The sequence below is a fragment of the Microcaecilia unicolor genome, chromosome 4 (genome assembly GCF_901765095.1).
Source record: "Microcaecilia unicolor chromosome 4, aMicUni1.1, whole genome shotgun sequence".
In the NCBI taxonomy this organism is placed as follows: domain Eukaryota; kingdom Metazoa; phylum Chordata; class Amphibia; order Gymnophiona; family Siphonopidae; genus Microcaecilia; species Microcaecilia unicolor.
This window is the reverse complement of record NC_044034.1, coordinates 247,621,391-247,865,183: the sequence shown is the minus strand read 5'-3', so window position 1 is coordinate 247,865,183 and position 243,793 is coordinate 247,621,391. Positions and strand designations below refer to the sequence as shown.

General features: G+C 44.8%; 1 protein-coding gene and 1 long non-coding RNA gene across 2 annotated transcripts; one reads left to right on the top strand and one right to left on the bottom strand.

Moving 5' to 3' along the window:
• Positions 1-1,029: 1,029 nt before the first annotated feature.
• Positions 1,030-202,968, top strand: UBE3A (ubiquitin protein ligase E3A). Its single transcript, XM_030201384.1, is given in 12 exon segments — positions 1,030-1,863; positions 34,810-34,854; positions 53,320-53,627; positions 94,426-95,669; positions 129,526-129,670; positions 137,397-137,430; positions 137,432-137,600; positions 158,489-158,653; positions 169,399-169,554; positions 169,647-169,720; positions 197,174-197,317; positions 201,310-202,968. Coding segments are annotated over 12 exon segments (2,712 nt in total). The 5' UTR covers positions 1,030-1,756; the 3' UTR covers positions 201,431-202,968.
• LOC115469093 lies at positions 193,953-207,827 on the bottom strand. Its single transcript, XR_003941957.1, has 3 exons — positions 207,817-207,827; positions 203,160-203,163; positions 193,953-194,031 (listed from the first exon to the last, which is right to left on the bottom strand). It is a non-coding gene; the product is annotated as an uncharacterized LOC115469093 (long non-coding RNA).
• Positions 207,828-243,793: the final 35,966 nt, after the last annotated feature.

Below are 243,793 nucleotides of genomic sequence, written 5' to 3'. Positions count from 1 at the left end.
GGACTGTGCCAGAGCCGGTGATGGGAGGCGGGAAATACTGCTGGACAGACTTATACGGTCTGTGCCCTGAAAAAGACAGGTACAAATCAAGGTAAGGTATACACATATGAGTTTATCGTGGGCAGACTAGATGGACCGTGCAGGTCTTTTTCTGCCGTCATCTACTATGTTACTATGTATATAGCTATTGCATTTTCTTCTGGGAGAAGCACTGTGAATGTCTGAGGAAAGGATTGTAAATATGAGAAACTTAGTGGATAGGTCCTATAGGAGATTAAAAAAAAAAAAAACCAAGCCCAATTTTGAAATGATTGCTAGTGGGACTGAACTGTCCTTATATTTCACCCATTCGTTTCTTATGGAACTGTGATTAGATGGAATGTCTGCATCACATATAATTAGAAATACAATGTTGTCTGTCATACCTGATTACAGCATATTTGAATCTGACAGTGTAAGTTAAAGAATTCATGGTAAAAATATTAGGTATTGAACCTGACACGTAATGATGGTTCCAGTCACTAGGCGGCAGCTAAGCGTATTCTGGATGACAGCAGGACAGGAGTTATTTGCCTGCTAAGTATGAAGATTAGACAGCTACCTTATGTGCGATGGCTTCTAAAACGTAATTACAAATTATTTATTAGGAACACAAAACAAATCTGCTGTTGCATTCTCCCGCCTTTGTACTTTCTTCTTTAAAGAAAAGAAAGTTAAAGCATTATTAACTGAAGTAAAAAAAAAAAAATACGGACCGATGGAATTGGCGCTCACTAAATATTTACCCCCGTTTCCGACAATGCAAAGTCCATTCAAAGTGCATGGGTTGTATCGGCGCTAGCGCGGCTTGGTAAACCGAGGGGGAGGGGATAAGTTTTGTTTTAGCATGTCCAGGTTTCAAAACATGCAATAACTTGTGTAGCAATTTCAAACTATTTGAAACGGCTTTAAACTCTGAATGTTTTTTAATAAAAGATGAAAAAGAAATATATCTTTTTAACCAGAACTGAAGGCCTGCCTTTTCCAACACACAGCAGCAATTTGGAAACTCAACCGCGTGATCCGACACCGACAGAATTCCACCTACTCATTTCTCCCCCCAGCTCAGTCACCATAGAGATGTATCACTTCACGTAGCGAGCGTATGGTGAGGGCGTTGGTCGCGAGCGCAAGCAGGTTTAATGTCCTTGGTTCGCGGGTAACTTGGGGGGGAGGGGAGGAACTCTATCGTTCTTCTCGCTTTGCAAGACGGTAAAGCGGTGCCGCATGGGATACTCAGCCCGCCGAGCAAGTCCTCCTAGTTTGGCACTGGTGGAGCAGCCGAGTTTGTAGCAAAGATGGCGGAGTTGGGTTCAGGGTGACTGGAAAAAAAGAGGTTCTCTTCGCTAACCTTCTTCAGTTCTAACAACTACAACCTTCGCCAGCAACAGAGGGCGGATCTGCAGCGCTCTCTCCAAACCGGAGCTGCTTCTGGTTTGAGCGTCCAGCCCGGTGTCTGGGTTTATTCCTGCCTGCCTCTAGCAACCGGGGCCTGCAAATCCCGTAACCCTCTGTGACCGAGCGGAATCGGTGCGGCGCGGACTTTCACTCGGCAGGCATACTTTACTGTGTGGCCAAAGTTCCGGGAGCTCTCCCCGGCGAAACTGGCTGTGAACGAGGAGCTGAAGAAGCAGCGGCGGCGGCGCCAGGAGGGAGGAGGAGGTGGCGGCGGTGGATCAGCGCACTTCCTCCGGCTGGAGAGACCAGCGCGTCTCGTATGAGTTCCCGCGAGCCCCGGCAGGAGTGTGAGGGCGCGCCAGTACAGGCTGAGCCCGCAGCCACCACGGCAGGAGCAGGGGGAGAACCGGCCCTGCCACCGCACAGGTATGGACACCGCAAGTCGTGAAAATTATTTGAGCCTGGTGGCGAGAGATATAGTGGCTGCCATGCGCCAACTACTTCTGTTATGTGGAACTGCTGGGCATCAGCGTGGGACTAGGCCTAAATGTTCTCGGTTCCCTCAGGCAGCTCCTAATATGCATGGTGTCCCTTTTATCTTCTGTTGCTCAAGCGGTCCCTGTGCTCTGGCCGTATTTCCTCCTCCCCCCCAGGTGTCGGTTTCCCAATGACCAGGTCCTCTTCAAGTGGATAGGAGCTGTCACTTCAGACACAGAGATGCAAGCGAGTCTCTGATAACGTGAAGGAGAATTTATTCATGAGGAAGAGGGATTCTCGATTTGCTATACTGCACACAGTTTAAAATAAAAGGCATATTTGGCGGCACTTTGAATCCTTTAAATGGTTTCATCATTTATTTTAATGTATATTTTTCAGGGCGCCTTATTCGGAAAGAAAAATAGTAATAGCTTTGTAAATCTTGTTCTATTTTTTCTTATAAGTGTTGTTAAGTTTTAATGTTTTCTGGTTTGTTTTTTAGTTAGTAAAACGTACATAGATCTATGCATAATGCAGTAATTTGAAGATAATGGCATGTTATCATGGCCATAAGATGATATAGTTCTCCATCCTAATCAAATGTTTGCCAGTAATATAAATAACTAAAACAGAGCAAAATGAAAGCAAGCTTTTAAGCGTGTATGTCAACAAGTTTCTTTACCGCATGGGGTACTACTGCATGCTAAATGTAATTGAAATTAATTCCTTCTAAAGTAGTTTGGAATTTGCAGAAACGTTATTTCTTCTAATGCTTGTTTTCTTGTATCAAATAGTTATAAATTGCTACAGAAACAATGCCCCAAGATGTACAGTATTTTAGTTTAAAACATTTTCTCTTTGTGGGTTTATGAAATCCTGGCTTACTTTTAGTAGAGATCAAAGAGTTTTATAATATAAAGTAGTACTAGTTTTCTGACTTTTCACAGTCTGTGTTTAGGACTTCTGTTTCTCTCCCTCTCTCTTTTTTTTTTTAGATCTTTAGATGCAAACAAAATTGGTAATTTTTCTGCACACTAGAAAACCACTGCCACTCCTTCTGAATCTTCCCCTCCGCCTTACTTGTGGTGGGATAGGCAGTTTGAGAGAGTTGCAGGAGGGAAAACCCTGAACACAGTTTTTTTTTTGTTTTGGAACATACATAACTCTAAATTGACAGAGGCAGGTGGCACTGTAGAGACTAACCAGTTTATTGAGGCATGAGCTTTCGAGGTCCAGAGTCCAATGAAATGGACTCTGGTCCTCGAAAGCTCATGCCTCAATAAATTGGTTAGTCTATAAAGTGCCACCTGCCTCTATCAATTTTGTTACAGTAGACAGACATGGCTACACCTTAAAATGTTTTTATAAAACTCTAAAATAGCTGGAGAATGCAGAAATGTGATTTATAAAACACTTTTAAACAGAAGCCTTGTTTACCTTACACACAGTTTGAATATGCACACTATGAGAAATATTTGTTTGTAGCCTAGGTTTAGAATAGTTCATATTGCTTTTAGTACAGTGGCATCAGGTAACACAAATATTGACTCTCTAAAAACACATGTACCTTACATGGAACACAACAAATGGAAAAGAACAAGGAAGAGAAATTTCTATTCAAATTAATTCAGTGTATGATTTGTAACAGTAACTGGAGTTCAGATATTGGGTATTAGTATGCTGTAATTGGGAGTTTATAAAATTCATCCTGTTCTTAATTGCCGTGGAACAAATGTACTTGCCATTTGCTGCTGCTGTGCTTCTCCCTCTAATTTATTTTGGGTGCATTGTGAGTGCATTTCTTCCCAGGAAAATGCATATATTCATTATATCACCACACACTTTCTTCTTTCCTCTGCTGTACAGCTCATTCAGGTGCAAACATATCTATGTTTACTTTCTCACAGAATCACTTTACTCTGCACTTTCTCTCTTCCTACCCTACAGTCCCTCTATATGTCCATATAGATTTTGATTAACTAGAGAGATGCCTGAGGGAAGTAGATTATTTTGGCAAAGCATCTGTAAATGGATTTTTTAGGTCCCAATCATAACCCCTGTGCTGTTCTGAACAGCGTGGTAAAAATACTGCTGGAACAGTTCAGGGAATGAAATCCCCAATGATCAACGCTAATGACATGCAAATTTAAGTGCGATCATAGCATTGATCATGAGGGAGTTTTTGGATTGTTAAGGGCAGGGCAGCACATTGCCATTTTGAGGAGGCACCCAGCAGGAGGAGGGAGGGAGTCCTAGTCTCTCCTCCACCAGGGCTAGTCTTTAGTGGGGGTGGGGGGTGGTCATTTGTCCCGGCTAAGGGTTCCATTGGACCACCAGGGTTTTTATTTTCGTGGGGGGGGGGGGGGATCTAGGGGTCCACCGGACCTTCAGGCCCTTACATGTTTGGGGAGGTGGGGGGTCTGCGGCCCATGGGCCACCAGGGTTGTGACAGCTGGTCTCCCCTGCTCGGCAGAACCCAAAGCCAGCTCCGAGCTGTCTTAGCGTTTGCCACGGGAGGAGTGCCCTTGTTTGGCACGCTGCTTGCTGAGCATTGAGGAGGAATGTGGGAGACCCTCATTTGCATGCTTATTGCGTTCAGAGCCGGTGAACTCATTATTTTATGCGCTTGCCGGCTCTGAACATTCGGCGGTAGCCAGTCTGGCTCTAATGACCTCTAGCGCCCACATTTGCTTCTGAGCGTCAGGCTATCAGACCCTGTATATCTTCTCTTCACTCGAGTAGTTTGATGTGCGAGAGAAGAGTAACAGGTTATCTCTTGTTACTTAGCTCTTATGTAAACAGATTCAGAGAGGTTTTGTTTTCAGTTTCAAGATTTAGTATCGTCTTCTTTTTTTTTTTTTTCCCAAAAACATTTAATGTAAAGAAAAGTTGGTTTCTAATGCTTAGTGCATTGGTTCTCAAACCTGTTCTGGGGGACCACCAATCAGTTGGATTTTCAAAATATCCCTAATGAATATGTGTGAGAGAGATTTGCACATAATGGAGGTGAGAGGGATGAAAATCTGTTTATTTTTATTAGGGATATCACGAAAACTGGATTGTGCTGGTGGCACCCCAGGACAAGTTTGAAATTCAGTTGCTTAGTGTTTATGATGGCTGAAGACCGTGTTAACTAAATGCCATGTTTATGGTATTAATGGAATTGATCTCAACTCGCCTCTCATTTGCCGTGTAGGAATTGCTAGCGCTGCTTTGTAAAAGAGGCACTTGGGTTCTTGATCCAGTGTTTTTCTGATAACTGATGTAATGTTTGGTTCCATTGAATGAGATATGTCAACTTGTGCCTTTCTGTATAGAAACTTTCTGTCATCAGTACTTCATAACCAGCTAAGAGATGAGTAATATTTTCTAGCTGTTCTTACAGAACCTATGGATGTCTGTCATAACAGTTTTTCTATGCTTGTGGTGAACCATCTTGTCCATAATCCACTGTCCGAGGCTGCAACTACCAATCTCTCATCCTTAGGTTTCAGCTCTCCTCTCCTGAAGCATTTTTGTGTCAGGGTTTGGTCCATGTATGGTTCCTGAAGTAACACTTTGTTTTTCCAATTGTATTTGTGCATTTACCACTTGTTTTTCCTTGTTTGCTTATCTAATTCTTTTCTGAGATATCGGTTTGTGTGCAGTCCCTGTTGTGCCAGGCCAAATTGTCTTCATTCTCGCATCCCAGCTGAGTACATTGACTGGATACTGGAACCTCAAGTGGGACTGTGCCATTTACGTTGTTACATGATTTGTTTTGTCTTCTGTTGCGAAACTGATTTTAAACTTCTTTTAAGATTGAAAATAGAAGAAATTAAAACTAACTTAAAACTCCATTGAGTGCATGATACAAATCAGACCCAAACTATATTTGAGTCACACTATACTTGAATTGAATTCACTGAATATTTAAGAATAGCACTATACCAGAGTATTCATTTTTATTGTGATGACCTCATACTGTGGCACTTGTTTACAATCTTACAAAAATTTAAGTGCGAGAAACGGTATCAGAGTACAATGGTATCAGAGAAAATCTCCCTTCACCCCCCTCCCCCACCGCACCCCACTGGTAGATAATTTGGAATGGAGATTCCAAATTATCTACCAGTGGGGTGCGGTGGGGGAGGGGGGTGAAGGGAGATTTTCTCTGATACCGTTGTTCTGTTGTTTAGCTGGGGACCCAGTAGCATTAGCAACTATCTTCTCTGCTCCCCTTCTGACTCAAGTACATGATCTGTGTGATATGTTGAGCCCTGCCAGCCTTGTTGAACATGAATTTGCTGCAATCTGGTACACAAGGCTATTTCCATAATATTGGTTTAAATACCTGATTTGTTTTTTAATTTGTTTTTTAACCCAATAGCGCTTCCCCTTTCATACCAATCTTATGGATATCTTCTATCAGATCCTTGTCCAGCTTCTCCATTTGTGCCAGGGATTTGTAGATAACACCTATGTGGATACAGCTTCCATCTTCTCTTTCCAGAATGATCCATATAGCTTCAGTCCCTGCATTTCAGCCGCTCCGATATTATTTTTTGCATACAGTGCTTCTCCACCTTGTCGGCCTTCCCTGTGCTTCCTAAAAAGATTATAGATCGGTGTGGTTGTATCCCATTCATGAGAACCATTGAACCATGTCTCTGTAATAGCAACAAGTTTTCTTCAAACATCAGGGCTTGCAAATCTTGAATCTTTTTACTTTGACTACTAGCATTTGTGCTCATTTCTTTCCATGTCAGCAGTGAGTTCCCTCTTCACAAAAGCGGAGACATGGAAGAAGTGGGAAACTACAGGCTGGTAAGCCTCACATCGGTGGTAGGAAAAATAATGGAGTCACTGCTGAAGGAAAGGATAGTTAACTTTCTAGAATCTAACAGGTTACAGGATCTTAGGCAACATGGCTTTACCATAGGAAAATCCTGCCAAACGAATCTGATTGACTTATTTGACTGGGTGACCAAAGGACTGGATAAAGGACGTGCACTAGATGTAATCTACTTGGATTTCAGCAAAACCTTTGATATGGTCCCTCACAGAAGACTCGTGAATAAGCTAAAATGGCTGAACTTAGGACCCAAAGTGGTGAACTGGATAGGAAACTGGTTGACCGACAGGCGGCAGAGGGTGGTGGTAAATAGAATCCATTCTGAGGAAAGGTGAGCAATGGCGTACCTCAGGGGTCGGTGGTGGGGCCAATTTGTTTAATATATTTGTAAGAGACATTGCTGAAGGGTTAGAAGGAAAAGTTTGCCATTTTGCGGATGATACGAAGATAGCCAATAGAGTGGATACCCTGGAGGGTGTAGAAACCGTGAGAAAAGATCTCCAAACATTGGAGGAATGGTCAAGGGTCTGGCAGTTAAAATTTAATTTAAAAAAGCATGTAATAGAGCCTTATGCAGATAGGTAATGAATTGTAAACCCGACTGGGCCTAAGGATTCCAGTATTATGACGTGTACTTCCATATTCCTCTTGTACCCCTGCCATAGCAAGAGCAATCAAAAAATATTGGCATATTTTGGATATTCATAATTAGAGGAATACCCTAAGTTTGCATACAGGCGGGGAAAGAATTTGGGTGAGCTAGTGTCAAATCCCAAACTCGTGCTGACAGAAGATCGGGGGCATTTTAAATGTGGAGAATGTAATTAATGTGATTGTGTTAGGAACAAATGCCATACTCATTCCACATTCGGATATACTATTTCAATTACGAACTAGAACAGATTGAATTCCACAGGGACAGTGCATTGTATTATGTGCCCCTGTGGTCTTTATTATATAGGTCAGAAATCTAGGAAAATAAAAACCTGGATTGGTGAGCATGTCAGCAATATTAGAACAAATAAGAAGGATGCTCCCTTGACCGATCATTGGAAGGAGCATTCTGTTTTAGAACTTAAATTTGTTGTATTGTTACAGATACAACATCATGGCAAAGTGAACCCTGATTGGTTAGTACATAAGTAGCAGCGGTTTATTTATCTTTGGAACACCATACAGCCGGGGGGATTGAACAAGCAAGTTGAGTGGGACAGGTGAAGATTTGTAGCATGTGCAAAAACTAAAGGATAAAAATCCAGCTGTCCGATGAGGTCAGATAGGCGTCACCGGATGACGGGATGCATTCTGGACTGGAATGCCATCCAGGAACAGCAGTCGCTGCTAGGAGTTGAGATTAAGATGAAGTGTGAGAAAGTAATAAAATTTATAAGGTGAGAATTGGGACTATAGTATAAACAAGAAAGGGGAAGGATTATGAAATAATTTGTGATATAGGCTGTGATATACATGTTATAGGTGGAATCACAGCGCACATTTACAGGGTACATTACAGCGTGCCTTTTGAAAAAGCAGATAGCGAAACTCGGCCAGAGTCAAGGCAGCGCATGCAGTGTGAGATGCTGAAGGATAAGATGTGGAACATTGAAGAATGAGATCTCGATTCAGCCTTTAAGAACTTTTTACTTAGGAATCATGGACTGGTTCAAACTAAGCAATTCATTTTCAATGAGATGGGACTAAATTTGAATGATTAGAGAAATCATTGATATATATGATAAAAGAACTTTATCTGTTGCATTATAGAATTTTGGATTGGAACATGCTAGAAACTAAATGTTTTTTCAATAACAAGGGAGAATGAGTTTGAACGCTTAGAGATACTGTTTGTATATAGAAGCAAAGACAGTCCCGCTCGGATCTACTTCACTGAAGTTAAGAGACAACTCGCATTGAAAACATGAAGATTCAACAACACTCTTTACTTATGGGAGGAAAAGGGATCTCATCCTACTGTGGCAACCAAAACACAAATTACTTAGGAGCCCACAGTGAAAAAGTAATCACTGATCCCAAAAACCTCCCAATGAGGATCTACTTGTATTAAGTTTTTTTAAAAAAAAGGTTTATAATTTTTTTTATTTTTCACATGCAGTTCAGTAATACCCTATTTTAGTTTCAGTTTTGTGCTTCTCTGAATGCAAAATACCCATGTACAATGTACCAGAAACATTCATTTATTTTCCAGATTAGAAATGGAAAAACTGCCTTATCCAGGAATACAGAGTCACCAGCTCACCTGAGATTTTGCATATGCCCTGGTGCTACCTGAAGATGATGTGCAAGCTCGAAACATTGAAGCAGGTCAGCATCTCTGCAGTCATAGGATTAACTACTTAATTTTCCTATTTTAATCTGGAAAATAAACGGATTTAAATTTACTGTCCCATATTGTATTTTTTTGTAGCATCTCTAGGAATATTCTTCAGCCACCTATTATAATAATTTGGTGAGTTGCTCATCTGCCTATTTATAGGTGTAGGAAGGTTATTTTTAACTGTGGTCTAAAGGTATCAATAGGACATTGCACCTCTCTTCAGCTCGTTGGTTTTGTAGTTTTTAAATTGCTGTGTTTTTCTTTGCTATTTTATGGATAGGGAACCGATGTTATCAGTTGACTGAGGTGAGCATACTTGCATACATTTTCTTTTCATTAATTTAAATTGAGATAATGATAGAAAAGTATATTCAGTAGTAGTGATAATAAAAAACAGATGAGAATTTACCTTATATTTAATGTTAACAAATTTGTGTGTACAGAAGGGTTGTTGAGTCCAAGGCATGATTTTGAGGCTGTCTCAGTAGGTAAGTTATTACAGTAGTGAGACGTAAGTTGTTCAAATAAACTTTTAGTGGCTCCTGTGCTTTTTTATATTTAGGACTTATGATTTTAGGTTTAAACCAATTGAATGCCAATAATGCATAGACATTTAAAAAAAAGTAAGTTTTATTTGATAAACACCAGGAAAATCATACTACCCGTAGTATTCTGTAACCCCTCTCTCGTGGCTTCCTGAATTCTGTACTCTGTGGATTCTCCACTCTGCCTTTTCTACACTGGTGATGACCCAGCTACATAAATGTATGTGTTTGATTTTGCTCAAAACAATATACAGCAGTGGTTCCTGTGCTATGAAAAAAATATGTACTTTTCTCTGAATAAACCTTAATTATATGGAAAATAATACCTAAATTTATAACATGTTGGTGCTCATTTTTAAAGCACATTGACTTACAAAGTTACATACAGGCTTGTTTTCGAAAGAGAAGGGCGCCCATCTTTCGACACAAATCGGGAGATGGGCGTCCTTCTCTCAGGGTCGCCCAAATCGGCATAATTGAAAGCCGATTTTGGGCGTCCCCAACTGCTTCCCGTCGCAGGGACGATCAAAGTTCCTGGGGGTGTGTCAGAGGCGTAGCGAAGGAGGGACTGGGGCGTGCCTAACAGATGGGCGTCCTCGAGCGATAATCGAAAAAAGAAGGGCGTCCCTGGCGAGCACTTGGGCGACTTTACTTGGTCCATTTTTTCTTACGACCAAGCCTCAAAAAGGTGCACAAACTGGCCAGCGAATGGAATCGGGGATGACCTCCCCAGACTCCCCCAGTGGTGACTAACCCCTCCCATCCTGAAAAAAGCAACTTTAAAAACGTTTTTTTGCCAGCCTGACATGTCATACTCGGGTCCATCGCAGCAGTATGCAGGTCCCTGGGAGGGGAAGGTATGTGTGTGTCAGCGGAGGCATAGCGAAGGTGTGGACGTCCTGAACTGCCCCCCCCCCCCCCACACACACACACACAGGGACGGCCAAATTTCAAGGGAGTAGAGGAGTGGCCTAGTGGTTAGAGCACTGGTCTTGCAATCCAGAGGTGGCCGGTTCAAATCCCACTGCTGCTACTTGTGATCCAAAATCCAAATCAATAAAGGGGGTGTCGGAGGCATAGCCTTCTCACAGAAACATCCACATTTTGGATGTCCTCAACTGCTGTTGCAGGGACGGAGGCATAGCGAAGGACGTCCTTCACCCATACTCTTTAAAAAAAAAAAAAAAGACGTCCTTGACGAGCACTTGGACATTTTCACCTGGACTTGTATTTTCCTAAGGTTCTAGATACCAATTTATTTAAGGTTGTAGATGGCTATTATACACGCAGCTTGTCTGCACGTATGAAGCCGTCTTTGGCATGCGCAGAGTAGCCACGCATAATGCTTGGCTGCTCTGCACTGGCTTCCCCTCCTTAGGAAGGTAATCGTGTGCAAATGAGCTAACAGTGAGCAGCTCATTTACATGCAATTTCCTTCATGCATGCCCGTTCCTTTCCGAATCGCTAAGGGATTGGTAAGGGAAGAGCTTTTTCCATTTAGTTAGTGCGTCAGTCCACTGCAGTGCCCCCTAGGGTGCCCGGTTGGTGTCCTGACATGTCAGGGGGACCAGTGCACTACGAATGCTGGCTCCTCCCATGACCAAATGACTTGGATTTGGTCGTTTTTGAGATGGGCGTCCTCGGTTTCCATTATGGCTGAAAACCAGGGACGATCAGCTCCAAGGGTGATCATCTCAACATTTATGTCGACCATCTCTAAGGTTGGCCTAAATGTTGAGATTTGGGCGTCCCCGACCATTTTATCGAAACGAAAGATGGACGCCCATCTTGTTTCGATAATACGGGTTTCCCCGCCCCTTCGCTGGGACGTCCTACGAGTACGCCCTCGGGAAAACTTGGGTGCCCATTCAATTATGCCCCTCATAGTAACCTATGTAACTTTGTAAGTATGTGCTTTGAAAATAAGCTTCCGCGTCACCTAAAAACTGAAATCCTTGGGTCAGGATTGGCCTGTGTCAAATATGTAGATAGTACTATATGTATAAAAGCAGTTATACATCTGTATCTTTATCTCTATATAAAATCAGCTGTTTGTATAGCACTCTGGGCCAGATTCAGTAAATAGTGTCCAAAGTTAGGTACTATTAATATGTGTGCTAATTGCCAATTCTGTAAAGGTCACATAGTACTAAGCAGTCTTTATAGAATAGAGCTTAATGTGGATTCATGCGCTAAACTTTGGACGCAAAACTTATCCTTGCTGAAACCTGGTGTAAATCCAAATGTTCTATAACATCATGCTTAATTTGTAGGAATGCTCCTGACCTACCCGTGCCCCTCCCTTGGCCAGGCCCCCTTTTGAGTTGTGTGCTATGAAATTTAGGCACGCACGTTATGGAATAGAGCATAGGGCACATGTGCTTGTAACTCCAAATTACTGCCAGTTTAGTGCCATTTAACTCTGATTAATTCCAATAATTGATAGCACCTAGTTGACTAATTAGCTTACACGGGCATCTGGGATCCACACCCAACTTTGAGCGACCTATATAGTATCTGGGGGGTAGCTAATGTTCAGCAGTTAGAAAAGGAGATGTATGATTGAAGTGACGGGCATTGTATAAAAGCTTAACGACTGTAGATTAAATCTACTGTAGGCGTTTCAGAGTGTATAGGAATAATTTGAAACATCTAGATTGGACATGTTGAAAAGATGAAGGAATTGCATATAGCTGAGCTTTGTAGGCATCTTTGCACTTGGACTTCGAGCACAAGTGGGAAGGAGGCTCAAGTCAGACTCTGTATGTTGGACAAAGTAAGGCTTAAGCTAATGGAGTTAGAGTTGGAGGTGGTATTTTTCAAATTCGGTAACAAAACAAAGTAGACTCTTCACCCATAAATTCAAAAATCAGCATATAAGAAACTATTTTAAAAATCAAAGATAAGGGAAATGGGACTTGATATACCGCCTTTCTAAGGTTTTTGGAACTACATTCAAAGCGGGGGCAGTTCATAAAGTGCCAGAACTGATCAGGAACACTTTTAAGTTACCAGAAATTATATAAACCCATTCATGTGACTACTCAGAATGTCATTGATGACTATTTGGCTACTGTTAGACTCCCTACCTTAACAGCAGGGCAAATGGAACAATTCTCTCAACCTATTATGATTCAGAAGACCCTTGAGGCCATTAAGAGCTTGCTCTTGGGGAAGGTGCCTTGGCTTACCACAAAATTTTAAGGGCCTTTTAACTTTTTGCCAATTTGTAATTAGTATTGTGCTTTCTGCTGTATGTAGTTTTTACTGTACAGGAAACCTTCAAATTTCAATAAAGACTCTTTTCAGATTAAAAAAAACAAAATTTTAAGGGCCTTTTAGCTGTCCCATTAACCCAGATGTTTAATTATATGGAGCCAGTGGAGGAACTGTCCCCTCCCCCTCCCATGTACCAGGCCTGGAATAACTGTAATTCATAAGCCAGGTAAAGACTCGGTTCAGTGTGGCTCTTACAGGTCAATATCTCTTCTTGGTACTGACTTCAAAATTCTTACCAAAATCATAGCCACTAGACTGAAGACCTACATTCCCCATTTGATTCATCGTGATCAGGTGGGCTTTATAAGGGCCCACCAAGCCTCCGATAATGTACACAAAATTGAACTTTATGTGGCATGCGAGGAATACAGAAGTTCCTGCTTTGCTGATGGGGATAGACGCCAAGAAGGTTTTTGACTGGCCTTATATGTTTGCCACTTTGTGCAAAATGGGAGCTTTTGGTAGTTACCTTGGGCAGGTTCTGCTGCTATATACCAAGCCAATGGTGAGCTTGAATATTTAATGGGGGCTACACAAGCTAGTTGAATTAGAACGAGGTACTAGGTAGGGCTGCCCTCTATCTCCCTTACTTTTTGATCTTACTATGGAACCCTTTGCCGGTAAGATTTGGAATACTGAAATGATTCAGGGGTTGATAATCGAGGAGGAGCAGCATAGGATCTTGCTCCTTGCTACTGATATTGTATTTTTAATGATGGACCTTTAGCAGTCGATCCTAAAGTCTATAGAACAATTTGGTAGTGTTAGGGTTCCACAACTAAGTCTGAAGTCCTCAATGTGACCTTCTCTGCAGAAAGAGTGCTCAGTCTTATATGGATATATCGGTTCCAGTGGGCAACTCATTATATTAGGCATTTAGGAATTAATTTGACCACTGTCCCAGAGAGGCTATTTGAGGTTAATTACCGTTTCCTTCTTAAATTCTCCAGCGGAGGTGGACAGGTAGGAAGAGTTAAATTTATATAGGAACGCAATTTTGGAATGCATTAACACTTGATGTGAAAAAAACTAAGTGACCTAATCAACTTTCGGAAATCACTGAAGGCCTATCTCTTCAATAGAACATATCACAACGATCCTTCACGTGAACTTTAGTAATTTACTGTTTTAATTGTTATTTCATTATTGATTTCGTTATACCCAATGCTTTATCTCACTAGGTTACTCATATTCTTGTGTAATTATTAATTGTGTCTTTACTCAGCTATGGCAATAGCCAGGGCGGAATATTGTAAGCCACATTGAGCCTGCAAATAGGTGGGAAAATGTGGGATACAAATGCAACAAATAACATAAATTTGTCCTCATTAGGCAGAGTATCGGCCATAAAAATGATGGTGCTACCCAGATTTTTTATATTTGTTTGCTTTGTTGCCTTTGCAGATCCCTAAGGCCTTTTTCCAGAAATGATTAGGCAGAGTATCGGCCATTGGCCCAATATAACTAAAAGCCTAATTCCTTGTCATCAAGGAGATGAAGCCATTACGTATGGGTTGTGTCCATCAACCAGCAGGGGGAGATAGAGAGCACTCAACTTTTCACAGTGCTTCATGACCAGCCAGCTCCACTGTCTCTTCAGTATTCTCTATCTCCCCAAGCAGGGTGGCTGCAGCTTCTTCGAGCTCCATCAAAAATCTGCCTGGGGGTGGCTCCTGGCTTGCCAGTTGTTAGCTGGGGTGTTAGAGGCTATAGCAGCTTCACTTTGAAGGCACATAGGTTAGCCCTTTCCCTTCCTTACCCATGCCTCCGTGGATGTGGACATATTAGCTTGCTTTTCCCTGTCCTTTCCCACTCAGTGGATGCAGTCACATTGGTTCGCCTTTCTCTGCCTTTTCCACTCATCTGAGCCTCCGGAGTTCTTATTACCTCTGCTTTCCTCACAGCGTTAAAAAAAAAAAAAAAAAAAAAATGGAACAGAGGTTTTCCTTTGTTTCTTTTATGGGACCTGAGCTGTGATACTCGGTCCGGTGAGGTAAGAGTGTTTTCTAACTCCTCCGGGGTGGGCCCGTGATCGTTTTTGGCGCGAAACCGCCATTTTGAATTTTCCCGCCGTTTTCGGCGATGGCTGCAGAGAATGTAAAGCGCTGTTCCCAGTGTGGCAAGCGCAAATCAGCAGCGGGGCTCTGTAAATCGTGCTGTACAGGTGTAAGAGCCGGCCCGAGCATGGCGAGCGATGATTCTTCCCGCTCAGAGCTGGCAGCGGACGCCATTTTGAATTCTCCGCATGGCGTGGCCTCCGTAGAGACAGAGAGCCCTGAGCCCGGGGGGGGGGGGGGGGGGAACCTCAAATTGAGGCTATTCAGGGAGCGTCTAGCCCCGGACGGGATTTGGGTGCCCAGGGCGAGTTTTTCTCACCTGATTTTGTGTTGTTATTGCATAAAGCATACATGCTGAAAAGAGCTCTCCATCAAGGGTCGTCTGAGGCCCCTTCTATTTGTCCCCCCCGGTGGATTCTGGCCTGGGACTGCCCGCTGAGGCTATTTTCCATGATAATTGGCATAAAGAAAAGCCTAGAAAGGCTAATTCCCCTTCAGATTATGGTGCACCTCCTCCCCCCCACCCCCCCGAGGTCGGGCTGTGAGGATTCGGAGAGTTCTGGCAGGTCTTCGTGGTCTGAGGAGCCAGAGTCAAGTGCAGAATTACCACAGGATCTGGATGATCCCTCCGCAGTGAGGATTTTCCACGGTGATGAGCTGCCAGCGCTTATTTCAGATGCCCTACAGGTCCTTTCTGTTGAAGAGCCTGACAGTGGCACGGCCTCCTCTGTGAATCCTAGGATGGCTAGTACCAAAAAGCCTGCTCGAACCTTTCCTTTGCATGACTCCATCCAAGAGCTTATTTCCGCTCAGTGGGCTGACCCCGAGGGACCTTTGAAAGTTTCCAGGGCTATGGGGCAATTATACCCTCTGCGTGAGGAGCATTTGGCTCGCTTTGCAATGCCTAAAGTAGATGTCCTAGTCACTGCGGTGCCAAAGAAAACTACCCTCCCTGTTGAAGGAGGAGTTGCCCTGAAGGATATACAAGACCGTAGGCTGGAAGCAGCACTTAAACGGTCCTTTGAAATTGCAGGTCTTACTGTTCGGGCGTCTGCATGCTGTTGTTATGCTGCTAGAGCCTGCCTGGCGTGGTTGCAACAGGCAGTGGAACAGCCCGGAGATGGAGCGGAGCCCTTCTCGGATGTGGCTCTGCGGCTGGAGTCGGCCTTGTCCTTTTTGGCTGATGCCCTTTATGATATTGTCAGAGCTTCGGCTAAACAAATGGCAGTAGCAGTGGTGGCTCGCCGTCTTATTTGGCTACGACATTGGGCAGCGGACATGGCCTCTAAGCAAAGGTTGGTGAAGTTGCCCTTTCAAGGCCTTCTCCTATTTGGTGAGAAGTTGGAAAAAAAAATTGTTAAAGGCCTGGGAGATCCTAAACCCCAGCGCTTGCCCGAAGATAGGCCGAGGCCTTCCTCCAAGGGCCAGGCGGTCCACTCCTCTTATAGACCTCGCTTCCGTGAAGCTAGAAGGTACCGCCTGGGGCGTTCTGCTGGGTTCACTTCTCGTGCCCATTTTTCAGCAGAGGAACTCCTTTCGCTCAGACAAGCATTCCGCAGCCACCGGCTCTAGGCCTGGAGTTCAGGGGCGACCCTCTCAATGATGGTGCGCCGGCCCCCTCCTCGCTTCCTGTCATCGGAGGACGTCTTTCCCTCTTTGCCGAGGAGTGGGCCAATATTTCCTCAGATCAGTGGGTACTGGACCTGATCAGAGATGGCTACAGAATAGAATTCAAAGCCCCAGTAAGAGACGTGTTTGTGGAGTCCCGATGCGGTTCTGCGGCGGTAGAGGAGACTTTGCATGGTCTGATTCAGTTAGGGGCCGTGTCCCCGGTACCGCCTGCCGAACACGGCTACAGCCGATACTCCATCTACTTTGTGGTGCCGTGAAAAGGTGGGTCTTTTCGCCCTATTCTTAAACAAGTCCCTGAGAGTGCGGCATTTCCACATGGAAACCCTACACTCCGTCATTGCTGCGGTACAGCCAGGAGAGTTTTTCACGTCTCTAGACCTGAAAGAAGCTTACTTGCACATACCAATTTGGCCCCTGCACCAGAAGTTTCTGAGGTTTGCGGTGTTGGGAAAACATTTCCAGTTCTGGGCCTTGCCTTTTGGCCTCGCCACAGCTCCCCGAACCTTTTCGAAGGTAATGGTGGTAGTAGATGCTTTGCTCAGGTGAGAAGGTATCAGGGTTCACCCGTAACTAGACGACTGGCTCATCAGAGCAGACTCTGTAACAGAGAGCTATCAAGCTACAGCCAGAGTGGTCTCAGTACTTCAATCTCTAGGCTGGGTCGTCAATATGGCCATAAGTCACCTGACCCCCTCGCAATCTCTAGAATATTTGGGGGCCAGGTTCGACACAGACTTGGGATATATATACCTACCAGAGCTAAGGCGGTGCAAGCTTCAAAATCAGGTCCGTCTGCTCCTGAGGATGCCCCGCCTGCGAGCTTGGGACATTGTCCAGCTGCTGGGATCGATGACAGCCACATTGGAAGTGGTGCCCTGGGCGAGAGCGCACCTGAGACCTCTACAGTATTCCCTACTTCAAAGATGGTCTCCAGTTTCTCAGGATTATCAATGCAGACTTTCTTGGCTCCCTGCGACCCGACTCAGCATGGAGTGGTGGCTCTCAGACAGCATGCTGCAGCGAGGAATGCCGCTGGCGCTCCCCGATTGGTGTCTAGTAGTGACAGATGCCAGCCTGAAGGGCTGGGGCGCACATTGCCAGGGGAAGCATGCCCAGGGTCTATGGACACCCGAGGAGTCGGAGTGGTCCATCAACCGCCTGGAGTTGAAAGCAGTGTTTCAGGCGCTTCTGGCCTTTCAAGTGACCCTGGAAAGATTGGCTGTCAGAGTGATGTCGGACAACACGACAGCAGTGGCCTACATAAATCGACAAGGCGGCACTCAGTGCAGAGCACTAGCCGCGCAGGCTGAACAGATTTGCCACTGGGCCGAGCTGCATCTTCAGTTTCTGTCGGCAGCTCACATTGCAGGTCAGAGCAACGTGCAAGCCGATTATCTAAGCAGGCATCATATCGATCCAACAGAATGGGAACTAGCAGACGAAGTATTCCTGCAGATATGTGCCAAATGGGGCAAGCCCGTGATGGATCTTATGGCGACCAGTTCCAATGCCAAAGTCCCGTGCTTCTTCAGCAGACGGAGGGATCCTCACTCGGCAGGGTTGGATGCCTTGACTCCGCCCTGGCCTCCGGGCCTACTATATGTGTTCCCTCCGTGGCCCTTGATAGGGCGCGTGCTCCTGTGGATTCGGGTGCACCCAGGAGAAGTGGTCCTCATCGCCCCGGATTGGCCCAGGAGGCCTTGGTATGTATGCGGACCTCCGACAGATGCTAGTGGAGGCTCCCCTTCCTTTACCTCTGGTACCGATCCTGTTGTCACAGGGCCCGGTAGCCATGGAGGACGCCTGCCGCTTTGGTCTTATGGCATGGCGATTGAGAGGGCACAATTGAGGGACAAAGGCTATTCAAACACAGTCATTTCCACTCTCCTGCAGGCCCGTAAGTGTTCCACTTCCATAGCTTATGCCAGGATTTGGCGCCAGTTTGAGTCTTGGTGTGCTTCAAAAGCAATCGCACCCATGCGGGCTCCTGTCTCGCCGATTCTGGACTTTTTGCAGGATGGTGTACAAATAGCTTGGCCTATAATTCCCTGCGGGTGCAAGTGGCAGCATTGGCCTCCCTTCGTGGTAAGTTTGAAGGCGTGTCTTTAGCTGCTCATCCAGATGTGGCACGGTTTCTTAGTGGGGTGCTTTGGCTCCGGCCTTCTGTGCGAGTACCCTGTCCAGCTTGGAACCTGGGGCTAGTTTTGAAGGCCCTGCAGGCTTCTCCTTTTGAGCCGCTTCGGTGAGCATCGGAGAAAGATTTGACACTAAAGGCCGTTTTTCTTGTGGCCAATACTTCGGCGAGACGGGTGTCAGAGCTCCAGGCGCTGTCCTGTAGAGACCCATTTCTGCAATTCTCAGAGTCCGGGGTCACGGTTCGGACCGTGCCTTCCTTCATGCCTAAGGTGGGTTCAGCGTTTCACCTAAACCAGCCTATTTTCTTGCCCTCCTTTGATAAGGAGGAGTTTCCAGAATCTTTTGGGCAGTTGCACCATTTGGATGTGCGCAGGACTCTGCTGTAGTATCTGCGAGTTACTATCTCTTTCAGGATCTGTGATCGTCTGTTTGTTTTGCTATCAGGTCCTCGCAGAGGGTCTCCAGAGTCTAAAGCCACTATTGCCCGCTGGCTCAAAGAAACTATCTTTTCCGCTTATCTGCTTGCCGGCCGGTCTCCGCCTGTAGCCTTTAAGGCGCATTCTACCAGAGCGATTTCTTCCTCTTGGGCTTAAACTGGAGTACTGTCTCGTCAAGAGATATGCAGTGCAGCAACATGGGCTTCTAAGCTCTCTTTTGCCCAACATTACAGGCTGGATGTCGCTGCTAGGAGGGATGCGCGTTTTGGAGCACAAGTGGTAGCGTGTGGTGTGACCTGTTCCCACCCTATATAGGGATTGCTTTGTTACATCCCATACGTAATGGCTTCATCTGCTTGATGACAAGGAAGGGAAAATTATTCTTACTTTGGTAATTTTCTTTCCTTTAGTCATAGCAGATGAAGCCATGAGCCCTCCCTGTATGATTGTCTGTATGCTGTGAATCTGTTTCAGGTTCTGTTCTTGTTTCCTGAAGTTCCTTCCTTGGGAGGAAGTTGGAAAACAGTCTTCAGGATTCATGTTCACTTACAGGAGGATGAGTCCATTCCCTCCAGTTTGTTTTGGAGGATGAATTTATTCCCTCCACGAGGTTGCGTGTATCCCCTCCAGTTATACAATAAGGAGGACGAGTTTATTCCCTCCAGGAGGATGTGTTCATTCCCTCCTTTTGAGTTCATGCCCTTGTTAAGGGGCCATCGTTCGCTGTGAGGAAAGTTCATGTTATTCCCATTGCGGTTTGCCATACTGCTTTGGAAGCTTCAAATACTGAAGAGGCAGTGGAGCTGGCTGGCCATGAGGCACTGTGAAAAGTTGAGTGCTATCTCCCCCTGCTGGTTGATGGACACAACCCATACGTAATGGCTTCATCTGCTATGACTAAAGGAAAGAAAATGACCAAGGTAAGAACCTAATTTTCCCATTTGTGGTACACTGGGAGCAGGACCTAGTTGCTGTATTATTAACAGAACGAGTGGAGTAATGTATATCAAAGTTTGATTACAGTTTGTGTCTGATGGTCTAACCGAAAACCGATATAAGATGCTGTATTGGTGGTACTACACACCAGAGGGGCTACAACAAATTTGGGGCACTGGCACTGATTAATATTGGAGAGAATGTGGTCAAAAAGGTATCTTCCATCCTGTATAGTGGGCCTGTCTAGAAATCTAGGACTACTGGACGGAGGTGCATCTCACCTTTTGAGGTGATTTTTTACCATAAAGTGGTGCTGGGGACCTGCCTACTAAATATGAAAATCCGGGGCTTGGTTAAGGCACGTATTGTGGTGGCACTCGGCCCATTCTGGAAACCCATGCCCTACCTGGAACAGAAAGATGTACTCCCTCTGCAGAAAGTGCAGAATAAACTGGATTATGTGTATTTGATTCAAAATTGCCTGCTCTTTGGTGGAATAGGCTGCTGGCCTTTTAAAGGTGTGAGAGCCTTTGGGAAATGGCAGAGGCTAACTCCTGCTGGAAATCACTGATAATGGACATTATGAGCTGCTAGCCATCAGATTCCTCCCAGGGGAGAGTATAAATTGACCATTGGGGGATGGGTGTGGGGGTTGAAGGTGGTAATTTTGATAACCCTTTAAAAGCACAAGTATGATTTTAGTTCTGAAATTGGTGTTTCTATAGGAGTGCTCTGAAAAGTCAACAGTGCATCTGATTGTGTTGGATTATTTCTAATTGTTAATGCATATGTCTGGTTAAAATTCTTTCCATTAAAAATAATAATGATGAAAAAAAACCCATGGTCATCAGTCCTTGTTAGTGCATGATGCCTGGACATTAGGAGCCATACCCCCTTTCAAGCATCCACACAAAGAGGACCAGTTATTCTCATTAGTTCTCCACTTTTCTGCTGGCCATTCCTCTCTCTCTACACAGAAATCTCATACTTTTTTGGTGCACAGGAGAACCTCACACCAAATAGAACATTTTTGATTTTGCATCCTGAACCATATTGCCCTGCATATAGAAGCTTGAGGAATGGTGTAGATTTCAACAGCTAAGATTGGCAGTAGTGTTTGGCAGTAGTGTTCAGTCATGAAAGTGGGAAGCTTTGAATAGATCACTGATTGCGCTATCACCCTGAGCACCACAAAAAATAGATTTAAAATATATTTTAAAGAAAAGATGTATGTTGTTAATGATTAGTTGAATGGTAAGATTATTTTTTTAATATATTGCAAGGTTCTAGTGTAGATATATATAATTGAGAACCTGGAAAAGGTGATACCCCAGAGAAGACGTGTTGATTAAATTTTAACTGTCAGACCTTTGACCATTCTTCTAGTTTTTGGAGAGCTCTTCTCATGGTTTCTACTCCCTTTGGGGTATCTACTCTATTGGCTAACTTCGTTTCATCCTTAAAAAGGCAAACTTTTCCTTCTAATCCTTCAGCAGTGTTTCTCACAAATACATTAAATTGAGTCAGCTGCACCAACCCCTGAGGCACTGCACTCTCATGGGAATCCCATAGCAATGTCTTCCATCTCCTCGGGAATTCCATGGCAACTTCATCCATACCCATGGGATTCCTGCAATCCCCACTCCCATGCAGCTAGGAGGGTAGAGTTGGACTCTAGACCCCCAAATAAATTCTGAAGTAATTTATTTGGGGGTCTAGAGTCCAACTCTACCCTCCTAGACCCAATTTATTTCTGTTCCAAGCTGATGCAAAAAAAAGGTTTGTTCTAGGCCGTAGCCTGTTGCGGGCCTCATTTATTCCCTTTTTTGTTTTGGGCAGCTTTGTAGCTAGGAATTCCCACATATGAAAATATGCTGCCCTCTTTGTCCTCAGAGAAAGTGAAGTTACTTACCAGTAGCAGGTATTCTCTAAGGACAGCAGAACACATTCTCACATACCTGTCGTCCTCCCCTGGCATTTGCATTCTCTTAGCTATTGTGCTAGACTGTCTTGGTCCCACATAGTACGTACAAGTGGGAAGGCTTGCATATGATTGATCTGACTCTTAAAAGGTTTTAATAAAGCTGGGGAGTATGTTCACGTTGGATCGTCACACTCGTGAGAATGTGTCCTGCAGTCCTTTCAGACAAAAGACAGATCACAATAACATATATAAATAGAACAAATTTAAAAATAATACATAAAAGAAACCAGACAACAAAGATTAAAATTAAAAAGATATTAAAAACATACAACATCAAATATACACATAAAATAAAAATCAACATCAACCTCCAATATAGAAACAAAACATGAACGCAGATAAAGATCATATGGCCTATCCCATCTGCTTATCCATGCCATCTACTGTCCCTTCCTCTCCCTTAGAGATCCTGTATACATGACCCAAGCTTTTTTGAATTCATATTGTCTTCATTTCTACCAGTAGGCTGTTCTACAAAGTCATTTTCCTTGAAGTATTTCTTCAGGTTACTCCTGAGACTGTCCACTTTCACCTTCACCCTACACCCCCTCATTCCAGAGTTTCCTTTTAGTTGAGAGACTCACCTCCTGTGTATTTTATGCTACGGAGCTAAATGAACTTCTCTATCATATCTCCACTCTCCTGCCTTTCTTCCAAAGTATACATATTAGATCTTTGTCCACATATATGAATTATGATGAAGACAACTGACCATTTTAGTAACTGTCCTCTGGACTAACCCCATTCTGTTTATATCTTTTTAAAGGTGTGGTCTCTAGAATTGTACACTGCAAGGTCTCACCAGAGATTTATACAGAGACACCTCCATTTTTTTACTGGCCATTCCTCTCCTAGCTTTCACCATTGCATTTTCTTTGCCTTTTCTACCTGTTTGGCCACCTTAAGATAATTACACCCTTGTCCTGTTCTTCTTTTGTGCACAAATGTACTTCACCCACTAATCTGTACTGTTCTCTTGGGATTTTGCAGCTGAAATGCATGATCCTGCATTTTTTTTTTTTAAGTATTGAATCTTAGCTGCCAAATTCTGGACCATTCTTTAAGCTTCACTAGGCCCCTTCTCATGTTATCCACACCGTCAGGGGTGTTTAACCTATTGCAGATTTTGGTGTAATCTACAAAGAGGCAAACCTTACCAGACAGCCGTTTGGCAATATCGCTTCTAAAAATGTTAAGAACTGGTCCAGTAACCGAACCTTGCAGTACACCACTGGTAACATGCCTTTCCTTAGAGAGAGCTCCATTTGCCACTATCCTAAAGACCTTACTTTTTAGACAGGCCTTTGGAGAGACAGTATGAGAAGAACTGCCACCCTGCGCTCACAGAGTTTACTGTTTTTAATTCTATTCCCCTTCCTCTGTCTTTTTTTCATTGTTGTGTTCCCTTTTCCTTCTGGAATGAATGTTGCTCTTCCCTGTCATTAATGGAGTTCCTTTTCATTTTCCTACTTTATTTTTGTGCATTAGCCTGTAAACCACTCTGCTCTTGGCAACTAGGGCGGTCTAGTAAGTCCTAATAAACTACAAACTAACTCTCTGTTGCCTTCCACTCAACCAGTTCCTAACCCAGTCAGCCACTTTAGGGTCCATACCAAAGGCTTCCAGTTTATTTATAACTATGTGGAACCGTGTCAAAGGCTTTGCTAAAATCAGAGCAGATCTAGCACACTCCCTTGATCCAACACTCTGGTCACCCATTCAAACACATTCATCAGATTTATCTTACAAGACCCGTCTCTAGTGAAACCTTATTGCTTTAGGTCTTGCAGTCCATTGAATTCCAGAAACCTCACTATTCTCTGTTAAGAAGCTTTGCCAGCAATTTACTTACCAATAGTGAAACAGCAAATATGTCATGTCATATTCAGTGCCTAAATATGTCTTCTGAGTAAATATACCTTCACTTTTTTTTTTGTAAAGTCAAAAGTGCTGTCACTAGCTAATATTTAAAAGTTAAAAATAAATACCTGTATATAATATGTAAACCGCTTTGAATGTAGTTGCAAAAAACAAAACAAAACACAGAAAGACGGTATCAAGTCCCATTCCCATTTTTGGGTATTTTGCATCCAGACCCTTTACATTATCTACTTTTAGCTAGCTCCTTGCAGTGTTCTGATGATCATTTGAGGTCTGCTTTCCAGTTTGTGTGTGTTGCTGTAGTCTTTCTCTTGGCCCTTCCTCTGTACATCAAACTAATAATTGTTAAGCAGTTCTGCGTTTTCTTCCTCAGCTTCTTCATATACCTCTCTTTTATCTTTTGAGTTTCACAAGTAGGGATGGGTACCCAGAAAGAGTTTGTGCCATTTTCAATTTTGAGGTTTTTTTTTTGTTTTGTTTCCAACAAATACTGTTAATAGTTTTCACATTTTACCTTCATATGATAAACTTCAAATTTCAAGAGCAGCTAAGTGGTTTACAGTTGTTAAATATGGGGGGAAAGAAGGTAAGAAATAGGGTCGTAGCTATATTACAATAAAAACCTTAGTATTGGATACAAGAGATATAAAGGATTGAGCCAAAACAAAGTGACAGTAAACATTAATAGCAAGATACAGTAAGGAGGGATTATGGGAAAGAAGAGTGACATACCACAAGTGATACCTGGGGGAACTGCTGCTGCGTGGCATTGTTAACCTTAGGATTAGATTCTTATCACAGGGGAAGGGAAGGCTTGAAAAAAAATGAGTTTTAAGCTGGGCTTTAAATCTCATAAGAAAGTGTTCACATCGAATATCCAAGGAAGCAATTTCCACAGCATTTGGGCCATGACACAAGCAAGAAGGCCAGGCAGAGCGAGAGCCAATCTGTAGATACATAGGAATTGGAAGAAGATGTTGGTTGTCAGAATGAAGAGCATAAGCTGCTCTATAGGGAGTGAGAAAGCTGAGCAAGAATGAGGGAGAACTGGAGTGTATAATTTTAAAAAGTAATACCAAACTTTTTAATGCCAATTGAAAGAAAATAGCCAGTGATCATTAAAAGGAGTGTGACACTGTCTCTTATTTGCTTAATAAGGTAATTTCAAACCTGTATTCTGTATAACCTGTAGCCATCTTAGTTCATAACGGGGTGCAGCCTGAAGAAGCAAATTGCAGTAGTCAAGCAGAGATAATACCAGGGCATGGATCAGTAAGCAAAGATTGCTTATCCAAGAGTCAGTGTGTGGAACAAATTTGTCTTTAAGTGTAAAATGACTTCTGGATTTACGTGGAGATATTGGGTGAAAAGGTAATGGTTGTCGAAGATAACACCTAGGATTCTAACAGAATCCACAAGTAGAATTTGCTCACCAAGAATCGTGGGTACAGAACTGAGATTGTGAGGCACTGAGAATAGTTTGGGAGGGATTACGCTTCAGGCCATTCTTGGATAACCAGTCATCTATTCAGTTTGTGGTATATCTCTGTGATGGCTTGGATTGTCCTTGAATGAAGTGGAAACAGTAGCTGAATGTCATCTGCACAGAAGAAAGATTGAATATGAAGTGCAAGAGATATTAAAAAGGACAAGCCTAAGGACCGAGCCCTGGGATACTTCACAGGAAAGGTCATAGGAGGAAGTAAATGAACCTAACCAATGGACCTGGAAACTCTAAAGAGTACGCTGTCCTTGCATGTAGTGCACACTCATTTTCCTAATAGAGTGCACATGCACAATGGTTGTGCCTACGCAAAAGTTTTTATATGTGCCCTAGGGGGGAAAAAGGGTTCACTTTGTGCAAGGGGAAGCACTGTTACTGGAGGGCTACATTCATTTCAAATGACAGCTCATCCCTACTCACAGTGCCACTTTGCACTTCGTGTCACTTGCATAGCTTAAAAAAATTGTTTGGACTAACTTTAGCATGTGCTGTCTGATGTGGCAGTGTGTGCTGTTAATAAATGACCCTTAAATGTGTATTATACTGGGTTTTGTATTAGATTTATTATCATGTCCAGTTTTGTGCTGGTGTCTGTTTCCGTGGTAGGGTGTGCAGTCTACATATTTAAATCTACTGTTTACACATGGAGGTAATTGAGCCCTATTTTGTTTAGGTCCTGTTTTAGAAGTAACTGTTCATTTATACTACTGAAAATTTGTCATTCCTTAGCATCCCACAGATAGCCCAGAACTTGTTGGTTACATCCCCATTGACAAATGGATGGAGACAAAGAAAATAGTTCTTCGTGATTCGCTCCTAGAACGATCACCATTTCTCTGTCACCAGTGGATAGATAACGGGCTAATTGTGCACCTTCTGACTAGATGAAGTGGCTGCTGATCCAGTTTTCTAAGTGAGTTTGTTGATCTGGGGGGGGTAAGTTTGCAGATTTGGGCTCCACCTTTCTGAGGATTTCACAAGCTTTATGCCTGGACCGGGGTACAGTTCAGAGGTTCAGAGTCCCCCCACCACCAAAGCCTTCTCTACACTTCTGTGTATGAGGCTCTTGGTTCTGAGTTCTGAGATTCAGTATACTACAAGGAGAAGCCTTTTGCTGTCTAAAAATGATTGAAATACAGCACGGCTGTGGCTCAGACCTCCTTCAGAGTTCCTAACTGTTAGAATATTGAGGGTGGGAACTCTGCCATGAGTATACTAAAGCTTCTAATGTATTGCTTTTATCTATTTGCACTTATTTCTCTTCATGGAGGATGCTGGAGCTAGCGACTCCTTTTTACCTCTGCATGATGGGAGTGGTTTTATATTCATATACGGCAAGTGTGGGAGCGTTGCTTTGGGGTTTAATAAGGAGTTTACATCTTTTATGTTCCCTCCTGTTCTTGGATGTGACTTTTATAATTTTATACTGGTTTGCCGGTGTACTACTTTGATTTTATTTTTTGAGTAGTCATAGTGGGTCAGACCAATGGTCCATCTAGCCTAGTATCCTGTTTCCCAACCGTGGCCAAGCCAGATCACAAGTACCTGGCAGAAACCCTAATTGTGGCAACATTCCATGCTTCAAATCCCAGGGCAAGCAGTTGCTTCCCCATGGCTGTCTCAATAGCAAAATATGGACTTTTCTTCTAGGGTGGAGTGCCACAGGGATCTGTACTATTTAACATTTTTCCTTGTCATCAAGCAGATGAAGCTATTACGTATGGGTTGTGTCCATCAACCAGCAGGGGGAGATAGAGAGCACTCAACTTTTCACAGTGCCTCATGACCAGCCAGCTCCACTGCCTCTTCAGTATTCTCTATCTCCCCAAGCAGGGTGGCTGCAGCTTCTTTGAGCTCCATCAAAAATCTGCCTGGGGGTGGCGCCTGGCTTGCCAGTTGTTAGAGGCTATAGCAGCTTCACTTTGAAGGCACATAGGTTAGCCCTTTCCCTGCCTTTCCCACTTATCTGAGCCTCCGGAGTGATTTTATTTACCTCTTTTGCCTCTGCTTTCCTCACAGCGTTAAAAAAAAAAAGCAATCTTGGAAAAGAGGTTTTTCTTGAGATTCTTCTGCAGGACCGGAGCTGTGATACTTGGTCTAGTGAGGTAAGAGTGTTTTCTGACTCCTCCGGGGTGGGCCCGCGATCGGGATGTTTTTGGCGCGAACCGCCATTTTTGAATTTTACCGCCGTTTTTGGCGATGGCTGCGGAGACTGTAAAGCTCTGTTCTAAATGTGGCAAGCGCAAATCAGCAGCAGGGCTCTGTAATTAGTGCTGAACAGACGGTAGAGCCGGCCCGAGCATGGCGAGCGGCGATCATTTGCGCTCTGAGCTGGCAGCGGACGCCATTTTGGATTTTCCATATGGCACGGCCTCCGTTGCGATGGAGAGCCCTGAATCCGGGGGGGGGGGGGGGGGTCCTCTGAGTGAGGCTAATAATAGAGCTGATAGCTCTGGGCAGGAGGGAGCGGTTTTCTCCCCTGATTTGTTTTAATGCTGCATAGGGCATACATGCTTAAAAGAGCTCTTCCACAGGGATCTTCGGACCCTCTGCCTGCCCACCCCCCCACCCTCGCTCCCCCACCCCCCCCGGTGGATCCTGGCCTTTTGGAATTGGCTTTGCCTGTTTCTTATCCTCCTGATAAACGCAGAAGGGCTAATTCCCCTTCTGAGTGTGGCGCACCCCACTTTTTCCCCCCCTTGGTCGGGTTATGAGGATTCTGAGGGGTCTGGCAGAACTTCTTGGGCTGAGGAGCCAGAGTCTGGTGCAGAATTGCCAAAGGAGCTTGATGATCCGTCTGCGGTGAGGATTTTCCACCGCTAGGAGCTGCCAGCGCTTATTTCAGATGCCTTACAAGCCCTCTTGATTGAAGATCCTGGGAGTGGCACAGCCTCCTCTATTAATCCAAGGATGGCTAGTACCAGAAAGCCTGCTCGAGCTTTTCCTTTGCATGACTCCATCCAAGAGCTTATTTTGGCTCAATGGGCTGACCCCGAGGGACCTTTGAAGGTTGCCAGGGCTATGGGGCAATTATACCCTCTGAGTGAGGAACATTTGGCTCGCTTTGCGATGCCTAAAGTGGATGCCCTGGTCACGGTTGTGACAAAGAGAACTACCCTCCCTGTTAAAGGAGGTGTTGCCCTGAAGGATATTCAAGACCGCAGGCTTGATTCAGCTCTGAAGCGGTCCTTTGATTTGGCAGGTCTCACTGTTCGGGCGTCTGCATGCAGTTGTTATGCTGCTAGAGCCTGCCTGGCTTTGTTACAGCAGGCAGTGGAACAGCCTGGTGATGGAGCGGAGACCTTATCTGGAGTGGCTCTGTGGATGGAGTCAGCCTTGTCCTTTTTAGATGACGCCCTTTATGATATGGTCAGAGCTTCGGCTAAACAAATGGCTGTAGTAGTGGCGGCTAGCCGCACTCTTTGGCTACGACATTGGGCGGCGGACATGGCCTCTAAGCAAAGGTTGGTGAAGTTGCCCTTTCAAGGCCTTCTCCTGTTTGATGAGGAGCTGGAAAACATTGTTAAAGGCCTGGGGGATTCCAAACCTCAGTGCTTGCCCGAAGATAGGCCGAAGCCTTCCTCTCAGGGTCAGGCGGTCCGCTCCTCTTACAGACCTCGCTTCTGTAAAGCTAGAAGGTACTGCCCGGGGCGTGCTGCTGGGTTCTTTTCTTGTGCCCGCTTTCAGCAGAGAAACTCCTTTCGCTCGGACAAACGTTCCGCAGCTGCCGGTTCAAGGCCTGGAGTTCAGGGGCGACCCTCTCAATGATGGTGCGCCGGCCCCCTCCTCGATTCCTGTCATCGGAGGAAGACTTTCCCTCTTTTTCGAGGAGTGGGCCAAAATCTCCGCAGATCAGTGGGTCTTGGACCTGATCAGAGACGGATACCGAATAGAATTCAATGCCCCGGTGAGAGTGTTTGTGGAGTCCCGATGCAGTTCTGCCACCAAACGGGTGGCGGTAGAGGAGACTTTGCACAGTCTGTGCCAGATAGGGACTGTGACCCCGGTGCCTCCCGCCGAACAAGGTCTAGGCCGCTACTCCATTTACTTTGTGGTGCCACGAAAAGGCGGGTCTTTTCACCCGATCCTGGACTTAAAAGAGTTAAACAAGTCCTTAAGAGTGCGGCATTTTCACATGGAAACCCTGCGCTCCGTCATTGCGGTGGTACAGCCAGGAGAGTTTCTCACGTCTCTGGACCTGAAAGAAGCTTACTTGCACATACCAATTTGGCCCCCGCACCAGAAGTTTCTGAGGTTTGCGGTGTTGGGAAAACATTTCCAGTTTCGGGCCTTGCCTTTTGGCCTCGCCACAGCTCCCCGAACCTTCTCCAAAGTAATGGTGGTAGCTGCCTTTCTCAGGCGAGAGGGTATCCGGGTTCACCCGTACCTAGACGACTGGCTCATCAGAACAGACTCAGAACAAGAGAGTCATGTAACTACAGCCAGAGTGGTTTCAGTCCTTCACTCTCTGGGCTGGGTCGTCAATATGGCCAAAAGTTACCTGACCCCCTCGCAATCTCTAGAATATTTGGGGGCCAGGTTCGACACAGCCTCGGACTATGTGTTTCTTCCCGAGCAAAGGCGGTGCAAGCCTCAGAATCAGGTCCGTCTGCTCCTGAGGATGCCCCGCCCGAGAGCTTGGGACATTGTCCAGCTGTTGGGATCGATGACAGCCACCTTGGAAGTGGTGCCATGGGCGAGAGCGCACCTGAGACCTCTACAGTATTCTCTACTTCAGCGATGGTCTCCAGTATCTCAGGATTATCAGTGCAGACTTTCTTGGCTCCCTGCGGCCCGCCTCAGTATGGAGTGGTGGCTCTCGGACAGCATGTTGCGGCGGGGAATGCTGCTGGCGCTTCCCGATTGGCGCACATTGCCAGGGGAAGCATGCCCAGGGTCTGTGGATGCTCGACAAGTCGGAGTGGTCTATCAACCACCTGGAGTTGAAAGAAGTGTTTCTGGCTCTTCTGGCCTTTCAAGTGACCCTGGAAGGATTGGCTGTCCGAGTGATGTGTGGGACAACACGACAGCAGTGGCCTACATAAATCGACAAGGCGGCACTCAGTGCAGAGCTCTAGCCGCGCAGGCCGAACAAATTTGCCACTGGGCCGAGCTTCATCTACAGTCCCTGTCAGCAGCTTACATTGCAGGTCAGAGCAACGTGCAATCCGACTATTTAAGCAGGCATCAGATCGATCCAGCAGAGTGGGAACTAGCAGACGATGTATTCCTGCAGATATGTGCCAAATGGGGCAAGCCAGTGATGGATCTTATGGCGACCAGTTCCAATGCCAAAGTCCCGTGCTTCTTCAGCAGACGGAGGGATCCTTGCTCTGCCGGGTTGGATGCCTTGGCTCAACCCTGGCCCCTGGGCTTGCTGTATGTCTTCTCTCCGTGGCCCTTGATAGGGCGAGTGCTCCTGCGGATTTGGCTGCATCCAGGAGAAGTGATGCTCATCTCCCCGGATTGGCCCAGGAGGCCTTGGTATGCGGACCTCCGACAGATGCTGTTGGAGGCTCCCTTTCCGTTACCTCTGGTTCCGCACCTGTTGTCACAGGGTCCGGTGGCCATGGAGGACGCCTGCTGCTTTGGTCTTATTGCATGGCGATTGAGAGGGCGCAATTGAGAGACAAAGGCTACTCGAGGTAATTTCCACTCTCCTGCAGGCCCGTAAGCGTTCCACTTCCGTAGCTTACGCCAGGATTTGGCGCCAGTTTGAAGTCTGGTGTGTTTCAAGAGCACTTTCTCCGTTGCGGGCTCCTGTCTCGCCGATTCTGGACTTTTTGCAGGATGGTGTACACAAAGGCTTGGCCTATAATTCCCTGCCGGTGCAAGTGGCAGCATTGGCCTCCCTGCGTGGCAAGGTTGAAGGCATGTCCTTTGCTGCTCATCCAGATGTGGCACAGTTTCTTAGAGGGGTGCATCGGCTCCGTCCTCCCGTGCGGGCATCTTGTCCAGCTTGGAACCTGGGGTTAGTATTGAAGGCCCTTCAGGGGGCTCCCTTTGAACCACTTCGGCGTGCTTCAGAGAAAGATTTGACACTGAAGGCCGTCTTGTTAGTGGCCATTACTTCGGTGAGACGGGTGTCAGAGCTCCAGGCGCTGTCCTGTAGAGACCCTTTTCTGCAATTCTCAGAGTCAGGGGTCACGGTTCAGACCGTGCCTTCCTTCATGCCTAAGGTGGTTTCAGCGTTTCACCTAAACCAGCCTGTTTTTCTTCCCTCCTTTGTGGAGGAGGAGTTTCCAGATTCATTTGGGCAGTTGCACCTTTTGGATGTGCGCAGGACTCTGTTGCAGTATCTGCGAATTACAAATTCTTTCAGGACATCTGATCATCTTTTTGTGCTGTTTGCAGGTCCTAGCAGAGGGTCTTCAGCGTCTAAAGCCACTATTGCCCGTTGGCTCAAAGCTTTTCAGCATATCTGCTGTCTGGCCGGGCTCCGCCTGAAGCCTTTAAGGCACATTCCACAAGAGCGATTTCCTCTTCCTGGGCGGAAACTGGAGCACTATCTCTTCATGAGATTTGCAGTGCTGCAACATGGGCTTCTAAGCTCTCTTTTGCCAGATATTACAGGCTGGATGTGGCTGCCAGGAGGGATGCGCATTTTGGAGCACAGGTGCTTGGTGTGGCTTGTTCCCACCCTATTTAGGGATTGCTTTGTTACATCCCATACGTAATGGCTTCATCTGCTTGATGACAAGGAAGGGAAAATTAGGTTCTTACCATGATAATTTTCTTTCCTTTAGTCATAGCAGATGAAGCCATGAGCCCTCCCTGTATGATTGTCTGAATTGCAGTGATTCTGATTTTAGGTGCTGTTCTTGTTTCCTGAAGTTATATTCCTTCCTTGGGGAGTCGGAAAACAGTCTTCAGGATTCTTGTTACAGTTATAGGAGGATGAGTTCATTCCCTCCAGTTCATGTTTTGGGAGGATGTGTTTATTCTCTCCAGGAGGATGCAAGTATTCCCTCCGTTTATACAAAGTGGAGGACGAGTTTATTCCCTCCAGGAGGATGAGTTCATTCCCTCCTTTTTTGAGTTTATGCCCTTGTTAAGGGGCCATCGTTCGCTGTGAGGAAAGTTCATGTTATTCCCATTGCGGTTTGCCATACTGCTTTGGAAGCTTCAAATACTGAAGAGGCAGTGGAGCTAGCTGGCCATGAGGCACTGTGAAAAGTTGAATGCTCTCTATCTCCCCCTGCTGGTTGATGGACACAACCTATACGTAATGGCTTCATGTGCTATGACTAAAGGAAAGAAAATTATGGTAAGAACCTAATTTTCCCATAAACTAGTAAAAAAGGCCCACTTCTGACACAAATGAAACGGGCGCTAGCAAGGTTTTCCTCAGAGTGTGTATGTTTGAGAGAGTGACTGTGAGAGAGAGAGTGAATGTGCGAGTGTGTGTGTGTGTGACAGAGAGTGATTCTGGGTGCGAGTGTGTGTGTGTGAGAATAAGAGTGTGTGCAAGTACGTATGTGAGACACAGTGAGTGTGAGAGAGAGAGAGAGTGGGTTTCATACAGATACAGTGTGTGTGTGAGAGAGAGAGTGTGTGTGAGACACAGAGACTCTCTGTGAGACTGAGTGTATGAGACCGAGAGTGTGTGTGAGAGGGACTGTGTGACACATAGAGAGTGAATGTGATTCAGTGTGAGACATAGTGTGTGAGAGTGAGAAAGACACTGAGTGTGTGTGAGAGAGAGTGTGTGTGTGTGTGACAGATACCTCCCCCCCTCTCTCTCTGGTGCCGTGGAGAGCGAGTTGCGAGGGTGAACTTAGCTACGCACGCGTGCATTGTTGTGGTGTCTCACGTGGCGAGAGAATGAGCGCTGGACCCATGGAGAGTGGCGCTGGCGGCGGGAAGAGTCTGCCTCAGTGCCGTGTCGATCAGCTGATCAGTGCCATGGAGACAGAGTTGCAGGTGGGCAGCGAAAAAGGAGACCCCACGGAGAGGCAGCTGAGCGTTACTGTGCAGGACGCTGAGCTCTGGCTGTGCTTCAAGGAACTGACCAATCCTATTTAATAGAATGCACCTCCAACATTCTGAAGCTGAGAAACCTTGTGTGGTTGGTCACTTCTGCTTGTGACGAACCCGGAAGTACAGATGGATACAGAGAGCACGGATGCTTCAGGCTTCAGAATGTTGGAGATGCTTTTTATTATATAGGATGATATGGAAATCGGAACGATGAGTGAAGTGATCAAATATGCAAATGATACAAAACTATTGAAGATGTTAAAATATGTGCGGACTGAGAAATAGATGGCCTTAGGAAATTGGAAGACTGGGTGTCCAAATGGCAGATGAGGTTTAATGTGGACAAATGCAAGATGATACACATTGGAAAGAATAAGCTGAATCATAGTTACCTGATGCTAGAGTCCACCTTGCCGGTCAGCGTTCAAGAAAAAGATCTGGGTGACTTTGTAGATAGTACACTGAAATCTTTTGCTCAGTGTGCAGCGGTGGCCAAAAAAGCAAAGAAGATGCAAGGAATTATTAGGAAAGGGATGGTGAATAAGACCAAAAACATTATAATGCCTCTCTTATCACTCCATGGTGCATCCGCACCTTGAGCATTGCGTTCAGTTCTGGTCGCCGTATCTCAAAAAAGATATAGTGGAACTAGAAAAGGTTCAAAGAAGATTGGGCATTGCTCCTGCTTCCTGTAAAAGTATGACTGGGAAGGGGAGAGGGTTCAGGTGGGTAAGGGGTTGTCACTGGACACCAAGGAATTTTAGGTTGTTGGATTGGTTGGGGGGGTGGGGGTGGAGAGCAAGGCCTGCTTGGGTCAGTTGTAGACCTACTGGAGACTCTTGCATTCTTTCTGTCAGTGTCTAAGTAGTGATTGGCTCAGGTACTGACAGTAAAGGTGACATTTTGCAATCATCTGCAGATTAGGTGGCAGTAACTTGCAAATTTTCATGCTCATTGATTATGACTTGCTATGGTAGTTTTGCTGTGATAATTTCACGGTAGTGCTGTGACTACTGCAAGGCAAGTCATGAACTATTTTCTTTCTTTGTCTTTATCTGCTGTCAGTAGACATAAGCCACATGTTCTGGACTGGTCTGTGGGGAATAAAGGAAAGAAAATTATTAGATAAGCATATTTTTTTCAATGCCCAAGTGAATATGGAAAACTAAATAAGTAATTTCTTCCATAGAATCTAGTGTAGAAGCAATATAAAATACTTTTAAAAACAAGAGTATCTTAGACATAACTTGCATTGCACTTTAAAAAGATCTTACTACCCTGTTCATTTAAAGCCATGTATGCAGTCATTTTAAGGCCATGATATTATGCTTAATGATTCCCTATTTTATTTGCAGATCTCTTGGAGAACTTCACTCTGAGAAACTTGAAACTAGCCGAATGTAAGTACAGTCATCATGTACAGCATGCAAGCTTGTTTGATGCTTTGTGTTTTTATTAGGCTATTATCTTGTGTTTCTGTATTTGTTCTGCTGGTGATATACCTTCTGCTCTTGTCATGCTGTCATTTCTTTGCTATTTTGTCTGTGCTAATATTTGTGATGGCACCTTATTTCAAAACTAGACTAAAATGAAGCTGAGGTTCCCCATGAAATTTGGTGTCCTTTTTTTTTCCACATTATGGTAGTGTTGAAGCAGATAAATTTAGAACAATGTATGCTAGAATAGTATTTTTTTTGTGTGGTTTATATTCACTGCAAGAGTAGTTTCCTTGTCATCAAGTAGATGAATCCATTACGAGTGGGTTGTGTCCATCAACCAGCAGGGGGAGATAGAGAGCACTGAAAAACCATAGTGCCTCTTGGCCAGCTAGCTCCATCTGCCTCTTCAGTATTCTCTATCTCCCCAGCAGGGTGGTTGCAGCTTGTTCAAGCTCCTTCAGAAAATCTGCCTGGGGTGGCTCCTGTGCTTTTGCCAGTTTTAGCAGCGGTGTTGTGGCTGATGGTGCCCTCTTTAAAGGCAAATAGGTTAGTCCTTTCCCTGCCTTACCCTGCCCTCGATGTGGAAGTAGACAAATAGGCAAGCCCTGACCCTGTCTTTGCCCACGCTGTGGATGCAGGCACATAGGTTCGCCCTTTCCCTGCCTTTCCCACGCTACTGATCCTCCGGAGTTGGAAATTTGCCTCTTTCGCTGTTGCCTCAAACTTTGCTCACAGCGTTAAAAAAAAAAAACCCAAACAAACAAAAAACTTGCGTCGCGCTTTGGCGCTGCGATCCCAGAAAAGAGGTTTTCTTCTGATTGTGCAGCGTGACTGGAGCTCGGAGACTCGGTCTGGTGAGGTAAGAGCATTTTGTAGCTCCTCCGGGGAGGGCCCGTGTTCGGGACGATTTTGGCGCGAATCCGCCATTTTGAATTTCCGCTGCTTTCGGCGATGGCTGCTGAGAAAGTAAAGCGCTGTTCCGTTTGTGGCAAGTGCAAATCTGCAGCGGGGCTGTGTAAGACGTGCTTTTCAGACAGTAGAGCCGGCCCGAGCATGGCGAGCGATGTTCCTTCCCGCTCCGTGGAGCTGGCAGCGGGCGCCATTTTGGAACAGCATGGCGCGACCCCCGCTGAGGCGGAGGGGTTTGAACCTGGAGGGGTGCGTTGTAAAGAGGCTAATAAAAGAGCTGTTTCCCCCGGACTGGAACCGGGAGGCCAGGGTGAGCCATTTTGCCCTGAATTTGTTTTATTGCTGCATAATGCATACATGTTGAAAAGAGCTCTTCCGCAGGGGTCCTCTGCGGCCCTGCTTTCTGTTTCCCCTCCAGTGGAGTCTGGCCTTGGATTACCGTCAGGCGCGTTTTCCCCTGACAGATGGCCGCAAGACAAGAGCAGAAGGGTGGATTCCCCTTCAGAGAGTGGTGCACCCCCCCCCCCCCCCCCCCCCCCCCGTGGTCAGGATGTGAGGACTCTGAGGGGTCTGGCAGGCCTTCATGGTCTGGAGAGCCAGAAGATGGTGCAGGATTGCCACCGGATCCAGATGATCCTTCCGCGGTGAGGATTTTCCACTGCAATGAGCTGCCATCGCTTATTACTGATGCCTTGCAGGTCCTCTCTATAGAAGACCCGGGGAGTACTGAGATCTCCTCCGGTAATCCGAGGATGGCAAATACTAAGAAGCCTGCTCATGCCTTTCCTTTGCATGACTCCATCCAAGAGCTTATCACGGCTCAATGGGCTGACCCCGAGGGGCCTTTGAAAGTCGCCAGGGCTATGGGGCAATTATACCCTCTAAGTGAGGAGCATTTGGTGCACCTAACAGTGCCTAAAGTGGATGCCCTAGTCACGGCTGTGACAAAGAAAACTACCCTCCCAGTGGAAGGAGGAGTTGCCCTGAAGGACATGCAGGACCGTCGCCTGGAGGCAGCTATGAAACGGTCCTTTGAAATTTCAGGCCTATCTTTACGGGCGTCTGCATGCAGCTGCTACGCTGCCCGAGCCTGCCTCGCTTGGTTACAACAGGCAGTGGAACAGCCCGGAGATGGAGCGGAGTCCCTTACGGAGGTGGCACCGCAGATGGAGTCAGCCTTGTAATTTTTGGCTGACGCCCTTTATGATCTGGTCAGAGCTTCGGCTAAACAGATGGCTGTAGCGGTGGCGGCTCGTCGTCTTCTGTGGCTAAGGCATTGGGCAGTTGACATGGCCTCTAAGCAAAGGTTGGTGAAGTTGCCCTTTCAAGGCTTTCTCCTTTTTGGTGAGGAGTTGGAGAAAATTGTGAAAGGCCTGGGGGGGTGCCAAACCCCAGCGCTTACCTGAGGATAGGCCGCAGCCTTCTTCCAAGGGTCAGGCGGTTCTCTCCTCTTACAGACCTCGCTTCCGTGAAGCTAGAAGGTACCGCCCTGGGCGTTCTGCTGGGATCACTTCGCGTGCCTGTTTTCAGCAGAGGAACTCCTTTTGCTCGGACAAACATTCCGCAGCAGCAGGCTCGAAACCTGGAGTTCACGGGCGACCCTCTCAATGATGGTGCACCAGCCCCCTCCTGGATTCCTGTGATAGGAGGACGACTTTCCCTCTTTCTCGAGGAGTGGGCCAAGATTACCTCAGATCAGTGGGTCTTGGACCTGATCAGAGAAGGCTACAGAATAGAATTCAATGTCCCGATAAGAGACGTGTTTGTGGAGTCCCGATGCGGTTCTGCCGTCAAACGGGCGGCGGTAGAGGAGACCTTGCAAGGCTTGATTCACATTGGGATGGTTTCCCTCGTGCCTCCCACCGAATGCGGCTCTGGCCATTACTCCATTTACTTTGTGATGCCGCGAAAAGGAGGGTCTTTTCGGCCTATCCTAGACTTAAAAGAAGTCAACAAGTCTCTGAACGTGCGGCATTTTCACATGGAAACCCTGCTCTCCGTCATAGCGGCGGTACAGCCAGGAGAGTTTCTCACGTCTCTGGACCTGAAAGAAGCTTACTTGCACATACCAATTTGGCCCTCGCACCAGAGGTTTCTGCGTTTTGCGGTGATGGGAAAACATTTCCAGTTTCAGGCCATGCCTTTTGGCCTCACCACAGATCCCCGAACCTTTTCCAAGGTAATGGTGGTAGTAGCTGCTTTTCTCAGGTGAGAGGGTATCCAGGTTCACCTGTACCTAGACGACTGGCTCATCAGAGCAGACTCTGCAGAAGGGAGTCATCAGGTTACTGCCAGAGTGGTCTCAGTACTGCAATCTCTGGGCTGGGTCGTCAATATAACCAAAAGTCACCTGACCCCCTCTTAATCTCTAGAATATTTGGGGGTCCGGTTCGACACAGCCTCGGAGATGGTCTTCCTACCCGAGCAAAGGCGGTGCAAGCTTCAGAACCAGGTCCGTCTGCTCCTGAGGATGCCTCGCCCGCGAGCTTGGGACGTTGTCCAGCTGTTGGGGTCGATGATGGCCACTTTGGAAGTGGTTATAACAAAAGAGAGGGAACAAAGTACAAACTAAAGTCCAAACAAAAAAAAAAAAAAAACAGCACCACGGGCCTTTAAAAATGGAACACAGTTCTTTAATGAATGAGCCTTGACAAAAAGACCCGACACGGGCCGTGTTTCGGTGACTAGCACCTGCGTCAGGGGTCACAGTGATGACGTGGAAAACTTGGGGAATAACTCGAATATATTCCTCTACAATATATTATTCCTTACCCCACAAAGCATACAGAAAGTGAAAGTGCCTTGGTGCTTTGTAGCTTTTACTACATGAGACGTGGGGTAAGGAATATATTCGAGTTATTCCCCAAGTTTTCCACGTCATCACTGTGACCCCTGACGCAGGTGCTAGTCACCGAAACACGGCCCGTGTCGGGTCTTTTTGTCAAGGCTCATTCATTAAAGAACTGTGTTCCATTTTTAAAGGCCCGTGGTGCTGTTTTTTTTGTTTGCACTTTGGAAGTGGTGCCATGGGCGAGAGCGCACCTGAGACCTCTGCAGTGTTCCCTGCTTCAACGATGGTCTCCAGTATCTCAATGCAGACTCACGTGGCTCCCTGCGGCCCGGCTCAGTATGGAGTGGTGGCTCTCAGACAGCATGCTACAGCGAGGAATGCCGCTAGCGCTCCCCGATTGGTGCCTGGTGGTTATCAGATGCCAGCCTGAAGGGCTGGGGTGCACATTGCCGGGGAAGGCATGCCCAGGGTCTTTGGACACCCGAGGAGTCGGAGTGGTCCATCAATCGCTTGGAGTTGAAAGCGATTTTCCAGGCACTTCTGGCCTTTCAATTGACCCTGGAAGGATTGGCTGTCAGATTTCTGTCGGACAACACGACAGCAGTGGCCTACATAAATCGCCAAGTAGGCACTCAGTGCATAGCACTAGCAGCGCAGGCCGTGCAGATTTGCCACTGGGCCGAGCTTCATCTGCAGTTTCTGTCAGCAGCTCATATTGCAAGTCAGAGCAACGTGCAAGCCGATTATCTGAGCAGGAATCAGATCAACCCAGTGGAGTGGGAACTTGCAGACGAAGTATTCCTGCAGATATGTGCCAAATGGGGAAAGCCCGTAATGGATCTTATGGCGTCAAGCACAAATGCCAAAGTCCCGTGCTTCTACAGCAGACGGAGAGATCCTTGCTCGGCAGGGTTGGATGCCTTGGCTCAACCCTGGCCTCAGAGCCTCCTGTATGTGTTCCCTCTGTGGCCATTGATAGGGTGAGTACACCTGCGGATTCGGCTCCACCAAGGAGAGGTGGTTCTCGTTGCCCCGGATTGGCCCAGGAGGTCATGGTATGCGGACCTCCAGCGGGTGCCGGTAGAGGATCCCCTGCCGTTACCTCTGGTACCGAACCTGTTGTCACAGGGCCTGGTGACCATGGAGGACACCTGCCGCTTTGTTCTTACGGCATGGCTATTGAGAGGGCGCAATTGAGAGACAAGGGATATTCCAGTAAAGTCATTTCCACTCTCCTACAGGGCCTGCAAGCGTTCCACTTCCGTGGCTTATGCCAGGATTTGGCGCCAGTTTGAGGCTTGGTGCGCTTCTAAAGCGATCACACCCATGCGGGCTTCTGTCTCGCCAATACTTGACTTTTTGCAGGATGGTTTACAAACAAGGCTTGGCCTATAATTCCATGCATGTTCAAGTGGCAGCCTTAGTATGTTTTTGAGGGAAGGTCGCTGGCCTTTCTCTGGCTGCTTGTCTAGATGTGACACGGTTTCTTAGAGGGGTGCTTCGGCTCCGTCCTCCCGTGCGGGCTCCGTGTCCGGCCTGGAACCTGGGTTTAGTTTTAAAGGCCCTTCAGTGTTCGCCCTTCGAGCCGCTCAGGCGAGCTTCGGAGAAGGATGTGACCTTAAAGACGGTCTTTTTGGTGGCCGTGACATCGGGGGGACGGTTATCTGAGCTTCAGGCGCTGTCCTGTCGAGACCCATTTCTGCAATTCTCAGAATCCGGAGTAATGGTACGTATGGTGCCTTCCTTCATGCTTAAGGTGGTTTCAGCGTTTCACCTAAACCAGCCTATTTTCCTGCCCTCCTTTTCTAAAGAGGAGTTTCCAGAAGCCTATGGGCAGTTGCACCTTCTGGATGTGCGAAGGGCTCTGTTGCAATATCTGCACATGGCCTCTGACCATCTTTTTGTTTTTTTGTCAGGTCCGCGCAGAGGGTCTCCAGCGTCTAAGGCCACTATAGCCCATTGGCTCAAAGAAGCTATCTTTTCAGCATATCTGCTATCTGGCCGGCCTCCTCCGCCTGAAGCCTTTAAGGCACATTCCACAAGAGCGATTTCCTCTTCTTGGGCTGAAACTGGAGCACTCTCTCTTCAAGAGATATGTAGTGCAGCTACTTGGGCTTCTAAGCTCTCGTTTGCCCGACATTACAGGCTGGATATGGCTGCCCGGAGAGACGAGCATTTTGGAGCACAAGTGCTGGTGTGTGGTGTGGCTTGTTCCCACCCTATCTAGGGATTGCTTTGATACATCCCATTCGTAATGGATTCATCTGCTTGATGACAAGGAAAGGAAAATTAGGTTCTTACCTTGGTAATTTTCTTTCCTTTTCTCATAGCAGATGAATCCATGAGCCCTCCCTCAGTGGTTCATTATGTGATTGATCTTGGTTTTATGTTTAGTTTTTTCCTGTAAATATGTTCCCTCATTGGGAGAAGTTGAAAAACAGTCTTTAGGATTTCTGTTCAATTACGGGAGGATGAGTTCATTCCCTCCTTTGAATTATGGCTCCAGTTTTGGGGCGTTCATCCGCTGTGAGGAAAGTTCATGTTGTTATACTTTGCGGTGTAACACTGCTTTGGAAGCTTCAAATACTGAAGAGGCAGATGGAGCTAGCTGGCCATGAGGCACTATGGTTTTTCAGTGCTCTCTATCTCCCCCTGCTGGTTGATGGACACAACCCACTCGTAATGGATTCATCTTCTATGACTAAAGGAAAGAAAATTAGCAAGGTAAAAACCTAATTTTCCCTTTGCTGTAATCCAAATAGATTACATTTAGTGCATGTCCTTCATACAGTTCTTTGGTCAACCAGTCAAAGAAATCAATCAGGTTCGTTTGGCAGGATTTTCCTTTGGTAAAGCCTCGGATCCTGCAATCCATTGGATTCTAGAAAGTTAACTATCTTTTCCTTCAGCAGCAACTCCATTATTTTTTCTGCCACCGACGTGAGGCTTACCAGCCTGTAGTTTTACACTTCTTCCCTGTCCCACTTCTGTGAAGAGGGACCACATCCATTTTTTGCCAATCTCACAGATCCTCTCCTCTCTCTAATGATCTATTAAATAAACCCTTAAGAGGACTCACCAGGATTTCTCTGAGGTCCTTCAGTATCCTGGGATGTATCCCATTTGGCCCCATAGCTTTGTCCACTTTCAGATTTTTCAGGTGCCTATAAACACTTTCTTTCATGAATAGTGCAGTATCCACTCCATTCCCAGATATACCCTCGGCAGCTGACCATGGTCCTTCTCCAGGATTTTCATCTGTGAACATCGAAGAGAAGTATTTGTGTAGTGTGTTCACTTTATCCTCATCACTTTCCACATATTTGTTCTCAGCATCTTTCAGTCTACCAGTTCCACTCCTAGCTTTTCTCCTTTCCCCAATATCCCTGGATACTATATAGTGCAACCGAAATTGCGTGTGCAAGTCCGGTTGTACTCTGGATTAGTGAGAGCAATTTAATTATTTAAGCCAATCAGCGCTTATAATTGCCACTTCCAAGCAGTTAGATACTAATTAGCATTAATTAGAATTTATGCGCACAACTTGCTAGGTGTATGCGCGTAAATTCTAATGCATGCTACCTAATAGGGGGAGTGGAATGGGTGGATTGTGGGCCTTCCAAAAATCTATGTTCACAATTGTACAATACATCTGCTCCAAGCCTAACTTAAGTACCGGTATGTACACCAAGTTTTACTTGGTGTAAATGGATTCACCTAGCGTTAGGCACAAGCATGGCTACTAGGCGTATTCTATAAATCACACCTAAATCTAAGCATGGTTTACAAACTACGCTTAGGCTGAAATAATTTTCGGCCCCAATTTTTCAGGCGCCATATATAGTATCTAGTCCTATATCTGAAAAAGGTTTATTTTATTGTACTTATATTGGGATATCCCAATATCAGTTCAATATGGCTAACAGTTATTACTAGTATAGAACATATAAGAACAACCAGAGAAACAAATTAACAGGTATCATTGTTATTAATGTGACATATCCAGTATAACAGATGAATAAGCAATAATGAGAAGTGGAATTCCATGAGAAACTATTTGGTAGACAAGGCCATATAAGTTTTCCCATAGGCCTATTCCCTCTCGTGTATTTCAGCTACAGACTGGCCAATTGGTGGACAAGTGCCTGCAGTGATTGCTGTATTTGATTGTTTGCTACCTTGTGCTTTCTATATGCTTTTTTGCCATTTTTTGTTTGCTATCCTATTCATTATTGTAGTTCCTTTTGTATGGTGACTATCCTGTAACTTATGTATTGTGCACCTGTATGGTGTTTTTACCTTAGTGGTATATCAAATTAAGCTAACGTGAACCTGAACATAAATCATGGGAATGTGTCTTATGTAAAATACCAGGCACATAGTATATCCCTGTCATATAGGTGCAAACTGGTTTTGAGCAGAATTTATTTTCCTCAAAAAGTGTGCGAAGACGTGAGAGGCTATTGACCTCTTCAAACTACCTTTTGACCAACTTTCACTAACCACGCATGTCTGGACTGTATCATTTTATGCACCTTCTGCCAAAATAGGTGGTGCTAGAAGGCATCACTCATTAGTGAGGAGCAGTTAACAAGATTAGCAAGTGTTATGTTATTAATCAGTATTATGTGTATGCACTAACATGCCATGTATGTATTATTCTTGGCTGTACTTATGGAAATCACAATATTGTAATACTATATAAGGTGCAGAACAGTGCTTTGTAATTAACACAAAGAATCTGACTGCTGAATCCCTGTCTCTCAGTGCTAATACAATAAACGCTTTCTTATAATGCTAGGTGAGAAACACAGGGGGAGCTTTCCACCTCTTTACATCTTTATCCATTTTTTTTTTTCTGTCTGCACTTTTGCTAGCTGATTTTCCTCTTCGTATCTTTTAAGTTTATTCTGGTAATTTTTCTGTCATCCTCTTGTTGCGTTCTTCTGTATTTCTTGAGCACTTGTCATCTCTTTACATCTTTTTCTTCCGCCTGCATTTTCGCTAGCCATGTTTCCCTCTTTTCTTCCTTTGAGTTTATTCTGGTAATTTTTCTGTCATCCTCTTGTTGCGTTCTTCTGTATTTCTTGAACACAGCCTCTTCCTTAGCGTCCCTCCGGACCGGACCAGGATTGGACTGATGGGTTCTGCTCGCCTACCAGCAGGTGGAGACTGAGAAAAAACTCTGACTCTAGAGAGCCAATAGGAGCCCTGGCCATGTGACCTTAGCCTCAGTATTTTCTCAGTCTCCCAGCAGGTAGGAAGTGAGCCCATTAGTCTCTCTCCTTTTCTCTTTAGATATTACAGATATTTGTGATAATTCTTCTGTGCCTGGAATCTTATTTAGAGGCTTGACAGGGTTTCCTTTCTCTTCTTTCTTTGACAGCCTCGGGGGTGTTAAACTCGGGTGTCTCGAGTCCACCCCCCTTCCTCCCCATCTCCCTGGCTTAGCAGGGAAGGGCCGTCCCTTTCTCTGGAAAGGTGTACCGTCTTTGGGAGAGGCAGCCACTTTTAACAGGCAGCTGCTTTAAAAGAATTAAATCAAATAAAAGGAAATTCAAAGAAGCAGCCTTTCTTTCCCCAGACTTCTAACGAGCAGGCAGCTCCAGTGTTTTATTATGATTGAGGAGTTATAAAAAAAAAAAAAAAACCAAACAGAAGAAAATAATTCAGTGTCTGTGACTTTAAACTGCGATTTTTCTCGTCAGATTTAATTTCCTCTATTTTCTTGCGTTTTAGCGGAGGCAGTTTAAACAAATGAAAAAAGAAAAAAGAAAGGTGCGAACCGCGTAAGCGCGGCCACCTGTTTTTTCGATATGGCTTAAAAGTTCAAACAGCTGCTGTCGGTCAGCGTCGCGCAGTTCACGCAGCCGGAACGTGTAAATTTTGCTCTCCCTTCAAGGTTTCTTCGGGTCCGGTGCTGCCTCCGGTTTTTTCGGGGCCTTTTTCGCCGGCTGTTGTTTCTTCACTGGGCTCCGCTTGTTCGGAGGTGTCGGGCGCGTGTTCTTCTGTATTTCTTGAACACAGCCTCTTTTGCACTTATTTTTTTCAGCCAGTTGTTTGGAGAACCACATAGGCTTCTTGTTTCTCTTGTTTTTGTTTACTTTCCTTGTATAAAGATCTGTTGCCATATTTATAGCCCTGCCATCAGCTCCTCCTTCAAGTATTCCTCCATTTTACCAAAATCAGCATGTCTGAAATCCAGTACTTTGAGTTTTGTGCATCTGCACTCTGCTTTCACTCTTATATCAAACCATATCGTGTGATGAGCACTATTGCCTAGGTGAGTACCTACCTGGATGTTAGAAACACTTCCTCCATTTGTGAGCACTAGATCCAGCATCGCCTCATGGGTTTGGTCACCATTTGACTGAACAAAGCACTTTGACAGGCATCTGTAATCTCTTCTTCTTTCTGATTCTTCTGACGGGACATTCCATGCTTAAAGCTCAAGAATTCACTTGAATGCTATTGGCTCATATGAGCATTTTATATAGAAAGAAAACAATTCCTGTACAATCTGTAATTGTAAAATATATTTGAATCCTCTTATCAGGCCGCCTTCTGTCTTTGGACCTTAGAGTGTTTTTAACCAAGCTGATGAGTCTTCTTTGAGTCTGATTTCTTGTGGCTTCAAGCATTTGAATTGGAAATCATATTTTCTTTGAGGTCAAGCAGAGTAGCAAGTTCTCGCAACATGAGTGATTTCACAACGGAGTCTGGCATGGGAATCGCTACTTCAGCTTTAGAGATTCTAGAAGTTTTTGAGTAGGCCAACTTCACTGTACATGTGTGCCACTTCTGCTTCAGTCTTTGTCTTTCCGTAGAGCTCACATCAAGACCTCTTTTTCTGTATAAGTTGAAGTTTTGTAAGTTGTTTTTTTTTTCTTGTTAGCATCTTTAGTTAGTTTTTCTTTCTTTAAAATTGCTTTTAAGTTTGCTTTTTTTGTGTGTGTTTGTATGTGTTATCCTCTATATAGGCCTTACCCAGGACTTCAGGTTACGACACCATTCTTCATGTCTTTGATTCTGGACATGTCCCAAAAGAGAGCCCTTAATAGCTTTATGAAATGCACCCAGAACAATAGGAGTATATCTGTAACAGATACTCTTAACTGGTGCCTGCAGGGGCTGGAGCCTGACTTGGATCTGTCTTGTTGTAAACTACAGTATGTTCACAGATGTCCAAGAGAGATTCATGGCTGTAATAAAAAAAAACAAACAGTACGAGCAAAGGTTTGGTGCAGATAAGTCTGGTCCATTGATTTCAGCATCAGAAACATCAGTCTTGGGTCCTGGAGCTGCAGTGTACACTGGGAGTGTGTGAACATCAAGAATGCCCTGATCACCCTTGATGTCAAGCATTGATGAGAGGTCATCAGGACCGGTCATCATCTGAGTCTCATCCAAAGAAGAGGAACGATTCACCTTCATCTTCATAGCTTCTGAGGGACCATGATATCAAACTCCAGGTGGAGGCTGGAGTGCACAGACATCACACCTCATTGGAGTGTGGCACCAAGAGATTCATGTCACTGAGGTCATGAGTGTCCTCGAAACACTCATAATGTAAGGATCACTCATCCTTTGTGACATTGAAGGGGTGCAACAGCCTCCAAGGACCCCAAGACCCTGTTTCCAGTACTCCTCAGGTGACTTGGGAGGATGTGGCTATTCTGAATATACTCTCTACATCTTTGTTGACAGCAACCTTTGGGGAGTAGCTGATGAAGAAGTTTGAGAAACGGATCAAATACTTCTTTGCTCAAGGCATGCTGAGACATCAAGTTGTCAAAACCGAGAAACATTTAGCCGGTTGCCAAGACCCTGCACTGCTTGCATGGGGGACACCAACATCAAGACCTTAAAGGGCTCGGCATCTAAGTCTCCTACACCGGTGTTGATCGCTTCTTCATAGGGGCAATAAACTTCACCGGCACATAAGAAATACCCAATGTCTTGATGCCCAAGGCCAAGATCTTATTGATGTCAGTAGGTCGAGACAGGCAGAGACCCAGACTTTTCCTAGGAAGTTGGGCCAAATAGCTCCTGGGAAACTGATAGAGACTCTCTCTGAGGAGGATTCACCTAGTTTGTCGTCCAATCCCTTCCCACCTCATAAGAGTAGGAAATCGCCACCAGATGATCTCTCATTAATGGATTTTATAAAGGAAATAGTTTCTACCATTCTGTTTGAGACAGAGGGAGTAGCAGCCTAGGACAAAGTTGGATATTCTCCAGTTCCTCAGCCGCACCCCTTTCCCTTTTCAGGGTGCTGCAACAGTACCCATTTACAGAATCCTGAAGGAAGTACAGATGAGCATGTGGGAGACCACCCTCTCTGTGGTGAAACATGCTGTGCAGTGTGGAAGAGTTTGCAGACACTTTCCCGCTGCAGAAAGCTGACAAATTCCATTTGCAAGTGGGGAAAAAGGAGGAAGTGTGGAAAATACATAGTGACTTATATTTTTCTGCAATATGTATTAGAGCCCAAAAACCCCAATCAGTTTTGCAGCCAAAATATGAGATGGGGTTTAGACTGTTTTCACAAAAATGTAGCCAGTGTTCCTGTATCTTTACTGGACAGTGTACTGGTAGGAGGGAGCCTTGGCTTTTATGCAAATCACTGGCTCCTTATTTCCAATTGGTGGGTTTTAAAGATTGTGCCTTCAGATAACATTGTCGTCTATTAGAACACCCGCAAATTGCCCTCTGAGAGCATCTTGATCAAGCCATGACCGTTAGAATATAATTACAAAGGAACTTTCATCTGTGTTGGAAGTCAGTGTGATACAACCTGATCACAAAGAAAAAAAAAATATATATATATGTACTAGGAAAGAAGGCCGTTTCTCAGAGCAATGAAACGGGCGCTAGCTTTTTTTTTGGGGGGGGGGGGTGACTCACATACGGAGAACAGTGGTGATTTTCCTGGGCCGCCCCATGGCTCGTCGCGGTTGTAGCTGGTTCATGCGCCGCCGCTGTTGTTAGCATTGTCGACTTGTCATAGCTGTGTGGGTGGCGATTTTCCTGGGCCGCCCTCGATGTCATCGCGTTTTGACGCGAGGGCGGAGCACAGGTACAGTAATAAAACTCACCCTCAACGTTTGCTCCGCCCTTGATGTCATGACGTTTGACGCGAGGGCGGGGCCCGGTGGCTTCACCACCACGAACCTTCGAACCTGAAGGAACTGAAGTCAGTGGCTTGGCTTCACTGACGTCAGTGTCCTCAGAACGTTGAGGGTCAGTTTTATTATAGTAGATATTTTTTTTTTTGGGGGGGGGGGGGAGGGAATTCCATCCATTCAAGACCTAAGGGTCCCTAGGCACCCTAATACAATTTCTTCAAAAGGAGACTGGCTATGTTCTTTGGACATAGAAGATGCTTCCGCACAGGGGTCAATATGGTTCAGGTGAATCAGCAACTCAGAGAGTGTGAAAACCATGAAATACTCAAGCACAATACACTAGACTGCATGCCAAAACACGGCCTGTGTAGGGTCTTTTGGGTCAGTTTAGTTTGGCGAATAAACATTTTGGACGCTCTTACTATTCTACATTGGTCATTTGGAATATCCCCCCGCCCCCCACCTCCACCCCTGTTGTTTTGTGCAGTTTTTTTTGTATTATTTCAGAGATACAATTGGGAAACAAGGGAGTGGCTACTTTTTATTATCAGGAGATGAAAGGTCACTGCTTTTATCACGTAGCAGCATTTACATGTCAACCTATGCAGCAATGCATCGTCTTTTTTAATTCCAACCCATTTTGCTCTCCGACTGCACCTAGGTTCAGCCAAGGAGGGTTCAGCAATTCCAATAATCCTGTCACCTGGCTTTCTATAGAAGCCCAAAATAACATCCACTGGACAGGAAAATCTTCCCTTTACCTACCCTTTGAAGAAAGCACGCTGAGAGCGAAAGCTTAATCTTTTCCAATTTCTTTTTTGCTTAGTGCTCAAAATGAGGGTTAAAGCACAACTATCTTCACACCAGAGTATCTGCAAGCACCTGCCAGAAAGCCTGTGCAAGCTTTCAGATTCCAACGAGCTTGCGAACTGACGCACACACAGCTAACGGTCTTCCAGCCAAGTAGCCTAAGCCTCGGTGTGCCTCTTAATATTTTAAACAGTTGAGTACAGATATATCAAAACCAAATGAACAAGATAAATCAGTGAAAAAAGGGAGTCACTGTTTTAAAAGCGCACTCATTCTTCAAAATCTGCCTTCTGTCTCTAGTACCAAATTCTTACCACGCGCCTCAACGGGCCATGGTAGAACTCACATACTCCGCTCTCCGCCCCTTCTATCCCAAAGTTTGACAAAAGCTACCTCACTTAAATTACTGAAGACACAACATTGACACAAGTAGTGTGTGAGGTTGTCTGGGGTTTGATGCTACAGCTGGAATTTTGGACTCTAAAGGTTTTGGTGTCACTTAACACTTTCCTGTAGCCAGCATTCACTGAGGCCGGCTCCATGGCCTTCCTCCTGCCAAGTGCAGCCCTCTCTATTGCAACTTTCTGTTTGAGATTAAACTGGAAGTTTCAGTAGAGAGGGCGGGACTGACAGGAAGAAGGCTACTGAGCTGACCTGTGTGAATCGCTGCTGGCTGACTGCAGGAAAGTGTAAGTGATGTGAGTGATACCCGCAGGGAGGAGAAAATGTTTTTTTAACTGCGGGAACAAGGCTTTTTTTTTTTTTTTTTTTTTATTGAAAATTTTCATAATTTTACAAGCATTATACTTGCAACATGAAATACAGATATGATACATAACATTCAAGTGGAAACAAAATTAACTAAAGAAAAACATTAATATTTCACCATATCTTCCTTTGACCACAATCAATGAGGAAGGAGTCAAAATTGTTCAGGGGAACATAAAAAGAAGAAAAATATATAAGGAAAGGCCTAGCCCTAAATACCACCATACAATACTTTATGTTGGTTTTATCATTTGACAAGCTTTTTCATATTTATAAATTCTCTCAATTGTGTTGGTACAAAGAACACATACTTTATATTTAGATATTTTATAACACACTTGCAAGGATAAGCAAGTAAGAAAGTTGCCCCTAAAGACCTGGTTTCCTCTCTCATTTCCAGAAACTGTTTTCTTCTTGCTTGAGTGATTTTAGTCACATCAGGAAATATCCACAATTTCTGTCCACAAAATTGTTGCTGTGTATTTTTAAAATAAAGTTTTAATACAGCGTCAAAGTCCTGTTCAAATACAAAAGATACAAGGAGGGTAGCTCTAGTTACCACCTCGGACAAGGAGTCCTCCAATATCTGTGAAATATCATTCAATTCTTCAGCTTCCTCCAAAACACCTTCTCGATCTTTTTTTTTTGTAGGTAAGAAATAAATCTTGTTTATCGGCGGAATATTTTGAGCTGAAAATTTTAAGTTCTCCACAAGAAACTTTTTGAACAAATCATATGGTAACATTCCTACTGGTTTGGGGAAATTAAGAATTCGCATGTTCAATCGCCTATTATAGTTTTCTATTTGTTCAATCCTTTGACGCATAGACATATTATCTTTCATCACTGCAATAAATTTTTCATTAGTTTTTACAGCTTCTTCCTGAGAGTGTTTTTCCTGATCTTTTAAATCTTGCTTCAGCTTATCCAAAGATTGAGATAGCTGGCCTACAGTATTAGCAAGTTTTTTGGTCTCTTGAGTAGAATTTATTATTAAATCTTGCATTTTTTGCATTGACTGCCAAAGCATGTCAAGCGTTACCACTCTTGGCAGGATCTCCCGCGTCGTTTTACCTTCAACAGCCGACTCCAACTCTAGGAGGGGGCCCTCTCCGCTGGCCACACCGCCTCCGACTTCCGGAGCTTGTAGTTCAGCAACCCCTTCCCGAATCGCAGCTGGGCAGAGTGGAATACCAACAGTCGGGGGAGACAAAGGGGTCTCAACTTCCAGCGACGTCTGAGCCCCTGCACTGGCGTCAAGCGGGTTTCCTCCTCCCGAATCACCTGGTGGATGCCGAATTGCAAATCCGTCCAGAGTTCGCTGCATCGGGGAGGACGTAAGAGCCTGAGAAGGTAAGGCTCTCACCAACCCTTTTCGCTTATGGGGCATTATTTTTTGGGGGGGAAAATCAAGTTCAGCAGCGAATTGTTTTGAGCAGGTTTACAGCGTTCAGCGTGTCGGCGCCATCTTGACTCCTCCCCTGGGGAACAAGGCTTTTTACTGTTCCCGCTTGGCGATAAAATGTTTTGACCCTACATCCGCAGTAATTTATTTTTAGAGTGTTGCCTTTACAGCAGTTTACCGCTGTATATCTCTGGTAGCGGTAACTGTGTCATTCTCTATCGGATTGTTATACTACATCAACAAGCAGGGAGACTGTCAAGATGTGGAACATAATAATATACTAAATGATGGTAGATAAAGACATAAACAGTCCATACAGTGTGACCAACTGTCACACTCATCAATTCATGATTAAATATTTTAAATTATGTTCATTGTTGATTTAATCATGGCCTTTGGCGTTTCAGGGACGTAGACATAGAAGTCCACCCACTCCTGTTCTTAAGTTCAAACTACTGGAGTTGCTGTTGAAGCCCACTCTAGCCTATATCTGTCTTGTCTTTTGTAGGACACAGACCATAAAAGTTTGCTCAGCACTGTTCTCTGGTTCCAGCCACTAAATTTGCTGTCAAAATCCTTTCCATCCCATCCTAAACCAGATTGCCATATACAGGAAACAGACTGTACAAGTCTGCCTGGCACCGTCCCTAGTTCATCACAGCCGGAGTCACCATCTAAGCGTGACTCGACATATCCTCACACATTCAGCCATTTAAGTTTAGGTTTTTTATACCGTCCATTTTCTAATTAGAGATCCTCTGTGTTCATCCCACACCATTTGATTTATGTCATCGTTTTTGTCTCTACCACCAACATTGGGAGGGCATTCCAGGCTTGATCATCCGCTCTCTGAAAAAAAATTTCCTGACATTACTCCTAAGTCTACCACCCTGCAATCTCAATTCATGTCCTCTAGTTTTACCATTCCTCCTTCTCTGGAAAAGATTTGTTTCTATATTAATACCTTTCAAGTATTTAAACATCTGTATCATATTTCCTTGTCCCTTCTTTCCTCTAGGGTATATGTATTCAGGTCTTCCAGTCTCTTCTTATAAGTCTTTTGGCACAAACCCCATACCATTTTTGTTGCCTTCTCTGGACCTATTTTAGTCTCTTTGCATTCTTAGCAAGATACAGCCTCAAAATAACTGAACACAATACTCAGGTGGGACCTCACCAACGACTTGTACAGTGGTATCCTTTCATCTGCTAGTTATGCCTCTCTCAGTGCAGCATAGCATCCTTCTGGCTATGGCCATTGCTTTGTCACACTATTTTGTTAGATCCTTGGACACCATCACCCCAAGGTTCCTCTCCCTGTCTGTACATATTGCCCTCTCACCTCCTAGAGCCTAAGGCTCCCTTGGATTTTTACTCCCCAAATTGATCACTCTGCACTGGGCCATTTTTCATGGGATGACCATCAGGGCCACCTTCCTGGCAGGCAAGGAAAACTACCTGCAACCTGAGTAGTTTTGCAACCATAGAAGTGGTCCCCTGAGGAGGTGGTACTCAAGATATTTTGAGAGTGGGCACCCCTTTGATACTTTTTCTCTGCAGACAAGGCCAAATAAATCTATTTGACGTTATCTTTTCTAAGGGTAGTAAGACAGTGAGCCACACTATCCACTCACCATCTTGTATGGAGATAATCTTTAGTTTCATGTCTGGAATTAAATTTCGTAAGCTATTGAAGAGTAGTGAGTTGAGTGACATGCTGGGGAATTCTTTACATAGACATCAAATATTCCCAAAAGCTCAAGAAGTGTCCTTTTATTTCGCACCCAAGCCATGTTACTCACCAGTATGTGCTCAGTACTACTATCATTAGAATGGTTATTACAGGTAAGTGAATCTTCTACCCTTTCTGGCAAAATGTAATAATGTCCAGATTGTATTGCTGTTTTGTTTTTATCCTATACTTATGTTTTATTTCATTATTTTATTTTAAACATGTAATGTTGTAATCTGCCTAGAATTGGTAGGTAGTGCGGAATATAAATTTTGAAATAAGTAAAGTGTTGAAGATTAAAGGGTTCTGAATTCAAGAAGGTGTAGAACAAGAAATACAATTCTAGTATAATGAGGTTAAAGCTGGTGATAGATACAGTTTGTTCTACTGCAATGTGAAAGAAAGTGGACTGAATTGGTGGGCTTTCTCTATCTGCTGTCCTAGTCTGTTTTATTATTCTTGTATTTATGTATTTGGATTTATTTACTACTTTTTTGAAGAAATTCACCCAAGGCAGCATACAGCAAGAATCAGCTGGACATAGACAATAAGTGATCACAGCAGTAGAAATATTCAAATAATTGTACACCATTATAGCATAGTTTTATGTATTTTTCAAAGTAAACTTAGGCATTTACAATTACTGATGCACAAGTACAGTGTATAGTTCCCCTACAGTTCATTTAGAGATTGCAACTTAATTTATGCTTAGTATAATGTAACGATTTGAAATTGTACAGTGCTTTTTATTATTTTGTGCCCTCAGTTGCGAGGCCTCGATTTGATCATTTTGCAGCTTGACTAACAACTTACTAATATGTATGGGTTTCGCGTATGAAAGCTGTACTAATACATTTGCTTAATTTTTTAATGTTTAATACAGGAAGCGAGCAGCTGCCAAGCATCTAATAGAACGTTACTACCACCAGTTAACAGAGGGTTGTGGAAATGAGGCATGCACGAATGAGTTTTGTGCTTCCTGTCCAACTTTTCTTCGTATGGATAACAATGCAGCGGCCATTAAGGCCCTCGAATTGTATAAGATTAATGCAAAACTCTGTGATCCTCATCCCTCAAAGAAAGGAACAAGTTCAGCTTACCTGGAAAACAACTCCAAAAGTGCCCATAACTCCTGCATAGACAGAAAAATGAACAAGAAGGAAGTACATGGTCCAAGGGATGACTTCAAAGGTAGGGTCATCTTTTCATTTTATTTAACAGTAAAGATGGTAAGTATTAGATGTTTGTGCATTCAAAACTTTGCATGTGTGTCTGATGTTGAAAGGCAACATTCTTTCCTTTTTTTTCCTGAAATGATTTTATTAGTTTTCAGTATACAAAAGCAGGGGAATCCAGTATTCAGCATAAAAAGGAAAAAAGACCAAAAAAATAGATATTCCTTTTTCACCTGTTAGACCAATCCATACCAATGGAGTCTCAAACAGTAGATGAAAGCAAGGAACACTGACTTTCAGTGATATCATCGCCACTACAAGGATTGGTGCAGTCCCGGAATTTGCCAGTACTCCTCCAACAGATGATTTTAGTTTGGATTGGTGCAGCAGCAGGTTGTGTAGTCGGGCTTCTCGGGGCTTGGGAAGAGCTCATGAGAGCTCTCAGGATAAGTCTATGGACCGTTTCCTGATTGAACTTAAGAGAAATGTGGCTCAGTGCTAGGTCAGGTCTGCAGGCCCTCCCTGTTTGGCTTGTAGCTGTACTGTTTGGTCACACAGGACTCGTGAGGGAGGTGAGTTGAGGGTGAATGCTTAAGTGGAATCCCTGGGTATATGTTTCTCTTTATTTGTTTTCCCTGCTCTTGCTCCTTTACTCATAAGAACTAGCCGTTGAGCCCGTGAAAACGGGCTACTTTTGGAATGGGGGGGGGGGGTTCTGAGCCCCCCCCCCCCCGAGGTCGGCGCCGCCCCGCCTCCCCTGGCGTCACCGCCGCCACCCCTCCACCCGGCCCGAGCAGCACTGTAAACTTACATCAGCACGCAGCAGCAGGCACATCAGCAAAGCTGCTGTCAGGGCGGGCTTCCTTCTCTGCCTTTGTCCTGCCCTCGTGTGACGTAATGTCAGCGAGGGCGGGACAAAGGCAGAGAAGGAAGCCCGACGGCAGCTTTGCTGATGTGCCTGCTGCTGCGTGGTGATGTAAGTTCACAGTGCTCGGGCCAGATGGAGGGGCGGCGGCGACTCCGGGGGAGGGGGAGCGGTTCCGACGTCTACAGCATGCCAGTAGAGACTTCCATCTCTGCCCCGCCCCCGCGTCAATACGTGATGACGGGGGCGGGACAGAGAGGGAAGTCTCTACTGCGTATTTGCGAGTGAGTATGGTCACTCGCCGTTTATATGTTTGATAGGTCTTCTATAATATCTTCAATTTGCACAATGAAAGTTCAGCCCTGATATTAGGAGGAAGGCTATTCCAAAGGCTAGGTGACAGAAAAATGCAGAGGATCTAGTGGAGTCATCATGAGCATAGTTAGGAGATGGCATTACTAGTCGATTAGTGTCAAGGGACCGGCAAGGATAGGTTGGTGTTCATGGTATATCTAAGAAATCAAGATAAAGCAGATCACAGAGATGTAAAGCAGTATTCAGTTTTCCATGGAGCAGAGAGGTTGCGTTTGTGGGCTCTCCTCATCACGTTTCTTTTTTTTTTTTTCTGGTGCCCTTCCTGCAGGTTTAAAGTTGTATTTATTTTTTGGCTCCAGAGGCCCCCTTAGGCCTTTTTTCTTCTCACCATTCAGCTGTTTGATTTTGCATCTGCTCTTTCCCCTTCCATGTCCCAGAATGTTTCCTGTGACTTCAAGTGCTGTTCCCAGTGTCATCTCTGGGACTGATCCCCATAACTGGTATCTCCAATGCTTGGGGCCAGACCACGACATTCATTCCTGTGTCCTCTGCCTGCATATGCAAAGGAAGAGTCAGAGAAATCCAGCGCAAATGCATTTCTGGTGCCAAGTCCGGTCCATCAACGTTGGCCCTGACGGCTGCAGTGGATTAATTCTGACACGGAATGTACCAGCATTGCAGAGGTCTCCATCTTCCTCGATGTTGGGTGCTTTGTTAGGGCCCCGGGACCGATCAGCATCAGACCTGACACCAAGGAATTGTGAGGATTTGATGTTGTCCTTGTTGGCACAAGGGGACCCCAATGCTTTACACAGAGTCGAAGAATAAGAAGTGCAAGCATCGGTTCCCCTCTAAGCGTGATACTGGGAGCTCCAGGGCATTGTTATTGCCGGCATGAGAGGACCTGTAGGCATTGCTAATGTGACGGACAATCACTGAGCAATTACCCTGGACTCATTTGGCTAGAGGTATGAGAGCACCTAAGTGGCCCTTGGGTCTGAGCTAGGCTGTCCCCAATGAAGGAATGATGCCAAGGTGGAAATGTATATTATTTATTATATATATAAGAATAAGCAATTATGTCAAGCAAGATGCACAGAATACTGATGATTACACAAAATATAAATATATCTATATTTATATCTACCTATCTATATATCTATTATATCTACCTATTCTCTGAGGACAAGCAGGCTGAAGATTATCACGTATGGGTTGTCGTCTGCGATGGCCCAAGAGACCGGAACTCTTCAAAAACAAGAAACTTCAAGAATGCTGCGTTGCGCGGGACAAAGCGCACCGCGCATGCGCGAGCAGCTTCCCATGAGCGTGCGACATCAGTTCTTTTTCCGTGACCCGAGAGAGTTGTGCTTGCCGCTACTTCCTTCCGTTTTGGCTCAGGAGAATCGCTTATTTTGTGTTTTTGCGCCCTTTCTCTTCATTTTTATTTCCATTCTTAGATAAAATAAAAAAAAAAAAAGGTTTTCTTTCCCTTATTTTTTTAGATTTTACTCATTTTTTTTGAAGTTTCCTTTCTTTTTTGTTGCAGCCGCGTCTTTTCCCTTTTTTTGTGCCTTTTTATTTGGCACAGTCGAGCCTTTTGATTTCGCGGACGCTATTTTCCCCACCCATAACATAAGAACATAACAGTAGCCATACTGGGTCAGACCAATGGTCCATCTAGCCCAGTATTCTGTTTTCCAAACAGTGGCCAAGCCAGGTCGCAAGTACCTGGCAGAAACCCAAATCATGACAACAATCCATACTACAAGTCCTAGGGCAAGCAGATGTTTCCCCATATCTGTTTCAATAGAAGACTATGGACTTTTCCTCCAGGAATTTGTCCAGACCTTTTTTTAAACCCAGATACGATAACCACTGTTACCACCTCCTCCTGCAAAGAGTTCCAGAGCTTAACTTACTCCCAGCGGCTTCAAACGTTGTACTTGCTTCAACCGGACCATCTCGAGCACCGACCCTCACGTGTGGTGTCTTCAATGTCTTGGGCCCGACCACTTTCCAACTTCTTGTAAGCTCTGGAAGTTGATGAAAAAGCGGACCCAGGTGGCTTGAGAGGCTCAGCGTGAGAAACTTTTTTCTGAGTGGTCCGGTTCTTCGATGTCGACGTTGAGGGAAGCAGTGACGCTGGGAGCGCAGGTGATGGCTGCCGAGAGACTGCATCGAGCTGGGAGTAGTGAGGTATCGAGTGGGTCTCCACCCATCTCGTTGCCTCCTGCTGTGCAGGCCCCCCCGAGACCGCCCTTTGTCGGACCCAGCCCCGAGGAGACGTGTGGATTCCACGTCATCCTCATCGGTACCGAGTAGTCTCGATGACGGGCGTCGAGCAAAGGCGAAGAAGCATCGGCATCGATCTCCTTCCAGACATGGTACCGAGAGCTCTGGGGAGCCGAGGGAATCGGCACCCGAGAAGCGTCGGTGCCGGGAGGATCATTCACCCTTCATTCAGGAGGTGCCGATACGTCAGTCGTCTGGCAGCCTGGTACCGGTTCCCGAGCGCATCTGGGCCCTTCTTCCAGAGCTTCTGGAAGGGTTGCTTTGTCAGTCAGCCTCGGTGTCGTGCTTGCGCCTCCCGTACCAACTGCAGAGACGGCATCTGGGCCATCACCTGTGAGGAGGTCCCCGCCCTCGGTGCCGCTTGCAGTACCGGAGCCAGTTGCCACTCAGGTCGACTCCCCCTCAACGTTGGTGGAGAAAGCTTCACTGGAGTCCAGGCAGGGGTCGACTTCTCGACACCCCCCTCGAGGTCGTCGATCCTCGACGTCGAGACAGGCGCAGACTCTCATGGCTGCGTGTCTCTGACCTGGATCAGAAGACCCAGCAGCGAATGGCGGATGTTCCTTGCCGGGGGGATAATCTCTCTTTGGAGAGAAAGTAGAGGATATGGTTGATCAGATGAAAAAGCATCATGACACCATGGATTCTCTCTCCCGCCGGACGTCTTCTGCTGCTGCCTCCTCATCCAGGAGTTTTTTTGGAGGGAGGAGGAGTGCTCCCTATTCCTATAATAGGCATAGGTACACTCCTGCCTTTCGGCAGCGGGTTCAGGCTCAGCCCCAGCATGCGCGTTCTCGTCAACGCCGTGCGCCTAAGGCCCCTAGGGCTCCCCAGCAAAAGCAACGGACGGGCTTTTGACTGGCTCCAGTACAGCATAGCCGCAGTAAAATTGTCCGTACCGGGCGACTTGCCTGTCGGAGGGAGGTTGATATTTTTTCACCAAAGGTGGCCTCTTATAACCTCCGACAAGTGGGTTCTTCAAATAGTCCGGTTAGGATACACACTCTATCTGGCATCCAAGCCTCCAAATTGCCCACCGGGAGCTCAATCCTTCAGCTCCCAGCACAAGCAGGTACTTGCGAACTCTCCGCCCTTCTGAAGGCCAATGCAGTCAAACCTGTTCCACCAGGGCAAGAAGGGCTGGGATTCTATTCCAGGTACTTCCTTGTGCAAAAGAAAACAGGGGGGATGCATCCCATCCTAGACCTAAGGGCCCTGAACAAATTTCTAGTCCGAGAAAAGTTCAGGATGGTTTCCCTGGGCACCCTTCTTCCCATGATTCAGGGAAACGATTGGCTATGCTCTCTGGACTTTAAAGGATGCCTATACTCACATCTCAGTGCTCCCAACTCACAGGAAGTACCTTTGATTTCAGCTGGGAACTCAGCACTTTCAGTACTGTGTACTACCCTTTGGCCTAGCATCTGCGCCCAGAGTCTTCACAAAGTGCTTGGCGGTTGTCGCAGCATTGCTACGCAGACTGGGAGTACATGTATTCCCTTATCTCGACGATTGGCTGGTGAAGAACACTTCGGAAGCAGGGGCTCTACGGTCCATGCAGGTGACTATTCAACTGCTGGAGCTTTGTAATAAATTATCCCAAGTCCCATCTTGTTCCAGTGCAGAAATTGGAGTTCATTGGAGCTTTGTTGGATACACGGATGTCTCGAGCTTATCTTCTCCAGGCAAGGGCAGACAATCTTCTGGCCCTAGTGTCCTTGGCTTGGGCATCTTGAGAGATCACAGCTCGGCAGATGTTGAAACTTTTAGGGCACATGGAGGCTTATTTTCAAAGCACTTAGCCTCCCAAAGTTCCATAGAAACCTATGGAACTTAGCCTCCCAAAGTGCTTTGAAAATATGCCTCATGGTCTCCACAGTTCATGTGACTCCCATGGCACTCCTACATATGAGATCAGCTCAATGGACCCTAGCTTCCCAGTGGTGCCAGGCCACAGGGGATCTAGAGGATGTCATCCATCTCTCCACCAACTTTTGCAGTTCCGTTCAGTGGTGGACCATTCGATCCAATCTGACCTTGAGACGTCCATTTCAAATTCCTCAGCCACAAAAAGTGCTGACGATGGATGCATCCCTCCTAGGGTGGGGAGCTCATGTAGATGGACTTCACACTCAGGGAGCTTGATCCTTTCAGGAAAAGGATTTTCAGATCAACTTCCTGGAATTACGAGCGATCTGGAACGCTCTCAAGGCTTTCAGAGATCGGCAAATTATTCTAATTCAGACAGACAGGTTGCTATGTATTACACCAACAAGCGGGGGGGGGGGGGGGGGGCACCGGATCTCGTCATTTGTGTCAGGAGGCCGTTTGGATATGGCTTTGCGCTCACCATCACGGTATGTTTCTTCTGGCCACATACCTAGCAGGCGTAAACAACAGTCTTGCCGACAGACTGAGCAGAATAATGCAACCTCACGAGTGGTCTCTGAACATGGACATTGTCCGCAAGAGCTTCCGAGAGTGGGGCACTCCCTCGGTGGATCTTTTTGCCACTCAGATCAATCACAAAGTCCCTCAGTTCTGTTCCAGACTTCAGGCCCACTACAGACTAGTGTCAGATGCTTTTCTCCTGCATTGGGGGACAGGCCTTCTGTATGCATATCCTCCCATACCTCTAGAAGAGAAAACTCTGCTGAAACTCAGGCAAGACCACGGAACCATGATTCTGATTGCACCTTTCTGGTCCCGTCAGATCTGTTTTCCTCGTCTTCTGGAGTTGTCTTCTGAAGAACCGTGGAGATTGGACTGTTTTCCGACCCTCATCACCCAGAACGAGGGGTCGCTTCTACATCCCAACCTCCAGTCTCTGGCTCGCACGGCCTGGATGTTGAGAACTTAGAAGTTGGCTCTTTAGGCCTTTTGGAGGGTGTCTCCTGAGACTTGCTTGCTTCCAAGAAAGATTCCACGAAAAACTGTTATTCTTTTAAATGGAGGAGGTTTGCCATCTGGTGTGACAGAAAGGCCCTAGATCCTTTTTCTTGTCCTACACAGACCCTGCTTGAATACCTTCTACACTTATCAGAGTCTAGTCTTAAGACCAACTCCGTAAGAGCTCTCCTTAGTGCAATTAGTGCTTACCATCAACGTGTAGAAGGTCAGCCTATCTCTGGATAGCCTTTAGTTGTTCGCTTCATGAGAGGTTTGCTTTTGTCAAAGCCCCCAGTCAAACCTCCACCAGTGTCATGGGATCTCAACATAGTTCTCACCCAACTGATGAAAGCTCCTTTTGAGCCACTGAATTCCTGCCATCTGAAGTACTTGACCTGGATGGTCATTTTCTTGGTGGCTGTTACTTCAGCTCGTAGAGTCAGTGAGCTCCAAGCCTTGGTAGTCCATGCACATATTAAATTTCACCATAACAGAGTGGTCCTCTGCACTCACCCTAAGTTCTTGCCGAAGGTGGTGTTGGAGTTCCATCTGAACCAGTCAATTCTCTTGCCAACATTTTTTCCTCGTCCACATACCTGCACTGGTGAAGACAAGTTGCACACCTTGGACTGTAAGAGAGCATTGGCCTTTTACGTGGAGCGGACTACGCCCTACAGACAGTCCGCCCAATTGTTTGTTTGTTTGTTTCAATCCCAACAGGAGGGGAGTTGCCATCGGAAAACGCACCATTTCTAATTGGCTAGCATATTGCATTTCCTTCACTTATGCCGAAGCTGAGCTGACTTTAGAGGCCCATGTCACGGCTCACAATGTTAAAGCCATGGCTGCGTCAGTGGCTCATTTGAAGTCAGCCTCCATTGAAGAGATTTGCAAGGCTGCAACGTGGTCATCTGTCCACACATTCACATCTCACTACTGCCTTCAGCAGGATACCCGGCACGACAGTCAGTTTGGGCAGTTGATTCTGCAGAATCTGTTCGGGGTTTAGAATCCAGCTCCACCTTCCTAGGCCCATTTCTGTTTTGTTCCAGGCTGCACTCTCACTTAGTTGTGTTTCTTTTTAGGTCAATCTATGTTATGTCCTCGCCGTGGTGAGGCCCAATTGACCAATGTTCATTGTTTTTGAGTGAGCCTGTGGGCTAGGGATACCCCATACGTGATAATCTTCAGCCTTCTTGTCCTCGGAGAAAATGAAGATACATACCTGTAGCAGGTATTCTCCGAGGACAGCTGGCTGAACATTATCATAACCCTTCCTCCTCCCCTTTGGAGTTGTTCTCTTTCTTTCTTTTTTTGCTCTTTATTAACTAATGTCGCACGCTCGCATTGTGGGCGGGAAGCTGCTCGCGCATGCGTGGTGCGCTTTGTCCCGCGCGACACAGCGTTCTCGAAGTTTCTTGTTTTTGAGGAGTTCTGGTCTCCTGGGCTGTCGCGGACAACAACCCATACATGATAATGTTCAGCCTGCTGTCCTTGGGGAATACCTGCTACAGGTATCCATCTATCCATCTATCCATCTATCCATCTATCCATCTATCCATCCATCCATCTATCCATCCTGAAGTTGGTAGCTATATTGGGCTAATGACCATGTGCCTGAGCAATAACCAGTTCTTTGCTAGCAAAAACCAGAAACTGTCCATAGCTTCAGCAGCCAGATGGAGGTGATGAATTGACTCCTTTTCAGGACTCAGGCTGAACCAACAAGCCCTCTAACAGTATCATGTAATGTCTGAGGTCTTTGACCTGCAAAGCAGCTGGATACACGGGTCTGAAATTTGGCCTTCTGCTGCACTTAGCACAAAGAATTACAGTTCGTAGGTGTACTGGCACTTCAGTCTCTCTCCTCTGAAAGATTCATACACCATCAATTCTTCTCTTCTCCTTTCTTCCCACACTCTCTCTCCCTCACGTCCAGTGTTGGCACTGCCCTTATGGTTCACAGGTGATGATCCTGGACCAATCAGGAACCATATACTTCTGTCCTGCAGGTGTTATATTATCATAACCACAATGAGGGACCTCAGAAGGACAAGCCTATGGCAGAGTTGTTTTTGACAATCTTGGACTACGACTGTCTTCCTAGGGAGGCTGTCGTCATACCCCTCCACTCCATTCACAGAGAAGCACAAATGAAGAATTGGGAGACCCCCACTCTTTGTGCAGGTTGTTCCTAAGAAGGTGGATTCCATATATCAAATCCAAAAGGCTCCCAGATTTGAGAAGGCCCAGTTGGCCTACCATTCCTTGGTAGTCTAATCCTCTGTGAAGAGAGCCAGGAGTTCCACAATTTATGCTTCAGCTCCCGCGGGCAGGGAGGCCCACACTCTGGATTCCTTTGGGAGAAAAGTGTTTCAGACTTTGATGCTCATTTCCCACATCCAGACCTACCAGCTCTACACAAGCCTGTACGTGAAGTCCATGGTGGGGAGTAGACTGGACTTCACACTCTCCCACCAGAGCAAGCTGCAGAGCTTCTTTAGTTGGCAATGAAGCAGGAGGATTGCAGGACATCTCTAGCTAGGGGCACTTTTGATATTGCATCCAGACTATCTATCTTAGGTGTGGGAATATGTAGACTCTCATGGCTGCACATCTCTGACATTGAACCAGTGGTTTAGGAGAGATTGGCCGACATTCCATGCTGAGGGGACAAGGTGGGAAGGGGTTGCAGAACTCATTAAGAAGCAGTCTAACACTGTTAAGTCCCTTTCTCGGCAGACTCCTTCTGTGTCTTTTTCCTCTTGGAGATTTTTGGCCCAGCCTAGAAAGGGTGCCTACTACTCTGAGGTGTAGGTTCACTCTTTCGCGTACTTGCCCTCATCAACAGCGCACCCAGAAGACCCAAATAGTGCACCATGTTTACACATTTCATTGGCAAAAGCATCCTCCAAATTGCCCACCCAGAGCAGAGTGTCTTACCTCGGCTCTCTGCACAAGGAAGTGCTTGCAGAGGAACTCTCCTCTCTTCTAAAGGCCAATGCGGTTGAACGCATTCCACCAGGGCAAAAAGGGAAGGGATTCTATTCCAGGTACTTCCTTGTGCCCAAGAAGGTGGGAGGGATCACATCCCATCCTAGACCTCAGGGGCTTGAACAAGTATCTGATCAAGGAGACGTTCAGGATGTTTTTTCTAGGCACCCTTCTCCTCATGATTCAGGCAAACAATTGGTAATGCTCTGTGGACTTAAAGGATGTTTGTACTCACATTCAGACACTTCCCAGTCACGAGCAGTATCTCAGATTTTATGTAGGGAATTGACATTTCCAGTACCACGTTCTTCCATTTAGCTTCGTGTCAGCTCCTAGGGTCTTTACCAGATGTCTAGTGGTAGTCACAATGTTTCTACACAGGCTAGGAATGCATGTGTTTCCCTACTTGGATAATTGGTTGATTAAGAGCACATCGAAGGAGGGTACTCACGAGGCCATGCAGAGAACTGTTTGGGTGCTGGAGCTGCTAGGGTTTGTGATCAACTATCTCAAGTCATCACTGCAACATGTGCAGAGATTAGAATTCATTGGAGCCATGCTAGATATTTTACAGGCTGGGGCCTACCTTCTGCAGGGTTGGGTGGATGCTCTAGTTGCCATTGCCACTTAGGTCCACAGCACACAGCAGGTCACAGCTCGGTAGATGTTAAGGTTGTTAGGCCGTGTGGCCTGCACAATTCATGTGACACCCATGGCACACCTCCATTTGAGGCATGTCCAGTGGACTCTAGAGTCCCAGTGGTCTCAGACTAGGGGGACCCTATTTGATGTCATCGAAATCACTCCCCAGTTGACTCATTTGCTTCTTTGGTAGACAGTTCAGTCCAGTTTGACCCTGGGACTACCATTTCAAATTTATCTTCCTCAGAAAAGTTTGACCAAGTATACATCTACCCTGAGATGGAGGGGGGGGGGGGGGGGGGAGGCGGGGGTACATGTAGATGGGTTTCACACCCAGAGAATTTGGTTGTCTAGGAGACTTCATTGCACATCTTCCTAGAGCTCTGGGCAATTTGGAATGCTTTAAAGGCTTTCCGAGATCATATGCTGAACCAAATTATCCTAATTCAAATAGACAACCAGGGGGACAAGCAGGGGGTATGAGATCCTACCCCTTATGTCAGGAAGCTGTCGGAATGTGTGCTTGGGCCTCCAGTTATGGCATGGTGCTCTGGGCCACATATGTGAGGGGGAAGCAGAATAGTCTAGCAGGCTGAGAAGGGCCTTGCAACTGCACAAGTGATCTCTGGACATGAGCGTTGCCCTCAAAGATCTTCCGAGAGTGGGTCACCCCCTCAGTGGAACTTTTTGCCACTGATCTTAAAGTTCCTCAGTAGTGCTCCAGACTCAGTTCACATGGTAGGCTAGCGGCAGATGCCTTTCTTTTACATCTATCTATCTATCTATCTATCTATCTATCTATCTATCTATCTATCTATCTATCTATCTTTTACAAGTGTTCTGTATATATATACTCCCATTCGTCTGATAGGGAAGACTTTGCTGAATCTCAGGCAAGACAAGGGAACCACGATTCTCAACATTCTGCTGAGGCAGGTGTGGTTCCTTTATTTCTGGAGTTGTCTTCCGAAGAACCATGAAGCGTTTTCCGACCCTCATTACTCAGAACAAGAGGTTTCTTTTTCATCCCAGTCTCTAGTCCCTGGCTCTCATGGCCTCAATTTTGAGAGTTTAGAATTTGCCTCCTTCCACCTGCCAAAGGGTGTCTCCAGAGTTTTCTTGGCTTTTAGGAAACATTCCATCAAAAGGAATTACTCCTTTAAATGGAGGGGGTTTGCTGTTGGGTGTGAGACTAAAGTTCTAGATCCTCTAACTTGCCCTACACAAAAACTGCTTGAGTATCTGCAGCTCTCTGAGTCTGGTTTGAAAACCAACTCTGTAAGGGTTCATCTTAATGTAATCAGTGCTTTCTATCACCAAGTAGGAGATAAGCCCATCTCTTGACAACCTCTAGTTATTCGTTTTATTTTGCAGCCCCTTATCAAATCTTCTGCTTTGTCACGGGACATCACCCAGCTGATGAAAGTTGCTTTTGAACCACTTGATTCCTGTCATCTGAAGTACCTGACCTGGAAGGTCTTTTGGTGGCGATCACTTCAGCTCACAGGGTCAGTGAGCTTCAGGCCCTAGTAGCAGATATCCACCTTTCACAAAGTTTCATCATAGCAGAGTAGTTCGCTGCATGCATCCTAAGTTCCTTCCTAAAGTGATGTCAAAGTTCCATCTTAACCAGTCATTTGTTCCCCAAACTGCATGCCCCTCCTGGCAAAAGTGCATTGCACACCTCAGACTGCAAGCAACCCGTAGCCTTCTATATGGAGCAGACTAACATCCATAGACAGTCCACACAGCTTTTTTTTTTTATCCAAATAAGATTGGGGGGGGGGGGGGGGATAACCATTGGCAAATGTACTTTGTCCAATTAGCTGGCAGACTGCATCTCTTTCATTTATGCCCAAGCTGGGCTGACTCTGGAGGGTCATGTCACTGCTCACAATTTCAGAGCCATGGCTATGTCAGTAGCCCACCTGAGGTCAGCCTCTATCGAAGAGATCTACAAGGCTGCAATGTAGTCTTCAGTCCACACATCCACTCTCACTACTTCCTCGAGTAAAATACCTGATTCAATAGCCAGTTGGCCAGACAGTACTACAGAATGTTTGGCTTCTAGATCCAACTCCACACTCCTAGACCCGTTTTTTTCTGTTCCAGGCTGCACCTTCACAACCAGTTTGTATATAGTTTCATGTTGTTTAGTTGTTTAGGCCTTGCTGTTGCAAGTCCTTGTTGTCCTTGCGACAACGTTTTTGGTGAATCTGGTAGCTATTGGCTATGTCTGACCAATGGGCTATAAGGAGAGGAGGGAACTGCTGTTCTGATTGGCAAGGTGAGGAAAGTAATTACTGCTTTTAGAACACCTAAAGTTGATTCCATTTTGAAGAGACGAGCTGGAAAAGGAGCAGTTATTGATCAAGCCACATGCTGGGGCAGTACCTACTTAATGATTCAGCACTTGCTTGAAACCCTTTCTAGTGAACATGGCCAACACTCAAGTGATGCTAAGTGAAAGTCAGTGGACACAGGTGACAGAATTGGAAGAGTTGCTTTGTCACCCATTTACAGTGACTAAAAAATTACAAACTGAGGATTTAGCTCCGAGGACAGAAGGCCAGTCATTCTCACAATGGGTGTTGATATCTGACTGAGCCCAGTTCAGACGCTGACTAGTACACTCTCTTTAAGAGGTCTTTGGCACCATCCCACCATGTGTACATGGGTCCTTCGCACCTGACATGCGAGAGTGTGGCCACCAGTGTAATGGCATAGCTGGAAAAGACAACTCCAAGGGGTGGAGGGAAGGTTTGTGAGAATGATATGACCTACTTGTCCTCAGAGAAAGTGAAGTTACTTACATGTAGCAGGTGTCATCTTTAAAGCAGGATGAATTTTCACAAGGCTATTTCATTCAGTTCACCCCAGGAATTATGTGGTTATATGCATATATAATTTTCTGTATACTTGAACTCATGCAGAATCACGTAATCCTGGATTATTTGTTTAAACCAGTGGGTGGTGAAGCCCGGTGATTGAAATACAGCTGGTCCAATCGATCTGCCTACATCTCACGGCTCTTCATGGCAGGGCTGGTCTGCAAGAGCAGCACCAAAACAGCATTAGATTCTTGATATACTGCCTTTCTCTGGTACAGCCAAAGTGGTTTACATATTACATGCAGTTATTTTTCTCTGTCCCTAGTTGTCTCACAATCTAAGTTTTGTACCTGGGGCAATGGAGAATTAAGTGACTTGCCCAAGGAGCCACAGTGGGAACTGAACCTGGTTCCCAACCCACTCTGCCAATCATTAGGCTATACCTCCATTCCGTGTACCCTTTGCACTTAAGGGGAGTCCCTCCCCCCCATTAACAGATTCAGAGGGTTTCTGGTCCACAGCAGCCTTTTTCACCTTTCAGTGTTACAAAGACAGAGGAACTAGTTTGAGGTGTAGGTTGGTAGTAACAGCAGGAGTCTCTGGTAGTAGACAAGAGCCTAAGCGAAAGACAGTGAAAGCACCCTTACATAGTAGTGTATCTTCACATTACATAGTTACTAGCAAGCATTTTGAGAGTATAATGAACAGACAGTTATAATAATTTAAAATGTAAATCTTGAAAAGCATTTTATGCTTCATAGAAAATATTTCAAAATGTTTTTCAGGTTTCCCAAAATTTTCATTTCTGGGCATAGTTTGTGTGTGTGGTGGAGGTGGGGGTTAGAACTGAACCCCCCCCCCCCCCCCCCCCGTGTCCATATTTTTTTCCAGTTCTTCACATTTCTGAATAGACCAGGTTTCAAATATTTCCTTTCACTATTTGCTAAAGTTGTATCTAGCAGCGTGGTTCATAGAGGATGCTGTTATTCTGGAGACCCCTCCACTAGGAACAGCAAGAAAACATCAGCAAAGGGAAAGTCATCTCCTAGTCTGATTCTGTTCAATTATTGCAAACAGCCATGACCCCTATGGCAGTGGCAAGGTGCTGGAAGCAAATGGAGCAGCGTTCACTGTTAGTAGGTAAGGTGCAAGCAGCATCCAAGGTGGTCATACGGTACATTTGAGAAATTGGACGACTAACCTCTGCAAATGGTTGAGAGTGTCGGTTTTAAAAGTCTGTTGTTTGTTTATTTTATTTATTTATTTATTTATTGCATTTGTATTCCACATTTTCCTACCTATTTGCAGGCTCAATGTGGCTTACAGAGTTTATGACATAGTCATTACATAATATCAGATATACATAGTATTGAATAGAGATTAAGTAAGGGAAGAGAGTAAGAAGATATTAGGCAGGATAGTATGGAAGGTGGACTTTGATAATTGGAAGGATTGGTGAGGTAGTTTTGTGAGGTTATGGGTTCTCTTTGTAGGCCTTGTTGAAGAGATGTGTCTTCAAGGATATGCGGAAGTTGGTTGTTTCGTTAATGGCTTTCAGGGCTGTAGGTAATGCATTCCACAGCTGCATGCTCATGTAAGAAAAGGTGGTGTCGTGTATCAGCTTGTATTTTAGTCCTTTACAGCTGGGGAAGTGCAGATTGAGAAATTTGCGGGATGATCTTATGGCGTTCCTGGGAGGCAAGTCCACAAGGTTTAGCATGTAGATTGGGGCGTCTGCGTGAATGATTTTGTGTATAATCGTGCAGATCTTGAACGCAATGCGTTCCTTGAGTGGGAGCCATTGAAGTTTCTCTCTTAGGGGTTTTGCACTTTCGTATTTGTTTTTTCCAAATATGTGTCTGGCGACGGTATTCTGGGCTGTTTGGAGTTTTTTGATAGTCTGTTCTTTGCAGCCAGCGTACAGTGTGTTGCAGTAGTCCAGATGACTTATTACCATTGACTGTACTAGGGTACGGAATATGTATCGCGGGAGAAAGGTTTTACTCTTTTGAGTTTCCATTATTGCAAACAGCCATGACCCCTATGGCAGTGGCAAGGTGCCAGAAGCAAATGGAGCAGCATTCACTGTTAGTAGGTAAGGTGCATAAGTACATAAGTACATAAGTAGTGCCATACTGGGAAAGACCAAAGGTCCATCTAGCCCAGCATCCTGTCACCGACAGTGGCCAATCCAGGTCAAGGGCACCTGGCACGCTCCCCAAACGTAAAAACATTCCAGACAAGTTATACCTAAAAATGCGGAATTTTTCCAAGTCCATTTAATAGCGGTCTATGGACTTGTCCTTTAGGAATCTATCTAACCCCTTTTTAAACTCCGTCAAGCTAACCGCCCGTACCACGTTCTCCGGCAACGAATTCCAGAGTCTAATTACACGTTGGGTGAAGAAAAATTTTCTCCGATTCGTTTTAAATTTACCACACTGTAGCTTCAACTCATGCCCTCTAGTCCTAGTATTTTTGGATAGCGTGAACAGTCGCTTCACATCCACCCGATCCATTCCACTCATTATTTTATACACTTCTATCATATCTCCCCTCAGCCGTCTCTTCTCCAAGCTGAAAAGCCCTAGCCTTCTCAGCCTCTCTTCATAGGAAAGTCGTCCCATCCCCACTAGCATTTTTGTCGCCCTTCGCTGTACCTTTTCCAATTCTACTATATCTTTTTTGAGATACGGAGACCAGTACTGAACACAATACTCCAGGTGCGGTCGCACCATGGAGCGATACAACGGCATTATAACATCCGCACACCTGGACTCCATACCCTTCCTAATAACACCCAACATTCTATTCGCTTTCCTAGCCGCAGCAGCACACTGAGCAGAAGGTTTCAGCGTATCATCGACGATGACACCCAGATCCCTTTCTTGATCCGTAACTCCTAACGCGGAACCTTGCAAGACGTAGCTATAATTCGGGTTCCTCTTACCCACATGCATCACTTTGCACTTGTCAACATTGAACTTCATCTGCCACTTGCACGCCCATTCTCCCAGTCTCGCAAGGTCCTCCTGTAATCGTTCACATTCCTCCTGCGACTTGACGACCCTGAATAATTTTGTGTCATCGGCGAATTTAATTACCTCACTAGTTATTCCCATCTCTAGGTCATTTATAAATACATTAAAAAGCAACGGACCCAGCACAGACCCCTGCGGGACCCCACTAACTACCCTCCTCCACTGAGAATACTGGCCACGCAATCCTACTCTCTGCTTCCTATCTTTCAACCAGTTCCTAATCCATAATAATACCCTACCTCCGATTCCATGACTCTGCAATTTCTTCAGGAGTCTTTCGTGCGGCACTTTGTCAAACGCCTTCTGAAAATCCAGATATACAATATCAACCGGCTCCCCATTGTCCACATGTTTGCTTACCCCCTCAAAAAAATGCATTAGATTGGTGAGGCAAGACTTCCCTTCACTAAATCCGTGCTGACTTTGTCTCATCAGTCCATGTTTTTGTATATGCTCTGCAATTTTATTCTTAATAATAGCCTCCACCATCTTGCCCGGCACCGACGTCAGACTCACCGGTCTATAATTTCCTGGATCTCCTCTGGAACCCTTCTTAAAAATCGGAGTAACATTGGCTACCCTCCAGTCTTCCGGTACTACACTCGATTTTAGGGACAGATTGCATATTTCTAACAGTAGCTCCGCAAGCAGCATCCAAGGTGGTCATACAGTACATTTGAGAAATTGGACGAGTAACCTCTGCAAATGGTTGAGAGTGTCGGTTTTAAAAGTCTGTTGTACCTTTTAGTCCCAAAGTACAAAGTCTCCTGCAGGACCACATTTAAGTAAGTGTGTCATACCTGCTTGGTATATGCGGTGTCATGTCTTGATACAGGCACAGCTCGCCAAGGCAAAGGGAGAAGCATGCATTTGATAAGCAATATATGGACCCGTTAAATGCTATGAATCCCAGATGATGGCCCACAGCTATATCTTGGTCCACATCTTGGGGATTGTTGTGCATTGTTATAGTAGATTGTTAGGGAGTGATTTGTGTTTGGTGAGTGTGTTTTAATTAGGGGTACAATATGAGAAGTATGCATGCATTGGTTGAAGTGTTGGTGGGTTGAATGGAGGATTCCCTTGCTGTTGGGAAAGGAATGGTGTAATGGGTGGGATCTGGCAGTTGAGAAGTCTGTCTAGTTTCAGTTCAGAATTAAATTGAATGTATGACAGGAATGGGAAGTTCTTCAGGATAGAGAGGCAGGAAAGAAAGAGAATGTATTGAGGAGGATGTCAGATTTTTTTGTTGTTGGAAATTATTCTGTTGAATGTTCAGTTAAAAATGAGAGATTCAATGATTTGTTAGTGCCTGACATTGATTTAATGGAAGTGACTGATTCATGATTGGATAAGGATGATGTGTTTGGTGAGCTTAATATGTGTTAGATTTTTGGGGAGGGTGAAAGAGGAGGAATTTTGTTGTGCGGCCCATGTCATAGTATCTAATGTGCATTCTAAATTTAAATTCTGGTTAATTACATAATGTAAATTTGGCTCGTCAGTAACTTTAATTGGAATAATAGAGGGAATTAATATTTTTAGTGTGGCCCATTGGCTCCCAAGCAATTGTAATGGGGAGGACAAATATTTTAGTATGGCTCATCGAGGAATGCACGGCTGCCATAGCGGCCCATCATTAGTCACGAGTTTGATATAACTGAGCTAAGAGAAGCTTGTAAGTTAGCCAGGAAAGCAAAGATGCAAGTAGGGGAAAAAATAGCTAATACGGTAAAATGGGGGATGACAATTTTTAGATATGTTAGTGATAGGAGGACGTGCAAAATGGTGAGAAGGGTGAAGGTGAGGAATTTGTAGAAATAAGACAGAATTGTGTAACAAATATTTCTCTTCTATGTTCATAGAAGAAGGGACCAGGAGTAGGATCACAGAAGACAAATGCAAGTAGGAATGCAAATGTGATAGACCCTGAAGATTTTCAGAGGGCTATGTTAATGAGGAGCTAGCTAAACTAAAAGTGGACAAAACAATGTGGACCGGATGTCATACATCTGAGGGTACTAAAGGAACTTAGGGAAGTTCTGCAGCTCCTCTGGCTGACCTTTTCAATGTTTCTCTAGAGTCAGGAGTAGTCCTGGAAGACTGGAGAAGCAGAAGTAAGGAGCATCTTGGGAACTACAGGCTGATTAGTTTGACCTCTTTGGTAAGTAAATGAATGGAAACGCTTCTAAAACAGAGATTCCATATCATCAAGCTGATCAATCCATAGACTGATGGGTTGTGTCCATCTACCAGCAGGTGGAGATAGAGAGCAAACTTTTGCCTCCCTATATGTGGTCATGTGCTGCCGGAAACTCCCCAGTATGTTCTCTATCTCAGCAGGTGGTGGTCACACACAGCAGCAGCTCTGGCTAGGCCTCCAAGCCTAATTTTTAGGTTTTGTTGAGTGCCTGGGGTTGAGGGCTCTTTTGAGCAAGTGCAAACCTGGTGGTGCCAGGTCCCTCCTTTTCTCCCCCCTCCCGCTGGCTCCGTTAAAAAAAAAAAAAAATTTTGAACGTCCTTAAAGGCGTTTATTTCGACGTTTATTTAAGCGTCTATGGCAGCTACTCACTGGGACACCAGGTCGTTACAACTCGGAGCGGACAGCAGGTAATTTTTACCTTTTTATAGCGGGCAGGGGGTTCCCCGATTCTTCTCCTCGTGGCATATGGCGTCGGAGGGCGAGGGCGCAAAGGGTCGCTCCCCGGGTCGCTTGAGCGCTTCTAGAGGGGATGCGGGGGTCTTAAAGCCTGATTCGCCCTTGTTGGGTGACAGTTTCGTGACCGATGAATGTCCCGGTCCTTCCTCCGGCGTGGCGGTTTTTCCCGCCATAAACGCCCATCCCCCGCTCCTCGCCTCCGCCATCTTGGCCGGCCACGCGGCTCGGACGGCTTCTTCTTGGGCCGCCCTTGAGGTTGGAGACATTAATGCCATGAACGCCCTTAATTTGGGCGACGGCACAGAAGCGGCTAAAGTTAAGAGCCATTCTTCCCGCGCGGCTCCTTCGCGGAGTTTCGCGCCGGACGCCATTTTGGATGCACAGCATGTCTCTCCCCCGCTATTGCGAGCGCCGGTTGAGGGTGCGTCTAGGGCTGTTGCCCAGGCTGCGGAAGTGCACAGTCTGGGGGGTTTCTCCCCCGAGTTTGTTTTGCTGCTGCATCAGGCCTTCCTCATGCACAACGCTGCCCCTGCTCCCTCGTCTGGTAAAGAGGTTGAGGTTCCCAGAGGTAAACGCCCTCGGGTTGATTCCCAGGCCTTGGAGGAATTTGTCTCCTCCGATGTAGATGAGGGCAGCGTGTCTGAGGTCTCCCAACGGTCCTTTACGGATTCCTTGGGGGAGACGGATCCCCGCTCGGATGGAGCGGATGACCCCTCTGCAGCGCGGCTTTTTAGCCCAGAGGATTTGCCCAACCTGTTGTTACAGGCCATGGACACTTTGAAGATTTCCTCTCCGGAGGACGTCTCTCCCTCAGCCCCTGTTGGCTCTGCCATTATGCTGGGGACGAAGCGCCCGCCTAGAACCTTCCACGTGCATGATGCCATGCACACCTTAATTTCGGCTCAATGGGATGTCCCAGAAGCGAGCCTTAAAGTGGCTAGGGCTATGTCCCGCCTCTATCCTTTGGCTGTGAGTGAACGTGAGGCCTATCTGTGGCCTACCGTGGATTCTTTAATCACTGCGGTGACTAAGAAAACGGCGTTGCCGGTGGAAGGTGGCACGGCCCTAAAGGACGCCCAAGACAGAAGATTGGAGGCGGCCTTAAGGTCGTCCTTTGAGGCGGCTGCTTTAAGTTTGCAGGCCTCAGTTTGCGGCTCCTATGTGGCCAGGGCGTGCCTGACTATGGTGCAGCGGGCTTCCCCCTCGGATCATTCCTTGAGGGCTGATTGGCCGGCCCTGGAATCGAGCTTAGCCTATTTGGCAGATTTGCTGTATGATGTCTTGAGGGCCTCAGCGAAAGGCATGGCTCAGACAATCTCTGCGCGGCGGTGGCTTTGGCTGAAACATTGGTCTGCTGACCACGCCTCTAAATCCCGCCTGGCTAGGTTGCCTTTTAAAGGCAAGCTGCTCTTTGGGGTCGAGCTGGACAAAATCGTGACCGATCTCGGCATGTCTAAGGGCAAGAAATTACCAGAGGTCAGGGCTCGGACTAGTACTCGTCCCGGTACATAAGTACATAAGTAGTGCCATTCTGGGAAAGACCAAAGGTCCATCTAGCCCAGCATCCTGTCACCGACAGTGGCCAATCCAGGTCAAGGGCACCTGGCACGCTCCCCAAACGTAAAAACATTCCAGACAAGTTATACCTAAAAATGCGGAATTTTTCCAAGTCCATTTAATAGCGGTCTATGGACTTGTCCTTTAGGAATCTATCTAACCCCTTTTTAAACTCCGTCAAGCTAACCGCCCGTACCACGTTCTCCGGCAACGAATTCCAGAGTCTAATTACACGTTGGGTGAAGAAAAATTTTCTCCGATTCGTTTTAAATTTACCACACTGTAGCTTCAACTCATGCCCTCTAGTCCTAGTATTTTTGGATAGCGTGAACAGTCGCTTCACATCCACCCGATCCATTCCACTCATTATTTTATACACTTCTATCATATCTCCCCTCAGCCGTCTCTTCTCCAAGCTGAAAAGCCCTAGCCTTCTCAGCCTCTCTTCATAGGAAAGTCGTCCCATCCCCACTATCATTTTCGTCGCCCTTCGCTGTACCTTTTCCAATTCTACTATATCTTTTTTGAGATACGGAGACCAGTACTGAACACAATACTCCAGGTGCGGTCGCACCATGGAGCGATACAACGGCATTATAACATCCGCACACCTGGACTCCATACCCTTCCTAATAACACCCAACATTCTATTCGCTTTCCTAGCCGCAGCAGCACACTGAGCAGAAGGTTTCAGCGTATCATCGACGACGACACCCAGATCCCTTTCTTGATCCGTAACTCCTAACGCGGAACCTTGCAAGACGTAGCTATAATTCGGGTTCCTCTTACCCACATGCATCACTTTGCACTTGTCAACATTGAACTTCATCTGCCACTTGCACGCCCATTCTCCCAGTCTCGCAAGGTCCTCCTGTAATCGTTCACATTCCTCCTGCGACTTGACAACCCTGAATAATTTTGTGTCATCGGCGAATTTAATTACCTCACTAGTTATTCCCATCTCTAGGTCATTTATAAATACATTAAAAAGCAACGGACCCAGCACAGACCCCTGCGGGACCCCACTAACTACCCTCCTCCACTGAGAATACTGGCCACGCAATCCTACTCTCTGCTTCCTATCTTTCAACCAGTTCTTAATCCATAATAATACCCTACCTCCGATTCCATGACTCTGCAATTTCTTCAGGAGTCTTTCGTGCGGCACTTTGTCAAACGCCTTCTGAAAATCCAGATATACAATATCAACCGGCTCCCCATTGTCCACATGTTTGCTTACCCCCTCAAAAAAATGCATTAGATTGGTGAGGCAAGACTTCCCTTCACTAAATCCGTGCTGACTTTGTCTCATCAGTCCATGTTTTTGTATATGCTCTGCAATTTTATTCTTAATAATAGCCTCCACCATCTTGCCCGGCACCGACGTCAGACTCACCGGTCTATAATTTCCCGGATCTCCTCTGGAACCCTTCTTAAAAATCGGAGTAACATTGGCTACCCTCCAGTCTTCCGGTACTACACTCGATTTTAGGGACAGATTGCATATTTCTAACAGTAGCTCCGCAAGTTCATTTTTTAGTTCTATTAATACTCTGGGATGAATACCATCAGGTCCCGGTGATTTACTACTCTTCAGCTTGCTGAACTGACCCATTACATCCTCCAAGGTTACAGAGAATTTGTTTAGTTTCTCCGACTCCCCCGCTTCAAATATTCTTTCCGGCACCGGTGTCCCCCCCAAATCCTCCTCGGTGAAGACCGAAGCAAAGAATTCATTTAATTTGTCCGCTACGGCTTTGTCCTCCTTGATCGCCCCTTTAACACCATTTTCGTCCAGCGGCCCAACCGACTCTTTGGCCGGTTTCCTGCTTTTAATGTATCTAAAAAAATTTTTACTATGTATTTTTGCTTCCAACGCTAATTTCTTCTCAAAGTCCTTTTTTGCCCTCCTTATCTCCGCTTTGCATTTGGCTTGGCATTCCTTATGATCTATCCTGTTACTTTCAGTTGGTTCTCTTCTCCACTTTCTGAAGGATTGTTTTTTGGCTCTAATGATTTCCTTTATCTTACTGTTTAGCCACACCGGCTGACGTTTAGTCTTTTTTCCCTTTTTTCTAATACGTGGAATATATTTGTCCTGAACCTCCAGGATGGTGTTTTAAACAGCATCCACGCCTGATGCAAGTTTTTTACTCTGCGAGCTGCTCCTTTCAGTCTTTTTTTCACCATTTTTCTCATTTTGTCGTAATCACCTTTTCTATAGTTAAACGCTAGCGTACTTGATTTCCTAGTTTCACTTCCTTCAATGCCAATATCAAAACCGATCATATTATGATCACTGTTATCAAGCGGCCCTCGTATCGTTACCCCCTGCACTAGATCATGAGCACCACTAAGGACTAAGTCTAGTATTTTTCCTTCTCTTGTCGGCTCCTGAACTAGCTGTTCCATGAAGCTGTCCTTGATTTCATCAAGAAATCTTATGTCCCTTGCGTGTACAGATGTTACATTAACCCAGTCTATATGCGGGTAATTGAAATCCCCCATTATTATTGTGTTGCCCAGTTTGTTTGCGTCCCTGATTTCCTTTAACATTTCCGCATCCATCTGTTCGTCCTGGCCAGGCGGACGGTAGTACACTCCTATCACTATCCTTTTCCCCTTTGCACATGGAATTTCAATCCACAGTGATTCCAAGGAGTGTTTTGTTTCCTGCAGAATTTTCAATCTATTTGATTCAAGGCTCTCGTTAATATACAATGCTACCCCTCCACCAATCCGATTCACCCTATCACTACGATATAATTTGTACCCCGGTATGACAGTGTCCCACTGGTTATCCTCCTTCCACCAGGTCTCAGAGATGCCTATTATATCTAATTTTTCATTTAGTGCAATATATTCCAACTCCCCCATCTTATTTCTTAGGCTCCTGGCATTCGCATATAGACATTTCAAACTATGTTTGTTGTTCCTAAGTACATCATGCTTAGTACTTGACAGTATTAATTGGCAATCTTTTGTCTGATTTTTATTGTTATTTAAAGATACCCGATCTACTACAATCTCTTTTGCAACCTCACTATCAGGATACTCTATCTTCCCTGTTATGGTGATATCTTTGAAAGATACCTTATCCCGAACCATGCTCTTTTGAGCGACTGTCGGCCTTCCCCCCATTTCTAGTTTAAAAGCTGCTCTATCTCCTTCTTAAACGCCGATGCCAGCAGCCTGGTCCCACTCTGGTTAAGATGGAGCCCATCCTTTCGGAATAGGCTCCCCCTTCCCCAGAATGTTGCCCAGTTCCTAAGAAATCTAAAGCCCTCCTCCCTGCACCATCGTCTCATCCACGCATTGAGACTCTGGAGCTCTGCCTGTCTCTTGGGCCCTGCGCGTGGCACAGGTAGCATTTCAGAAAATGCTACCCTGGAGGATCTGGATTTCAGCTTTCTACCTAAGAGCCTAAATTTTGCTTCCAGAACCTCTCTCCCACATTTTCCTATGTCATTAGTACCCACATGTACCAAGACAGCCGTCTCCTCCCCAGCACTATATAAAATCCTATCTAGGTGACGCGTGAGGTCCGCCACCTTCGCACCAGGCAGGCAAGTCACCAGGCGATCCTCACGTCCACCAGCTACCCAGCTATCTATATGCCTAATGATCGAATCACCCAGTACAACAGCTGTCCTAACCTTTCCCTCCCGGTGCGAAAGGATAATACATCCCCTGGTGGGCACCAGGGGATGTATTATCCCAGAGGACGGTTGCAGGAAGCCAGTCGGTACCGCCCGGGCAAGTCGGGTTCCTCTGCCCCCTCTTCCTCCAAGAGGAATTTCTCCCCCAAGCAGCATTCCTTTCGCAGAGACCGCCGTCCCGGAGGTGCTCCCTCCGGTCCTCCCCCAGGGTCTCGTACCCAATGACGGGGTCTTGGTCCACGCCCCAGTGCAGATTGGAGGACGGCTGTCCTCGTTTCTGGGCGAGTGGACCACAATAACTTCAGACGCGTGGGTGCTGGAAGTCATCAGAGACGGCTACAAACTAGAGTTCTGCCGACCCTTAAAAGACGGGTTTGTACTCTCTCCCTGCAAGTCTCCGGTCAAAGCTGTGGCAGTGCAGCAGACCTTGGACAATCTGATCCGCCTGGGCGCGGTCGTTCCGGTGCCAGAAAGTCAGCTTGGCAAGGGATGTTACTCCATTTACTTTGTGGTACCAAAGAAAGGAGGTTCTGTCCGGGCTATCCTCGACCTCAAAGGGGTCAATCGGGCCTTGAAAGTGCGGCACTTTCGCATGGAGACTCTCCGCTCTGTTATAGCGGCAGTGAAGGCAGGAGAGTTCCTGGCATCCTTGGACATCAAGGAAGCGTACCTGCATATTCCCATCTGGCCTCCTCATCAACGCTTTCTGCGTTTTGCAGTCCTGGGACGACACTTCCAGTTCAGAGCCCTCCCTTTCGGGTTGGCTACTGCTCCGCGGACCTTTTCCAAAGTAATGGTGGTCATCGCGGCCTTCCTACGAAAGGAAGGGGTACAAGTCCATCCTTATCTGGACGACTGGTTGATCCGAGCCCCCTCTTATGCAGAGTGCGGCAAAGCTGTGGACCGGGTAGTTGCTCTTTTGAGCTCCCTGGGATGGATCATCAACTGGGAGAAGAGCCAGCTGCGCCCGACTCAGTCCCTGGAGTACCTGGGAGTTTGATTCGACACCCAAGTGGGCAGAGTGTTCCTGCCAGACAATCGGATTGTCAAACTTCAGGCTCAGGTGGACCAGTTCCTAGTAGCCTCTCCCCTTCGGGCTTGGGACTATGTGCAGCTGTTGGGCTCTATGACGGCCACGATGGAAGTTGTGCCCTGGGCCAGGGCTCATATGAGACCACTTCAACACTCTTTGCTGCAGCGCTGGACTCCGATGTCGGAGGATTATGCTGTGCGCCTTCCCTTGGACCCAGCAGTGCGCAAGGCGCTGAGCTGGTGGATGCAGACAGACAAGTCTGCGGGAATGCCTCTGGTGACCCCAGAGTGGATTGTCGTCACGACGGACGCCTCGTTGTCGGGCTGGGGAGCCCACTGCTTGGGAAGGACAGCGCAGGGGCTCTGGTCTCCTGCAGAGGCAAAGTGGTCTATCAACCTCCTGGAACTCAGAGCCATTCGGTTGGCGCTTTTGGAGTTCATCCCGGTACTGGTGTTGAAGCCTGTACGGGTCCTGTCGGACAATGCCACGGCTGTGGCCTATGTCAACCGCCAGGGAGGTACCAAGAGCGCCCCTCTAGCCAAGGAGGCTATGAATCTTTGCCAGTGGGCGGAAGCGAACCTGGAGCAGCTTTCAGCGGCCCACATTGCCGGAGTCATGAATGTCAAGGCGGACTTTCTCAGTCGCCATACCTTGGAGCCCGGAGAGTGGCAGCTATCTGCTAAGGCGTTCTTGGACATCACGAAGCGCTGGGGCCAGCCGAGCCTAGATCTGATGGCGTCATCGGCCAATTGCCAAGTGCCGCGCTTTTTCAGCAGAGGACGGGACCCTCGATCCCTGGGAGTAGATGCTCTTCTCCAACAGTGGCCGACACAAGAGCTTCTCTATGTGTTCCCGCCCTGGCCCATGTTGGGCAGGGTGCTAGACCGGGTGGCAAAGCATCCCGGCAGGGTAATCCTGGTGGGTCCGGATTGGCCCAGGCGTCCCTGGTATGCGGACTTGATCAGGCTCTCAGTCGACGATCCTCTGCGGCTGCCAGTGGAGCAGGGCCTGTTACATCAGGGTCCCGTGGTGATGGAGGATCCCTCCCCCTTTGGTCTTACGGCCTGGCTATTGAGCGGCAGCGTCTGAGGAAGAAGGGCTTCTCAGACAAGGTCATCGCCACTATGCTGAGAGCGAGGAAGCGCTCTACTTCTACTGCTTACGCCAGGGTTTGGCGTATCTTTGCAGCGTGGTGTGAAGCAGGCTCACTTTCTCCCTTCACTGCTCCAATTTCTTCAGTGTTGGCGTTCCTGCAAGAAGGTCTGGAGAAAGGCCTGTCGCTCAGTTCCCTTAAAGTCCAGGTAGCGGCTCTGGCTTGCTTCAGGGGCCGCCTGAAGGGTGCTTCCCTGGCTTCGCAGCCAGATGTGGTGCGCTTTCTCAAGGGAGTTAATCACCTGCGCCCTCCTCTGCACTCAGTGGTGCCTGCGTGGAATCTCAACCTGGTACTAAGAGCATTGCAGAAGCCGCCTTTGGAACCCTTGTCGAGGGCATCTCTGAAAGACCTGACGTTGAAAGCAGTCTTTTTGGTGGCTATCACTTCAGCCAGAAGAGTTTCCGAGCTCCAGGCGCTCTCATGTCGAGAGCCTTTTCTGCAGTTCACTGAGGCAGGAGTGACTATTCGCACAGTGCCTTCCTTCCTGCCCAAGATTGTTTCTCGCTTCCATGTGAATCAGCTCTGTCTCCCTTCCTTTCGTAGGGAGGACTACCCAGAGGAGTACTCTGCTCTTAAATATCTGGATGTGAGACGAGTCATCATCAGATACTTGGAAGTGACCAATGATTTCCGGAAATCGGATCATTTGTTTGTCCTGTTTGCAGGTCCTCGTAAGGGTCTGCAGGCTGCTAAGCCTACAGTGGCAAGATGGGTCAAGGAAGCCATTGCAGCGGCTTATGTGGCCGCGGGGAAGGTGCCGCCTATCCAGCTGAAGGCTCACTCCACGAGAGCTCAGGCGGCCTCGATGGCAGAGGCCGGATCCGTCTCCTTGGAAGAGATATGCAAGGCGGCAACTTGGGCTTCGGCTCATACATTCTCCAAGCATTACCGTTTGACTGTGGCTGCACGGGCGGAGGCCCGGTTTGGAGCTTCAGTGTTGAGGTCAGGGATTTCAATGTCCCGCCCTGGGTGAGTACTGCTTCGGTACATCCCACCAGTCTATGGATTGATCAGCTTGATGATATGGAAGGTAAAATTATGTATAATCATACCTGATAATTTTCTTTCCATTAATCATAGCTGATCAATCCATAGCCCCTCCCAGGTATCTGTACTGTTTTTATTCTGGTTGCATTTCAGGTTCAAGTTTAGTCTTCAGTTACTTCAGAAAGACTTCGTGTTCAAGTTTTTTCACTTGGATTCTTCAAGAGTTAAGACGAGTTTGTGTTACAGTGAGCTGCTGCATTCCTCTCCCCTCCGTTTTACGGGGCTGGATTGAGACTTAAAATTCTGCCGGCACTCCCTCCCGCTTCGTGCGGCTGTAGGGCAGCTTTGTACCCCTCCCGCTTCGGCGGTGTTAGGGTCAGTCAGCTCCTCCCGCGGTTGCGGTTGCAGGATAAGCCAGATCCCCCCACATCGGCGGGTGTGGTGTCCCTCCCCCGCTCCGCGGGGATGAGCTGGACGGATTCCCCTCCCCCACTTGTGTGGGGATGAGCTGGGTTAATTCCCCTCCCCCGTTTCGGCGGTGGTGAGCTGGGCAGAGTGTCCCTTCGTGGGTGTAATTCTCTAAGTGCTGAGTCCTGCGGATGGAGCTTTGATATCGACATACTGAGGAGTTTCCGGGAGCACATGACCACATATAGGGAGGCAAAAGTTTGCTCTCTATCTCCACCTGCTGGTAGATGGACACAACCCATCAGTCTATGGATTGATCAGCTATGATTAATGGAAAGAAAATTATCAGGTATGATTATACATAATTTTACCATAGTGAGGTTTCAGGATGGGAGGCAATGTGGTTTCAGTAGAGGCAAGTCTTGTCAGACAAATCAGATTAATATCTTTGATTGGGCGACCAGAGTTGGATCGAGGGAGAGCAATTAGATATGGTGTACTTAGATTTTAGCAAAGCCTTTGATACAGTTCTGAATAGTCAACTTACATGGGTACCCTTGGTATAGGTCCTAAAGTGACAGACTAGGTTAGGAACTGGTTAAGTGGAAGTTCATTCTGAGGAAAGAGACATTCTCCGAGGACAAGCAGGCTTCCAGTTCTCACAAGTGGGTAGACAATCAGTGTCGCCCAGGATTTGGCACGTTAGCCAATATAGAAAAAAGTTCGAGAGCCTTCTGGAGCGCGAGGTGCATCCCACCACACATGCGCAGAGCGCCTTCCCGCCTGCAGCACATCTGCTTCACCTGAGTTTCTTTCCGTGGGAGGAAGCAGCTGCGCTTTTTGTTGCTCCTCACACGCCCGGGAAGAGCCTTTACCGTGTTCGGCGCCTTTTTTTCTCTTCGGTTTTCTTTAATTATTTTTTTTTTAAATCCTCTTATTTTTCATTAGTTGTTTTTTGGCCCACATTTAAGTTTTCTTTATTTTTTTGTTGCGGGCTCCATTTAGGCTTCCATGGATGTGTCTCTCCCTTTTTTGTGCCTCTTTTCCAATTTTCAGGCACAATCGCAACTTTTGATTTTGCCGGAGCCATTTTCCCTTGCATGTCATGTCATCAAAGACTCCCAGTGGCTTCAAACGTTGCTCCCGGTGCAACCGGACCATCTTGGGTACTGATGCACATTCTTGGTGTATTCACTGCCTCGGGCCAGATTATAGCCTGGCAAATTGTGCCCTGTGTCTTTGAATGAAGAAGAGGGGACACATTCCCGAGAAGCTCAACGAGAAAAACTTTTTGGAGCTCTGTCCAGGTCGTCTACTTCGGGAGTTGAGGTAGGGCGATTGTCGGACGCGACACCAAGGCAACGTGAGGATTCAACGTTGTCCTCATCGGTACCGAGGAGTCTGGATGAAGTGCATCAGGCGAAGGCCAAGAAGCACCAACACCGATCTCCTTCGACACATGATACCGGGTGCTCCGGGGCGCTGAGGGAATCTGCACCCAAAAAGTGTCAATGCTGGGAGGTCCACTCTCCCTCCATCCAGGAGATGACGATGCGTCTTTCTCTCATCAGCTGAGATCCTGCTCCCACAGCTCAGGCGGCTCGACAATCTGACCCTGCACCGGCCCCCCAGCCTCTACCGATGGCGGCTCTCGACAAGCATATCCAGGCCTTGCTCCCAGAGCTCTTGGAGAGATTGATGCAGGGATGTGCATCGGTATCGGGGGTGCTTGCGCCTACCATGCCTTCCGCTGCGGTGCAGTCTTCAACACCGGCGCTGCTTGCGGCTCCGGTGTCCATTGCCACCCAGGCCAGCTCTCCCTCGACGTCGGTAGAGGAAGCTTCTCCGGAGTCGAGGCAGGAGCTGACTCCTCCACGCCATCCTCGATGACATGGGTCCTCCACGTTGAAGCGGGCTCAGTCTCTGGCATCCCCGAGGGAAGTGCTCTCCAATACTGAAGAGGAACGCTCGTTGGAATCAGAAGAGGATCCCAGGTACTTCTCCTCAGATGAGACTTATGAGATCCCTTCTGAGCCTTCCTCTCCACCTGAGAGTCTCTCCTTCACATCCTTTGTACGGGAAATGGCGGAGGCCATTCCATTCCCCGTAGAAGTGGAGGACGAGCCCAGAGCTAAGATGCTCTCCACCTAAGGAGGCAGTGACAGCTCCTCTCCACGAGGTACTCAAGGCAGTCCTCGTACAGAACTGGTCATCCCCTCTGTCTGTCCCTGTGTTCCCTAAAAAGATTGATACCCAATATTGGATCCACGGGGAACCTGGGTTGGTGAGGTCTCAGTTACCCCACAACTCCATGGTGGTCGATGCCACTCTCATAAAAGTCATGAGTACAAGGGCTACGCCTCGGCTCTCCAAGGCAGAGAAGCTAGGACCCTGGACTCTTTTGGGAGAAAAATGTATCGGGCCGCTATGCTCATTGCCTGTATTCAGTCTTACCAGCTGTTCACATGCTTTTACTTGCGGAACTTGGTGAGATAGCTGTCCGACTTGGTCGATGCGCTTCCTTCGGAACAGGCCGAGCCCTTTCGCCAACTTATCAAGCAGCAGAAGGCGTGTCACAAGTTCTTGGCCAGGGGCACTTACGACACATTTGACGTGGCATCCAGAATCTCTGCCCAAGGTATAGCAATGTGCAGACTCTCATGGCTGCGTGTTTCTGTCTCCTGCTGGACATCTTGTACAACCACCTCCTCATCCAGGAGGTATTTTGGTGGACCGTGGAGTGCTTCCTATTCCTACTCCAGGTGTAGGTACGCTCATGCGGCTCACCAGCCTGCTCAGGCACAGCCTCAGTGCGCTCGTTCTCATCAACAGCGTGCGCCCAAGGCCCCTGCTGCTCCCCAGCAAAAGCAAGGGATGAGTTTTTGACTGGCTCCAGCGGAGCATAGCTGCAGTCAGTGTCTGTGCCAGATGACTTGCCGGTTGGAGGGAGGTTAAAATTTTTGTCACCAAAGGTGGCCTCTTGATAACCTTCAACTGGTGGGTTCTTCAGATAGCTTGGTTAGGGTACACCCTCAGTTTGTTTTCCAGACCTCCAAATTGCCCACCAAAATCTCATTCATTCAGCTCTCATCACAGGCAAGTACTTGTAGAGGAACTCTCTGCCCTTCTAAAGGCCCATGTGGTTGAATCCGTTCCACCAGGGGAAGAAGGGCAGGGATTCTTTTCCAGGTACTTCCTTGTTCAGAACAAGACGGGGGATGCGTCCCATGCTAGATCTAAGGGCCCTGAACAAATTCCTAGTCCGAGAAAAGTTCAGGATGGTTTCCCTGGGCACCCTTCTTCCTGTGATTCAGGAAAATGATTGGCTATGCTCTCTGGACTTGAAGGATGCATATACACACATTCTGATACTTCCAGCTCACAGGTAGTATCTTTGATTTTGGCTGGGAACACATCACTGTCAGTACTGCGTATAGCTTTTTGGCCTCTCATCAGCTCCCAGGGTTTTTACGAAATGCTTAGTGGTAGTCGCAGCGTCCCTACGCAGGCTGGGAGTGCACGTGTTCCCTTATCGCGACGATTGGCTGGTGAAGAGCATCTCGAAAGAAGGTGCTGAGGAGTCGATGTGGATGACTGTTCAGTGCTGGAGCTTCTAGGGCTCATAATAACCTACCTCAAGGGGCATAGGATGAAAGTGAAAGGAGACAGACTTAGGATTAGCCTTCAGAAATACTACTACACAGGGTGGTGAATTTGTGGAACGGCCTCCCAGTGAAGGTGGTGGAGAGAGGCTGTATTCAAGAAAGCTTTGAGGGATAGATACATAGGATATCTGAATTCAAGAAAGGTTTGAGGGATAAGATACATAGGATATCGAAGTGGAAAGAAAGGATAGTAAATGATATGGATGGACAGAGTGAATAGACCATATGGTCTTTGTGCCTTCATTTTTGTTATATATGGCAGCCTCTGGTACCTTGATTTTTTTTTCCCTCTCTCTACCCCCCCGTACCCCCCCCCCCCCCCCCCCCCCCAGTTAGAGCTCAGACTGTTGCTAGGACAGGAAAGTATCCTCTCATAGAGATCTTTTTCTTTACTAATGAGACCTGGGTGGTGCTTTGGACCCTGCCTTAACAAGCATTAACATTACTTGCAGCTAACTGACAGAAAAAACTCCCAGAAAAGGCCTTTTCCTTCCGAATCAGGCCTTAAGTAAACTACGAAAGTCCACCTAGCTGCTGTGGGCATATGCCACTTGGGCATCTGCTAGAAAGATTCTTGAGGTTTATCCCGTCATGCTGTTTACAGGGCATTTCTGCCCCTGAAAGGACATAAGGATGGAATATGCACCATTATCTTCAAAAATGTTAGTGACAATTGGATCACACCTCTTGAGGTTGTTGCATTGGTCGCCTGTGGGGCAGCGTATTGAATTTAAACTTTTGTTATTGGTGTTTCCAACGCGGCAGGGTATTGCTCCTGAGGCCTTAGTGTGCAGTTTGCAGTCTTATTGTCCATCTCAGGCGTTATGGTCTCAAAACCAGAATTTATTGGTCGTTCCATCTTTTCATCTGGTACGTTTGGAGGACGTTTGTAGTTGTTTTTTTTTTTTTTTTTTTTTTAATTGCTGGACCTTGTTTGTGGAATTCGTTACCATTGGTTATGCGCCAGTCGGCATCTGCTCCCCGGTTCAAGAAATTGCTAAAAACCTGGCTATTTCTTAGGGCATTTGGCTGATTTTTAAGTTTTGTACATTTGTAAGATCGTGTATTTTTTTTTTTTTTAATGAATTTTTTATTGTACCTTGCCTAGATGTTTGGATAGGCAGGTTATAAATGTAATAAATAAATAATTGGCCTAACTTAATTTGTCATTGAGAGATTTGATAGCTCGACTCACCAATTAGCTCAAGGCCAGCCATTCCCTCTTTATCTGGTCAGTGAAAAGGCAACTTACATTAGCTTTATATTGAACAAACTCATCCAAGTGTTACATTATCTGCATTTGTCATTATAGCTCTGTGAAAGGAGATAGGGCTAGACAGGTGATGATAGTAACATTTTTTTGCAAGTTTAAAGGCCCTATAACTAATAATGGGTGTAAGAGCTTATCTAGGTTCACAGTTGGTGTTGATGGGGTAAGGTGACCAGGGACATTTATGCAGGGCTTTGGAGCTTGGTACACCAAAACTTTGACTTAGACTCATATTTTTCTACAGTCCCACTCTGACTCCTACTATATAGTAAATGTATCGCAACATGACATGCGTTCTATTATTTTTGTTTTGTACAGACATTATTAGTACCTAAATTGTGTTGGTCCATGGTGAACATTGTCACTACCAGTTCAGGAACTTGAACCAGTAACCTCATTGTCATAGGGGTCACGCCCGATAGCTGTGCAATACCAGCCATGGGTGGGTTTCTTGGATGAGGATCCCAAGCCTCTAGTTTGGTTTCTTCATCAAGGTTCCAAAGCCTTGTGTGGGTATCTGTCCGGTTCCCAAGCCGACGATTGGGCAGCTTATCCTAGGTTCCTAAGCCTAAAGTGGGTATCTTAAATGGTTCCCAATCCGAAGTCCGCAATGTTTGTATGAACTGCCAAATTCCTACGATTGCTTATTTATTATTGAATTTACGAGCCACTTTCTTTAGTGTCACTTCTGGGAATTGATACTGGTGGCCTGACGACGTAACTGATGGCGCTGGAAGCACACAAATAAGATGTTATGCTGGAACCCAACAAACATCTTTTCTTTCAGGCCAATAAAATGAATGAGCCGGGCCTTGTGGATGCATAAATGTTACCAATGCATCATTTTGTTTGATGGAAATTTCTACAACGTTGCCTACCCACCACTTATTGTCATAAATGCAGGCAACATAACCAGGCAATAGTTTGGCCAATTTTAAATTAGGATTGACGATATCGGAAATTTTCGCCACAAAGTTAATCGTGTCATTTGAAACTTTGCTGACAGAAATCGAATTCGAATCAACTGGCACAAACTGGTGATGATCTCTTGTGCAAGCTATTGTGCAGCTAGCTTTCCATCTTTCTTCTTGCAGCATCCTGTTTTCTTGGATTTCTTCAGTCAGAACATACATATATTTAATTCCATGAATGTTTTTGTCACAAAAGTTAAACAGATCTATTGGCGTCAGTATTTGGTCAGTTAATAGTCGCTGGCTCGAGCAGCCAAACATTTAGTCGTGCCACCAACTCGATCACATGGTGACTTGCCATGACTCGTGCCAAAAAAGTTCCATTCGGCCTCTCTCTTGCTTTAATTTTCACGCTGTTTTAACCATACATACGTTGTGAAACGCTAAACGTTTTTGCTGTCACTGGTATTGACCAACTCTTTGGGGCCAGAGTCAATAATTGAATTTTCATGGATCTATTGGATATTTTAATTTTCATTTTCACATCTTCGATTAGGTCAGTGTAATCTTGGCATGACAGGCATTCCTTAGCAGCCGACTTGCTAGTTTGTCCAATATCTTCGGCTGATACTGCAGCGGCTACCATTATATTTTCTGCTACCACTTTCTGCACGCGTTCAATTTTTCGTTTCACATATTCAGTTTTATCCCTACTGGCCAACCTCCAAATTTTTAATGGAGAAGGCCCCAAATCAGTCAAACTTTGATCAAGAGTATCTGAAATGTCCATATCATAATTTTCTGATGACGATGACTCTGCCTTGCTTTCGACCATAGAAACATATTTGGCTTTACACTTGGAACACATTTTTTGGCCCAGCTTCACATTTGTTTTCAATTTTTTCAAATCATCGGACATGGCTAGATCGACTTTCAACAGTCCATGTTTAACTATGTGATTTTGTTTGCCAAATGGGTTGCAGCACGGCTTTTGCTTCATTTCGTACTTTTCCAAATACATCGCTTTGTGATGCAGGCAGATTTGGTCGTCGTGTGTGAACTCAACCTCCGATCACTGAGTAATGAGCATTTTTTCATTGGCAGACAAGCTGTACACATAATGCAGCCCAATTTCTTTAGAATAAAATGAACCGTGGTGGCAAGTTGACAGCAATTTTTTTCCAACAACGCAAATGGGCAAAGTGGGATTGTCAGTTGACTTTGACATTCATTTTTCGCATATTAAGCAAAATCGCAATAATTAATAATATGAAGTAAGTGTATTAAATTAATGCGAATCTGAAAAAGAGAAGTTATAAAGATTCTTATGTTTTGACAGAAACATACAACTACACCTGCACAATACAGAATCCTATAGCCGAAACATGCTAATGCGCGGCATCAATAAGGTACTTACAGAATATTTAGCCAATGTCATTAGTGTAGAAGCACCACCGCTAGTAGACTAACAGATTCATATAGCATACAAAAAATGAATTATACACTTTAAACTTCAGCAGAAATGGAAAGAAAACAACACAATACAGAAAAATGCATGTTGAAGTATATGACGTAGCGAAAGCAACGTCCCTATTTCTTTGTCCCTATTTCTAGGGCCTTGTATGCCAGTGATGAAAAACCAACCCTACTTTTTTTTTTTTTAAATTTTTTATTTATAACCATTTAAATTTTTACAAGTGATAAAACAACTTGCCGGAAATACAGAGAAAGTAATATATAGGAATTATTTCAATCAGGTAATTCTATTCTCTTCCTTAGAGCACTAAATAGGGAGAGTGAAACAAGACAAGGGGATCAATTAAACAGTAAACAGAAAAAAAAATGGTATTAACCTGATTATCCCCAGATATTACTCGTCTATTTCATTATTCCACATTGATCATCTGGTTGGCTTTTTCAAGGCCAATACGGTGTATAGTCAAATCATTTCATTGAAAACATACTTATTGTCCAATATTAGAAATAATACATCTGGTTACATTCTTTCTCTTTTAAAAACCAGACGTTATTTAACAATACATATACATAAGTCTCTAATTCAAATCCCACTGATTAAAGTAATTCCAGTTTTCACAGGCTTCACTCCTTTTAAAGTAATAATTGAGGAAATATTTCTGAGGAAAACTTTAGGAGTCATACCCGGAACTCTGGGAAAAATTATATCTGAAACAAAATTATTTACTGCCACCGTTAGGTCCCGAAGCGCCTTCCAGATGGTATTCAATGTAACCTCCACGGGAGCCAAAAACTCCAAGTTGATTTCTCTTAGGTGTTTAGCAGTGGTTCCGCCGATTTGGGTTCTGCTGTAAATGTCCTCCGTTTCAGCATATGCCTCTAACTCACTCCTCCACTCCTTTGGACATGGCGGTTGAATAATTCGGGAGCGATGGAGTTGTTTTTTCTAGGTCCAAGAGTGTTGACGCTCCTTTGCCGGCGCTAATCAAAGGACTCGCCAACCCTTTCATCTGTGGGCAGTTCGTCGCGCAGCGGTACCGCCCTTGCTGCTCAGGGGACAATGCTGGCCATCGGCGGCTGACCGCCAGTTGTCCCCTTCCTCTCAGTTAAGGTAACTGCAATTGCAGAGAGGAAATTTACATAAAGAATACAAAACTTCAGAGGACAGCTATACGAACTTCAGGTCGCCATCTTACCACTCTCCCAGTTTGGGACACTCTTTGTCTGGTTTCTCCTCAGAGGCCTGTCTGATATGGGTAACCCTTCAGCATAGCCCTCTGAGTCATTGAAACACAGAAGCCCCTCCACCACTACAAGGTGGTGTCCCTTCGGAGGGGCCAACCCTACTTTTTTAAGGGGTTTGAAACATGCTCTTTCTAATGAAAATGATTAAAAAGAGTTTCCAGAAGGTCTTTTTTTGTAAAAGTCGGCTAAAAATACCCTATTTTTGGCATTTTTGCAAAAATCATCAACTTTACACTCAATTTGTGAACTAGTGGAAAATATTAGGAGAATGAAATTTTATATTCGAAAACCTTGTGTTGATAAGTTGTTGTGTGCAAAGTTTCACGTTTATCACACCTTTAATTCCAGAGATATAAAAAGCCAAACTTTACAATTTTTTCGTGCCGCAAATTTTTCGGACCAAGTTTGCTCCAAGTTTTCTCCATGGAAATTGCTCATGAAGATTTTTTTTTATTATTTTGTTTAATAGAGCACAAAAAGTTGTACAAGATGGCCAAGTTTTGTTTCTCTCAACAAAATATTGCCGGAGATAGTGTCTCAAAGTTGCCGAAATTTCGGAGTCATACCATAGAAGGCTGCAGTATTGGGTCAAACAGATTACTATCTCAGCAAGTATTGCATCGGCGAACGTAAAACTTTACCAATGTTCATTGGGGAAATGCATGAATGTTCATAGAAAATTCCATCAAAGTCCGTGATGGTCGAGCAGGGCACTTCTCTGAAATCAGACCACTTGACATGGAATGACCCTTTTTTAATGTATCTTTTGTAGTTTATATCAAAAATCTTATCATTTACTAAATGTTTGAGGTTAAATACTCATCTTAGAGATGTGTTACTGCCGGGGGTTTTTTGTCCAGCATAGACTGTTTCACTTTTCAGCTGTATCAAGGCATACCCCCTAGAAGATGATAAAAGCATGGAATAAAATTAAAAACCATACCTGTATCTATCTTACTAAATTCTTAGAACTTTAACAATACCTGCTTAGTATGACGCTGTCAGTAATCACACCGCTCATTTTCCTGGCTTCAAAATGGCGACGGCATTCTAACTCAATCATATATACTTCGCTGAAAAATCACATGACTATGGGTGAAAGACCGTCACGGAACCCCAAATCAAAACAGCGTCACCCATTCGGTCTCCAGATTTAAACCCCTAGGGGAGATTGTCTGTCTGTTTGTAATCTAAATATCCAATTTTGTTCACGGTAATTTAATACTTTTTCCAAGTCACCACGCTCCGAACCCACTTGCAACTGATCAATCGCACGTCACCTAATGTCTTCAGTATGATTTTTCTCTACCCAGTGTTGGACCAGGGGAGCCTGTAAAGATCTCGTACAGATATGTGATTTATGCTCATTGAGTCTAACTTTCATCAGTTGGCTACTCCAACCAATGTATAGTAAATCACATGGGCACAAAATAACATGAATTACATTTCTGCTATCACAAGTGGTCTTACTCTTAGTCCTCAACTCATATCTACCTCCTGGTGGTGTCTAAATCGGACCAATTATAGAATATCGACACGATTGGCATTTCCCACATACTGTACAAATCCCATCTAATAATTGAACCTTCAGTTTTCCATAATGATTTGGGCTCAAAATCTCTCCCAAAGTTCTACCCCTCGTGTGTGCCACTAAGAGGGGATATATCAAAAAGTGGGTATATTTGCATCACATGCCAATGGTCTCTCATTAGTTGGACAAATTGTTTAGAAATCTGGTAAAATGTCAACCTATCGTCCTGTTCAGGGGAACGTTCTTGTAATAACGGTTCTCTTTGAGCATACCGTGCCCTCAAGTATGCTTTTCGTATTGAAGACCTTGGATATCCCCTCTGCAAAAACCTCTGGCGTAACTTTGTTGCATGAAATTTAAATTCTTCTAAAGATGTACAAATCTGATGAACATAGAGAAACTGACTTACAGTTAAATTATATTTTAAGGAAATAGGATGGTAACTATCAAAATGTAATAAAGTATTTTGTTCAACTTCCTTATGATACAAAGTAGTGACAATCTTGCCCTCATGTTTAATAAGCTATAAGTCCAGGAATGCAATTTTATAGTTATTGTAATGCATTTCAAAGGTGATATAAGGATCCAATGAATTTAATTTTTCAAAAAAAGCTGTCCGTTCAATCTCTGTGCCTATCCAAATTAGAAGCACATCATCGAGGAACCTCTTCCATAATAAACTAAAGCAAATGCTTCCAAGGGATAAATTTTCTGTATCTCCAACTGAGCCATATATAATTTTGCCACTGACGGGGCTAATGTGGCCCCCATGGCCACTCCACTGATTTGCTGATAAAAAAAATTCCATTATACCAAAAAGTTTTTCTTTTATCACCAGATTCAGCTAATGACATCAAAAACTCTGTGGAAATCCTCTGTGGTGGAACCTGTTGGTACAAAACTGATCTTATAACTTCCAAAGCCCCACCTTGGGGAATGCTTGTGTACAAAGAAACCACATCAAGTGTTACCAAAAATGCTGTTTCTGGAATATCAGATAACATTTGTAGTATCCATATCAGATGGGCCAAATCTTTTAGATAAAATTTTATCTTTAAAGTTTCTCCTTGTAAAAATTTATCCACAAATATGGACAAAGGGTCCAAAACTGAATTTTTCATGGAGACTGTTGGACGGCCATGTGATTTTTCCAAAGCTTTATGAATTTGGGGGGGGGGGGGGGTACATGCATGATCAATCCTAAGAAAATGACTCTTTATTGGTGAGCATTCCTCTGTGATGTGCCTCATCTATTAGGCATTTTATCTGAGAAACCAAACCATCAGTTGGTTGGTAGGACACCCTATCTGAAAGCTGTCTTTCTTCTTCCTTCTGATAGATAGTTTTTTGATTGCAGAACCATAGCCCCTGTTTTATCAGCCTTCATTACTATCATAGTTGGTGAATCTTTCAGGTCACAGAGTGCCACTTATTCTGATTGTGATAGATTAAAGTTCTTAAAGCGAATGGTTCCCTGCAAGTGTTCAAGGTCTCTAAAAATCATTACTGTTGGATCTCATCTCTAAGATGAGTATTTAACCTCAAACATTTAAATGATAAGATTTTTGATATAAACTACAAAAGATATATTAGAAAATATTTTTGATAGTAAAAATGATCACCATATACCAAGGAAGAGGTGGGTGTGTAATTCTTGTTGAATTAACATATGTATCAGTGAGTGGCACCACTGAGGTTATGGTATAGCTATTCTAAGGGGGATTTGTTGTCATGACAATAATTGTTTATAGACACTTCCTTGAGGAACTTGAATAAACTTATTTTAAAGCCAGCTGTGCTAACCACCACAGGTTCCACAGTTTGATTGTGCATTGAATGAAAAAAATACTTTCTCCAATTTGTTTTAAGTGTACCACCTATTAGTTTCCTCAAGTGTCTCCTAGTCCTAGTACCATTTGAAAGGACAAAGAGCTGTTTCACTCATGATTCCATAGACTGCTGCTATAGCTCCTTTTAGCTATCTCTCTTTTTCTAGCTCAAAAGCCCTAATTTGTTTAGCTTTTATAGGGGAACTGTTTATCTCCTTTGTCATTTTGGTTACCCTTCTTTATACCTTGTCTAGTTCTGTGATATCAATGAGCTGCTCTCAGTTCTGGCCACCCTTAGATAAAGTGTGATCAGATAATGGATTTATTCATAGAGAGGCTTTGTGGTATTCTCTGCTTTATTCTCCATTTCTATTCAAATAATTTATATATTCAGTTTGCCTTTAAGAAAGCCTTCACACTAAGTTGAGCATTTTAACATATTTGCAATGACTCCTAAATCCTTATCCAGAATGGTAATTCCTACTATTGACTCGAGCATTGTCTACTTGTAGCTTGTAGTTTTCCATGCATGTGTGCATTTGTGCTTGTCCAGTGCACAATGGAGGAGTGGCCTAGTGGTTAGGGTGGTGGACTTTGGTCCTGGGGAACTGAGGAACTGAGTTCAATTCCCGGCACAGGCAGCTCCTTGTGACTCTGGGCAAGTCACTTAACCCTCCATTGCCCCCCGCATTGAGCATGCCATGAGTGGGAAAGTGCGGGGTACAAATGTAAAAAAAAATAAAATAAATCTTGCCATTTAGGTGCCCAGTATCGCAAGGTCCTCCTGCAACTCATTACAGACTACCTGTGGCTTGTAACAGCTTTGTAATCCAAGATTGAGTATATCTGATTTTTCTCTGTTGATTCAGTTCTGCTATTCATGTACATTGGTCTAGTCCAGTTCTGGTTTCATTGTCCTTAGACTACTACATATTTGGTACTGGTTCTGTTACAGGCTCCCCACTGCCATCTTCAGGTAGACTTTCAAAATAGTTACCCATTCAGTTTCCCTGTTATCTTCTAGATTTGATTGATAGTTATTCTTTGAGCTTTTTTTTTTTGTTGTTACATTTGTACCCCGCGCTTTCCCACTCATGGCAGGCTCAATGCGATAGGCAATGGAAGGTTAAGTGACTTGCCCAGAGTCACAAGGAGCTGCCTGTGCCAGGAATCGAACTCAATTCCTCAGTTCCCCAGGGCCAAAGTCTACCACCCTAACCACTAGGCCACTCCTCCACTCCATTTTAGCATTTAATGGTTAATATGCATGTTACTATTTGTTCTTGTCCTCTGTGATTCCCTCCCTCCCTTCCTCATTCCTACCTCGGTACTGAAATGTCAAAATTTTAGAGTATCAGCTGATTGTAAATTGCCACTCCTTGTGAAACAAAGCTAGAATGAGTTATATTTGATTTAAAAAATATTCATGCTATTCTAGTCCTAATGATCACTACAACATTAAATTAAATTACCAAATTGTCTTGGTCTCAGTTATTGTGTAACTCAAATAGATTTGTCTGATTTTATGAAACCTCAATGTTCTTCCTCTTATTTTCTAGATGTAACTTACCTAACTGAAGAAAAGGTATATGAAATTCTTGAACTATGTCGGGAAAGGGAAGATTATTCCCCTCTAATTCGTGTCATTGGGAGAGTATATTCTAGTGCTGAAGCCTTGGTGAAGAGTTTCCGCAAAGCCAAACACCATACCAAGGAGGAACTAAAGTCCCTTCAAGGAAAAGATGAAGACAAAGATGAAGATGAGAAGGAAAAAGCTGCCTGTTCTGCTGCTGCAATGGAAGAGGACTTTGGTGCATCATCCAGGTTAAGTGAAAGTACTCAAGCAGATAATAATATACAAAATCTAGGCCCTGACGAAGTAACTGTAGACGTTGAAGCAGTCAGACGAGTCTACAATAGGTTACTTTCTAATGAGAAAATAGAAACAGCGTTTCTTAATGCACTTGTATACTTATCGCCCAATGTGGAATGTGACTTGACTTATCATAATGTGTACTCACGAGATCCTAACTATCTGAACTTGTTTATTATTGTCATGGAGAATGTTAACCTCCATAGTCCAGAGTACTTGGAAATGGCTCTGCCATTATTTTGCAAAGCAATGAGTAAACTACCCCTTGTAGCTCAAGCAAAACTAATCATATTGTGGTCAAAGTATAGTGCACACCAGATTAGAAGAATGATGGAGACGTTTCAACAGCTTATCACTTACAAAGTCATAAGCAATGAATTCAATAGTCGAAATCTAGTGAACGATGATGATGCCATTGTTGCTGCTTCAAAATGCTTGAAAATGGTTTACTATGCAAATGTTTTGGGTGGAGAAGTTGAAACTGATCATAATGAAGATGATGATGAGGAACCCATTCCTGAGTCAAGCGAATTAACCCTTCAGGAGCTGCTGGGAGAGGAAAGAAGAAACAAAAAAGGACCTAGAGTAGATCCACTGGAAACTGAATTAGGTGTTAAAACTATTGATTGCCGAAAACCACTTATCCCTTTTGAAGAGTTTATTAATGAACCATTGAATGATGTTCTGGAAATGGACAAAGATTACACATTCTTTAAAGTAGAAACAGAAAATAAATTCTCCTTTATGACGTGCCCTTTTATATTAAATGCTGTAACCAAAAACTTGGGACTTTACTATGATAATAGAATCCGCATGTACAGTGAGCGGCGCATTACAGTACTCTACAGTTTGGTCCAAGGGCAGCAATTGAATCCTTATTTGCGACTTAAAGTTCGGCGAGATCATATCATCGATGATGCACTTGTCAGGGTGAGTTGTGCAGAGGATTAAAAAAATTGAAAGAAAATATAATTGCTGTTACTCTTTTTTTATAGAAATAGGAATTTTCATGACCATAACCGTGATATGCTTAGTTATCTGCAACCTCTCTGACATGAAAAAAAGAGTACATTCTAATTTCAGCAATTTTTTAAAAACTCTTTAAGAGGACTAGTATTAAATGGGTCCCAATCTGCTTTAAGGATAACCTGGTGACTTGTTTATCTTCAAGCAGATTTTCAGCCAACTTATGTAGTTAAGTCAGATCATTAAATATGCTGCTCTAAAGTATCTGGTTTACTTTAGGAAAGCTTTTTATGCATTCCAACTTGTCTGTGTAAAGTTAACAGAATGATGCTGAATATTGGCACTATCTGATCAACCTGTTGGTATGCCCTGAAAATGCCTTCTGATCCTTCTTAAATGTTCACAGTGATTTATATGGTTTTCTCTGAAATTAATCATATACATTTTTTACATATTGATGACAGTATTTTTTCATGATATTATATTTAATGACTGAATTTGTGTATTCCATGTAGGTATAAAAGGGATGTTCCAAGTCTTTAAATAGTCACAAATTACAGTGTTTCAGCAGCATAGTTACCCAATAAATTGAAGAGAGTAGTAAATTTGTAATTAAAAAAAAATCTATATATAACATGTTTAGGTTTGCCTCTTTCTGAAACAAGGACATGTATCCTGCTGATGATGTGATGGCTAGATTGTGCCGTGTACTGGAGGAGGGACACCTGGGGGGGGGGGGGGGGGGGGGAGGGGAGGGAGGCGAAGGAGGAAGGGAGTGTTAAGGTGAGTCAGGCATTCAAATTTTCCTTCTGACTGCAAATGTTTTACAATTTTATAAGACTAGCAAACACCTGTATCTATCCTAGCGTCAGTTTACACAGTCCTGAACCAGCAGGTATTATCCCTAGAAAACTGAATTCAGCCAGTGACATCACCAGGTATAATCTGTGGGTGGTCTCTGAAACAATCCAGTATGTGCTGTGCTGCTCTGTTCCTGGCCTAGATCCCCAAGGCCACACAGCGTGGTCGAGCCTAATGACTGCTCCCAGGTCACAGTCATAGCACCGTACCTGGTTGAGCTTGGAGCTAGGCTCTGTAGCTCCCAGTCGCACTCCTTAGTGCCTCTGGGCGAGGCTTTGGCTTCGTTCCAAGGGATCACGCCTGAGGGGTGCAGGGTTCCCCATCCCCTCACCCTTCTTGCCCATTCACTCTGTTTGGGTGTGTCCCTAGGGGTTCCCTCTGTAGCTCCCAGGTGTTTAAATTCCCTTCCAAATTGCTCTGGGCAGCCCTTTTCCCTATTTTAGGGAATAAGGCTTTTTTGCTGTGCCTGTCTTTTTAAGGAAAGAAAAAAGCAGAGCAACCCTAAACAGGGGAATCCCCTACCTAGTGGTTGAGGGATTTCTCTGTAATTAAGAGAATGCCCTTAATTTGCACCCCCAGGTAGCCTGGAATAGAGCACCATCCAGTTCCCCGAATCGAAGTAGGTTCGGGCAGCATGTCAGGCCTGCGCCTGCCTGACACATGGCTGGAGATGCCTTCAGGATGCACTGTTCTGTGTGCTGGAACTGGCAGCAGCTGCCAGTTTTGTCTGCACACAGTGTGATGGACTGTTTCCAACTTCGGAAATGGGGGGGGGGGGGGGGGGCGCCTGAGTTGATGGATCCTCCCCCTGCTCCACCCATGGTCTCAATTTTGGTGGAACCAGAAGACATTTTGTCCCCCTTGGGGATTTCATCTCCTGCTGCTTCTCAGCAGCAGGAGCCTGTGCCTTCCATGTTGAGGCTCGGGGAGAGGGGGATGACCCTGTTTGGGGGGAGGGGTCCCGATGAGGCCTCTGGAGCTTTTTGACTCCAGAGCTTGGCACAGTTGGTCGGACATCATTTGCGGTCAGATGGGGGCCCATCTCTCTGGTGGAGCCCATCTCTCTGGTGGAGCCCATGGGAGCTCCAATTTGGGTTCTATGCATTCTCCGAGGACAAGCAGGCTGCTTGTTCTCACGACTGGGTTGACGTCCACGGCAGCCCCCACCAACCGGAACAAAAACTTTGCGGGCGGTCTGCACGCAGGGCACGCCCACCGCGCATGCGCGGCCGTCTTCCCGCCCGTGCGTGACCGTTCCCGCTCAGTCTTTTCTTTTCCGCGCTGAAGAGAGACGTGTTAACGTCTCTCTCTCTGTCAGCCCCGGAAACCGGATCGCGTTGTTCGTGAATCTTCTTTTTTTATTTTTATTTTTCGTTGCGCGTTTTCTCTTTTCCACAAAAAAAAAAACAAAAAAACGCGCTGAACTTGTTTTCCCTCGTCTCTTAGCGGGGGCGTCGCGTTGCGGACTTGTGGCCGCGCGGTCGATTTTTTTTTCGAGGTGTGATTTTACCGCCACCATCAACGACTTTGATTTCGCCGACGCGATTTTTCCGTCGATGTCCTCAAAGGTCCCGAGTGGATTTAAAAAGTGTGGTCGGTGCGGCCGGCCTATCTCGCAGACCGACACTCACGCTTGGTGTCTCTAGTGCCTCGGGCCGGAGCACGATACCAAGTTGTGTACTTTGTGTCTCGGTCTCCGGAAACGGACACAAGTAGCGAGGCAAGTTCTTCGGGACCGTCTTTTTGGAACTTGCGCTGGCCCCTCGACGTCGACTTCGACGGCATCGGTATCGACGGCCGGTTCTTCGGTACCGGTATCGATGTCCACGAAATCGGCACCGATGGCATCGACCCCAGGAGCACAGGTCCCGTCGGCCCGCCGGTCCTCCGGTGACGGCAGGGGTGAGAGGCCGCGTGGGCAATCGGCCCCGGTCACTCCCTCTACCCAGGGCCCTCGGGACCGAACCCTGTCGGACCCGGTCCCTCGAGGCCGAGGGGGATCGACCTCCTCCTCCTCCATTCCACCTAGCACTGATGACGGGCATCGCAAGAAAACAAAGAAGCACCGTCATCGGTCGCCATCGATGCATCCGGCTCCCGGCGCCGGAGAGGAGTCGACGCCGAGAAAGCGGCAGTGTCGAGAGGACAGGTCCCCCTCTGTAGTAGAGGTACCGCCGCGTCAGGGTCCCAGCACTTCGATGCAGTCTCCTGGACCCGAGCAGCTTCCGGCCCCCTTATCTTTCCCGACAGCGGGCCTTGACGAGTGCCTCCGAGCCATCCTTCCGGGGATCCTGGAAGGGCTGATGCGCCAGACTGTGCCGGCGCCGGGGGTGCTTGCGCCCTCGGCACCGTTGACTGTGGCGCCGGCGAGCTCTAGCCCGGTGCCGAGGCCTTCGACGCCGACGCCGCTTGCTGCGCCGATCTCGACCGCCACGCAGGTGGAGTCCCCGTCGACGTCGATGGAGGGAGCTTCATCCCCGCCGGCGCGGGAGTCCACCGCTCGACGACACCACCGAGGCCTCGGTGCCTCGACGTCGAGCCGGGCCCGGTTGCGGACTCAGCTGCACGAGCTTATGTCCGACACCGAGGAAGAGGCCTCGTGGGGGGAGGAGGAGGACCCCAGATATTTCTCCTCAGAGGAGTCTGTGGGCCTTCCCTCCGACCCCACTCCTTCACCTGAGAGGAAGCTCTCGCCACCTGAGAGCCTCTCCTTTGCCTCCTTTGTCAGGGATATGTCTATTTGCATTCTCTTTCCCGTGGTCTCTGTGGATGAGCCGAGGGCTGAGATGCTTGAGGTCCTCGACTATCCATCACCACCTAGAGAGTCCTCCACGGTACCGTTGCACAATGTCCTCAAAGAGACACTGCTTCGGAACTGGTTGAGAGCACTATCTAATCCCACCATCCCCAAGAAAGCAGAGTCCCAATACAGAATCCACTCGGACCCAGAGTTAATACGGCCCCAATTGCCTCATGACTCGGCGGTCGTGGACTCTGCTCTAAAGAGGGCACGGAGTTCGAGGGATACTGCCTCGGCGCCCCCGGGGCGGGAGTCTCGCACTCTGGACTCGTTTGGGAGGAAGGCCTACCAATCTTCCATGCTCGTGACCCGCATTCAGTCTTACCAGCTCTACGCGAGCATCCACATGCGGAATAATGTGAAGCAACTAGCGGACCTGGTTGACAAGCTCCCACCGGAGCAGTCCAGGCCTTTTCAGGAGGTGGTCAGGCAGCTGAAGGCGTGCAGAAAGTTCCTGTCCAGGGGTATATATGACACCTGTGACGTGGCATCTCGTGCTGCGGCCCAAGGTATAGTGATGTGCAGGCTTTCATGGCTGCGTGCCTCTGACCTGGACAACCGCACCCAGCAGAGACTGGCCGACGTCCCTTGCCGGGGGGATAATATTTTTGGCGAGAAGGTCGAGCAGCTGGTGGACCAACTGCATCAGCGGGAAACCGCTCTCGACAAGCTCTCCCACTGGCCGCCTTCAGCATCCACCTCAGCAGGTGGACATTTTTCCCGGGCCCGGCAGGCTGCGCCCTATGCTTTTGCCAAGTGTAGGTACACCCAGCCGGCCCGAAGGCCTCGTCAGGCACAGGGACAGCCCCAGCGCGCTCGTTCTTGTCAACAGCGCGCGCCTAAGCAGCCCCCTGCGCCTCCACAGCAAAAGCCGGGGACGGGCTTTTGACTGGATCCATGGGAACATAGCCGCCCTCAAAGTGTCCGTACCGGACGACCTGCCGGTCGGAGGGAGGTTAACATTTTTTCACCAAAGGTGGCCTCTCATAACCTCCGACCAGTGGGTTCTCCAAATAGTGCGGTGTGGATACGCCCTGAATTTGGCCTCCCTGCCACCAAATTATCCTCCGGGAGCTCAATCCTTCAGCTCCCACCACAAGCAGGTACTTGCAGAGGAACTCTCCGCCCTTCTCAGCGCCAATGCGGTCGAGCCCGTACCACCCGGGCAGGAAGGGCAAGGATTCTATTCCAGGTACTTCCTTGTGGAAAAGAAAACAGGGGGGATGCGTCCCATCCTAGACCTGAGAGGCCTGAACAAATTCCTGGTCAAAGAAAAGTTCAGGATGCTTTCCTTGGGCACCCTTCTGCCAATGATTCAGAAAAACGATTGGCTATGTTCCCTGGATTTAAAGGACGCATACACTCACATCCCGATACTGCCAGCTCACAGACAGTATCTCAGATTCCGTCTGGGCACACGGCACTTTCAGTATTGTGTGCTGCCCTTTGGGCTCGCCTCTGCCCCACGGGTGTTTACAAAGTGCCTCGTGGTGGTGGCGGCGTATCTACGCAATCTGGGAGTGCACGTGTTCCCATATCTCGACGATTGGCTGGTCAAGAACACCTCGGAGGCGGGAGCTCTCCGGTCCATGCAGTGCACTATTCAACTCCTGGAGCTGCTGGGGTTTGTGATAAATTACCCAAAGTCCCATCTCCAGCCAGCCCAGTCTCTGGAATTCATAGGAGCTCTGCTGAATACCCAGACGGCTCAGGCCTTCCTTCTCGAAGCGAGGGCCAACAACCTCCTGTCCCTGGCTTCACAGACCAGAGCGTCTCAGCAGATCACAGCTTGGCAGATGTTGAGACTTCTGGGTCATATGGCCTCCACAGTTCATGTGACTCCCATGGCTCGTCTTCACATGAGATCTGCTCAATGGACCCTAGCTTCCCAGTGGTTTCAAGCCACCGGGAATCTAGAAGATGTCATCCGCCTCTCCACCAGTTGCCGCACTTCACTGCACTGGTGGACCATTCGGACCAATTTGACCCTGGGACGTCCATTCCAAATTCCACAGCCCACGAAGGTGCTGACGACGGATGCATCTCGTCTGGGGTGGGGAGCTCATGTCGATGGGCTTCACACCCAGGGTCTGTGGTCCCTCCAGGAAAAGGATCTGCAGATCAACCTCCTGGAGCTCCGAGCGATCTGGAACGCACTAAAGGCTTTCAGAGATCGGCTGTTTTATCAAATTATTCAAATTCGGACAGACAATCAGGTTGCAATGTATTACGTCAACAAGCAGGGGAGCACCGGATCTCGCCCCCTGTGTCAGGAAGCCGTCGGAATGTGGCGTTGGGCTTGCCAGTTCGGCATGCTCCTCCTAGCCACATACCTGGCAGGCGTAAACAACAGTCTGGCCGACAGACTGAGCAGAGTCATGCAACCGCATGAGTGGTCGCTCCATTCCAGAGTGGTACGCAAGATCTTCCGAGAGTGGGGCACCCCCTCGGTGGACCTTTTTGCCTCTCAGACCAACCACAAGCTGCCTCTGTTCTGTTCCAGACTTCAGACACACGGCAGGCTAGCGTCGGATGCCTTTCTCCTTCATTGGGGGACCGGCCTCCTGTATGCTTATCCTCCCATACCTTTGGTGGGGAAGACCTTACTGAAGCTCAAGCAAGACCGCGGCACCATGATTCTGATAGCGCCCTTTTGGCCCCGTCAGATCTGGTTCCCTCTTCTTCTGGAGTTGTCCTCAGAAGAACCGTGGAGATTGGAGTGTTTTCCAACTCTCATTTCGCAGAACGACGGAGCGTTGCTGCACCCCAACCTTCAGTCCCTGGCTCTCACGGCCTGGATGTTGAGGGCGTAGACTTCACTGCGTTGGGCCTGTCTGAGGGTGTCTCCCGTGTCTTGCTTGCCTCTAGGAAGGATTCCACTATAAAGAGTTACTTTTTCAAGTGGAGGAGGTTTGTCGTTTGGTGTGAGAGCAAGGCCCTAGAACCTCGTTCTTGCTCTGCACAGAACCTGCTTGAATACCTTCTGCACTTATCAGAGTCTGGCCTCAAGACCAACTCAGTAAGGAATCACCTTAGTGCGATTAGTGCTTACCATTATCGTGTGGAAGGTAAAGCCATCTCTGGAGAGCCTTTAGTCGTTCGATTCATGAGAGGCTTGCTTTTGTCAAAGCCCCCTATCAAGCCTCCTGCAGTGTCATGGGATCTCAACGTCGTCCTCACCCAGCTGATGAAACCTCCTTTTGAGCCACTGAATACCTGCCATCTGAAGTACTTAACCTGGAAGGTTATTTTCTTGGTGGCAGTTACTTCAGCTCGTAGGGTCAGTGTGCTTCAAGCCCTGGTAGCTCATGCTCCGTATACTAAATTTCATCATAACAGAGTAGTGCTCCGCACTCACCCAAAGTTCCTGCCGAAGGTGGTGTCGGAGTTCCATCTTAACCAGTCAATTGTCTTGCCAACATTCTTTCCCAGGCCGCATACCCGCCCTGCTGAACGTCAGTTGCACACATTGGACTGCAAGAGAGCATTGGCCTTCTACTTGGAGCGGACACAGCCCCACAGACAGTCCGCCCAATTGTTTGTTTCTTTTGACCCTAACATGATAGGGGTCGCTGTCGGGAAACGCACCATTTCCAATTGGCTAGCAGATTGCATTTCCTTCACTTACGCCCAGGCTGGGCTGACTCTTGAGGGTCATGTCACGGCTCACAGTGTCAGAGCCATGGCAGCGTCGGTGGCTCACTTGAAGTCAGCCACTATTGAAGAGATTTGCAAGGCTGCGACGTGGTCATCTGTCCACACATTCACATCACATTACTGCCTCCAGCAGGATACCCGACGCGACAGTCGGTTCGGGCAGTCGGTGCTGCAGAATCTGTTTGGGGTTTAAATCCAACTCCACCCTCCAGGACCCGAATTTATTCTGGTCAGGCTGCACTCTCAGTTAGTTGTTCTTCGTAGGTCAATTTCTGTTATGCCCTCGCCGTTGCGAGGTTCAATTGACCTGGGTTCTTGTTTTGAGTGAGCCTGAGAGCTAAGGATACCCCAGTTGTGAGAACAAGCAGCCTGCTTGTCCTCGGAGAAAGTGAATGATATATACCTGTAGCAGGTGTTCTCCGAGGACAGCAGGCTGATTGTTCTCACCTACCCTCCCTCCTCCCCTTTGGAGTTGCGTTTCATAGTTTTTGCTTGTCATTCAACTGAGCGGGAACGGTCACGCACGGGCGGGAAGACGGCCGCGCATGCGCGGTGGGCGTGCCCTGCTTGCGGACCGCCCGCGAAGTTTTTGTTCCGGTTGGTGGGGGCTGCTGTGGACGTCAACCCAGTCGTGAGAACAATCAGCCTGCTGTCCTCGGAGAACACCTGCTACAGGTATGTATCATTCACTTTATAGGAACCAAGGGAAGGGTGCCTGAGGCACCATTTCCCTCAAAGGAGGTGGGGCGGACTTGGAGGTCTTCTCAGACTCGGTCCACAGGGGACTGTGTCTGAGGCTTCCCTGTCTCGGGAAGCTGAGGAGGATCGGTCCCATGTGATCCATCTCTTCCAGCAAGAGGAGCTGTCTCGTCTTATTGATGAGGTTACCGAAGCCCTTTTTATGCTGTGATCTTCAGCTGCAGACCCCGTTATGGGCATTTTCCTCTGCACAAGGCTCTTATCTGCATGATGATGGCAAAGTGAGAATATCCAGATGTTCCCCTTAGAGGTGCCAGGACTCTGGATCACCTTTATACCTTCACTCCGGAGGAGGTTGAAAGGTATTGGTGTTTTCATAAGGTGGATACTCTGGTCATGGCGGTCATCAATGCAACTGCTGTACTGATTCAGGGGGCTCAGCTATGAAGCAGCTCCATGTCAAGAAGGTGAAGCAGAAGCTCTGCATGGCCTTTTCTATGGGGTCATCCAGTATTTAAGCCGCCATTTGTGGCAGTTATGTGGCAAGGGCCACGCAGCAGTGGTTGGCAGCAGCTTTTGACTCCCTCGAGGTGACTTGCCTGGAGTTGGGAATAGCCATTTTGGTGGATGTTCTGTATGATCTGGTCCACTTACCTTCCCACTCAGTGGCTGCTTCGGTGGTTGGATGCTGGTGGTTTCAGCTTTGCCACTGGGTGATGGATGTGATTTCCAAAAAGTTAATGAATCAGCTGCTCTTTAGGGGCAGGTTGAACTTTGGAGAGGATCTGGTGAAGCATATGGGAGAGGTATGGCCTCTCCAGCTCCCTGAGTTCAGCAGAAAGGCTCTTGGTATTCCTCCGCTTCCATGGGGCGTGTTAGAGGGTCAGGGTAGTTTTGGCCTGCCTGCTGCTGCCCTCTCTCATGGGTGTGGCCAGGGCAGGTCCCTATTTTTGCACAATGAGGGTGCACTGGGCCCCTCGTTGATTCTGGGGAATCCCACTGTCTACCCTTCTTAGTTAAGAACACTTACCATTTAACCCTACTCTCTTTTCTAACTTTTAACCAGTTTTTAATCCACAATAGTACACTACCTCCTATCCCATGACTCTCCAGTTTTCTCTGGAGTCTTGAATGAGGTACTTTGTCAAACACCTTTGGAAAATCCAGATACACAATATCATCCGGCTCACCTTTATCCACATGTTCACCCCTTCAAAGAAACGTAATAGATTGGTGAGGCAAGATTTCCCTCAACTTGATGGCCTCATGAGCCAGTGCAAAGGCAGAGCACCTCTTCAGTCAGTGGAGGGAACCAGCTTCTCAGGGGATAGATGCCTTGGCCGGCAGTGGTACTGCTCTGCGTTTCCTCTGTGGTCTCTGCCTTGCTGAGAGTTGTGCAGGATTGTGTGTCAGCCTCATTTGGTCTTGCTGGTGGTACCGGATTGGCCCCTCAGACCTTGCTACACAGATTTCCAGCACCTGCTGGTAAGCAATCTTCTTCCTCTGCCCATGGGTCTGGGGGCTGTTTTGGCAGGGACCAGTAGACATGGAGGATCCAGATTCTTTTTGGCTTACAGTGTGGCTATTGAAAGGCAGTGCTTAGAGAAGTGTGGGTTTTCTCCCATAGTGATTGCTACCCTGCTGCGGTCCAGGAAGACCTCCATGCCCCTGGCATATGTTTGGGGTCTGGTGGGGTTTTTTGAGTCGGTGCGGGGAATGGGCCCTTCCCCCTAGAGGACTCAGGGCCTGGAGCAGGGGCTCGCCTTGAGCACCCTGAGAGTCCAAGTGGCAGTGCTTTCCAGCTTTCGGGGGAAGGTGAAGGGCACCTCTCTGACTTTACATGGGGAGATGGCTCATTTCCTGAAGAGAGTGACGCACTTGCATCCTCTACTTTGTAACCTCAGTTTGGTTCTCCAGGCGTTGTCGAGGGCACCATTCGAGCCCTTGCACTTGACTTCCATCAAGGACTCGCACTTAAGACGGTGTTTGTGGTAGCAATCACTTCTGCTGAGAGGGTACCGGGACTCATATCGGTTTTTGTGGAGGAACTGCTGTCCTTGCGTACAGTCCCATCCTTTCTTCCGAAGTTGATGTCTCCATTCCATGTGAATCAAGAGGTGTGTTTGCCCTCCTTCAGGGTGGGAGGGTCTTCTCCTGCAGACCAGAGCCTCAACAAACTGGATATCCAGATGGTGACATCTTGTACGGAGGCCTGGGCTGTTTCACTTGAGGAGATTTGCAGGACAGTGACATGGTCTTCGCTCTATTCTTTCACTAAGCACTACTGGTTGGATGTTCCAGCCAGGGTCCGTTCAGACTTTGGTAGAGCGGCCATTCAGGGGCCTTGTCTTTCCCCACCCATTAGTTCTGCTTCAGTACATCCCACTGGTCAGAACAGTATAAACTGATGCTAAGAGAGGAGACATTCTTACCTGATGATAATTTTCTTTTCTTTGGTCAGCATCTCTGTTCCGAAATCCCATTCTTGGAACTCCTCAGTTCAGAGTATGCTTTGTTTACTTCTTATTGAAAGTAGTTTAAGAAGAGTAAGATCTGATTCTAATTGGCAGCCATACAGGGTTTGCATGATACGCCTATTCCCTGGTATATGCAGGGTAGCTAGTGCCACTCTGATGTTTTGCTCACTTTGCTGATCATTGCAGCTGCAGTGGTTGAGGGGGTGGGTGTGTTACAGAAAGGGACCTTATGCTGCTTGGCAGATGCATACTGGATTGTTCCATAGAGCACTGCAGATTATAACTGGTGATGTCACTTGTTGAATTCAGTTTTCTCTACCTCCATCTGCTGGTGAGATTAATCAGAACAGTGATGCTGACTAATGGAAATTATCAGGTAAGACACAATTTCTCCATATATCTGTTCTGTATAGTTTACCATGCAAATTATTTAAAAAATTGTGTTATATTCATAACCTGACATACTGCGTAAGCTATATTTATGCACCCATTATATAATAGTCTGAACAGAAAAAATGTAATTTTTAACACTACAGTGAGTTTTCAAATCGCAAGACTTAGAATACTTCAACTATTCCTCTCCTCTGATAGATAGTGCAAATTGACATCCTTACTCTTAGTAAAAATGTGCAGGCCAAATATTTACTTGTGTTTATGGGATTTTTGTTTTGTTGGTATTTCTTGATTTTTTTTCCCCTATTTTGGGGGCAATATTGTGCCCTGTTGCTCAATAGTATGTCTGTTGAGCAATAGTTCACACTGCTGAGCAATAGGACATACTATTTGAGCAATAGTGTGCATTATTGATGACTCAGAACCCCCATTTTGTGATAAAAAAGATATGAAGCGTTTTAACCCAAAATGAGTACACGTCCATAACTCTTACTACTGCAGAACACATTAAAAATGGGCTTATTAATTTTTTTTTTTTTGAGACAGGATGCTGGGCTTGATGGACTCTTGGTCTTTTCCCAGTATGGCGGTGCTTATGTACTTATCCTGCCTCAGCTATACTAATTGGAATTTGGGGGGCTTGGATTTAGCATACTGCAATTACAATACCAATCAAATTATAGCATATATTTATACAGAAAGTTTGATATTTGCATTTACTTGGGATCTTAGAAGGAATATTTAAATAGAAATTAAGATTCTGATGATTATTTGTAGCTTAGTACAGTAGGAATTACCCTGGCATTTAGCCTTGGATAGAAAGCTTTCAATCAAACCTGCTTCTTGATGATGATGATGCCCAGTTCCTTTGTCTCTTCTCATTAGACTTCGCAGTTTGTATGTTCGTTGGTCTCAGTTTCCGTGGCTGGCTCCTTTAAGCAAAATGTATTATTACTATATTGTGCAGGACACCATGAACATTTTATATTTTGCATTGTTCAAGACATTAGAAGCCCAAGACTATGTTCTGTAACTCTTCTGAATGAATAAACTGCATTATCTGGCATGCATGGGAAATAGTACTCTTTAATCAAATATGGTGGTTATGTGCAAGCTGTCTACTTTTTACTCCACTGTGCAGAGGACAGGAGAGGTGGAGATGACACTAGAATGGACAGCACAAAGCTAAGGAAGAACTACTGTTTTGCTCTCTAGTCCAGCCCCTCATTTCTGTAATTTCTCCTCACCTCCCTTCTAAGGAGCAAAAGGGGAAGGAAGGACTGACACTAAAGTGGACAAATCACCTCAATCAAAAGCTGACCCCAAAGTCAACCAGGTCTCCGCTTATAATCCCTTCTCCTCCCCCCCCCCCCCCCTTCTTCACTGAAGGTGCTGCCTTGGAGTGATGTAGTTTACTTTAGCATTCTTAATATTTAAGCGCCGGATAATGGGAGGTTTGCTGTATTTATATATGTTGGTTTCAAATCATCCCTCTTCTTTTTCACTGTTTTAATTATCTTTTCATTTTTCATTACTGTCCCCTTCCGTCTGTTACCTCTGCCTCAGCTATATCTCTGGAAATTATTCACCTTTCCAGTTGTCTTTTGGTTGTGTTCCCTAGTCTTTGTCTCTGTGTTGTGATTCCCTCACCTCTGTCCTCTTCTCCCATATACATGTTCTCTCTGTCTTCCTTCCTTTGTTGCATAACACTAAAGCTATTTCCCACTTAGATGTTGTTAAATGTAGACACAACCTTCAAATGCTTGGTGTCTGGCAAACACAACAGGACACTCTTCTCCATCTCTGCAAACACAGCTGCCTACAGTAAGGATGGCATTACAGCATGTAAAATACTACATACAGCACGGAATAGAAGAATGCACCATGAAATGGTTATCTTAAGGGGCATACCATGGGAATCTCATGGTCTCATGACCTGAATACTGGTGCACTGTTTGGAGGGGGAGGGTCTATTTATATAAACAGGTATGTTTGTGCATATGTATAGATACATCTATATCTGTAATTCAATACATTTTATCTCTCTCTCACTCTTTCGATATATATCATTACAAACCTTGGAAACTTGACTTCAACATCTGTTACCAGCAGCTGGGAGTCCTAATGTGTGCAATTGATAATATAACTGCTTACAATTATATTAGATAGCTGCCTGAACCTAGAAGTCACAAAACCCATCTTGAGCACAGTTGATTGACTCTGAGGCATATTTTCAAAGCACTTAGCCTTCCAAAGTTCCATAGAAACCTATGGAACTTTGGAAGGCTAAGTGCTTTGAAAATGAGCCCCTCTATCATATAAACTTCCTATATCAAAGGAAACTTGATATATTGGGATAGGTAGACTACCATAGTATCCAAGAAGGTGGTGATAACATGGAAGCTGAAGACTGGCAAATTTCAGTTGTATTTCAGGTTTCTGCCTTCAACAGAGCGGTAATCAGAAGACTTGTGTGCATTGTCACTTTTACAGAGTTTTGAATTTTCTTCGCCTCGAGCGCCTATCTGGCTAGACAAATTATAAATTGAAATTATAAATAATAAAATATTTATTACTCTTTCACAGAGCTCCAATGTGAGGTCTGGTCAGGCAAAACTTAGCCATGTATGTATTTGTGTGCCCCTCCAGATCCAGTTTGGGAACAAATAACATTTAGGTGCTATTGCCTCAATATTTCAAAGTGAAATTCTTGTGCTATGAAGACATTCAGTATATCTGCCATGAAGACATTCAGTATATCTGCCATCCTAGCAAAGAAACATGGTCTTAACTTGCACTCATGGCATTTTTATAGGCTGGTGTTAATTAGTATCCATAAAGGCACTATCTCCATGTTCCTTACATTACTGACCCCAATCTAGGTTGTCATACAAAAGATCCTCATTACCTGACTGAAGATAAGTGACACGAATGAAGTTTTAGCAGCAACAAACAGTGGACAAGCTTCTCTATCCTACCGGCTAACACACACTCCTCCCTTCCTGCAGATATTTTGAGGAAAGTGTTGGGAGTCTCATGAAGACTACAGGAAGATCCTATTTCTAAATAAGTATATATATTTCTTTTTTTTTTCTTAATAAAAACAGAATTTTAATTAAAGGAATAGGGAATAGTTGATGTGGCCTCCATTGAAAGATACCAAAGTATGTGAAAGAGAATGGTTGTTTGTGTGGGATTGTGCTATATTAGTGTAGACTTCCTTAATGACATTTGTTTTGTTTTTATGTATTTTAGATGAGCCAGAAGCAGACAACAATTCTGCTTCCCTGGGAAAATGGTCTTGGTGCTGTTGGTCTGCATGCTGTGCAAAGAAAATTGATAGTAACCCAGGGCCACATGCATGGCTAGAGGAAGAGATGGATGAATATGTTGGCTCCAGAAAGATTGTTGTGCAACTACTTCATACCCAGCAGTGTGAGTATCTTTGAGTGAGAGTGAGTTGAGGGTTCAAATGTCTGTGTGCATTGTGTATGAAATGAGCTTAGCTGGTTGTTGTGAGCTTTGTGTGCTCCTTCAGACTTACCAGTGAGGTCATCCATTAACTTCCATTAAGATGCCATAATTTATCGCTGCCATTTTTATACGTATTTACAGATCTTTGTTGTTTCTCTATTTTTAATAGAATTTGAAAGTACCAAGAAGCGTGGAGGAGTGGCCTAGTGGTTAGGGTGGTGGACTTTGGTCCTGGGGAATTGAGGAACTGAGTTCGATTCCCACTTCAGGCACAGGCAGCTCCTTGTGACTCTGGGCAAGTCACTTAACCCTCCATTGCCCCATGTAAGCCGCATTGAGCTTGCCATGAGTGGGAAAGCGCGGGGTACAAGTGTAACAAACAAAAAAAAAAAATTCACTTGATAAAAAATACAGAAAAAAATCTATTACATCCTCCAAGAAAAATAAAACACCTAAAGACAAAATCCTCATAAAAATACTGTAACTAAAGCCCATTATGGGGTGTGGAGGGGGGGGGGAATGGAGAGCATCTCAAAGAGGAGCACTGAAGAATGCATACAATCACTAAAGAAAAATAACTAGTAAAGTAATCCAGTATATATCTGGAGTAGGCCAAGGGCATTCATCACTTATAGCCATTTGAGCAAATAGCCAATTAAGATGGCTCAAAGAACATATTTCAAATTCCTGTAGAAGGAGAGGCTTCATGGTCAGAAACTAATTTCCTCCTTTGAGTATCCTTGACTACGTCAGAAAATATTGATGCTTGAGTATTCTAAAATAAAACATGCCTGTACTTGAAATAAATAATCTTAACACCAAATCAGAGTCACTTGTAGGCAAATCTTAACAACCAGTAACATAGTAGATGACGGCAGAAAAAGACCTGCACAGTCCATCCAGTCTGCCCAACAAGACAACTCGTGTGCTACTTTTTGTGTATACCCTACTTTGATTTGTACCTATGCTCTTCAGGGCACAGACCGTATAAGTCTGCCCAGCACTATCCCCGCCTCTCACCACCGGCTCTGGCACAGACCGTATAAGTCTGCCCCGCACTATCCCCGCCTCTCACCACCGGCTCTGGCACAGACCGTATAAGTCTGCCCCGCACTATCCCCGCCTCCTAACCTCCATCCCTGCCTCCCACTACCGGCTCTGCTATCCAATCTCGGTTAAGCTCCTGAGGATCCATTCCTTCTGAACAGGATTTCTTTATGTTTATCCCATGCATGTTTGAATTCTGTTACCGTTTTCATCTCCACCACCTCCCGCGGGAGGGCATTCCAAGCATCCACCACTCTCTCCGTGAAGAAATACTTCCTGACATTTTTCTTGAGTCTGCCCCCCTTCAATCTCATTTCATGTCCTCTCGTTCTACCACCTTCGTATCTCCGGAAAAGGTTCGTTTGCGGATTAATACCTTTCAAATATTTGAACGTCTGTATCATATCACCCCTGTTTCTCCTTTCCTCCAGGGTATACATGTTCAGATTAGCCATAATGTAGTTTCTTCTTGGAGCGCCCAAATGATTAGACGCATTAAACTATGTTCCGTTACTAGAGTCTCATATTTAATAATTCCTTGTCATCAAGCAGATGAATCCATTACGAGTGGGTTGTGTCCATCAACCAGCAGGGGGAGATAGAGAGCACTGAAAAACCATAGTGCCTCTTGGCCAGCTAGCTCCATCTGCCTCTTCAGTATTCTCTATCTCCCCAGCAGGGTGGTTGCAGCTTGTTCAAGCTCCTTCAGAAAATCTGCCTGGGGTGGCTCCTGTGCTTTTGCCAGTTGTAGCAGGGGTGTTGTGGCTGATGGTGCCCACTTTAAAGGCAAATAGGTTAGCCCTTTTTCGCTGCCTTTCCCACGCTACTGAACCTCCGGAGTAGGAAATTTGCCTCTTTCACTGTTGCCTCAAACTTTCCTCACAGCGTAAAAAAAAAAAAAAAAGTTGCGTCGCGCTTTGGTGCTGCGATCCCAGAAAAGAGGTTTTCTTCTGATTGTGCAGCGTGACTGGAGTTCGGAGACTCGGTCTGGTGAGGTAAGAGCATTTTGTAGCTCCTCCGGGGAGGGCCCGTGTTCGGGACGATTTTGGCGCTAATCCGCCATTTTGAATTTCCGCCACTTTCGGCGATGGCTGCTGAGAAAGTAAAGCGCTGTTCCGTTTGTGGCAAGCGCAAATCTGCAGCGGGGCTGTGTAAGGCGTGCTTTTCAGACAGTAGAGCTGGCCCGAGCATGGCGAGTGATGTTCCTTCCCACTCCGTGGAGCTGGCAGCGGACACCATTTTGGAACAGCATGGCGCGACCCCCGCTGAGGTGGAGGGGTTTGAGCCTGGAGGGGTGCCTCGTGTAGAGGCTAATAAAAGAGCTGTTTTCCCTGGACTGGAACCGGGAGGCCAGGGTGAGCCATTTTCCCCTGAATTTGTTTTATTGCTGCATAATGCATACATGTTGAAAAGAGCTCTTCCGCAGGGGTCCTCTGCGGCCCTGCTTTCTGTTTCCCCTCCAGTGGAGTCTGGCCTTGGATTACCTTCGGGCGCGTTTTCCCCTGACAGATGGCCGCAAGACAAGCGCAGAATGGTGGATTCCCCTTCAGAGAGTGGCGCGCCCCCTTTCCCCCCCCCTGTGGTTGGGATGTGTGGACTCTGAGGGGTCTGGCAGGCCTTCGTGGTCTGGAGAGCCAAAAGATGGTGCAGGATTGCCACCGGATCCAGGTGATCCTTCCGCGGTGAGGATTTTCCACCACGATGAGTTGCCAGCGCCTATTACTGATGCCTTGCAGGTCCTCTCTATAGAAGACCCTGGGAGTACTGAGACCTCCTCCAGTAATCTGAGGATGGCAAGTACTAAGAAGCCTGCTCAAGCCTTTCCTTTGCATGACTCCATCCAAGAGCTTATCACGGCTCAATGGGCTGACCCCGAGGGGCCTTTGAAAGTCGCCAGGGCTATGGGGCAATTATACCCTCTAAGTGAGGAGCATTTGGTGCACCTAACAGTGCCTAAAGTGGATGCCCTAGTCACGGCTGTGACAAAGAAAACTACCCTCCCAGTGGAAGGAGGAGTTGCCCTGAAGGACATGCAGGACCGTCGCCTGGAGGCAGCTATGAAACGGTCCTTTGAAATTTCAGGCCTATCTTTACGGGCGTCTGCATGTAGCTGCTACGCTGCCCGAGCCTGCCTCGCTTGGTTACAACAGGCAGTGGAACAGCCCGGAGATGGAGCGGAGCCCCTTTCGGAGGTGGCACCGCGGATGGAGTCGGCCTTGTCATTTTTGGCTGACGCCCTTTATGATCTGGTCAGAGCTTCGGCTAAACAGATGGCTGTAGCGGTGGCGGCTTGCCGTCTTCTGTGGCTACGGCATTGGGCAGCTGACATGGCCTCTAAGCAAAGGTTGGTGAAGTTGCCCTTTCAAGGCCTTCTCCTGTTTGGTGAGGAGTTGGAGAAAATTGTGAAAGGCCTGGGGGGTGCCAAACCCCAGCGCTTACCTGAGGATAGGCCGCAGCCTTCTTCCAAGGGTCAGGCGGTTCCCTCCTCTTACAGACCTCGCTTCCGTGAAGCTAGAAGGTACCGCCCGGGGCATTCTGCTGGGTTCACTTTGTGTGCCCGTTTTCAGCAGAGGAACTCCTTTCGCTCGGACAAACGTTCCGCAGCAGCAGGCTTGAGACCCGGAGTTCACGGGCGACCCTCTCAATGACGGTGCGCCGGCCCCCTCCTCGATTCCTGTGATAGGAGGACGACTTTCCCTCTTTCTCGAGGAGTGGGCCAAGATTACCTCAGATCAGTGGGTCTTGGAACTGATCAGAGAAGGCTACAGAATAGAATTCAATGTCCCGATAAGAGACGTGTTTGTGGAGCCCTGATGCGGTTCTGCCGCCAAACAGGCGGCGGTAGAGGAGACCTTGCAAGGCTTGATTCACATTGGGGTGGTTTCCCCCGTGCCTCCCGCCGAATGCGTCTCTGGCCGTTACTCCATTTACTTCGTGGTGCCGCAAAAAGGAGGGTTGTTTCAGCCTATCCTAGACTTAAGTCAACAAGTCTCTGAACGTGCGGCATTTTCACATGGAAACCCTGCTCTCCGTCATAGCGGCGGTACAGCCAGGAGAGTTTCTCACGTCTCTGGACTTGAAAGAAGCTTACTTGCACATACCAATTTGGCCCTCGCACCAGAGGTTTCTGCGTTTTGCGGTGATGGGAAAACATTTCCAGTTTCGGGCCTTGCCTTTTGGCCTCACCACAGCTCCCCAAACCTTTTCCAAGGTAATGGTGGTAGTAGCTGCTTTACTCAGGTGAGAGGGTATCTGGGTTCACCCGTACCTAGACGACTGGCTCATCAGAGCAGACTCTGCAGAAGAGAGTCATCAGGTTACAGCCAGAGTGGTCTCAGTACTGCAATCTCTGGGCTGGGTCGTGAATATAGCCAAAAGTCACCTGACCCCCTCCCAATCTCTAGAATATTTGGGGGTCCGGTTTGACACAGCCTCGGGGATGGTCTTCCTACCCGAGCAAAGGTGGTGCAAGCTTCAGAACCGGGTCCATCTGCTCCTGAGGATGCCTCGCCCGCGAGCTTGGGACATTGTCCAGCTGTTGGGGTCGATGACGGCCACTTTGGAAGTGGTGCCATGGGCGAGAGCGCACCTGAGACCTCTGCAATGTTCCTTGCTTCAACGATGGTCTCCAATTTCTCAGGATTATCAATGCAGACTCACGTGGCTCCCTGCGGCCCAGCTCAGTATGGAGTGGTGGCTCTGACAGCATGCTACAGCGAGGAATGCCGCTAGCGCTCCACGATTGGTGCCTGGTGGTAACAGATGCCAGCCTGAAGGGCCGGGGTGCACATTGCCGGGGAAGGCATGCCCAGGGTCTTTGGACACCCGAGGAGTCGGAGTGGTCCATCAATCGCTTGGAGTTGAAAGCGATTTTCCAGGCGCTTCTGGCCTTTCAATTGACCCTGGAAGGATTGGCTGTCAGAGTTCTGTCGGACAACACGACAGCAGTGGCCTACATAAATCGCCAAGGAGGCACTCAGTGCATAGCACTAGCAGCGCAGGCCGCGCAGATTTGCCACTGGGCCGAGCTTCATCTGCAGTTTCTGTCAGCAGCTCATATTGCAGGTCAGAGCAACATGCAAGCCAATTATCTGAGCAGGAATCAAATCGACCCAGTGGAGTGGGAACTTGCAGAGGAAGTATTCCTGCAGATATGTGCCAAATGGGAAAAGCCCGTAATGGATCTTAAGGTGTCAAGCACAAATACCAAAGTCCCGTGCTTCTACAGCAGACGGAGAGATCCTCGCTTGGCAGGGTTGGATGCCTTGGCTCAACCCTGGCCTCAGGGCCTCCTGTATGTGTTCCCTCCGTGGCCCTTGATAGGGTGAGTACTCCTGCGGATTCGGCTCCACCAAGGAGAGGTGGTTCTCATTGCCCCGGATTGGCCCAGGAGGCCGTGGTATGCGGACCTCCGGCGGATGCCGGTAGAGGATCCCCTGCCGTTACCTCTGGTACCGAACCTGTTGTCACAGGGCCCGGTGACCATGGGGGACGCCTGCCGCTTTGGTCTTACGGCATGGCTATTGAGAAGGCGCAATTGAGAGACAAGGGATATTCCAGTAAAGTCATTTCCACTCTCCTACAGGCCTGCAAGCGTTCCACTTCCGTGGCTTATGCCAGGATTTGGCACCAATTTGAGGCTTGGTGTGCTTCTAAAGCGATTACACCCATGCGGGCTTCTGTCACGCTGGTACTTGACTTTTTGCAGGATGGTTTACAAAAAGTCTTGGCCTATAATTCCCTGCGTGTTCCAGTGGTAGCCTTAGCATGTTTTTGAGGGAAGGTCACTGGCCTCTCTCTGGCTGCTTGCCCGGATGTGACACGGTTTCTTAGAGGGGTGCTTCGGCTCCGTCCTCCCATGCGGGCTCCATGTCTGGCCTGGAATCTGGGGTTAGTTTTAAAGGCCCTTCAGTGTTCGCCCTTCGAGCTGCTCAGGCGAGCTTCAGAGAAGGATGTGACCTTAAAGACGGTCTTTTTGGTGGCCGTGACATCGGCGAGACGGGTATCTGAGCTCCAGGCGCTGTCCTGTCGAGACCCATTTCTGCAATTCTCAGAGTCCGGAGCAATGGTACGTACGTTGCCTTCCTTCATGCCTATGATGGTTTCAGCGTTTCACCTAAACCAGCCTATTTTCCTTCCCTCCTTTTCTAAAGAGGAGTTTCCAGAAGCCTATGGGTAGTTGCACCTTCTGGATGTGCGAAGGACTCTGTTGCAATATCTGCGCATGTCAAATGCCTTCAGAACCTCTGACCATCTTTTTGTTCTTTTGTCAGGTCCGCGCAGAGGGTCTCCAGCGTCTAAGGACACTATAGCCCGTTGGCTCAAAAAAGCTATCTTTTCAGCATATCTGCTATTTGGCTGGCCTCCGCCTGAAGCCTTTAAGGCACATTCCACAAGAGCGATTTCCTCTTCTTGGGCTGAAACTGGAGCACTCTCTCTTCAAGAGATATGTAGTGCAGCTACTTGGGCTTCTAAGCTCTCGTTTGCCCGACATTACAGGCTGGATGTGGCTGCCAGGAGAGATGGGCATTTTGGAGCACAAGTGCTGGCGCGTGGTGTGGCTTGTTCCCACCCTTTCTAGGGATTGCTTTGATATATCCCACTCGTAATGGATTCATCTGCTTGATGACAAGGAAGGGAAAATTAGGTTCTTACCTTGGTAATTTTCTTTCCTTTAGTCATAGCAGATGAATCCATGAGCCCTCCCTCAGTGGTTCATTATGTGATTTATGTTACTTTTATGTTCAGCTTTTCCTGTAGATATATTCCCTCATTGGAAGAAGTTGGAAAACAGTCTTCAGGATTTCTGTTCAGTTACAGGAGGATGAGTTCATTCCCTCCTTTGACTTATATCTCCAGTTTTGGGGCGTTCATCCGCTGTGAGGAAAGTTCATGTTATTATGCTTTGCGGTGTAACACTGCTTTGGAAGCTTCAAATACTGAAGAGGCAGATGGAGCTAGCTGGCCAAGAGGCACTATGGTCTTAGCCGGGTTTAAAAAAAGGTCTGGCCAGATTCCTTAAGGAAAAATCCATGGACCATTATTAAATTGACTTGGGGAAAATCCACTGCTTATTTCTGGGATAATGTATTGAGCTTTTGGGGGATCTTACCAGGTATTTGTGACCTGAATTGGCCACTGTTGGAAACAGGATGCTGGGCTTGATGGACCTTTAGTCTGTCCCAGTGTGGTAATACTTATGTATTTATACCATTTCAGGTGCTGCTTTGTAATACCTCCTTTGGCAGCTATAGCATCTTTTTCCTGTTTCTTGCTTTGGGAATATTTTTCTATGTTTCCTTGGAAACATTTGTGGTAATGTCATAGTAAAAGATTTTCTTCTATCTCCCATGTAGATCATTGTGTAAGCATCTCTGTATTATGGGCAGCTACTTAAGTGTCGACTAAACATTTGACTATCATTTGCAGTGATTAGTTCTGTTTTGCATATCTAACCTTTTTTGAGCAGGTCTATTGTCTGGATCTTCTAGACCAGAGGTTCCCGACGTGGTACGCATACCCCAAGGGGTACGTGAGGCAATTACAGGGAGTATGGAGCAAGAACAAGTAACATCTCTCCTTGCTTCCTCTCCCCTTTTGCCCTGGGACCCTGTTCTTTAACTTACTATACTCCTGAAAAATGCCGTGCAACTCATGCAGCTAATGAAAGTGAAACCCTGACATTCTTTGACCGCTGCTACCGCCACCTGCCCCTCAGTTGCTCTGCCCCCTCACTGATCTCATCAGTGTCAGTAGGTAGAGGCATGCTGAGCGGGTAGCAGGAGATTGGGGGCAAGCACATGGATTTGCTTGGAGCTAGTGAGTGGAGTGCAGCGATCATGGCCTCAGAGCACTGATCCAGGTCAGCAGGTGCAGGAGGGAACGGGTCTTCATTGCCATTGCAGCTCAGTTCAGTTTAGCTGGTTAGTATACCTAATGGGAGAGGAAGGGGAACAGAGAAGAAACAGGATGAGACTCGGGGGTGGGGGGGAGTAGAAGATGGCATTCAGGATGAAGGAAGGGGAACAGAGAAGATGATGGATGAGACTTGGGGGGTGGGGGACAGAGAAGACAATGGATGGGACTCGGGGGAGGGAAGAAGGAACTGAGATGATGACTGGCACTTGACATTCTCTTCCTTAATTTGCAGTGAGATGCAGTCCTTCCCCAGGTCAAGGCAAGGCAGCATGGGGCACATATTTCGGTTTCAGCTCTGGGAGAGGGGAGAGTGCTGGACTGCAGGGTGTGGAGGAGAAGGGGGAGGGATGGGGAGATGCTGCACCCTTGCTCCTTGGTCTGCCACTGCCTCAGCTCAGCTGCCAGAACGGGATGCCTAGTGGTAGGGTAGGCATGTGGTTCCTCAGAAAGACAGCTGACATTTGGACCATATGGTAAGAAAAAAACAAATTTAACTTTACTGTGGCATTTGGATGAGTGGGGGCAACAAGAGAGAAGTGATATTGGTGGGGACAGAAAGAGCTGGGGTACAAAGGGGGGATTTGGGGGTTGCAAAAGAGGAAGGGACAGGATAGGAAAAGAGATGAGAATGTGTGTGCATTTGTAAAAGGGAACAGGAGGGGAGAGAGAACAAAGTTAGGATGTGGATTGAAGAAATTTGTGGAAACAGGGAAACACTTAATCCCTTCATACAGTGGTCTCCAGAGACCATATGTGGATGGGAAGATCAGATCTCTGACAGAAAACAAGACAAAGATGCTCTAAAGCCTATCTAGCAAAAATCTGAGCTTAGATCAGCATGTTGAAATTCCGTTGCTGTATCTTAGTGCCAAATCATCAGCACAGAAGTTTCACTCCAGGAGTCCCAGGATGTTGGTGCAGTAACATAGTAACATACATAGTAGATGACGGCAGAAAAAGACCTGCACGGTCCATCCAAAAGTTGCAAGATCCGAGACAACATGGTTTCACCAAAGGGAAATCGTGCCAAACGAATCTCATTGAATTCTTTGACTGGGTGACAGGAGAATTAAATCAAGGACGTGCTATGGACGTCATATACTTAGATTTCAGCAAGGCTTTTGACACGGTTCCCCACAGGAGGCTCTTAAATAAACTAGACGGCCTGAAGATAGGACTTGAAGTGGTGAACTGGATTAGGAACTGGTTGACGGACAGACGCCAGAGGGTGGTGGTGAATGGAGTTCGCTCGGAGGAGGGAAAGGTGAGTAGTGGAGTGCCTCAGGAATCGGTGCTGGGGCCCATTCTGTTCAATATATTTGTGAGTGACATTGCCGAGGGGTTACAAGGTAAGGTTTGCCTTTTTGCGGATGACACCAAGATTTCCAACAGAGTGGACACCCCAGAGGGTGTGGAAAACATGAAAGAAGCTAGAAGAATGGTCTAACGTTTGGCAATTAAAATTCAATGCGAAGAAATGCAAAGTGATGCACTTGGGGAGTAGAAATCCAAGGGAGACGTATGTGTTAGGCGGGGAGAGTCTGATAGGCACGGACGGGGAGAGGGATCTTGGGGTGATAGTATCTGAGGACCTGAAGGCGACGAAACAGTGCGACAAGGCGGTGGCAGTAGCTAGAAGATTGCTAGGCTGTATAGAGAGAGGAGTGACCAGCAGAAGAAAGGAGGTTTTAATGCCCCTGTATAAGACGTTGGTGAGGCCCCACCTGGAGTATTGTGTTCAGTTTTGGAGGCCGTATCTTGCGAAGGATGTAAAAAAAATGGAAGCGGTGCAAAGAAAAGCTACGAGGATGGTATGGGAATTACGTTCCAAGACGTATAAAGAAAGGCTTGCTGACCTGAACATGTACACCCTGGAGGAAAGGAGGAACAGGGGTGATATGATACAGACGTTCAAATATTTGAAAGGTATTAATCCGCAAACGCACCTTTTCCGGAGATGGGAAGGCGGTAGAACGAGAGGACATGAAATGAGATTGAAGGGGGGCAGACTCAGGAAAGATGTCAGGAAGTATTTTTTCACGGAGAGGGTGGTGGACGCTTGGAATGCCCTCCCGCGGGAGGTGGTGGAGATGAAAACGGTAACGGAGTTCAAACATGCGTGGGATATGCATAGAGGAATCCTGTGCAGAGGGAATGGATCCTCAGAAGCTTAGCTGAAATTGGGTGGCGGAGCAGTTGGGGGGAAGAGGGGGTGGTGGTTGGGAGGCGAGGATAGGGGAGGGCAGACTTATACGGTCTGTACCAGAGCCGGTGATGGGAGGCGGGACTGGTGGTTGGGAGGCGGGAAATACTGCTGGGCAGACTTATATGGTCTGTGCCCTGAAAAGGACAGGTACGAATTCAAGATAAGGTATACACATATGAGTTTGTCATGGGCAGACTGGATGGACCATGCAGGTCTTTATCTGCCGTCATCTACTATGTTACTATGTTACTATCCAGCCTGCCCAACAAGATAACTCATATGTGCTACTTTTTGTGTATACCCTACTTTGATTTGTACCTGTGCTCTTCAGGGCACAGACCGTATAAGTCTGCCCAGCACTATCCCCGCCTCCCAACTACCAGCCCCACCTCCCATCCACTGGCTCTGGCACAGACCGTATAAGTCTGCCCAGCTCTATCCTCTCCTCCCAACCACCAGCCCTGCCTCCCAACCACCAGCTCTGGCACAGACCTTACAAGTCTGCCCAGCACTATCCCTGCCTCCCAACCACCAGTCCCGCTTCCCACCACCGGCTCTGGCACATCTATTGGTCAGAGATGATTGCCAATTATAGGTATCAAAAAGAATTGAGGAGTAGCCTACTGCTTAGAGCAAAGGACTGAGAACCAGGGAAGCCAGTGTTCAAATCCCATGAATATTCTTTGTGATCTTGAACAAGTCACTCAGCCCTCCATTGCTTCAGGTACAAACTCAACTTCCAAAAAAACGATTGTAACTCAACTTGAACTATTACTGAAAAGGAATAAATTCCAGATTGTATTGCAATACAATTGTTTATATATGACTGCTTAACCATGGTCTTTGATGCACATTCTACCATCTATAGAGAAAGTGATGGACATAAGCACCCAATACCTCAGCACTCGGATTTTTTGAATTCTGATATTATATTACTGATAAAATACCACAGAATAATTCAAACTGAAAAGTTTGAAACATTTTCATTAAAAATAGGCTGTTAGTTGGCCTGCCTAAGGCATAAAATTGCTCATCACACCTTAACCGTATGCTTATAGTCAGTGGTACAGCTGAATATGTGTATAAGCAGAAACCATGTCGCTGCCTGTATGTGTTATGCCTACTATTCTGCTTCCCCAACTTAGTGTGTTATATACCTGAATTTCACTGCCCTACATATTACATGTGTTGGCTCATGCAATGGTGTAGCAAGGGCAGTAGGAGCTCTCCACCCTGGGTGCAGGCAGTAAGTTGAGGGGTCCTTTTACAAAGCCACAGTAAAATGTGGACTGCGGTAGTGTGTGGGCCAGAGAGAAAGGGCAGGTGCTGGATGGAAAGGAGGGGAGATGCTGGATAGAAGAGGATGGAGAGAGGTAAACACAGTAAAAAGAGGGAAGTTGAAAACTGCAAGTAAGAATAAATGAAATACAGAGAGAGGCAGAAAAATAAATGAAAGAAAGCTGAAAGGATCAGTGTTGGATATAGATGTAGTAGAAGTGAAGAAGATGGAAAAAAATGATAAAAAGACAGGAGTCTCTTTTGAGAGTTAAGACAGATTAGGATCCAAACATTAGCATCAATACAATTAGAAAAATTAAATGGCCATGCAGCAAAGGCATAAAAACATTTATTTTAAATTTAGGATAAAGTAGTGAGGTAACTGTATTAATCTACTAAAGATAATAAGTAAAAATTTTAAACATGTTTTAAAAATACCTTTTTATTGGATTAACAATACATTTTTTTTGCTAGCTTTCAGAGGCAACACTCCTTCCTCAATTCAGGAAAGTATAGTATACTGTCCTGACTTGAGGAAGGAGTTTTTGGCCTATTTTTTGTTTTATTTTTATTTCTTAATTTGTAATGTTACAATATGCAAGTTTTTGAAATTTACACCTGCTATCTTTATATTTTGCAGGGGGCATGGATCACTGCTCTTTATCTGGTTGTCGCATTGTATGTAGTGTCTGGCTTCTTGGGAGTTCAGTTTAATTTTTGGCTACATAATTTCTGTTTTTAGTTTGTGATTATTTATACTTGGTGAGGGTCTATGTGTAGAAAGATACTTAGTATTCTGTTAGCACTGAATGTCTGTATAGGATTGATCTGTAATAATCAGGCTTGCTTAGTTTTCCATTGTACTGATACTGTAGTGCCCACTGGAGGCCTCTCTAACTTCAACTGAGGTCAGTATTCATGACTCAATAAGAAAGAGATGGGAAAAATGGGAGTAGCAAGGCAGAACCTGCTGCTATCCAAGTCTAACATGAGTGGTCATATCACATCTGCAAAAACACACCTGGATGATCCCCAAACGTTTTGGGATAATGTTCTGTGGACCCATGAGCCAAACCTGGGACTCTTTGGACAGAAAAAGGTCGTAAAATAAATACAACAGAGAATCCACAAAGCGTGGAGAACTCAAAGAAGACCCACGGATACTTTGTAAAACAAACAAAAAAGTGGGCACAAAACCGTTTTTCTTCTCTCCTTTTATAAGGGCTGTCATTTGCCGTCAGCTGTTTCTTCAAATTTTCTGCTGAACTCTTCACGCAAGTGATTCGTTCCACAATTCAATACAAAGGTCTTTTTTAAGACCATTTATACACTATTCGCCAGTATTTCTTATTCTGGATCATCATTAGCTCTCTACCTTAGTATTTAGACTCCTGATGCAGGCCCTTTGGCCGAAACACAACGGTTATGTCGAGTCAAATATACTAATTAATAAAATTTGGTTTTAGCTTTATTGTGATCCAGTCTCTGGGACTCCTGGTTTTGTGCCCACTTTTTTGTTTGTTTCGTAAAATAAATACAGCATCCAGTAGTAAGACTATCAAACCAGCAGTCAAACATGGTGATATTGGTGATCACTCAGGACCTAGAAAGCCTGCCTTTATTGAAGGAATCTTGAATTCTGCACGGGACCAGAAAATTCTTATAGAGAATGTCTGGTCATCTGTTCATAAGCTGAAGCCGAAGTGTAATTGGGTTATGCAGCAAGACAATGATCCAAACACAAAAGAAAGTCTAAATCGGAATGGCTGAGGAAAAACAAAATTAAAGTTTTGACTGGCCTAGTCAAAATCTAGACTTGAACCCTATTAGAGGTGCTGTGTCAGGACCTGAAATGAGCAGTTCAAGCATGAAAACCTACAGATATGTCTGAATTAAAACAGTTCTGCAAAGAAGAGTGGATTAAAATTTCTCAACAAAGATATGAAAGACTGATACCAAATTATAGGAAGTGTTTTCTTGCAATTATTTTTGCTAAAGGTGGTGCAACCAGTTAGAAAGTTTAGGGGGGAGTTACTTTTTCAGATGGGTGATTGCTGTTGAATAACTTTATTCCTTTAATAAATAACTAAAACTTATGTATTTACTCAGGTTCTTTTTGTCTAATATTACATGTTGTTTAATGATCATAAATCATTCAGTGTGACACATATGCAATCATAGAGGAAGCTGGGGGGGGGGGGGGGGGGGAGGAATTTTGTTCACACCATTGTAAATCACAGACCACATCAAACCTTTTCCCAGAACAGTGGCATAGCCACAGTTGGGCCCAGGTAGGCATAGTCCCACCTACTTTAGATTCAGGCTCACTCAGCAGCGATGTGGCTGGCAGGAATCCCCAGGCCCCTCCAGCTGAGGACTCCAGGCATATCTCCCTTTAGGATATCCTTTTTTTTTTGGGGGGGGGGGGGGCTGTCACTTAACTCTACCCCCATCCACTGGTACCTTTAAATCATTTGGGTTTTTGCCGGGAGCAAGCAACAACTGATTCCCCTTGCACCAGCCCGAGCTTTCCCTTTGATTCAACTTCCTGTTTGCGGGATCAGGAAGTTGCATCATGGAAGGCTCTGAGCCAGCATGAACAAGTAGAATGTGTTGATGCTCGCTGCCGACGACCTAAAGAATTTAAAGGTACTGGGGGGGGGGGGGGGGGGGTGTCAGAAGAGTGGAGTTTAAGTGACCCATCCCCCAAATCGCCTGGAGATGGGGAGGAGAGAGAGATACCAGGTGGGGACTTTGGATTCAGGTCTGCCCAAAACTGGATATCTAGCTATGAACCTGCCCCAAAAGAAACAAATCTAAGATACGTCATCTTTCATGTATTATGTCTGGATGATATGTATTACACTCAAGGATTTTTATTTTATTTTTATTTTATGTTCACATCTCAGTAGTGATGCCATGGGTTTGATGAAATTCCCTATGTGAGGACAAGATGCCATTTAAATAGTATGTAAATTGGAATCGTTGAGCAAAACACAGTTTTGCCATGTTAACTTCCAATAAAATTGTTGCTTTCAGAAAACATTGTTTGCCTCTTCAAAGCCTGGAGAACAAATCAAAGACTCAGCTGCTATGATCATGTTAAACAAGCTCTCCCAATCATGGCTAAAACATGTCTGCATGAGTAAACATATATAGCTAGGTTTAAAAAATTTTTTGGACAAGTTCTTGGGGTAAAAAAAAAAAATCCATAAACTGTTATAAAGATGGAGTTGAGGAATCCACTACTTATCCCTGGGATAATTAGCATGGAATCTCTCTCTTGGGATCCTGCCTGTACATGTGACCTGGATTGGCCACTGTTGAAAACAGGATACTGAGCTTGATGGACCTGTGGTTTAGCCAATATGGCAGTTAAGTTCTCCACCCACTTCCATACTCGGATATGTGGGACTGGTGCTCAAACATATAATCAGCTGGATAAAGTTGATTTAATAATGCAATATTGGAATACATACACCAGAATTCAGTATTGCAACATACAATGCTGAGAGTTTGTCAACCCCAAGTATAAGAATGAGAATTATAAGTTCTTACCATGATACCTTTGTTTAATTAAAACCAGTTTTATTCATTAAAAAGGTATATTATACAATCCTGTGTTTCTTGAGAGACTATCAGGTGAATTTTCGAAAGAGAAGGGCACCCATCTTCCGACACAAATCGGGAGATGGGCGTCCTTCTCGCAAGATCGCCCAAATCGGCATAATCGAAAGCCGATTTTGGGCGCCCTCAACTGCTTTCCGTCGTGGGGACGACCAAAGTTCACGGGGGCGTGTCGGCAGTGTAGCGATGGTGGGACTGGGGTGTGCTTAGGAGATGGGCATCCTCGGCCGATAATGGAACAAAGAAGAGCGTCCCTGACGAACACTTGGGCGACTTTACTTGGTCCATTTTTTTTTTTTCATGACCAAGCATCAAAAAGGTGCCCGAACTGAGCAGATGACCACCAGAGGGAATCGGGGATCACCTCCCCTTAACTCCCCCAGTGGTCACTAACCCCCTCCCACCCTCAAAAAAAATCTTTAAAAATACTTTTTTGCCAGCCTCTATGCCAGCCTCAAATGCCATACTCTGGTCTATCGCAGCAGTATGCAGATACCTGGAGCAGTTGTAGTGGGTGCAGTGTACTTCAGGCAGGCGGATCCAGGCCCATCCCCCCCTACCTGTTATACTTGTGGTGGTAAATGTGAGCCCTCTAAAACCCACTGTGCCCACATGTAGGTGTGCCCCCTTTCATCCCTAACGGCGATGGTAGTGGTATACAGTTGTGGGTTTGGGGTTTTGGGGGGAGGGGGGGGGGCTCGGCACCCAAGGTAAGGGAGCTATGCACCTGGGACCTTTTTCTGAAGTCCACTGCAGTGCCCCCTAGGGTGCCTGGTTGGTGTCCTGGCATGTCAGGGGGACCAGTGCACTACGAATGCTGGCTCCTCCCATGACCAAATGGCTTGCATTTGGTCGTTTTTGACATGGGCGTCCTCGGTTTCCATTATCTCCGAAAACTGGGGACGACCATCTCAAAAATGACCATCTCTAAGGTCGACCTAAATTTCATGATTTGGACGTCCCCGACTGTATTATCAAAACGAAAGATGGATGCCCATCTTGTTTTGATAATACGGGTTGCCCCACCCCTTTACGGGGCCGTCCTGCGAGGATGCCCTCATGAAAACTTGGGCGCCCTGTTCGATTATGCCCCTCCACATGTATTATATATATATATATTATTATTATTAACATTTGTATAGCGCTACCAGACGCACGCAGCGCTGAACACCACATATATAGTCTTGTGTGTGTATATATATGTGTGTATGTATATGTGTGTATGTATGTGTATGTGATCAACAGTTACTTAGAAATTTTGGTTGGAGTAGTTGCTGTTCAAAGAGTAGCCACCAAGCCCTGATTCTGATTCCTCACAGAAAATGACAACCGAGAGCATATTCTAGCCACCAGTTACTAAATAAAGGATTCACATACTTTGTCACACAAGAATACTTCGTGTTGAATTTTTTTGTTAATCAAATGTAATTTTAATCTGTTATTTATTCAGTGGTATTTTCTTTTTCTTTTATGACTTAGATTAGGATCTAATCATGTTTTGAGTAAAAATTATGCTAAAATACACACCATCCTAGGGGGTTGACAAACCCCTTTTTCAGCATTGTGGATCGGCTGTGAATCAACTAGAAAATCATGGAAAATAAGGACTTTGCTCCTAATTGACCTTTCAGTTCACCATAAGGAGCACATGTCGTCCAACTTTCTTAAGAAGTAAAGTTACACAAGGTGTCTTCAGATGGTAGTCTTGAAAATCTCTATCTGTAAAGTAGTTTAGTCAAAGAATAATTAACATGGCCCAAGTCCACTATTATAATATGATTCAACCTCACACATGCCCCTTCTTTCCCCTATCCCCCACCATTGTTACACTCAAACACATTTCATACCAAACTTAGAGCCAGATGCACTAAACCTAATGAGCCAGCAACATGGTTTTTAAACAAGCTCTAGCCAGTTTAACGAGCAAGTAGTAAAACGAGACATGCACAAAAGTGTTCTCTGAGCCATTTTCCTGTCATAGTAGCAGCTAACGAAAGCAGAATGCAAAACTATTATAATAAGCTAATTACTATGATAATGTGCATGCAAGGTGATGCACAGCTGTTTCTGACTCCATGCATAAAAGCAAACCCTATCTTTACCATGGAAATTTTAACAGGAGGTCTGGAGCTGTTGGTTCTTTGTTGTTGCAACTGTAGGAGAAGGGGAGAAACAAGACAGGGAAGATAGAGCACAGAAAAAAAAAGTACACCAGCTTACACTCAGCTTCTTTGCATGTATGAAAGCTGTGCCATACTTTTTCAAATAGCATTTTACTGGCAAGAAATTGGAGGGGGGGGTACTGAAATGTAAAAGTAATGGTGATTTATGAAAAATACAGTGAAGACAAGGGTCTGTCAAACAGCGTCTGCTGGAAAACAGCATCCACCATGCTAGAAGCACAACAGAGGGGGGATAAACCAATTGGACAGTGTCAGCCTGGGATGTCCCGTCCACTCACTACTGGAGGGGGACACCAGGAAGTTCGGATCCAATCAGCTCACAGCTCGAGTGATGTCATCAGGGAAGCCCTGTAGGGAGGAGGAGTTGAGACAGCAGCCAGCCAATGAGAGTCCATCTTCAGGGAGATAGGGCGTTCCAAGATGTCATCCGGCCAATAGAAGGAAGCAGCAGGAACAGCTGTGGGGGGGGGGGGGGGGGGGGGTAGAACCAAGCCCTGATTCTGATTCCTCACAGAAAATGACAGCCGAGAGCATATTCTAGGCTTTTCCCAACAGCAGGGAGCTCCAACACAGGTCTGCCCATTCATAAAAAGAAAAAAGAGGCACTTTTGTGTTTGCAAAAAAAAAGGACTACATGTACTGCTTTCATACACGCAGCTTGTCTTCATGTATGAGAGCTTTCTGTAGCATGCGCAGAGCAGCCACGCATAGTGATTGACTGTTCTGCTCATGCTCAGCTCACCGACTGGCTTTCCCCATATCGCATGCAAATGAGCTGGGTCGCAAAAGCAACAAGCAGCTCATTTGCATGTGATTCTCTTTGTGAATCCCTCTGTATTTCCAAATCGGTACATTTTTACCGATTTGGAAATACAGACGGATTCTAAACAAGAAATTTGTTTATCTAGGCCTTACTGTTACTAACAAAATTACAGCTATAAACACCATGCAACTCACACCACAAAATGCTGTCTTCTGCAAGCAGGGCACCCCATGGTGCATCCCTAAAGGAGCACACAAAAAAGGCATTACATTCTTGCTTCTTTTGGTTAACTGCATTGTGCTCCTACTGAAAGTTAAATTGCCTGATAGCTAGCTGACAGGGATGGGCAGAGTCAGTAGATGATGTCTTTAGAGGCAGTCAATTGACATTGTGTTAGCTAACTCAGACCACTCCAGAATAAGATTGTAATGGCAAACAGCTGTGAAGCATGGCTGCATACCCATCAGAATATTGAGTAGTAAGCATAGTTTAGTATCTGGAAGTGATTAGTCATATTGAGCATCAAAAGGAACATTTTGTTGTTTTTATACAAGGAGGACATCAGTAAATATAGTAATGCGAATAACTAACAGCTTGATTCAAAGTGAAGAGCCCTTAGCCCATACCTCCCTTTATAGCAAGATATTCACTCTTCTAGACCACACCATTCACCTCCTTAAATATTAATGGTTTTACCTTCTTAAACACCACAGATATTCCATTAAAAGCATTAGATGTAACAAAAATCATTTGTGACCCAGCAAGTTGAGAAGCTGGATGATAATCTACCTAGGGCATTACTGCTTTTGCTTCAGACTGTTCTAACTGATGTGCTTTCCAAATCTCTGATTATATGAAGTTTAATACAGATTATGGACACTGAAAAACGTCAGAACCAGGAACCAATGAAGGATAAAAGGTTTTTAATGAACCATAAATCGGATACCCAACATGACTATCTTTCAAAATTTCTTCATCATAAAACTAATGCACAGTCAGGCCACTATTTGGTAGTTGTTCTACACATACTCCCAAAGCAAAGTCAGATCTTTGGAATAGAAATTGTTTTGATGGTATTTTTGAAAGGAAACCTCTTTTTTTATTTCTAGTTGGTGATTTATGAAGTGTCAAATAAGTTTTATCTTGACTTTGCTTTGGAAGTAATTGCAAACTGCTACCAATTGGTGAATTGGCTGTGCATTACTGTTATAAAACTGCGTTGCCCTTGATGAAGACATTTTGAAACATGACCTTGTTGGATATCTGATTTTTTGTTCAATAGAGATCTTTTATCCTTATTGGTTCCTGGATATGCTGGTTTTCCATGTCCTTGGATGTAGATCTTCGCCCCTCTTGTGTTTAATGTAAATTATACACATGTTCTATGACTTTGTGTGCATATTAAGGTTTCACCTTATGTGTATATTTATTCAATAGCTAGAGATGATTGCCATGGAAAATCCTGCAGATTTGAAGAAGCAATTATATGTGGAATTTGAGGGAGAGCAAGGGGTAGATGAAGGAGGTGTTTCCAAAGAGTTTTTCCAGCTGGTTGTAGAAGAAATTTTCAACCCAGATATTGGTAAGCACTGTTTTAAGTTTTTAATTTAAAAACTAATTTTCATCAGTATATTGGTAAGCTTTCATAGGAAAAGTATGTTAGGTATTAGAGAAAAAAAGCAAAAAAAAAAAAAACCCCAGCTAATGGATATACTGCTCCAGATTAGTCAATATAAAGAACCATCATGTCATACAATAATGGTTCATTCAAAATGATAGTAAATAAATGAGTGAATTAGGAGGAAATATTTTTCACTCAAAGAATAGTTAAGCTCTAGAACTCACTGCCGGAGAATGTGGTAAGTGGTTAGCGCATCTGGGTTTAAAAAGTTTCCTTAGCGTCCCTCCGGACTGTCCCAGATTGTGACTGATGGGTTGTGCACACCTTCCAGCAGGTGGAGACTGAGAATTCTGACTCTTCAGAGGGAGCCAATAAAAGCCCTTGCTAGGCAAAGAAAGATCCAGTAATCTCAGTATCCAGCAGGTGGAAAGTGGTGAGCCCTTCAATCTCTCTGTCTTTTCCTCTATTTTCCTTCTGTAAGGATATTTAGATTGCTATTCTGTGCTTTACAGTGGTACCCTTCTGTGCATCTGGGGTTGGCTGAACCTGCTTAGTGGAGGCTGAGGTCTGCGGGGATCTGTTACAGGCTCAGGGGTGCTACACCCGGGTGGCCGGGTCCCTCCCCTCCCCAAATCTTTCCTATTTGCAGCTTTTCCTTCTGCTGTGTGTAGATTGCCTAGGTCTTTTCAAAGGAAGAGCAGCTAGGCTGGGAGAGGCAGCCATTAAAAAAAAAAAAAAAAAAGACATTCCCAGTTGCACAGCTTTCTGAGTGACTGTTCACACCAGTTCTCCTGCTTTTGTGGCTAGCGCTGCCGTTTTTGTTAGCAGCATGGCTGAGAAACTCAGACAGTGCTCTGTGTGTTAGTGCCATGGCTTAGGCACTAACGGCTGCTACAAATACTGCACCACCATTGAGAGTTCCTCGGAGGCAGGGCCCTCCGCTTCAGTCGCTCCATTTCCTTCCGGGGGGGGGGGGGGGGGGGGATGCAATGTCGGGAAAGGAGAAATCAGTGGTCCCGGCTTTGGTGGGAACTGTCGCCATTTTAGCTGCCTCAGCCGGTTCAACTGAAAAATCTGTCTCTGCCGGTTTCTTCTGAGCAGGTACAGTCAGAAAAGTTTTCTCTCTTCCCTTCAGGGTCTGCTGGGGGTTTCCTCCGGAATTTGTACTACAAATGTATAAGGCATTTCTGTTGCCAAAATCTAAACCTTTCCTGGTCCCTTCTGGCAAAAGACCTTCAGAAGGTCAGATGGTGGTAGCTAAAAAGGGCCAGAGAGTCCTGGGTTCTGGATGAGGATCTTGGTTCTGATCCAGTCCTTGAGATTCCCTCCTCAGAGGACCAAGTTTTTTTCTCAAGGTGGGGGCATATGGAGGAGGACTTAGGCCAGGGAGATTCAGGAGCTGAACCCTTTGTTCCTGGGGAGGATCCTTTGGTCCTTAGAATTTTCCATGAAGAAGATTTGCAGGAATTAATTTCCTTGGTTTCTTCCACCTTATGCAAAGTGGACCTTCTGATAAAGGGGGTCCGTAAACCAGTTAAGACCTTTCCAATGCATCAGGACATCAGGGATGTTATTCAGGCACAGTGGGACGTCCCAGATTTGGCCTTTAGGCTGGCTAAATCTATGGTCTGTCTCTATCCGGTCCCGGAGACTGACAAATTCCTATTGAAGCCTCCTGTGGTGGATGCGGTGGTCTCAGCGGTCACTAAGCGGAATACAGTGCCCGTGGGGGGTGGCACTGCGCTTAAGGATGTACAGGACCACCGTATGGAAGCACTGTTGAAGACTAGTTTTGATGTGTCAGCCTTGACAGTGCAGGCGGCCATCTGTGGGTCTTTGGTAGCCAGAGCTTGTTTTCGTTGATCAGAGAGAATACTAGATAGATGATATGTCTTCCAAAGATGCTGAGATGTCCAAGCTTGAGATGGGTTTGGCTTTTCTGGCAGTCGTGTTGTATGATTTGCTACTAGCGTCAGCCAAGTGTATGGCTTTGAGTATGGCAGCTAGACGGTCTCTTTGGCTTAGGGGTTGGTCAGCGGATACGGCTTCTAAATCTAAGGTCAGTAAGTTTCTCTTCAGGGGTTCCTTATTGTTTGGTGAGGAGTTGGATAAGCTAGTCCGCACTTTTGGGGAGACAAGGTCCCGAGGCTTCCCGAGGATCTGCCTAAGGCTGCTGGGTGCAGTTTGTTCTTGAGCTGGGGTCGTGACTTTTGCCATTTTAGACCGGATAAGACGGCTCTGGTTCAATGCTCCAGGTTTTTCCAGAGGAATCAGTCCTTTGGGGGAACTCGCAGAGGAGGCAAGGGCATGGGTCTCTTTTCAGTCCCCCGCTCGTCCTTTACAGTGAAGGTGTCCGGGCCCAGCCTCTGGTTCTGGTTGGGGTGCGGTTGGTGCAGTTTTACTGGAGGTGGGCCCAGATCACCTCAGAATTTGCGCATTCTCTGTCAGACGCATTTTTGGAGTCTCCTTGCTGGTCTCGTTCCAAGGTGGCCATCATCTCTAGAAAGGCTGCTCAACCTCCAGGCTATTTGTCCAGTTCCCTCGGAAGAACTCAGGCAGGGTCAGTGCTCCATCTACTTTGTCGTCTCCAAGAAAGAAGGCTCAGGCCGCTTCTGGACCTCAAGGCCATCAACCGGGCACTCAGGGTCTCCTCTGTCATAGTGGTGATGCAGTCTGGAGAATTTTTGACGGTTCTAGACCTTATAGAGGCTTATCTACATGTTCCATTCGTCCACTGCATCAGCGTTATCTGCGCTTCGTGATTCTCGGCAAGCATTACCATTTTCGGGTATTGCCCTTTGGCCTTACGACGGCCCCTCGCTCTTTTACCAAGGTGATTGTGATAGCAGCGGCTCTCAGAAGGGAAGGAGTTTTTGTTCATCCTTACTTGGTCGATTGGCTGCTCAGAGCGAAGATCTACCAGGAGAGTCTTCGGTTCACAGAACGGGTGGTCCAGTTCCTGCAGTCCCTTGGTTGGGTGGTCAGCTTGCAAAAGAATCGTCTCCAGCCATCTCAGTCCCTGGATTATCTGGGAGTGTGTATCGACATTCGGAGGGGTCGAGTGTTTCTTACTCAAGCTCAAATTCTCAAGCTTCAGACAGATTTGTCAGTTTTGGCGAACATTATCCCCGAGGGATTACCTTCAAGTGCTGGGATCCATGTCTGCGACAATAGCGACGGTGCCATGGGCCAGAACGCACATGAGATCTCTGCAGAAGTCCCTTCTCTCCAGGTGGTTGCCACAGAGGCACTCCCTACTATGGAAGTTGCCGCTACCAGTTTAGGAGCTTGGCAGTCTTCAGTGGTGGCTCCAGATGCCCAATCTGTCCAGGGGGATGCCTCTGGATGCCCCACAGTGGATAGTAGTCACCATGGATGCCAGTCTGAAGAGCTGGGGAGCCCACTGTCAGGGACAATATGCCCAATGGCTATGGTCATCGCAGGATACCTCCTGTTCGATCAACCTTTTGGAAACCAGGGCAATACATTTGGTGCTCTAAGCATTTTCCCCTCTGTTGGAAGGCACATCGGTTCGCATCATGTCGGACAACGCCACAGCGGTGGCATGTCAATCATCAAGGAGGGACAAAGAGTCTCCTCTTGGAGCGGGAAGCAGCACAACTCATGCGCTGGGCAGAATCTCATCTGGTGGCCGTCTCAGCGGCTCATGTAGTGGGAGTAGAGCATATCCAGGCAGATTTCCTCAGTCACACCACTCTGGGTCCAGAGGAGTGGGCTTTCAGCAACGGGGGCGTTTCGGACCATAGTGGATCGCTAGGGACTTCCGGTCATGGATCTGCTCGCATCTGTGTCCAGCGTGAAGGTTCCAACGTACTTCAGTTGCCGAAAGGAGCCGACAACTCAGGGAGTCGATGAGCTTCTGCTGCCCTGGCCGACGGGCTTATTGTATGCCTTTTCTCCGTGGCCTCTGATAGGTCATCTTCTGCAAAGGATAAAGGCGCACCAGAGGCACGTGATTTTGGTAACACTGGGTTGGCCCTGGTATGGTAACCTGCTGCACCTGCTCGTTGGGCCTCCTCTCAAGTTTCCGGAGGATCCCGTCCTATTGGTCCAGGGTCCGGTGGCTCATCCAGCCCCTCCTCGATTTTTGTCTTACAGCTTGGCTGTTGAACGGGCGCGGTTGAGTAAGAGAGGTTATTCTGCAACAGTAGTTTCCACCATGCTTCAGTCCCGGCGTCGCTCTACTCTCAACTATATGAAGACATGGAGAATGTTTGAGGCGTATTGTGCCGAGTTCGGTGTTTCTCCCTTTTGAGCTTTGGTAGCACAAATCTTGGATTTCTTGCAGCGGGGCTTGGAAAAAGGGTTGTCTCTCTCTTCACTTAAGGTTCAGGTGGCAGCCCTTTCCTGTCTTCAGGGGAATGTTCAGCAGAAGTCCCTGGCTGCCCATCTGGATGTTGTCTGTTTTTTAAAGGGGGGGGGGGGGGGCAGGTCTGGTTTGATCTCCCGCGCGAACGATCTTTCCCTTGTGGGACCTTAATCTGGTTCTCTTTTCTCTTTCTCACTCTCATTTTGAGCCTTTGGCGTCCTGTACTTTGAAGGATTTGACGCTGAAGGTGGTTTTTCTAGTGGCCATTGCCTCAGCTAGGAGAGTTTGAGTTGCAGGCTCTTCCTTTCCGGTCTCTGTTTTGGGAATTTCCTAAGGACCAGGTAGTTTTGCGCCCTGCCCTTTCCTTTCTTCCCAAGGTCTTATCATGTTTTCATATTTCCCAGTCCGTGATTTTGCCTGTCCTGGGCTCTTCCTCCGGGTTGGAGGAGCAGTGTCGTCTGAAGTGTCTGGATGTCAAGCAAATACTTGGGCATTATTTGAAGGTTACGGAGGACTTCTGGCAGACGGATCGTCTGTTTGTTTTGTTTGGGGGAGCTCGGAAGGGGTTAGCGGTTTCTAAACCCACTCTTACTATGTGGCTAAAGGAGATGATAGCTTCTGCTTACCTTCTGGTGAGTAAGCCCGTACTAGTGGGAGTGAAACTCACTCTACTAGAGGCCAGGCGGCTTCTTGGGCTGAGCGTTCTCTGGTCCCGCCTTTAAAGATCTGTATGGCGGCAACTTGGTCCTCTTTGCATTCTTTTCGAAGCGTTATAGATTGGCTGTGCAGAGTCATCAGGATGCAGTTTTCGGGGCGTGTGTCCTCACAGTGGATTTGCTAGGGTCCCGCCCATGATGTTACTGCTCTGTTACTTCCCATCAGCCACAATCTGGACTGATCCAGAGGGACGCTAAGGAAGGAGAAATTAGGCTTTCCCTTCTAATTTGCTTTCCTTTAGTCCTTCTGGACCGGCCCAGAACCCACCCGTGCTATGCTTCAGTCTGTTGTTTTGTTGTGTTTTTCGGCACGTTGGTATGTTCCCTTAACTCATGGAAAGCTGTGTTGTCCATTTTCTGTTTCTGGCTATTGTTTGAAAAAGTATATATATATATATATATATCTGTATAATTCAAGAAATCTTGCAGTGTTTATGCAGACCTTTTAGTGCCCAGATGCACAGAACAGGATCTTCATCTTTCTTTCCCTGCTTTGTTACGATATACTGGATCTTTTTCTGCCCAGCAAGAGCTCTTATTGGCTCTCTGGAGAGTCAGAATTCTCAGTCTCCACCTGCTGGAAGGTGTGCACAACCCATCAGTCACAATCTGGGCTGGCCTTGGACAAGTTCCTGGAGGAAAAGTCCATAGTCTGTTATTGAGATGGACATGAGGGAAGCCAGTGCTTGCCCTGGGATTAGTAGCATGGAATGTTGCTACTGTTAGGTTTCTGTGTACTTGTACTTCTGGGAACTTGTGACCTGGATTGGCCACTGTTGGAAGCAGGATACTGGGCTAGATGGATCATTGGTCTGACCCAGTATGCCTATTCTTATGTTCGACCGAGTCATGTATCAGTAACTTCTGGGGCATTACTTTTCAGTTATCAGTATTTCATCAAATATTACATTCCTTGTCATCAAGCAGATTAATCCATTACGAGTGGGTTGTGTCCATCAACCAGCAGGGGGAGATAAAGAGCACTGAAAGACCATAGTGCCTCATGGCCAGCTAGCTGCATCTGCCTCTTCAGTATTCTCTATCTCCCCAGCAGGGTGGTTGCAGCTTGTTCAGGCTCCTCCACTAGCAGCGCAGGAAGAGGAGTTTCCAGAAGCCTATGGGCAGTTGCTCCTTCTGGATGTTCGAAGGGCTCTGTTGCAATATCTGCACTTGTCAAATGCCTTCAGGACCTCAGACCATCTTTTTGTTCTTTTGTCAGGTCCGCGCAGAAGGTCTCCAGCGTCTAAGGCCACTATAGCCCGTTGGCTCAAAGAAGCTATCTTTTCAGCATATCTGCTATCTGGCCGGCCTCCGCCTGAAGCCTTTGCACATTCCACAAGAGCAATTTCCTCTTCTTGGGCTAGAGGAGTGTGGTAGCCGTGTTAGTCCACTCTTAAGGTTATCAATAGAAATCAAACAAAATAAAACATGGAAAAGAAAATAAGATGATACCTTTTTATTGGACATAACTTAATACATTTCTTGATTAGCTTTCGAAGGTTGCCCTTCTTCGTCAGATTTCCGATCTAACGAAGAAGGGCAACCTTCGAAAGCTAATCAAGAAATGTATTAAGTTATGTCCAATAAAAAAGGTATCATCTTATTTTCTTTCCATGTTTTATTTTGTTTGATTTCTATTGATAACTCTTCTTGGGCTGAAACTGGAGCACTCTCTCTTCAAGAAATATGTAGTGCAGCTACTTGGGCTTCTAAGCTCTCGTTTGCCCAACATTACAGGCTGGATATGGCTGCCAGGAGAGATGGGCATTTTGGAGCACAAGTGCTGGCGCGTGATGTGGCTTGTTCCCACCCTATCTAGGGATTGCTTTGATACATCCCACTCGTCATGGATTCATCTGCTTGATGACAAGGAAGGGAAAATTAGGTTCTTACCTTGGTAATTTTCTTTCCTTTAGTCATAGCAGATGAATCCATGAGCCGTCCCTCATTGGTTCATTATGTGATTTATGTTACTTTTATGTTCAGTTTTTCCTGTAGATATGTTCCCTCATTGGGAGAAGTTGGAAAACAGTCTTCAGGATTTCTGTTCAGTTATAGGAGAATGCGTTCATTCCATCCAGGAGAATGAGTTCATTCCCTCCTTTGACTTATATCTCCAGTTTTGGGGCGTTCATCCGCTGTGAGGAAAGTTCATGTTATTATGCTTTGCGGTGTAACACTGCTTTGGAAGCTTCAAATACTGAAGAGGCAGATGAAGCTAGTTGGCCATGAGGCACTATGGTTTTTCAGTGCTCTCTATCTCCCCCTGCTGGTTGATGGACACAACCCACTCGTAATGGATTCATCTGCTATGACTAAAGGAAAGAAAATTACCAAGGTAAGAACCTAATTTTCCCTTAAGGTTTGTCCTGAAAGAATGTGAAAAATATTGATCTAAAGAAACCACAATTCTGGCTGTGGGAAAAGAAGTGATTTGTACTTGTATCTGGACAGACAGTCCCACATACCACTATACCCTTTTACCCATAGTTCACTATCGTGCAAAAAACCTGGTTTTGAGATTTTGAAAGGTAAAACATTAGTATGTTGAGTTTTTGATACTGTGTATTTTCATTAGTCTGTCCTGTTCATTAGCTTTAATGCGCAGTACTAATATTCATGCTTCAAAATTTTTTTGTAGGTATGTTCACCTATGATGAATCTACAAACTCTTTTGGTTAACCCATCCTCATTTGAAACGGAGGGTCAGTTCACTTTAATTGGCATAGTATTGGGCCTGGCTATTTATAATAACTGTATCCTGGATGTGCATTTTCCTATGGTTGTATACAGAAAACTTATGGGCAAGAAAGGAACTCTCCAAGACCTGGCAGATTCTCACCCAGTAAGTATATTGTTTGAGGGTGACCCAGTAAGTACATTGATTTGGGTGCAACTGTAATACAATGGAATCATATCTAACACTGATGATGGACAGGTTCTGCTTTGGTCACTAGCTCAGTCAGAACTGTTTTTCTATCAATTTAATAATTTATTTTACAGTAAAATTTCTCATTTTTATTTTTGCTATATAAGCATTGCAACATTTTCCTAGTTTGTTTCAGTCTCTTAAAGAGCAGCTTCAGTAGGAATCACATAGGTGGCATGATTAGGTTGTATGTGTTACTGGAGAACTTAAGTGGAATTTTACTGGAATGGAGAAGTGGCCTAACCTGAGAACCAGGGGAACTGGATTAGATTCCCACTGCAGCTACTTGGGACTCTGGGCAAGTCACTTAACCCTCCATTGCCCCAAGTACAAAATAAGTACCTGTTTATAATCTGTTGTAACCAGGTACCTCTAAGTGCAGCCAAGGATAGAACAATCTCCTCTAGCCATAGGCTCCCGGTACAGTCAAGAAAAAAAAATGTCCACCATCAACTTCACTCTTAAGGACTTTATTCCATGCAGGTTTCTAGTAGACCTGATACACAGTTCCAACAGCAGCATTCACCTTCAATCTTAAGCACATGTAAGCCACCTGAAAGTGTGTGGCAAATAGTCCCCTTTAAGCAGTAGGCTATCAGCACATACCAGGATTCAATACAGGCTCACAGTCAGCTCCAGTCTGGGCTCTTTATCCAGTGCACAATAAACAGTAGTTCAATTCCAAATAGAAGCCGTTCATTCAATTCATTATCACATTTAAATCACAAAGCAGCAGTTTCTACCTTCTAATCTCTTTACCTTCAGGAGAGTTCAATACTTTAGGGACTCCTCATACCCAAGGGATTTCACCCTGCATCAGCTTCACTGGTAAATTCAATACTTTAGGGACCTCCCTTACCCAAGGATTTTCAGCCTGCAAATAGTTTTGGGACTTCCTCACCCCCAAGGGATTTCAGCCTGCTTCAGTACTTTAGGGACCTCTCTTACCCAAGGGTTTTCAGCCTGCAACTGCTTCTCTCTTTCTGCTTCTCTCCCCTGGGACTCCTTCCCACCTGCCTAATCAATCCCTGGCTTCCGCTCTCACAACCAATCATTCGCCTTACATTAGCTTCCCCCACACCCATACCAGCTGAGTTAAGCATTAGACTAATGATGAGCTCCTGCACACAGGGTTTCCTATCTCTCTTTCCCCCTAGTGGCAGCCAATCTACACATCCTACCAGCTTACACCCATGTCTTCCCCTATTGCAGCTAGGAGTCCAGTCCGGGTTCCTCATCTCACTCCCTGGCTCCCTTGCCTGCAATGCCTTCTGGGACTTGTATTTCAGACTGAAACTGCCTTAACCCAACTATCCTGGATGTGACTTTATCACACTGTAAACCGCTTTGATTGTAACCACAGAAAGGCGGTATATCAAATCCCTTTATTAAAGAATTCTTTTCGGCGTGCCCAAAATGACCCCGGGCACAACCAGATCAAATGCTATTCAGTTTTAACTTTGTCCATGCGAGAGAGAACATTTCACTGGACACCTGTGGAGCATTTTTCCACCATTGTACTGAATTTTCTTGGAAAATGTTATTAATATTTTCATTCATAATGTTTTGGGTGGTGTTTGGCTTCAGCATTCCCCCGATTCCATTTTCTGTTGATTGTAGTAGATCCTGCTTTGTTGACTAATGTTGAGCTAGCTGAAATCAGGGGGGGGGGGGGGGGTCCCTTCTGTTGTCCCTAAGCATCTTCTGGAAGAAAATCTGGTCACTGATGGCAGGGAATGACAAGAAATGTCATGATGGTGATTTGTGTGCAGTCAGTCTCTACCACTCCAGTTTGTTTTGTCTGAAAGAAGACATTTCATTGGACTACTTCTACCATCCTAGACTGTGGCCAGAGGTTTTTTTTTTGCGTTTTTCTATTTTTATTTAGTAATCCATAGATAGAATTGGTATACCAAAGTGTTCTTTGAAAGCTTCTATTACGAAGCATTACAAGGAGCGCTAGAGGTGTAAATTCAGCAAAATAATTTCACTTTTCAGCATCAGCTCAACCGTTCTGCACAAATGGGTTATTATCCCTTCGTACCAGCAGGTGGAGGTAGAGAAAAGACTGAATTCTACCAGTGATATTGCTGGTAATAAGCTGTGGTGCCCCCTGGAAGATTCCAGTATTTTTCTCTACCTTCACAAGGTGGTAGGTTGCTGTTCAGTGCCTCTGAGTCCCTGGCTTAGCTCCCTGCTTTACTGGTCACCGCTGCGCAGCGTGGTTGAGCCTAAGGGTCATTCCTAGGCTTACGGATTTGTTCTATGACTAGTCGAGCATGGAGTTTGGCTCCGCAGCCCCCAATCGCACTTGATAGTGCTACTGGTTGCAGCTTCAGTCTTGGTCCCTTGGAACTTTTCCTGGGGGGTGGGGTGCACGTCCCCATCCCCCCCTCCCCCCCCCCCCCCCCCCCACCCCCCCCCCCCTTTCCCTCTGCAACTCTAGGTTCCTTTTATTGTGGAGCTGGTTTCTTTTGCTGATACTGCAGCTTTAAGAACTCTGTTTAAAAAAAAAAAATAGCAGCACAGAGCTTTAATTGAGGAAGTTCCTTTTACTGCAAGTGTAGGGATTTCCCCAATTAGCATCCAAGGAAAGCCTGGGGAGCATTGGTTCTTCCCAGGACTTAAGGCTGACTGTATCTCTCGAGGTTTGGCTGGCCTCCCCCCTTCAGCGCTGCGGATCCTGCGAGGGTCAGCTGCTTAGTACCAACTGCCAGATTGGTGTGCCTAAATTGTGATGGGCCGTTTCTGACTTTGGAAACGGCCCGAGGGGGAGGGGAACAGTTGGGTCTGACTCTGTTTCTCCCTGTCCTGAGGCATTGGGTCACAAGGTTCTGATGTCTCTGGCAGAAACTGCAGCCATTTTGTCTTCACAGGTTTCTCCTCCATCTCTTATAATGCACAAGAACCTGTTCCTTCTACCTCCAGGGATAGGGGGGCCTCATAGGGGTTCCAGATGGTTTTGGCTCCAGTGTTTGGCTCAGATGGTCAAGCAGGCCCTGGTGGCAGATGGCAGGATCCCCTCCTATCTGGGGCCCCACGAGGGGAGCCACTTTTGGAGCCAAATGACGCAGGGCGGAAGGTTTGCTTCTGGAAGTGCCGGTGCCTTCGGGAACAGATGTGTGTGTGTGTGATGGGGTTTCAGAGACTCTCTCAGAACTTCCTTTCTCCTCCAGATCCTGATGCGGAGAGGTTTCCAGACCTGGAGGAGGAAAGGTCACTCGTTATCCGGCTCTTTCAGAGGGAGGAGTTGTCTCTTCTCATTGATGAGGTTGCTACTTCTGTAGCCATGGTACGAACTGTGGATGTGGATCCTGTGAAAGGGGGACCCCTTGCTGCAGGGGAATGCTGGGGCCCCCTCAAGCATTTCCCTTGCATGGGGTCTCATCTGCATGATGATGGTGGAGTGGGAACTTCCGGAAGTCTTCAAGGAGCCAGACTGCTAGATCACCTTTATACATTTGCTCTGGAGGAGGTGGCAAGGTATTGGTTGTTTCCCAAAGTGGACATCCTGGTGACGGCAGTCACGAAGGCAACCGGGGTCCTGGTTAGGGGGGATTCTTGCCCTGAAGGAGTACTTAGATAATGTGGAACAGCAGGCTTTGCTTTGCTTTTTCGGTAGGGCGTCCTGGTGGCTATCTGCGAGGGGGCGCTGCGGCTATGTCACACAGGCCATGGCTGCTGCAGTGGTTGCAGCAGCTACCAGAGTTACCAGAGGTTGCTCGCTTGGAGTCTGGCACCGCTTTCTTGGCTGGCATTTTTTGTGATCTGGTCCACCTTGCTTCCCACTTGGTGACTGCAGCTCCACCACTGGGAGGCAGATGTGGTCTCCAAGAAGTTGTTGAGCCAGTTACCCTTTAGGTGGCTCATGCTGTTCAGCGAGGACCCCAAGAAGTTGGTAAAGGATATGGGGAGGCACATCTTCTCAACTCCCTGCTGTATCGTCAGAAGGGGGGTGCAGCATGCTTTGGCTTCTAAACGTTCTGAAGGGGTGGGTCATTTTTTATCTGCACGGTACTCCCCTGCCCAGGGGGTGGTCAGGGAGGGCCCTTCAGGCAGGAATCCTTTTGTGATCCTCAGAAGTCCGGTGCCGCCGGCTCTTCTGGCAGAGTGGCAGCTGCCCGACCTTCCCGTGACGGTGTGTGCCAGGCCCCTCGTGGTCCTGGAGGGGAGGGAGGCTGTCTCTCTTCCAGGATGAGTGAGCTCGCAACCTTGGATCAGTGGGTCCTAGAGGTGATAGAGATGGGATATTCTTTGGAGTTTGCTTGTCCAGTTTCCGATGCATTCGTGGCCTCGCCATGTGGCTCCGCTCTGAAGCGGCAAGCAGTCACATGTGCACTTCATCACCTTTGCGCGCTCAGAGCCATGGAGCTTGTACCACCAACAGAGCAAGGTCAGGGCCTGGTGTTCCTTCTATTTGTGCACCCAAGAAAGGGGGCTCTTTCGGCCTTTTCTGGACCTGAAAGTAGTGCACAAAATAGATATGTGTTTTTTAGTGTATTGGAAACACTCACATGAGTGTTTTAAATGTAATGTTTTTAACATATATTGTAGGAGAGTTTTTTTATTACTCATTATTATTATGTGTTTGTTTGTGCTATTCCAATTGATTTTATAGAATTGAGAGCCTCTGAGGCAGCCCTTTGTTTGGCTTTAATTTGCCAAGTTGGGCACAATCTTTCTAACCCCCTACTCTGTTGCTAATAAAAGTCCATTGGAATTGATTGGATCTTGTTTGTTTTTTTTAAGTCAATCTGCCCTTGGGTGTATCCAATCAGCACCTTCTGTTTTCACCCTGGAAAAGAGTTTCAATACGTTTTAAGAAAGATAAAAGAAACTATAAGCAGAATGAATAACATGTAAAACTGAAAAATGTGGATCTATGTTGATATAGTTTTCATCGAAGCATACTTTCTGATGATCTGAGTATAGTAAAATTGTTTGATTTGGGGAATATTGATGGTTGCTTTTGTCTTATGTCCCCATTGAAATACATTTTTATTAATACTAGCATATAAAAAGGTGGCATTGCAAATATTACACCAGTCCCTGGAATTCCAACACATCTTGTATTGGGAAACAGAACAACCAGGATTTTCTACACAGAAACTACAGATCAACAGAATACTTCCTTGATCACATATAGATAGGACATAGATACTAGATGTTCGTAATACACCAGTATACACTGAAAGTAAAATTACAAGAAGTGCCACTTACTGCTATGACCTGGCAAGGAGTGCAGCTCAGATCAAATTAATGCTATAAAAAGCAAATCTATCTGACAAATTTGGGTCATTGAGGAGCAGGGAACCAGTCCAGGTTTTACCCTCATTGCAGCAGTGGGATTAAAACCCTGGTGTCTGATTGCTCCTGATAATCTGGAGCTATCTGATATTTCATAAATGTTTCAGATTCAAACTATAGGAGCAGCTACAGCTGAAATCAAGCAAATTCTTAAGGGCTGCAGTGTCACTTATTCAAAATGACTGACAAAACCTTCCAGAGGGATAAGATGTTGTAGCCTACTGAGCATAGACTGGTAGTTGCCACCTTAAAAAATTCCCTATACCATTTTAAGGAAGTGTAGTACTGTGTGCATGCATAAGTCCTAGAATAGCTCTGTCTGAAAGGTGGCTGTCTTTCAACCTGAAGATCACAGGTTTAAGGTTGGCTTCTGCATGAATGGTTTAAAAAAAATGCTGAGACTTTGCACAAAGTAGCATATTGGAGTGTGGAGTATTATTGGAAGACAGGAAAAAAAGTTTTGGTACTCTGTACTGTGCTTATCAGCTGTAAAAGTTAAATAAAAAATAAAGCCCTGCTCAGAGTAAAGGTGTTGGTTGTTTTTTTTTGTTTTTCTACCATTTGTGCTGGTCTGCGTCTTTTATTCAGTGACCACCTTTAGTTCATGTATCCCATATATATGATTCTTATGGATGCTGTTTGCATTATTTACTTGTAATTTTCATCCTTTTATAACTGTTGAGTGGTATTGTAGAACGTACCTTTTCTTTGCTAATTTATTTGCCGAAGTGGTATTTGGTCCATTGGTGCATAGACCAACTCCTCGGGCATACTTAGAAATATGTTATGGATCCAAGATGGCGCTATGACCGGACGCACCTGAGTTAGCTGCTGAGGTTCGCTGTAGTTTTTCTGCTGTTTTCGCTTCTCCTGTGTCCTCATCGATGGGGAAACGGAGGGGGAAAGTTAGGGAGCATTCCTCGGCTCCTGGGACGCCCTTGGCGCTGCGGCAGACGACTCTGCAATTTCCAACGCAGCATCCGGGACCTCGGGGAACTTCGACCCCTTCTGCTGCTCTCGACGCATCGGTGTCGATTGAGAGCGCTAACGGGGCTTCTCTGAGCCCTGTAGAGCGAATTGCCCCGCCTCAACCCGGAAGGGAATCGCCGATAGCCCAAGCAGGGAAGGAGAATGAAAGTGTTCAACCTAACCCGCTCGAGGGAAGGACTGCGGCGATAAAAAATGACCCCCAACTGAAAGAAACACTTTTTCAATCAGCTTCACAGGTACTTCCTTTGGAAATTGTTTCTAAATTATCTGAAGTTGGTGCTCAAATTCAATCCCCTCCTGGAATTTCTGGCGTGACTAGACCAGCAATTGTGACATTAGAGTCACTATGGGATATGGTACATAACATTCAAATCTCCATGCAACCTACATTGAAAGCAAATACTGATAATATAAAAATTATTTCTGAAGCTGCGTTACTCCAAGCACAGGTATCAGCGCAGCAGGCCCTGAAAGTGGAAAATTTGAATATTAAATTACAAGAAATGGAAACTTTGGAAACTGCTTTGGTTAAGGACAATGTTTTTCTTCATAAACGAACAGAATACTTGGAGAATCAGATTCAGAGACTTAATCTTAGGTTCCTAAATTTTCCTAGGTCTCCTTTGATTTCATCTGTTGAAATGATTAAGAAATATATGGTGGACATACTTGGAATGGATAAAGATTCATTGCCTCCCATAACACGGGCCTATTACATCTGGAGCCCACAGGGGGGAGATGGAATGAATTTAACTTCATTCCTCGAGAGTTCACTAGAGATTATTACCCAGAGGACTACTATGCTTGTTACTTTTGTCTTGGAACCTGACCGCAATGCAATATTAAGACTTTCCTTAAGACATTTAGATAACTTGTTTATGGGTTCAAAGGTTCGTGTTTTTCCTGACCTCTCAAGGCCCACTCAAGCTAGGCGCAAGGCCTTTTTGGAACAGCGTCCTAGAGCGTTGGCATTGGGAATAAACTTTGTATTACGATTTCCTTGTACAGTGGGGGAAATAAGTATTTGATCCCTTGCTGATTTTGTAAGTTTGCCCACTGACAAAGACATGAGCAGCCCATAATTGAAGGGTAGGTTATTGGTAACAGTGAGAGATAGCATATCACAAATTAAATCCGGAAAATCACATTGTGGAAAGTATATGAATTTATTTGCATTCTGCAGAGGGAAATAAGTATTTAATCCCTCTGGCAAACAAGACCTAATACTTGGTGGCAAAACCCTTGTTGGCAAGCACAGCGGTCAGACGTCTTCTGTAGTTGATGATGAGGTTTGCACACATGTCAGGAGGAATTTTGGTCCACTCCTCTTTGCAGATCATCTCTAAATCATTAAGAGTTCTGGGCTGTCGCTTGGCAACTCGCAGCTTCAGCTCCCTCCATAAGTTTTCAATGGGATTAAGGTCTGGTGACTGGCTAGGCCACTCCATGACCCTAATGTGCTTCTTCCTGAGCCACTCCTTTGTTGCCTTGGCTGTATGTTTTGGGTCATTGTCGTGCTGGAAGACCCAGCCACGACCCATTTTTAAGGCCCTGGCGGAGGGAAGGAGGTTGTCACTCAGAATTGTACGGTACATGGCCCCATCCATTCTCCCATTGATGCGGTGAAGTAGTCCTGTGCCCTTAGCAGAGAAACACCCCCAAAACATAACATTTCCACCTCCATGCTTGACAGTGGGGACGGTGTTCTTTGGGTCATAGGCAGCATTTCTCTTCCTCCAAACACGGCGAGTTGAGTTCATGCCAAAGAGCTCAATTTTTGTCTCATCTGACCACAGCACCTTCTCCCAATCACTCTCGGCATCATCCAGGTGTTCACTGGCAAACTTCAGACGGGCCGTCACATGTGCCTTCCGGAGCAGGGGGACCTTGCGGGCACTGCAGGATTGCAATCCGTTATGTCGTAATGTGTTACCAATGGTTTTCGTGGTGACAGTGGTCCCAGCTGCCTTGAGATCATTGACAAGTTCCCCCCTTGTAGTTGTAGGCTGATTTCTAACCTTCCTCATGATCAAGGATACCCCACGAGGTGAGATTTTGCGTGGAGCCCCAGATCTTTGTCGATTGACAGTCATTTTGTACTTCTTCCATTTTCTTACTATGGCACCAACAGTTGTCTCCTTCTCGCCCAGCGTCTTACTGATGGTTTTGTAGCCCATTCCAGCCTTGTGCAGGTGTATGATCTTGTCCCTGACATCCTTAGACAGCTCCTTGCTCTTGGCCATTTTGTAGAGGTTAGAGTCTGACTGATTCACTGAGTCTGTGGACAGGTGTCTTTCATACAGGTGACCATTGCCGACAGCTGTCTGTCATGCAGGTAACGAGTTGATTTGGAGCATCTACCTGGTCTGTAGGGGCCAGATCTCTTACTGGTTGGTGGGGGATCAAATACTTATTTCCCTCTGCAGAATGCAAATAAATTCATATACTTTTCCACAATGTGATTTTCCGGATTTAATTTGTGATGTGCTATCTCTCACTGTTACCAATAACCTACCCTTCAATTATGGGCTGCTCATGTCTTTGTCAGTGGGCAAACTTACAAAATCAGCAAGGGATCAAATACTTATTTCCCCCACTGTATATGTAACTTTATGCTTGAGGGCAAACAGTTTCAATTTGTTGATCCTAAACAGTTAAAAGAATTTCTAGATGCTAGAGTAGATATAAATGTGGTGTGCCCCCCATAAAATGCAGGCTGGGATCAGTAATCCCGGGGTAGCAACTGGTAGGGATTTTCTTTACTTACTTTTTTTATATTTCTTGATTCTTGGAACCAAATGTTTCTTTATTTGTGGACGAAAGGCTTTAAATGTACATAAGTACATAAGTAGTGCCATACTGGGAAAGACCAAAGGTCCATCTAGCCCAGCATCCTGTCACCGACAGTGGCCAATCCAGGACAAGGGCACCTGGCACGCTCCCCAAACGTAAAAACATTCCAGACAAGTTATACCTAAAAATGCGGAATTTTTCCATTTAATAGCGGTCTATGGACTTGTCCTTTAGGAATCTATCTAACCCCTTTTTAAACTCCGTCAAGCTAACCGCCCGTACCACGTTCTCCGGCAACGAATTCCAGAGTCTAATTACACGTTGGGTGAAGAAAAATTTTCTCCGATTTGTTTTAAATTTACCACACTGTAGCTTCAACTCATGCCCTCTAGTCCTAGTATTTTTGGATAGCGTGAACAGTCGCTTCACATCCACCCGATCCATTCCACTCATTATTTTATACACTTCTATCATATCTCCCCTCAGCCGTCTCTTCTCCAAGCTGAAAAGCCCTAGCCTTCTCAGCCTCTCTTCATAGGAAAGTCGTCCCATCCCCACTATCATTTTCGTCGCCCTTCGCTGTACCTTTTCCAATTCTACTATATCTTTTTTGAGATACGGAGACCAGTACTGAACACAATACTCCAGGTGCGGTCGCACCATGGAGCGATACAACGGCATTATAACATCCGCACACCTGGACTCCATACCCTTGTTTTATTTTTCTTTGTTGTTAAATGCCTATTGCATAATCATGATTTTGTTGTGAAATAATGATTTATACCAATAAATAAAATAATTAAAAAAAAAAAAAAAAAAAAAAAAAGAAATATGTTATGGAAAAACCTTGAAACATTTTCTAAAATATGGCCATGTAATCCAGTGTTGTGACTCTCTCGAGCTGCTATTCACAATGACAAGTCATTTCACTTTCTTTCAGAAGGAGCACTCATTAAACTTCTATATGTTGTATAATTACTGACTATTAAAATTCAGGCAAATCCTAATACGATGTGGCAGTTCATTGTTAAGCATAATGGATTGTTGGTCTTTATCTTTCTCTCGGTGTGACTGGTCTATACCTCTCATATATGCATTCTTTTTCAAATTTTATAATTATTTTATTGTAAGCTGCTATGGCCTATATGCTTAAATAGCGGGAAATCAAATGTTTCAATAAACATAAACACAGTGTGCATAGACAGGAGAGGCAACTTGGAAGATTTTTCTTCTGAATGTCCATATTTGTTCTCTGTGAGACATCAGTGGTGATTATTATTATATTTGTACCCCACGTTTTCCCACATAATGCAGGCTCAATGCGGCTTACATAGTAATTTGAAATACAAAGTTAATAGAATTTTAATAAAACAGTAGAAAACAATGTAAAGTTGGCTTAGTGGTGTATGATAAGTTGAGCTAGATAATATATGACTAGGATAAAAGAGGGTAGATAGGATAGTGTAATTTGGGAGAAAGGGTAAGGAGGGATAAAATTAAGGAGAGATGGAAAGAGAAGGATGGGAGGTTGGTATTTAAGTCAGATCAGAATTGGGGGTGGAAGTTGGCGAGATTAGGTTGAGGCATTTGGGTAGGCTTGCTTAAAGAGATGAGCTTTCAGCATTTTACTAAAGGGCAAGAAGTCGTTTATTAATCGGATTGGTCTGGGTATAGCGTTCCAAAGCTGGCTGCCCAAAAAGGAGAAACTGGATGCGTAGTAGGTCTTGTATTTAATTCCTCTACAATCGGGAAGGTGTAGGTTAAGATAAGTTCGGGAAGAAATAGATCTGTTTCTAGCAGAGAGGTCGATCAATTCATTCATGTAGCCAGGGGATTCGCTGTGGATGATCTTGTGGGTCATTGTGTTGATCTTAAAATTTATTCTTTCTTTGATGGGGAGCCAGTGAAGCTTTGCTCAAAGAGGTGATGCACTTTCAAATTTTGATTCCAGCTTGTGTGCACATTTGTCCTATAAATATAGTCAGTTCCCCAGAACAAAACACTTCTCACTATTCTAGGAACTGTGGGATAGTTGTGTCCAGCAGATAGAGATAGAGAACTGAACTGAGACACATCTCTCTTGGTATCCAGTCCAGCTGCTCAGTATTTTCTATCTCCAGCAGGTCAGTGGACACACTTTTCATCCTCTGGTTGAGTTCTTAGTTGGTCAGCTGGTCCCCAGTTGAGCTTTGTGGGTGGCTTGAGTCTGCAGAGTCATATCTGAAGGTTTTCACATCCCTATCTCTGGTGCCCTGAGAATTTACTTCTTCCCTCCCTTCACCTCTCCTCTCCTTTGTTTCTAATGAACTATGGAGCTCTCCTTTTCCAGCATGACAAACTTAAAAACAAAAACCAAAAATGGAGGCTTAATGGAGACTGTGGGACAAGTATCAGTCCTGAGCCTTAAGACTTGTGGAGACTGTGAACTTAGAGGGGAGCAGTGGGAACTCCAACTAAAGTTTGACTCAGCCGCTTGGAGGACTGCAAGTTCTACTTGGTGCAGGGGAGGGATCTTGGCTCACCGCTTCGCACACGATGTTCTGCACATGTGACAGTCGTTGTGAACAGCGACTCTCGGGAAGACAAAAGTTAAGCGATGTTCCCACTGTGAATCCCACCAGCAGCACTGTGGTGTTGCAGTGTGTGCAAGCCTGGATTCCCACGGGACGTGAAGAAACGGTCAGCGACAGTGCGTCTTCAGATTTGGTGCAGCATCCGAATAAGCAAGGATCTAAAGGCTCTCCAGCAGGGCCAGTGCACAGTTTAATGTAGGAGAGTATGGGAACAGATGCTGTTTTGTCGGGGCCAACTGGCAGTGAGGAGCAGCCTCTCTGATCACGTGTGGAGCACTGCCACCATTTTACAGCCTCAGGGCCCGACAGAGCATTCAGTTTATATTGCTCTTACACCAGGCAGAGTTGCTGCAGGGTGCTTCTGTTTCGCACCCCACTTCCCCTCTAGTCCCTAAGAGGTGATGTGTAGACTTTCAGGAGTAGGTAGAAGAGCCTATCTCTGCTTCTCCCTCCTTACCTGATGTGGCCTCTGTATATTCAGAGGAGCCATTAAGAGGAGGGGGGGTGATCCGAAAGTACTGGGGTTGTTTCATAGAGGAACTTGGTACTCTTATTTCTGAAGCACTGGTGATGCTTTCCATGGAGGAGCCTTCTACCATGGCATCAGGAGTTCCATTTTTGTCGATCACGAGGGGGCTTAGAGGTCCTTTAAAGGCCTTCCCGATGCATCCAGACATTCAGGACCCTATTACAGCAGAATGAGTCTCACTGGACTCAGGCTGAGTGGGAAGAGCCATGGCTCGCCTCTACCCATAAGTTGTGGAGGATAAAGATAAATTGCAGCTTCCCAGGGTGGATTTCCTGGTTACGGTGGTGACTTAAGAAGACCACCTTGCTAGTGACAGGGGGCATTGCTCCAAAGGACCTACAGGATAGGAAGCTAGAAGGCTCGCTGAAACAAGCCTTTGAAGTGGCCTCTTTGGGCGTTCATGTGACAGTTTGCCATTCATGCACGGGAAGAGCATTCCTTAAGTGGCATCAGCAGTCGGCAACACAAGATGGACGCCGTAACGCCTAGCTGAAAGCATGGTTGGACTACTTGGTGGATGCTATTTTTGATATGTTATGGCCCACAGTATGTCTTTGGCTATCATGGCACGTCGGCAACTCTGGTTGCGGCATTAGGCAGTGGATGCAGCTTTAAAGTCACATCTAGTTAAACTACCCTTTTGGGGCAAGTAGCTATTTGGAGAAGATCTAAGTAACTTGGTGAAAGAACTGGGGGAAACTAAGCCACAGCAGTTGCTTGTAGATAAGCTGAAAGTCTCTGGATGTCCGTCTTCAGTGGGCACTCAATCTGGAGACAGCAGACAGTACAGGCCTGGTCAACAATCAGAAGTCCCTCTTTCAGGCACGCCAATCTTCTTTTAATGCTGACAAGTCCTCCTCAGCTAGAGTGCCCAGTGCCTCCACGGCTTCGTAATGATGCGAGTTTGGTCCATTCTTCTCTTTCTCCGGTGGATGTGCTCAGGAGATTTAGGAGGAGTGGGCCAAAATCATGTCAGACCAATGTGTTCAGGATATTCTTACAGAAGATTACAAGTTGGAGTTCTCCTGCCTGTTCGCTCCTTTCTTCTTGCAGCCTCCTTGTCGAAAGGGAACCAAGGCTGTCAAAGTTCAGGTCACTGTAGATTCCTTGCTGGTATTCCAGGCCATTGTTCCAATTCCCCAGGCCGAACAGGAACAAGGCAGAGAGACCGCCTACTTCATATTCCCAAAGAGGGAAGACACCTTTTATTCAGTCTTCGATTTCAAAGGTTTAAACTGCTGCCTCTGAGTGTCCCGCTTTTGCATAGAGACACTAAGAACAGTCATAGCCTTGGTTGAAGCGGAAGAATTTCTCACTGCCCTCAATCTCAAGGATGAGTACTTGCATATACCTATATGGCCACCGCATCAGATGTTTCTCCATTTTGCATTGCTGGGCCGTTACTTCCAGTTCAAGGCTTTACCCTTCGGTCTCACCACAGCTCCAAGAATATTTACCAAAGTTATGGTGGTGGTAGCATCCTTCCTTCAGTGCCATGGAATCATGGTTCTTTCATGCATCCTATTTGGACAACGAGGCGGCGACAAAGTTGTTCATCTTCTGCAGTCACTGGTTTGGGTGATCAATTTCGGGAAAAGCAGTCTAACGCCATCGCAGACACTGGAGTATCTAGGCATTTTATTTGACACACCATAGGAAAGGATCTTCCTCACAGAGCACAGGAGGTTAAAGCTGGTTCAGCAGATTTGTCTTTTCAGTCAAGGCACATGGAAGTGGTGCCATGGCCAAGGACTCATATGCGACCGTTACAGGAATCTTTTCTCAGCTTCAGATCTCCAGTGTCACAGAAGTACAACCTTCATTTTCCTTGGATACTGGTTGCCAGATGGAGTATGCATTGGTGGTTATCACCCAGGAATTTGAGCGTTGGAGCTTCCTTTCCAATAATACAGTGGGAGATGGTGACAACAGATGCCATTAAGTCGGGTTCGGGAGCTAATTACAAGTTCCATCTGGCACAGGGCACTTAGAACAGCAGTCTTGTCGACTTCGCTTCCTTTCTGGCAGGGGCTCCAGTCTGAATTTTCTTCGACAATTCGACAGTGGTGGCTTATATTAACCAGCAAGGCAGTACTCACAGTAGTCTGATGGTGGTGGGGGCAGCCTTCCTCATGACTTGGGCAAAGAAAATCTCTGCTTGTCAGTAGCTTGCATCACAGAGCCCTTGAATGTAGAGGTGGACTTTCTCTGCAGACACTCCTGGACCTGGAAGAATGCAGCCAGGGGTTTCAGCTGATAGTGGACCAATGGGGGTCTCCGCATCTGGACTTTGATGGTGATGAAAATGATTGCCAAAATATGCAAGTTCTTCATCTGTTGGAAAGAACCAGGCTTGATGGGGATAGATGCCCTACTGCAGCCCTGGCCAGAGACACATCTACTGTACGTCTTCCCTTCTTGGCCCGTGGTAGGCTGCGTGTTGAAAAGGATCGCATTGCACCGGGGTCAAATAATTCTTGTAGTCCTAGATTGGCCACAGAGGCCATTGTACTCTGAGACCGGATTCAACTGCTGGATGGGGGTCCTTTCTGTCTTCTGCAGGTACACAACCTACTGAAGCAAGTTCCGGTGCTCATGGAGGATCCATGCCTCTTTGGTCTTAGAGCTTGGCCTTTGAAAGGGCTCTGTTGAGACAAAAAGGTTATTGTGATTTGGACATTTCTTCAGGCTCGGAAACACTCTACATCCATGGCGTTTGCGAGGGTGTGGAGGACATCCGAGGGCTGGTGTTCTGAGCGCAGACTATCTCTCTTCTGAATATTATCCTCATAACTGAGAGCCTTGGTTCAAAGCCTGACTTTTTGGTTCAGGATTTAAAAATGACAGAAAAGCTTACAGGCCGGTAACTCTGATTTGAACTCTGGAGTTCCAGTAAAACTCCTGAGCTATTGGGACACAACCATGCAGCAAAATGAGGAAGGGGCTAGGGTGCAAAAACCTTAATAACAGGTGCGGTCTACCAACAGGGCGGTCTACCAACAGGGCAGAGTCAGTTACACCCAGGAAGATATGGCCAAAAATGTAAAACTGAGTGGTCTTGCAAGAAGATGACCAAGCCTTCCGAGCAGTGCTAAAAAAAAAAAAAAAAGCACGTACAGTAAATGTTACCATATATGGTCTTAACTACGACATTAACATATATCCAATAAGGTGTGAATATGTCAGATTACTTGTATCCTAAATGGACATGTTATTGTTCTTCCTACTTCAAAGGGAGAGAGACAGTCACAGCATAGTAACATAGTAAATGACGGCAGAAAAATACCTGCATGGTCCATCCAGTCTGCCCAACAAGATAAACTCATATGTGCTACTTTTTGTGTATACCTTACCTTGATTTGTACCTGTCCTTTTCAGGGCACAGACCGTGTAAGTCTGCCCCGCCTCCCACCACCGGCTCTGATACAGACCGTATAAGTCTGCCCAGCACTATCCCCGCCTCCCGCCACCGGCTCTGCCACCCAATACCTTTGTGCAAGCAGGGCTGCTCGCTCTCATGAGAAACCAATCAGTTGTATCTGCATTGGCAGGTAATCCTATTGCTTTCTCATAAGTAGCCTTGAGTCTTTTATATCTGCAAATTGGCTTTAGCTGATAATTTGGGGTGAGGGTGAAAAAGACCCTAAAATGAAACATTATAAACTCAAACACAGAGAACACCTATGTGTAGCTGTGGTACTGTACTCCCATAGGCAATTGATTGTACATATACTTGGAAAATAATAAAAGTATTTGATTGCTTATATATTCTTTGGAGTCTCAGATATAGAGGTAATTTTGTGTAGCAATGTTCTGTTCTCCCAGTGAGATATCACTGATCTGCTAATTATACAAATACTTGATAAGAACTAAGGTATCTAATTAAACTCCTAGCTGATGCAGCCTTGGGTGATTTATTTCTTCCTATGTATTGGTGGGTGAACCGCCATATTGGGAGGGATAAGTTGACCCTAAAAAATTTCACTTCTCTGCTCAGATCAGCACATCCTAGCATTTCTCCAGGCAGGTCTTCAGAAAGGATTATTGTTGGGTTCTCTAAAAGTTCAGGTTGCAGCCTTGGCCTGTTTCAGGGGTCGACTACAGAAGACATCTCTTGCAGCTTATTCAGATATTGTTTGATTTTTGCAGGGCACGGGCCAATTTTCAACCTCCCTTTCGTATGCCTTGTCCAGAGTGGAATATTAATTTAGTCCTTCAGGGTCTTCAGAAGCCTCCTTTTGAGCCACTGGATATTGCGTCGTTCACGGAAGAAAGCATTTACAAACAGCTTGAGAATCTGAAAGTGGACAAAGCTATAGGGCCAGATGGGATACTTTCCAGGATACTGAGGGAGCTCAGAGAAGTTCTGGTGGGACCTCTTAAGGATATATTTAATAGATCTTGTGGGGGGGGGGGGGTCTGCTTAGATTATCACACATTAGATAATCACCCCCCGTGAGTTTACCCCAATTGACTGTAGCTGGAGCACTCACGTCCCTGGGTTCTTTTTGTTTCTTACACTAGTAAGACAAATATTACTCAGAAGTGAAAGAAAAAGAAAATTTATTCTGTAAACAAGTAAATAGTGGCTCAAGCAGAGTCTATTGCAAGTCTGAAATACAGAAAAGAAATAATTAGAGAGACCCCCTTGTCTCCAAGCCAGTTTGCTGCCCTGGGAACAAGAAGGCCCTCCCCCTACATAGATTTCTCTCATTTTTATACAGTTTGATTTAGTACATGTATACAATAAGCAGGAAATAAATCACTATCTTAGCACATCCCACTAACCAATCATCTACCTTCCTATTCCATCCACATCTGACTTATATCATTTGCTAGTTCATACCCTAATTCCTATAATAGCAGTTATGCCTCCCTGAGTCACAAAGTCATGCTATCTTCACCCACCATCTGACCTTTGTGGTGAACTATATATATATATATAGAGAGAGAAGAAAATGTTATGTAGTAATAATCATACAAAGTATAAGTTTAAACAGAATAATATAAGAAAAACTCCACCTTAACAAATATACCTTTTGTCTGTTATCTCTTAAAAACATATAATAGAATCAATAAACTGTATAATGTTATTCCTGGGGTCACAACCCTTACATAAGCCATATCAGCAGAAATACATGAATACACAGTTTCCTTTCACATCCTGTTTTTCCCTCTTGCTGGTCTCAAACAGACTTCTAACCCCTCCTAATACCACCTGCACTCTGTTGCAAAGTCCCACTTCCCAATTTCCCCTCTCATGATTGCCCAACTTGTCACACTTTGGTACGAAAACATGTTTGAACCCAGTCTGATAAAGGAAGTGTGGGAGCTGTATATATTTTAGGTTATACATGATTTCACAATTTCACCCTGCAGCCTGTGAGCAACGGCTGAATGCAGCACACAGAATAGTTATGGGGGGGGGGGATAAATGAGTCTTACAGGTAACCCTTGTTTTTTTTTATTCAGAGGAGTGCTCTGAGCATATAAACATCAGGGTCTGAGTTCCCCTAAAGCTTCCCACAATCTTTAGAGACAGAAGAGGTTTGACGGGATTGGAGACGAGCTAATGTGGTCCCTCTTCAGAAAAGCAGAGACAGGGAAGAAGTTGGAAACTACAGGCCAGTAAGCCTCACGTTGGTGGTAGGAAAAATAATGGAGTCGCTGCTGATGGAAAGGATAATTGACTTTCTAGAAGCCAACGTATTACAGGATCCGAGGCAACATGGCTTTACCAGAAGAAAATCCTGCCAAACAAATCTGACTTCTTTGACTGGGTGACCAAAGAATTGGATAAAGGACTTGTGCTAGAAGTAATCTACTTGGATTCCAGCAAAGCCTTTGATATGGTCTCTCACAGAAGACTCGTGAATAAGCTGAAAGGGCTGAACTTGGGACCCAAAGTGTTGAACTGGATTGGAAACTGGTTGAACGACAGGCGACAGAGGGTGATGGTAAATAGAATCCACTCAGAGGAAAGGAAGGTGAGTAGTGGAGTTCCTCAGGGGTCGGTGCTGGGGCCGATCTGTTTAATATATTTGTGAGAGACATTGCTGAAGGTTTAGAAGGAAGAGTTTGCCCTTTTGCGGATGACACAAATATAGCCAATAGAGTGGATACCCTGGAGGGAGTAGAAACCATGAAAAGTGATCCCCAAAAGTTGGAAGAATGGTCAAGGGTCTGGCAGGTAAAATGCCAAGAAGTGCAGAGTGGTGCACTTGGGGTTCATCAATCCAAAAGAGATGTACCAGATAGGACAGTAGAGGAACCTTGGGATGATGGTGTCCAAGGATCTCAAGGTGACGAAACAGTGCAACAAGGCGGTGGCCACGGCCAGAAGGATGCAATGCTTCATTGAGAAGGGGTATAACCAGCAGAAGAAAGGAGGTGATGCACAAGTCGTTGGAGTATTGTGTTCAGTTTTGGAGGCTTTATCTTGCTAAAGATGTAGAAAGGCTTGAAGTTAGTCAAAGAAAAGCGACGAAAAAAGTATGGGGTTTATGTAGCAAGACGTACATGGAGATACTTGCTGACCTAAACATGTGTGTACCCTAGAGGAAAGGAGAAACAGGTGATATGATACAGACATTCAAATATCCATAAAGAAACATTTTCCAGAGACGGGAAGGTAGTAGAACTAGAGGACATGAGGTTGAAAGGGGATCAATTCAGGAATAATGTCAGGAAGTATTTTTTCATCAAGAGGGTGGTAGGTGCCTGGAATGCCCTCCCGCGGGAGGTGGTGCAGATACAAACGGTAACAAAAATGCGTGGGACAAACACAAAGGAATCCTGTTTAGAAGAAAAAGATCCAAAGAAGCTTAGCAGAGATTAGGTAGGAAAGACAGTACAGGGCAGACTTCTACGGTCTGTGCCCTGACCGAGGATGAATAGATTTGGATGGGTTGGGTGGAGTTTTTCAGGGGCTTTGACAACAACTTCAGAAATTTTAGAACAAGGCTAGTGCCAGGCAGAAACCTACAGTCTGTGCCCTAAAAATGGCAAGGATAAATCAAGATCATGAATACATATATTGTATCACATCATACCATATGTAATGAGTTTATCTTGTTGGGCAGACTGGAAGTACTGTACAGGTCTTTATCTGCCATCATCTACTATGTTACTCCGGAAGGCCTCTTTGAAAGCTCTTACATTAAAGACTGTGTTCTTGGTGGTTGTTGCGTCGGCAAATAGGGTTTTGTAGCTTCAAGCTCTTTGCTTTTCAGAGACGGGTCTCCCTGTTCACAGTTCTTTTCATTCTTCCAAAAGTGGTATCGGCATTTCATCTCAAACAATCTGTGGAGCTTCTCATTGTGAGTAGAGTCCTCATTGGATATCTGAAAGTCATGAATGAGTTTCACTAATTGGACAGACAGTTTGTGTTTTTTGTAAAGAGACGCTTGGCCTCATGGCTTCCAAGCACACAATTGCTAGATGGCTGAAGGAGACTATTGTGAGCTTATTTGCTTGCGGGGAAGCAGGCTCCTCAGGCCTTGCGGGCTCATTTTACAAGGCGTACAGTGACATCCTAAAGTGGAGACTACCTTACGGTCTCTGGATATTTGCCAGGTGGTGATGTGGTCAACACTGCATACCTTTGCCAAGCACTACAGGATGGACGTCGTGGTGCACTCAGAAGCCAGTTTTGGGTCTTTGGTTCGCAGGTCAGCTGCACTAGGATCCCACCCACTCTAGTGATTGCTTTTAAACATCCCACAGGCTCTGGAATAGTGAAAAGCTATGTAATAGAAGGAGAAATTATGTCTTACCTGATGATTTTCTTTGCATTAGTCCATCCCACTATTCCCAAGGTTTCTGAGATGCATTGTCGGTGTGAAGTAATAAGTCATGTAATGACTGCCACCGTGCATAGTGCTTCATGCATATCTCTTGTTCTGTACAAGTTGTCCAGAGATGAGCGGTCCACACATGTTTGCTCTTCTGGTTAGTGTTAGGGTAGTGAGTTCTGAGTTTATTCTTACTGCTTGTCTACATAAATACTGAGGAGTTGGACTTGATGCCAAGAGAGATGTCTCAGATCAGTTTTCAGTTCTCTATCTCCAGCTGCTGGTTGATGAACACAGCTATTCCACAGGTTCTGGAATAATGGGAAGGACTAATGGAAATAAAATTATCAGGTAAGGTCTAATTTCTCCTTATCCCTTAAACTGAAAGCAGTGTGGCATATATGGAATTAGTAATTGGTCTTGATGATGAAATCCTAATTGCTTTGTATTTTAGTTCGATCATTTTAAGCTGTTATATATATTTTGTATTGATCTGCTATTTTCTAAATCAGTTTTCTCTGGACAGTTTTATATTTGGACATGGCTAGATAGTCTCTTACAAGTAATGCCAGTCATAATAAAACCTAATAAATTTGCAGAATACAGCAAAATTACAAGGATCCAGCATATGTTATGATTAGGAAGTACAAGATGCTTCTCTATCAATGTATTGTTGACAAGTGCTGTCAGTAAAGCTAAAATTATTTAAAAATAAAAGTTTGTGTCTGATAGAATAATTAGCAGGCACTTACTGAGCTTAGAGATGTGATGTAATATAATATATAATTGCTTATTTAAGTGGACCTTCTGTTTTGTTAGGTTTTATTCCAGAGTTTAAAAGAGCTGCTTGAATATGAAGGTAGTGTGGAAGATGATATGATGATGACTTTCCAAATATCTCATACAGATTTATTTGGCAATCCTATGATGTATGATCTAAAGGAAAATGGAGATAAAATCCCCATCACAAATGATAATAGAAAGGTAATGCTAAGTAGCACTTATTTCTCCAGTTTTGGTACTTTCATAAAATTTAATTTTCTAAAACATTTTGTAATTTCATGAGCGTATTGGTGGATGCAGGGTATTTCCAGTTTGTTGTCATATCTGGCTACTAAAAGAAATATGCTAAATGTTAATTGTGATGTATCAGTGAAACTCAGTTGATTAAAAATGCCTTTTTAGTGGGCTCACAGTATTTTGAAATACCTCAATATTTGTATTGTGCCCAACTTAAATTTCTTGCACAGATGAAAATATTCTTTAGCTCATACCGAGTCTTCTGTGGTTTGTATGATTAAGATTGGTAAGATAAACATTGTTAAAATAAATTGTCTTCATTTAAATTTGCAGTAACTGAGTAATATCTGCTTATGTTCTTTTAAAGAATATCCAGACAATATTCAGCACTTTGTAACTGGCCAGTAATGGCTCCTAGCCAGTCAAATAGCACTTAACCAGCTATCTATGAATATTCAGCAGAGATAGCCGGCTATCTCTCGCTGAATATTGGCGATCAGCGCATAGCGGCTAACTAGCTATATTGTGCAATATAGCCAGATGGCCATAAATATTCAGCGCTTCGCTGGCTAAGTTAAGCAGCCATATCAGACCGCATAAATAGCAGGCCTATCTTTGGCCGCTATAAATTTAACTGGCCAGCTTTGAATATTAGTAGTCAAAAAAAAGCCCCGGATATTCAATTCCAGTCACCAGAAACTGACTGTAAGTCCTCCAGGGACAGGGAAATACGTGCAGTACCTGAATGTATTTCATCTTGAGTTACTACTGAAAAGGCATGAACTAAATCCCAAATCCCCTCCTCCTTCCCATAGGTAGTGGATCATGTAAGAGAATTGATATAGATATGAGAGAGAGAGAGAGAGACAGAGAATCAATGCATGCAAAATCACAATTACAAGATACCATTATTTGCCATAGGGCCTATTTTATGCCATGGGCCCTGTAGCAAATATCACATTAATTGTGTTAGTGTATGCTGTTAAAGGATGACCATGAGTTATTTAGGGATAAGAATTTTTAGGTTTATCATACTTCACTATCCCCCTACCACCTAGTCCCAGTATGGGCTAATTCATACTTCTCCTTTTGTATTCATATCTTTTATTTCTCCTGAATATTGATTCTGGCATACACATTGTCAAAAATTGTCATCTGTGTTTAATGCAGACTGTTGATAAATATAGGAAAGTTTTTTTGGTTTTGCAGTTTGACACCTGTTGCTAAACTATCATAATTATCAAAGATGCTGAAGTACTGCCTGCAGTAAAGATCTGAAAACCCTAAATTAATAGAACTTCATTTTCATTAAATCATATTCTCTTATCATAAACTAAAGAGGTGACAGAACTTGTAGAGTTTTAAAGCTTGAAATCCGTAGTCAGTCACTCCTTTACTGAATGGATTGGAATAGCATTCCATTGCATTTAAGATGAGAAATGGAAATTTATAAGGGTTAATTCAAAGAAAGGTCCAGTTGTTTGGCGATATATAGAATTACAACATCAGCAGTGCCGTAGCGAGGGCGGCTGACACCTGGGGCGGGTTGCCGCTGCACCCCCCCCCCCCCCCCCCCCCGGAGCGCATTCTTAACTGCCATACGAAAGGTGGGGGCGGGCGGGAACGCTGACCCGCCCCGAGTGCACGTCGCTGGGAGCTGCGTCGGGTCCGCTGGTTCTCTGCTCTCTCTACCCCGGAACTGTTCCGGGGCAGAGGGAACAGGGAACCAGCAGAGCCGACACCCCCCGGACCGCCCCACTGCCCCCCCCCCCCTTCCTACGCCACTGAACATCAGATTTTGCTTACGAAGACTATGATGATATATGCTGGTGTGTACATTAAAAGGGAGTGCATTTTCAGCATATTTTCTGTACCTCCTGAGATTAAAAAATTAGCACATGGTAAGTGCTAAGGCTGTGCATTAACAGTCGGGCATGTGCTCAGTATGTTTCATGCAGTTACCGTACAGGCCCCGGGTCACTTACCACCACTTCTGTGTGCTGATTCTATATACAGCCCACTCCTATTTCTGTTCATAATCCACTCCTTAAAATTGCATGCAGTTAGTGTGTGAACTGATAAATGCTTTAATGCCAGCTCAGTAAGTTACCACACATGTGCGCTAACAATTTAGCACACTGTAGTAAACAGGCCCCAAAATGTGCCATGCTGGGTCAGCCCATCCTGCCTACCTGGTGAGAAATTCTTTATGGTCTGTTCCTACCTGGCACTTGCCTAAACCCTTTCTAAGCCTAGCTGTGCTTTGATGACATATGAAGTATCACATCATACATTATGCTGAGTTTATCTTATTGGACAGACTGGATGGACCGCACAGCTAATTGCGCCTTTTCACACAGTCTTTTGTGGTGCCCCAGGGTTCAGTTCTTTCCCCTGTTCTTTTCAATATTTATCTCAGTCCCTTAGCGCCTGTTATTCAGGCTTCTGGTCTTAGCACTTTTATGCCGATGATATTCTGATCATTACACATATATCTCTAATCATGATTTCACTGAATTGCAAGACAGTTTTGACATGGCTAGCTGATCATTTCTTGGTCTTGAACCCTCAAAAAACAACTGCTTGCTGGCTTATGGGCAATGCACCAAACCCATCGACTATTCCAGTTCTTTTTGGAGCACCAGCAAAACCAGTCAGTTTAAGTACCTGGGAATAATCCTGGATTCCAACCTGAAGTTCTCAGCTCAGATATCTTCAGTCTTAAAATCTGGATTCTCTGCTCTTCGTAGGCTTAGATCGGTCAGAAACATCTTGGACTTTAATGTCTTATATACGCTTTTGCAGGCTCTCATTTACACTGTTGTAACATCATTTATACTTGACTAATTCTGAGCTAAAGTGTTTACAAACACTCGAAAACACTGGTGTGTGTTTGCTCTGTTCTGCTCGTCAGAGGGATCATGTCACCCCTCTATTTCAACATTTTCATTAGCTCCCAATTAATTTCAGAATTCAGTATAAAATTCTCACCTTGACCTTTAAAGCTATTCATATGGGCTTACCAGACTATCTTGTGACCTTCACTACCCTATATGTCCATGCCCGCAGTTTGCATTCCCTTAATGATTTTAGATTAGTCCCAGTTGTGGGTGCTGGTAAGCACATTGCTTCTTTGTTTGTCTTCCTTGTAGCCTGCTCTTTGTGTGCTGTGTTTGTGACCTGGCTCTTTTGAGCACTTCCCCTTTGCTGACCTGTGTATTAGAAGCAGCTTTTCCCTTAGTCTGCTTAATCCTTTGTCTGCTATGTTTGCTTCCTGGCTCTTGTGAGATCTGTTTCTGCCAAGTTCTGTTCCTGCTGTCTGTTTGAGCCAGGTTCTGCTTCTGCTCTGTGTTTGAGCTAGTTCTGTCCCAGTTCCCTGCCAAGCCAAGTCCCTTTCAGAATCCTGTTCCAGCCAAGCCCCTTTCAGAATCCTGTTCCTGCCTTGTTTATTGTCTAGTTGTGCTTTGTCTCGTCTCTCCCAGTCTAGTCCTGTCTGGATCCAGTCCTTGCCTTCTCCTTGTCTTGCACTTTTCTGGACCCAGTTTTAATCTGCTTCCGTGTTTTGCCTTGTCTTTCATTTCCTGGGTCCCAGTCCCCGTTTTAATCAAGTTTCGAGTCTTGCCTTGTCCTGCCTGGGTTCCAGTTCTGGCCCTTTTGCCTTCTTGTCCTTGCCTCGTCTGGATCTGGTCCTTGTTTTGTCCATTGCGTTTAGTTGCCTCTGTCCTGCCTTGTTGAGTTTATCCTTGTCCAGTCTGTTCTGACTCCTGCCTTTGCCAGCCCTGGTGATTTGTCTGCCAAAGCTCCGGTTTTGGTCCAAGGCCTCACTATCTTGACAGTTGTGACACAGTCCAAAAATTTTAATAAACATAAACATTTGCCATTATCTACTATGTTACCTTGCTCTTATCCTTTAGCAGAAAGTTCCAGGGTTTGATTGATGTGTTTAAAAAAAAAAAAGTCCTCCAGTTTATTTTAAATATGCTACCTGTTTCATGGAATGTCACTCAGTTTTAACAAGTTTCGCAGAGTAAATATCTGTTCCTTGTTTACCTTTACTGCCACCACATTTACCTATCAATACAAGGGTAAAAGAAATCTTCCATTTTTTGCCAGTTTTATTTGCCTTTCTAATTTAACATTTCACTGCCTGTTCTTAGCATATTATTCTTACCCTTTCTTCTCCTGGCTGAAGAGCCCTAACCTTATAAACTTTCTTCATAACAGGAGCCATTGTAGCATTATCGTTACTATACACTGAGTTGAGGATTTGAACATATTGTCCACAGTAGTTTCAAAATTCATTTCCTGAGTAATGAGACACTATATTGAATCTAGCATCTTATGTTTCTATAACTAGGATTATTTTCCCCTATTTGTATGTTTATTTAAATCACCCATCTAAAATTCTAAGCATGAAAACATATTAAAGCAAAGTGCAAACATCAAGTGACATTATATAGAACAATTACAGAGAGCATATGAAAGGAAACCAGTTTCCTTAAAAAAAAAAAAAAATCATCAGGTAAATTGTATGCATCACTTTTACACTGGTCCACATTAAATTGAGAGACATAGGTCCTGTCTTTCCAGGTTCCCAGTCCATTTGTGATTTAATAACTTTGAATAATTCTGTCATCTGCAAAGTAATTCTTATGTTACTTCCTGTTCCATGGTAGTGAAGCAGAAACAAACAAAGTAGAACAGACAACCAAACAGCAGCAGCGATCCAAGGAAGGACAAATTCAGCAAGAGTCTATCCAAATGTCAACTTTAATGGAAACAGGATCCAATCTAGCCACGTTTCAGAAAAACCTTTGTCAGAGGTCACATAGGTTTCCACAGTACATTCACAGATTTAAAGCATGTACTGCATTATCCTGTTGTGTTTAAAAGAAAAACGAGGTCACCTTTAACTGAATCCCGCTGGACACAGAGGAAACAATTGGCATCGGCATATCTTCAGGTTTGGCACAGCATCTGAATATGCTGGAGACTTCAAGCTCACCAGCAGGGCTGGTTCACAGTTGGACTCATTTTCGAGAGAAGGACACCCGTCTTTCGACATAAATCGGAAGATGGGCATCCTTCTCACAGGGTCGTCCAAATCGGCATAATCGCTTTCCGTCGCAGGGACAGCCAAAGTTCAAGGGGGTGTATCGGAGGCGTAGTGAAGTTGGGACTTGGGCGTGCCTAACACTAGGACGTCTTAACAGAAAGTTAGAAGTTGAAGTTCTCCCATCTGGTCGCTCCTCTCTTCTTACGATCTCCTTGTCGAAAGGGAACCTGGGCGGTCAAGGTTCAGGCCACCATAGATTACTTGCTGGCAGTCCAGGCTGCTATTCCAGTTTTCGAGGCTGAACAGGGACAAGGCAGATACTACATCTGCTTCATTGTCCCAAAGAAGGAAGGCACCTTTGATCTGGTCTTAGATCTCAAAGGTCTAAACCTCTGCCTCTGAGTATCTCGCTTTAGCATAGAAACACTAAGAGGAGTAATAGCCTCTGTTCGAGCAGGAGAATTTCTCACCACCCTCGATCTCAAGGAGGCATACTTGCATATACCCATATTGCTGCTGCATCAGAGGTTTCTATATTTTGCGGAACTGGGCCATCACTGCCAATTCAGGCTTTGCCCTTTGGTCTCGCCACAGCACCTAGAATGTTTACCAAGGTTATGGTTGTGGTGGCAGCCTTCATTCAGCATCAGGGAATCAAAGTTCACCTGTTTTTCCACAACTGGCCCATTCGTGCGTCCTATTTGGGCAGCGTAGCTGTGATGGACAAAGTTGTCCGTCTTCTGCAGTCATTTGGTTGTTAGACAAAACTTCTCTTTTCTAAATCTGTTTGGCGCTTCCCCCATCCCCTTCCAAATTCCAAAATACCAGTCATGGAGATGCATCCAAACTGGTTGGGGAGCCCATGTAGATGTGCTTCACATTTGTCTCCCCAGGACACCAGATAAATGACTTGGAATTGAGAGTAATTTGGAACACTGAGATAGGTTAGCCAACAAAATTATATTGCTATAGACAGCCAGGTAGTCATGTATTTCTTCAACAGGCAAGGAGGAGCAGGATCCTGTTTACTGTGGTGTGAGACTGTCCATATGGAACTGGACTATTTTTCAAGAAAAGATGCTCAGGACCACTTACTTGACAGGGTAGAGCAGCTCCTGGCAGACCAACTGAATCCTTATACTTCACCAAATGAATGGTGCTTGGTTGAGGAGGTGGATCAAAGGATATTTCAATAGTAGGGCACTCCCTCATTAAATCTTTTTGGTCACTTCTCAGAACAAGAAAGCACTTTACCTTAATATTTTTATAACCCGCTTTATCCCCAAAACATGGTTCAGAGTAAGGTAACATATAGAAGCCAATCAATAATGTAGGATCACGAAAATTCCATCACATTAAAAAAAACTAGATAATCTAATAAGAGCCCAATTATATAAGATATTTACCGAATAAATATGTCTGCGAAGTATATTGTTTGTGAAATAGAAAATAATGAGTACTTATATTTTACTAGGTGTAAAATTCCATATTTCTGCTGATTGATTGATAGAAAAAGGAATACTCATAAAAACCTTTTCGCTTTAAATGCTTTGTAGAAGGAAAGCTCAGTAACAGACAATCAGCATAACGGTACCTCAGTTCTTTTCCTGGATAAGGACATAACAAATTAGCATTGGTTGCCTTTCTTCTAAATTGGATGGGGGGGGGGGTGCTTTCTATATGCATATTCTCCCATAGCTCTCATTTCAAAAACTCCAGGAACTCGGATAGTAATAGGGAACCATGATTCTTATCACCTTCCTCTGGCCAAGGCAAATGTGATTCCCTCTTCTGGAACTTTCCATAAGTAATCCCATAAAACTGAGGAATTCCCCATCACTGATCACACAAGCTCAGGGAACTCTTGCACCACAACATTGAATTCCTTGCCCTCACTGCTAGGATGTTGAGAGGGTAACTATAGATTATTAAACTTGCCTGACAGTATTTCGCAGGTGTTACTGGCTTCTAGGAGAGATTCCACTAGGGAGGCCTTATAGTTTGAATTGAAGAGGTTGCCCATCCTGTTTCGTATTAAGTTTAAAATTTTAGTTTAGGCTCATTGAGCCTATTACATAGGAAACCCTGCTTATCTTCTTGCTCCTCTTCTTCCTTATCAGCTTTTAAAAACTTTTACCCCGATATTCGGCCAGCAACGGGCAGCACTTTTCCACTGGCATTAAACCTGAATATTCAGTGCTGGTCTGTTTCTGGTGACCAGCATTGAATACCTGGTTTCATTTTTGACCACAGCAACTTAACCGGTTATTCAGCACTAACCAGTTAAGTGCTTAGCGATTAAAGGTAGGTCTTCATTAATGCAACCTATTTTAACTGCTAAACGTAGCTGGTTTGGCGCTGAATATCTGCATCTAATTGTCTGTTGCACGATATAGTCTGTTAGTGGCTAGGTGTTAACCTGTTATCTCCCACTGAATAACTGTGGTTATCTCCCTCTGAATAGCCACGGTTAAGCAATAAAACACTTTAACCGGCCAGAAGCTGTTCCCATCTTACTAAGGATATAAAAAGACTTGAAGTGGTTCAGAGAAAAGCAACAAAAATGGTATGGAATTTGCGTTGCAGGACATATGAGGAGAGACTTACTGACCTGAACATGTATACCTTGGAGTAATATGATACAAACGTTCAAATATTTGAAAGGTATTAATCCGCAAACAAACCTTTTCCAGAGACGAGAAGGCACTAGAACGAGAGAACATGAATTGAGGTTGAAAGGAGGCATCCATTTTGGGTCTGAGACCTTACCGCAAGCCATTGACCTAGCGGTAAGGTCTCACACAGTAACCAGGCTGTAATGGTCTGCGCACGTCAAATTCCACTTGATGCGCGTAGCTGCCGCTTGTCAGAAAATAAAAAATATTTTTCAGACGTATGTAGAAGATGTGCCAAAATTGAAATTACCACAAGGGCCATGTGGTAACTGGGCAGTAACTCAAATTTGGCGTGCGTAGGTGCCTACACAGCTTAGTAAAAGGGCCCCTAAATCTGTAAATCCAGGGACCCAATTTTACTGTGTTGTGCTATAACTCACAAAACATTTAAAATTACCAACATTTGCTGGCAAAATGCAAAATTATTGGCTGCCATGTCATATGTGGGTTTCAGCAGGAATAAGCAGCTATTTCTGCAGACTGTGGGTGGGAAAGAGGTGGATGGAAATGACCATAGCAGTAGTTTGGTGTCTGAGAAGGAAGGAAGACGTGATAGCTCCAGCAGCAGATTGGATTTGGGAGATGAGGGAAAAACTGCAGTGCCAAATTATAGCTAGGATTTTATGTTATGGTGAATCTCGGTAAGTAGGCAAATGCAATCCCCTTTTTGAAAAAAATTGCTGGAAGAGAAATGCAGTAAATTGGATCCTTGTATATAATTTAAAAATCTGAAGTTATACATACACACCCACATATGATTATTAAGCACTAGCTACTCATCCTGACTCATTGAGGGGTCCTTTTATAGACTGGCGGCTTACCGCTTACTCTTTGATATTACTCCAACCTGTCTGCCCTCCTTCTAGGTAACTAAACACAAGTCTATACAGTAGCAAGGCTGTAAGGAATATGAGAATAAGCAGTTTATTTAGACTTACCAATCAGGGGTACACTTGGTATATGATTATTTCAGTTTCTTTTCAGTACAGCAAGTCAGAATAAATCAATCAGCATAGTCCATAAGCTTTTTCTCATAGAGAGTGGTAATCTGGTCGCAAAGCGCAAATTCACAGTATTACTTATGTAATCTTTAATGATTTAGGCTGTCAGTTATATACCCTTCAAATCACATGCATTTACGTCATTCATATTTTTTTTTGTTACATTTGTACCCCGCGCTTTGTCACTCATGGCAGGCTATTTCTGTTAATTACTTATTTTACTTAGTTATCAAAGATCATCATTATCAAAATACCTTATCTCAGCATTTGTGATTTTCTACAATTCAGCAATTTAGCAATTAGTTACTGGAAATTACTTAATCTAACTTTTACTGAAATTTCACCTATAAGGGTCATCAGGATCATGCTTATTTGCCACATCAATGTTCTCATAACCACATGTTCTGTTTATTCTTACCACAGGTTTCATTTACTCCCTACCACCTGTTGGACTATGAAAATTAGCTGGGTCTATAAACTATTTTCTAATGAAATCATATTTTGGTTCCTTAGTAAAACTGCTTGCAAACCATTTTTATTTCCTGGTTAGGCCATATTGCAAAACCTTTACAAGAACAGGTGCTCCAGGGCGATTTTCAGTAAATGTCAGTAAATATACCATGCTCCCTGCCGCATGGACATTCGATAAGAGCACTTACCGCATGGCCATGTGTGCTGGAGGATTTTTTACCTGCTACGGTAAAAAGGACCCTGGCACACAGAAAAAACATCCCCCCACCGCACAGGGCCCTTTTCCCTGCAGCTTGGTAAAAGGACCCCAGAAAGATTTGTGTGCTTGAAGTATTCTATCCTTTTTAAAACTAGTAATTTAAGGTCTTCAGGAGCACAGATACAAGACTTCCAAAAAAATGTTTATATTATTTAAAGAGTGCTCATGTTTCCCTGCAAATTATTTGAGTGTTTATGCACAGAATAGGTTGACCCCTGCTCATTTTAAAGCATGTAGATTAAAGTAAATACTCATAAAGGTACTCTCATTTAATACGGCAGTTGTAATAGCGATGAAACTACCAACGAATTGTGATGAGGAAAAGGCCTCGAGAAACCCCGTGACACTATAAAACATAAAGGTCACTCGGGGTTGGACTCTCTCATCATGGGCCAGAAAAACCTCATCAGACCAATTTCAACAAGCTTTAAACTTTAAACACACTTAGCTTGGTTGGAAGTGAATCTCTGTGTTCTCATCTGTCTCTTAGTCCGTGATCAATAATAGCCAGCATTTCGAATTCTGCTTCAGGATCCTAGACAATTCACACTTCGCTCGCCAATAGAAAGAAGTGCGAATTGTCTAGTGATCCTGAAGCAGAATTCGTAACGCTGGCTATCGTTGATCACGGACTAAGAGACAGATGAGAACACAGAGATTCACTTCCAACCAAGCTAAGTGTTTAAAGCTTGTTGAAATTGGTCTGATGAGGTTTTTCTGGCCCATGATGAGAGAGTCCAACCCCGAGTGACCTTTATGTTTTATAGTGTCACGGGGTTTCTCGAGGCCTTTTCCTCATCACAATTCGTTGGTAGTTTCATCGCTATTACAACTGCCATATTAAATGAGAGTACCTTTATGAGTATTTACTTTAATCTGAATGTTTAAGGTTCTCACCCCAAGCAACTTGTGATATTATTAACATTTTAAAGCATGGCCATAGAATGCTTTGTATACATCTGCTCTTTTTGTAAACCAGCTGTCATTTAAAGGTAGGAGGATGTAGCAGAGTTTTAAATTAACACTACATTTTTAATGGCAAAAGTGAAAGCATTGTGTCTGTTTTTCCTAAGCCACTTTGCTTTTAAAGTTGTAGGAATGATATTTATTGTTAAAAAAGTACCACATTGTTTTTGAATACTAGATTTCATTAACTACCACCTATTGAAGTGTTTTAATGTCTCATGAAAGTTCCTGTTTGCACTTACTTTATGTTCCTTGTTTTTGTGGGGGTTTGTTTTCTGTAGGAATTTGTCAGTCTATATGCGGAGTACATTCTCAACAAATCAGTAGAAAAGCAGTTTAAGGCCTTTCGAAGGGGTTTCCACATGGTAACCAATGAATCCCCTCTGAAGTATTTATTTAGGCCAGAGGAAATTGAACTGCTTATCTGTGGAAGTAGGGTAAGATTAATTCATTGGAAAAATAACCATTAATGTATGATGCCAAAGGATTTATTGTGGGAGATGTGAAAATGTTTTATTTCTATTTAAAGAATCTAGACTTTCAAGCATTAGAAGAAACAACAGAATATGATGGTGGCTATACCAGAGATTCACATATTATTAGGTAAGGATGAGCTTATTTGTCATAGAAAAACACTTCTGCTGCATCTGGCCGAAATATGTGTTTATTTCTAATTCACTTATGCTTAAAAAAAAAACTGCGTGTTGGAAGAGGTAAAAAAAAAACCAAATAGTTTGTATCAGACTTTTCCAAGTTCAGTCCTCTCCTTGAGGGCTGTAAGCAGACCAGGTTTTCAGGATATCCCTAATGAATATTACTCCTGTGGGAATTCTGCACAAAAGTTTTGAAAATTCTCAACCTCTGTGATATTTATTTGTAGCCTTTTTGCAAAGAATTTCCCCATCCTAAGGCCTGAAATTCTCCTGTTTCCCTCTTCAAGCTCCAGCTTTCCCCACCCTCTCCAATGGCACACTCAACTTTGCTGCCCCCCCCCTCCTTCATTGTACTCCTGGAGCTGGCTCCCCCTCCCCCATAGAGATCATACTGCAAGAGGAGGAAGTGAGCCACTAATCATCGGGTCACTTCCTCCCCTTCTGCCAGCTTAGACCCACCTGTTTATTTGTACCGCGAGACCCCCCGGTGGTTTACTTACTTATCCTGCCGCACGACATCTGCAGGAGAGGGGTGGCCGAGATCTAATGCCACCACTGAGTAGAATTCTGCACTGCACAGGTGTGAAGAATTCCCCCAGGAGTACAATATACAAGGGAGGGATCTGCATACAAATGATGTAGTAGGCATGCAAATCGTTCTCATGCATGTTCATTAGGGATATCTTGAAAACCTGGCTTGTTTGCAACCCTTAGACTGAACTTGGACAAGCCTGGTTTATATAATGTATCTTTTCAAAAAAAGAAGCTGTGTGTACATTTTTTCTAGTTCTGCTAAAAACTATGGTACTAAAGCCACATAATAGGGTTGTAAACTTAAATGTGGCTATAAACGTGTCATTTTTGAGAACTTTAGGGACTTTCCTACATAATAGGGGATCATCAGATAAGTAAATCAATCCCTCATAGTCATCTATCCTAGTTCAAATTCAGTGCAGAGTCCAGTTATAAATTGAGAAGCGGAAAAAAAAGTAAATTCCACCTGAAAACTTCAGGAAGGTACTCATCAGTGCATACAATTGTATACTTCCAAAAGAATGATTCAAAAGACTGTGGCCTCAATAAAGGTGAATCATAAAAGCAAAAGTAATACTTCCCAGAATCTCAAGCCAAACCTTTAAATAAAGTACAGTCAAATCTTCTCTGAGAGGAAAGCTCCATTTTTGTCCTTTCTTTCAAATGAAGAGAATCTGTTTTATGTTTTTAGTCAAACTTATTTTCCAGTAATCCTGCTTATAATGGATCTCCATGTGTCACATATTACAACCCATAAAAAACAGCCTTGTGCTGTTTGTTAATATTAGATCAAAAATCTAGAGAGACTTTTAATTGTATTCGAAAAACCACTTTCTATAAACCCAAAGGTAAGTTATTGAGATTGTCAGTCTTGTATGCTTATTCATGCAGCATGTCTAAACTTCTGTAGTGTAGACATTATTCTCCGAGGACAAGCAGGCTGCTTGTTCTCACTGATGGGGTGACGTCCACGGCAGCCCCTCCAATCGGAAACTTCACTAGCAAAGTCCTTTGCTAGCCCTCGCGCGCCCGCGCGCACCGCGCATGCGCGGCCGTCTTCCCGCCCGAAACCGGCTCGAGCCGGCCAGTCTTCTTTTGTCCGCACTCGGTACGGTCGTGTTTTCGCCGTGTCGAGCCCCGGAAAGTCGACCTCGCGCGTCCAATTTGTTTTGACGTGTTTTTTCCTTCGGGAAAGCTTTGTCCTAGTCGGGAAGTGCTCCGGAAACCCCCCGCCGGGTTTCGTGTAAATCCTCCCCGTACTTCCAGCTTTTTTGCCCCGGTAAGTTTTCTTTCGTCGTCGGGGTAGGCCTCTTTTCGGCCTCGGTCGAGATTTTTTCTCCCTCTAAATTTGGTGCTTCAAATTTCGCCATTTCGGCTTTTGATTTCGCCGGCGTGATTTTTCCGCCCATGACATCGAAGCCTTCCAGCGGCTTCAAGAAGTGCACCCAGTGCGCCCGGGTTATCTCGCTCACTGATCGACACTCTTCGTGTCTTCAGTGTCTGGGGGCCGAGCACCGCCCTCAGAACTGCAGTCTGTGTTCCCTGCTTCAAAGGCGGACTCAGGTAGCGAGACTAGCCCAGTGGAACGTGTTGTTCTCGGGCTCTTCGTCGGCATCGGCACCGGGATCTTCGAGTGCATCGACGTCGTCAGCGTCCAGACCATCTTCCTCGGCCGCCCCTGCATCGAGTGCATCGAGGCATCGGGCCTCTGCATCGGCGCCGAGACATCGGATAGCTGCATCGACGTCGGTGGTACCAGGACCTCGTCTGCTGATGTCGTCGGACGGTGGTGCATCGGGTGGAGTGCAGGTGAGGGCTGTCCATTCCCCTGCTGGTGGCGGTGAGCCCTCGGGTGGGTCTCCTCCTACCCTGAGGGCTCCTGCGGTACAGCCCCCCCGAGATCGACCTTCTTCAGTCTCGGCCCCGAGGAAGCGACGGATGGATTCGACGTCCTCCTCATCGGTGCCGGGGAGCTCCGGTGACATGCTTCGGAAGAAATCGAAGAAGCATCGACACCGGTCTCCTCCCCGTGTCGGCACCGAGAGCTCTGGGTCGCCGAGGGATTCGGCACCCAGCAGGCATCGGCACCGAGAGGACCGCTCACCCTCTGTTCAGGAGGTGTCGATGCGCTCCGCTCTGGACAGCCCGGAACAGCCTCCACGCCCGGAACAGGTACTGACGTCGACGCCTGCATCGACCTCTCAGCCTTTCTCTGCAGCCGCTCTAAACGAGAGCCTCCGGGCCGTTCTCCCAGAGATTCTGGGAGAGCTGTTGCGCCCTACCCCTCCGGTACCGGCGGTGCTTGCGCCACCGGTACCGTCGAGCGTGGCGCCGGCTGGCCCATCGCCCAGGTTGAGGTCCCCGACGTCGGTACCGCGTGCGGTACCGACCGCGGCCACCTCCCAGGAAGGCTCCCCGACTACGTCGGCGGAGGGAGCTTCGCCGATGCGGGCGAGGGAGTCTACCTCTCGACGCCCCCATCGTGGACGGGGTTCCACGGAGTCGAGCAGGGCGAGGTTGCAGACACAGGTCCGTGAACTTGTGTCTGACACCGAGGGTGAGGCCTCGTGGGAGGAAGAGGAAGATCCCAGATATTTCTCTGACGAGGAGTCTGAGGGTCTTCCGTCTGATCCCACTCCCTCTCCTGAGAGACAGCTTTCTCCTCCCGAGAGTCTGTCTTTTGCCTCCTTTGTCCGGGAGATGTCTACGGCCATCCCCTTCCCGGTGGTTGTGGAGGACGAGCCCAGGGCTGAAATGTTTGAGCTCCTGGACTATCCTTCTCCACCTAAGGAAGCGTCCACTGTTCCCTTGCACCATGTCCTGAAGAAGACATTGCTTGCGAACTGGACCAAGCCATTAACTAATCCCCACATTCCCAAGAAGATCGAGTCCCAGTACCGGATCCATGGGGACCCAGAGCTGATGCGCACTCAGTTGCCTCATGACTCTGGAGTTGTGGATTTGGCCCTAAAGAAGGCTAAGAGTTCTAGGGAACATGCTTCGGCGCCCCCGGGCAAGGACGCTAGAACCTTAGACTCCTTTGGGAGGAAGGCCTACCATTCCTCTATGCTCGTGTCCAAGATCCAGTCTTACCAGCTCTACACGAGCATACACATGCGGAATAATGTGCGGCAGTTGGCGGGCTTGGTTGATGCTCTTCCCCCTGAGCAAGCCAAGCCTTTTCAGGAGGTGGTCAGGCAGCTGAAGGCGTCAGAAAATTCCTGGCCAGAGGAGTTTATGACACTTTTGATGTTGCGTCCAGGGCCGCTGCTCAAGGTGTGGTGATGCGCAGGCTCTCATGGCTGCGTGCCGCCGACCTGGAGAATAGAATCCAGCAGCGGATTGCGGACTCGCCTTGCCGTGCGGATAACATTTTTGGCGAAAAAGTCGAGCAGGTGGTAGAGTCTCTCCACCAGCGGGACACCGCATTCGACAAGTTCGCCCGCCGGCAGCCTTCAGCTTCTACCTCTACAGGTAGACGATTTTTCGGGGGAAGGAAGACTGTTCCCTATACTTCTGGCAAGCGTAGGTACAATCCTCCTTCCCGACAGCCTGCGGCCCAGGCTAAGCCCCAGCGCGCTCGCTCTCGTCAGCAGCGTGCGACTCAGCAAGGCCCCGCGGCTCCCCAGCAAAAGCAAGGGGCGAGCTTTTGACTGGCTCCAGCAGAGCATAGCCGACATCCAAGTGTCAGTGCCGGGCGACCTGCCTGTCGAAGGGAGGTTGAAAGCTTTTCACCAAAGGTGGCCTCTCATAACCTCCGATCAGTGGGTTCTCCAAATAGTCCGGCAAGGATACACTCTCAATTTGGCTTTAAAACCTCCAAATTGTCCACCGGGAGCTCAGTCCTACAGCTTCCAGCACAAGCAGGTACTTGCAGAGGAACTCTCCGCCCTTCTCAGCGCCAATGCGGTCGAGCCCGTGCCATCCGGGCAAGAAGGGCTGGGGTTCTATTCCAGGTACTTCCTTGTGGAAAAGAAAACAGGGGGGATGCGTCCCATCCTAGACCTAAGGGCCCTGAACAAATATCTCGTAAAAGAAAAGTTCAGGATGCTTTCCCTGGGCACCCTTCTCCCCATGATTCAGCAAAACGATTGGCTATGCTCTCTGGACTTGAAGGATGCCTACACACACATCCCGATACTGCCAGCTCACAGACAGTATCTGCGATTTCAGCTGGGCACACGCCACTTCCAGTACTGTGTGCTACCCTTTGGGCTCGCCTCTGCGCCCAGGGTGTTCACAAAGTGCCTAGCTGTGGTAGCAGCGGCGCTTCGCAGGCTGGGGGTGCACGTGTTCCCATATCTCGACGATTGGCTGGTGAAGAACACATCCGAGGCAGGAGCCCTGCAGTCCATGCAGATGACTATTCGCCTCCTGGAGCTACTGGGGTTTGTAATAAATTACCCAAAGTCCCATCTTCTCCCAGTGCAGAAACTCGAATTCATCGGAGCCCTGCTGGATTCTCGGACGGCTCGCGCCTATCTCCCAGAGGCGAGGGCCAACAACTTGTTGTCCCTCGTCTCGCGGGTGCGAGCGTCCCAGCAGATCACAGCTCGGCGGATGTTGAGATTGCTGGGCCACATGGCCTCCACAGTTCATGTGACTCCCATGGCCCGCCTTCACATGAGATCTGCTCAATGGACCCTAGCCTCCCAGTGGTATCATGCCGCCGGGGGTCTAGAGGACGTGATCCACCTGTCCACGAGTTTTCTCGAATCCCTGTATTGGTGGACGATTTGCTCCAATTTGACTCTGGGACGTCCCTTCCAAATTCCTCAGCCTCAAAAAGTGCTGACCACGGATGCGTCTCTCCTGGGATGGGGAGCTCATGTCGATGGGCTTCACACCCAAGGAAGGTGGTCCCTCCAAGAAAGCGATCTGCAGATCAATCTTCTGGAGTTGCGAGCGATCTGGAACGCTCTGAAGGCTTTCAGAGATCGGCTGTCCCACCAAATTATCCAAATTCAGACAGACAATCAGGTTGCCATGTACTATGTCAACAAGCAGGGGGGCACCGGATCTCGCCCCCTGTGTCAGGAAGCCGTCAGCATGTGGCTCTGGGCTCGCCGTCAAGGCATGGTGCTCCAAGCCACATATCTGGCAGGCATAAACAACAGTCTGGCCGACAGGTTGAGCAGGATTATGCAACCTCACGAGTGGTCGCTCAATTCCCGTGTGGTGCGACAGATCTTCCAGGCGTGGGGCACCCCCCTGGTGGATCTCTTCGCATCTCAAGTGAACCACAAGGTCCCTCAGTTCTGTTCCAGGCTTCAGGCCCACGGCAGACTGGCGTCGGATGCCTTCCTCCTGGATTGGGGGGAAGGTCTGCTGTATGCTTATCCTCCCATTCCTCTGGTGGGGAAGACTTTGTTGAAACTCAAGCAAGACCGAGGCACCATGATTCTGATTGCTCCCTTTTGGCCGCGTCAGATCTGGTTCCCTCTTCTTCTGGAGTTATCCTCCGAAGAACCGTGGAGATTGGAGTGTTTTCCGACCCTCATCACGCAGGACGAAGGGGCTCTTCTGCATCCCAACCTCCAGTCCCTGGCTCTCACGGCCTGGATGTTGAGGGCGTAGACTTTGCCTCTTTGGGTCTGCCAGAGGGTGTCTCCCGCATCTTGCTTGCTTCCAGGAAAGACTCCACTAAGAGAAGTTACTTCTTTCATTGGAGGAGGTTTGCCGTCTGGTGTGACAGCAAGGCCCTAGATCCTCGCTCTTGTCCTACACAGACCCTGCTTGAATACCTTCTCCACTTGTCTGAGTCTGGTCTGAAGACCAACTCCGTAAGGGTTCACCTTAGTGCAATCAGTGCATACCATTACCAAGTGGAAGGTAAGCCGATCTCAGGACAGCCTTTAGTTGTTCGCTTCATGAGAGGTTTGCTTTTGTCAAAGCCCCCTGTCAAGCCTCCTACAGTGTCATGGGATCTCAATGTCGTTCTCACCCAGCTGATGAAACCTCCTTTCGAGCCACTGAATTCCTGCCATCCGAAGTACTTGACCTGGAAGGTCATTTTCTTGGTGGCAGTTACCTCGGCTCGTAGAGTCAGTGAGCTTCAGGCCCTGGTAGCCCAGGCCCCTTACACCAAATTTCATCACAACAGAGTAGTCCTCCGCACTCACCCTAAGTTTCTGCCAAAGGTTGTGTCGGAGTTCCATCTGAACCAGTCAATTGTCTTGCCAACATTCTTTCCCCGTCCTCATTCCTGCCCTGCTGAACGTCAGCTGCACACATTGGACTGCAAGAGAGCATTGGCCTTCTATCTGGAGCGGACACAGCCCCACAGACAGTCCGCCCAATTGTTTGTTTCTTTTGATCCCAACAAGAGGGGAGTGGCTGTAGGGAAACGCACCATATCCAATTGGCTAGCAGATTGCATTTCCTTCACTTACGCCCAGGCTGGGCTGGCTCTTGAGGGTCATGTCACGGCTCATAATGTTAGAGCCATGGCTGCGTCGGTAGCCCACTTGAAGTCAGCCACCATGGAGGAAATTTGCAAAGCTGCGACGTGGTCATCTGTCCACACATTCACATCTCATTACTGCCTGCAGCAGGATACCCGACGTGACAGTCGGTTCGGGCAGTCAGTTCTTCAGAACCTGTTTGGGCTTTAGGATCCAACTCCACCCCCCGAGGGCCCTGTTTGTTCTGTTCCAGGCTACACTCTCAGTTAGTTGGTAAATTTTTTAGGTCAATCTCAGTTATGTCCTCGCCATTGCGAGGCCCAATTGACCAATGTTGTTGTTTTGAGTGAGCCTGGGGGCTAGGGATACCCCATCAGTGAGAACAAGCAGCCTGCTTGTCCTCGGAGAAAGCGAATGCTACATACCTGTAGAAGGTATTCTCCGAGGACAGCAGGCTGATTGTTCTCACAAACCCGCCCGCCTCCCCTTTGGAGTTGTGTCTTCCCTTGAAGTGTATTGTCTTGCTACATACTGGACTGGCCGGCTCGAGCCGGTTTCGGGCGGGAAGACGGCCGCGCATGCGCGGTGCGCGCGGGCGCGCGAGGGCTAGCAAAGGACTTTGCTAGTGAAGTTTCCGATTGGAGGGGCTGCCGTGGACGTCACCCCATCAGTGAGAACAATCAGCCTGCTGTCCTCGGAGAATACCTTCTACAGGTATGTAGCATTCGCTTTATTTAAGTACACAGTTTTGAGGAACATTATTTCTGATCCTGGCAATATCTAATAAATTTACTAGTATCACCATTTGCTTGGTGCCTATTATTTTACTGTACTTAAAATGTTCCAGAGGCTCTGGGGAAAAAATTCAAATTAATGGTTTTTCATCGATATATTGCTTTCTTCTCTTCAGTTTCTCTGACCTGTTCTAAACTTATTAAAGAACCAAGGCTGAAAAGCTTGTCAAGGAAGTAAAAAGCTTGAATGTGTCAGACCAAAGATCTATGAAGCACAGTATCCCATTTCCAACTGTAGCCAGTCCAGGTCACAAGTACCTGACAGGATTCCATAAAATAGATGTTTTTGTGCTGCTTATCCTCAGGAATAGTCTGTGACTGTGTATACAAGTAAAATATTAAATACTCACAGATGGATGGCATCACTAACAAAGCCCAGCATGGAACAAAGCTTCTTAGCTTATACATTTTCTAGGAACTTTTGAGAAGCCTCACCATGCATATATGTCACTTCCCATCTGCTATTGCCCTGTGGGGATCACCCCAGTCTTCATTTTTTCCGCAAAGCTGATCAGTTGTGTCACTGATGCTCCTTGTTAGAATTTTAATTTATTTCTCTCAAATTCATTTGAATACCGCCGCTACTGTGTGGGTGTTTGATGTCCCTCATAGTTCCTTTAATAGGTTTTCTGATCACCTTTTGTTTTATTTCTTCTTTCATAGTAGCCCATTTCATGAGTCTTGGATGATCCAATTGACTCAAACTGTAGTCCTCAAATAATTTGTTTTGCTGCAACTGTCTTTCAGTGACATGTCCCAGGAAAAAGAGCCCAGCAGCTTTGAAAGGTGTACCCAGTGCAGCAAGACCATCCTCCTCTAGGAGGTTCCAGATCAGAGGACAGAAGAGATTATTTTATTCTCATAGGCATTGGTATACTACTCTTTTCCATTCCTCTCTGATTGAACATGGGTCTTGCTCTCATCAGAGATAGCAGAAGGTCCACAAAGACCCAGCTGACTCTGCAGCCAAAACCAGGGTCTGGGTTTTTACTATCGCCATAAGAAATATTACCAATGTGTTAGTAGCCTTGCTGGACAAGCTTCCAGTAGGAGGGAGACTGTAATTCTTTTGCAGACTGTTGGCTCCTTATCACCTCTGACCGTTGAGTTCTAAAAATTGTCCATCTGGATACTGACTTCATCTATTTGAAATTTCCACTGAGAGTAGCCTGGTCAAATTCTCCACATCAGGCAGTATCAGAGAGCTCTCTTCCCTCTTTAAGGCTAATGTGATCAAACCCTGTGACATGGAAAGAGGGCAGGGATTTTACTCAAAGTATTTCCTGGTCACAAAGAAGACTGGAGGATACCATTCCATCCTAGATCCAAGGGCCTTGAAAGATTTCTGTTTTGAGAAAAGTTTAAGACAGTTTTATTAAGCACCCTCTTCTACCTTTAAAAAGGAAATTGGTTATATTATCTGAACTTAAAGGATGCCTACGTTCACATAAAGATACATCCAAATCAACCAAACGTTTCTCGGTCATAATTGTGTTTTGTCCTGTGGTCTCTTATTAGCTCATCAAGTTTTGCAAACTGTCTTGCTAGAGTAGCAGTGTATGTAGAGAAACACATAGTTTCCCTGTCTCAGTGATTGACTGATCAAGAGCACATCTGAGGAAGGAGTTCCTGGAATCCATAACCACAGCCATGTCCAGGTGCTGAACTCGCTAGAGATGTCATAAATTATCCCAGATCTCAGTTAAGCCTGTGAAGTCAATTGGAATTCATAGGAGTTGTACTACAAATGACTCAGGTTATACCTTTCTCTTACAGGAAAGGATTTTCTTACTGATATCCACAGTGAGAAGAATACAGATGAGTTAGTGGGCCATGCTGAGGGTATTGGACCACATGGCATCAACAGTATACGTTAACTCCCTTGGCATGTCTCAAAATAAAACAGTCCAAATGGACTTTGAGCATGCAGTAGTCTCGAGCCTTTCAAAAACTCTGGGACATAGTCGTAAGTCACCAAACCTCTACAGGACTCTGTTGTAGTGGATGAACAAATTCAGTCTGGCCAAAGGACTACCCTTCCATATTTCTCCATTTCAAATATTGCTCAACACAGATGCATTTAAACTGGACTAGGAAGCCCATGTAGATGGAATTCACAGTCTGGGAATATGGTCTTCCAAGGAAAAATGTTTCTAAATATATTTCCTGGAGTTAGGACCGTATGGAATACTCTAAAAGCTTTCAGAGATTGGTTGGCCTACAAAATAATCCTATTGCAAATGGGCAATCAAGTTAGCATGCATTGTGTTAGTAGGCAGGGAGAAACTTGACTATCTCTCATGGGATAACCCTCATCTTTTGAGATGCACATTTTTCGTGTGGTTAGCTCCTCTTTTTACTATCTCAGTCAGTTGAAATCTATTTGGTTTTATTTTTGTGTTTCTGATTTTGCCCAACTGGTGTTTGCTTTTGTAATCCCTCGTATAGATTACTGCAATGCGCTGTTTGCAGGCTTGCCTACCTAAAGTTTAAAGAGATTATGAGTCCAAAATGCTGCTGCTCGTCTTTTGACTAACTCTCCAAAATTCTGTCATATTTCTCCTATCTTGTCATCATTATACTGGTTATCTATTAGAAGCGTTGTTTTAAGGTTCTAGTTTTGGCTTTTACTTTTTATGTACCTTGTCATGTTTTACATTCTCCAGTGAGAGGAGCTTTTTCCTTCCTTCTACAAATCTTTTCAAAGTTGTATACACTCATAAGCATGCCTGTTCCTGTTCCTTGCTGTTTCTATGAAACAGTCTTCTTTTATCCATTAGGAATACTGATCATTTTTTGGAGTTTCGCAGATCTATTAAAACTTGGTTGTTAAATAGGTTCAGATCTTTTAGGTTCCTCTTTGTTTACTGTACTTTTTATTGTGAGGTATTGCAGATAATTGGGTTTTATATTTTGTAATTTACATTTTGATTTATGTAAGTGTTTATATGATTATGTATTTACATTTGTAACCTGTAGAGCGGGTTAAATACATAAATACCTTGTGAAACTGAATGCAATACTTCCACACAAGTGTCTTCTAGTGCCTCAAATAATTTCTCAACGGTAGGGCACACCCTAAAAACTAAAATCTGTTCTTCACTCCCCAGAACAAGAAAATCTCAGTTCTGGTCAAGGATAGTGCACATGTGGCAGACTATCCTTGGATGTCTTCCTCCTGGCTTGGGGAGAGTGTCTTCTGTACTGTACACACATCCTTCAATTCCCCTAATAATGAAGACTCTACTGAAACTTTGACAGAATCAGGGAACAATGGTTCTTACATATCTCTTGCCCACAAGAGTGTGAGGTTCCCATTTTATTTGGTGCTTTTCTGTAAGAAGACCCATAAAACAGGAAATTCTGCTACATTGATCGCTCAGGCTTGGGGACTGCTACACCACAACGTCGTTCCTTGCCCTCACAACTTGGATGCTGAGAGTGTAACCTCGACTTTCTTGAGTCTGCCTGACATTGTATCACAAGTAATTCTGGCTCATAGATGAGACCTCACTAAAAGGTCTTTGGTTTTAAATGGAAGAGTTGAACCATCTGGTGTGACAAAGGCCTTAGATCTCTCTTCCTGTTCCATACAAAAGCTGCTTGAAAACCTGTTACATTTATCTGAGTCCGTTTTAAAAACCAACTGTTAAATTTCACCTTAGTGCAGTTGGCACAACCACTATATAGAAGATAAACCCATCTTTGTACAGCCTCTAGTTCATTTTATATGGGGATTGCTTCTATTGAACTCTTCCCCCCTCCCCCCCCCCCCCCCCCCCCCCCCCCCCCCCCCCCCCCCCCCCCCCCCCCCCCCCCCCCCCGCCCAATGAAGCCACCCACAATGTCTCGGGACTTCAGTGTTTTAACCCAACTGGTGAAAATTCCTTTTGAGCCACTAGGTATCTGTGATCTCAACTGGAAGGTATTGATTTTGGTGGCAGTGACTTGAGCATACAGGGGTAATAAGTTCTAGGGTCTAGTGACTGAGGTTCCTTGCAATAATTCTGCACATCCATCTAAAATTTCTTTCTAGAGTAGTGTTGGATTTCTGCCTTGATTTTACTCTATATATTTTCTATGGCTTCCATACCCCAAAAGGATAAAGTGCCTTGAGCACATTGTGTTGCAAATGAGTCTTAGCCTTCTACATGGATCAGACTAAAGCCTTTATAAAATGTGCCCAGCCTTCTCTTTCTTTTGACCCCAGAAAACCTGAAATTGCACACACTTTAACAGGTTGGCTAATAGACTTCCCTTCACTTATGCCCCATCTATTTTGACTCTTAAGAATCATGTCAAAACTCATAATTTCAGAGCTATGGCTGCATCAGTAGTCCACGAGAGCAGCCTCCACAGAGGAAATATGCAAAGCTGCAACATGAACATCTGTCCATGCTTTCACATCCCACTATTGTCCATAGATAGGTGACTTTTGATGCAACAGTAGGTTTGGCAAGTCCAGAATCTAGGGATTTGAATCCAACTGCATCCTCTCCAGGCCCATAAATAAAGTGCTTTGACTTTTACCTGCAACTATACTTTCCATGTAAAATGAGTTTATCTTGTTGGGCAGACTGGATGGACCGTTCAGGTCTTTATCTGTCATTATTTACTATGTTACTGTCCGCCTTATTTTCGAATGAGAAAGACCCATATTTCAACCCGAATCGGGAGATGGGCGTCTTTCTCCTGTGGGCGCCCAAATCGGTATAATCGAAAGCCGATTTTGGGCGTCTTCAACTGCAATCTGTCGCAGAAACGGCCAAAGTTGACGGGGGCGCGTCGGAGGCGTGGTGAAGGCGGGACTGGGGTGTGTTTATCAGCCGAGGAGAGGTGGGCGTCCTCGGCCAATAATCGAAAAAAGAAAGGCATTTTTAGCACGAATTTGGGTCACTTTTTTTTGGACCCTTTTTTTTCCACGAACAAGTCCCAAAAAAGTGCCCTAAATGACCAGATGACCACCGGAGGGAATTGGGGATGACCACCCCTGACTCCCCCAGTGGTCACTAACCCCCTCCCACCCACAGCAGTATGCAGGTCCCTGGAGCAGTTGTTAGTGGGTGCAGTGGACTTCAGGCAGGTGGACCCAGGCCCATCCCCCCCTACCTGTCACACTTGTGGTGGTAAATGGGAGCGCTCAAAACCGCCCCAGAACCCACTGTACCCACATCGAGGTGCCCCCCTTAAGTGCTATGGTAATGGTGTAGAGTTGTGGGGAGTGGGTTTTGGGGGCTCAGCACCCAAGGGAAGGGAGCTATGGACTTCAGAGGTAGTTAACTTTAGTTTTTTAATTGTTACAAGTGCCCCTAGGGTGCCCGGTTGGTGTCCTGGCATGTGAGAGGGACCAGTGCACTGTGAATTCTGGCCCCTCCCACGACCCAATGCCTTGGATTTGGTCGTTTTTGAGCTGGGCGCCTTCGGTTTCCATTATCGCTGAAAAACGATACCGCCCAGCTCAAATCCACACAAATCCGATGCATTTGGCTGGCACAAACCGTAGTATCAGAAAAAAGATGGACGCCCATTTTTTTCCAAAATACGGTTTGCCCCGCCCCTTCACGTACCCTTTCTCGGAGATAGACGCCCATGGAGATAGGCATTCGCGTTCGATTATGTCACTCCACGTAACCTGCGTGTGCCACATTTTGTGAGGTTCTGCAGCCAGTCGCTAAATCCATGCTAACAGTGCACCAAAAAAATGTTGGTTTCTGCCAGTTTATTTTCTCCTTTTTCTGTACAAGGTAACCTGTGGCTAGGGAATCCCATCTGTGAGGACTTGATATCTTGCTTTTTCTTGGAGAAAACCCAGTTACTTACCTATTGCAGATTTTCTCCATGACAAGTCCTCACATAACAACCTGCATCTTCTAGGAGTTGTAGTCAATTGTAAGCTTTAACAAAAACTGAGGCAGGACACAAATGTGCATAGTGAGGTTTCTCAAAAGCTTCTAGCAAATGTAAAAGCTGGAGAAGCTTTTTCTTGTGCAGGGTTCCATAGGTGAAGACACCCATCAGTGAGAAGTTGTATCTTGCTGTCCAGAAGAACACCTACTACAGGAATGTAAAGTGGCTTTATGGACCTTTCCCTCAGGAATTTGTTCAAACCTATTTTATATCTAGCAGCGCTAACTACTTTTAATACAGTGGGGGAAATAAGTATTTGATCCCTTGCTGATTTTGTAAGTTTGCCCACTGACAAAGACATGAGCAGCCCATAATTGAAGGGTAGGTTATTGGTAACAGTGAGAGATAGCACATCACAAATTAAATCCGGAAAATCACATTGTGGAAAGTATATGAATTTATTTGCATTCTGCAGAGGGAAATAAGTATTTGATCCCCCACCAACCAGTAAGAGATCTGGCCCCTACAGACCAGGTAGATGCTCCAAATCAACTCGTTACCTGCATGACAGACAGCTGTCGGCAATGGTCACCTGTATGAAAGACACCTGTCCACAGACTCAGTGAATCAGTCAGACTCTAACCTCTACAAAATGGCCAAGAGCAAGGAGCTGTCTAAGGATGTCAGGGACAAGATCATACACCTGCACAAGGCTGGAATGGGCTACAAAACCATCAGTAAGACGCTGGGCGAGAAGGAGACAACTGTTGGTGCCATAGTAAGAAAATGGAAGAAGTACAAAATGACTGTCAATCGACAAAGATCTGGGGCTCCACGCAAAATCTCACCTCGTGGGGTATCCTTGATCATGAGGAAGGTTAGAAATCAGCCTACAACTACAAGGGGGGAACTTGTCAATGATCTCAAGGCAGCTGGGACCACTGTCACCACGAAAACCATTGGTAACACATTACGACATAACGGATTGCAATCCTGCAGTGCCCGCAAGGTCCCCCTGCTCCGGAAGGCACATGTGACGGCCCGTCTGAAGTTTGCCAGTGAACACCTGGATGATGCCGAGAGTGATTGGGAGAAGGTGCTGTGGTCAGATGAGACAAAAATTGAGCTCTTTGGCATGAACTCAACTCGCCGTGTTTGGAGGAAGAGAAATGCTGCCTATGACCCAAAGAACACCGTCCCCACTGTCAAGCATGGAGGTGGAAATGTTATGTTTTGAGGGTGTTTCTCTGCTAAGGGCACAGGACTACTTCACCGCATCAATGGGAGAATGGATGGGGCCATGTACCGTACAATTCTGAGTGACAACCTCCTTCCCTCCGCCAGGGCCTTAAAAATGGGTCGTGGCTGGGTCTTCCAGCACGACAATGACCCAAAACATACAGCCAAGGCAACAAAGGAGTGGCTCAGGAAGAAGCACATTAGGGTCATGGAGTGGCCTAGCCAGTCACCAGACCTTAATCCCATTGAAAACTTATGGAGGGAGCTGAAGCTGCGAGTTGCCAAGCGACAGCCCAGAACTCTTAATGATTTAGAGATGATCTGCAAAGAGGAGTGGACCAAAATTCCTCCTGACATGTGTGCAAACCTCATCATCAACTACAGAAGACGTCTGACCGCTGTGCTTGCCAACAAGGGTTTTGCCACCAAGTATTAGGTCTTGTTTGCCAGAGGGATCAAATACTTATTTCCCTCTGCAGAATGCAAATAAATTCATATACTTTCCACAATGTGATTTTCCGGATTTAATTTGTGATGTGCTATCTCTCACTGTTACCAATAACCTACCCTTCAATTATGGGCTGCTCATGCCTTTGTCAGTGGGCAAACTTACAAAGTCAGCAAGGGATCAAATACTTATTTCCCCCACTGTACATACATCACTTTAGAGTTAATGATTATATCAATAGAGTGGAGGCCTCAATTTTGTATTCTTATGTTGCCCAGCACCCATTAACAACAAATAACAGCCAACAGCTTGCATAAACCCATGGACCGCAGTGTTAATTCGTTTCAGACATCACCATTGACTCTTACTGTGTGGTTCACTGCCTTCTTAGCGATCCTTAGGGTTCAACCATCATTATATGTGTTCCTAAATGTACTTTAAATGTCTTGATTATATTTTTCTCCAATCCATTAAATGCAAATAAATGTTTCCTTTTGGAGATAAGCGTGATAGTAGTTTTCTTTTTTGAGTAAAATGTATTTGCATTTAGTGGATTGGAGAAAATATAGTCAAGACATTTAAAGTATATTTAAGAACACATATAGTGATGGTTGAACCCTATGGACCAGTGAAGATACAAGCAAGCCATGTTGTCAGCGGTGTGAGTGGTACTTGTGAAACGGTCCATGAGTTTATGCTAAGCTGTTAGCTGTTGTTTGTTAATAACTGCTTTTACCACAACTTCTGAAAACGAATTTCAGAGCTTTACTGTGCAATTGATTTAAAAAAATATTTTCTCCAGTTCTAAATGTAGTTATTGGTAACTTCATGTCATGACCCCCTAGTCTTTGTACTTTCTGAAAAGGTAAACGACTGATTTGCAATTACCCATTCCACTCCACTTGTGTTTTCATAGACCTCTTTCATATCTCCCCTCAGCCATCTATTCTGCAAGCTGAAGAGCCTTATCCTGTTCAGCCTTTTATCACAGGGAAGTTATTCAGTCACCTTTGCGTTTTGGTCACCCTTCTTTGTAACTTTTCAAATTCAACTATATCTTTTTTTTTTATTTTTTGAGATTCAGCAACCAGAATTATGCACAGTACTCAAGTTGCTGCCACATCATGCAGTAATACAAAGGCATTATGATAGTTTTATTTATTTAATTTTCCATTCCTTTCTTCATAATTCCTAATATTCAGAGAATTTCTGTGTATTGTCTATAATTATGTTTAAATCCTTTTCCTGAGTAGTGACTCCTAATGTGGAGCTTAGCATCGCATAGCTATAGTTTGGTTTATTCTTTCCTCTATGCATTATTTTGCACTTGTCCATATTAAATTGTTTCTGCGATCTGGATGCCTAGTCTTGCAATTACTCACCCTGATACCAAAAGACACCAAGAAAAAAACAAATGAAATCACTAACTACCGTCCAGTAGCATCCATCCCGTTGTCAGTCAAACTGATGGAAAGCATGATTACCAAACAACTTACAGAATATGTAAACAAATTCTCAATATTACACGAATCACAGTCAGGTTTTCGCCCCCTCCACAGCACAGAAACAGTACTACTCACTCTCCTAGCCAAATTCAAGCAAGAAATAGCAATAGGCAAAAATATCCTCCTTCTCCAATTTGACATGTCTATTGCATTCAACATGGTAAACCACAATATATTAATAAGAGTACTAGATAAGTTCAGGATTGGTGGAAACATACTTAGCTGGATCAAGGGTTTCCTAACCACAAGAACATATCAAGTAAAATCAAACTCAATCATCACCATGGAAAGCGGAGTACCACAAGGATCACTGCTATCACCGATCCTCTTCAACCTAATGATGACCCCACTAGCCAAGTCCTTATCCAACCAAGGCCTTAACCCCTTCATCTATGCAGACAATGTCACAATATATATTCCTTACAAATCTAAACTGACAGAAATCACTAATGAAATCAAGATCAGCTTGAACATCATGGACTCTTGGGCAAATGCTTTTCAACTAAAACTCAACGAAGAAAAAACACACTGTCTTATCCTCTCATCCCAACACAGCAAGGACAATCCCACATCAACACCACAGATTACACTGTCCCTATCTCAGACAGCCTGAAAATCCTCGGTGTTACATTGGACCGCAACCAAACACTAGAGAACCAGGTGACATCCACAAACAAAGAAAATGTTCCACTCAATGTGGAAACTGAAACGCGTGAAACAGTTCTTCCCGAGGGAAGCATTTTGCAACCTGATACAATCAATGGTACTAAACCATTTAGACTACTGCAGTGGAATTTATGTGGGATGCAAAGAACAAACACTAAAGAAACTTCAGACCGCTCAAAACACGGCAGCTAGACTTATCTTTGGAAAAATGCGATTTGAAAGCGCAAAACCCCTCCGTGAAAAACTACACTGGCTCCCAATCAAAGAACGCATTGCTTTCAAAATCTGCCCTGTGGTTCACAAAACTATCTACGATGAAGCCCCGGGATACATGACAGACCTGATCAACCTACCAACTAGAAACACCGAATCAACACGAGTGTACCTAAATCTGCACTACCCAAGCTGCAAAGGCCTCAAATACAAATCAACTTACGCATCCAGTTTCTCCTACATAAGCACACATAATGTGGAACGCATTACCAAAAGCCTTAAAACCTACTTACGACCACCTAAACTTCCAGAAAAAAAACTAAAAACTAACCTGTTTAAAAAGGCATACCCTACCAATCCAACATAAATGCCTGATCTCTGCAACACAACAAAATTAAAGTACGTAATGGACATAACACAGCACAATTCCCTAATGTGGCTGTGCCACATGAACTTTATCTTACCGCAATATCACTTTGTATTTGTTTACACCGGAGTCTGCAAACTCCTCTCCGGTACTATGTAAGCCACATTGAGCCTACAAATAGGTGGGAAAATGCGGGATACAAATGTAATAAATAAATAAAGCAATGCCAATACAATATATCAAACGTGGGTGAAGTGAGGCAGATAGAATGAGGAGGCTCAAAAGGAGAACAGGATATTTTGCAGAGAGCAATCAATAAAGTTGTTATGAAGCAGACAAATTATATTGAGCAAGAAGCGATAATTGTAATATAGGATAAAATGATGAGCGTTTAGTGTGAACATTACATCATTTTGTAATCTAGATATATAATATACCTTTCTAATATTGAAGATTGAAAACAGTCAAAAAATGGAACTTGTATTAAAATTACTTAAAACCTGAGAATTTGCAAATTATCAGAAGTTGTTCAGATAGAGTTTCAAATCTTCTGGTTCAACAAAGGAGCGGGTTGAGCTATGCAAGGTAACCTGCATGCGAGCTGGATACATGAGGCCTGATTGAACGCTGAGAGATTTCAGACGATCCTGCGTAGCAAGGAATTGTATTCTGCGATGGACTGTGGTTTTGCTGAGATCCGGAAATATTAAAATTTTCAAACCCTCATGGAAAATAGGAGATTTCAGCTTAGCCTTTTGCAGAATAGCAAGTGCTTGAGGATATCGGAGAATCTTCAAAACTGTCGGGCGAGGATGTCATTGCTAAGCAGGCCTGCCGGAGGGAACTCAGTGTGCCCGCCTGTTCAATTTCTAATGGTGGGTTGAAGTTTATATCGAGCATTGTGGGTAAGAGACTTTCCAGAAACTTGATAGGATCCGAGCCCTCCGCACCTTCTTTGATACCAAGTATTATTTGTTCTTATTCTGTTGTTGAGATTTTCAAAGTTTTTTTTAGCATAGTAATTTCTTTTGATTTACTTCACAATGAAGAAATCTCATTAGAATTTGCTTCACATCTCATGGATAGAGAGTCTATCTGTGCCTGTGTTTGAGAAACTTGGGATTTAATTTCAGTGATGTCTTCTCTGAATCGAGTAATTGAGAGGTGAGTATCTTCTAGAAAACCTAGACAGAAGAGGTCTTCAGACCCATAGCTAAATTATTAACTAGAAATCAACCTGTTCTAATTCCCTCAGAAATCATCTAATATTTGGAGCTAAAATTCTGGATTTTCTCAGGAATGGTTAGACATCCAAAGGACAGGATCCCTGCCCTGATGAAAAGATCTGCCATTTGTTGGTACAGGGATAGTTGACAGAGCAATTCCAGCATCTTGTAGATATGTAATAGCTGACACACAGGTGGCCTCCTGGGCTAAAACTCATTTGAGAGCACTGCAGCATTATCCGTTAAAGCACTAAAAGCTGCTGTAAAGAGACTTATTCTGTGACAGGGGAAGTGAAGCCCCTGCAATCCTAGAATATAAATTCAGTTTTGAAGGTTCTGAACTGCTGAACATTTTCTTTTGTTTTCTTTTAAGGCTGTGTGGTTATGTGCTTGATCTTAATGGTAAATAAGCTGCAGGCTTCTTTTATTTCATTTCTGCTCTTAAAAGGTGGCACAAAGAATAGTGCTAACCTTTATACCAGTTGTCGTCTTGGTGTGACTTTGCATAGCTTTTATTATGTTCCTTTCCTGAGCTCCTGGAGTGTGATAAACGAAGTAAAAAGTAACCTTCATTTTCCTGAGATTTTACCTGTAAACATTCCACTAATTGGGATGTGAAAACTTACCATATTTTAAAACCTTCCCTTTAAATTACTACTTCTCTTTCCCCTACTCTTGCAGTACTCCTTTCTACATATTTGTCTTCTGTTTAGCTGCTGAAACGGGGTTACAGATAGAAAGATGGATGTGCCTTCCAATTAGGCAATTTATTTTATTTTATTTATTTTTTTACTTTGGAACTACCTTTGTATTAGAATACCTAAAAATTGCTTATTATATCTGATCCCAATTGACTGGCTTCAAAAATACCACATAAATTCAGTTTATCACCTTCTGTTATTGGTAATTTGTTATTGAGGAACAATACATTCACTAGAAAGTTTGTTTAAAAGAACATGTTTCTAGAAAAAGTACTGCATGTGTAAATGTTATAATGCATCTTTTTTTAAAATTATTTTATTTAAAAAGAATCTTGACAAGGGAGGACTCATCTAGGATACAACACAATTCTGTGCAGCAGCACAAGCTATTTGGTACACCATTAACAGTACCGGAAAGCTGCAGTTTAATAACCATATGAAATATTCAAGAGTAATATTTTTATTTTCAAATAGATATGCCAGAACAGCTCATTCTTACGCTTTCTATCCTGTCTGCCTCTGATTATTTCCTTAGAGAAATCACAAATCTGTGCCGTACTTTGCTTATGGAGGGCTATATCCACATCCCTATCACAGCTCACCACGAGAGATATCAGCACTTCTTTGTTTTGGAGTAGCACTTTAGGGCCTTACCCTTTGGCTTGGCCATGGCACTGCACACATTTTCCAAGGTAATGGCTGTGGCTGTGCACCTCTGGTGCCAGGGCGTCTGGGTTCATTCGTACATGGACGACTGGCTCATTCTGGCTGACTTGGCTGCAGAGGCCAGTTTGGGTCATCTCTCAGGTTATTTCCCTCCTGGAATCTCTGGGCTGGGTGGTGAACTGGCCTAAGAACCATCTGGTACCGTATCAGTCCCTGGAGTATCTTGAGATTTGCTTCGACATGGCCAGGAGGATGATGTTTTTTTGTAGAAGAGCAGGCAGAGAAGCTCCGTGTGCTGCAGCACAGATTGTGTGAGCTCCTGGAACCCATTGTAAGGGATTTGTGACCTGGATTGGCCACTGTTGGAAACAGGATGCTGGGCTCAATGGACCTTTGGTCTTTCCCAGTATGGCAATGCTTATGTACTTATGATTATTTGCAGCTCCTGGGCTCCACGGTTGTGACCCTGGAGGTGGTGCCTTAGGCAAGAGCTCACATGTGCCCTTTGTAGAGGGCCCTCTTTCACTGTGGGCTCTGGCCTCACAGGACTTTAATCATCCACTGCCTCTCCCATCCAAGGAAAGACTGGCACAGCAGGACAGTCAAGTTCACTTGATGAGAGGAGTTCCTCTGGATCTCCCTTAGTAGGTTGTGGTTACCATGGATGCAAGTCTCCTTGGTTGGGGAGCTCACTGCCTGGGTTGGGTGATCCAAGGATCCTGGTCGAGCAGGAAGGCGGCCTGGTCCATCAGTCTTCTGGAGCCCTAAGTGATTTGAAGAGCTGTCTTTCTCCACCCAATAGATCTGCTTCGGTACATCACAGTTGTGCATAACGGTGGAGCTGATTCTAAGAAAGGAGAAATTAATGACTCACTGGATAATTTTCTTTTCTTTAGTCAGCATCGCTGTTCTGTAATCCTACCCTTGGAAGACCTCATGCTCTGTGCTTCCTTTTCAGTTCTTCAAAAAAAGAAAAATTCCCTTTGTGATTGGCAGCTGTAAGGGATTCCTGTGATATGGCTATATCATGGTATAGTTAGGGTAGCAAGTGCCACTCTGTGGTGTTTTCTTCGCTTGACTTCATTGCAGCTGCAGTAATTGATGGGGCACGGGTGTGTTACAAAAGGTACCGTCTGCTGCTTGGGCAGATTCATACTGGATTGTTCCAGGGTGCACCACAGCTTATATTGGTAATGTCACTGGTAGAATTCAGTTTTTTCTACCTCCACGTGCTGGTAGGAAGGGATAACATTCAATTGTGCAGAATGGTATCTCTGTCTAAAGAAAAGAAAATTATCCGTTAAAGTCATACTTTTTCCTTTACCACTGTTTTCAATAGCAATTAGTCCTATTGTCAAGCTGTAGGAATGTGCACAGGGCAAATAAATTTGGGTCATTGGGGTTTTTAAAGAATTTTCTGGTCTTTTTTTTTTTTTTTTTTTTTTTAACTAAAATTTGTAAGGCATGTTGTTTTGTAAATTAGATTGACTTAGCATGCTTTAATAAATTTGGTGCCTGCTAACCAATGGATATCCCTACTGAATTTTGCTACAAAGCCTATATGACTTCTCAGTTTCTTCAGATCACTTCCTGGAGGAAAAAACAAGCTAAGCTGTTATGCTGAGTTCAGCTCTTAACTGGGGTTCATTTTCAAAAGAGAAAAAGTTTAAAAAGTGGCATAAAGCAGCATTTGGATGTTTTGCTTGCCAAAACACTCAAATCGCTATTTTTTGAAACCTGTTTTGCAGACATTTATCTATGCATTTTGTCTACAGTGCATCCAAATCACAAGGGGGCATGATTAGGACATTTCCTAGCACGTGTATGTTTTTCTGCCATAATAGAACAAAACCAAAATGTCCAGGACTAAAACATTTTGAGCTAGACCTGTTTTAATAAAGACTAAGCCACAGAAAGTTGCCCAAAATAACAAGATGAGCAATAGAGGAATAAAGGAATGATCCCCTTGCTCCCCCAGTGGTCACTGACCCCCCCCCCCCCCCTACCACCACCCTCCAAAGATGTGAAAGAAGCAGTGCATACCAGCCTCTGACAGCTTCAGATGTTATGGCCAGTCCTATTAGAGCAGCAAGCAGGTACCAGGAATAACCTAGTTCTCAGTGCAGTGCACTGTGTAGAAGGGGACCCATGCCCAAAACCCACTCTTTCAGTTGTGGTGGAAAGTGTCAGCCATCAAAAACCTACTTTACCCCCACATATAGGAGGTGACACCTGCAGGCATAAGGGCTATTGTAGTGGTGTATAGCTGGATACAAGTAGGTTTTTGGTGGATTTTGAGGGACTCCCTATAAAATACAAGGGGGTAAAGGTGAGATATGTGCCTTTTATGTGAAGTCCACTGCAGTGCCCCCCTAGGATACCCCACTGCTCTGCTGGGATGTCTGTGTGACCAGACTACTAAGAATACTGGCTCCTTCTACATCCCAATGGCTTGAATTTGTGTGTTTTTCACTTGGACTTTTTTTTTTTTTTAATAAACCAAAAAGATAAACGCAGAGAGCACAAAAACATCTAGCAAGTGGCCATTTTCGGGGGGTAAAAAAAGATAAAGGTTTTGCTGTTTTGAAAATTGCTGTTCGGATTCTTGGCATTTTGAGCAAAACATTCAAAGTCTGACTTAGATATCATATTGAAAATGCCTGCCATGTCTCACCAACTCGAGTGTGAAGAAGATGCATGAGTTGACGAGAGTAGAATGCTGTTTGTGTCCAAACGTTCTGACTAGTAAGAACCTACAAGTCCTGGCTACTAGTATGAATTAATGGAACAAGAATTGAATTAATGGAACAAGAATTGACAGTAATCAAAACTGTTTAGCTATATATTTGGGGTGTGTATATATATATATATATACACACACACACACCCCACATATACATAAGCACACACCTAATTCTTTGATTCTGTAAGATATGAGGCTTGCATTTTTTTTACTGGAAAAGTTAGAGCAAACCAGAACATAAACCATTCTGAAGAGAAACACCTGAGGGGTTACCTACAAATGCCCGACTTGGCCAAGTTTCACCCTTCCACAGCAGTCTCTCACCCTCGGTGTCGAATGATGTCGCAACACAACTCAATGCTGAGGGTGAGAGTTTGCTAGAATCAGACTGGGTGTCTCCTGATTTTCACACTTGCCTGCTTTCATTTGCTCCTGAGTAGAGAATGACACTGGGACAAAGTGTATCCCCATCCTCGTGGGTTCTGTCTCTGCCCCACCCCATTCCCTGCTGGTTCTGTCTCCGTCCTCACCCTTTCCCCGCAGGTTCTGTGTCTATGCCCTGCCCAAACCCCAGGGGCTCTGTCCACATCTACAGAAGCCTCGAACACATGATTTTATATTTAAATATTTTTATTAATATATAAAAAGGAACAATATGCTGTGCAACTGTTTATAAATCACAAATAGAAAACAGTAATAACAGTAACCCACCCACTACCACCACCACTCTCTACCCTTCCAACCTAAACAATAGCTGACTTCTACTACTCCAAGGAATCCTAATTCACCGTTAAAATGTCCAGGGGTACAAAATACAACCCCCTCTGCATGCCCTAGCAGGGAGAAATATGCCTTATGAGTCACTGTTATGATTTTTTTAATCTGTGGATGAGTAAGTCATCAACAATCTCAGGATGCAGTCTAGCTCTCCAGTCTTCCACAGTCCTTCCTGAAATAGAAAATGTCTTATGCAAGCCTTACAATATCTTCAGGTACGAGACTTTATTAAGAGACGGGCAGAAGAAGAACTAAATCTGTCTGAAACCCTCATGGAGCAGAGTATGCAAAAGGGGGGAGGTAGAGGTGGGATTACACGTTTGTACAGGGCCCTCCTGGCATCCGACAACCCATTGGAGGAGTATACATCCAAATGGGAATCGGCAATGGGAGTGACCTATGCAGCCTCTAGGTGGTCACAGTCCCTCAGATCACTGCTGCGAGTATCAGTATCAAGTGCACTGGTTGAAAATGGCTACAAGATTTTATATTGTTGGTACTATACCTCTAGCAGATTGGTGAAAATGTTCAAATCAGGGTCTGATCTCTGTTGGCGACAGTGTGGTTTAAAGGGTGACATGGGTCACATTTGGTGGACCTGTACACATACACGTCGACTTTGGTCAGAGGTACTTGATATTTTATGTTTAATTTCTTTATTAGTTTTCATTTATACAAAGATATAAATCTTTGATGGATAATTCAATATTAAGTAAATATATAGCATAATAGGAACATATAACAGAAAAAGAAAAATATTGGGATTCAAATAGTCCACAAATAGAGAGAACCAAGGTTTTATCCATGGAAGTGAAGTTCAGTATTATATTATAAAAAGGAAATATATGTAGGTGGTAGTCCTATATTTAAATTATCCAGTATACATTTCTATCGGTCAATCATTCTTGATCTCATGCCTATCTAGAAAGGCACATAATTGTTCTGGCTCATAGAATATATATTTATTATTTTCAAAGAAAACTAAACATTTACAGGGGAATCTTAGCTGGTAGGAAGCTTTAATCGCCAGAGTTCTCTGTTTTAATTCCAAAAATTTCTTCCTCCTTTGTTGTGTCCAACGAGAGATATCTGGGAAGATTAGAACTTTACTTCCCATAAACTCTGGTTGGATATTTTTAAAGTACAAATGAAGCAATGCTTCTTTGTCCTGCAAAAACACAAATGTAATAATCATAGTTGCAAAAGTCTTAATTTCTTCCTTAGATTGCTCTAAGAACTCCGATAAATCCAAAGTCTCTGAGGAAACTTGTTGATCTAGATCTCCTTGTGATGAAGCTGGTTGTAACTTCTTTTTATCTCCAAGATAAAATATTTTTTGCAATGGTGGAAGAGATTGTTCTGTATATTTAAATATCTCCTTCAAGAATTTATTGAACATTTCTCTTGCAGAAATATATTTAGTCTGAGGAAAATTTAATATACGTAGATTTAAATTTCTCACAGAGTTCTCTAAGTTTTCAATTTTTCTATAACAATCGATCTCCAGCCATCTGCGATTGTTGCTCCTGTACTTTAGCCAAGTCCCCCTCTAAGGTTTTATGTTTTAATGAGATTTTTTCAAAGTTATCTTTTATTTCTTTAACTAGTGTTGAATTATTCAATGAGGCAGAAATAAACACAGTACAGACCTTATGCATGGCCTCAAGTGCTGACCATATAGACTCCAGGGTTATCTCTTGGGGTTTCACCAAAGGCTGTATTACCACGGTTTGTAGCGAAGTTTCCTCTCCGGAGTCAGCATTCCGGCTCCCCTCCGCTAACATTCCTCCTCCCACCATGGTTGGTGAACTCTTCTCCTCCTCCTCGATAGACGCTGACGCCACTTCCTTCGACGGGGTCTGCCGCCCCTTCGAGCCGTTGCTTTCCGCGCTCGGAACTATGACACCGCCGAGTTGTGGTGGGGGGGGGGGGGAGTTGCTGGACCAAGCGGGCTGAGCGAAATCTCGCCCTCCAAGCTGGGACTCTTCCCAGTCGCAGCTAAGGATTCGCCCGTCGGAGTGGACACCATATACGCTGTTATGGAAGGCTGACCCGAAGAGAGAGGTTGTAATCTCGGGAGGGGAGGTCCCTTTGGTTTACCTTTTCTCTTCGGCATAATTCAGAGGAAAAAGGTAAGCTTTTCAATTTCAAGCGGAGAGCGTTCCTTCCATGCGTCCTACACTGTCGCCATCTTGGTTCCCCTTGATATTTTATATAAGATAACAGAGGTGACTTATCCCTTCAGCATGGACCAATGTCTACTACACTTTAAGCTGAAGGGAGTCCAGGGATCTACTCATCATTTTGCCACCTAGTTGTTTGTGGCATGCAAATTGATCATTGCGACAGCCTGGAAAAAAACTATGTCTGCCGGGGCTCCAGTCGGTTATGGAAAAACTGGACAGGATTCAGTTGATGTCAAAGCTTACGGCTCTCAGAAGGGGACAGATTGTTCAATATTACAAACTGTGGGAAGTATATGATAAATGGAAAAAAAGCCAACCAAACTACAACTTCATAACTTTTCCCAGACGCGCAGGGGGGTGGGGGGAGTTTAGATTAGGGGGGGGGGGGGGGGAGAGAAAGTAGCGAGGCAGATATTTGAGGACACTTGTTTACTATGTTTACTTGCTTCTTATGTATAGGCAATTTAAAATTCTTACATTGTATCATGAGTAACAAGATATATTGTTCCTTGAGTACTATGTTCTGTTTGTAAAATTATAAATAAACACATAAAAAAAAAAGAAAATGTCTTCTTAGAAGATGTGCTGCTAGTAGGAATGTACAGGATCCCCCATGCAAATTTTGCTAGTTGTAGCCAACATGTTTGCTTGTTTTTCCAAAAAATAAAGATATTGTCATCTGCATCACTGAAACATAAATAACAGTCCAGTTCATTAACAGGCTTCGAAGTAGAAAATGACATGGGGACAAAGTTTGTCCTCATCCCCACGGGCTCTGTCCCCATCCCCATGGGATCCATCCCCATTCCCGCCCTTACCCCTCAAGCTCTCTCACTGCCCCGTCCCTGTAGGCTGTCCCCCGTTCTGTGTCATTCTCTACTCCTGAGGCAGCCCATGGAAGAGCGAAACTTGGCCAAGTCGGGCATTTGTATGTAATTCCTCAAATGTTGTTACCACAAAAAAATTAAGTTTGCTCTCTTTGCTGGTATGGCATTTGTAAACCAGTTACCTTTCTGTTGCATTGTTTTATACAATGTGTGTTACAAGTATTAATATGTATTCTTGTTTTGTGTCTCCATCAAAATAGAGAATTCTGGGACATAGTTCACTCATTTGCAGACGAACAGAGAAGACTGTTTCTGCAGTTTACAACGGGCACAGACAGAGCACCTGTGGGAGGACTAGGAAAATTAAAGATGATTATAGCCAAAAATGGTCCAGATACTGACAGGTAAAATAACTTCTGTGGTACTTTTTTTATTTCCTACATATAGTAACACATTTTGTATAACTAAAACAGTTTTCACTGGTTAACATCAAGCTGATATTATGCTTGAATCTGAAAACTAAAGCCTGATATTTAGCTGCAGTGATTAGCATTTGTTTTAAACACTGGCTGCTGCCAAATGTTCATTGACAATATCTGGGTGTTTTCCTGGTTCTGAATATCTGGAAATAAAGGGCAGAGCCACGAGAAATCCAGGTAATGGTGATATTAGTGCTGTTACCAAGATAGCCACCTGAAAAAGGACATTATTTTATCTGGATATCACTGGGCTCAGCTCAAACCTTCCCAGCTTGAGCCAGATAGCACTGGGACAGTCTGCATAGATTTTCAGTGATGGTGTCTGGATAACACCCTGATTTTCAGCAGTATGTCCTGGCCAGCACTGCTTATCAGGGTAGCAACACCTAGTACCCCGATAAGATGCTTTGAATATCAGGCTGTAAATTTATATTTCTCTTAGATTTTGATAGTTGATTATTACAGATTGTTACATCCCTCAAAGGTTGTTTCTGATACTTTTTGTCAGGCCAGTCTATGGTTACCTAAGCAGAACTAAATTCAGTCTCTTACAGTGAGCTATTGGAGCCGATTCAGTAAAAGTAGTCTTAGTTTTGACCAACTCAGTGGTCACTGCAGAAAGCAGTTTTGAGTGAAAAACACATGGTTAGCAAGAGGTTTATGAGTAAGTAAATGTTTCCTAATGCAAAATAAAAAAAAAATTGTTGAAGCAAAACCTTGCATTAAGCACCAGCGCACAGTTTATTTAAGTGGATAGTAAAGAGGCTATTAGGTATCCTGCAGCAATTTTCTGCAGCTGGACAAAAGCTGAGCACAGCAGGGTAACCTCTGCACCAGGTCTGAGGAGGCATAGAAGGTTTAGCTTGACCTTCTACAGCAGTGCATCAGAGCAGAAAAGCTAATAGCCCCACAATCCTCTGCACGCCCCCCCCCCCCCAAACAAACAAACGAAAAAAAGATTACCACTCCACCCCAGACCCCTGAAAACAGTTCTGGTATCTAGTGGCACTTGTGAGCCCCCCCCCCCCCCCCCCACCCCACCCCACCACACACACACACAGAGTCCTTATAGAGAAGCAGTGTGTTAGTTAATGTTGGTTGGGTGGAAATAGACCTTTCCCTAACTCCCTCCCCCCTTCTATGGGGGTTTCTCTCCCTCCCCTTGATCTTCCCTTTTCTTTAGTATGAGTGTAATGCTATCCTATTATTTATTGGAGTTCCTTTCTGCTTTCCTCATTTTGTATTTTAATACTGTACACCGCTCTGCTTGTCAGAGTGGTCTAACAAATACTTATAAACTATATGACAAGAGGCAGTGATGCCATCTTTGAAAATTGAGGCAGGTGCATAAGCGCTAAAACACAGCAGCTATGTCAAGTCATTTGGTGTTCCTTTAATAAAGACTTATTATCATCTCCCTTGGTTTCTTGAAAGAGCCAGCCCACCCTACTCCTTCTTTTGCCAGAATCTTGTGACACCATTTTCCAAGATGGCTTTGTGGAGGCAGGAGCAAGTAGGCATCGCTCCCGCCTCTTATGCCAGGTACACTGTGTATGGGGGGGGGGGGTGTTAGGGAAACTGCATGAGGGAGGGGGTCCTACTAGACACCAAAGCCATTTTTTTGGTGGGGTGGGGGTGTCTATTAGACACCAGCACTATGCTTTGGGTGGGGTTATCTCAGGGAAAGGGATGAAGGATTGGGGGGGTTTACGTGTACCACTAGATACCAGGGCTGTTTTGAGGGGGGGTCCTCTAGACACCTTGGCTTTTATTCCTATTTGGAGGGGGAGATCAGAGGATCAAAAGTCATCTTGGGAGGGGGGATTGGATGATCGGAAGGGGGAAGGGTTATCTGAGACCAAGATGGCAGATCGGGGATTTTTTGCAGCAGGTTTTTAAAAATGTCTCCCTTCCTGTTGGAGTTTATGCACTGATTGGAAGAGAGACATTTACCGTTAGCACACAAACTATGTGTGCATGCATCCGATCTCCTATCCCTAGTTACAGCACGAGTTGTGTGCACTTCAGATTTGCATGTCCTTAGTTACTGCATCAGTGCAGAATAATTAAGCCTTTTGGTTGCTAAGCTACTTGACATCATAGAGCACGCATAACTAGATTAGTATGTTACCCATGGTTTTTGATGTTTTTTTTTTTTTTCCATTTTATGCAGTTGGCTTTCAGATTCAACATATAACATTGCAAATTTTAAACAGGAAATATAGATGCACTCTCCTGCATGTTGACATTTTTTTTTTGACAAGCAGCCCAACTCTCCCTTTACAAAGTAGGTCCTAATGCAGAACCTGAATAAGATAATATTTCTTGATCTTGGAAAACGTTGGTGTTTGACTCCTCATGGCACATTTGGAAGCCTTGTGGCTAGGAGCCAGGTGCTACTTTTTTTTTTCCCAGAATAGTGATTAGTGTAAGACTAAGTGGGAATTGCTGCTACCTACTACATGATTGAGGACTTTCACAGTCAAACATTTGGATTTTTCTGTTTAGGTTAAGGTGGTAAGAATACAGACTTGCCTGGGCTGAATCCAAACTTTTTAAAAATGCCACCACTTAAAAAGTACAAACTGGTGTGCCTTTACACACAAACAAGTACAAAAAAATAATGTGACATTTTTCATGTTGGCTATGTTACACATCTATTTTTGCTGTCGAAAATCACTACAAGGAATTTTCTGAAATTTTGGCACACTGACAATGTTGGAATTACCAATATGTTTACCTGCTTTTTCACACAAGGATACTTGTTGCAGAATATCATTGTTGAATATTCTAATACAGTGTTTCCCAAGTTGGTCCTGGAGTACCCCCTTGCCAATCAGGATTTCAGGATATCCAAAATGAATAGTTGTATTCTTGTATTAATATTAATTGTCTTGTAATGCTGCTTGTTAATTTATGTAAGCCGCAATGAACCTGAGCTTTCTTAAGAAAATGTGGGGTAGAAATGTTATAATAAATAAATAAATATGCATGAAAGAGATTTGCATATAATGGAGGCAGTGCATGTAAATCAACTTCATGCATATTCATTGTGGATATCCTGAAAACCTGACTGGCAATGGGTACTCCAGGACTGAACTTGGGAAACACTCCTCTACTATGTCTTTTTGCTTGAGTTATTTGTGCTGGGGCTTTCTCTCTTATTAGGTTAGGATCTAATCAACTTTCTTGGCCCAACACATGGTAAAAGGTTTAGCAGAAGCTATGCTAACTCTTACGTATTAATGAGCTACTTCACTTGCATTTGCTTGCAAGATAGCTCATTATTTTGCTGCATGTTGCACATGATGTTTTGGGTGTTAAAAGCAATGTTAACAGACATGAACATGCTTTGGTGGCAATAAACGTGCACTGTCGCAGCTTAGTAAAACTGGCCCTTAGTGATATAGTCAGCTGTGGTCCTGTAAAGTTGCAAACAGTTCAGGTGGTCATGGTAACCATTTACAAGCCTTTTCATGGAACAGGTGGCAGAGATAGTTTGTTTGGTGGTTTAGCAAGTCACTTGCAATGAATTCCAATTTTATTGAGCTTTGTGATATTGGGCAATGACAGTCTTTCTAAAATACTTTTATGTGATGGATTAACATTCCTTTATCCTTTGCCCCCTGTTGAAATTGTTAGGTATGGATACTTCTAGAGTACTTCGATTATAGGCGCATAACTAAAACTTATTTGGGTGAAAACAGCCAAATAGTATTAAATTACTTCTTTATCATTTTAATAGTGAATATACTTACATCACATGCGCTTTTATATTGACATCTTGCTGGTATATAATACCAGATTTAGCTACTGATAGGGTTGTTTTGAATGTGGTGAGAACCATCTGTTTGTTAATGCATGTTGGGTTGGGGTTTTTTTTCCTTATTAAAATACTATCTTTTCTCTTTCTACAGGCTTCCCACATCTCACACATGCTTTAATGTCCTTTTGCTTCCGGAGTACTCCAGCAAAGAGAAACTGAAAGAAAGATTGTTGAAGGCGATTACATATGCCAAAGGGTTTGGCATGCTGTAAAAATAGAAAACAAAACAAAAACCTGGATATAACAAAAGGGATGAAAGTAAATTATAGCCCCGTCCCACCTCCAGCCTCTCCCCCCCCAAAAAAAACCTTAAGATAGTGAGCTACAGATTATCACCTGTGTTTGTGCCTCCCTTATTACTGGGGACATTGGGCTGGAACAGCAGATTTCAGCCGCTTCTATGAACAAAATCTTTATTTTTTTTAATTTTTTTTTTGTGTGAAAGTATTGCATATTCTTTCACTTGTATGTACAGAGAGGTTTTCTGGAATATTTATTTTAAGGGTTAAAATCACTTTGCTTGTGTTATTACTGCTTGAAGTTGAGCCTTTTTAGAGTATTTAAAAAGTAGTACTCTCCCAATGAAATTGCCATCACGTGTAGACAGTGTAACATTCAAGAATGTGCTATTTTCCCCACATCTAATGAAATCAGGAACTGTACTTTTGGAAAGTATGCTTATGAAACTTGAAGTCATGGAAACAGTGTTTTGCAGTTACTGCTGTTCTAGCCCCAAAACGTTTCTGTGCAAAAATTTTGGACTCAATAAAGTTGTAAGGTAGAACTTGGAATATTAAACTGCAACCTTAAGAACATTAGTCACAGCACAACAAATTAAACAAAATTCTCATTTCACTATGTTGTCTTCACATGTCTTGTGATATATTGTGTTTCATTAGCAAATTCACTTTCTTGGTATGTGACAGAATTGACGTTAGATATATTGGGGAGGTTGTTTGCTTTATTTTTTAAAGTTTACTGGGGAAAGTGCATTTCAGCCAAACAGCTCTAGGAAAAATGAATTGTATTACAAGAAAGATAGGAAGATGTTTGTGTATTCTAAATGAGAAGCAAGTGGAAGTGCACTTAAAATATAGTATATAAATTGCCTATTACATTGACATTTTAAATAGACAATCCAAAGTCTTCCCTACATGTTATACTTATTTAATGAACCGTTCTTTTATCAAGGCACATGATCAGTGTTGCAACATAATTCAGAAGCAGAGGCATCTATACCTTTAAATAGTATTATATTATTAGTTCTAAATTAGACACACAATTGAATACGGAGGCCTATTTATGGTTTATATTCCAAATTTGCATTTAGAAAGTAAATACAGAAATCACTTTTGTTTACTACATAAAAAATCAGATAGATTTAAAATTTTTACCGTTGAGAAATAGCGTTTACCTTTCCCTGGTCTTTTGTGTGTATAATGTGAGCATCTGTTGCAAAATAAAATAAAGGGATTATGTATTTTTATCTTCAAACATAATTGATTTATCTTTTTACTGCAAGTGATAGCTAGTATGCAGAGCTGAGCTTGTGCCTTGACAATTGCTAAAACTGACTGTGACAGATCAGCTTGACTTTTTTGAAATTGGCATAAAGGCATACTTTTGGAATCATTTGAGGGAGAGAAACCGTCTTTCAGAATTTTTAATAAATTCTTAAATTTTCTCAAGTTATAGATCAACAGACAACTTATGTAATTTAATGCTGAATAAAAACAGTGATTTTTTTTCACCATGGTTTAGTGAAAGAAAGCAATGATTTCCTTGTTTTGATAACTAGGTTATCATACAGTTTAGTGTCAGCATTCTTCAGTTGACTTGTGGTGTTGGACAAGTACGATTAAATGAGTCTATGAAAAATTATTGTGATTTTATTGAACATATTTCATCTCAAAATTTTGATTTCGTTGACTTGCATTTGACATTCCTTGTTTATTGCATGCAGATGAACTTCTGAAATGTTCAACTGTTCTTCCCAAACATTGTGTCTTTATGGCTTTGGGGTAAAATAGTGTTTTATGAAACTGGTATCAGGAATTGTTACACCCAAGTTAAATCATCTATGATGGTGGGCATGTGTTCCTGCTATATGTAATAAGGCACAACAGTCGGTTATCAAATGAAGCAGGGGTCATGGCCTTGCACAGATGCAGAGAGTATGTTGACAACAGTGTGAATGAAAGTTTCACGGTGTGCAGGACAAAATTTTAAAATGTTCTATTCCAGGTACAGAATTTTCATTTTTTTTTTTCAGATTTCCAATTTCTTCTGAATGTAAAGGCTATCAGAAGCAAAGTATGTAAGCTTAGAACTTAATTAGTGGTTCCCAAATCTGATCTTGGAGTTGCCCCAGCCAGTCAGGTTTTCAGGATACCCACAGTGAATATTCATGAGATGCAGTGGAGGCAGTGCATGCAAATCTCTCTCATGAATATTTATTGTGGGTATCCTGAAAGCCTTGACTGGCTGGGTTGCCTCCAGGGCCATGTTTGGGAATGACTGGCCTAATTAGTAAGCTTGCATTCAACATACACAGAAGAAAATCTGTAGTAAATGACGCCCATAACCTGGAGCACATATTAGTAATTGTAGCTGGGGTCTAGCAAGTTCCTTTTAAGGACAGCAGAGGGTAAATTATACATTCTACAATAAATATTTTCAATTAGTTTACATAAGGTTTTTTTTTTTTTTTAATTAGCTTTGAGAGTCATAGCTTCTGAAATTGCACCCATAGTCCAAGCAGCTGAACTGGTGTTCAAATGCAAAATAATTTTTTAAATATTGATATAAATTTTACAAAATTTCTCTTTACATTTTTACAATCGGTTTTCTCCCTTTTGTACAATTCATATTGTGATCCTTAATTTGATAGGTTTATATCCCACCTATCATTTGACTTCTAGGTGGGTTACAACCATACATTAAAAAAAAAATTATTCACATAAATGAAAACACATGAAACTTTGGGCCCTGTTTACTAAGCCGCGTTAAAGGCACGTTAAAGTCTTTAATGTGCATTAACCATGTATGCCCCTGCAATATCCCTTTAGGCGCCTACACGGTTAGTGCGCGCGCTAATTGTAGGCACATTAAAAATGCTAACACACCTTATTAATCAGGGCCCTTTGTAATCAAAAGCTAGGCAAAAGTGGTGTTTTCAGTTTTTTTTATGGATGGCCGATAGTTCTTTTTATGACATAAACCAACCAGCAATCAAGAAAAAACCGTGAAAATATCTAGGATAGGGTGCTAAATGTTGGTTCTCGAGGGTCGCAACCCAATTGGATTTTCAGGATTTCCCCAGTGAATATGATTGAGATCTAGTTGCATTCAGTTGAGGCAGTACATGCAAATAGATCTCATGCATATTCATTGGGAAAATCCTGAAAACTGGACTGGTTTGCGACCCTTGAGAACCAACATTGAGCACCCCTGATGTAGGAGCTTGATGAGGCATAGATAATGATGACAGTCTCAGTAATTCTGTTTGACTCAAGTGTAACATCTGAGATGCTTCATAATACTGTATCCATTAATCCAGGTCAGCGTTTATATGACCATGTAAAAACTAAGCAAAGACGTTTAGATTTTACACAGACCTTAACTGGGAGACAATACAGTTGCAACAGTATTGGTGTAATGTATTCAGTCTTTTTCATTCCATAAATAAGTGCTACTGTTGTATTATGAACCTCTAAGGGGCTCATTTTCAAAGCACGTAGACTTACAAAGTTCCATAGGTTACTATGAGGCTTATTTTCAAAGCACTTAGCCTCCCAAAGTTCCATAGAAACCTATGGAACTTAGCCTCCCAAAGTGCTTTGAAAATATGGCTCTATATATCTTTGTAAGTCTTAAAGGACCTGCTTACAAAGGCGCGCTAGCATTCATTAACACACGTTAAAAATTAGTACATGCTGTGTAGGTGCCCACAATATTCCTATGGGCGTCTACACAGCACGTGCTAATGAATGCTAGCACGCCTTTGTAAACAGTGCCCTAAGTGATTTGAAAATATGTCTCCATATATAAAATGGCAATATTAGTGATTGGGTAGCCATTCAAAAGTTTTCAAATCCCATCTTCAAATGTTGTTTATAAAGTTATTTTAGTATGATGCAAAGCTGTATACAACTTGATTTATTTTATAATGGCAAAAGGTAATTGAAGCAGATCTGTTACTTAAGCTATATTTTTCCATGTCAAATAAGGTTTGTTAGCCACCGAAGTAGATGATGCATCTAGAAGCACTATCACTGATGGTTTCACAAACAGTTCTGGTGAAAAACATTTTAAGGTTTCTTTGAGCATCTATGAAATGTCTGACATGCTTATCACCCTGTAACACCACTTCAGTCCATTTTTGTCTTTAGTGGCAATTGCATGCTTGCTTGTTTTTTTCTTCAGCTTTTCTTCCTTTACCCAATAACCTTAGTTTTGAGATCTCTTATTAAGTTTATGATCATTAACCCGTTAGTGCCCAACTGGAGCTTATTATGGGAACATTGGGCACAAATGGGTTAATGGGGCCAGAACCCCAGAAGTTTCCTCCTTGTCCTTTATATATTGGCCTTTACCAATATTTTTTAGTGGGAAAAAAATTCTTTTTTTTTTTTTTTGCATCAGGTGTTTTCTCAATATTTGGGAAAATGACTAGCTTCAACAACTTCAAGATATCCTTTATCAGTTGTTATGAAATCTGCATGTGCTGCTTGAGGCTAGAATATAATGTTCCCTGTGGTAGCATCTTTTCAAAAATGTCACCTAGGGCCATCAAACTCAAAAGACTAAGATTTTGGGGCTTCTTTGCCTCAAAACGAAAGTCTGAAGCAACCACAGTGGAAATGAAGGCATCACATTAATTTATTGGAATGATAGGCTGTAATAGTTGCTGTAAGAGTTTTCATATGTTTATCCAAAAAAAATTGTTCTGATTCAAACAGAGCACCTGGTAGTCATGGTCTACCTAAACATACTGTACTAGATTCATTCCTTTCTTTCAGAAGATTGTCAGAACATGGAACTGTACCATTTCTGAAGGAATATCCTTAAAAGTCATGTACTCTACAGGAAAAGTTTTTTTTTTGTTTTTTAACATTTTAAACCTACTTTGATACGTCTTATGTTTAAAGGTGGTATTTGAATTCAAATATTCTAACAGATAGATGTAGGACTCCCATTGAGTGGACAATGGATCAAAATATGGCAGATTTTTTTTTTGAGTAGGGAACATCCAAGATAATTTGTCTTCAATTTAACAGTCCTAGAGGGGATTCCCACAATATCCGTGGGAATGCCGCTATCCCCATTCCCGTGCAGGTCTTTATTTTGAATGCCTTCTGCATCTTTGTACTGAATTGTACTATATCACCAATATATTTGAGGAAAGCCACATTGGTACAACCAATAGTTGTCAGATTTGTGTGTCTTGCTTCAATTAAAAACTCCCTTGTAACCACTTGTGTGAAGTGCCTTAATTATGATATTAATCCGCATGATGAATGCCCTCTTTGAGCATCTGGACTTTTCTGGTCTAAACTATTCAACCTGGTGATTTGTGGCTTCTATCACGATACTTTGCCTTGTGGCTGCAAGAGTGTTTGTCAAGGAAATGGCTGAGATCACTCAGTTTCAGTTGAAGAAAACAGCATCCTTTTGTTTCTTGGTTCCCCCCCCTCCCCCCACTTTGCTCTCTGGCCTCTCTCCCCCTCCCAGGGAAAGGCTGATGGTGCCCATTTACAGATTCCTTAGGATTCATAGTTAAGAATGTGGGGATCCTACCTGTCTACTGCAACCTATCAGTAAGAAAGTAGGTTCAGTGTACAGAGTCTAGAAGGCTCCAGAATTCAAGAAGCAAGCTACTATTGTATCATTCCTTGGTTGTTGAATCTGCTCTAAGGAAGGCTATGAAGATGAGAGCCCACTCCTTGATGCCCACTGAAAGAGATACTCATAACAGGATTCACCTTGGGAGAAAATTATTTTAGAATTCTGTGCTTAACCTCTTGCATAGTTTACCAGCTCTGCATGATCCAATTCATGCAACACATTCTATGCCAGCGAAGGGCGACTAAAATGATAGCGGGGATGGGACAACTTCACTATGAAGAAAGACTAAGGAGGTTAGGGCTTTTCAGCTTGGAGAAGAGACGGCTCAGGTATATAAAATAATGAGTGGAGTGGAACAGGTGGATGTGAAGCGTCTGTTCACGCTTTCCAAAAATAATAGGACTAGGGGGCATGCGATGAAACTACAGTGTAGTAAATTTAAAACAAACTGGAGAAAATATTTCTTCACCCGACGCATAATTAAACTCTGGAATTCGTTGCCGGAGAACGTGGTGAAGGTGGTTAGCTTAGCAGAGTTTTAAAAGGGATTAGACGGTTTCCTAAAGGACAAGTCCATAAACCACTACTAAATGGACTTGGGAAAAAATCCACAATTCCAGGAATAACATGTATAGAATGTACTTTTGGGAAGCTCGCCAGGTGCCGTTGGCCTGGATTGGCCGCTGTCGTGGACAGGATGCTGAGCTCGATGAACCCTTGGTCTTTTCCCAGTGTGGCATTACTTATGTACTTATGTGGAATGTTTCGCTGCAGTTTCTCCCTCAGAGCAAGTATTTTGACTTTTGGTGACCAGCAGTCAAGGAAGGGGAGTGCAGAAAACACATGGCCAGAGTAACTCATTGTTGATTTTCAAATTCCATCAAATGCTTCTGCAGAAAGCATAGATGCCTGCAGACTTCCTTAATAATGGGCTTCAGTCCTTCATTAGTTTTCAGGAAATGCTCAGAGATACGCCCTATAAAGGGGAGAATTCCTTTAACACTAAGGTCAAAGGAAGTAGTGGATCAAATCAAGGACTACTATCAAATGCTCATATTCTCTTTACGACCACTTACAACCTGTCTTCCACATTTGCTAGGAGATATACTAATGGGATGCAGAGAAGAGAGACTTCTCACAAGAGGTGCTATCCTCTGCCCCTCCCCGCTCCTTATTCTTGCAACTGTCAGGGCTCTTGTGATTATTCCAGATAGCAGAGGATCTCAGTCACAGCTGGGACTGGGCTATAACCAGAACAAGGTAGACATAGCCAATACCCCAGTAACTGCCTTGGGGAAATTTTCTGTTAGAGGCTGAAGTTTTACATAAACCTTGGCCTAGTATAACTCGGGTTCTTTGCATCTTACTTTGAAACTCCTTACAGATTGGCTAGTTAAGGGTGCTAGGGCCACACTGTTGCATCTTAGAGTCCAGTGCAGTCAGATCCTTTCCATCAAGAAGAAATGGTGGGCATTTTATGTCAAGTACTTCTTCCATATCATCAAGCTGATCAATCCATAGACTGGTGGGTTGTGTCCATCTACCAGCAGGTGGAGATAGAGAGCAAACTTTTGCCTCCCTATATGTGGTCATGTGCTGCCGGAAACTCCTCAGTATGTTCTCTATCTCAGTAGGTGGTGGTCACACACAGCAGCAGCTCTGGCTAGGCCTCCAAGCCTAATTTTTAGGTTTTGTTGAGTGCCTGGGGTTGAGGGCTCTTCTTGAGCAAGTGCAAACCTGGTGGCGCCAGGTCCCTCCTTTTCTCCCCCCTCCCGCTGGCTCCGTTTAAAAAAAAAAAAAAAAAATTTTTTTTGAACGTCCTTAAAGGCGTTTATTTCGACGTTTATTTAAACGTTTATTGCAGCTACTCACTGGGACACCAGGTCGTTACAGCTCGGAGCGGACAGCAGGTAATTTTTACCTTTTATAGCGGGCAGGGGGTTCCCCGATTGGTCTCCACGTGGCCCATGGCGTCGGAGGGCGAGGGCGCAAAGAGTCGCTCCCCGGATCGCGTGTGCGCTTCCAGAGGGGATGCGGGGGTCTTAAAGTCTGATTCGCCCTTGTTGGGTGACAGTTTCGTGACCGATGAGTGTCCCGGTCCTTCCTCCGGCGTGGCGGTTTTTCCCGCCATAAACGCCCATCCCCCGCGGCTCGCCTCCGCCATATTGGTCGGCCACGCGGCTCGGACGGCTTCTTCTTGGGCCGCCCTTGAGGTGGGAGACATTGATGCCATGAACGCCCTTAATTTGGGCGACGGCACAGAAGCGGCTAAAGTTAAGCGCCGTTCTTCCCGCGCGGCTCCTTCGCTGAGTGTCGCGCCGGACGCCATCTTGGATGCGCAGCATGTCTCTCCCCCGCTCTTGCGAGCGTCGGTTGAGGGTGCGTCTAGGGCTGTAGCCCAGGCTGCGGAAGTGCACAGTCTGGGGGGTTTCTCCCCCGAGTTTGTTTTGCTGCTGCATCAGGCCTTCCTTATGCAAAACGCTGCCCCTGCTCCCTCGTCTGGTAAAGAGGTTGAGGCCCCCGGAGGTAAACGCCCTCGGGTTGATTCCCAGGCCTTGGAGGACTTTGTCTCCTCCGATGTAGATGAGGGCAGCGTATCTGAGTTCTCCCAACGGTCCTTTGCGGATTCCTTGGAGGAGACGGATCCCCGCTCGGATGGAGCGGATGACCCCTCTGCAGCGCGGCTCTTTAGCTCAGAGGATTTGCCCAACCTGTTAGTGCAGGCCATGGGCATTTTGAAGATTTCCTCTCCGGAGGACGTCTCTCCCTCAGCCCCTGTTGGCTCTGCCATTATGCTGGGGACGAAGCGCCCGCCTAGAACCTTCCACGTGCATGATGCCATGCACACCTTAATTTCGGCTCAATGGGATGTCCCGGAAGCGAGCCTTAAAGTGGCTAGGGCTATGTCCCGCCTCTATCCTTTGCCTGAAAGTGAACGTGAGGCCTATCTGTGGCCTACCGTGGATTCTTTAATCACTGCGGTGACTAAGAAAACGGCGTTGCCGGTGGAAGGTGGCACGGCCCTAAAGGACGCCCAAGACAGAAGATTGGAGGCGGCCTTAAGGTCGTCCTTTGAGGCGGCTGCTTTAAGTTTGCAGGCCTCAGTTTGCGGCTCCTATGTGGCCAGGGCGTGCCTGACTTTGGTGCAGCGGGCTTCCCCCTCGGATCATTCCTTGAGGGCTGATTGGCCGGCACTGGAATCGGGCTTGGCCTATTTGACAGACTTGCTGTATGATGTCTTGAGGGCCTCAGCTAAAGGCATGGCTCAGACAATCTCTGCGCGGCGGTGGCTTTGGCTGAAGCATTGGTCTGCTGACCACGCCTCTAAATCCCGCCTAGCGAAATTGCCTTTTAAAGGCAAGCTGCTCTTTGGGGTCGAGCTGGACAAAATCATGACCGATCTCGGCACGTCTAAGGGCAAGAAGTTACCAGAGGTCAGGGCTCGGGCTAGTACTCATCCCGGTACCTCCAGAGGACGGTTTCAGGAAGCCCGTCGGTACCGCCCGGGCAGGTCGGGCTCTTCTGCCTTCTCTTCCTTCAAGAGGAACTTCTCCCCCAAGCAGCATTCCTTTCGCAGAGACCGCCGTCCCGGAGGTGCTCCCTCTGGTCCTCCCCCAGGGTCTCGTACCCAATGACGGGGCCTTGGTCCATACCCCAGTGCAGATTGGAGGACGGCTGTCCTCGTTTCTGGGCGAGTGGACCACAATAACTTCAGACGCTTGGGTGCTGGAAGTCATCAAAGACGGCTACAAGCTAGAGTTCTGCCGACCCTTAAGAGACGGGTTTGTACTCTCTCCCTGCAAGTCTCCGGTCAAAGCTGTGGCAGTGCAGCAGACCTTGGACAATCTGATCCGCCTGGGTGCGGTTGTTCCGGTGCCAGAAAATCAGCTTGGCAAGGGACGTTACTCCATTTACTTTGTGGTACCAAAGAAAGGAGGTTCTGTACGGCCTATCCTCGACCTCAAAGGGGTCAATCGGGCCTTGAAAGTTCGGCACTTTCGCATGGAGACTCTCCGCTCTGTTATAGCGGCAGTGAAGGTAGGGGAGTACCTGGCATCCTTGGACATCAAGGAAGCGTACTTGCATATTCCCATCTGGCCTCCCCATCAACGCTTTCTGCGTTTTGCAGTCCTGGGCCGACACTTCCAGTTCAGAGCCCTCCCGTTCGGGTTGGCTACTGCTCCGCGGACCTTCTCCAAAGTCATGGTGGTCATCGCGGCCTTCCTGAGGAAGGAAGGAGTACAAGTCCATCCTTATCTGGACGACTGGTTGATCCGAGCCCCCTCTTATGCAGAGTGCGGCAAAGCTGTGAACCGGGTGGTTGCTCTTTTGAGCTCCCTGGGGTGGATCATCAACTGGGAGAAAAGCCAGCTGCACCCGACTCAGTCCCTGGAGTATCTGGGAGTTGGATTCGACACCCAAGTGGGCAGAGTGTTCCTGCCAGACAATCGGATTGTCAAACTTCAGGCTCAGGTGGACCAGTTCCTAGTAGCCACTCCTCTTCGGGCTTGGGACTATGTGCAGCTGTTGGGCTCTATGACGGCCACGATGGAAGTAGTGCCCTGGGCCAGGGCTCATATGAGACCACTACAACACTCTCTGCTGCAGCGCTGGACTCCGATGTCGGAGGATTATGCTGTGCGCCTTCCCTTGGACCCAGCAGTGCGCAAGGCGCTGAGCTGGTGGATGCAGACAGACAAGTTGTCCGCAGGAATGCCTCTGGTGACCCCGGAGTGGATTGTTGTCACGACGGACGCCTCTTTGTCGGGCTGGGGAGCCCACTGCTTGGGAAGGACAGCGCAGGGGCTCTGGTCTCCTGCAGAGGCAAAGTGGTCTATCAACCTCCTGGAACTCAGAGCCATTCGGTTGGCGCTTTTGGAGTTCATCCTGGTACTGGCGTTGAAGCCAGTACGGGTCCTGTCGGACAATGCCACGGCTGTGGCCTATGTCAACCGCCAGGGAGGTACCAAGAGCGCCCCTCTAGCCAAGGAGGCTATGAGTCTATGCCAGTGGGCGGAAGCGAACCTGGAGCAGCTGTCAGCGGCCCACATTGCCGGAGTCATGAATGTCAAGGCGGACTTTCTCAGTCGCCATACCTTGGAGCCCGGAGAGTGGCAGCTATCTGCTCAGGCGTTCTTGGACATCACGAAGCGCTGGGGCCAGCCGAGCCTAGATCTGATGGCGTCATCGGCCAATTGCCAAGTGCCGCGCTTTTTCAGCAGAGGACGGGACCCTCGATCCCTGGGAGTAGATGCTCTTCTCCAACAGTGGCCGACACAAGAGCTTCTCTATGTGTTCCCGCCCTGGCCCATGTTGGGCAGGGTGCTAGACCGGGTGGCAAAGCATCCAGGCCGGATAATCCTGGTGGGTCCGGATTGGCCCAGACGTCCCTGGTATGCGGACTTGATCAGGCTCTCAGTCGACGATCCTCTGCGGCTGCCAGTGGAGCAGGGCCTGTTGCATCAGGGTCCCGTGGTGATGGAGGATCCCTCCCCCTTTGGTCTTACGGCCTGGCTATTGAGCGGCAGCGTCTGAGGAAGAAGGGCTTCTCAGACAAGGTCATCGCCACTATGCTGAGAGCGAGGAAGCGCTCTACTTCTACTGCTTACGCCAGGGTTTGGCGTACCTTTGCAGCGTGGTGTGAAGCAGGCTCATTTTCTCCATTCACTGCTCCAATTTCTTCAGTGTTGGCATTCCTGCAAGAAGGTCTGGAGAAAGGCCTGTCGCTCAGTTCCCTTAAAGTCCAGGTAGCGGCCCTGGCTTGCTTCAGGGGCCGCCTGAAGGGTGCTTCGCAGCCAGATGTGGTGCGTTTTCTCAAGGGAGTTAATCACCTGCGCCCTCCTCTGCACTCGGTGGTGCCTGCGTGGAATCTCAATCTGGTGCTAAGAGCATTACAGAAGCCGCCTTTTGAACCCTTGTCGAGGGCATCTCTGAAAGACCTGACGTTGAAAGCAGTCTTTTTGGTGGCTATCACTTCAGCCAGAAGAGTTTCCGAGCTCCAGGCGCTCTCATGTCGAGAACCTTTTCTGCAGTTCACTGAGGCAGGAGTGACTATTCGCACAGTGCCTTCCTTCCTGCCCAAGATTGTCTCTCGCTTCCATGTGAATCAGCAGCTCTGTCTCCCTTCCTTTTCATAGGGAGGACTACCCAGAGGAATACTCTGCTCTTAAATATCTGGATGTGAGACGAGTCATCATCAGATACTTGGAAGTGACCAATGATTTCCGGAAATCGGATCATCTGTTTGTCCTGTTTGCAGGTCCTCGTAGGGGTCTGCAGGCTGCTAAGCCTACAGTGGCAAGATGGGTCAAGGAAACCATTGCAGCGGCTTATGTGGCCGCGGGGAAGGTGCCGCCTATCCAGCTGAAGGCTCACTCCACAAGAGCTCAGGCGGCCTCGATGGCAGAGGCCGGTTCCGTCTCCTTGGAAGAGATATGCAAGGCGGCAACTTGGGCTTCGGCCCATACATTCTCCAAGCATTACCGCTTGACTGTGGCTGCTCGGGCGGAGGCCCGGTTTGGAGCTTCAGTGTTGCGGTCAGGGATTTCTATGTCCCGCCCTGGGTGAGTACTGCTTCGGTACATCCCACCAGTCTATGGATTGATCAGCTTGATGATATGGAAGGTAAAATTATGTATCATACCTGATAATTTTCTTTCCATTAATCATAGCTGATCAATCCATAGTCCCTCCCAGATATCTGTACTGTTTATATTCTGGTTGCATTTCAGATTCAAGTTTAGTCTTCAGTTCCTGTTCAGGAAGACTTCGTGTTCAAGTTATTTTTTCACTTGGATTCTTCAAGAGTTGAGATGAGTTTGTGTTACAGTGAGCTGCTGCATTCCTCTCCCCTCCGTTTTACGGGGCTGGATTGAGCCTTAAATTCTGCCGGCACTCCCTCCCGCTTCGTGCGGCTGTAGGGCAGCTTTGTACCCCTCCCGCTTCGGCGGTGTTAGGGTCAGTCAGCTCCTCCCGCGGTTGCGGTTGCAGGATAAGCCAGATCCCCCCCGCATCGGCGGGTGTGGTGTCCCTCCCCCGCTCCGCGGGGATGAGCTGGATGGATTCCCCTCCCCCACTTGTGTGGGGATGAGCTGGGTTAATTCCCCTCCCCCGTTTCGGCGGTGGTGAGCTGGGCAGAGTGTCCCTTTGTGGGTGTAATTCTCTAAGTGCTGAGTCCTGCGGATGGAGCTTTGATATCGACATACTGAGGAGTTTCCGCCAGCACATGACCACATATAGGGAGGCAAAAGTTTGCTCTCTATCTCCACCTGCTGGTAGATGGACACAACCCACCAGTCTATGGATTGATCAGCTATGATTAATGGAAAGAAAATTATCAGGTATGATACATAATTTTACCTTTTTTTAATTATTATTTTATTTATGTATTTTACAATCTTTACATGATAAATATGCAATGGAAATACATTGAAAAGATTGAGTACAACTTAATAAAGTAACATATCAGGGTAATATTTAGATCAATTTCTTCAGTTCTTTAGACCACAATGATGTGAGGAGGGTTATTAAATAGACTAGGAGATCAAAATAAGAATATTCTAGAACAATAATAGTCAATGGCCTGGCCTGTATTCCCATTAAATTCTCTAAATAATCAGTTGACCTTCTCTTGCTCCTTTGGTTTAATGGATAGCTTTTTCATTTCTAAGAATGTTTTAAGATGGGCCGGTTCAAAAAAAATATATATTTATTACCCATATATTTTTACTAGACACTTGCAGGGATATGCTATAAGATAGGTTGTGCCCAAAACCCTTGTCTCTTCTCTAAGAGTCAAGAATTTTTTCCTTCTATCTTGTGTTGTTTTAGTAACATCTGTAAAAATCCAAATTCTTTGACCACAAAATGACATAAAGTACTTCTGATCCCAAAGAAAACAGAGGGGCTCCATCCCATCCTAGATTTAAAGCCTAGTTCAAAATGGGTTTCCTGGGCAACTCTGTTACAGTTATACAGTTACTGTTCTGCTAATTCCATTTGCATAGTTCACAACGGATTACAGAGACTTTAGACCACAAAATACATAGGATGTAACATGTTTAAAAAAATATATTACAAAACTGACACCAACTATTTCTTATCCACATATTGAGAGACAATAAAGCCTTAAGGCCCTTAAACGTTTCATAAGATAATAAAAGCCATAAATTAATAGACAAAGTTTTCCAAAACTTGACTGCTTCATATGCAAACAGACATATGAAACGTTTCTTCCCAGAGATACCCTTAGGGTTTAAGTATTATATAACTTTCTTCCTACCGCATAGTGTACAAGAGATATTAAGTATTGAGGTACTATTCCCTGCACGATTTTCCACAACATACATCCTAGTTTAAAAGTTATTTTTGCCTCAACTACTACTACTTATCATTTCTGTAGCGCTACTAGACGTTTGTAGCGCTGTACACTTACTTGAACATGAAGAGGCCCTGCTCGACAGAGCTTACAATCTAATTAGGAAAGACAAACAGGACAAATAAGAAATAAGGGAATATTAAAGTGAGGATGATAAAATAAGGGTTCTGAACAAGTGAGTAAGGGTTAGGAGTTAAAAGCAGCATCAAAAAGGTGGGCTTTAAGCTTAGATTTGAAGACTGCCAGAGGTGGAGCTTGATGTACAGGCTCAGGAAGTCTATTCCTGGCATATGGTGCAGCAAGATAAAAGGAATGGAGTCTGGAGTTAGCAGTGGAGGAGAAGGCTCCCCCTCCCAGGGAAAGGCTGATGGTGCCCATTTACAGATTCCTTAGGATTCATAGTTAAGAATATGGGGATCCTACCTGTCTACTGCAACCTATCAATAAGAAAGTAGCTTCAGTGTACAGAGTCTAGAAGGCTCCAGAATTCAAGAAGCAAGTTACTATTATATCATTCCTTGGTTGTTGAATCTGCTCTAAGGAAGGCTATGAAGATGAGAGCCCACTCCTTGATGTCCACTGAAAGAGATACTCATACCAGGATTCACCTTGGGAGAAAATCATTTTAGAATTCTGTACTTACTTCTTGCATAGTTTACCAGCTCTGCATGATCCAATTCATGCAACACATTCTATGCCAGCGAAGGGCGACTAAAATGATAGTGGAGATGGGACAACTTCACTATGAAGAAAGACTAAGGAGGTTAGGGCTTTTCAGCTTGGAGAAGAGACGGCTGAGGGGAGACATGATAGAGGTATATAAAATAATGAGTGGAGTGGAACAGGTAGATGTGAAGTGTCTGTTCACGCTTTCCAAAAATACTAGGACTAGGGGGCATGCGATGAAACTACAGTGTAGTAAATTTAAAACAAACCGGAGAAAATCTTTCTTCACCCAACGCATAATTAAACTCTGCAATTTGTTGCCGGAGAACGTGGTGAAGGTGGTTAGCTTAGCAGAGTTTAAAAAGGGGTTAGACGGTTTCCTAAAGAACAAGTCCATAAACCACTACTAAATGGACTTGGGAAAAATCCACAATTCCAGGAATAACATGTATAGAATGTACATTTGGGAAGCTCGCCAGGTGCCCTTGCCCTGGATTGGCCGCTGTCGTGGACAGGATGCTGGGCTCGATGGACCCTTGGACTTTTCCCAGTGTGGCATTACTTATAAGAGAAATTTACCCAGTGAACGGAGTTCCTGGGGAGAGATGAGAGTGGAGAGGTACTGAGGAGCTGCAGAGTGAGTGCACTTATAGATCAATAAGAGGAGTTTGAACTGTATGCGGAAAGGGATAGGAAACCAATGAAGTGACTTGAGGAGAGGGCTAATATGAGCATAACGACACTGGCAGAATATTAGTCGTCCAGCAGAATTTTGAACAGATTGAAGAGGAGAGAGATGACTAAGTGGGAGACCTGTGAGAAGCAAGTTGCAATAGTCTAAGCGAGAGGTGATAGAGTGTGGATGGGGGTTCTAGTGGTGTGCTCAGAAAGGAAAGGGCGAATTTTGGTGATATTATAGAGAAAGAAACGACAGGTTTTAGCAGTCTGCTGAATATGTGCAGAGAAGGAGAGGGAGGAGTCGAAGATGACCCCAAGGTTCAAGCTGATGAGACAGGAAGGATGAGAGTGTTATCCACAGAAATAGAGAATGGAGAGGTTGGAAGAGGAGAGGTTGGTTTAGGTGGAAAGATAAGAAGCTCAGTCTTGGTCATGTTTAGTTTCAGATGGCGGTGAGACATCCAGGCAGCAATGTCAGACAAGCAGGCTGATACTTTGGCCTGGATTCCTGCTGAGATTTCTGGTGTGGAGAGGTAGATCTGGGAGTCACCAGCATAAAGATGATACTGAAAACCATGGGATGAGATCAGAGTACCAAGGGAAGAAGTATAGATGGAGAAAAGAAGAGGTCCCAGGACAGATCCCTGAGGTACACCAACTGACAGTGGGATAGAAGTAGAGGAGGATCCACTAGAGTATACACTAAAGCTACGCTGGGAGAGAGAAGAAAACCAGGAAAGAACAGAGCCATGAAATCCAAGTGAGGACAACGTATCAAGGAGTAGGCTGTGATCAACAGTGTCAAAAGCAGCAGATAGATCGAGAAGGATGAGGCTAGAATAGAGACCTTTGGATCTGGTCAGGAACAGATCATTGGAGACTTTAGCAAGCACTATTTCAGTTGAATGAAGGGGGCGAAAGCCAGATTGAAGTGAATCAAGAATAGCTTGAGATGAGAGAAAAGGCAACGGCGGTGAACAGCACATTCAAGTATCTGGATAGGAAAGGGAGGAGGGAGATGGGGTGATAGTTGGAAGGACAGGTAGGGTCCAATGAAGGTTTTTTTAAGGAGTGGTGTGACTATGGCATGTTTGAAGGCATCAGGAACAGTCGCAGTGGACATTGAAAGTTTGAGGATATGACAGATGAAAGGGATGGCAATAGGAGAGATAGTGTGGGAATAGGATCAGAGGAACAGGTAGTTAGTTTCGAGGAGGAAAGAAGATGTGTAGTTTCCTCTTCAGTAATTTCAGAAAAGGAAGAAAAGGGGGCAGGGGTTGGAGGGTTGAGAGAAATGGACTAAGGGAAGGAGAGGTGGAGGTGACCTGGTTGAGAATTCAAGTTTAATCTTGTGAACCTTATCATGAAAGTACTCAGCCAGAGTCTGGGGGGAAAGTGAAGGGGGGGAGCTGGAGGTGAAGGCATTTTGAGGAGAGAGTTCAGTGTGGCAAAGAGACATTGAGGGTTTGAGCCAAGAGAATTTGTCAACTGGATGTAATAGTCCTGTTTGGAAGCTAATTCAGTTTTCTATAGTAAGTTGTAATTATGGCTGATTTTCTAAAGGAATAAATCAAACGAACCACCACATTCTGGATTGTTTGTAATCTTTTCAATAGATATCTTGGCAGTCCCAAATAGATGATATTACAGTAGGCCAGTCTACTAAGAATTAGTGACTGAACTACAAGTCTAAACTGATCAATTGGTAGAAATTTGCAAATGGCCCTTAACCTTCTCAAAATATATAAAAAGAATTCTTAACAAGATAATTTATCTGAGGGTCCAGACTTTAAGCTGCTATCCATCATAATACTCAGTATGTTTATAGATTGATCGAGAGTAAAGCTTTCCCCATCAATAACCTAATTACATTTTAATTCCTGAATCTGCTTCATTTTTATTAACAGAAATTTGTTGTCTTTATTCAACTTCAAATAATGGAAAGACATCCAATTAGAAATAAGTAAGAAACAGTTGGAAATTGCAGCATAAATATCTTGTAAATCAGGAAAAACAGGAAATGTAATCGTAATATCATCTGCATATATATAGTTCTTATATCCTGCTTTCTCCAGGAGCCTGCCCAATGTAGACAACAGGACATTAAACATGATTGGTGACAGGGATGAACCGTGGGGTACACCTGAAGGTAATGACCAACTTTCCAATAAATTTCCCAAAAATTTAACACAAGAAGTTCTAACAGTTAAGCCCTTGAACATAACAAAACATTGCCAGTTATACCAAACTTGCCCAAGATTTCTAACAAAACTACATGATCAACCAGATCAAAAGCACTGGACAAGTCCAGCTACATAATAAGGGTGCCTTGTTTCTTACCTATAAAAGTTCTTACATGATCCAATAATGTAACTAGTAAAGTTTGTGTCCTATAATTAGTGCGAAAACCTGATTGTGAATCATGCAGTAAATCAAAGTGGTCTAAATATGATTCCAACTGCTTAGTTACTAAGACTTCCATAATCCTTAAACTCTAAGGGCATCAATTTCATTAAATAGGTTGGACAACTAAGTAGCAGTAGGATTTCCCTGGATCTGAAGGAAGTTTACACACATATAGAAACTGTACATACAAGTTCCAGGAAGTATCTCAGATTTGTATAGGAAGCATCACCTCCTGTATCATGTTCATCCCTTCAGCCTAGCAGCTCTCCTGGAATAGTCACAAAATGTTAATCCTGGTAGCAGTATACCTATACAAATTCAGAGTATACGTGTTCGCCTATGTGAGTGATTGGCTGGTCAAGAGCACAACAAATCAGATGTTGAAATCACTAGGGTTCAGAACAAATTACCCTAAATTCCACATGAGCATAATTCCCTCTAGAACTTACTTGACATGAGCAAAAACCTTTCTTTGCAAGCAAAATTTTTCAGTTAAGTTTACCCTGTGAGCACTACTTACTATTATGTAATATAGTAATTCATGTGTATGTAATGAGCTGAAATTTCATGCATTACAGAATAAAAATATATTTATTGAAATGGCATGTTTCTTTAAATTATTCAGGTACTACAAATGTTTTTAAAAAATCTGTTTGCAGGTGTCATATATTACATCAATATATGATCAGAAATACATGCAATGCACAGATTTGAATCATAACTGCTGTGTCTTATGTTCAGCTCTCAGTTGGGTGTTCAGGCTGGAGGTAATTAGCCAGTGCTATAAGAGACTGGATCTCTGTTTGGAGAGAGAGAGAGAGTGAGTTACTGAATAACCCCCCCCCCCCCCCCCCCCCCCAGTAAAACATATCACACATTAATTCCAAGCTTATTGTTAACAATATGAGGTGAGAGAGCCCTTGGGCTGACTCAGGGCTCCCAAACCGAGGGTCGGGAGGCTCCAGCTGACTGGAGACGAGTCACTTCCCAGCAGCAGTGGAACACTGGAGCTGGAACTGCAGAACACAGGACTGGAGCACTGGAACTGCGGAGCACAGGACTGGAAGGCAAGATAGGCAAGGCAGTCTTGGCAGGAACTGGTAGTCACGGCAGGAACAAAGCAAGGTAGTCTTGGCAAGGACAGGAGGCAGGCAAGGCTATGCAGGAGACAAGACAAGGCACAATGCTGGTGCCCTGTTGCAAAGACAAGGTGGAACAGGGTCCGAGGGCTGAAATTTCCCTCCCTGTGGGGGCGTCACAGAAAGGCTCCGCCCTCTGCTTTGGCCATCTGCCCCTTTAAAACAAGAGCTTCGGCACATGTGCCTAGGGACACTGGCATTGCAGTGTTGGGAGCTGCCGGGGAATGCTACCCCGAATGACTCGGGGTGAAGGTAGAAGCTCCAAACACTCCCCAAAGGACCCCTCCTTCCAGGACCTGGTTTGGGTTTGTGAGAAAACAGGTGATGGAACCTTTGGAGGAGGATTGGAGCGTGTACTTCACTAGCTGGTTTCCAGGAATTTTCCTCTGGACTGTAACCCAGGCAATGAGGTAGTGACGCTTTTCCTGTATTTTCTGGGAGTCAAGACTACTTGGGACTTCAAATTCTGTAACGGAATCAATGTCAATAAGAGCAGGTGCCGGAGGACCTTGACTCCTATTTCCCAGTATAAGAGGTTTCAAGAGAGACATGTGAAACATGTTATGAATTTGTAAAGTAGCAGGTAATTTCAGCTCATACGCCACAGGTTCCATCTGCCGAACAACAGGGTACAGCCCAATAAACCTGGGCACAAACTTGGTGGATGGAGTTTTAAGGCATAGGTTCTGGGTATATAGCTAGACTAAGTCTCTTGGATGGAATTGAGGAGCAAGGTGCCTCTTCTATCTGCCTGTTTTGTATAGCTCAGGGCAGCCTGAACCAGGAATTCCTGTGTGGTTTTCCAGAGATGAGGCAGTGATGCAGTGGTAGCCTCGACAGCTGGTACATAAGGGGATAGAGGCACAGGTAATGGTATCTTTGGAAGTCGCCGAAATACTATTTTGAAATGCGAGGCCCCTGAAAAATTGCTTACATGATTATTGTAGCAAAATTGTGCCCAATTGTTATGTTAAACTGAAATGTAGCTGCACAGGAACGATTGACTCTCTTACACTGGCCGTTTGCGGATGGTATCCTGGAGAATTTTAACTTTATATGTAATGACCCACAGACAATCCACCAAAACTTGGAGGTGAATTGAACTCATTGATCAGAGATTATATAGATTCTGGTAGACCGTGTAGGTGAAAGATTTCCTTGAAGAAATGCTGGTCCAAATTAGCAGCAGAAGGTAGTTCGGTCAGGGGAATAAAATGGGCCATTTTAGAGAATCGATTCACCACCCATATGGCAGAGAAGCTGTCTCAGTCTGGAAGGTCAGTAATAAAATCCATAGCAAGGTGTGTCCATGGTTTCTAGGGTATTCAGTGATTGGAGAAGACCCCAAGAACAAGTACGAGATGGCTTGTGGCAGACAACCAAACAGCAGCATTAATCCAAAGAAGGACAAACACAGCAAGAGTTTATCCAATTGTCAACTTTAATGGAAACAGGACACAACCTGGCCAAGTTTCAGAAAAACCTTTGTCAGGGGTCACATAGGTTTCCACATTATATTCACAGATTCAAAACATACTGCATTACCTGTGTTTAAAAGAAAAATGAAGTCCAATATGAAAAGTAAAAGAATGCAACCACCAAGACTTTTTGAACTGGACCAGAGCTTTTTCTATGCAGATGCTATTGGCTGCATTTTTTTACTTTTGATATTGGACCTCATTTGTTTTTAAACACAGGTATTGCGGTATATACTACTACTACTACTTAACATTTCTAGAGCGCTACTAGGGTTACGCAGCGCTGTACAGATTAACAAAAAAGTACAGTCCCTGCTCCAAGGAGCTTACAATCTAATGGGCGAAATGTCAAGTAGGGGCAGGCCAGATTTCCTGAATAGAATGGTGCTTAGGTGCCGAAGGCGACATTGAAGAGGTGGGCTTTGAGCAAGGCTTTGAAGATGGGCAGGGAGGGGGCCTGGCGTATGGGCTCAGGGAGTTTATTCCAGGCATGGGGTGAGGCGAGGCAGAAAGGGCGGAGCCTGGAGTTGGCGGTAGTGGAGAAGGGTACTGACAGGAGGGATTTGTCTTGAGAACGGAGGTTACGGGTAGGAATGTAAGGGGAGATGAGGGTAGAGAGGTAGGGAGGGGCTGTAGATCGAGTGCATTTGTAGGTTAAAAGGAGAAGCTTAAACTGTATGTGGTACCTGATCGGAAGCCAGTGAAGTGACTTGAGGAGAGGGGTGATATGAGTGTACCGGTTCAGGCCGAAGATAAGACGTGCAGCAGAGTTTTGAACGGACTGAAGGGGGGATAGATGGCAAAGTGGGAGGCCAGTGAGGAGTAGGTTGCAGTAGTCAAGGCGAGAGGTAATGAGAGAATGGATGAGAGTTCGGGTGGTGTGCTCAGAGAGGAAGGGGCGAATTTTGCTGATGTTATAAAGGAAGAAGCGACAGGTCTTGGCTATCTGCTGGATATGCGCAGAAAAGGAGAGGGAGGAGTCAAAGATGACCCCGAGGTTGCAAGCAGATGAGACGGGGACGATGAGGGTGTTATCAACAGAGATAGAAAGTGGAGGGAGAGGAGAAGTGGGTTTGGGAAGGAAGACAATAAGCTCGGTCTTGGCCATGTTCAGTTTCAAGTGGCGGTTGGACATCCAGGTCGCAATGTCGGCTAAGCAGGCTGAAACTTTAGCCTGGGTTTCTGCAGTGATTTCTGGTGTGGAGAGATAAAGCTGGGTGTCATCAGCATAAAGATGATATTGGAACCCATGGGAGGAGATTAGGGAACCCAAGAAGGAGGTGTAGATTGAGAAAAGAAGGGGTCCAAGGACAGATCCCTGAGGAACTCCAACAGAGAGTGGGATGGGGGTGGAGGAAGAACCCTGAGAATGTACTCTGAAGGTACGGTGGGAGAGATAAGAGGAGAACCAGGAGAGGACAGAGCCCTGGAACCCAAGTGAGGACAGTGTGGCGAGAAGTAAGTTATGATTGACAGTGTCAAAAGCGGCGGATAGGTCGAGGAGGATAAGGATGGAGTAGTGACCTTTGGATTTGGCAAGGTGCAGAAAATCAACCTCGAATTCACCTCCAAACCATCTTCTTCTCACCCTATAACACACTCCCTCAACCAACCAACCCAGGCCTCCTCCTCCTCTTTTCCCGATATCACCGAAGAGGAAACCGCCTATCTTCTCTCCTCTTCGAAATGCACCACCTGTTCCTCAGACCCCATCCCCACCAACCTACTTAACACCATCACTCCTACTGTCACCCCCTCCATCTGTCATATCCTCAACCTCTCTCTCTCCACTGCAACTGTCCCTGACACCTTCAAGCATGCTGTAGTCACACCACTCCTCAAAAAACCATCACTTGATCCTACCTGTCCCTCCAACTACCGCCCCATTTACCTCCTACCCTTCCTCTCCAAGATACTTGAAGAGCCGTTGCCTTGATTTTGTTTTGAATCTGTGAATGTATTGAATATGTTTTGAATCTGTGAATGTATTGTGGAAACATATGTGACCCCTGATGAAGGTTTTTCCGAAACTTGGCCGGGTTGGGTCCTGTTTCCATTAAAGTTGACATTTGGATAACTCTTGCTGTGTTTGTCCTTTGTTGGATCGCTGCTGCTGTTGTCTATTTTGCTTCTGCAGTTGATTCTCTTGTTTGTTTCTGCTTCAATATTATGGCAGGCACAAACAAGATACAATGTTACAAAGTCTTCTACATCTTTCCTCAAACCTGGCCATGAGTAGGATAAAGAGATTAATTCGAGTATACCCCTGATCACTGGGTGCCCAGCGATTTTTGATTCGTGCCCCAACTTTAATACCGCCTCTTGATGACGTATGAGCACTATGGTTTTGCTGAGTGGGACTGGTACCATGATAGCAGTCAAGATCTTGGCAGGGTCTAGGATTGGCTAGAGCTCGGGAGTCTCTTCGGTGGTCTCCAGGGGTCAGAGAGGGCATCCGCCTTGAAATCCAATCCGCCCAGACAAAAGCTAGAGTTATTTTACCGGCCTGATGCTCCCAACTGTCACTTCTAGGGGTTCCCCCACCCCCCATTATCATCTACTCACCCTCAATCAAGGCCCCCACTGCCCTAATCAAGCTCCCCTGATCAAACCCCCTACCCCTTCACCAAGCACCCCCAGCTCCCAAAGGACCCACCCAACCCCCATAGTCCTACTTCATTCCTTTGTGGTTTAGTGGGTTTCTGGGCAGGAGGAATTTCCAGTCACTCCTGCCCTTCCAGCTCCATCACACAAAAATAGTGCCCCTAGCGGTAGTTTAATATTGAATTAAAACTTGCTATGCCGCCTTTTCTGAAAAAAAAACCCAACAACAACAGGTCAAGGCGGTGTACAGTGCAATAAAAACATAATATCTCTTATTCCGAACATGAACTCTTTATACTTGATTGCTTAATCTACTATGTCATTCATGATCTTTAAGTAATACCACTTGTATCTCTCTGGAATGGCGATCGCCATGACAGAACAATGTAAGCCACACTGAGCCTGCAAATAGGTGGGAAAATGTGGGATACAAATGCAGTGAATAAATAAAATTCTTCTCGGCAGGCCAAAACACCACCTGAAAGTCAAATCGAGAGAAGAACAGGAACCACCAGGCTTGACTTGGTACAGGTTAAGTCAGCAGGCTTCTTGGAGGTACAAGAGGGTTTTATGGGGTTTTTTTGTCATGGTAAACGGATACTTTTCTCCCTCGCACAGGTGATGCCATTTCTCAAGCGCTGTTTTATGGCCAGTAGTTCCCGATCTCCAATCGTGTACTTCTTTTTGGCTGGTGAGAACTTGCAAGAGAAATAGGTGCAAGGTAGCAACTTGCCTTTGGCATAGTCCTGGGATAGGATGGCGCCCGCTCCTATGACAGAGACATCTACTTCCACATAGAAGCGCTTATTTAGATCTGGATGTTGGAGAATTGGAGCAGTCATGAAAGCCTGTTTTATTTGGTCAAATGCTGCAACTGCCTCTGTTGGCCAGTCTCACGAGTTAGCCTCTTTCCTGGATAAAGCTGTCAAGGGCTCTGCGATGGAGAAGTAATCTTGAATAAACTGCTGGTAGTTTTTTGCAAACCCCAAACATCTGAAGCGCCTGGTGTCCGAGAAGGGCGTTGGCCTGTGTTGAATAGCAGAGTTTGGCCGTATCCATCTGTAGACCTCAGACATGATATACCCCCAAAAGCATAACTCTGTGTGTTCAAAGGTGCATTTTTCCAACTTGGCATACAGTTGTTTTTGGCATAGGTGGTGGAGTAGAAACAAAACAGGAGACAACCTCCTGCAGTATCCAGGCAGACAATATGAACAGCAGCAGTGATCCAAGGAAGGACGAGACTGCAAAAGTTCATTCAAATGTAACTTTATCGGAAACTAGACCTAACCTGGCCAAGTTTTGGATAATCTTCATCAGGGGCACACTGGTTTCCAAATATATTCTCTGATAAATGCATAAGTAGCCTCTGCTTTGGCTGTCTGCTCCTTTAAAACAAGATCGGCACATGCGTTTGCCTAGGGATGCTGACGTGGTGTTGGGAGCGAGGATAGGGTGCATCAGAGTCATCGGCAAGTGCTGCCCCAAAGAACCCAGCGAGATGTGGTGGAGGCAGGAGTCCCAAACATACCCAAGGTGAGTCAGGGGCCTGAGGCAGAGCCATGGCTGTGACACTTATCAGAACCAGGCACAAACAAGCCGAAATATACAGAAAACACTGGGTACAAAGTATGAAATGAAAGCTATTTACTTTGTTACTCTCTGTTTTCCAGAAATTATAAACAATATCCAGAGTAATGCTGTTTACTGAATGTAGATTTTAATCCTTGTTAAATTGTCAAAGTGTTTAACTTTTAGTCAGTTTCTCATCTTAGTTTTAATTGCATTCATTAAGCTGAATTCCCTTTCTTAATCAACAATGGAAGCTTTGAAAAGTTCTACAAACATCCCAGTAGAAGATACAGTTCAGTAAACTGTACCTGGTGCTATGTGAAAGTTAGTATGCCCTGAAATGTGTGTACTTGTCCACTTTCAATTTTCTCAGATGTAATTTTTAAATAATGAATAGTATTAGAGTTGCTTTACAAGTGAAGTTCAGTCTTTGGCTAAACAACAGTGCATACACTTTAGAAATCTGATAAACTGTTAATGTCCGAATGTAAAACTATCCATGGACAGAAAATCAAAGCAATCTTTATTAAACAGACTTGCAATTCATGGTCTGGAGAATTTTCTTTATCCATATGATCGTATGGCTGCTTAATAAACTGAAGAATGGAAGCTGTGTTATCAGGAACACTGAATGATGACAGTTCTAGTACATCTTCACTAAAATGAACCTTTTCTCCCAGATGCTTCAACCTTAGCTTCCTTCTTTGAGAAGGTTTGCAGAGTTCTGCTACGTCACTTAGAACATAATTAAGGATAACCAATGCTACACTATTTATTAGGATTTATTTACCTCCTTTTTGAAGGAATTCACTCAAAGCGGTGTACAGTAAGAATCAAACATGAACAATAGTCAATTACAGCAGTAAACATATTCAAAAACAATACAAAATATGGCATGATATACTAACAATGTCAACACAATACGTAATAGAGCATTATAATTGATAGTGAAGGGTAAAGCAAAGAAGTAACATATAAGTAGGTAAGAAAGTAGGAAGAGTTAGAAAGTAAGGTGATTGATTTAAAGAAAGTTGCACATGAGGTAAGAGAGATGGTTAAATATCTCAATTAGGGTAGGAGTGGATAAACATGTCCTGCTGTAGTATGTGCAGCCCGAGTCACTCCTTGTGACTGAGTGAGACTAACAAGTTAGTTACTGGTTGAGGAGCCAAGCTTTCACCTGCTTCCTGAAGTAGAGATAGTCTTGTGTTAAGCGGAGTCTTTCAAGCAGTGCATTCCAGAGTGCAGGGGCTACTCCGGAGAAGGCTCGCTTGCGGGTATCACATCATGTAATGTCTTTTGGAGAGGGTGTGGTTAGTGAAAGTCCTTGGGAGGACCTTAGTGTCCTTGGCGGTGTGTGGAGGATCATCCTATTTTTCAGGTACTCAGGGCCATTTCCTTTCAGGGCCTTGATCAGACATAGAGTTTCAAATTTAGTCCTGTATTGTACTGGTAGCCAGGTGAAGTTTTTGCAAAGGTGTGATGTGGTCACATCGCTTGCAACCTTCTATGAGTCTTGCTGCTGCATTCTGAATCAACTGGAGCTGGTGCAGGCCCTTTGTAGTCAGACCATTGTATAGTGCATTGCAGTAGACCAGTCTTGATGTTATCATGGCATGTACAACTGGGATAAGATTTACCTTCTCGATTTAAGGAGAGAGGCAGCATAGCTGTCACAAATAGTAGAAGCAGCTCTTGAAGGTTGCTTGGATTTGGGGAATCAGAGTAAGTGTTGAATCTAAATGTATTCCAAGGTTCCTGACTTGTGATTTGAGGGGGAGTTCATACTTTCCAAAAGGGATTTTGATGTCAGGTATGTATCCACTTGTATTAGGGACCCAGAGAAGCTTGGTTTGACTTGGGTTCAGGCAAAGTTTGTTGTGTTTAGCCCATTCTTGAATTGGTGTTAGGTAATCAGTTTATTCAAGGCTGTAGGTAAGTCAGGTTCAATAGGTATGAGTAGCTGCACATCAACTGCATAGATGTAGAACTGAGTGTCCATTGACCGAATCAGCTCAGCTAGTGGCTTGAGGTAGATATTGAACAGAATAGGTGACAGTATTGATCCTTGTGGTACCCTTCAGGTCAGTGTCCATGGTGGTGATGAGTTGTTGCCAAACATTATGGATTGTTGCCTGTCTGATAGGATCTGAACCAGGCAAGTACTGTTCTATTGATACCTGTTTCTGTCAGTCGTGCTAGCATGATATTGTGATCCAAAGTGTCAAAAGCTGCTGAGAAGTCAAGCAGTACTAACATCGAGGCGAATCCCTTGTCTTGGTTTCTGTGAAGATCATCTAGTAGCGATACGAGGACCGTTTCTGTTCCATAACTGGGTCTGAATCCAGATTGACACAGATCTAGCCAGTTTCTCTTTTCTAGCCAATCATTAAGTTGAACACAGACGGTTTGTTCTATGAGTTTCCCTAGGAACGGGATGTTGGAGACTGGCCTGTAACTTTCAAGTTTGTCTAGTTCAAGGTTGAACCACTGCCCTTTTTAATGCTGTTGGTAGCTGCCCATTAGAAAGAGAGGTGTTCACAATTTTTGTGGCGCCTTCTGTAAGGCCCATACTTGCCTGCTGCACTATCTTTGATGGGCAGGGATCAAGGGAGCAGGTAGTTGGTCAATGGTCTCTTAGGATTTTGTCAAAGCTGGCCTCTGTTATTGGGTTAAAAGTGTCCCACCTGTTGCTGTCAGGAGAGGGCAAGTTTATGCACCCCTGGTTGACTGGTATTATGTTATATATATATATATATATATATATATATATATATATATATATATATAATTTGTTTGTTACATTTGTATCCCACATTTTCCCACCTATTTGCATGCTCAATGTGGCTCAAGTGAAGAAACAAATATAGAGTGATGTTATTTTAAATGAAATAGATATGTACAGACACATTAGGGAAACAGAGAGAGGGAGGTTATATAAAGTTCATTAAGTTCATAACAAGTTTGGGTTTCTTTGAGTTGCTGGATTCAGATAATTATGTTGGGTCATTAGGATATGCCTTTTCAAACAGGTAAGTCTTTAGTGATTTCCGGAAGTGGAGGTGGTCGTATGTATTTTTCATGGTTTTTGGTAGAGCATATATATTATATATTCACAATGCAACAATGATTTTGCTACTGAGAGAAAAACATGTGATTTATACTAAATTGAACCCGTCAATTCCAAATAAGAACACCGAATTTGCCTGACACGTCTAGATTTTAAGTTATACATGCAAAACCTATTCACTTATAATATTAATGCATTATATATTGGAAATATTCCAACGGACATGCCCTGACCTGTCCGGACGCGCTCAGACAGGTCTAGTGGCTGATGTCAGCAGTAAGTATATAAGGCAAGATGGATAGACGCAAATGTGTTAACGATCCGGACAATTTCTTCTACATATGTGGCAAATACACTGATCAGCTCAAGAATCTGACAAAGTGAGTGCGCCTTGCTTACAAGTATTACTTTGACTGTCAAATTGCAGATCAAGATAAAAGCTGGGCACCTCATGTTTGTTGCACTGTGTATTTCTCTGTGTTAACGCAGTGGTTGAATGGTAAAAGGAAAGGAATGGCGTTTGCAGTGCCAATGGTTTGGCGTGAGCAAAAAAAATCACCATTCAGACTGTTATTTTTGCATGTTGACATTTCTACAATGGAGATCAGATATCAAGACCGCTGGAATCCCAACATGATGGGGGACTACTGCTGGCTTTTGCAATGGGAAAATATGACTGGTCACAAACGCAAAAGCAGATGCCTGAAGCACTTTTAACAGTACTGGGCCTTGCTGAAGTAAGACTTTTAAACTGGAATACGAGACTTTTTTGAAATTTTGTTATTCCATTACATTTTCATATACTGTTTACTATGAAAACTTTGATGTAGATCAGGTAATTGTTGGAGTAAAACTCGTTCTGTAAAAAATTCTTCAATGCTTTCCAAGTGCTTAATTCATTTGGGCAAACTTATGCATAACAAACTTTCCTGACGTGTTACAACAATTCTGACTTCGGATTTGGAATACGCACACTGAATTTAGTATAGGACAAATGGTTTTTGCCCAGTAGCACACGAAAATCTTTTTTTTGTTGTGCTGTGTTTTATATATATATATATATATATATATATATATATATATACACACTAGTAAATAAGGCCCGTTTCAGAGGCAAATGAAACGGGCGCTAGCAAGGTTTTCCTCCCTCCCTCCCTCCCACCCACGCAGTTCAATTCAACACCCCCCCTTCCGCGACCCTGTCAACCCCCCCTTCCCGCTGAAAAACGTCCCCTGCCGCCGTCGAGTACCTGTGCTGATGGGGGGCCCCAACCCCCATCAGCCGAAGTTCTGTTCTCGTCTGTCCTGCCGTTGCTTCCTGAATGAATTTCTGTTGAAGTTTCTGTGCGTGTGTTGACGTCAGACACACACAGAGGAACTTGAACAGAAGAGCATTCAGGAAGCACAGCGGCGAAGGCTAGAACAGGATTTCGGGGGTTGGGGTCCCCCGTCAGCACAGGTAGTGAATGGCGGCAGTGGTTGGTTTTTGGCGGTAAGGGGGGGTCGACAGGGTCGCGGAAGGGGGGTCCAGGGGGTTGTAACGCGAAGGGGGGTGTTGAATTTGGAGGGAGGGCGAAGTGTGGAACTCGGTGGGAGGGGATGACGTTTAGACGCGAGGGCGGGGCGGGTGAGCAATCCTATTTGTTGAGTGTCATTGCACCGCCCTCGACTTCATGACATTTTGACGGGAGGGCGGGGCAAGCACTCATGGGCGAATTTGGGTTTCACCACCATGCAGTTAGAACGTTGGGACTTGTGGAGGCTTCATTAGAACGTTGTGGTTGTGAATTATGTGCGGATGGGGCGTGGCTGAGGGCGGGTCTATGAGTGAGAGTGAGTGGTGCAGGAGTGAGAGTGAGTGGTGCTGACAGCCTAGCCTACCAACAGTGCAGGGCTTCAGTGTTTTCCTGCCACAGAGTGAGCTTCAGAATGTTGGAGGTGAGAATTATATATATATATATATATATATATATATATATATATATATATATATATATATATATATTATAGTCTGCTTTATTTAATTTGTCAATGCAGTATTTATATAGAGAGTTACTGAATTGATCAGGAGGAGCAGGTGCATACCTTATTTTGGGAAACAGAATGTGGAATGGAATATCTTACACAGCCATATCACGCTCCCTGGATAGAAGGACAGTAAATGAGAGATTTCATATGTGTGGGGAGGGGGGTGGGGGGGTGGATACCTTCAGAAGATGTTTTTGTATCTCCACCACCAGGAATGCCCCTCAGTTTAAGGATAGGGGCCCATTACAAGATGGTGTCATACTTTTTCCCCTAAATTAAGGGAAAGCCTTGTGTATGTGTATGTTCCAATACTTCTGGTAAAGGAAAAGCTCCTAAAGCTCAGGTGAAATCAGGGAAGAAGGAAAAACTGTTAAAGCTCGGGTGAAATCAGGGAAGAAGGACATGCATATCTTCTTAACTGAATTGGATCTGGTTCTTCTATGAGTGTTTTCCATCAGGAACCTTTTCAACCTTAATCACTTAAAATTAAGGAATTCTGGTACAGCCTAGCATAGAATTATAACCCTCATCCTTGATGTTGAGAGGATAATGTTTATTTCACTAAAGCTATTGAAATCACAACTGGAAGGTCTTTGGCATGATACAGTTATTAAGCTGAACCCTAGCAGTACATTTGAATGACTGAGATCATACCTAGGCTTAGGAGTGACTCATTTCTGTGTTGCAATCCAACTAAAAATCATATGGGTGACCACCTTAGCTGTGGTAGGAGGCTTATGTTTCTTAGGCATCTTATTCTCACTGTGCTTTCTACAGGCAATTTTATTTAATCCTTTTCACATATAAAATATAGATTTATGTGTGTAAAAGACCTCATATAAAATTAGATCATGCCTAAAAGGCATACCTGATGCAAGTAGATGTATGCTTGTAGAGTAGGCATACTTGAGGAGGCATTTGGGTGGAGTGGCAATTTATGTATTATGACCAGGGGACTGGGTCCCAGTATGAGGAAGGCAGGGATGGTGAATATTTCTGCCCAACAATCTGGGGATCCCAGTCAAAGCAGTAGCCAGGACTGATAATTGCACACACTTACCCAAGGGAATGGCAGCAAGAGCTGTGGTTGCAGTTGACGGAAGAAAAAGTTATGTACCGTGGGGAAGAGGTAAGTGGAGAAACACATCAAGGTATCCTAGTCTGCATGGGAGATGCTTAGGACTCATGGGAGGTGTTCCTGGCCCAGTCCCCCAATTAAAAGTGGTTGATGAGGTTAACATCAGGATGAACCACACCTGGGGTGGGGCTTTGAAATATACAAAACCACACTGGGTCTATATTAGACACTTACACAGGGCAAGGAGGGTGGGCAAGAGCTTCCAGTACAGACTGAAGTTTGTTCAGAACCTGAAGAAATGGAAGTAAACTGATGTTCCAGAGACTGAGTCAATGGAAACAATGGACATTGAGCTTCAATAATAGGGATGAGCCCTTCATAAACCATTTCTAGAGTACATTGGTGATTTGCCAACAGCTGGATTGAAAGGCAAGTGGGAGGGAACCTGCCAAGCATGGTTAGACAGTGGGGTTTTCCCCTTTTGCCTTTTCTAAACCCCAGGAAAGCAAAGGCACATAAGAGGCTTGGAAGATAAATCAAGGGAGTGTGTGTTTAACAAGTTTACGCTCTTTCAGTTGTTTTTGGATATAAAAGAATGCAAAGAAAGAAAACCAGCACAACTGGCTGACTTGTTGGAGGAGTTTCAGCCTGGAACTGATCAGTGCAACTGGCTACTAATTAGAGGTTAATGCAGAGAGCCATATGGAATAGCCAAGCACCAGTGGCTGAGTGTAGAGCTTCTACTGTGAGATTAACAAGAAAATATTCTGTGGCAATACAGTAAACTGATACCATGCAAATTCAAAGTGTGCAGAACTTGCACACTAACCAGGAAAAGCCTAGACACGTGCACAAAGGTTCTGCAATAAGGGTACCTTCTCTGTGTGTGTGTGCAAAGAAAATAAAAATACCAGCACATGTCTGCAGATAAATATTAACCTCACAAAAATTTCTTCCACATAAAATTTTTGTGAGGCTGATATTTATGCACAGAGCAACATTCTGGCTCATGTGCAGATGTGTACTGCTACTTTCATGCTTACTTCACGTGCACAGAACTGCTGCTGCCTCTTGTTCTGTTTTTCAAAGTTGCAGGTAGTTGCTATGGTTGCAGAAGAAAAAAAATCCTCTTAACCCTTCTAGGCTGCCTCAAATGTGATAATGAATTTCTTGTTTACTTCTGTGCATTGCAGTGGAATACCTATTGGTCTCATTACAATGCACTGTACACTCATGTGTGTTAATTTCTGTGCCCATTACTGTATATGTACACCTCTCAGTAACCACATACTTCTGCTTGTGGGACCTTTCTGCATCAGCCTCTCAGGCAGGTGATGTTCTAGGAGAAACTCTGCTGTTTTTATTTGAGACTTGTTCTCTACTGGGACTGAGAGCAGTTTAAAAGTTATTCCTGATCTCTATTTCAGAAAAGACTGACGAACTGTAGGAGAGTCAAGAAAGTAATCCAGTCTGAACTGTGTTTTGTGTTGTTTTATTATGAAACTACTGCTAACTAATTTTGGAACCCAAGAACTGTGTGCAGTGATATGTATTCTGGTGGTGATTTTATTAACTACTTTTAAGAACAGCTATCACTATATGCATGAAGATGCTTTTTTTGGATATTGCCTGGCAGTCCTAATTGGGATGTTCATGAACTGAGATTTTTTTATTATTAATTTCTTTATTGATTTTCATTTAATGCAAATATACAATCTTTGAATAGAAACACCAGTACTTAAATAATATTCTTGAACAACAAAAATTATATTAATATAATAAAGTATTGGTTTTAAAAGTCCACAAATAAGGGAGAAAATCTAAAATTATACCAAAGGAGGTTGGTCTAATAATCTTAGTTCTACCAAAGGAAATCTAGCAGGAGGTTGCCCATATCAATTAACCCACTTATATCTGATGCTCCTCCTTACTACTTTGCATTTTAAGAAAATTTCGCAACTGTTCTGGTTCAAAGAAAACATATCTTTTGACTTTAAAGAGTAGTAAGCATTTGCAAGGAAATCTCAATTGGAAACAAGCATTTATCCCAATAGATTCTTGTTTCATATCCAGAAACTTCTTCCTACTCTGTTGCGTCCATCTAGAAATGTCTGGGAAAATTGAAACTTTACTTCCCTTAAATGCAGGATGAATATTCTTAAAATAAAGCCTTAATAAGGCCTCTTTGTCTTGAAGAAATATAAATGAAACAATTAAGGTTGCTCTAGTTTCAGTTTCCTCTTGGGATTGTTCCAAAAGATCTGTTATGTCCAATGTTTCTAATATATTATCCTGTTGTGTTGGACCATTTTGTTGTTGCTTTGATTTTGCTTCTAAATAATAAAGTCTATGTAGAGGTGGTAGAGATTGTTCTGAGTATATCTCTTGGAGTAACATATTGAGATCGTGGAAAATTTAATATACAAAGATTTAAATTTCTTGACAAATTCTCTGTTTTCTATTTTCCGATGCAATAATAATCGATCTCCAGAGAATTAGGCTTGCTGTTCTTGTATTTTAGTCATATCTGTTTCCAAATTAGTCTGTTTAGTTAAGACACCTTCAATCTTTTCTTTTAAATTTCTTACTTGAGTAGCATTATTTAATGAAACTGATATAAAGGAAACACAAACCTTATGCAAAGATTCAAGAGCAGTCCAAATAGATTCCAACGAGACTTCCTGGGGTCTAACAAGCGGCTGAATCGCCATAGCGCACAAGGAGCTTTCTTCCTGTAGACCAGCAGTTTGAATCCCTTCTGCCGTTGTCTCCCCCGATGCCATTCCTGGAAATCTCTGTTCACCCTCCACTGCTTCTGAGATGTTTTCAGCTGCCGCTTCCACTGATGAGATCTGCCCCCCCTTCGAGTTGGTTTTTGTTCCGATACTCGGCACAATGGTCCCGTCTGGTTGCGGAGAAGGAAGGGTAGCATGTCCTAATGGGCTAAGCGAAAAATTGCTCTCCTGACCGGGGCTCTTCCTTGCCTCGGTAACAGATACGCCCACATTCGGGGTTGAAACCAAAAATGTGGAGATTGAAAACTGTCCCGATAAGGGGGTTGTTATCTTCGGGAGGGGTGGTCCCTTAGGCTTACCCTTCCTTTTCGGCATGCTCATTCCAAAAAAATGTTATATTTTTAGAGTTTGAGGAAAGCGTTCATCTCACACAACCTGCTTCATCTCCATCTTGGATTTTCTCACCATGAACTGAGATTTTTAAAATGACACTTAGTAAGAGGGTTGCTATAAAGGGGATATGGCCTTCCAGAGATATCTAGTGATCCACCTCCTGATAATTCAGACCAGCTGTTCCCATATGCTGGACTGACCTACAGGAGCCATGTATTTTGTAAATTACACATGTACATGCATACTTTATGCAGTAACATTTACACCTGTTTCCAAGCAAGCATACGTAAATCTGCTCCCAAAATCTAGGTACTATTTCTCTAGGATTTTGTGTATAGGTGGTTGGTGGCTAAAGAGGGTGGGGCCAGGGCGGGCCTGCATCCATAATTGAAGAGCACTTCTCCAAAATTCATTCATTCTAATTTTTGTCTGTTTTGAGCTATGCAATTAATTTCATTATCAAGGCATTTACTGTAGCTTATTCCTTTGCCAAAGCTCACCAGTGCAGAAAAGGTGATCTACTTATTTGTGTAAAAGCATTCAGTTGTGCTACAAGCAAACTTATATAAAAAAAAAGAAAAACACCATTATTAAAATATAAATTATGAAACAAACATCCACACAATTGACTGATAGCTTATAAAATCATCTACATAACCAACAGGTGGAAAACTGTCTCCTCTCTTCTATGATAGCAGTGCTTCAAACACGAGGACAATTATGGGTGAAAACGTGCTTAATCTCTGCAAATAGTGGACTTATGTTCATATGTATTTTTAAATGTTATCTCCATTTATGTATTATTTACAGTTACACCCCCAGTGAAGAAATTTCAAAACATCACCATGTTGCGGATTTGTATTTTATGGACCAATAAAGATTGTGAACTTTTATTTTCTTGATCTCAATGAAGAGAAGGGACATGATCCATACATTGGTATTCAGGTGTCTGCTCTAAAAAGCAACTATACATATGTTCCTTTGTATTTATGATTCAAATCCTACACATGCTTTATATTTGTTTTTATTGTATTAATATCTTCTTATTTTGTGTTCTATATATGGGTAATCAGGGGACTGCAGTTGGAGAGAGGGGTGGCATTGAGGTCCCAGCAAGGGGGGAATGCAGTAGGGAGAGCTGATGGCAAGGTGGGAGTCATTGGAGAGGGGCTCAAATGTCAGGATTTACAGATGATCATTCACAGTTCAATTATAATGCAGGGTTTACAATATGAGACGGTACATTTTTTGGCCTTATTTTGGAAGCATCCCCATGTGTAAAAAGATAGACATTGGTATTTACAGTTGCCCCAAGGTACATCTAAGAGTCTGCTATAAAAGGCAGCTCTAAATCCTGACACATAGGCCCCCCTGCCATCTAGTCTACCCCCCCCCTGCGATCACATCCCCTACCACTCTAAGACAATGCCCCCCTCCCATGGCAGCCTTTCCAATGTCAGGCTACCTCAATTACAACTCTCTGATTGCCCATATATGGAAGACTGACTCCTGGTGGTAATACCTCAATATTACCACTTGAGGATTGTGACCATTTTGGATGGCCCAGTCATTGAGATGGGAGAAGTGGTTATTGTTCCCACCCCACTAGACATCAGGAAAGCCTGGAGAGAGGGTTGGGAGGTAGAGGTGGGCCCATCTTGCAACTTTGGAACCTCAGGGGAGGAGACTGGGCCTCAGGGGAGGTTACCACATATTAGGCAATTGCCCACACTTGGCTGTGATCGGGGGAGGGGGTGGCATCAGGAGGATTGCCATCCAGTGGGCCCAGCATTGGGAGGGCCCCCAAAATCTGGGAGAGTTGCCAGTGCAGAGATCAGGGCTCTTTCCAGAGGAAGCAGTGATTTCAGAAAGCCCCTACTTCTATGTGGGGACTATCTACATTTGTTTTCCCAATGTGCAGCTTTCTACGTAAGTACATAAGTATTGCCACACTGGGACAGACCAAAGGTCAATCAAGCCCAGCTTCCTGTTTCTAACAGTGACCAATCCAGGTCACAAATATCTGACAAGATCCCAAAAAAGTTCAATACATTTTACACTGCTTATCCCAGAAATAAGCAGTGGATTTCCCCCAAGTCCATTTTAATAATGGTCTATGGACTTTTCCTTTAGGAAGCTGTCCAAACCTTTTTAAAACTCCACTAAGCTAACCGCCTTTACCACATTCTCTGGCAACGAATTCCAGAGTTTAATTACATGTTGAGTGAAGAAAAATGTTCTCCGATTCGTTTTAAATTTACTACTTTGTAGCTTCATTGCATGCCTCCTAGTCCTACTATTTTTGGAAAGAGTAAGCAGACGCTTCACATCTACCTGTTCCACTCCACTCATTATTTTATAGACCTCTATCATATCTCCCTTCAGTCATCTTTTCTCCAAGCTGAAGAGCCCTAGCCGCTTTAGCCTTTCCTCATAGGGAAGTCATCCATCCCCTTTATCATTTTCGTCACCCTTCTCTGCACCTTTTCTAATTCCACTATAACCTTTTTGAGATGCGGTGACCAGAATTGAACACAATATTCAAGGTGCGGGCACACCATGGACCAATACAAAGGCATTATAATGTCCTCACTTTTGTTTTCCATTCCTTTTCTAATAATACCTAACATTCTATTTGCTTTCTTAGCCGCCGCAGCACACTGAGCAGAGGTTTTCAACATATCATCAACAACAACGCCGAGATCCTTTTCTTGGTCAGTGACTCCTAACGTGGAACCTTGCACTACGTAGCTATAATTCGGGTTTCTCTTTCCCACATGCATCACTTTGCACTTGCTCACATTAAACGTCATCTGCCATTTAGACACCCAGTCTCCCAGTCTCGTAAGGCCCTCTTGTAATTTTCACAATCCTCTTGTGATTTAACAACTTTAAATAACTTTGTGTCATCAGCAAATTTAATTATCTCACTAGTTACTCCCATCTCTAGATCATTTATAAATATGTTAAAAAGCAGCAGTCCCAGCACAGACCGCTGGGGAACTCCATTATCAGATAAGGAAAACAGGTGCGAGTCCAAAGGTAAGGCCTTGGATACCTAGGGAGATGCCTCTGGAAAGCTTCTTCAAAAATGTGATAACTTTACCTGCATATATTGGTAAGACCTGACTTTTTAAATATACTTTTGAATTTTAACTTTTGGAGTTCAAGATTAATTAAATATTCATATACAGAAGTTATTTCCCTGGACGTATAATCAAAGTTGTACCTGAGTAATGGAGGATGAATTGACTTATCCAAGGTTACAGGGAACATCATTGGAGGTTGGAATCGTGGCTTCCTTGGTTCTAACGCAGAAGAAAAGAGAAGGTTCCAAGTACAGTAAAGAACCAAAGCAAAACAAAAAGCCACAAGTGGACCTTCAGGAATCAGGATGAAAGAATTTCTTTATTGAGTGCTCTAACCATTAGGCTTTTTTTGCTCTTGTTTTTTTGTATTTTTAATCTTTCTGTATAGTTATTGAAATTGTAATACTGCAATTTTATTGTATTTCATAATTGTTTTTATTTTGTAATGTGATTATTTTATTTTATTGTACTCTGCTTTCATATTTTGTTTAGCGGTATGTCAAATACAATTAGCCATGCAGTAAAGGTCTCAATCCGTGTGAAGGGATGAGAATGGAGGAACAACACCCAGACATCTACCCCATATGGCACACAGAGGGCCATGACCGTCAAAAGAGGTAAGACCTGGGCCTATACAAACAACTCAGTGTAGGTCCGTGTGGCACTTTCACCTTATATGAACCAGAGGCAGCACAACACGTTTTCGGTTAGAGAGGCCAAACAAATAAATCTCTGGCCCTACCTCCAAGCTCTCTAGTAGTTCAGGTGATGGCCCCAGTGGACCACTCCATTCAGTTGCCTATGATATGAACTAGAACCTGTGACTGTAAACCAGGTTTTCTCAAGCCAGTCTGGTTTTCAAGATGTCTCATGCATATTCATTGTGGAAATTTGCATATAGTGACTATTCTATGCAAATATCTCTCATACATATTCATTGTAGATAAATAAAAAATCAGCAGGAAAAAGTGAGCAGACCAGAAAAAAAGACTAAATAGTCCAAAATACATTCCAAAGAAGCAATTGTGGACTATTTATTCTTTTTGCTAGTCTACTCACTTTTTCCTGCTGGTCTAGACCTTGTGGACTCTTTGCCTATTTGCTTTCTGGGTCTATCTTAAAAATCAGACTGGCTTGGTGGTCCCTGAGGACTGGATTAAGAAGCCCTGTTTTATACAAATAAAAATGTTCTGCATGTATTGGTAAGTTATAACAGGGCTGAGCCTAGAGCAAAATGTTCTATTATCTATAGTTAATTTAAATTGACTATATGTATCTCTGAGTGTTCCTTTGCTATTTAACAAAAGAGAAGAACAAAAAAAAAAATCACCACAAATAGCAAAAGTCAAAACAAAACCTAGTGGGAATGACCAAAGGAAGGAAGGAAGGAAATCCAGCACTACAAAGTCCTTTATTGAGATCAATCACATAAATCTCAGATGGTTAGATGTATACGGACTCAACACAGGCCAGGTTTCAGCATTGTCATCTGCATCAGGAGTCCATCAATGCTAGAGGAGATGACAATAAGACCACTTACAGAACATAAATGCAAAGTAATAAATTGGTAATAAAAAAAACATAAGTTACATATGTAGGAACATATAAATAATAATAAAATGATTGTTAAAATGCACATGTAGATAGAGTTGGATTCCAAGATGGCTTTGTGAATGGACGCACCTGTGTTAGCTCCTGGAAGTTGCTCTGTTTGTAGGTGCTCTACGGCGCCTCTGTCGCCTCATTAAGCATGGGGAAACGGAGGGGAAAAGTGAAGGAACATCCCTCAGCTCCTGTGACTTCTTCAGCGACGAGGCAGGCAACTTTACAATTTTTCAGACAGCAACCAGGTCCTCAGGGCTTTTCGACCCCCTCTGCAACTCTCGGCACTTCGGTGTCGATTGAGAATGGAAACGGGGCTTCCCTGAGCCCCGTGGAACGAGTTGCTCCACCCCAGCCTGGAGGGGAGTTGCTGGCAGCTCTGACAGGGAAGGAAGCCGAAGGGGCTCAGCCCGACCTGTTTGAGGGAGTGTCTGCAGTAATGGAGGCTGAATCTCAACGCCCAGAACTATTGCTACAATCAGCTTCAAAGGTTTCTAAACTTCAGGATATAGTTTCTAAACTTGCTTGTGTTGAAGATCAACCTCACCCTTCTCCAGCCATTAGTGGTGTGAATAGACCAGCAACTGTGACATTAGAGTCACTATGGGATATGGTTTACAGCATTCACACTTCTATGCAAACTACTTTAAAAATGAATACTTCTGACATAAAGACTCTTTCTGAGGCTGCCCTGCTTCAGGCGCAAAAGACTGCACAGCAAACCTTAGATTTGGAGACTGTGAATATTAAAATTCAAGAAATGGGATCTGTAGAAACGGCTTTGGTTAAGGATAATAATTTCCTACATAAAAGATTGGAGTACCTAGAAAACCAGACTAGAAGATTAAACCTCAGGTTTCTTAATTTTCCCAAATCGCCTTTAATTTCCCCTTTGGACATGGTTAAAAAATATATGATTGATTACTCGGGCTTATTATATCAGGAGTGATGGAAGAAAATCCCCAGATAGCAGGGGAAGGAATAGATCTTACTTCTTTCCTTGAAAGTTCATTGGAGATAATTACTCAGAGGCTGACTCTGCTTGTTACTTTTGTGCTGGAGCCTGATAGGAATGCCGTATTAAGGCTTTCCTTGAGACACTTAGAAAATCTGTTTTTGGGCTCAAATATTCGTATTTTTCCTGATCTCTCAAGGCCTACACAGATGAGCCGGAGGACCTTTCTGGAACTCCGCCCTAGGGTGGTGGCACTGGGAGCAACTTTTATATTACGTTTTCCTTGTTATTGTAATGTAATGCTTGAGGGTAAACAGTTTCAATTTGTAGACCCAAAACAGTTAAAAGAATTTCTAGATGCTAGAGTGGAATTGAATGTTGTGTGCCCTCCCTAAATGCAGGCTGGGATCTGAACAAGAGGTTGCAACCATTAGTCCTTAATTATTGCTATATGTTTTACTTTAAATTCTAAATTCTTGGATTCCAAAATTTCCTAAACTTGTGGACAGAAAGGCTGTTAATGATATTTCTCTTTATTTTTTATTTTTGCCTTTTGTATAAATGCTGATTGCATATTCACGTATTGTGATGATATATGGAAATATATGAATAAAGAAATAATAAAAAAAAATGCACATGTAGATATCATATAAGCACAATATTTACATAATAAAATGTACAGAAAAATATCTCTAGAACATATAGGGACTTTTGTACCATACTGTGGTAAAAAGTGACCTTAGCATGTGCATGTCATTCCCACTCGCTATGGCCATTTGTACCATGTGGGTAAAATGGCCACTTTTTCTATTTTTAAAAAAAAAATTCATGACCATGCGCTAATTTTTCCATTAGTGCGTCAGTTCCTACTGCCACCTATTTGGTAGGTGGTAAGGCAGGGTTACTCAATTCCAGTCCTCAGGGTCCACAGGACAGACTGTTTTTAGGATATCCACAATGAAAATGCATATGAGAGATTTGCACACTGCCTCCTTGGTATGCAAATCTCTCATACATATTCATTGTGGATATCCTGAAAACCTGGCCTGCCTGTGGACCTCGAGAACTGGAATTTACTAGTCCTTCAATAAGGGCTCATGTGCTAATCACAAGCTAACTGGTTAGCATACAATGATGTAGCTGCACTAACAGATTAGTGTTGGACATGTCGGTCCTGTCCCGCTCCAAGTGCTAAAAATGTTTATATTTTAGTGTGTGGGTAGGGCACATGTAAAAATTACCACTGGATGCCTGAATGTATCTTGCAGTAAACACTTTTTTGCTGCAGTAAGCACGTGTTAATGCTTACTGCAGCTTAGTAAAAGGACCCCATAATGCACTTTTTGGAGAATATACATATGCATGAATTGAAACATACCTCAAATAGCATGAGTGAAGTAAGGGATAAAACATTTGTGGTCTTCTTATTCAATGAAGCTAAGAAATGCAAATTGTAAGGATTATAGTAACACAAGAAAAACTAATAAACAGTTATGCCGATACTTCAAAAAAGCGACAAAGAGGTGGGAAGTTAAAATAGGCAGCACTGTCAAAAACCTGTGTGCCATGGCGGTAGAGAAATATTTCAGTGATATGTTAGAAGGTGTAGTGATCTAAAAAAAAATGTTTGTAAATAAGCATAAATTAAATTGTTGAAACAATATTTAGAAGTGAGTATCAAGGACAGTTCTATGAAAAGTGCAGTAGCCTCCATTCAGTAAAAACAATAAAAATGATAAATGTGTGTCAACAGGTGGATATTGATCACCTCAGTGAAACAATTCTTGTGGGATAAGCAGTATAAAATGTTTTGTACTTTTTTGGGATCTTGCCAGGTATTTGTGATCAGGATTGGCCACTGTTGGAAACAGGATGCTGGGCTTGATGGACCTTTGGCCTTTCCCAGTATGGCAATACTTATGTACTTATGTAATGCTAAAGATTGACTTTGTGATGAAGCATGTAGTAACTTACTAATATAGGGCCTGGGCTGAGCTGGGGAAGTCAGAGACTGTGTTCACATCAGTAGTCTCCTAAAATTCAGGTTAAATAATACACTATTTGCTTATTTACTATTTTTATATACTTCTTCTCAGTCTATGTTGGAGTACCAGTCCTGAGTCTTAGTTTGAGTTTTCTTTCCTTTATTTAGAGTTTTTTTTTACAAAGGTGCACTAGCATTTTTAGTGCACGCTAATGATTAGTGCATGCTAAGCGCTAGAGACGCCCATAGAAGTATATGGGCATCTCTAACATAGCATGTGCTTATTTTTAGTGTACGTTAAAAATGCTAGCGTGCCTTTGTAAAAGGAGCCTTCAATTAATTTCATTTGTTTTGTTTGAATAAAAGCAACTTTTTGCCTCCCTGCACTTTTCAAGCAAGCACCCTTTCTCTTTGCTTGTGATCTGAGCTAGATCTACAACAACAACAAAAAAAGCCTCCAGTGATCTGCATCAATTGGATCATCAAAGGACATTAGGATCAGAAACTGCAAAATGAAACCATCACTACAATCTGGGCCCGGTTTACTAAATTGTGCTGTAGGCGTGCTAACTTTTTAGTGCGCGCTAATGCTAAAGATACTGTTGGGCTCATTTTCAAAACAGAAAAACATCTAAAAAGTGGCATAAAGCAGCATTTGGATGCTTTTCTCACAAAAACGTCCAAATCAGTATTTTCGAAACCTATTTTTAACTGTTTTTCTTTGAAGTCTGTCAGAAATGCATCCAAATCTCAAGGGGGCGTATCAGGGACATGTTCAGGGCAGGACTTGGGCGTTCCTTAGTTGTTTTTCAGCCATAAGATGTTTTGAGCTAGACCTGTTTTTATAACGAATAAGTCACAAAAAGGTGCCCTA